This window comes from Lissotriton helveticus, chromosome 1_1 (genome assembly GCF_964261635.1).
Source record: "Lissotriton helveticus chromosome 1_1, aLisHel1.1, whole genome shotgun sequence".
NCBI lineage: Eukaryota > Metazoa > Chordata > Amphibia > Caudata > Salamandridae > Lissotriton > Lissotriton helveticus.
The window spans coordinates 2093416303-2093704660 of NC_136057.1; the positions used below are offsets into that span (position 1 = coordinate 2093416303).

The following is a 288358-nucleotide window of genomic DNA, read 5'->3' on the forward strand; positions in this document are numbered from 1 at the left end:
AGCCGGATATGAGCTGTCCCACGAAGGATTAGAGTGCTGAGGAGTCGGTGTCCGGCAGGAGCACCAACAAGCCTTGGCAACAGCCACCCAAGCAGGTCAAGAAAGTGTACGGTTCGGACCAGCAAGGTCCAGGAGACTCACAACAAGCAGGGGAGTCATGGCAAGCCCCGAACAATCAGGGGAGACCACAGAAATCAAAGGTAATCCTCAAATAGACCCACAGGCCAACGGCATAGGAGTCGCAAGAGGACCTCGAGCAGCTCACCAAAAGAGACAAGCCACGATGTGGTGTGGCCGAAAATTCTGATCACAGGAGGTGCTTGTGGTTGGGGCTACTTGAAGCCCGAAGATCTTCTTGGAAAGATGACAACAAGCCTTTGCAACTGAAAATGTGACGAGGTACCCAGGTGTTCGGTTATTGCAACCCCACTCGAGCTGCTGGCCTCAAACTTGGTCAGAGGGTAGAGCAGGCCACGGAGCTGAGGAAAACGATCACCTGAGTTACAGAGCCCACGGAGTCCGGAGAAACTCGGGATCTGAAGACCGATCATCTTCATTGCGGTGCCTGCAAATGCAGGGGAGTGACTCCTTCACTCCAAGGTAGATTACTTTGGTTGTCCTTGATGCTTCACAGGCCTTGGAAGGTTCCTGGAGGATGCAAAGGCACAGACAATGCAGACTGGAAGGGAGATGCAGTCAGGCCCACACGAAGTCCAGCTAAGTCCAGAGTGCCCAGACAGTCGGCGGTCCCAAGACTGGTTTGAACTGGACTATGTACAGGGACACCAAATGTGCCCCTCAAGCAGACTTTCAGGCGCTGGCAAGTGCACCCACCCATTCCTAATACACTAAATCCTGTCTTGAAAGTGGTCACATCTCCCTGTGTCAAGATTTCTATTGTTCTGCCTTCCCCTGCTCGAGCTTGGCTCAGCAACAGGATGGCAGAAATGTGTCTCTGGTCGGCAGCAACAATTTTGTGCAATCTGGAGCAAGAAGGCTGTCCCGGGAGCACTGAGTGCCCCACGGAGGTGTTTCCTGGTGGGTGGAATCATACCTCCCACACCGGTTACCGGTATGGGGGTGTGATTCCAACATGTTTGATAGCAAACACAATAGGGTTTGTTGCAGCCATTTTTTAGATGGTCATCACGCTGTCACGTAATGCCCCTCTATATTAGTATACTAGCAGCCCGTCCCGACGTTGTCCGGGTATGAAATAGAATGTGTGTAATGTGTGTATTTGTCAAGGGCAATTTATTTTAAAATCTCCCGGTAGACAACGTTTTTTGTTTCATTAGAATAGGGACGGAGAAGGCCCAGCTGCAGCCCTGGTTGATGTTAGCAGGTGTGTGTAATTGATGTAGTGATCCGCCACCTGAGCCCGGCTACAGCCCTGGTTGATGTTAGCAGGCGCGTGTAATGTCGTTGAATGAGAGAGTTATCGGCCGCGGGTAAATCCATTTAATGAGAGAGTTGAGTGACAGCGAGTAGAAGAGACTGCAGTAATTGTCCCCGCATACACGCTCATTTGCGTGTTCCCCCGCTTGAGGCCCAGATGCAGGCCTGTTTGATGTTAGCAGGCGCGTGTTCCCCCGCTTGAGGCCCAGCTGCAGCCCTGGTTGATGTTATCAGGAGCGTGTAATTAGTGTACTGATCCGCCGCCTGAGCCCAGCTAACGCCCTGGTTGATGGTAGCAGGCGCGTGTAATTTCGATGAATGAGACAGTTCAGTAACAGCGAGCAGGAGAGGCTGCAGTAACGTTACTTACCAGGCCTCCAGGTGAACACGTTTGTCACGCCCCCAGCACACAGCCACAGCAGACGATATTCTGATTAATGTACGACCCACATGGCATGAAGGGCGGAATGTAGCACACGCCCCCAGTGTTTCTCACGCCCCCAGCGTGCCCCTTGATGCAGCGCAATTGCGTTCAAATGGCATGAAGGCTGGACACACGCCCCCAGTGTTTCTCACTCCCCCAGCATGCCATACCCCCAGCATGCCCCTTGATGCTGCGCAGCAACGTAATTGGCACTTGTATGTACGACTCACATGACATGAAGGGCGGACACATGCCCCCAGCGTTTGTCACGCCCCCAGCGTTTGTCACTCCCCCAGCATTTGTCACGCCCCCAGCACACGCCCACAGCCCACGAAGTGATGGCCGTACCACACGCCCCCAGCGTTAGTTAGGCCCACGCCCACAGCACAACGCAGACACGCCCACAAGGGACTACTTTGCTGGCACGGTTCTTTTACTTTTTAAATATATAGAGGAGTTGGCCTAACGGCTAAGGCACTCAACCTCGGACCTGAGGATCTGGGTTTGAGTCTTGGTAACAACGCCAAACATCCTGTGATTCTGGGCAAATCACTTAATCTCCCCGTGCCTAACAAAAATGAATGTGTGTCCTCATGTAACGTAACTGGTGCTATGTAAAGCGCTCTGATACCTGATTCAGTTCGGGTCAAGTTTGCGCTATATAAAACTCTGCAAAAAAAAATGGTGGCGGTCTGCATAGCCTATATCCTTCTGAGGCAACTGCCCTTTCCAACGCTGTATTGGGTGTTGTGATAGGTGCTGTGGTTACTGAGATTACCCGCCTCAAAGGTTTGGGCTCTCTCTTTATAATATAAGTATGGATGGCTGGTTCACTGACAACCCGGGAGAATCGACTCCGTAGGCTGCAGGGGTGTCCTTTGCCACTGGATTCAAGCTACCATGGCTGATGAAGGGTGTAATCCAGAGACCTGTCTCAAGATGCTTGTTTCCGGTTCAGGGAAGTACCGGTTTAGCAGTTCTGGCTGGACTGTTCCCATGAAGCACAGGGTCAAGACTGATTTGCCTATGGCTGCGTCTGATCTGAGGGAGCAAAGTGAGCAAAAGAATGATGATGGATTCAACCCAGATCTGTGACTGGGGGTGAGTGTCTGAAAGGTTTCAGTGCTCCGTCCATCATCTCCTTGTGTTTGCTTTGTTTGCCATAAGTTGGCAGGATGTGCCCAGACGTGGGTCCCCTTGCTCACTTTGCCATTGGATTCAAGCTAGCCTGGCTGATGAAGGGTGTCACCCAGAAACTGGTCCCAGGATGCTTGCATCCGGTTCAGGGAAGACCTAGCTTGGCAGTTCGGGCTGGACTGTTCCCATGAGGCACAGGGTCAAGACTGATTTGCATATAGCCGGGTCTGAACTGAGGTGGCAAAGTGAGCTAAAGAATGATGATGGATTCAAACCAGATCTATGACTAGGGGTGAGTTTCTGAAAAGTATCAGCACACCGTCCATCGTCTCCTTGTGTTTGCTTTATTGTTTTGCTTTCCCCTGCTCGAGCTTGGCTCAGCAGCAGGAGGGCAGAAATGTGTCTCTGGTCAGCAGCAACTATTTTGTGCAGTCCGGAGCTAGAAGGCTGTTACTGGGAGCACTGAGAGCCCCACACAGGGCTTTCCTGGTGGGTTGAATTATGAAGTATGACTTCATCATGTTTTAGAGATGGTCATTGCGTGGTCATGTAATGCGCCACTATATTAGTATATGGCTGCTTCACTTATAGCCCGGGAGAATGGACTCCGTAGGCTGCAGGGGTGTCCTGCTCATGCAGGGGCACCCTCTCACTTAGAACCAAGCACCCTGCCCTCAGGATTGTAAAGGCCTGCCATAGAGGTGACTTATAGGCTTTAAGTGCAATGACCCTTAGATATAGTAAACCTATATATTTAGTAAGTGGTGCATGTACCAACTTACACAGGCTGCAACAGCAGGCCTGGAGTTTCATTTTGCATGACCTTTCATGAGTGGCATAATACATGCTTCAGCCCATGTGAGGTCTCTGGGGCACCTATGCCCCTAGTACATGGGTGCCATATACTAGGGACTGACAAGGGTATCCCAGTATCCAATCTGGAATGTACCTAAGTACATAACATAACAGTTTAGGGAGAAAGCATATAGACTGGGGTCCTGATTAGCAGGATCCCAGGCACACTAGTCAAAAAAAGCATCAGATCCAGCAAAAAGTGGGGGTAACCATAAGAAGTAGATCCTACTTTCCTACACAGGGTTTATACTGTCAAGACATACAGAGTTAATAAAATACATGCCCATCTTTTTATTATAATACAACTTGCCTTTAGGGCTCAGTAGGCCAACTTTAGGGGTGATATAAATAATAAAAAGGAAGAGGTTTCCCATTGGTTTGAATAGCAAAGTTGAGTTAGCAGTTTTGAAAAATTGCTCTACAATCCAGCAGTAGCAGGGTGGGTGTCATGATATGCCTTGTCACACTTGTGGTGGCACAATACGTGCTACAGTCCACAAGGGCCATTTAACATACAGGCCCAGGGTCCCCTTGATACTATATACAAAGGACTTATAAATAAGTTAACTTATCTCAATTGTTTCTCCACCCAATTAGACATATGCCTTTTTAAGGACCAGATCGCTGGCTGTTTGCCAGATCTCAGTGCAATTTGAGTTAAAAAAACAAACAAAAAAAGTAGCATCAGTCTAAAATTTGGCGCAATCATGCAAAAAGATGCATTTCTTTACATTCTTCTAGGCCTGGGAGATGAACTCCGCTCCGTTCGCAGAGTTTGCTAGCTAGCTTGAATCCAGTGGCACAGTGAACAAGGAACCCACGTTCCCGAGTGGGACGGGTATGCCCAGACATGGGTCCCGTGCTCCCCATGCCACTGGAGTCAAGCTATCCTGGCTGATGAGGGCTGAAAGCCCAAAACTAGTCCTAGGATGCTTGTTTCCAGTCCAGGGAGGACCTGGCCTGGCAGTTCGGGCTGGAGTGTTCCCATTGAGAGCAGTGTCAAGACTGATTTGCAAATGGCGGGGTCCAAACTGGAATGGCATGGTGAGCAAAAAAACTATGGATTTAGGCCAGATCTCGGTACTGGGGTGAATATATGACATTACTCTGCATTCTGTCCATCAATTGTTCTTTTTGCATGAAGGTGAGAACAGCAAAAAAGAGAGGGCATGCACAAGAATGAGGCTTACATAATGAAGGGAAGAGACAGAGTGGCGAGAGAAGAAAGGGTAGGAAAATACCTATTTAAAGAAAAGTGATGAGAGCTGTAAAGGGGGCAGAGGGAGAAAGAAAACTCGGAGTGCACAGAGAGGGTGGCTCAGGGGGTACTTTTATAAGGTCTATGGCTTGCCTGCAGGATCTTGTGCCGAGCGAGTGTTATATTGGGTGCTAGCAGGGAGTCAATTAGGTTGTCACAGAAACCTATCCGGGTTCCTGGACGAGCTCTGCAGGAGCTTATTGACTGCCTGCAGGTGGAAGGTTTATTAGTGCAGCAGGAGCAGTAGAAGCCAACCCTAATAGTGTGAGCGATACACTGTACTCTATGTATGGACTGTTACTACCAAACCAGTGGAGGGCGTGGTTATTGTGCATACATTAGAACCCCTGGAACCCTTGCTGTGCCCCTGGTGTCTACAATACCTGGGTCAGTGGGGTGCCACAGGAAGGTCAATAACGTGCCCCAGCATGAGTTGAGTGTGGTGCCTACACAAGCTAAGTGGGACCAGCATGATTTGAGTCGAATCTCTACAGAAGTTCATTGGGGCCCCTGCATGAGTTGAGTGGGGAGCCAACCGGTGCTCTATCGGCTGTGTGCAGGGACGCGGTCCTGACAAAACTCCATTCAAAACCTGCAGGAGATGAGTTTGGTCGCTATGGGAGCTCAGTGGATTGGCTCAGTGCTACGTTGGGGGGTGGGGGGCTCAGTGCTACTTTGGGAGCTCCGGGAGGTGAGACCCAAAAATAAGTGGATTGAAACTTAAATGATAAAGCAATGTAACAATTGAAGCTGCGTTGACAGGGATGTGGAAATCCTATAGCCCGACACCCAGGACATATTGTTTGTGGTCAAGGGCAACAAAATGTAATGTGTATTTTGTCCTTGGGTCAACTAGGCCCAACCCCCTGCTGCACAAACCCTTTGGCTGTCAGTTTGCAGTATCACATTATGGATCAGGAAAGTGCACTGTCTGCAGTTAAGTTAATATTTTTGTCTATATGTTAATGCTGTTCAAACTTCTATTTATGGTTCATTAATTGAAAGCCTTTATTTTTAGGGTGAGGGCTCTAAGTATATGTTGTAAGCTCTGACTGCACCTTCAGACAGCGGTTCCAGTATAAAAATGTGTACACACGTTTTTAGAGTTTAGCAATATGAGGCTATGTATAATGCTCTCAGAATGCTCTATGATTTGATGCAAATATTTGCAGAAGCTTGAAAGCAAGATTCATGATTCTTTGCTTTCAAAATAAAAACATTTCACTAAACTACGGTAAAATTTCAGGTACCATTTCTTTGCAGCATAATTTAGTAACGTGTTGATGCATGCTAGTATTTCCTAAAAATATTCATAATGGAAAATCGGTGTAACCAGTGACTGGTACTGCCCTACCATTTCGTCTATCCACTGTCCCCCTCATCCGGCTGTGGCCGCCAGTGTTTGAAATCCCAGCGCAATAGTACACTGTTGAGATGGCCACCGCCAAGGTACCCAAGCAGCCTCCAGCGGCAAGACTGGCTTAATATGCTCATACCAACTCAGAAGGGGCGGAGGGGCATAAGGGCTCACCTTACTCAAAGCACCACTCAGAAGATGAGGCCCTAACTCTGGTTGATGTGATGGTGGCTATTCAGGGAGTTCCCACAGTGCTTGAGGTGAAAATTGACACTGTGACCATGGAGATTACTCTGATTCGCGCTGATTTGAGAAATATGGGGGACAGGGTTAGGACGAATGAAGATTCCATATCCACCCTCCAATAATCTAATAAGACGTTGGAAACTACGGTCAAGCGCCTTCAAGCACAGACTTTGGATCTAGCGACTAAGCTGGAGGACTACGAAGGGAGAGCGTACAGGAACAACGTGCAAATTCTTGTGGTGCCGGAAAGGGTGGAGGGACAGGCGGTGGATCTGTTTGTAGAAGCCCTCATTCAAAAGCATTTGCTGCCTCCTTCCCTTTCGCAATGTTTTGGGGTGGAGCGTGCTCATAGGGTTCCCCCTAAGCCAGGAACTCGGCCACGCCCTATCCTCGCTAGCATCTTCAATTTCTGTGACAGGGATGCGATCTTGCAGACTGCGAGGGCGGCTCCACCGCTTAAGTTTGAAATTTCTACCAAGACCTTCTTCCCGGACTTCATTTACAAAGTCCAACTGCAACGCAGGTCCTTTTTGGAAGTAAAGCGCGCACTCAGAAGTCACAACTTGAAATGTGCTATGCTTTCCCTGCCAAACTCCGAGTGCAAGCCGACAGAAAGACATGTGGTTCTTTCAAACACCTGAAGATACCTGGGACTGGTTGGAAATGTGGCAATCGGCGGAAGCGCGGAGATGCTCTTCCCCATCTGGCAAACGTCGAACGGAGGAAAAGTAGAACGAACAAGGTCGCATTGGAATTCACAGCGCCTCGGTGGCTGTAGATAGGGACAACGCAGCTGGGATGAGTCACTGAGAGACAAAGAGGACTTTTTGAGCAGCTCTGGACTGGTATGGGCTGGTGACAGACTTATGTGTTTCGGGGAGTCCAATAATGGACTAGCTGCTCTGTTTTGATTTTGGGGTGTTTTTTCACATCTCAGGATGGCTGGTGGGGTTGTTTCGGGAGGGAGGTGGGACAATCTGGGAATGTTGATATACGTTAGACAATTATATTGTGAAGCTCTTTATGATGTTTAATATTGGGCTGGTCTGTGGGTCCTGAAGGGGGGAACTGGTAATTAATGGTCTAAGTTCTTGGCATGTCTAGGCTGAGTAGCGTTCCCCTATATATAGCCTGTTTGTTTTTGGGTATACAGGCACTCTGCAATTTTGGGGGGTGGGCAGATTTAAGTCCACGTTGCAGGGAGGCAGGGAGGGGGGTAGTGTTTAGTAGTTCCTGGGGTTTTGCTGGTGTTTTTGTATTCGTTTTTTTTTTCTTTTTCGCAGTCCTTTTCCAGTGGTCATTTTTAACAGTTTAAATTGTGTGGACATCTTTACAATAGTGCAGACAATCATTGTAGGAGTGTTAGACCTGGCACCATTGGCATGGGTCTGGTGTTAGATGCTCTGGGCGCTGTGCCACTGCCATTCAGTGCCACAGCGCGAATGCTCCCTATTGTAAATTAACTGTATGAATTGGTATAATCCTAATTGACCCAAGGAACATGATAGGAACGTCGAATTTAGTATGCCTGAGCTCCAAATATGAAAGTGCAACTTTTAGTGACAATTATTTTTATATTCTGTGTTTAGAACTACTTTTGGGAAGTAGGTATTTTCTTGCCTAAGCCTTCCCATGTGCTTTGCTGTTATGTGTATTGACTGTCTGGTTTTGGAGGGTCAGGGCAGGCTGAGATCGACCTGGGTTAAATGGAGAGACCTGAAATTGGAGTATGGGGAGGGGTGACCCTGTGATCTGAGCAGGGCTGTGCCTGGCAAGGTGAATGATGGCTCCACATCCCACTGAGTGTCTAAGGGCAGACCACCTGTCCCTGAAAGGCAGGATGCCGCCTCGTAAATAAAGTGCTTCAGGACGACACTAAACTGGTTCTGGCTGGGTTCAGTGATTTGTCACTTTTGGAGAACAAAGACTTTTGGGGTATAAAGATCTGTGCTAAAACCCCTACACAGTGTGTTACTTCTGGATGTCAAGACGAACCTCTGTCCGTGTAACTAGAGGGAAAGGACTTTGAAACTTTCATCCATCTTGCTGAAGCAACTACCCAAGAGCCTGATTTGAGATTGCATCCTGCTGAAGTCTCAGGGACATTAGACTTCACCTATCAGCCGTCTGGATTCCTATTCGAGGGGGATTCTACTTGCAGGTGAGGCCTCTGTTGGGAATTCTAGTGCCTCTGGTTCTACTGCGGGAAACGCGGGCTGAAAGTCATCGCATCGCTGTTGTGGGCCACCGCAGCTGAGGAGCTGTTGCCGCTGAGAGCCCGCATTTGCCTGTGTTACCAAAGTCATCGTTATCGCTATTGTGGGCCGCCACAGCTGAGGAGCTGTTGCGAGCCAGCATTTGCCTGTGTTACCAAAGTCATTGTTATCGCTATTGTGGGCCGCCGCAGCTGAGGAGCTGTTGCCGCTGAGAGCCCGCATTTGCCTGTGTTACCAAAGTCATTGTTATCACCATTGTGGCCCGCCGCAGCTGAGGAGCTGTTGCCGCTGAGAGCCCGCATTTGCCCGTGTTACCAAAGTCATCATTATCGCTAATGGGGGCCGCTGCAGTTGAGGAGCTGTGCCGCTGAGTGCCAGCATTTGCCGTCCTACGAGAATCATCGCTATCGCGGGCCTCTGCAGCTGAGGAGCTGTGCCGCTGAGTGCCCGCATTTGCCCTCCTACGAGAATCATCGCAAACGCTATTGTGGGCCTCTGCAGCTGAGGAGCTGTGCCGCTGAGTGCCCGCATTTGCCCTCCTACGAGAATCATCGCAAACGCTATTGTGGGCCGCTGCAGCTGAGGAGCTGTGCCGCTGAGGGCCCGCACTGGTCACCACTTCGAGGATCTTGTTATCACCTGCGTGTGCCCGCCTTTAAGCCCCGTCCCAGGATTGAGTGCATGCCGCGGACCGCTAAAGCTGAAAGCTGTGGCCGCTGCAAGTCCACCTGTCATCACCGCGGCTTCCTTGTGAGGCTGCGGGCTGTGCCCCTTTAAATCTCAAGTACATTGTGCATCAGCAGGCCGCGTGGGTCCTGGCCGCGAACTAAGTTCGTTCCACGCGCTTTTTGAGTGCCTCTATTGCTTTTGAAGTGAATCTGTAATTATGTGCATTGTGGTTTCTTGATCGCTTTTGAGCCTTGTGTTAAGCCTATATAAAGGTACTTATTTTTCTATAGCTACTTGTGTGGTGTCCCTTTGTAGTGTCTTTCTGCGTTGTTGTGTATGGTCATAAATGCTTCACACTACCTCTGAGATAGGCCTGTCGGCTCGTGCTACGTTACCACAGGGTTGAGCAGGGGTTATCAAAGGGTGTAGCCCCCTTACTTAGGAAGAAGGTACCCTATTTGGACCTTGGCGCCAGCCGCTGCCAACTGGGGATCCTCATTTCTAACAAGGAGCTTATGATTATTTTGTATCTAACTGCTTATCATCTTTGCTAGGGTTTCTACTGTGGGGAATTTCCGAGATGTTTGTTACATTCCTCTGGACTATGAGGGTCGGGGACCCTGCCTTATTTTAAAGGATGAGTTTGGCAGATCAAACTGGTCCGTCATTGGGCCGTCTCAAACTTCACTCTTGGAATATTAATGGTCTTGGCGATCGGATCAAGAGGGGTATAGTGCTGCAATACCTTAAGCGACAGTTTCCTGACCTGGTACTTCTTCAAGAGACTCACATTCAGGGCCCTGCTGACTGCGCACTTAACAGGTGGGAAACAAAAAAAACAAGCTTTGGCAAAGCCAGTAGGTTTGCTTTTAAGTTTTGTCAATGTGGGACTTGTTTTGGCATGATTTTTGTAAAACCCTATTGGTGTGGGAGTTGCTGGGCCCTCACCATTATAACAAACATTGGCAAAAGCAAAAATTGTTTTTGGTCCCAAAAGCACACACTGCCACATTAGTTACTGGCACTGAACAAAACTACTTTGTGAACTGATATGCTCCTTGTGACAGAGCAGAATGCTGTCACTCACAGTGAAGCCAGCCGATACAGCGTGTGAGCGAGCGAGAAAGAGAGAGAGAGAGAGAGAGAGAGAGAGAGAGAGAGAAAGACAGAATTTTAATAAACGCAAAAGGTCATGGTCAACACCAGACCAAATTAGGGGCCCAATTATTAAAGAAAGTCTCAAAAGTGCACCCATGATATATGTCCTTGCATTCAGTGTAGCTATACGGCTTTCGTGAAGTCCCGAGAATGTACAGAAGTAGGACAAGAAATAGTACTCCAAGAAAATATTTGTGAACACATTTTGACATGAGCAAAAATGCATGTGTAGATTTGCTAATGCGACAATCTGGGTGTTTGCAAGTTCACTTTCCCTCCACCCACTTTATTCCCAACTCTGGAAGAAGGTTTTCGTCTGCCATTGTCAGGGGTATTCCAACATTTCTCAGTATGGGAAAAAATTAGAGAAGAGTTTTTGAAAACCCTTAAAACATGCAAGTTAGTAGGTTTGCATAGACTCAAAAGGGCATTCTAACCCTGGAACTATTGCTTACCACTACCTTCAGCCCCAGTTTGTAGATCTGTGGAAACGTGGAACATAAGGGGATTGCAAGTATTCAAGCACTGCAATGGTATGAGCCCTGGCATAATCAGAGAGGCTATATCAGAGCTCTTATATAATGAATTTTCTGCCATAATTTGTCGCCGAAATACATTGCACCAAAGGACAATGTAGAGTGCGCAGTCTAGTTGATGCACGTCACGTCTGACGTGACGTGCGGCGGCCATGTTGGCGCGCTGCGCGCGCATTCCCCATTGCGCGCTGAGAGACATACAGAACGGCAGCGCCGGCCGGCGCTACTCAAATTAGCTTGTTTAGATTTAAATAAATAAATATACCTACCTGAACCTAACTAGTAGTCCGTTAGTTATTATACCCTGCAACATTACAGTGGCGACGAGGTCGGGAGGCTCCAGCTGACCCACCCATGTGGAAAAACGGACCCCCCACGTGGACAGCAGCAGGGGAGGCAACCCCATGCACAACAACAGCAGGATGCAGAGCTGCCCCACATAGCCCACATAGCAGAGGGTTTAAGAGAGGGCACAGCTGAGCCACCACACGAGCTGAGGAGCGTGGCAGTGCCACAGACAACCGAGAGGCGGCGAAGAGGCCGGAGAGGCAGCAGCACGCCCCACAGGAGACAACCCACGGTGCAACCCTTACCACCACGCCGGGCCCTGGAGATACAGCGCTGGCTACCAAAGAGGAGGAGGCGGGGACTAGCACTGAGAGTCCCCAGGAAGATACCAACACAGAGGTAAAGGACAGCACCCCAGGGAGTCCCACCAGCAAGGACGTCAAATCGACAGCGATCAGGGAGGTGAGGATGAGCACGCCAGCAGGCTATGCGATTGCGCCGGTGCAATTCCTACCGAAACCAGGGGACCCCCTGATGAAATGGGAGGACTGGAAAGAATATATCGACAATTTCATAGGGGTCCTGGAGGATGAAAATGAAGAGTCGTTCACCCCCCAAAGGAAGAAACGGATCCTATTACTGAACCTGGGACCGGAGGGTCTCAGGATTTACAAGAGCCTGGTGCCCAAAAAGAGGGACGATGCTGACAAGGATGTATATGCACATGCATTGGAAGATCTGGACGAACGTTATCGCCCCACTATCTGCGTATCAGTGGACAGGTTTAACTTCCAGCAGAGAAGACAACGGCCGGGAGAGAACATTGAGGAATATGTAGCGGCCTTGAGGAAGCTAGCTGCCCCGTGTAAATACGCATTGTGGGAAGACGAATTCATAAAGGACCAGATCGTGATGCATACCACAAGCACAAATGTCCAGGACAAGTTATGGGCAAGCGGCGACACCACACTCAAAGATGTAATGGTCATCGTAAAAAGGGCGGAACTCGCAAGGAGATGTGCCGATGCGACCAAGAAAGACATAGCGCCCCCAACGATGGTGAACAGGATACAAGAGGGAGACCACCGAAAAGACCAGAGAGGCAAAGACCCGGCGGCCAGACGAACCAACAGATGGCAAGGAAAGCAAGCAGGCAACGATGGCAAGAAATCGTGCTACAGGTGCGGCAGTTGGTCCCACGACGCGCGCGATCGAAGATGTCCTGCGTTCCGAGCCAAGTGCCTACACTGCGGCATCTTGGGCCACTATGAAAAGGTGTGTAGGAAGAAAAATCCCAAGGAAACGGTGAAAAGCATAGACCAAGGTGAAGAAGACCTAGAGGAGATCGCAGAGGAAGAGGTGGTCACCGTCTTATGTATATACGACCAAGTACTAAGCGTAGAAGGGAAGAAATCCACGAAACCAATTCTGGACATGTCTTTGGGAGGAATCACCATCACGGTAGTGGCAGACACTGGATCCCCTTTCACCATCATCCAGCGGGCAGTGTGGGAAGAAATGTTCAGACCCAAGTTGGGCCCAGAGCTGGAGAAACTAGACATTCGGCCGGTCACGTACAATGGCGACCGCATTCCAATGGTGGGGTTCCGACGCTTGTTGTTCGAATTTAGAGGCCGATCAGCATGGTGCAAGCTGTATATTGCGGAGAAAGGACCCTCCGTCCTTGGATGGCTGGACCAGGGTGACCTAGGGATAAAGCTGGATCCAGGAGGGAAGGAGCAAATACTAATCGCAGAACAAGAGGAATGGCCGGACTTGAATAAGTGGAAGGAGAATTACCCAAAAGTGGTTGGAGGCACGGTGGGACGGATGGAAAAATTCCAACACAAGATCGTGCTCAAGGAAGGGGCCATACCGGTGGCTCACAAAGTGAGAAACGTGCCGATTGCGGTAAGAGAGGCGGTCCAGAAAGAACTTCAGGAGTTGGAAAAGAAGGGAATAATAGAACCGATAACATGTGCAGAATGGTTGGCGCCCCTAGTGGTCGTGATGAAGCCCAATGGGAAGGTCCGGCTCTGCGTGGACCTGAGAGAACTGAATAAAAATATCGTGGTGGAGAAGTTCCCTCTCCCCAGAATTGAAGAAATGTTGGCCAAGACCAGAGGAGTGAGGTGGTACTCCACTATCGACTTGACATCGGCCTATCACCAAATAGCACTTCACCCGGACAGCAAAAGTCTCACTTCCTTCATCACCCCGTTTGGTTGCTACCAGTTTTGTCGCATGCCGTTCGGGCTGGCCTCGGCGGCCGCAGTTTTCCAGAAGATGATGCACCAACTATTCAGAGACTGCAAGGACGTCCAGTATTTCCAGGACGACATCCTGGTGATGGGCCGAGACAAGCATGATCATGATCAAAAGCTGGGACACGTGCTCCAGACGCTAGAAACCAAAGGCCTTACAGCGGAGTGGGCGAAGTGTCGGTTGGGCCTACAGTCGGTAACGTACCTAGGACACGAGATCGGACAACAGGGCGTTACACCCAAGTCGGAAAATGTAAAAGCCATCGCTGAAGCTCCACCACCCAGAAGCAAGGAAGAGGTCAGGTCGTTCCTGGGGATGGCGGAGTACTACAGCAAGTTTGTGGTCCACTTCGCCTCAAAGACCCACAACATGAGGCTGCTGACCAGGGAAAGCACTGTGTTCCAATGGACACCGGAAGCACAAGCCGAGTTTGAAACAATCAAAAGGGATGTAATAGGAGCTGTTCCCCTCAAGGGCTACGATCCACAAGGCACCACTGTACTGACAACGGATGCCAGCGACAAGGGCCTGGGCGCTGTGCTCATGCAAGACAGAGGAAGAGGAGAAATGGAGACAATCAGTTTTGCGTCCAGGGCACTGACGGATACGGAGAGCAAATACAGCGTGATTGAGAAGGAGATGCTGGCGGTTGTGTGGGCCATGGCGAGATTCTGGCAATTTCTGTGGGGAACACGTTTTCTACTCAAAACTGATCACAAGCCATTGGTGAAGGTGCTGACATCGAGTGGACACGCCAGTGCCACTCCCAGAATATCCAAGATGTCACTAAAGTTACTCGAGTTTAGGTATGACGTGGAGTACCTTCCCGGGAACCGGAACCGAGTAGCGGATTACCTGAGTAGGGCTGCCGCCATGGAACCTGGAGAGGAAGACCCTGCAAGCAAAGGGGAGTTGGTAGCTCTTATAGAGGACCAAGAAAGGTTGATAAGCTTACAAGAATGGACAGAGTCCTATGAAGAGGACACGGACATGAAAGAAGTAAAGGGGAACATTGTTCAAGGATGGCCTGAGAAAAGGAACGTGAGGGCGAGCCTCAAGCCGTACTTCGAAGTCCGAGAGGAACTGTCAGTAGGGGACAAGGGGGTATTCATCTACAGAGGAGACAAGGTGATTCCCCCCAGGAACCTCACCTCGAAACTGTTGGACTTGTTACACGAGGGACACCTAGGCATAGGGAAACTAAAGGCAAGGGCAAAACAAAACTACTGGTGGCCAGGCATGGACATAAGGGCTGAGAGGCATGTCAGAGAATGTCCACAATGTCAACGGGCAGATAAGACCTTAAAACCCTTGAGACCAGCGATAGGGAAGTTTGACCCTCCCGCCAATCCATGGGAAGAACTATCGATAGACATTTTGGGACCTGTCCTAGATGACCATGGCACACAGAAATACGTGTGCGTACTCATGGATCGATATTCAAAGTGGCCGGAGGTGAGAATAGATGAGTCCATGGACACAGAAAACATCATAAAGTTTCTGTCAGAGACTTTCACCAGGGAAGGAATACCCAAATCGATCTTGAGTGACAATGGGCCCCAGTTCACGTCGGAAAGGTGGAGCAAGTTCATGCAAAGGAATGGCATCACTGTCAAGCACACGGCGATCTACCATCCGGCCGGTAACGGCTTAGTGGAGAGATTTAACAGGGTAGTGATGGGAGCCATCCAAGCCGCCATATCCAGTGGACAGAGTTGGGAAAAGGCGTTAGAGAACATGGTGTGGGCTTACAGAATAACCCCCACTGGCACGGGGTACAGCCCATTCCAAATATTGAGGGGACGTGAACCATTCACCCATGACAACAGGATCTGGAAGGAAAAGGTCGTCACCAGCGAATGGTCCCCTGCAGTGGTGCGGGCCAACCTGGAAAGAGCACAGACAATTTACAGTAATCACTACAATAAACGGAGGAATGTTAAAAGTACGGGTTTGGAGAAAGGAGAGTGGGTGAGAGTAAAGTTGGCCACTCTACAGAAGAAAGGAGACAGCAAGTACGGCAAGCCGATGCAAGTCGTGGAGGTGTACGATCGAGCTGCATTGCTGAGTGATGGGAATGTGTGGTCCCAGGACCGGATGGCTAGGTGCAATAAGGTTTTGTGCTGGGAGCAACATGGAACTGAATGGGAAGACACGGAAGGTGCGAACGTGGAGAGGAGACAAGACGCCTGTGAGCAGCAAGGCAGAGTAAGGGTTGGAATGGATAGAGAAGAGGAAGAAAAGAACGGAAGTAGAGGAACGGAAATGGACAGGTTTGAGAGAAGCATGAATGAGGATGGAGCTGTGAGTGAAGGAGCAGAGAGCCAAGAGGAGCGGAGCCAAGAGACTATGGAGAACCCGGTCAAGGTTACAAGAAGTGGAAGGCCGGTGGTAAGGCCCTCCAGATTTCGAGATTTCGAGTTGGACACTGGACTGTAAGTGACTCAGTTAAAGTTTGGTAAAAAGGGGAGATATGTAGAGTGCGCAGTCTAGTTGATGCACGTCACGTCTGACGTGACGTGCGGCGGCCATGTTGGCGCGCTGCGCGCGCATTCCCCATTGCGCGCCGAGAGACATACAGAACGGCATCGCCGGCCGGCGCTCCTCAAATTAGCTTGTTTAGATTTAAATAAATAAATATACCTACCTGAACCTAACTAGTAGTCCGTTAGTTATTATACCCTGCAACATTACAGACAAGTGGATTTTGTTACAGGACAATTAGATTTATGAAGCAACCTGCCCCATGGACAAGTAGATAGTTTATTAAATTCCACGCCTCTGGTTGATATTGGAATGATTTCCTAACCCAGTTGTCAATCCAACGTCACAAAAAGCGCATAAAGTACGTGCTGGAAAATATGTGAGTGAATGTGCTGCGCATTACGCCACTTTGCCCTGTGTGCCACTGACTGCTTTGAAAAGGAGCTGCTTTTTCTCTTCTATGTGAATAGCATGAAGCCATACGGATTGTCTTTCAATATCAAAGGTGGGGAAGCCAACGAACAGATAACATTTCTAGGAGAAAACTTACAGAGATTGTAAATGCTTATACAGATTTTGAGAATTATGAGAAATGAAGCCCTTTCAATAGCATAAAACGTCAACCTTAATGTAGAAACATATTTATGTATGTCGAAACAATACTACAAGTCAAACAATGCAACGCGAAGTTAGTTATAGCACAGAACTGTCCGAGGGTACACATAGACAGATATAGAACCATGAAGATGTGGTATACCAGTCACATCGTTGCATTTCTTTTCTTTGTATTGGAACAACATTATGGAATTGAAAGAAACCACACGCCCTATTGAACCTTAGACTGAAAGCACAAAGTGTAAATCACCGTAGTGCGCGAGCATCGAATTTCAGTCCTTCTTTTATTTCAGTTGATTCAGGCTGTACCCGAAGCAGGAAGAAGTGCTGCTACAGAGGCTGGGATGGCGAGGCTCTGGTGCGGCGGATGTGTCTGGCTGCTCAGCCTGTGCTTCCTCCCGGAGCTCGCGCGGCTTGCCGCTGCTTGCCCCTGTGCGGACCCCGCTCTGTGCCGTCCCATCGCGGATATCAAAGACTTTGAGGTGCGATGTCAGTCTGTTTCTTCCGCCTAGTGGTGGAAACGCCGAAACGTGGGCATGAGCAAAAGAGAAATAGAACAAAGTGAAAGTAATCCTATACATTGTTGGGTCTAGATTCTAGACCCAACAATGTATAGGATTACTTTCACTCTGGTCTAGAAGAAGTGGTGGTTTGTTGCTATTAGTCAGTTCCAGTATGATGTTGCATTAAGGCTGCTCTCAAGTAAGATCGCCGCCCCTAAGCTGAAACACGTGACCCCACTCAAGTTCACAGTAGTTTGTTTTACAGGTCGGCGAGCCAATAAATTAACAGGGCGCGCCAAGGCCCTCCAGGGTCTATCTTTTCTTTTAACAGTCCGAACAGTAGCGGAGCCCTGAACATGTTTCCATGTAAACCATGCCACAAACCTCGCGTAAATTATGATAGAGTCTCTTCAAAATTCCGAAAGGTGTATTACTCTGGCAAGTTGGAGCTTTGACATAATACGTTTCATCATATCACTACAGTTGGAGGTTCTTACTACACATTACGTTTTTGTACAGCTTGTGTTCTGAGCTCCAGTATTTGAAGGGGCTTTCATATGCGGTAATGAAGAAAAAGAAGGATAGGCTGAACAATATTTGCCCAAGATCACACCATTTGGTTAAACGGGGAAGCCAGGATTAATCCCTTATTTTCTGGTTTCACTTCCTACAACTCAGCCACTAAATGAGTATTTGTTTGTCTCTCCTTTTTAGGTCGAGCATTGGAGACCTGTTGTAACTTTTCTCATGTTGGCTTAAGGCCATTCCCCTGATTTCTATTTGTTTGGTTTAGTGTCCTTTAAAAATCCTTGCTTGCTAGTGGTCATTCCTGCCTCTTTGTCCCTCCTTATTCTCTTTCATTCCTCCCAGGGAGCAGGGACTAAGTGCTAAATCATTACGCTTTGATTGATTGTATATATGCTTTTGGGGGCAGGCCCGGTTCTAGCGGGTGGGCCGGGTGGGCCAGGCCCACCCAAACATGAGCCTGGCCCACCCAAACAGGATCTTTGGCCCTCGCAGTGAGGGTTTGAAGGCAGGCATCTTTGGGATCTAAGTGCTTCAACCCTCCCACGTCGCGTGTGTCAGCCCGGGCCCAGGGGCGCACACACACAGACAGTTTTAGAGATGATCGCAGCCGCCCCTGAGTACTTCACAGGTCGTTACAAGACCATGTACATGTTAATGAGGCTTTGTTTATTTTTTCACCCGTTCATCTCTGCATGGCGAAAGACGACATATCCTTTCTTTGACAAGGGTAACCTTTAGTAACCTTTGCTTACTGCCCTGCTGCGCTGATATTTCTTTTTCTATGCAGCGCAGGAGAAAAGAAGTTTCTTTATTCCTATTCACCTTTGCTGACCCCTGCAGGGTCTTACCACATAAGGCTGTGACACAAAGTTTGACTAATGGAGTAGGTAAGAAAATGTGTTACTATATATTTTTCTTTTTGCACAGGCCCAGCAGGACACATACGTGTGTGCTTCATCAGTTTTTATCATTATCATGGCCGATGCAGGACAACAATAAGACTACAAAATTCCCAGCTAACGCTGGTGATTAATAATCCTGCTGGAGAGCAATCATTTGTCTGTTAGTAGCTTTCAAATGCAGATGAACTGTATTTTATGTGGATAGCTCCAGGGCTTTGAGTGAGATGAAAAAAACTTGGGGGTCTCTCAAAGGGACGTGGCCAATGAAATTGAGGACGTATCTTAAAAAGAGTATGTAAATAATCTGTGTTTAGCAGTGTGTGTCCCGACTTGTATTTTGCTGTTTCTGTCATTGCATCCAGGTATTTGATACAACAAGTAACATCATACCTACAAGTCACGGCTATTGGCTTTGTCAATGGTTGTTAGTTTCATAAGATAAATAACAGCAACTATGGCTTGTATAGAATTGCAAAAGCTTCCACTTAAAGCACTCGTGACATCAAAACAATGTTGCTGCTCCTGAGTTTCAAAAAGAGAAGGGAAATCCAGAGAGAAAATGACTCTCTTCAAAGGATTTCACTACCCCCTACAACGCTCACCTGGCATGACGTCATGCCGTAACATTCCACTTGTGAGTAGTGTGAGCAGGGTACACCGATGTGCCTGCTGTCGCGAAACGGGTCTCTATCGGGCTCTGTTTTGTGCCCTGGCACATTTTTCCGGACTGCAGTGACAGCAGACTGCTGTCACTGCAGTTCGGGAAAAAACAGACTACCTGTGACCAGCGCACAAAACAGAGCCCGATAGACACCCGCTTCGAGGCCCCTTAAAAAAAACTGCCGGTGCTCAGACCCAGTGAGACCCGGCCCACTTAAAGCCCTGGATAGCTCAGTGGGCTACTGCCTCTGTCACAGAGATCCTGGTGTTACTTGCAGTTCAGAAGTTACAATCCTAACATAGGACAGTAACCAATAAACTGTCATCTAAGAGCTGCATACAAACATGGATGGTATAGTTAGAACTTCACTTTTTTGGTTTTGTGATATAGTTAGAACTTCCCCAGTCTTTTATTATTCTAATGTTGTTAAAATGAGTATGTTTGGGCAGATATACATTTTTATCAGTAAAGCTGACCCCCATGGAATACTCTTTAAATCCTAAGGTTGTGTTTCCCCAGACCAAACCCTCTTAAAATATCCTGCCCACCAGTATGGATGACATGTGATTCCTACACCTTATAATCCTCATTGGCTTATGTGACATTCCCTATAGACTGGTTTACATACTTGTATGATTCATTGTCTCTGTATAAGGTGTGCGTTGTGTAAAGTACTGACACACACTACACTGATATGAGTAGTGCTATGAGACAAATGAAATGCATATGAGAGAGGGGCTACGTAAAGATAAGGGGCACTGTTGGAGGGTGGCAGTGAGGGAATCTGAGGAGGAGGTAGTGGGAGGGGCTATGGAGCGATGAGGGGCACTGGTGGCATGTGGCTTTGAGGGAATCCGAGGAGGAGGTCAATAGAGGGGGGCATTGGGAGATGAGGGGCACTGTTGGAAGGTGGGAGTAAAGGTATTTACGGAGAAAGACTTTCGTATCAGCGCTGAAGCCGGCCTTTCTGTTTTTGTTTATTTAATTAGCAGTCGGGTCATAAGGGCTACTGTGGAAAATACTTTAAAATGCGTGTTAATTATATTCACTGCTATATTCAATGTTTTAAGTGTGAAGGTGATTTTCCTAATGTTTTTACCGGGAAAAATTAAAGTGGAGCCCAAAGGTGCCTGATATGGGGCTGGGACCCAAGGACATTTGTGAGATAAGGTGCACTGGAGAGGAGTAGTGGATAATCAAGCCTGTAAGGGAGTGCGTTGCAGAGTCCGTGGTCAGGTGGAGGTAGTAATGAAGAGGGATTCTCCCTGAAGGCTCACACAGAGGGAGCCCAAGAAGTGTCACTTGCCTGATACTCCCATCTCAGAAACCTCCTCTTCCCATCAAAGGGACATTACGTGGAAAAAACACTTTTTGAGAGTGATCACATTTAGAAAGAGATTTTGGAAAGAGTGCGTTTTACTGGGCCTTGTAAGACTAAGAAGAGATAAAGGAGGGCCCTGAAGCAGACCTGCCCAGACATATATGCGAAAAATCGAGCTCGCAGTGGCCCACCCAAATGCACCCTTGGCCCACCCAAATAAAAATTCCTGGAACCGGGCCTGTTTGGGGGACTCATTTATTCTTGGATTCCTGCTCAGCGCCAGAGCTGCTTGCATTTTAGAATGTTGTCAGTGCTCTGAGCTCTGACTTTCAATAAATAGGCATGGGCAGGCTCCCTGGTCGCACAGCTGTTCTCCCTGATTTTCGATTTTGAGTATGATGGAAAACAGGCCTTTTATTTACTCACCAGGGATATATCAAGCAGTATAACAGCACAATTTGACATATCACCAGCAGGAAACTCAAGTGTTTTTTCCTCTACAAGAACATGCTCACTTACAGCCAATCGCCGTTTGGAGCTTACCTGGAATGAGTGGCTGTAACTAGACTGTACCGAACGTAAACGTGACAGAAGATAATAAGCATGATTTTTTATTTTCGACCTGTGCTCAGACATGTTTTCATGGAGCGCTGCCGAGCACTTGAGTCACTGCACCTTCTCCCACTCCTACTTGTTTTTTCTGGTGTGGGACCTCAGGCAGCGCAACAACCCCTGCTGTTCAAATCTACCCGTAGACATTGCTGGTTACTTTCGCTCAAGTTATATGTCCTTGTACACATTACCCACACCTTTTCCGACAAAATGTGTTCTGTTTTCACCTGATCTCGACTCACTTCCCTTTGCGTTGACATTTGTCTTCCACCCCGTATAGCGCAATTACACTTTTTTTCCTCTGCTTAGTGGGTGCTTTACAAAATGTCAAAAATAACAAATAAGCTGTGGTGGGTGCCATTTTGTATCGGCCACTTGGCACTTGCAAGTGACGGCCCCGGACTGCTTCCGAGTATACGAGCGTGCCCCGTTTCTTCGCGGGACTCGTGTGGGTGTTGGTATGGAACCTGCTGCCCCTGTGCCCCCGGCCCGGCTCTACTGTGCGGAGTGGCCACGAGAGGCTCGGCTGTCCGCAGGGGAAGTCGGCGGCCGGTCTCGAGGCTGCCTCCATGTTTGTGTGCCTGGCGTGCAGGGAGCTGCCGCATTCCCTTTTCCTGGTGAACCGCTGCGGACTGGCGACGTTCTAGGGGCGCTGGGCGAATTGTGTGCTGTCCTATGTGTCAATGCCCATAAACTGGGGGACCGATTGGACGCCCTTTTGTCCGCTATGCCCTCGACTGGCCGTGTTTGCTGTCGGGTGCGGGACACTGCGCCACACCCTATGATTACATGCTGTGAGTTGCCCACCCAGATGTCCACGGAGGCATTGATGGTACAAGAGCCTGACTTCGCCGCGGAATTGCCTGTTGTGGCTGGGGCGAGCCCTGAGGTTCGTGGACTTCTGCGCTGGCTACGGAATCGTCTCTGGACATCCTGTTCGACGGCTCCTTTGTGGTCTGTTCGCATGACTCATTATCTTCTCCTGGGACTGCCAATACTGCTTTGTCCGGCCTCTCTCGGAGGATTGTTGCGCTGTGTTTTTTCCTTCTGTGTTAACGTGACACACTTGCTTTTGAGTTTTGCAGACTTTGGTGGACAGTCTCTTATTCTGTTGTACTCCTCCCGTCCGCTCGCTCTGTTCATGATGGCCATTATCCAGCTGGACCTTGTCGACACATCGGACCGTAAGGGGCAGGGTTGATGAAGTTTTCTCCTTTTGCTTGCTCACGCTTGTATTGTGGGGACTGTACTGTACACACGGGGTAGTTACACATTGCTTTTAATGTCGGGTTGGGGGTCCGGGGATGGCGGCCATGATTACACAAGTTGTTTATTCTGAGTATATTCGTTTGGCCCTCCTCCGGTTCGATATGTTTCCTCCTTTTTTTCTTCTCGCTTTACTGTCTCTTCTATATTTCGGGTAATCTTTTTGGGGCGACAGACACACTGTTAGGGGGGGGGGGTAGGCCATAACCTCTGCATGTGTGTAGGGTTGGGGGTGGGGGGGCTTCTTTTGTCCGTTTTTGTTTCTATGGGCCTTCTTTCTTTTTGCGTTCTTCCTTCTCTTCTTTTTTGCCTTTTCTGGGTCAGTGGGCTCGGTTGGGATTAGGTGGGTAGCGCTTGGTGTGCTATGTATTTTGTGCCGGTTTATCCTTTTGTTCTGTTCTTATGCCGCCATTTTGATTATTTCTCATTGCAATTCTTCTGAGGTACGTTGCCCACTCATGTCGTTGGTGGCTTATATGTACTCTGATCCTTCCTGTTTCGTATGCTTTCCTATAATTTACTTATGAAAACCTTTAAAAATGAACCTTGCATTCTCCTGTTTTCCCGGTAGTATTTGCATATCCGGTGTAATCTAGTTTGATTGTTCTTCTGTACTCTGTGCTACTGGGTTGCGATATAGCTTGCTATAATGCTCGTAAATGTGTCTCGGCCGGCCAGGTGGTTGTAGGCCCGTATTTGTTTCTTGATACTGTGCAATAAAGGTTTAAAAAAAAAAAAAAAAAAAAAAAATAACTCAGCAGGGCCAGACACCCAATCTTCTTGTCTGCTGAATGAACATTACCTAAAGAGATTAAGCTGTTATTGCTGGCCATAAGGAGGGGGTTCTTCAGCTCTAGAGTCACCAGCTTGGGCCCCCTCGGGGTGCCTGTCTTGCTCGGCTCCATCGCAATGTCGTCCAAAGTTCTAGCCGAGGGAATCTTCGCCTGCAGAAGAAAGCATATAACCCTCCCACTGCGCCCATTCCGTGGGAGACATATTCCACCACCCCGCCGCCCTGATATCCCAATAAAATTAGTCAACAAGGATTGTAGATGTTGTGGTCGTTGTTGGCCGCAGTTTTATTAGGATTATACATATACTGGTTATCTGGCCGTCATCATTAGCATGACCCCTGGTCACATTGGTCAATTGCGAACTGCCATATGTTGGTCATAAATCATACATGTCATCATCATACTGTGCAGATTATATCGTGGTACATTCAGTTCGTAAATGGCCCACCCAAACCAGTTCTTTTGTTAGTCCTTGGTAGTCCTCTTTGTCGGGTTACTTCTGGGACCACTATTTGGTTGGTCACCCATGCCCTCTGCGTGTAGGGAGGGGTAGCTTCTCCCCGGAGTTAGGCCCCCAACTCCCTACCTTTTGTGCCCTGCCATCCGTCTGGGTCTGGGCCGCGAGCGACGTCTCCTTTTGCTACTCCCCTCCTTGGCGTGGCCACCTCACCCTGCCGTGCGGCATCCCAAAGTGAGTGGCCCTCCTCCTACACACCTCCCTGTCGGTGTGTCTCCTTAGCCAATCATTGTACCAATTTCCGCTACGCCGCAGGGAGGCTAACGTCTTACTGCGGCTCCCCCCACAAGATAATGTTTTTTTTAAAACATTTTTTTTTTTATCTACAACCTGCAAGAGCCATTGCGCCACACAGGTTATTCCAAAAGACTCTCAACCCTTCTTCAGACAGATGGACCCTGTCCTGGCCATACAATTCTGGGCATCCAGGGTGGATCAAACCATGTCTGATGGATTCCAACCCGTTTGTCTTGCAGAATTTGTGCATTGCAATGTTCAGTTTTCCACTGCTTTGTTTGATTCCGCACCCCTCTACTTCCTCCTACTGACCATCTCAGACCATATGACGGTCGTGCCGCCGAACCATGTAGATGCCTTTGTGAGGTCTGTCTGAATGGCATGCCCCAATGCCTTTTGTCCCATTTGGGCCAGGTCGTTGCCCCCGAGATGAATGATCAGGACGTCTGAGTGCCATACCGAGTCTGCCAGCAAGTTACCGAGAGTTGCCGGCAGTTGGCGCCACTTCATCCCAGGCTGCTCCTTCCAGCGGATGCACGTGGCTTTGGGCTTGCCCGACATCCTATGGCCTGCCTGCTGCCACCATGTCTGCATCCTGGACACAAAGGAATGGCCCACTACCCACACCAGCCGGGGGCGTTCTCCTGCTGGGAAAATAATTGCAAAGTCAGGTGGCTTGTTGCAGTACTGGAGGCATTTTTCTTTTTTTGGGGGGGTGGGGGAATGGTCTTGTTCTTTGACACCCTGCCGTGCGGCATCCCAAGGTGACCCCGCTTGACACTCACCCTGCCATGCCGCATCCCAAAGTGAGTGGTCCCAACCCTCGCCAGTTTGATCTACAATAGCTGAGGTCGGATGTAGGTTTTGTATGCCCGGGACCGCCATCTGCCTCCAGCCTGAATTCTTTCCTCTAGCATGCCATGCTGTGATGCTGATGTGGCTGCGCCGATCCTAAAAGAGTGGGGGGAAAGGACTCTGAGGGGAGCCCGGCTTTGGAGAGGACCGGGCGCATCACTGGGGTGAATTGAAATTTGCTCAGATTGCTTCCATCTTGATGTTTGAAGAGTGGCCCCTCGCCCGCCAGATGGGCCACCATGTACTTGAACAAGCAGCACACTGTGCAATACCTGGAATGCATTGCAGCTGCATCACAGCGCCCTTCCGTGCCTGGTCAGTTTTTGACCTTCTTAAAAGTATCTCCACTGACTCTGCCCTGGGTCTGATGTCTGTGGCCTGGAGGCACAGTTGTGCCGGTCCCTGCTTCCTAGGTGCGACCAATTCGCTGATGCGGAAGGCGCCAAAGAATGCCGTGGAAAATGCTGCTTGGAAGAGTTGGAGCTCGAACCTGTCCTTTGTAACTAACACCAGTGCTTCCATTAGCTGGCTCAGCTTTTTTAAATCAATGGGGCGCCTGCTATCCAACCTTGCCCCTTCAGCTCTTCTCCACCCTTTCAGTGGTGCTTTGATGTAGAGGGATGCTATGGGATCCTCCCCTGCGTGAATTCTGGAAATACGTTCTATGGCTGCCAAATGGGCCTGTGCCCATGACCATGTCTTTTTGTTAGTGAATGCCCATTGTATGAATCGCTCCACTGCTCTTTGAGTTCCAGCCCTGTCGTTCAGTGATTGTATGCCCCCTATCTTCACTACTGTGGCTGCATGTTTCTTGCATCGTTTAGTTGCCTCTGGGGTAAGGGCCTGATTCACCAGTGTGGATAGATCCATCCCCCCAGCTCCCCCAGATCTGCTGGGAAAGTGGTCATCTCCGTGTCTGCCCCTGGTACTAGTTCCCTGAATCGATTCATCTGTGACCTGGAGAGGGCGTCTGCTACCGTGTTCTCCACCCCTGGTACATGGCGAGCCTTCAGATCAGGATTCACATCCAGCTGTAATTTAATCAACTGTCGCATTAGCCTTAAAGTGTCGGCGCACCTTGCTGCGCCTTTGTTAATGGCCTGAATTACCCCCTTGTTGTCTGGCCATAATGTCAGCTTCATGTCCCTTAGCTCCTGTTTCCATACTGACAATGCTTCTATAATTGGGAACAGTTTCAGAAATGTTATATTACTGGTGATGCCCTGCCTGTGCCACTTCTCCGGCCACCGGCTTGCACACCACTTTTTTTCCCCAGGATTGCCCTGAAACCCATGCTCCCGGAAGCGTCTGTAAATAGGGCTATCTGTCTGGCTGTTACCCAGCCCTCTCTCCATATCAGGAAGCCGTTAAAGTCTGTGAGGAATTTGTCCCACATCAGAAGGTCCTGCTTAACCTAAGCCCCTAGACGGATGTGGTGGTGTTTGTGGGTGATACAGGTCAGCTGTGTGAGCCGCCTGGCGAAAACTCTCCTTGCGGGGATTACCCTGGCCGCAAAGTTGAGCTTACCGATCAGCCTTTGCAATTCGCGGAGTGTCGCCTTGTTGCAACCGCACAAGCCCCTTACCTCCGCCCTGAAATCCTTCACCTTTTCCTCAGGTTGCCTGGTCGTCCCTACCACTGAGTCCAGCTCTATGCCCAGGAATGTGAGTCTTGTGGTGGGGCCCACTGTTTTCCCGGGTGCCATGGGGACCCCCCCAAGATCCCTGCCAGCTCCTCAAATGCTGCCAGAGTGTTACCGCAGATGGGAGACCCCGTGAGGCCTGTGAACATGAAGTCGTCCAGGTTGTGCAGTTTCCACCCTCTGGGGTGTCTGTCATGCAGGACCCATTCCAAAAAAGTTTCAAACTGTTAAAAATATGCGCAGGATATGGCGCAGCCCATGGGCATTGCTTTGTCAATGAATAGGTCCCCTTCCCACTGAAAACCTAAAAGGTGGAAGCTGGAAGGGTGTACTGTTAGTAGGCGGAATGCGGACTCAATGTCCGCCTTGGCCATGGGTGTCCCCTGCCAATCTGATTTTACTAGGTCAATCGCATCGTCTACCGATGCAAAACCCACTGAGCAGGCCTCTGTGTTTATCCCATCATTCAGTGAGTGGAGAGATAACCAGGCCCTTCTGCAATTGTGGTGGGAGGGGGCCCTCTATTCTTCCCAATGACTTCTCTTTATCAAGTTTGGCGCGCACCAACCCAGGGTGTTGCATTGCGGATATAAGGGGCAGCTCTGTCAATGTGGCGCCAGCCGCACCCACGTGAAGCAAATCTCAAGGCTCAAGGACGCTCCGAAAATACGTCTCCAGCCGCGGCAGAGTAGAGCGCGCCTCGGGCCCCCTGGAAAGAAACAGGGGAGATCCCGCACCTTGGATGATCGTGGCCTCGTCTGCTGCGGGTTAGAGCACGCTCAGAGGCCCTGGTGAAGGGGAGATGCAGCTCCGGCCCCCTTGGTGGTTATAATCCTGGGCAGGCGTCACCGTGGTTCCAGCTGTGATGGGTCAGAGAGCTGGCACTCGATGGGTGCAAGATTCGCCGCCTGCTCCTTCCTGGTTCCTCCTCCAATTTTTTACCCCGGCAGCGCTTCGCCTTCTTGTAGTTTTCTTCGTTTCTCTGAAACACAGCACGGTGCGCCGCTCTCCCCGCTCCACGAAGTTAGGAGCTACCTGAGATAGCGGCGGCTTATATCCCCCCTCCCTCGCTCTACCCAGTGCTCAGGTGGTGAACCCCGATTGGCGGTTCATACCTAGCCATGCCACCCCATTGGCCGGGTTTTGGTGCCACTGGGCGCTCCTGAGCGGGGTGGTCATTTTCTTGGCGCTTCCGGGTGCTTTTGGGTGCCCAGAACCGGTTTTCCCCCCGGGGCTCGACATGGGTTATGGTACCGGCACCTGAGTCTCCCCCCCCCCCCCCTCGGGGGGAGAGGCGGCCTCTGCAAGCCCGGTTAGTTTCTGTCACCCGGGTCGAGAGGTCACACCGCGCGATATCTTGCACTCTGCGTTCAAAGTAACTTAGCGCCCTTGCATCTTTAAATTCGCTCAAATTGCTTGCATGCCTGTGTCAGTCCAGGGGCTATCGGTAAACCATGGGGCTGCAGGGCGCTTGATTCTTTAGCGCCAAGTCTAAACGTGGGCATGTGGGTGACACATGTGCTTGGCACTGGTGTGTTAACACTTCTTTCTATTTCATACACCACAACATTTGGTGGGCCAATGAGGGTACACAAAAGGCTTTAATACATTCAGGGACATGATATGTAATAAAATACTGTTTCCGAATTGAGAAATAGAACACAAGGTGGGAAATATAACAAGCATTTGCAATGCAATAGGTCTCGCATTAGGAAAGTTTGAGCAATTGGTATTGTAAGTGACAAATATTTTATTTATGTGTTGGTTTTGTAAATAGCGATAATAGCTTTGTCATTTACAATGCCAATAGTTTTAACTTCCGCAAACGTGACACCTATAGCATTTGTAATGCAATCTGTGTTGTATTTACATGACTTAGATGTATTAATATTACAAATAACAATGGCTTTTATTTTTTTTAATAATTAATACTTAAATAAAAGTTATTGTAATTTATAATGGCAATAGCTTAAACTTTTGAAAATATCTTTTGGGAAGATTATGTTCATTGTATTTTATTGTGATGCAAATCCAAGAACAGCAGTGAAATATTAACATCTTTTTGTGACATTTGTAATAAAGCTTGAAACATTGAGAGAACATATTAGAACCAGTTGTTGTTGAATTGTTGCACAGAGTGATGCTGTGGCCTTCAGTGGTGCTGAGTGATGCTGTGGCCTTCAGTGGTGCTGAGTGATGCTGTGGCCTTCAGTGGTGCTGAGTGATGCTGTGGCCTTCAGTGGTGCTGAGTGATGCTGTGGCCTTCAGTGGTGCTGAGTGATGTTGTGGCCTTCAGTGGTGCTGAGGGATTATTATTATTATTATGCGTTCTTATATAGCGCTCGATTACCCATAGGCATCTCGGCGCTTGCCTTGGGAGCACGTCCTGACTTTTTCCCTGTGAGATACCCGTACTGGGCATCACCAAGGTGAAAGCCAGGCATCCCGCTACGGGGGGGCCGTAGTGGAGATTAAGCAAGCTAATGCCCAGAGCTGCAGAGTGTGAACCCGTGATTAGAGTAGGCACCGAAACGAGAATTATCGAGTCCGGGGATATTTGGGCTCAAGACCCTGCCGTGTCGGGAATTGAACCCTGGTCCCGGGTATGACCTCTGCTTCAGGGTCTGCCTCCTCTAACCAGTGAGCCACACTTCTCCAGGGATGCTGTGGCGTTGAGGGATGCTGTGGCATTGAGGGATGCTGTGGCGTTGAGGGATGCTGTGGCGTTGAGGGATGCTGTGGCGTTGAGGGATGCTGTGGCGTTGAGGGATGCTGTGGCGTTGAGGGGTGCTGTTGCCTTGAGGGGCGCTGTTGCCTTGAGGGGCGCTGGGTCGTTGAGGGGCGCTGTGGCGTTGAGGGGCGCTGTGGCGTTGAGGGGCGCTGTGGCGTTGAGTGATGCTGTAGCGTTGAGTGGTGCCATGTGATGATGGGTGAACAACCTTTACAACAAAACTATTACAACGCACTACCATTACAACGCGGTCATTACAACGCAAACCATTACAACGCATTGCGCTGGGGGGCGCTCTAGGATAGGGAATAAGTTTAATTTTCTATCGAACACCTTCCCTAGTGTCCACGGGGACTGGAGTTGGAATAGAAAATTATACTTACCACTATCCAGCACCTCTAAGCGCTATGCGTTGTAAAGGTTTGCGATGTAAAAACCGCGTTGTAAAGGCAGGAGTTGTAATAGCCTGCGTTGTAACGTCATACATCCGTGATGATGAGGTGCTGTGTTGGTAGTCAGTTGATGCAGCACTGGTACTGTGCTAGTGCTGAGGTAGTGCTGCGCTGGGGCTGAAGTGGTGCTGTGCTGGGGCTGAACAATGTTGAGGTGGTGTGGTAGTACTCAGATGCAGCTGAGTGACGCTCATGTGGGGTTGCGGTAGTGCAGCTGAAGTGGTGCTGCGCTTATGCTGATATGGTGCTGAGGTAGTGCTGCACTGATGTAATGGTGCTTGGGTGGTCCTCAGGTGGCGCTAAAGAGGTGCTGTCCTGCTGAGTGATACTGAGGTGGTGCTGTCCTGGGGTGATGCTGCGCTGAGGTGGTGGTGGTGGTGTAGTTGCGATGGTGCTTGTTCATGCTGCACTTTAAACCAATCTTTTGCACTACTTTATTTTTTTTATTTGACGATCCATCTTCGATGAATAAATAAAAATGAACAAAAAGACACAAGGTGGCAGGGGGCCACATCATACCACTAATTTCATCTGTAGTGCACTGCATACTGCAAGGCCACAGCCTCTAACTCAGGTGACCTGCATGCTAAATGTGGTGGCCATGCTGGAATTCTTCCCACAAGGCATCTACCCTTTGCTATGTTTAATTAATTTTTATTACATTCGTATGCCTGTTCTGTTTAGACAGCAGTATGTTTTATGTTTTTTTTTTTTACTTCATTCCATTAGTGTATCTTCCACATGGTGTTTTGTGTGTGTGTTATTGTAATTGTGTAAGTGAATGGATGCAAAAATCAGTCAGCAAGTGACTGGATGGATGCTTGAGTGCATAGTGATAAAGTTGCATGTATGACGACGTATTGAGTGGTTATACTCATCAATGACTGAAGAGGCCCTTTCATTTAAAAGCCAGACCTATTGGCATTGCCAATTCTAGTTTCTTTGTAGGTCTTATTAAGAAGAGACGTTAAGCGCAAACCTTAGCTGTACTGAAAGAAAGTACACCCATAGTATTTATTCAACTATTTGTAAGGGTGGGCAATGCCGTGTACGGATGCAGAACTGACGTTGATATTTTTCCTTTAGGCCTTTCGACCCAGTTGGACATGATAACCTATGTTTTCCTTGGGATAAGACCTTGTGCCAATATTAGCTACTATGTGTGAGCGGGCAGAGAATTATCGCCTGGCATAGTTTGCCCAGGTGCTCTTTTGAACGAATTGCCACTTGGCACCCGTGTTTATCCGCCTCCTCTGCAGAAGGCACTGGTACCTTTCCCCCCTGCTCTGGGAGAGGACACCAGTGACTCAGCGCGTCCTCGTCTCCTGTGTTTCGGTGACGTGATTTAATTGAGTCTGAACTGAAGCTCTGCAACGTTTATCCTCCCTCCGCACATTCAGTGCTCTCAGGAAGTGCACTTCCCAGCAGGGTCATGCCGTTTTGTTTATTACAGAGCTCCGAGTACGTTGCGACTTCATGTGGTGCTGTATTGTCTGGCTCTACCTACTGCATAGCAGAATGTGAGTGTGCAACAATGAGGGGTCACACTGGAACGGGCATGATTAATCATACCTCATACAATCAGTTAAGTCTCTTACTTGAGCCTCGATCTTCTGGTTCATCAAGCTAATATAGTTAGTGATGTTACGAAGCTGTCTAATAAAAGCAAAATAACGGAGACTGGCGCTTGTTCTTTATTTTTAGTCCGTGATTGCAACAACTTTTACACAGTATTTAACATGCTGTGATTGCTGCAGAGGTCGCAGGCACTTCACGTTCCTTGAACGAACTGAGCAGACGGAAGGTAAGTGCCGTTACACAAGTGCACTCATTCGGGGGCCAAGAAACGACGAGGTGCAGCAATATTCCGAGTCCACAGCCTGAGTACTCGTGCTCTCCTACACTCCTCGTCTTCCAGGAAGTTTTCGCGACAATGAAAAGTAAAGGTACCCGATTCTGCCCCTCAGGACTTAACAGTCACAACACGCTTTTCGAAAGGAGCCGGCAACAAAAGTGAAACTAGCGGAAGTCAGGCAGCCTTCATTGGGACGTGGGCGGGGCCTCCAAAGCAACAGGAAGGAACTGCCGGGAGAACGTCCTGGAACCCTGCACGCTGAATGCTGGCTGCCGAGGGACACGCGGAAAGAGCCCGGTGAGTGGAGGGGGACGGGGGGTGTACGCTCGTGTGTCTGTGTGTGTTCGAGTGTGTCTGTGCGTGTGCCTGTCTTTGTGCGCGTGGGTCTGTTTAAGGGGGGGGGGTGCGTGTGTGTATGCAGTGTGTGTGTGTGTGTCTGTGTATGCGTGTGGCTGTGTATGTGCGCATGCGTGAGTGTGGCTGTGTGAGTGTTTGCGCACGGGAATATGAGGCACGAGAGGGGGACGGCGCCGTGCTCGCCCACGAGGTGAAATCTGCGCTCGTGCCCCTCTCGTGTCTACATTCCCAAATACAGGCAACAATAGGTCTCGAGCAGACTCTGCTCGACCTAAAAAAAGAAAATGGCTATTAAAGGAGGAGTCTCCACTTTAGCAGGGGTGGCTGGCTTGTAAAAAATGTGTTTGGTTTTAACTGTCGATATTTTGCATTGGCCTCCCACTTAAAGATGCATTCCACTAAATGGTGCCAAAAAGTAGCGCTGTGGGCCGTTGCTGAGGGTTATAATAACTGTTAAAGGCCCTGATGAAAGATAGAGATCCGACCTGAGGACATTAATAGCCCTTCTGCCTGCGGGTTCATGCCCGTAACTCGGGTGGAGGGCCTTTAATGACTGGTACAGCCCTCGGAAGCTGGGTACAATGCTGGACAGTTGGTGATACAAGTGTGATATGTGTTCCTTTTCACCCCCCTCAAGTGCTTTTTTAGTTTCAGAGCATTCACAAGTGAGTGGATGTGGAATAGATGTTACACTGTCAGCATTGTGACACCCTCGCTGCCCCCACCCCGCATGACTTCCTTTATCCGTGAAAGAGGTATACTTTGAGCCAGGTTCACAGTACTGTGCCAGGCTTGGATTCGGCTTGACCCCCGGAGATGCCTCTGGCTGCCCACCTTGCTCTGTCTCCTGTCCAGGTAGAACTGGTGTTGTCTGATTGCCATCACCCATATGGTTTTGATGAGGGAGTTGCTGGCATACCAGGTCTCCTCCACCAGCCCGCTCTGTCCGAAGGTTCTCCTGGACCTCGAGATCCTGGAGAAGCAGATGTCAGGGTCAGTGCAGGCTCACTCACAACCTCCACTCGCGCTGCACAAGCAAATGTGTCTGGGGACGGCACCGCACTCGGAGCATCAGCGGTGTGCTATACAAAACTGAGGTCTGCATTGTACCTCCTGCTGGCACAAACCACACACTAACGCCAAAGGTATAGACTAGTGTCAGCAGTGTCCTGCCCACTGGGCGTCTGGACTGAATGCAGCAGCCTGACAGACATGTACACCACATAATCAAAATCTATAGAAATTCCCAGGGTTCTCTACCATCTTCAGAACTACCCATACTATATACCGTGGGCGTGGTTTGCACAGATTAATGCCCTGCACAATAGCTTCTTATTTGGGGGGGAGGGATCCGTGTTGCACTTCAGACATGCACACAGTCCACGTATTGTGGTGGTATTGCTGCTGCCGATGTCTATTCTTATTGCGAGGCAGCACATATATTATCAATGACTGGTGGTATAATTCACCCACCAGTGCTTTAAATGGGAAAAAAATAAGTGCAGGTACTCCTTAAAATAAGCTAGAGGTGTGGCAAATGGGCGGAGCTAGGGATGGGGCTAAGGGCAAGATATGATGGTACATAATGGCTTGTGTACCAGTAGTAGCATATATCAAAACACATGAAATGCGTTTATGTAACCAAAATAAGTTAACTTATTACAAATACTGAAAGCCAAACAGGATGAAATGTTACATTTCCTTGTTTTGTAATATTTGCTGTTTCTTAATACCCTACTGCATAGGTCTTCAAACTGTGGGACGGGCCCCCCTGGGGGGGCGCAGCATCCCCTCAGGGGGGGGGGGGCGCACGGTCCACCCCACCACTCCTCTACCATTGTTGCTTTCAGCGCGAAACACCACGTAAGGGTCAAAGTGCTTAACCCCCCGCCGCCGTGTGTCTCAGTTCGAGCTGTTGCGAGCAGCTGGGGGCTCGGCTGGGCAATGTCTGGAGTCTTATCTCCAGCACGCCCATGCTGTGTCTGCCTGGCTGGATTCCGACAGGACTCCCAAATGTGTTTATTTATATATGCATTTTTATAAAGTGCGGACATTACCCGAAGGTGTCAGAGCGCTGTACAATAGAGCCCGTGACATTACAAAAGAACCGTGGAACACAATAAAACATTGCAAAGAAACACAGGAGACTAATAATGAAAGTTACATAGACACTAATTCCGATGTAGCACGCAGGAGAGAGGAATATACAGGATAAAATACAACATTTTACAATGAGGAACGAACTTCCAAGAGGGGCCTGATAATTAAAGTATTAGAGTGTGGAAATACACCTTTTCTAGGGAGGAAACATTCCTAGCAGGAAACTGTACCAGGAAGGCATCAAAGGCAGGATTCAGACCAGTGGGGCTGGATTCTTGCAAACAATTTAAGAACTGTTAGTCTTTCCTGCTTGGTGTGTATCATTTAGCCTACTACACAGCACATTCATAGTAGTGCATTAGATGCATTGTTTTCAGCACATGGTAAGGACTCTTTGGTTTAGCTAGGTGCCATCTTGGAAATAAGGCAATCCTCTCTAAGAGCAACATGTTTTGCATTATGAGCAAATGTAATCTGTAAATGCTCAATATTATTGGTCTCGTGTTTTTTTAAAAAGAAAATGGGCCTCATTTATGAGGTTTTGCTGTAGGGAAGCGCAGCAGGCCTTCCTGCTGCGCTTCCCTACGGCAAAAGAAAAGGGCAGGAATGCCCTGTATCTATAAGATACGGTGCATTCCTGTCCTTTTCCCCTGCGCTGGCGCACAATGGGCTGCCTGTGCCAACGCAGCCACCTTTGTACCATGGTGCAATGGTGCCTGCGTTGCAGGGATGATTATTTTTGTACAGGAAGGGAAACCTCTCTGTACAAAAATAATCACAAGAGGCTTTTCCTTTCTATGTGTGCTGCAGATTGCAGCACACTTAGAAAAAGGAAAAACGAGAAGAAATAAAGATATTTCTCTCCGTTGCACCTCCCTTGCGCCTGCCCTGGGGAGGCGTAAGCTTTTGGCACTGCCTCAGATTTACGATTTCTCGTAAATCTGGAGAAGTGTCAAAAGGCCATGGATGTTGCTGGTCCCAGCAACACCCATTGCATGCCCCTTTAACGCAGAACACTGCGTTAAAGGGACTGATATTTATCAGGCAGCATTAAGCCAAAAAAGTGGCTTAGTGCTGCCTGATAAATATTACGCAGGCTTCTGCGCCACGGAACGTCACAAAAAGTGACGTTCCGATGGCTCCGATGGCGCAAAGGGCCAATGTTTTTTGGGGTGGAAAAAACACACGCAAAAAATATCAGAGACATTATCCAGCGTTCACACACACACACACACACACACTTGATCAGCTGTGTCATTACTTCTCTTAGGCTGCCACTTTCATTCCTCAAACTGAATTGTGTGACTTTTTGTCATTGTCAGCATGTCCCTAACAAAGTCTATAAGTGGCATTATAGTGCTTCTTCTATGTCCCTGACAGTATGTGTCATTGTGGTCTTTCCTCAATGTTGCCGGTTGAACGTGCCACTGCTGTCCATCTATATCACTTGTGCTATCCCCCTTTATTCAACTTCTTTTACGTTGCTGGGGCTGTGCGCCACTCTGGCCCTTCTTAAAAGTTGCTGTTTGTATGTGCCACTGTAGACTTTCTTCTATGTTTCTGATTGTTGTACTTCTTAAATATATTACTTTCTTAGAAACAGTAAATCCAGTCTTGCTAATATAAGTACTGCCACATTCATTATTATTCTTGGTATTTACATCACAGTTACTTTACAGTTGCCATAGGTGCTGACTTTCGTTCTGGGGACCTGGGTCCGAGTCCTGGCATTGGGTCAACAACATGTGATCCAGGACAAAATCACTTAATTTACCAGTGACTTACAAAAAATGAATTTGACCTTGATTAAAGTTGCTAGTGCTTGTTTAACATGTTCCAATCCCTAGAGCTGAGTCCACGAGCTGACTCCACAAGCCTAATATAACAAATATTGTGAATTATGCCTACCATCTGTCCTCACTTCCTTCGTAGACCAAATTTAAATGCTTTCTTGGGTAACTATTTCTGAAGCTTTGTAAGGCAATCTTTTTTATAAGCCACTATGTTAACAAATTGACTCTTGATGCTACTAGAGAATACAGCTGTATATATCCTCTCGAATCACTTATATCACATGTGTATGTAAATGTCTCCTAGGCCTTCTTGGAAAACTGTGGTTGGCCTCCTACTGGCATGGCAACACCTGGCCATACTCCACAAGATCAAAGATTTTTCAATTGTGTCTGAAAGTATGTTTTGTGGAACCACTTTTTCTGATATCTTGTTAAGGGGCAAGGATGTGGTGCAACAGCCAGAGCCGATGACCGTGGAGCTGGGGAACCAATTCATGGTGTTTGCTCAACATCCTGTGATTCTGGGCAAATCACTTAATCTCCCTGTGCTTACAAATAATGAATGCATGCCTGTGTAAGGTAAAAGATGCTCCTGTAAAGCGCTCCAATACCTTTGGGTCATGTTCGCTCCATATAAAACTGAAGAAAATATATTACAAAATGTTGTGAGCACTCCCGTTTACAGGAACTGCTCAAGACTGGAAGTGGAGCACAACCTGAGGATGGCAAAAGCAAGAATACATCCACACATTGTCCATCTCCGTGGAGAAAAACAGGCACACTCATCACCAGTGTTTTGGGAGTGTTTTTACTAATCTATCCTAAATGTTGTGGTTTATGTGAAAAAGAAAGCACAATGTAATTTTTTGTGCTAATTTTTTCTTGAAGACTTTTTTGTTTGAACTTATAATATGCACACGCACTACAAAAACTTTAGTTTACTAAACACTCTTACGTTATTTAATATTATTTGCCCTATATGACCTGGGCTCTGCAGGAGGGAATGGCCATCAATGATGCAGAGTACCAGCTTCCAGAACATTTTTGTCAGAAGGTGGTGGGGAGCTCGATGTGTAAAAAGGGTTAGATGGGGGGGCTCAGCCTACAAAAGTTTGAAGACCTCTGCCCTACCGTTATTTATTGTTCTCTGGCATAATAATATATATTCACAAGCGTGTACACACAGAAGGAAACAAGCAGACATGTACACAAAAGAATTCCACACATTCCCTTTAATACATCTAATGAGAGTGTCCAGATACTCTCCCTAGTTCTCTCACTCAAAAACAGGAACACACAGGCAGGCAAGCACAGAGACCTAAGCAAATACTCACACTTATCTCCCATGGCTTTTTTTATTGCAGCTGTCCGTGTGCTACCTCTGCACCTATGTTGCACAGATTCACACAACAGTGTGAATGTGATTAACAGCACAGGGCCTAACTGGGCCCTCCACTGTCAAACAGGGTGTGATGGTGAACACATGCACATCAAGCATATGAGTCTGCTGAATGTGTGTTAAGAAGGAATTCACCAGATTTTTGAAAGTACACACCTCTTTTGTTAAAATAAGTCCATTCTTGACTTCGGAACTCAGCCAATATGTGCCATTTATCTGAAAAAGCGGCAATTCTAACTTCCTGTCAACTCACTTCTTTACATCCCTCCCTCCCTCGTCCTGCTGTGTTCCTCTCCTCTTTCCCAATCAAATACATCACCAGATTCCTGGATTGTCCCAACGTTCCCTGCAGTGCATTACCCTACGGGCAGGGCTAAATTCACACCCATTGTCCCAGTGCCCTGGTCAGTCCCTGTTATCTTGTAAATGCAGCAATTAATGTTTGCGTGCACAAAGGGAAGCAGCTCCTGTGCTGAACAAAGAAATCCTGTCTTTGATGAAGGTGGAGGACTGTATTGCGCTGTCACACGCTTTAGTAGGGCGAGTGCAATACACTAAATAGGCCTAAATCACTGTCTGACAGCCACATTTCACTCACCTAATGAAGGGGGGTGGGGGGGGAGGGGGCGAAATCCCGTTCAGCTGAATATTGCGCATCTGGTCGACAGTGCAGGGCCTGTCTAGACTCTGTACTGTTAATCAGCGTGATGTGAGCCCTCTCAACCCCCTGCAGTCTGGATCATTCAGGTGGGCACTGCTGGAATCTTCAGCAATGACTCTGCAAAAGGCCACTGAAGATGTGTCTTACAAGCTCATTGGAAGTAAAGAGGTGCCTGCCCTGTGCTGGAGGAAATGCCTAACATGGACCTGCCGTGCTGTGTTTCAGCGTACCGGTACTCTCCCTGGCTACAGAGAAGTGCCGGTACTGACGGCAAGAAAATTCGGAAGTGCCGGTACTCCGTACCGGTGAGTACCGGCCTATTTAAAGCACTGTCACCCACAGATCCGGCGTTCGCGCTAGAACATAGGGCCATGGGAAATACTTCCCCCTTGCACTTACTTTATAGCGCGCAGAGTCTGGATTTCTCACCACAGGCCACTCAGACAAGGATCAGGTTATGGAGGTATATGGTGCGTCGAATGGGATGGCACAGACGGCTGAAACAGGCAACACCCTTATGGCACGGCACTTATTTGCGTCAGGTCGTGGCTCTGAGGGGATTCCGCTAATGGGGCCTGATAGGTATTTCAACCTTGGAGGACATATGCGGGGCACCGTCCTTAAATTGTTTCAGCACCTCCAGAACGTGTTCCAGTTACACAAAACTAAATTTTACAGATACCTCCAATTGCGGCATGCCCTGACTCCCTCACTGGCGCACATTCCTTATCTCCCTGAATTTCACCCATTAGAGGGCCGACTGCTTATGGGGGACCGAGGAGCACATAAAATAAGACAAATATACCAGTCTTCCTGGGTTTATAAAGGTGTTAACTTAGGCTTGCCTACGTAGATGGGGTGAGGAAGCCTGCATACAGTTCTTAGTGTGTTTTCTTTTGTGATATATACAATCTGTGCGTATGGATGGCTCCACATTTGGTAATCCTTTACAAAGTTTCAGGACAGGAAGCCTAGGTAAAGCCGGCTGCAACCTATGCTCCCCATTTTTGAGAGAGCACAGTTGTGGTACCAAGTGACCTGGGCATATCCCACTTATCCAGCCCCTTAATCTTGGGTTAGATGGGGTTTTGTGGCTGAGGCTGGGATAGTGGCATTCAACACTACATGATTTCAAGAACTGATGTATACCCCAACAAAAACTTGCTGGGGCAGCACTGAGGTGATGGGCAGCAATCCTTATTTTACAAGGTCATTTACAGTTGCTGGTGGCAAGCCTGGCATCAGTGTATTACATTTTCTGTAGTCTATGAAGCTGGCAAAAGGGGAGGGCAGTAAAAAGTGTGTGAGCATAAGCAAGCTTTAGATTACAAATGTGCTTAAGATGAGAGTAGGGAGGTAGCATTGATGAGTCTGTGTTATACTGTTAGGCTTTTTGGCCTAATGGGTGAAAGTTATAATTAGTTGATGAAGAAGAAGGAGGAAGTGTCTGTGTGCTATTGGTTCTTTTTGTACTCTCCTTCAATTTTGTACTTTCTGTTAGCTGGAAATGAGTTTCTTAGGGATGGATCAGAAATTCTTGCTGGGGCAGAAACTTTAATATCAGTTTTCTAGATTTCGCAAGAAGTCGGAGACATCGGTCTCCGAGTTGACTCAAGAGGAAGAATACAGAAAGAATGGGTGACAATGTAGAGCTTGTGACAACACAAAGTTGATTAGAATGTGCTTGTAGAAAATTAGGCCATTTTTAGGCGGAGCCTCGGCAGGGCATGCACAGCTCTGTGAGCCATGTTTTATTGGTGTATGCACTTGAAGCCCCGCCCATATTTGTTATTGGCTTGTGTCATTGTTCTTTATAAATCTTTGCTTCTGATTAGTTATTAGGCTTGTTAGTCCCTCCTTAGTAAGACCATGTCTTCTTTTGTAACCTCCCATGAGGACTGGCCCTTTTACTTCGGTTGTTACGCGGTATGTCTTATGTAGTCTGTAAGCACTATTTTCTTAAATGAGTTTCTCATACCGCAGGGGGGTCTCTTGTGCGCAGTTGTGATCACCGGCTTGTTTATTTAACTCGTAGCCAACAGGGAGCTCTTCAGCAGCCATGGTAAACAGATGGGGGCAACTCAGGATGCCATCAAGCATTTGGAATGCAATAGGTCTCGCATTTGCGAAAGTTTAAGCTATTGGCATTGTTAACGAAAATGCCTTTTATTTATGTTTTAAAAACCAAAACCTAAATAAAGGCATTGCCATTTACAATGCCAAAAGCGCAAACGTGCGTAAATGAGAGACCTAGTGCATTGAATTTGTTTGTTAACTTTGCTTTCAACTCGTTCTGCGAGGGTAGAGTGAGGGAGGAAGGCAGAAGCCACATGAAAGCTGGGCCTGGAGCTGAGACAGTCATCTAGTTCGAGCTTCCAAATTGTGGCTCGCCCATCTCCAGTTTGTTTGTTGTAGTTTAATTGGCTGCTTCTGCTGTGTGTCTATTGTAAGCATTGCTTTTAATACTTTCGTAGGTGCATGCCAGTTCAGCGAGCCTCCTGGTAAAAACTCTCTCAGTGGGTCCCACGCACTGAACCACTTTCTCGCTGTTGCTGTATATCATGGATTCCCATTGCTTTTAGTGGTGCTAGACACCTCAAAATATATTTTTTCTGTTACTACTTTGCCCTCAAATTCTCCAAACTTGATTTATTTTTCGTCAAGATCGTTGAACTTTGAGAGTCTGGCAAATCATTCAGCAGCAGATGTACGTAAATATTTACCTTGTTCAGTGAAGCCCTCCTGATTTCATTACCGTTGTCGCCGGGAGGACAGCATAGGTTATTAATTTGTTTTGAAAAAAAAAAAAAACGCCAGGAATCTCGTCAAGAGGCCGCTGCAGCTTGCACCACACATTGCCCATGACATTCTATCAATGATAGTAACAACACAACTACCACACACCACCCTCCTGCAAGTGTCACTAGTCGGACTACTTCAGCAGTACAAAGCTATAAAAATGGCCAGGGCGGCAGGTAATAGAATTTGTAATGTATATTGAATCAAAAATTACCTGTTGTGGTCATCTTTTACAAGTGCTGTTCTAGACAATTCAGGTCCGGTACCGAGCACCGGAAACCACCGGCTCAAATTAAGCACTGATTACTTTTTTGCAGCAATGCAGTCACCATGTTTCTACAAGAACTGATTTTATACTTTTATTTAAGCTCCACATCAATGACTGAACATTAGTTGAAATGTACATCTGTTGTATTGTTCGTGAACTCTCCTGTGGTTAACTTGAGTCGGTGGGGGCCACCGACACCCATTTTTGGGAAGAGGCACTTATTTTCCTCATCCGATTTTGAAACAGTGGTGTAGCAATAGCCCCCACAGTGTGGGGTGCCACCAGGCAACAGTGGGCCCCGTCCAGGCCCATGCACGGGTGACGGGCCCCTAGCCTGAGAGCTCCTTACTAGGTCCGGAGCGTGGGGGGCCTCTGCAAGTTTTGTTATGCCACTGCTTTGAGCCAAAACAAGAGAGCCAAATACAAAAGGAAGAGGAATAAAAAGACTAAAAACCAGTGTCAAAGATAAAAGGCAGGAATGAAAAAGCATCATCAAGAGCGAAATAAAAAGACAGGGAGTGTATATTGGTGGTAGAAAGAGTCATGAGCACAGCCTTGATGTTGGGCAATCCCGACATTCCAGGCTTCTGAGAAAAACGTTACGCACCAGCACTTATTATGTTATAACAATTGAGCACTGCTTATATTCATTGCAGGAATAATGTCTCACACTCAATTGATTTGACAACATAATTTGGTTACATGCAATAGTTTACTTATTAGACTCTGCACCAGACAACCTTCTGAGAGATTGCAAGAAGATCGGATAGGAGGTGAATTTGATTCAGTATCAAGTTCCAGCATTTTGGGCGCTCACTGGTCAGAAACAAACTTTCTATATGCCTAAAAGAGTTTGGCCTGGCCTACTGCTCAAGAGTTGTCTGGACAGCTGCTCAGTAATGGCAAATATGATCCATGCGCACTGGCTTGTTCTCTTTTGAACTGCTTTAAATAATGCAGATAGGTTTCGACGGCTGAAAATGTCACCGAAGGGCAATGCCAGGAGAAAATGGAGGAGAAAGAAAATGAAAAGAACCTGAGATCACATCCAGACGAGGGTAAAGTAATGTCCAAAAAAGTCAGCAGGATAGCCTAGCAGGATGCATCTGACTTCAATGTATAAAGCCAGATCTACAATCCGATCTCTAAAGTGGTAGCAGAAGAAGATCCATGGTATATGAAAATGTGGTGTCCAATAACCTTTGGACTTTCTTGTCCATTAGCTGACCACAAGCAAACCCTTTTTTAGGTTTAGCCTACACAGTGCTTGCACTGTGCTTGTGATTAGGTATCGCCTGCATAGTGCATTAGTGCTTGGTGCTTCTGAAATCTGTTGTATTTAATATAAGTCTTAAAAGGGGCTTACATTCCAACCTTACTTTTCATTCGTTCGTGTGCTTGCCACTTACTTTTTCTCCATTTCTATTGGTTGTAGCATACCATTTCCTGTTCCTCATCTGTTTCTTATCAGTATTCTGTGGCTGAAGTATTCTTTTTCATCCGCTTTAAACTTATTTTAATTACGAGCGAGCAGCCATCTAGACTCCTGCCCTCCTCCCACTCTCTTCTCTGTGACTGCTGTGTCCTGAGTTAGCGATTCAGAAAAGGGGGTGGTGATGAACAGAGTGTCTGAATTAAGCAGACCACTCTTACCCAGTCCAAAGATCAGGGCTTGATCCATCACCGTTATTTAGCTCACTGCCCCATCCCAGCTCAGAACCTGGCTATATGAAATTAGTCTGTCCCTGGCCCAGTGCATCATGGGAACAGGGCAGACCAAACTACCAAGCCAATTCTTCACCAGAAAGGAGACAAGCTACCGGGGACCGGTTTCTGGCATTTCAGCCTCGTCGGCCCGGCTTGCTTGAATCCTGATGGAGCAGTGAGCAAGGGACTCATGTCTGAGTATACCCTGCCACACCTATAGTGGCCAAAAACGATTCAGAAAAGGGGGTGGTGATGAACAGAGTGTCTGAATTAAGCAGACCACTCTTACCCAGTCCAACGATCAGGGCTTGATCCATCACCGTTATTTAGCTCACTGCCCCATCCCAGCTCAGAACCTGGCTATATGCAAATTAGTCTGTCCCTGGCCCAGTGCATCATGGGAACAGGGCAGACCAAACTACTAAGCCAATTCTTCACCAGAAAGGAGACAAGCTACCGGGGACCGGTTTCTGGCATTTCAGCCTCGTCGGCCCGGCTTGCTTGAATCCTGATGGAGCAGTGAGCAAGGGACCAGTAAAGAATTGGCTTGGTAGTTTGGTCTGCCCTGTTCCCATGATGCACTGGGCCAGGGTCAGACTAATTTGCATGTAACCAGGTTCTGAACTGGGATGGTGCAGTGAGCTAAAAAACGGTGATGGATCTAGCCCTGATCTTTTGACTGGGTAGGAGTGCTCTGCTTAATTCAGATACTCTGTCCATCACCACCCCCTTTTGAATCGTGTCCTGAGTTAGAGTAACATGCAAGGGCATTCAAAGGCCAGTGGAAATATCAAATAAGCCTAAAAAGGGCAATAGGGCATTTTAGTGCGACTGTGTGTGATTTTTCTTTCATGTTCTTCTGCCAGCCCACCCAAAATAAAATGTCATATCATAAATGTAACCGTGCTCGGCACCAGAGCAGCCTCTGACTCACACTCTCGTGATGATAGCCATCCCAACGGTTATTAACTCACTACCCTAGGCTTAGGACATGGGATTTGCGCAGACTCAAAGATTACCTTTCCCGACTTCTTGTTTTTTTATTGCATCCCTTGGAATTACCCTTCCCTCAAGTGTTGCTCCACTGCCATCACGTAATAGCCTTTGATGCTTTTGAGAATGAAAATATAACTATTCAAATCCATTAAGTCGTAAAACGTAACCGACAATCCACACATTTTTTAAAACAAGTCCTATATATTCAGTGTGTGAGGGGGTTGGATAAGGCCTTAAACATATTTAGTCCATTCTAGAGGGTTGAACAAGGACCTTTTCCTACTCATTCCAACCTAAAATATACCCCTTTGCTGTGTGACATCAGTATTATAGGGAAAAAAATAAACTCCCAAATATTGGAAGGGAGAGGGCAAAAAGAATGAAAACGTGTCACAGTCACCCCTTTGGTCTAATAAGCTTTGATCACATGTGCCTTCTCAATGACTAGAAGAGGACCTAAAAGGTGCATAGGCTGTAGAAGCTGAGAATTCATTTCAAATCAGAACATGGCCTTATTTACCTATTTTGTTTAAGTTTAGATTTGCGCTCCCAATTATAGTTTGATCTATCCCGGTAAAAAATGTACATACTCCTAATATGTTTAGATTGCTTAACTGGAACAAATCTAGCTCGTCACGCCTCGTCTCGCTCACACATGTATGGTCTCAATGCAGTTAGGTTTGTGTATTTATAGGAAACATTTTATGGCATTACTGTGAGGATAAAATGTGTACATGTTTCTTGAACCAAATAATGTTATAAACATGCAGCCAGTCAATTATTATTGCTGTCATGGTCAGTAGAAGAAATCAAATGAAACTTTAGTTTTACTTTTTTTTTATTTAAAAAGCAAGAAAGAAAAAAAAAAAAGAAGAAGACGGAAGATGGAGTAAGAAATTGTGACCTTTGGGATTTACACAGAAACTACTTGTAGCTTAATTCCTTGGGCCCGGCTGAATCACCCACCAGCCATGCATACTCCTGTCTCCCTTCACTGCCCCAAACACATAAGCACTTTGTCCTTTATAAAGTCTCGCTGCTTAGGAATCTGGAAAAGCATAGTCGCTTTGTTCAGGTCCTAAAATATGAATATTCTGGGTCCTCTATTGGAAAAACTTTGGATTGTGTATGTTTTGCTTATTGTCTCCTTTCTCTGTTTCGGGGTTCCTAAGTCGCACAGAATAGGCCCAGTTTCAGAGATGTTCCCCGCCCGTTTAAGACGAGTGACCCTACGAACATCTAGCATAGCTGGACTGTCGGTTCCTGGCACTCCTGATCTTAAGAAATGCCCCACAACCTCCTTGATGTGTTTCTCATCCTTCAGGCGATTCTGCAACTTCTCTTTCCAATCAGATCATGACAGAAATTCTATTCCTTTTTAAATCGCCTAGGCACTATTGTGTCAGTCTGTCCCTGGCGATTCTCACTGGCTGTGACTTTAAGCTAAATCCTCCCTATTGTGTAGAATGTACATCAACAAATCATTGATCACTGTCACCTGGAGCCAAAGACTAGCGGTACAGGTTTCCTTGGATTCTCATTCTGCTATCTCAGTCCCGGATGGTGTGGTATGGAGCAAATAAACAGTTTTCTCTAGTGTTCTTGAGATTGCTTCTGATGGTGGCAAGAACCCCCTAACACTGGGTTCCTCCGCCCAAGATTCAAATGGTATCTGGTGGATAGGGTCACAATCAGTTCCTCAGTATGGTATGCTGCAGCAGCTACCACGGTTGCAGGTGGCTTTTCCTGACCCCACACCCCATTGACATTTCCTGTGTCCCCCTCTTCTGTCAGTGCTGTCACAGCGGATTCATGACCAAATCGCATTCTGTATTGTTATTAAGCATTAGTATTTAAAGTTGAAGTATTCCTTCTTAGAGTTGAACAGAATGGATTCAGAGATGTCTACATATCCAGTGCTACAGTCCATAATACTTTAAACGCAATAGATGGTGTAATGAGCTTTTTAGGTCGAGCCTACAGGGCACTGTAAGCTGTCTGGTTCCAAAAATACCTATTGTGGGCTTACCAAGGGCTTACAGCCTGCCTATTAGTTGGCTTTAGCATCACCCCCATTTACTTTCTTCTTGTTTGATGGCTTTCCTTGTCCCAACTTGTCCATATTGCTTGTCCCTACAATGGGGCATAGCCTCTTTACCATCTCCCTTCCTTGGCTGTTCTCTTTCCCTCCACTGCTCACTTTTAGGGAGCCTTTTTTCCATTTTTGGTTAAGCATTCCATGAGTGAATGTGTTTTCTACTTCCTGCAATCTCTTCCATGTGTGCATCCCTAAATGCCCTATGCACCATGTTTCTCTTGTGCACTCTCCAGCGCTCTGTTTTGTTCCTGTCCTCATGTGTTCTCCCCCATTCTTTGTGTTTCTGTCACTGTCACTTGTGTGCTTCTCTCCTCTGTTGCTCCATGTTAGGCTTCACCTACTGCGAAAGCTATTGTTTAAAAAATAAATAAAAAATAAAAATTATTTAGAAGGGGCTTAAAGCCTGCCCATTTAGGATGTGGGGAACAGCCATTACATTGCGGGTTTTACCACGCATTGCTTTTACATCTAATGCATTACAACGCATGTGATGTTACAATGCGTGGTAAAACCACGTATACCATTACATCGCATGCGCTTTTACAATGCATGCGTTGTAATGTGTAATGGCGACAGCGGCTATCCACGTCGTTGTGAGGAAACTTAGGCTGTTTCCTCACAACAACGTGCAGCAAGCAGGAAGCAGGATCCGGCGGCGACGCTGGATAGGAGAGAGGTAAGGGAGTTTGTGCATGGGGTGGGGGTTACTTTTGTAGGGTTTAGGGTTATTAAAAAGTAGTGTGGTTATGTTTGTGATGTGTGTGTTTTTAAAAAAAAAACGTTTTAGTGTGTGTTGTGGTGTTGTCGTGTTTGTTTAGTGTATTAGGGAGGGTAGTGTAGTGTTTATGTAGTGTAGTGATTTCGGTTTTAGGGTAGTGTAGTGTTTAGTGTAGTGTTTAGCGTAGTGTATTAGTGTTTAGGGTAGTGTTGTAGTGTTTATGTAGTGTAGTGATTTTGGTTGTAGTGTAGAGTGTTTGTGTAGTGTAGTGTTCAGGGTTTAGGGTAGACTAGTAGTGTTTGTGTAGTGTAGTGTTTTAGGGTAGTGTAGGGGTGGGAGTAGTGTGGGTAGCGTAGTAGTGTTTTAGGGTTTAGGGTAGTGTAGGGGTGAGAGTAGTGTGGGTAGCGTAGTAGTGTTTTAGGGTTTAGGGTAGTGTGGGAGTGGTGTGGGTAGCGTAGTAGTGTTTTAGGGTTTTGGGTAGTGTTGGGGTGGGAGAAGTGTGGGTAGTGTAGTAGTGTTTTAGGGTTTAGGGTAGTGTAGGGGTGGGAGTGGTGTGGGTAGCGTAGTAGTGTTTTAGGGTAGTGTAGGGGTGGGAGTAGTGTGGTTAGCGTAGTAGTGTTTTAGGGTTTAGGGTAGTGTAGGGGTGAGTAGTGTGGGTAGCGAAGTACTGTTTTAGGGTTTAGGGTAGTGTAGGGGTGAGAGTAGTGTGGGTAGCGTAGTAGTGTTTTAGGGTTTAGGGTAGTGTAGGGGTGGGAGCAGTGTGGGTAGCGTAGTAGCGTTTTAGGATTTAGGGTAGTGTAGGGGTGGGAGTAGTGTGGGTAGCGTAATAGTGTTTTAGGGTTTAGGGTAGTGTGGGTAGCGTAGTAGTGTTTTAGGGTTTAGGGTGGTGTAGGGGTGAGAGTAGTGTGGGTAGCGTAGTAGTGTTTTAGGGTTTAAGGTAGAGTAGGGGTGGGAGTAGTGTGGGTAGCGTAGTATAGGGGTGGGGGTAGTGTAGTAGTGTTTTAGGGTAGAGTAGGGGTGAGAGTAGTGTGGGTAGCGTAGTATAGGGGTGGGAGTAGTGTGGTTAGCGTAGTAGTGTTTTAGGGTTTAGGGTAGTGTAGGGGTGGGAGTAGTGTGGGTAGCGTTGTAGTGTGTTAGGGTTTAGGGTAGTGTAGGGGTGGGAATAGTATGGTTAGTGTAGTAGTGGTTTAGGGTTTAGGGTAGTGTAGAAGTGGGAGGAGTGTGGGTAGTGTAGCGTGATAGTGTTTTTGGGTTGGGGTAGTGTAGGGGTGGGAGTAGTGTGTTGTGTAGGTGTAGGGGTAGGGGTAGGGATGTCACTTACCTTGCATATTTTTACCACAAGTATGGCTTTACCACGCATGCCTTTGCGTTGTAATGGCATGCGTGGTAAAGGCATCCTCGTGGTAAAAGTATGCGATGTAATGGTATGCGATGTCATTGACATTGCGTAGTAATACCCGCGTTGTAATGGCATGCGTGGTATTATTATGCGATGTATTGACATACATTCCAGTCAGGCAGTGTCCCGGATTTGCCTTGTTTTTCCTGGAACTGGGGCCAGGATTAGCTCGGATTTTATCTGCTGCAGATAGGTCATCAATAAATGCATCACTTTAGGGGGCGTGGCCTAGTGAGCCATCATGGTCGTTGTGAGGAAACTTAGGCTGTTTCCTCACAACAACGTGCAGCAAGCAGGAAGGAGGAAGCAGGATCTGACGGCGACGCTGGAGAGGAGAGAGGTAAGGGGGTTTGTGCATGGGGTGGGGGTTACTTTTGTAGGGTTTAGGGTCGTTTAAAAGTAGTGTGGTTATGTTTGTGTTGTGTGTGGTTTTTTTTAAACGTTTTAGTGTGTGTTGTGGTGTTGTCGTGTTTGTTTAGTGTAGTGTATTAGGGAGGGTAGTGTAGTGTTTATGTAGTGTAGTGATTTAGGTTTTAGGGTAGTGTAGTGTTTAGCGTAGTGTATTAGTGTTTAGGGTAGTGTTGTAGTGTTTATGTAGCGTAGTGATTTAGGTTGTAGTGTAGAGTGTTTGTGTAGTGTAGTGTTCAGGGTTTAGGGTAGAGTAGTAGTGTTTGTGAAGTGTTTTAGGGTAGTGTAGGGGTAGAGTAGTGTGGGTAGCGTAGTAGTGTTTTAGGGTTTAGGGTACTGTAGGGGTGAGAGTAGTGTGGGTAGCGTAGTAGTGTTTAAGGGTTTATGGTAGTGTAGGGGTGAGAGTATTGTGGGTAGCGTAGTAGTGTTTTAGGGTGTAGGGGTGAGAATAGTGTGGGTAGCGTAGTAGTGTTTTAGTGTTTAGGGTAGTGTAGGGGTGAGAGTAGTGTGGGTAGCGTAGTAGTGTTTCAGGGTTTAGGTTAGTGTAGGGGTAGAGTAGTGTGGGTAGCATAGTAGTGTTTCAGGGTTTAGGGTAGTGTAGGGGTGAGCAGTGTGGGTAGCGTAGTAGTGTTTAAGGGTTTATGGTAGTGTAGGGGTGAGAGTATTGTGGGTAGCGTAGTAGTGTTTTAGGGTGTAGGGGTGAGAATAGTGTGGGTAGCGTAGTAGTGTTTTAGTGTTTAGGGTAGTGTAGGGGTGAGAGTGTTGTGGGTAGCGTAGTAGTGTTTCAGGGTTTAGGGTAGTGTAGGGGTGAGTAGTGTGAGTAGCGTAGTAGTGGTTTAGGGTTTAGGGTGGTGTAGGGGTGAGAGTAGTGTGGGTAGCGTAGTAGTGTTTTAGGGTTTAGGGTAGAGTAGGGGTGGGAGTAGTGTGGGTAGCGTAGTATAGGGGTGTGGGTAGCGTAGTAGTGTTTTAGGGTAGAGATGGGGTGGTAGTAGTGTGGGTAGCGTAGTATAGGGGTGGGAGTAGTGTGGGTAGCGTAGTAGTGTTTTAGGGTAGTGTAGGGGTGGGAGTAGTGTGGGTAGCGTTGTAGTGTTTTAGGGGTGGGAATAGTATGGGTAGTGTAGTAGTGGTTTAGGGTAGTGTAGAAGTGGGAGTAGTGTGGGTAGTGTAAGGTGGTAGTGTTTTTGGGTTGGGGTAGTGTAGGGGTGGGAGTAGTGTGTTGTGTAGGTGTAGGGGTAGGGATGTCACTTACCTTGCATACTTTTACCACAAGTATGGCTTTACCACGCATGCCTTTGCGTTGTAATGGCATGCGTGGTAAAGGCATCCTCGTGGTAAAAGTATGCGATGTAATGGTATGCGATGTCATTGACATCGCGCAGTAATACCCGCGTTGTAATGGCATGCGTGGTATTACTATGCGATGTATTGACATACATTCCAGGCCATTGGTTTGATCCCAAGTCACTCGTGTTCCTGTATTTACCATTGGTCTGCCACTCCTCTTTGCTTCAGCTTCATCCTGGGGCTTCTTTGTGGGGCGTGTCCTTCCACTGCCCGCAAGCTCCTGCAGGTACTCTTTTTTTTTTTTTTTTTAGATTTTTTTGTTATTTTAGGACATCCACCTCGCCTGTGTTTCACTACAGCCTCTGCCCTCCATTGTTTTTCACCCACCCTGCTCCCACTCTTTGACATATAGCCCCCCCCCTCTGTTTTTTAGGTCTTGCCTATGCAGCGTGCATGCGCTGCATAGGAAAAGACCTTTAGAAATCGATTCCGTTTTGCTGCCAAAAACGTGCACGCATTGCATTGCTTTGAATGGCAACGAGTGCACGTTTGGCGATTCCCTTGCAGGTGCGAGCTTTTAAACCATCTGTTTGTAGTTAACTTGCAAGCAGATGGTTTAAAGCTCGCTCCCGCAAGGGAAACGCACCACTGTCCCTTTGAGCCCCTCGCACATCTTTAACGTCGCACATGACGGAGTGGAGCCCCGCTTTCACCCTGAAGAACGTAGCCTTTTTTAGTACCGCTTGTTTTTAATGTGCCTTGTTTTACTAAGAGGCGAGCACGATTTTTTTTTTTGTACTTCAACGCTTATCCGTCCGTTTGTGCCCACGGACCGAGGAAATGGATGGGCTGGGCAGACTCGGGCTGCTGCAGGCATTCTTCTTTGTTCCCCCGGGACGCGATCACATGGCCGCATAGACAATGTCAGGGTGGGACGTGGCTTGCCTCTGTTCACTGCGCTCCCTTAAACTGTTCTGCCTTCTCGAAGCAGCAGAGGTACTAGGGTGCGCATGGAGCGTAAGTCACTTCCTCCGTCGCCCACCTATTGATTCCTCCACCCCCAGCCCCTTCAACCTCCGGGCTCAGCAGCAACGATACACGGAGTAGCGACACCTCGGACCGGCAGCATCAGCGGCCTAGTGCGCGGTGAGTTGTTTCGCAAAGCGCGTCCTTGCACCTCTTAAGGGAGACCAACATCCAGGCACATACTCTCCCATCAGTTCCTTGACAGGATTGTAGCAGGGGGATATGTTTGTTCACCACGCTGGAGTGTAGTCTTCTTTATACAATTAAACTTGTTTTATTTATTTTTCTGCGTGGTTGAAGGCCTGTTTTCCTGGTATATGCTACTTACTCGATGACTCCGGGGGTTCCACCCGGAACCCCTTTAGGAGGATCTTATAGATTGGGCGTTCAGTGTGACTTCTGTTTGTTTGAATGTGAAAGTGTGGTCAGTCTTTGGACAAAAGCAATCGGGGTGGAGGGTTGTGTACACGGTAAGTGGTCGGTAAGTAAACCCTGTTAGTGGAAAACGCAGCCTTTATTTCTTCTCCCTTCAGGGAAGTGGGAGGATGGGCTGTACTGTCCCGGCCTCAGCAGTCCAGTGTGGGTCGTTTTCCACATCCTTAAAGTTGCTCACGGATGTAGTACTGAAAAGCGGACTAGTTTACCACATTACTATATCAGCGAGGGAGTGGCAAACTTGACTTATAAATAATAATAAGCATTTTTGCCAGTAAAGCTCATGGCTAAGACAGTTATTGAGGAAAAAAACATATAATTGACTAGAATTATAAACTTAAGGAACGTTTTGTTGAGGTTATAGAGGACGTTCACTAAACTGCTCCAACATTCCCTCCATTTATGTTTCTATTTTTTTAAATAGTCTCCACTCCTTCAAGTAGGGGTTCAATCTTTATTATTACACAATTCACGTAAGAGTGACTTGTCTGTTTGGGGCGTTTAGGGAGTTTAGCTAAAGCAGCCACAACCATGAGATTATTTTGAGACTTTCATTTAACCATTCTTGACACACCATGAAGCAATGCAGTAGATGCATATTACTGCACCTTCCTTTTACAAGAATGCAGAGGCTTTGGGGCCCGGGGCCAAAGACAAAGGGGTGGCCTTGCCTCTTCCTCTTTGGATGGGCCTGCAAATCCTGGTCAGTGCCTGGGCGTGTCCCTTGCTACGGTGATCTGGGGCTAGTTAAAGGTGCACAATGGAGCTGGTCAGCTGTGCAACACCCGCCTCCTGGCAGAATGGCATCTGGGACCTGGGACCTGGAGTACAGAGGTAATCGCATCCCAAATCTCATATGTTTTAATGTTACCGTTAGGAAATGCCCCATACCCATATCAAAGGCTTTTTTGACAATCAATAGTACCAGGGAATATGTGAACTCTGGGAGCGTGGGGGGCTTACTCTATTATCGGATCAGCGGTCTGACCTTTAAATGTGTGTTCCTACCTAGGATGAATTCATTTTGGTCTGCATTCACTAGTGTGGGCAGTAATGGATGCCATATCAAGTCGATGATGGAAGGCACCCTCACTTCAATGCTGCTGTATACATTTTAGGAGGTGAGATACCAGTATGCCTGCGGACGCCTGATAAAATTAGTTGGACATCCGATCTGCTAGGCATTTTCCCAGTAGCCATCTTTCTTATGTGTTCCTGTACATCCTGGTATATAGGGAGGTCTAGTACATCTTTTTGCACTTGGGCAGCTTTGTCAGTAGCAATAGGCCAAACTAATCATCCCGGCCTGTTAATGTCGTGTTCTCGGTTCCCCCATAAGGAGTGATGTAATATGTTAAACGATCTCTATTTACAACCTCCGCAGAACGTGGCACGTCAATTAACCCGTTGGCCGACGCGAGCACTACCTCCCAGGTGATGCGCACGACCAACGGCTGACGCTTCCCCGCACACTGCGTCGAATGCCTGCACCGCTGCGGAACGTCCGCCGTGGTAAACGGGTTATACTATTTCCCTGGTTTGTTATTGAGCTGCTTGCTCAAGATTAGCTAGCAGGCAACAGCCTTCTTGCTGTGTCACCTGTGCGCAGGCTACAAGTATTCCCGGTAGTTAAGGCATCCAGGTCTTACCACAGAGGTGGCATATTTTACCTCTCTAACAGCAATTTTTATGCCGTGCCTGTATTATTATCTATATTTTCTTTAAGTCTATTAAGTGCAGGGTCCAGTTAACAAGTTCTCCTTCAATGTCTTCTTTAATCCTTCTACTGTTCCAATACAGCGCCTAAGGAAAACCACTTTAAAGACCTCCCACTCTGTCATTTTTCTCAAGGCTGTACTGTTGGTGTCCTGGAAATAATTCTGTATAGTTTCTTCTAGTAACCCACAAAAAATAGTCTTTTAGCGTTCTGTTATGCTACCTCCACGAAGTAATATCAGTATTTTGTGCTCCTCAGGTGATATTTAGAGTCAATAGTTCTGCTTGTGTGTTGTAAGTTGCTGCATTCTGTTTCAGCACAATATGCTATCTCATCTAACATACAACTGTGCATTGAGGAATTATATGAATATAATTTAATCCGTGGGTGTAGCTTTTTCCATTTATCGATGTTCCCACTATGTGATCCACTCACTTGTACCTGTCTGTAAAAGTCTCATTGGCTCTGCCCTTGTCTCTCCCTCCACTTTCTTTTATTCTGTGCGAATCTCAGTCCCTCCTTGCATTTCAGTCTCTCTTAATCTCAGTACCAGTTTTTCTTTCTCTCCGTCGCTTTCATTCTTTTTTCATCTTGATTTATCTTTATTCCTCCTGTTTCTCCCTTTCTGTGCCATTGTCCTTTTCTTTCTTTGCCAGTCTTTTTGCTGTGTTTCTCCTACTCTCTCTGTCTGTTTCAACCTTTGGACAGTTTTGATTTGTTTACATCTCTTTTTCTGTCTTTATTGTGCCGTTTCCATTATCCCCTCTATTTTCTTTTCAACCTCAGTTGTTCCCTTTCCTCAAATTCAATCCATCTCTGTTTCATTTTTCTCCTTTCTCTAGCATCCTTTCTGTTTCCATTTTATTTCCTTTCATTCCTGTGGTAGGTAAAAGACATTGTTATTTACAATGCCAATACCTCTAACTCTCACAAATGCGAGACCAATTTGCATTGCAAATGCTTGTTTTACCTGGTGCACAGCAGTGTGGGCTGCTATGCAATATGGCTTAAAGAAAAAAAAAGCACTATGACTTGGCCAGTGTTAAACGCATCATAAATTGTTTTTTTTTACTTTACGCCATGTTGCACAGCATCGTGACATGTAAAATAAATTGGACAAAGCAAGTAGATTTTGTACAGGCACAATCTACTAACTTTGCCAATGCTTGTTCGTTTTTCCAGGCTTGATCTGAAAATTGTGACGCTGCACCTGGGTTATGATGTCTTCACCACTTACTAAGAAGAAATGCTTGCTTATTAAGGAAATGTAATCCCAGCTTTTGAAAGCTGCAGGCATGAGTGTAAACAGCACAGCAGAAAGAGTAGTCAAAGTATGTAAAAATCCCTTATGCTCTTCTGGCATGGTGGGCCAGGAATAGCCAGTGGAAACTGAGTAAGCAGAGTAGGCCAGTAGCACTAGTAAATACAGGATTTAAAGATTACTTTACTGGGGGCTAGATTTATACCTCGTCGATTAATTTGTAAAATGTCTTGCAAATTATGTATTGTAAGCACACTGGGCAATTAACACTGGTCAAGAGGTAAAGACTGGTTTACAGCCAAATATTTTATCGGACTCGGTTTCTAATTGTCCACTTTGCAAAATGTCCAAGTCTGTTCATCTGGCATTCGAGGGTTAGGGACTCTGCAGCTGGGCTCTTGGAGACCCAACCAGGAGAATTTCGCATACTGGAGCAATGAGTAGCTCTTTAAGTGGGATGCCTCCACACCACTTCTTGTTGTGAATCTAGTTTTTGGGGATCCTCTGTGCCTGCACCACATTTAACCACAGCTCAGGCTTCAGGGCATCTTCTGCCACCTACCCAGTACATATACCCGACCTGCGTCTCCCCATCCCACTGACGTCCGCCCAATTAGAAATTGCACTAACAAGCTGACTTTGAGAAACTGGGAAACTCTATCTAGAAACCTTCTGCTGGGTACACACTCACCACAATCGTGGGTAGATCACCTAATCAGATTCAGCCTTCTCCAACAAGAAAACCAGTAGACAACATCATATCGTGGGAGACTGGCTATTGCAACAGTCCAGTGTTACCAGACGAAGCCATAATCTGAAGTGGATGGTTGTACAAGGTCCTAAAAACAAAGTGTTGCACTAGTGAGAAGGGCCTACTTCCATTACTTTGATATTGAGATGTTTTATTGTCATCCCGTTGACGTTGTGCCTAATAACATGCAGGTTCTTGTGACACTTGTGCACGGTTAGGTAGAGGAGCTTCACCTTACCGTGCTGGGGTAGCAGTCGCTACATTCTGCACCAGCTGGTTCAGCTGCATAGCATCAAAGGGCTCGGGGTAGGGCACAATGGCATCCACTGAGGATGGCTCAAAAAGTAGAATTATTGTGGGAGCGGATAGAAATACTCAACCCCCACTATGTGGGGGGAACCTTCTCGTATTTTGCTGATGATTTTGTTTCCTAAGCATTTTGTGCCTTTGTCCTTTGTGGTCCTCTTCCGAGAAGCAATACGGCACATGGTGGAGCTTGGGTGTGCGTTTTTGATGATGGTTATCATTTGCTCCAAAGCTCTTCAGTGATGAAAACTTGCCACACACACTGGAAGCTAAGTCCTGTCTCCACAGCACCACAACCGGAAGCGGAAATACTCCCCGGTTCATTAATACCACTGTGTCCTCCTCACCTACCGCCTGGCATCTTACTTTGAGTTAAGGAAAATTCAAGTTGCTGCCTCCTCCCCGCCGATCCACAATGAAATCTGATTCCAGACCGGACGAAGCACTATGAGTGAGAAAGGGAGGACTGTCTTCTGCTTTAGTGGTTGTCTGTGCTTGCTCTGGTGTCCCAGGCATGTCTTGGCAATCATCCGTGGGAGAGTTGTATATCCTGCTTCTATACGAATGTAATGCTAGTTTCTTTGTTACAGCTCCCCTACCCAGTCTGAAAAGCCAATCTGCAGGAGACTTGCTTTTCACTCCCTGTGCAGTCAACTTAAAATGCAGCAGGTCTCACTGCAGAGCAGAAAACATTGGTACTTCGAGGACCTGACGTCTTCTAATAGACAAACCAGGGCATTATATATGGAAGGTGTAGTGTCCCTGAGGGTCCCCCCCAAGGTGCACACGCCACACAGTATTCGGTAAGGTATCTTTATTTGCTCTTCGTCTTACTGCTTGCCCAGATGCGTCCTGCTCCCCACGATCTGCTTCCTGCCCCCTTGACCGGATGTGATGTCCGGTGTCCTTTCCCCAGTGTCTCTGACCCCGTGGGTCCTAGTGCCCGACTGCCTGGTCGCGACATCTCCCCCTTTGTTACAAACAGACATTTTCATTGTAACCTGCAGTCACTGTTAGCGAGTGCTGGTAGAGAGAGAGAGAGAGAGAGAGAGAGAGAGAGAGAGAGAGAGAGAGAGAGAGAGACCTTGTCACATTACATCTCTTCAATCAATGTCTGTGATTTCTTGCATGCTCTTCTAGGTCTTGTTTCATTTTCGGTCCCTTGTCCATTGTCTTCTTCCTTCACTGCTGTTGTAGTTGTGGTCAGCGGTTCTTCTTCTTCTGTCTTCAGTTCTTTGAAATGCGAACTGTTCCTTGTGATGTTATACCACCCCGCCGCCGCGGTTATCATCGGTCCTTTCACTTCCATCACAGTCAGCGGGTCTTTCGAGAATGTGCTGTCTGATTTCCTCTGCTCTCGTTGCCGCACTACCACTGTGTCGCCTACATTTATTTTTGGTTTGGAGGCATGCCTCCGTTGATCAGCGTAGGCCTTCATCTTTGCTTCTTCATCTCTGACAGATATGTCGCTTCGGTCTACATTCATCGTTGCTTCCATTTGTGGCAACCTGGTCTTGCTCGAACGCCCTAGAACTAGTTCGGCCGGGCATCGGCCTGTGGAACTGTGAGGGGTGTTCCTGTAGTCCCTCAGTATCTGGCATAGTTCCTGTCCTATCGATATTTGTGTTAATTTCGCTCTTTGGACTGCCTACTTGATGGTCCCATGAACCGTTCCGCCATTCCATTTGCTTGTGGCCACAGAGGTGTTATCTTGCCTGGTCACGACAGAAGGATGGAGCTATTCGTACCTGCTTTATAAGCAGTTTGTAAGAAGTTTCATTATATTTATTAAAAGATGCAGCAGAGATCCCTCTGCTGGTATGAACAAACTCGAATACTGTCAGGGCTGTAGCAAGCAAAATGAATATGGCTACTTTAAAAATGGAACTATACAATGCACTTTAAACTCATATGAGAATTCGTTCAGATCCGTGCAAATCAATTTCATTCATTTGTAAGTCTGCCACAAAAGTAGTAAATGGTTTACATGGAAATATATTGGGTGTCAACTAAATTATAGTCATTTGTACCAAATGGGAAAGATGGGTGTCAAAGCTCGAGAAAAGCTTGAAGAGGGAAACGGATAACATGACTGACCTCTCTCCTCAATCCCAAGCTGTCTGTGTTGTTTGATAACCTTGAAAGGTGGACACGCCTCTCTCGTTATTGGGATCACATTATGATGACTTCACCCATCTTATTGCTTTATATGTATTTGAAAGTTCTACTTGACGGATGAAATGGATCTCTAACTCAGCAATAAATTACAAAGCCTTCTTTTGTTCTCACCTATCACAATGTCAAAACCTCGTACCAATCTGTAATTCTCTTGTTGATGCGGTACTTGTTTGATTCATTGATACTTATGAATGGGATGTGGTTGATGGTCGCTTTTTGTTTTAAAAAAAAAAATCTTTTCGTTCTGTTTCATCAGGTATACGTGTTCGACGTTGGTGGGAAGAGCTGGAAGTTTTATGACTGGACTCAGGTCACAACTGTTGCAGCATTTGGGAAGTATGACCCGGAGCTCCTTTGCTATGCTCATTCCAAAGGAGCAAGGGTAGTACTGAAAGGTTTGTGACTGCTCCATTACTGTGGGTTTAGTCCTTAATGCCAGTGTCTTTGAAAAAATGTCAATCTTGATATTTTACAGCTTTAATGGTTGAAAATCAGGCTGAAGGTGGGTTTGAAGACACATAATTTATGCATTTTATTTGTACTCAAAACAGTATTACAAACACAAACAAGGTTCTACCACCGATCAGTCGGATGATTAAGAGGAGAATACGAAATAGAATAAAAACATTTCTATCTGAGTGACATGTTGACTTTAGAACTGTAAGCTGGTCCCCATAGGCAATAAACCTTCCATCTATCCCCATTTCTTTTCAAACTGCATCCCAGATTAAATAACTGTTAATTTGCCTTTTTATTATCAGTCCATCATTATGAACTTTATTCGGATAAAAACAACATATCCATAAAAGTACAAACTAGAAAAATAGTTAAAAATAATTCAATAGTGTTAAGCTAGGCCTCCAGTAATACAGTACATAATTCATAGTTGGACGATCAATAAAAACATCCAGTTTAAAAACATAGAATAAAGTGCATGTGATTTAGCAGGGGTGCATGGAGTTACGTGTACGCACCGCCGCTTTCAAAAAAGAACTAATCCGAAAGGTTAGTTCATCATCATTTAGAGCTAGCACCATCCCGTATGCTGCCTTATAGTCAATCGCATGTAAAACTTTAAAATACGGAATCAAAAATCTTTTGGTGTGAAGTGAATAATAAGAACAAAAGAATAGAAAGTGCAGCATTGTTTGTGTTGATTGTTACAGGGGCAGGGTAGAAGATCGAGGTTGGAAATAAAACCCACGGGAAATGAAAACATATATTTCATAGTGTCAGTCCTAGCCGAAAAAGTAAGCCCCTTTCCCAGCACCCAATTGGTTTTAACAAATATCTAGAAACCGCGGGAGTGACAGTCTCAATTTGTATGTATCTGGCCACTGAAGTTTTTTTACATTCTGTAGCTAGTCTTGCATTTTTATACGATGTGTAAAGGGTCTTTTGAAGGGATTTACTGCTGATAGAGCTAAGGTCTGAAGGATTTAAAAATACACATTCCAGGTTCACACTAGCTAAATTTTTGTGAACCGCGGCCAACCATGGTATATCCATCCCCCTGTCGCATTTCAAACAATCTAAAATGATCTCTCTTGTCAACAAGGCTGCAAGATATTTCCAAATTCTCAACCAAAATAGGGGTGGGCGTGCCTTAACGTAATCTTTTATACATGAGAGGTTAAGTTCACAATGACTTGCGTACTTGCATGAGGAGATGTGTGCACCCAGGTTTTTATGACAAAGTCTGTTCTCTTCACCCTGGATGCAAACACTGTTCGTGTACCGCCAGACTTCCGCACCATAGGTTGCGACTGGTATACATTGAAGTCTGTAGATGTTAACAGTGGGGGACACCACCTCTACATTCCTTGTCTTAGGAAGCCCAAGTATGGTATTAATAGAGTTTGTAAACTTCCTCCTGCAATAGGCCACATGGTCAGTCCACAACCCATTGGATGCGAATTCCAAACCATGGTATGGGAAAGTGCGAGTGCTCAGTAATCGGTTAGAATTTAAGACTATCGATGAATTAAAGTACTTCTTAGACCCACACGCCATTATAAAAGATTTTTTTAAATTGGTGCATAAGACTAGGGCTGCCATGAACTCTACAAAGACATGGACCAGAATGCGGAGAGCCATTGGAGTGCGCCCCTTCAATACTGCATCGTCAGCATATAACAATGCGGGTTTTTATTGGCATTAATAAGTGGAACATCCTGGGTTAAAGTTACTAAAGACTTATTTATGGTTTAAATCTTTTGAGTTTTCACCAAAGACAAAACAACCAGAACTCGCTGTATCGAACATGTGCAGTGCGGCAAGCGGCAATACAATAATAAGAAGCATGTTAGTATATATATATACTATATTATATATATATATATATACAATACTAGTTGATGAAGCCGATCTGCGTTGTAGGTCGCATAGAATTCCAAAACAGGCTCCTCCCCCCTCCCCGTCCCCTTTGTCCACTAGCAAAAATATCTCTCTGTTAAGAAAAGGTGAGTCAATTAGCGAGAGTGGCATCAGCGCGTGGCTTCTGTTTGCGCTTAGACGCCTTCTGAGCTGGAATAGGGGTGTCCGCCATGCGGAGAAGGCGGGGGTATCGTGGGCAACTTAGTTCGCGGAATTCCCCTGTGAGGAGATTTAGAAATGGCCGCCAAAGCTCTGGGAAGTCAACCCCCCGACCCGCCTGTACCAGGGATAGCTTCTCCATTCCAAGCACCATCCATAGCCTGTGTAGCCAACCTGTGTGGTGGGGAGCCTGTGGTGTCCTCCAGTAGACTAATATGTTTTGCATAGCCGCCCCTAATGCAAAAGCGATCAGGTGGCCCCTCCGTGATTTCAAGCGGTACATCAGGGCATTAGGCAATCCTAGTAGGATGTACGCAGGGAATCGGGGAAGTGTGTGTTAAAGTGTGAGTCTATCTCATCCAGTATCGTGTCCCAGTACCCCTGTATGCGATCGCAGCTCCAAAGCAGGTGTTCCTGTGTGCCCAACTCTCCGCACCCTCTCCAGCAGCGATCACTGATGCGGGGATCAAACCGGTGTAAGTGCTCAGGGGTGTAATACCAGTAAGTGGCCACTTTAGTTAGAGTCTCCGTCAACTCTGTGTGATATGCGGAATGTCGTGCTCTGTGATACACTGCTCCATTCTTTATGTGTGAGGGCCCTCCCCAGCTCCCGCTCCCAGCGGCATCTGCCGGCGTTGTATGTGTAAGTGCCCATGAGGAGGAGATGTTGATACAGGTCTGAGATTAATTTCTTCTCTGAGGTGCGGGTGACCAGCCATTTCTCATAGGGAGTTAGAAATCGTTGTGCTCCAGGGCGAACCTCTGGGTGGAGTACCCTATGACGTACCTGGAAATAGGATAGTCAGCTATCCTCCGGGATACCATAGTCCTCCATCTGTGGGAAGGAGAGGATGCCATTCAAATTAAAAAGATGCCCAAGGGCCCTGCACTGGGATTGCCGCCAGGTCGTAAAAGCCTTAGGATCCATTCCCGGGGTGAAGTCAGGGTTGGCAAAGAGCGGTGTTAGAGGGGAGGGAAACGATGTCAGCTTGTGTTTGGTGGCGACCCGGTCCCACACCTCCATAACCGTGCCCGTGATCTGGGACGCGTAGAGGTTAGGCGGCCGATGGTGCTTTGGGAGAAAGTGGATCCCGTAGAGGGGCTTGCCCGCTACGGCCTGGTCCTGGAATAGCCAAGTTTTCCCGGATTCCAGTTGATACCACTCCACTAAGCTTCGGAGTTGCATTGCGTTAAAATAAAGTTGGAGGTCTAGAATGCCTACGCCACCATGGTCGGGTGGGAGGACCGCGATCTCATGCCTAAAGCGTTGGCGACGTCCATGCCAAATGAAGCGTGCCAGTTCTGACTGCGTTTGCTGGATCCAGCCCTTCGGTGGCCGTAGGGGCACGGTCTGGAACAGATAAAGTATCTGCGGTAACAGAGTCATTTTCGTGGCGGCTATCCTCCCTAGCCATGAGAGTGAGTGGTGTTTCAAGCGCCTGATCTCGTCGCGGAGCTGCATGCGAAGTCTGGCGTAGTTCGCCTCGATAGTGGCTGGGATGGTGGGGCCTAGAAGGATTCCTAGGTAGGGAGCCGTGGTGTGGGACCATTGCACATCATGCTCCTCTTTGACCTCTGCCAGCGTCTTCGAGCCAGGGAGACATTAAGGGCAATCGATTTGTCTGTATTGATTTTGAACCCGGAAGTGAGCGCAAAGTCATGGAGTTCAATAAAAAGCGCACAGAGTGATTGGACCGGTTGGGTAAGAGACATTAAGATATTGTCCGCGTATAGGCTGATTTTGTGAATGTCGCCTCCGAACTGGATGCCCTTGGTGAGTGCGTGTTGCCGGATCCGCTGTGCCAACGGTTCCATGTAGAGGGCGAATAAAATAGGGGAGAGGGGACATCCCTGTCGGGTCCCCTTGACAATCGGGAAGCGGGAGGAGGTGTGTCTGTTGACGCGAACAGATACGGTGGGCTGCCTGTAGCAGTTTAGGATACGAGAACAGAGGATGTCTCCCAGACCAAAGTGACGCAGTACCAGTTCCAAGTAGGGCCAGTGCACCCTATCAAACGCTTTTTCGGCGTCGATAGTGAGGAGCATACAATCGGGCCGCATACGTGAGCCGGCTTCAATGAGGTGTAGGACCCTCCTGGTGTTATCACTGGTTTGCCGTTGCGGTATGAAGCCCGCCTGGTCCGGCTCCACCAGTTGTTGCATGTAGGGTGCAAGCCACTTTCCAGAATTCCGGTGTACAATTTGAAGTCAATGTTCAATAGGGAGATTGGTCGGTATGAACCGCAGCGGGCTTTGTCCCTACCAGGTTTCGGTATAACCGAAATTGCAGCTTCCAAAAGGTCTGCGGGGATCGCGCCCGGCTGAGAAAAGGAATAAAAAGGATCACGCAGAAGGGGTGCTATCTGGTGGCAGAACGTTTTGTAAAAGGACGCGGGGTACCCATCAGGGCCGGGGGATTTCCCAAGCTTCAAACGCGAGATCGCTGACACCACCTCTTCCAGGCCTATGGGTCGGTCCAGGAACTCTGCCTGGGTCAGGAATCGGAGGCGCGCCCCATGTGGATAAGACTGACCCGCCTGCAGGTAGAGTGTATCGCTGGCGTAGAGGGATTTATAGAACAACCCGAAGGCCTCCGCTATCGCCGCGTCGTCCGTGACAACACCGCCCCACTCTGTCTGTATGACCTGAACCCCCTGCTTGTGGCGCGGTTCACGTAGCTTATTTGCCAGTAGGCGTCCGCACCGGTCTCCTCCTGTGTAGTAAGCGTGTCGGAGACGGAGGGCCACGTATTCCGCCGCGTTATGATCTAACGCGGCTAGCGTCTTCCGCTCGGTGCATAATTGACGTCAGGCCCGTGCTGCCCCAGGACCCTGGTGCATTTGTTCCAGCTCCGTCACCCGTTGTGCTATTTCGACCCTTTTCTGCGTGTGTTGGCCGTGGCGATGGAAATAAATTCGCCGCGCAGGACCACTTTGAGGGCGGCCCACTGAGTGGCCCGTGTCGTGTCAGTGTTGTTGTTGTGTGACTGGAAATTCGTGATGGCAGTTCGAATTCGGTCTACGATCGATGGGGTGTGAAGGAGGTTCTCCCTAAGACGCCAGTGTCGCTGTGGGGGAGGTGTGGCTGGGAAAGGGAACGTGGCTACTACTGGGGCGTGGTCCGACAGTGAGGCCGGCAAGATTTCCAATTCCCGCGCTTGCGGTACCATCTCAGAGGTGCAGAGGAAGTAGTCGAGCCTGGCATAGGACTTGTGGGCCCCAGAGTGGTATGTGAATGTGGTGCTACGTGGGTGGGGTGCTACGTGGGTGGATGTGTCGCCAGAGATCCGTGAGACCCAGATCTCAAAGGTGTGCGTGTCCCGACTTGAAGAGGGCCCCCTCTTGGCCTGACCTTTGGCATGAGCGGTCAGCTGTGTTATGGAATAAGAGATTGAGGTCGCCCCCAAGTAGTAGGTGTCATTCATTGTTGGCAGTGGCGGCTGCTAATGCGGTCTGGAGAAAGGTTTCCTGTCCCTCGTTGAGCGCGTAGATCGAGCCCACCAGTAATGTCAGTCCCGCTATCAGAAAGCGGTATACCAACGGTCGCCCTTTTATCTCCGCCTCCCGTTGTAGGACCCTGCCTGTAAAGGATTTGGCTATCAGTATTGCCACCCCAGCTACCTTTTTGGAGGAGGATGAGAAGAGTTGCGTGGGAAAGGCCCGTGTTCTAAGACGGTGATGGTCTTTGGGCAACAGATGAGTCCCCTGGAGGAGGCAAATGTCAGCCGAGGAGTGTTCCAGAAGGGAGAAGACTGCTCGGCGTTTAATTGGGTTGATGAGCCCCCGCACATTAAGGGATAGGACTTTAAGGCCGTGTGGTGTCATAGGCCTTCAAAGTGAACTCCGGGCGTCTGTGTGGCGTGTTGGAGACAATGTAGGAAAAGAAAAAAGGGGGAGAAAAAGTGGACAAAGGTGAGCCCCCCGCAAAAACAACCTTCCCCACCACCCGCCTTCCCCGAACTTCCATCCCCCCCACACGCCCCCACCCCCCCCAACTCCCGCTCCCATCCCCCCTCCCCCGTCCCCCCGTGTGAAACCCCAACTATTGAGCATAGTCCCAGTCCTGCCTCCCTGCTGTGATGGTCTGTGGTGTGTTACCTGTGTGGACGTCCAGCCACATCGCTCTCTGCGGTGCCCCCCCCCCTGCCCCGCCTCCCCTGGACCTGCAAATTGACTGATGCGGATGTGTACTCCCCGGAGGCAAATTATTCCTCCAGTGCAGTGTCCTTGGCAACCTCTTGGATGGCGCTGTCCATTTCTGTCTTGATGGTGTGCGTATCGGGCCTTGAACTTGTTCCTGGCGACCGTCGCCGATTAATCTGCTGCCAACCCTCCCTGGACGGTCGTCTAGGGGACTTCGAAGGTGTGTTCTCGTCAGTCTGGGTGATGTCCAACAGGGAGCATGTTTCTTGAAGGGAGCGGAGCTGATGTAGGGCGCCGTTCCACCGGAAGATCAGGCGGAAGGGGTGTCCCCAGGCGTATGGAATCTCCTTGCTTCTCAAAAAGTCGGTCGCCACCTTGAAGGCTTTTCGTTTTTGGAGCGTGATTGCCGACAGATCCTGGTAGAGGGCTACTGGGTGGCCCCGGAACTGCAGAGGCTGCTGTCGCCGTGCCTCTCTAAGGATGCGCTCCTTGAGAGGGTAGTCCGGTAGGAATGCCAGGATGTCCGGGGGTGGCACCGATGTCCGCCGTGGCAATCCAACTCTGTGAGCTCTGTCTATTCTGATTGCAAAGTCTGCAGGTTCTCCCAGGATGTCTTGGAAGAGGGTTTGTAGGTACCCTGTGATGTCTGTGCCTTCTTCTTTGAGTGGAACGCCTCGGACCCGAATGTTGTTCTGCCGGGACCTATTTTCCAAATCCTCGGCGTGGGCTTGGAGATCGACTTGTTGTTCCTTAAGCCGCACCACCTCTTTCTGTAACTGCTCCACTTCTTCGTCCCTTGCGCGTTCCGAGTCTTCTATGGCGGACACCCTTTCACCAAGGCCGTCGACTTCTCACCTGATATTTCGGACTTCTCCCGCTACCTCTTGCTTCAAAGTGTGGAAGTCCTTAAGAAGGGAATTGAAGAGAGCTTCCAGGAAGGATTTGGTGATAGGCACTTCCCCTTCGGCGGTCTCTTGGTGTGGCTTGGATGCGCCCGGGGATGATTGTCTCTTATCTCCTTTTAACTGTCCTTTGCCCAGCATTTCGGGGAGGATGTGTTCCCCTTTTTCCCCCGTTGGCCTGCCATCTTGTGTCTTGTCATTGGGGTTAGGGCACTGCGACCTACTCAACGCTGCCTGGGTTCCCTCCCCTGAGGTCTCCGGCACGCTACCTTGTTCCGGCTCCTGGGGGTGGGGCAGGGATGGAACAACGTGGAACCCCGCTCCAGGAGGCCCATGCGGTCCCCCGTGGGTGTTAATGAGGCAGTGTGATCAGGCCAAGCACTAGGCCGTTCTCCAGGCCTCCGGCCTGGCAACTCCTCAGGGCCACCTCCAGCGCTCGCGGTGGGGTGGGGCCGCCCTGCTTTAGCCCCCGGTGCTGCGGTGTCTCCTGGCGGGTGACTCGTGCTCCGGGGCCGCCGCGCCGACTCACGCAAGCAGGCCCCGGCACTTCCAGGGCGCAGGCCGGAGCCCCGGCCTCAGTTTCTCCTGGCACCCGGGTGGCGTTGGGGGGGGGGGGGGCAATCAACGCGGGGCAGCTGGTATGGCTCCGCTGTGAGGTACGTTGCAAAAGGGGGGTTGACCCATTAACGTCACTGGGACCTGGGTAATAGAGATGCTGAGAAAGAAGGGCCCCAGTAAGTACAAACCAAATAATCAATGAACCACAACTGGTAATCAAAATATGTAAACAAAAGAGTCAATCCGCTAACATTGTTTAATTACAATGAAGCTGAGCCAAACATATCAGTAATAATTAATAAAACAACAAATGCAAAATCTCTAAGTTGTCGTGCCCTGGGAGGGGGAGAGGGAAATGTGCAGTGAATAGAGTGAATATAGGGAAGGGTAAGTGACATATACACACGGGCCAAAAGGGCCACACAATATTGTACAATTTAGAAATAACTGTCCATAGGTTTAAATAATAACCTAGAGAACAACCAACTTTATGGATGCAATAAAAAACACAATATAGAAATAGAAAAGGGGAAATAGTCGACGTTTCGACCCCTTTAAGAACGCAGGCTTGAATGGATCCCTTGCAGTGGGGTCTTCATCAGGACAGAAGACAGGGACACAGACCTGATTTAGTGTAAAAATTTAAAAATTAGGGATAACTCCATATAGTTAATCATGACTACTAAGCACATGTATTCTAAAAACAAGACATACCAAGATGCTCGTTTTCAAGTGGTGAAGAAGGAACTGAAACCCCTAAGTGTGGCGTAGATTCTGGATAATCAACCTCTTATTATCCGGATGATGGCAGTGCCAGGGTGGATTAGAGGGGAACGTAGTTCTGGATGGTGATAAAAAAGAAATTGAGTAAGGCAAGTCAAACCATTAGTCTGACTGGAAGCAAATCAGAGATAAAATCAAAACACTTACATTAAACATATATGCTTGCTTCCCACTAGGGTCACGAACGATGTAAGGACAATCGCCTGTTCGTGATGGAATCAGTACATGAATTTTTCGGTAGTTCAAACCACTATCAAAGAGTCTCTGTGGATATATAAATATTTAAAGAAACGTCACCCTAAAGGTGAATCGCGTAATACCACAGCATACCAGTATAACAATAGCCCAGAGTATACAAAGAGTGGGGCGCCTACCGGTAGATAAACGATTCAGAAGCCAAGATGTTGGAACGCTTTCACTGCGTGTTACTCTTACCAGCATCTGTGCAAAACAAGAAGGGGAACATCTAAGAAATGCTCAAAAGCGCATTTTGCCCATGGCTAGAGTGTCCAGAAAAAACATAGAAGTTTCCCATCATACGCACACCAAACACATACCTAATGCGTAGTTCCATGGTGCATAATCAATTCAAAACAGCTTACCGGGGACGCCGTAAGCTGCAGCATTTACACGCGTTCACATGATCGGCTGTGTAGTAAAAACCAAAAAGGGCCATGGGATACCGAAACTCAGCCCTATTATGGCGGACATCTTAAGATGGTAAAGGACTGTATAACAACCCTAGTGTGTGTCCTAAAAATGACTAACGTAGGTATACGTGAGGGCACATCTAAAATGTATTACATTTGCCAAACCAGGACGCTCGGTTGATGTGATTCATAGAAACAAATCTAGATGACTACGTTTGGGAGCTCACATGGTAAATAGGAGTAGCACATATGAACAACAACAATATGTGGTGTACCCGTCACACGACGGTATAAACCAATGTTGTAGTTGTAAATAGTTCAGATTGGTGATAAACACATTTTTACAAAAACATAATACACTATAATTATGGCGTACCTGTCACATGACGGTAAAGGCCAAGACATAGATGGTGTACCTATAGTATAGATCATGCTGAATATATGCGTGAAGATGAATAAAGCATACACCAGTACCCCGATGCATAAAAATCACAAACACCATCAATAGCAATAATTAGGTAATTGTACATAGTAAAATCCTGGAGACATGATTTTATTAGAGCAAAGCCAGCTGGGAAAAGGAACTATCAAACTAATTTAATCCCTCATTGATGGAGTTAAAACGGAACATCCATTTGAGCTCCCTTATGTTCAGAATGTCAGCGATGTTGCCACCTCTAGGGCCCAGTGATACCTGTTCCAAAATGACCCACTTCAAGCTCTCTGGGGAATGAAGTGCAACTTTGAAATGTTGAACCAAGGGTGCACCCTGAACTTCACAACGGATCTTACTCATATGTTGTAAAATTCGGACCTTTGCTTTTTGTTGGGTCTGGCCAATGTATATCAGGTCACAAGGACACACAATGGCATGAATGATGTTCATTGAATTACAGTTCGTATGGAACCTCATAGATGTTTTGATGTTACGATACTCAAATTCTTTGGTCTGTATTGTACTATCACAGGCCTTACACGTCCCACAACGATAATGACCAACAATGGGTGGAAAATTCCACATAGTAGCAAGTGACGGGTCAACTAGGCTTGGTAGAAAAGATCGAACCACAGAGTCGCGTACACTCTTGGCTTTTCTGAAAGCATGAAGGGGAAGATCTTTATGATCTATATCATCCGCAACCAATGACCAATGTTTGTTAATGGTGCGCTTAATGGCATTGCTCTTTGTGGAGAAAGTAGTTACACAAACTATGCGATTTTGGCTGTCGCTTTTTCTCTTAGGGATGAGTAAATCTTCCCTTGGATTGAACCAGGCACGTTTCCTAGCATTCCGGATAATTCTCTTGGGGTAACCCCGTTCAAGGAGACGATTCAGTAGGTCTTCAGATTGTTCCATATAATGGTCCTTAAAAGAGCAATTCCTTCGGATGCGAAGAAATTGCCCAAAAGGCAAATTATCACGAAGTGCCCGAGGATGGTGGCTGTTATAATGTAACAAAGAATTCCGTTCGGCCGGTTTGCGGTACAGGGTGGTTTTTAAACACCCCGAATCCTCAAAGATAGTAATGTCCAGAAAATCTATTTTCTTGGGATCTGAATGAGTAGTGAATGCGAGATGGGGAGACTGATCATTAAGCCAGTTGTGGAAAGTTGTTAGTAGGCTCGAAGTACCATTCCAAACAAAGAGAATGTCGTCCATGTATCGCATCCAGAGACCGAGGTGGTCTCTGAATGGATTATGGTGGTTAAGGACAACATTCTCCTCGAAGATAGCCATGTATATAATGGCCACATCCGGTGCGAAAGGGGCCCCCATGGCGACCCCCTTGGTCTGGAGAAAAACATTGGTTTTTAAAGACAAAAAAGTTTTTTGTCATGGCAAGTCTAAGTAAGGCTATAATGAATTCAGTCGGAACTGCCATGGGAGCCGGGCGTTGGTTCAAAGATCTGGTCATCACGGCTAGTGCTTCTTCTTGTGGAATACAAGTGTAAAGTGAAACTACATCAAACGTGACCAATATTTGGTTGTCAGTATCGAAAGGAAGATCTTCCACAATACCAATGGTATGCATTGTGTCCCTCAGATATGTGCTGGTACTTTCTGCAATGGGTTTGAGAAAGTAATCTACATACTTACCCAAAGGTTCCAGCATAGAGCTGCAACCAGAAAGAATCGTTCTGCCCGGGGGGTCAGACATGCTCTGATGAATTTTAGGGAGTGTATATAGAGTAGGGAGTCTCGGGTTGGGTTGGTTGAGATACTTAAACTCCTGCTCTGAAAGAAAACCTAGTTCTAACCCCTCCTTAGTTGTCTCCAATATTTCGAGAGCCAAAGAGGAGGATGGGTCTGACCGAAGTCGATGGTAACTGACTCCATCCCCCAATTGGCGAAGAATCTCCTTCTCATACATAGCCACATCTTGAACCACAATGGCACCGCCTTTATCGGCGGGCTTGATGACCACTTGATTGTTGGACGCCAGTGACTGCAAAGCCATTTTCTCAGATCTACTAGTGTTGAATTTTACATACATTCTCTTGTCTAGTGTTTGACACACATCTCTCCATACAACTGCCTCGTATGCCAGAATTTTATTAGACATGGTATGTGCCGGTGGAACAAAGGTGGATGGTAACTTAAGTCCGGTGTGTGACTGTTTGGGAATGAAAGGTGCATTTCTGAAAAAATACTTTAATCTGATCTTGCAAAAATTTTTACACAATTCAGTCTTGACAGAGAAACTGTCGGGTATGTAAGTTGGGACATACGATAGCCCTTTGTTGAGCACTTTATGCTCATCATCGGTCAAGACGTATGAAGATATATTAACCACAGGAGTAGATGGGGTGGTTGTGGGGTAAGTGAAGGTACCCTCACCAACAGTAGGTCTTGCGACGTGTTGTCCGTTCCCCTATGCTGCTCGGGTTGGAATTGTACCTGCTTGGTAGGTTGGCCTCGGCCCACCTCCCATGATGGTGCGTTCTGTACTGGACCGCGTGTTTGGCCTCTGGGCCGGTTGTTGCCTCTTCCTCGGGGTGGTCTCCAGGTAGCCGGACCAGGGACTAAAAAAGGATTAAATTGCTGTGGAAAATATCAAAAGTCCTGGAATGGATAAGTATTGTTGGGACCAGGGAATATGTAGCTTGGGCCTGCTTGGTCTTGCTCACCCTCCGAGCTGTAGGACGAGTCGGAGAATGTTGAATAATTACGCCGTCCACGGAAGGAGCTGCGACCTCTGTTAGTGAATCTGCCCTGATTATCCTGACGATAATAATCGTCCTGTAGGTACGGATAAGTCTTTTTCTTATCGTACAATCTCAAGTCACGTGCTAGCTTTTCAAGTTTCTTATTCTGGGTGACTAATTCAAAGTCCTTGAGAGAGGTGTCTAGATTGATCAGGGTATCCTTAGCGGAGGCAAAGCTGGCATGAGCAAAAATCTCTGCTTTGAGTTGAGCAATTTCAGAAGCAATTACTTTCACCTGTTCAGCCGCAGTCTCCACACCCAACACCATCCAATGGCGTGAGCAGTTGTTGGAGATGTGACTAAAACCTTCCCTAAATTTAGGGACTTCAATGGAAATTGCAGGTTCGATCTTAATCTGTAAACCAATAGGAATAATGTTCTCCTAAAGATATTTGGTTAATAGGTGGCCGTGCCACCGAGTTCTGATCAATTTCTTTTCAAGACGTTCCAAACGTGAGATTTTGTCCTTCAGAGTGAAGTCGATGGAGGGGACATCAGATGAAAGAAAGTTGTTACTAGGATTGTTCAATAATTGGTTGATATATTCCTCAGAATAAGAGAGAAGCTCGCTCTCCACCATGATGTGCTAAACTATACTGAATAAAAAATAATAAAGAAAGAAAAGAACCTCGCAAGCTAGCGCCTGCACGAAGTAAGTTGCAAAAGGGGGGTTGACCCATTAACGTCACTGGGACCTGGGTAATAGAGATACTGAGAAAGAAGGGCCCCAGTAAGTACAAACCAAATAATCAATGAACCACAACTGGTAATCAAAATATGTAAACAAAAGAGTCAATCCGCGAACATTGTTTAATTACAATGAAGCTGAGCCAAACATATCAGTAATAATTAATAAAACAACAAATGCAAAATCTCTAAGTTGTCGTGCCCTGGGAGGGGGAGAGGGAAATGTGCAGTGAATAGAGTGAATATAGGGAAGGGTAAGTGACATATACACACGGGCCAAAAGGGCCACACAATATTGTACAATTTAGAAATAACTGTCCATAGGTTTAAATAATAACCTAGAGAACAACCAACTTTATGGATTCAATAAAAAACACAATATAGAAATAGAAAAAGGGAAATAGTCGACGTTTCGACCCCTTTAAGAACGCAGGCTTGAATGGATCCCTTGCAGTGGGGTCTTCATCAGGACAGAAGACAGGGACACAGACCTGATTTAGTGTAAAAATTCAAAAATTAGGGATAACTCCATATAGTTAATCATGACTACTAAGCACATGTATTCTAAAAACAAGACATACCAAGATGCTCGTTTTCAAGTGGTGGAGAAGGAACTGAACCCCCTAAGTGTGGCGTAGATTCTGGATAATCAACCTCTTATTATCCGGATGATGGCAGTGCCAGGGTGGATTAGAGGGGAACGTAGTTCTGGATGGTGATAAAAAAGAAATTGAGTAAGGCAAGTCAAACCATTAGTCTGACTGGAAGCAAATCAGAGATAAAATCAAAACACTTACATTAAACATATATGCTTGCTTCCCACTAGGGTTACGAACGATGTAAGGACAATCGCCTGTTCGTGATGGAATCAGTACATGAATTTTTCGGTAGTTCAAACCACTATCAAAGAGTCTCTGTGGATATATAAATATTTAAAGAAACGTCACCCTAAAGGTGAATCGCGTAATACCACAGCATACCAGTATAACAATAAAAGCCCAGAGTATACAAAGAGTGGGGCGCCTACCGGTAGATAAACGATTCAGAAGCCAAGATGTTGGAACGCTTTCACAGCGTGTTACTCTGACCACCATCTGTGCAAAACAAGAAGGGGGACATCTAAGAAACGCTCAAAAGCGCAATTTGCCCATGGCTAGAGTGTCCAGAAAAAACATAGAAGTTTCCCATCATACGCACACCAAACACATACCTAATGCGTAGTTCCATGGTGCATAATCAATTCAAAACAGCTTACCGGGGACGCCGTAAGCTGCAGCATTTACACGCGATCACATGATCGGCTGTGTAGTAAAAACCAAAAAGGGCCATGGGATACCGAAACTCAGCCCTATTATGGCGGACATCTTAAGATGGTAAAGGACTGTATAACAACCCTAGTGTGTGTCCTAAAAATGACTAACGTAGGTATACGTGAGGGCAAATCTAAAATGTATTACATTTGCCAAACCAGGACGCTCAGTTGATGTTATTCATAGAAAAAAATCTAGATGACGTTTGGGAGCCAACATGTCGCACACCTATAGACCCATAAGTGTGTCTCCCATGGCACCAGTATGAATGTGCTGTACTCTTACAGCTGAAGTTATGACAAAGAAGACTTCAAAACGAAAATTTCTGGTGTTCAAAAAAATTATATTTCAGTCACTTTTCTTATGTTCATAACATGTAGCAACAGTCCTTTTAGTTCCAATGCATTTCGGTGTTTACATACACCTTCTTCAGGGAACGTCTACAAATTAACAAAAAATATATACAATGTATCAAATCTTAGTGCTATACATGTTAATTGACGCGCAATTCATCGTTTATACAAACTGGTTTTTGGCTTTAGAATCATTTTTGTCCCCCTTTAAAACAAACGTTGGCAGCGTGCTTTTCACTGATATGTTACCCCGTTTATAATCGGTCTCAACTTTTCGAAACCAACTCTCCCTTTTCATTACTTTAACTATGTAATCGTCTAGTAACTCATTTAACCGACTATCTACGGGTGAGGGCCCTTCTCTATTATCGCGTGCAGCTTACGCTTGGCGTGTCTAAGTCCGCCATTGCTCACCTTCGTTGCTGAAAAGTATTTTCCCGCTACGTCGTGCGGGGTCCTGCTCCTATTGCGCTCTCACTGTTGTGAAAATTCAACTGACGCCGCGTAACTGACGCATGCGCAGTAACTTAATCTGACGTTTTTTATAAAAAGAAACCCGTGTTTTTTTTCTATTGAAATTACGAAACTTTAACTGTCTTAAACTCGACAACTGAAACCATTATACAAGTAGAGGTTAATCAAGACTCCTAGGTACAGTTCATATGCATTATCATACTGTAGTTGATTAAATGTAAATCGTAGTTATATGAAGATACATTAAATCACAAGTAGCACGTAAATTCAGTTCGGTCATTTAAACCATGTGGTTTAAGGCTGTTTAAGTAATAAATCCAGTGATTTTCTCTCTTTAAGAGATTTTTTTTGTTCATGGCACCTTCTTTTCTCGGTACTGTTTCCAATACACAAGCTCTTAGTTGATTCAAGTTATGGCGTTTCTCTGTAAAATGTGTTGCTACCGTGGATTTAGTTGAGTGAGTTCTAATGTTGCTTTTATGTTCGGTTAGTCTCACTTTGAGTTTCCTTTCCGTGTGTCCCACGTAAACACTTCCACAAGGACATTTCAATACGTATACCACATTGGTGGTATCGCATGTAGCATTGACTTTAAGGGGTATCTTGTGTCCTTTCATGGGGTGGCTGATATTTGTCCCCTTCATGATATTATGACAATTTGCACAATTTAAACATGGAACCGTTCCTCTATATGTCTGATGTTGGGTTATCTGTTTAGATTTCTTCAATAGTTCACCTATGTTTTTTCCTCTTGAGTGTGCAAATAAAGGTTCTTGGTCTAAAATCCCATTAAAATCTGATTCCATTTTTACTATTTGCCAATTCTTGTATATGATTCTTTTGAATTGAGTACTCACGTTAGAAAATTTGCTCACACATGTTAAACGTTGTGTTTTTGTAGCTGTTTTGTAAGTCAGTAACTCTTGTCTAGTTTTTGTCAGTGCTCTTGCCTTGGATTTCTGGATCATTTCCTCTGGATAGCCTCTTGTGGAGAACCTGTTTGCCATGGTTTGTAGTTGTTCTTGGCATGCGTGATCCTCGGAGACTACTCTCCTAACCCTGAGAAATTGTGTGTACGGGAGGTGGTTTTTCAATGATGGAGGGTGGTGACTGGTGTACTGTAACAAGTTGTTCTTATGTGGGTTTACGGTACAAGTTCGTGGTAAGGATGCCGTTGTTTAGTGTGATTTCCACATCAAGGTATTGAATGGTGGTGTCATTGATGTTCCACGTAAATTTAATTCTGTCATTTCTGTCATCTAGAATTTTCAATTGTTGTTCTAGTGATTCCTGTGTTCCTTTCCATATGATGAACATGTCATCGATAAATCTCATGTATGCTAACAAATGTGTGGCCCACTCTTGGTTGTTGTAAATGTGTTCCTCTTCAAATGATCCCATAAATAGATTTGCATACGCCGGTGCGGCGCAATTTCCCATGGCGGTTCCATTGAGTTGGATAAACCAGCGTTTCTCATAGGTAAAGTAGCTGTTCATAAGGGTGAATTCCATCAATTCCATCAGAAAGATTTGTAAGTTTTCTGGATAAGTGCTATGTAGTAGAGCCTTTTCAATGGCTTCTAGGCCTTCTCTATGAGGTATGGCTGTATATAGTGTTTTGACGTCTATGGTGGCCATGATGCAGCCTGCTTCAATTTTTACTGCTTGTAACTTTACCAGAAAATCAGTCGTGTCCTTGATGTAAGATAGATTTTTAATTACCAACGGTTGTAAATGCTTATCTATGAATTTCCCCACTGGTTCGTGGATACTCATTTTGGTGGATACGATTGGGCGACATGGAGGGTTTTGTGGATCTTTGTGTACCTTAGGTACTAGGTACATAGTCGGGCTTTTGGGGTTTTCTTGCATTAGATACCTTTTGGTTTTTTCATTGATGATGCCTTTATCTGTGGCTTGATTCAAAATTGTTTGCAAAGTTTTACGGATTTCTGCCGTGGGATCATAATCTATTTCCATGTATGTATTGATGTCTCCTAGATGTGTGTTCATTGCTTCTTCATAGAACTCTTTGTTCATTATTACTAGTGCCCCTCCCTTGTCGGCCTTTTGACATATGATTTGTTTGTTGTTCGCTATGCTTTCAATAGCTCCAAACTCTTTCTTCGACATATTTGGATTTTTGACTCTTTTGTTGGTGTTGATTTTGTTAATTTCCTGTTTACATAAGTTTTCAAAGAGATCAATCATCTTGTGTGATGTCAGTGGCATGTAATTACTAGGAGTTTTTAATCCTTTTAATTCATCTTCCTTTGGAGGTGGTTTTTCGGTTATTACATTCTCAAAAAAATGTCTCAATCTCATTTTGCGTGTGAGTTTAAAGAGGCTCACTTCTAGCTCTAATTGGTTGGTGTGGGTACTCGGTACAAACGATAACCCTCGTTGCGGTGCACGACCCTTTTCCAGAAAACGTTTGGGAGCCCACATGGTAAATAGGAGTAGCACATATGAACAACAACAATATGTGGTGTACCTGTCACACGATGGTATAAACCAATGTTGTAGTTGTAAATAGTTCAGATTGGTGCTAAACACATTTTTACAAACACATAATACACTATAATTATGGCGTACCTGTCACATGACGGTAAAGGCCAAGACATAGATGGTGTACCTATAGTATAGATCATGCTGAATATATGCGTGAAGATGAATAAAGCATACACCAGTACCCCGATGCATAAAAATCACAAACACCATCAATAGCAATAATTAGGTAATTGTACATAGTAAAATCCTGGAGACATGATTTTATTAGAGCAAAGCCAGCTGGGAAAAGGAACTATCACTCATTTAATCCCTCATTGATGGAGTTAAAACGGAACATCCATTTGAGCTCCCTTATGTTCAGAATGTCAGCGATGTTGCCACCTCTAGGGCCCAGTGATACCTGTTCCAAAATGACCCACTTCAAGCTCTCTGGGGAATGAGGTGCAACTTTGAAATGTTGAACCAAGGGCGCACCCTGAACTTCACAACGGATCTTACTCATATGTTGTAAAATTCGGACCTTTGCTTTTTGTTGGGTCTGGCCAATGTATATCAGGTCACAAGGACACACAATGGCATAAATGATGTTCATTGAATTACAGTTCGTATGGGACCTCATAGATGTTTTGATGTTACGATACTCAAATTCTTTGGTCTGTATTGTACTATCACAGGCCTTACACGTCCCACAACGATAATGACCAACAATGGGTGGCAAATTCCACATAGTAGCAAGTGACGGGTCAACTAGGCTTGGTCGAAAAGATCGAACCACAGAGTCGCGTACACCCTTGGCTTTTCTAAAAGCATGAAGGGGAAGATCTTTATGATCTATATCATCCGCAACCAATGATTGTTAATGGTGCGCTTAATGGCATTGCTCTTTCTCAAACCCATTGCAGAAAGTACCAGCACATATCTGAGGGACACAATGCATACCATCGGTATTGTGGAAGATCTTCCTTTCGATACTGACAACCAAATATTGGTCACGTGTGATGTAGTTTCACTTTACACTTGTATTCCACGAGAAGAAGCACTAGCCGTGATGACCAGATCTTTGAACCAACGTCCGGCTCCCATGGCAGTTCCGACTGAATTCATTATAGCCTTACTTAGACTTGCCATGACAAAAAACTTTTTTGTCTTTAAAAAACAATTTTTTCTCCAGACCAAGGGGGTCGCCATGGGGGCCCCTTTTGCACCGGATGTATACATGGCTACCTTCGAGGAGAATGTTGTCCTTAACCACCATAATCCATTCAGAGACTACCTCGGTCTCTGGATGCGATACATCGACGACATTCTCTTTGTTTGGAATGGTACTTCGAGCCTACTAACAACTTTCCACAACTGGCTTAATGATCAGTCTCCCCATCTCGCATTCACTACTCATTCAGATCCAAAGAAAATAGATTTTCTGGACATTACTATCTTTGAGGATTCGGGGTGTTTAAAAAACACCCTGTACCGCAAACCGGCCGAACTGAATTCTTTGTTACAGTATAACAGCCACCATCCTCGGGCACTTCGTGATAATTTGCCTTTTGGGCAATTTCTTCGCATCCGAAGGAATTGCTCTTTTAAGGACCATTATATGGAACAATCTGAAGACCTACTGAATCGTCTCCTTGAACGGGGTTACCCCAAGAGAATTATCCGGAATGCTAGGAAACGTGCCTGGTGCAATCCAAGGGAAGATTTACTCATCCCTAAGAGAAAAAGCGACAGCCAGAATCGCATAGTTTGTGTAACGACTTTCTCCACAAAGAGAAATGCCATTAAGCGCACCATTAACAAACATTGGTCATTGGTTGCGGATGATCTAGATCATAAAGATCTTCCCCTTCATGCTTTTAGAAAAGCCAAGAGTGTACGCGACTCTGTGGTTCGATCTTTTCTACCAAGCCTAGTTGACCCGTCACTTGCTACTATGTGGAATTTGCCACCCATTGTTGGTCATTATCGTTGTGGGACGTGTAAGGCCTGTGATAGTACAATACAGACCAAAGAATTTGAGTATCGTAACATCAAAACATCTATGAGGTCCCATACGAACTGTAATTCAATGAACATCATTTATGCCATTGTGTGTCCTTGTGACCTGATATACATTGGCCAGACCCAACAAAAAGCAAAGGTCCGAATTTTACAACATATGAGTAAGATCCGTTGTGAAGTTCAGGGTGCGCCCTTGGTTCAACATTTCAAAGTTGCACCTCATTCCCCAGAGAGCTTGAAGTGGGTCATTTTGGAACAGGTATCACTGGGCCCTAGAGGTGGCAACATCGCTGACATTCTGAACATAAGGGAGCTCAAATGGATGTTCCGTTTTAACTCCATCAATGAAGGATTAAATGAGTTTGATAGTTCCTTTTCCCAGCTGGCTTTGCTCTAATAAAATCATGTCTCCAGGATTTTACTATGTACAATTACCTAATTATTGCTATTGATGGTGTTTGTGATTTTTATGCATCGGGTACTGGTGTATGCTTTATTCATCTTCACGCATATATTCAGCATGATCTATACTATAGGTACACCATCTATGTCTTGGCCTTTACCGTCATGTGACAGGTACGCCATAATTATAGTGTATTATGTTTTTGTAAAAATGTGTTTATCACCAATCTGAACTATTTACAACTACAACATTGGTTTATACCGTCGTGTGACAGGTACACCACATATTGTTGTTGTTCATATGTGCTACTCCTATTTACCATGTGGGCTCCCAAACGTTGTCATCTAGATTTTTTTCTATGAATAACATCAACCGAACGTCCTGGTTTGGCAAATGTAATACATTTTAGATTTGCCCTCACGTATACCTACGTTAGTCATTTTTAGGACACACACTAGGGTTGTTATACAGTCCTTTACCATCTTAAGATGTCTGCCATAATAGGGCTGAGTTTCGGTATCCCATGGCCCTTTTTGGTTTTTACTACACAGCCGATCATGTGATCGCGTGTAAATGCTGCAGCTTACGGCGTCCCCGGTAAGCTGTTTTGAATTGATTATGCACCATGGAACTACGCATTAGGTATGTGTTTGGTGTGCGTATGATGGGAAACTTCTACGTTTTTTCTGGACACTCTAGCCATGGGCAAATTACGCTTTTGAGCGTTTCTTAGATGTTCCCCTTCTTATTTTGCACAGATGTTGGTCAGAGTAACACGCTGTGAAAGCGTTCCAACATCTTGGCTTCTGAATCGTTTATCTACCGGTAGGCGCCCCACTCTTTGTATACTCTGGGCTTTTATTGTTATACTGGTATGCTGTGGTATTACGCGATTCACCTTTAGGGTGACATTTCTTTAAATATTTATATATCCACAGAGACTCTTTGATAGTGGTTTGAACTACCGAAAAATTCATGTACTGATTCCATCACGAACAGGCGATTGTCCTTACATCGTTCGTGACCCTAGTGGGAAGGAAGCATATATGTTTAATGTAAGTGTTTTGATTTTATCTCTGATTTACTTCCAGTCAGACTAATGGTTTGACTTGCCTTACTCAATTTCTTTTTTATCACCATCCAGAACTACGTTCCCCTCTAATCCACCCTGGCACTGCCATCATCCGGATAATAAGAGGTTGATTATCCAGAATCTACGCCACACTTAGGGGTTTCAGTTCCTTCTCCACCACTTGAAAACGAGCATCTTGGTATGTCTTGTTTTTAGAATACATGTGCTTAGTAGTTATGATTAACTATATGGAGTTATCCCTAATTTTTGAATTTTTACACTAAATCAGGTCTGTGTCCCTGTCTTCTGTCCTGATGAAGACCCCACTGCAAGGGATCCATTCAAGCCTGCGTTCTTAAAGGGGTCGAAACGTCGACTATTTCCCTTTTTCTATTTCTATATTGTGTTTTTTATTGCATCCATAAAGTTGGTTGTTCTCTAGGTTATTATTTAAACCTATGGACAGTTATTTCTAAATTGTACAATATTGTGTGGCCCTTTTGGCCCGTGTGTATATGTCACTTACCCTTCCCTATATTCACTCTATTCACTGCACATTTCCCTCTCCCCCTCCCAGGGCACGACAACTTAGAGATTTTGCATTTGTTGTTTTATTAATTATTACTGATATGTTTGGCTCAGCTTCATTGTTATTAAACAGTGTTAGCGGATTGACTCTTTTGTTTACATATTTTGATTACCAGTTGTGGTTCATTGATTATTTGGTTTGTACTTACTGGGGCCCTTCTTTCTCAGTATCCGCTGTGAGGTAGGCCTGGTGGAGGGGCCGCGCTGTGTCTCTCTGTGAGCCGCATCTCCGGCCGAGGCACGGCGCCGACACTCACCGGCTTTTCTTGGGCCAGAAGGTCCATTCCTCGCGGCCCCCTCCGGATCGATGCGGCAGGGCTGCCGCAGCCTCCCAGATGTCGCCGCCGTCGACACTCACCGGCTTTTCTTGGGCCACAGGGCCCGTTCCTCGCAGCCCCCTCCGGATCGGTGCCGCAGGGCCGCCGCGGCCTCTCAGATGGGGCGGGCCTCCGCAGCGGGTCGCACCGGTCTGTGCTGGACCTTGGTGTCTCCCAGCAGGTGCCCAGATCACTTCGCCGCCGTCGGCGCCTTTCTTCTCTCGCACCTCCCGGCCCGTAGTAAGCGTGGCCAGCTTTTAGAACGGTGGGGGTGATTCTCCGGCTTCTCCTATCCCCTGTGTAGTGGGAGAAATGCAGCGGCCCGGGTAAGTCGAGGACGGAGGAGCTTACGGAGTATGCGACTCCTCTCTCCGCAATCTTGGCCACACCCCCCTAAAGACTTATTTAAATCATTAATATATAAAATGAATAGGAGGGGGGCCAGGACACAACCCTGCCTGACCCCCCCTACCGACTTCAATGGCTTTGGAGACCTCACCGTCCTTACTAATGCGTACCCGGGCTTGTAGATCTTCATGCTAAAAAAGAGACCAGTGACTCCTCCAATCCATAATTTAAAAGAGTTGACCACAGCCGGGATCTATTGACAGTCGAAGGCCGACGTAAGATCCAAGAATGCCAGATATACAGGTGTTTTCTTGGCTATATTATATTTGCTAATAATCAGAATGAGGTTAAGGCATTGTTCCACAGTGCCAACTTTGCTCCTAAACCCTAGCTGACATGGGTGTAAAACCTGGCATTCTTCAGCCCACGACTTAATCTTGTTATGTAGTACCCGCTCTAAAAATTTCAAGGTATTGTCGATCAGGGAGATCGGCCTGTAGCAACTCGGATTCAACTGGTCCCCCTTCTTAAAAATTGGTACTGTAATACTGGAGGACCAGGTATGAGGTATAGGGGAGTTAGTTGGATTATTAAAAACATTTAAAAGTAGTGGTGCCCAAAAGTCAGGGTAACTTTTAATAAGGTCAATAGGAAGGCCGCCGGGCCCGGGTGCTTTACATCCTAGACTCTGAGTAATTGCCTCCTCTACCTCAGATAGTTCAATCCGGATCCCAGTAATTGGAGTATTCTCCTCAATGGCGAAACAGGGGTCCGGGGCAGCGTAGATCTAATTAAAGTGAGCCTCCCAGGACTCACTGGAGATATTACAACTAATTGACGACATTGAGTTTCCCAGAGATCTCATGCCTTTAACGGCCTGCCAAAAATCCTTGCCATTTTTTAAGGTGTTTGCACGAACAAGATTATCCCAGTGGTCTTTAATAATCTCCTCTTTTCTAGCTGTGATAACTCTCTTGTAACTCATCCTAAGCGATGTAATCAGGGGGCTATCTCTCGGTTTGCTTGCAAGCGCCCTCTGAAGGGCTCTGTTAGCTGCAGTGCAATCAGCATTAAACCAACCTTGGTCTAAGTTAGTTTTCTTGTTGTGCTTAGACAATAAGGATTTAATACCGATGCAAAGCTCTGAGAAGGCACCAACAACCTCCGGGTTATACTCTCTAAATGTCAGACCAATATTGATCAAATCAGGGTAAGATCTTGCCATCATTTCAAATACTATTACTATTATCTACACCGCGCCACACCAGTCGAAGATTATCAGTAGTGTGTGTTAATTTGCTAGCACCATGCGCATGGTCATAAATTGGTCTGTATGTAAAGCTCAGGGTCAGGTTAATTGGATTATGGTCCCCCTGAACTGTGGGGATTACCTCTGCCTTTAAGGCTTAATTTTCTAAACACTCACTGCTCCATCAGGATTCAAGCAAGCCGGGCCGACGACGCCTGAAATGGCAGAAACCGGTCCCCGGAAGCTTGTCTCCTTTCTGGTGAAGAATTGGCTTGGTAGTTTGGTCTGCCCTGTTCCCATGATGCACTGGGCCAGGGACAGACTAATTTGCATATAGCCAGGTTCTGAGCTGGGATGGGGCAGTGAGCTAAATAACGGTGATGGATCAAGCCCTGATCTTTGGACTGGGTAAGAGTGGTCTGCTTAATTCAGACACTCTGTTCATCACCACCCCCTTTTCTGAATCATTTTGTCCACCATAAGCGTGGAAGGGTATACTCAGACATGAGTCCTTTGCTCACTGCTCCATCAGGATTCAAGCAAGCCGGGCCGACGATGCCTGAAATGGCAGAAACCGGTCCCCGGAAGCTTGTCTCCTTTCTGGTGAAGAATTGGCTTGGTAGTTTGGTCTGCCCTGTTCCCATGATGCACTGGGCCAGGGACAGACTAATTTGCATATAGCCAGGTTCTGAGCTGGGATGGGGCAGTGAGCTAAATAACGGTGATGGATCAAGCCCTGATCTTTGGACTGGGTAAGAGTGGTCTGCTTAATTCAGACACTCTGTTCATCACCACCCCCTTTTCTGAATCATTTTGTCCACCATAAGCGTGGAAGGGTATACTCAGACATGAGTCCCTTGCTCACTGCTCCATCAGGATTCAAGCAAGCCGGGCCGACGACGCCTGAAATGGCAGAAACCGGTCCCCGGAAGCTTGTCTCCTTTCTGGTGAAGAATTGGCTTGGTAGTTTGGTCTGCCCTGTTCCCATGATGCACTGGGCCAGGGAAAGACTAATTTGCATATAGCCAGGTTCTGAGCTGGGATGGGGCAGTGAGCTAAATAACGGTGATGGATCAAGCCCTGATCTTTGGACTGGGTAAGAGTGGTCTGCTTAATTCAGACACTCTGTTCATCACCACCCCCTTTTCTGAATAATTTTCTAAACAGGCAGTGATAAAAATGTAGTCGATAGTACGATAGTAGAGGATGAACCCCTTCCTCTATAGGTGGGTTCTATGCGACCATCCCTGGAGGGCACAGCTGCGAACTCCATAGCATCTAAGAAGTTATTGGAGCTTAGGAGATTCACTAGCTGGTCTCCTCTATGACACAACAGACCCGTATTAGTAGATTGGATGACTGAGTAGATACCCTCTGGAATTTTAACATTGATGTCACCGCCTAGACATATACCCTTGGATTTGGTGTCACAATTAACAGTTTGTAATTCAGAAATAAATGTAAACAACTCGATAAAGTTCATGTTAGGAACGGTTTTAAAATCGTCATTATAAAAGTTAATCAAATAAAGTGAGATCCCCGTGTAAAAACGGTAACCTGAAATTTAGCGCTAGTAGTACACAGGCTCTAGCATGAACCCCTGCCCTAATATTGATCCATGTTGAGAGGCCGCCAGCAGGTCTACCTGATTCCGGGATAGGTGATAGGATATTAAAACATTCAAACCCCTCCATAAACAACTCCCGTGTTGCAAGGTCTCTTGAAGCATTACAATATCTTGGTTGTTGATTAACTCCTGCCAGTCTGGTAAGTTTAATTTAGATGCCAGACCCGCGACATCCCAGCTCAATATTTTAAGTGACTAATCTACATTCATTGCAGTCGGAATGTCGGGTTTACGGGGCTGGGAGCAAGTTCGTGGGATACTGGTTCTACTACCTCAGTTGGTATTTGATTCGTCGAAGGAATGGGCAGTCAATCTTGGCAATCCAAACCTGATGGGGGCATAAATCGATTGAGGGTTGGGAGAGGATAAGGCATGTTAGAACGGGGTGGCTCTAATGTGAGCTTATAAAAATAGCCCAATGGCAGGGCCCAAATACTAGTGGTAAGATCAGCCCGCTCCGTCTGTGGCGATAATATAGCTTTTGCCACTGATGGCCTGCGAAAATTAATGACTATACAGTCCCCCTTGATGGATTTTGGGGATATGCCCAGACATCCCACTCTCCGTACCATGATCATGTTCTCAATTAGTGATGTCCTAAATCTTTTGTGTTTGGACAGCCAGTCTACACTCTTGCAACGTAGTTGTTCCCATGATTCTGTCTGATCAGATATTAAAGAGGGGACACCTGCTAAAACTACAACATAGGGACACGCCTCTGGGGGTAGATGTTAATACCTCCCTATTGCCCCTGGAATATGTCAGACAAATAAGATCAATAGCGCCCTCTCGTGGTATGTTATCCACACCATTGCTATTAAGTGGAGCCGCAGGAGGAATACTAATAGGTGATGTGGTGTTTATTAGGTTTCCATCAGTGATTGTGTATGTCATCCCTCACTATATTAATATTTTCCCCTCTAATGCCCCCTGTTTCAAAGCAGAAGTGAATTTTATTGCACATAACACCATCTTTGGCGCCTGGATTCAAATTAGTTGGATCATTTGGAGTCTGTTGACGAGTTCGAACGTTATTAGGAAGCACTATTAACATGGTTGGCCTGCCTGCACCAATAGATTCAGACCTGTTTGGATCTACTAAGGGGACAATATTAGGGATCGTAGGTTGGGGCACAGGCTGGACGGGAGACACAACAGGGAGGTGATCCCTCAGAGAGGCAAGAAAACTATCAAGAACGCACTTAACACGATCAGTGATGGCATCCATAATATAACTCCTAGCCACTTCGCTACTACTTCTGCTATTACTGATAGTAAGGAACTGGTTAGTCTCAGTCTGAATTCCAATAGAACAGTAAAGGGGGTTGGTATCTGGAGCGTGCACCTGAGTCGCAACTGTTGTGAGGTTGGAAGATGGGCGGATCCAAGAGTTCAATGTTGTGCGAGGAGAACACGGACGAATTGGTTGCTTCCTCTTGGCGCTTACTGTCTTAGCTGGCTTCCTCTTACACTTTGACCCAATGGGTGAAACAGTGGTTGTTAGAATATCTGATACAGGGGCATTGGGTATGATAACACCTCTAGATTCCTCACAAGCAGAAGTTGGAATGTCAGAGTCACTCATATTTGAATTACTAGCTTCAACTGTCGAGATCAGGGGTTGGAGAGGTAACCCTAGGCCAAGAGAGAGACGCCTCTCAGTCAGTTCAATGTTATTGCTAACAATACTGACTGCTCTTTCCAACATGCTATCAATGCTTGTTGCAGCAGGTCTGGATAACGGTTGTCCCACACGCTTCCCCATAGTCACTTTTAACACTCAAGTCTGTTGGGTATGAAAAGAAAATATCCTTAGCTCACCTAAGGGGGATTGAGGGCAGCGATTACCAGATGAAAGAGAGATGGCCCAGTCAAGTCTCTGACGGGCGTGGATGGGCCCGCCCTTGACCCGGGCTTGGCCCTGGCACGCCTGCGTGGGTCCTGCGCTGCGGGAGCCCTGCGTCGCTTTTAAGCACCTCCTGGCGCAATGGTGTTACGTGGTGCCGCTAGGAACTCTGGGCAGTGTAGTCCCGGCACGAGTAGACTCCCCAAATGACTCTCTCGGCGGTGGGGGCAAGAAAGCGGCGTCTCCGCTGAGCAGCGCATCACAAGGCGCCCGGAAATCACCTCCGGTAAGTGGCACAGTGGCACAGGTTCAAGTTCAAGAGGACTCCCCTCATATCAAGCGCTTCATTTCCTTCCACCGTTCTGAAGAATTACCAGGTTCTGAGCAACACCATTTCTTTATTATAAAGGATCTTGCATTCGACATTGCAAAGTACACAAAAAAATCATGCAATCCCTTTTCAAAACGAAATTTGTTTAATCCCAAAATCACCAGATTTATTGATTGATCAAGTATTTTCAATCTTATTTACCACTTTGCTCAACCTTAAAAGCTGCTCCACGTCCAGCCTATGTGTTGAATCCAATCCCCATTTCTTTTTGGACTTGCTGATTTGTGCCAGGGTAGGTTTTTGTATGTGTGTGCGTGTGTATGGGGGAGCGGCAAAGAGTTTAGGAGGAGGCACAGAGGTACCACTGGAACTGAGTGAGCCAGGGAGGCTACTGCGACTGTGTCCGTGTAAAAACCTCTATACTACCCAGCAAGACTGCCTGTTTCCCTTGACTGCTTCTGTTCTGGTGCATGCATGTGCACGCGCAGCAAGCAGGAACTGTGGGAACAAAGCAAGGCTGGATGCTGCAGACTAGAGGCAGCGCCTTACAGTGCAACAGTGTGAGACTTGTTAAGGCAAAGATTTCAGCTCAAACTCGACCTTTATTGTGCAAAGATCCTCTATACTGACTCCAGGCGCCTCTGGTACTAGACATTCATTGTTCATTTTTCCCCTGTTCTTTAATGTGTAGCGTTGAGCTGTGTGATGAATAACTCCTCCTTTAGAAGTACTGGTGAATTTATTACCTATTGTTATTACTGTCATGCCAAGTTTCTAACCAGAGCACATTGGTGAGCTTCAACTCTTTCCCTAGCTACATTGAGGGCCAAGTGCAGAATGTGTGTATTTGGTGCTCGATTTAGGATCAAATAGTAAGTAGACCTAGTAGATCTGATGTTAAAGGCCCCAATCCATGCAATTAGAGCTGAATAATCCCTGATTGCCCAAGACCCACCAAAACCAGTTCCCACACCAGGCGTGACATGCAGACAACTTAAAAGTTCAATCAGATGGTGAGATTTTCCACCCAAATAAAGGCTGTGCCCTGACTTGAAACTAACTTGGCTGGTTAGCTTATTCAACACCCAACAGTATATGATAATGCAAAGAAACAACCCCCCAAAGGCGAGTAAAATAGTGGGTTTACGCCCTTCCCTTGACATTCAGTCACCAACAAATCATTGCAACAGATACAATTTACGGAACTGAGAACTACAGTCCGTGCCCTAAAACCTCCCCAATGGTGTTCTGAGAAAAACCAAGCATCGCAAAACTAGGAGGCTAAAGAAACACACATTTTTAACCGGATTTAAGGAAATTACTTTTCAACAGGTCTGAAATTTATCAATATATATTTTTTTTCATGTGAGTTTATCATTGGAGTCAATTTCTAGTCCCAAAATAAATAGCAAAAACTAGACATTTAGTACTTTTTTCGTGAGTGTATTTGTCTTTGAAATACACTTCATATTTTATACTTCCTTCAGACGAAAAAAATCAAAGTCAAACGAAAGTAGCCAGCAGCGTCTAGAAGTAAAAGTTGCTTCATAAACATTTTGAAGCAGTATTTTCAGATATCTATTTTTCTGTTTGGAAAAGTAATTGCTGGCAATACAGAATTGATGTACTAGCAATGGTGAGTGTATGTGATAGAGTTCCTTTCAATAAGTATCATCGACTCACTCGTTTATTTGGTCTATTGCTTGACAGTGCGGCAGTTGCTAAACAATGATGTGATCATCGCTAGATAGGGGTTTTGGTTCTACCCCCATGTTGGGGCCAAGAGTACATGTTTTGATTGTGCAGAAGTTGTGTGCTTCCACAAAAAAGGCGTTTGACCTCCACAGCTGTGATCATTTTGTTTATTTATCCACCTGCCTAGGCTTCTACTTTCAAAGGCACACAGGACACTGGAATATTATTAGTGTCTTCGATAACTAGATAATTTATGTTCTTTTTCTCTGGCAGATCAGATGGGATAAAGCTCTGGTTTGACACAGTGCAACTTTTACCTGACCTTCTAACCTACATCAATATAATTCAACAGTTCATTCAGTTCTTTGCCTCCACACAAATACATATCCATTCCAATGCTATTACTTCAAATGCTTCACATTACCATACAAAGTTATTTTTAAGCCAGAACTATTGGCATTGCCAATGCTTGTTTTTTGTGAAAACCTTCTGTTTAATTAAACTTAAACACTTCCTTTCTGGACAAAGTTTTAGGCGTCTTAGGCACATGGGTTATTCAGCAGTGCACTAGTGAAGAGGGATCAGTAGTCATAGAAGACTAGTGCATAGCTCCACATAAAGGAAGAATCCAAGGGCCAGATGTACGACCCGCCAATTAGCGAGTCGCAAATTGCATCGCATTTGCGACTCGCTAATTGGGATGCACTACAGTGTATGAGACACTGTTAGCGATTCTCAATGTGGTCGCAAATTGCATGCCTCATGCATATTAAAGAGACTGTCGCAATTTGCCACCCCATTGGGATTGACTGGCCCTCCCAGGGATGGTGGCCTGTTGGGGTCAGCAGACCTCCCTGTCTGGGAATGCTTTTAAATAAAGCAGTTGTTTTGTTAATGCAGTAGTGAGTTACAACGGGGTAGACCCTAAGAACTCCTTGACCTAGGTCAATTAGATAGGTACAAGTATAGGTGGTCGGAGTCTAATACGTAAAATAGGAATAATCTCAAAATAACACTTATTCTTCTAGATGAAAAATTAACATTCTATCAAAGGCATCAATGTAGCTCAACAGAAGAAAAAACGTCAATGTGTTCAGTGCATATTTATTTAGCACATTTTATAGTTATGAACTGCATAAATTTGGTCCTCAATGGTAGGATAATATTGCAATTAATGTATTGACAATATCAGCGACAACACATTTCTATAGAATAAGTAAATTCAAAAGTGTATCAATGCGCTCAAGGTGCATAGAGAAAGGGTATTTAGAAGGGATGGGTAAGTGGGGGTGAAAGTGGGGACCGGGTAAAGGTGGTGTGACTGAGTTAAAATCACAGTGAAGAATGAAAAAGCCTTTACAGCCTATATACAGATCTAAGGGTTCCAAAAAACAATCTCAAACATAGGTTCCGTATTTATACATTATTTAGTCCTATGTTTGGAAGAGTGAACAGTAACAATAGTCGACGTTTCGACCCCTGACAGGTACGGGTGATTCAGAACCTCAGGATGGGGTCTTCATCAGGACGTAGGGGTATAACAGGAGCGCTTCGCATGAGGCCCGTTTGGGCCTGCAGCCTGGGGACCTTCCAAGGTTCCTTCCTGGTGCGAGAGGTTGGGAGCTTTTCATTCAGGATGCATGGAATTGTTGTCCACTGGACCAGCCGGTCCGTGGTGGAACGTCGTATGTTTCTAATTTTCCGCAGCGATTGTCCGTCTATTTCCTCTCCTCTGGCTGTCTGAGCTGACTCGCTGCGGAAAATTAGAAACATACGACGTTCCACCACGGACCGGCTGGTCCAGTGGACAACAATTCCATGCATCCTGAATGAAAAGCTCCCAACCTCTCGCACCAGGAAGGAACCTTGGAAGGTCCCCAGGCTGCAGGCCCAAACGGGCCTCATGCGAAGCGCTCCTGTTATACCCCTACGTCCTGATGAAGACCCCATCCTGAGGTTCTGAATCACCCGTACCTGTCAGGGGTCGAAACGTCGACTATTGTTACTGTTCACTCTTCCAAACATAGGACTAAATAATGTATAAATACGGAACCTATGTTTGAGATTGTTTTTTGGAACCCTTAGATCTGTATATAGGCTGTAAAGGCTTTTTCATTCTTCACTGTGATTTTAACTCAGTCACACCACCTTTACCCGGTCCCCACTTTCACCCCCACTTACCCATCCCTTCTAAATACCCTTTCTCTATGCACCTTGAGCGCATTGATACACTTTTGAATTTACTTATTCTATAGAAATGTGTTGTCGCTGATATTGTCAATACATTAATTGCAATATTATCCTACCATTGAGGACCAAATTTATGCAGTTCATAACTATAAAATGTGCTAAATAAATATGCACTGAACACATTGACGTTTTTTCTTCTGTTGAGCTACATTGATGCCTTTGATAGAATGTTAATTTTTCATCTAGAAGAATAAGTGTTATTTTGAGATTATTCCTATTTTACGTATTAGACTCCGACCACCTATACTTGTACCTGTTTTGTTAATGCAAGCCGTTGTCCTTAAAGGAAAATGGGATGCATGTAAAATATAAAAATAAAACTATTTGCGTATGCATTTACAAAGGGAAGTGGTCCCCTGGGGACCCTTTCACATTGTGAATGCTTTACCACCCTTCTGAGAAGGGTGGTAAACTGCGAGTGTTTTGCGACCGCAGTTGCGGTCGCTAAACATTCTTTCATAGCTTAAGTAGTCGCGTTTAGGAAGGGACGCCCTTGGAGCGCCCTTTCCTTATAGCGAGTCGCTAATCCTATTTTGCGAGTCGCAAACTGATTCGTGACTTGCAAAATAGGATTAGTACATGAGCCACTGTTTTTTTGCGGGCACAAACTGGTCTAAAACTCATTTGCGCCCGCAAAAAAACCTTAGTACATCTGGTCCCTAGAGCGGCCCTTTTTGCATGCTAACTATCAAAGCCATTGGTAATAAAAAGGATTTACATTAGATTTAAAAAAAAATGAGAGCAACTGACTAAACCATTTAAGCTGTTCAAGGCATATCCTTACATGTTGTATCTGAACTCTAGGGATAACCGAACAGCAGCAGCGCCACTGGTGAATCGACTTCCATGCACTGCCTCCTCGAAATTTGTGTGGTAGCTGTCCATAACGTAGGCTATGGCCTATTGCAAAGACTTTTACCGGCAGCAAAGGAATTTATATGGGTAGGTGTGGGCACATCTTCAAATCAGATCTGCTCCTGTTGAGACTATGGTAGTTACATCTGAGGCACTCACCTAGAGGAAACGTGCACTTCACTGCTGATAGATTGATGATGGCAGAGGCCGCTCCTCCAACCAGAATTTCACCTTTGTGATTGTGTCTTTACCTCTGTCTTTCTGTCCCCCAGTCTGACACCATGGCCACGGCAGTGAAGTCTCTCGTTTGTTTGGGCACCTCTACTTTTTGAAAATGTTATTCCTGGTTTTTGTATACTGCTGTCCAGTTCCCAGTGTATGTTCTCTGACTCCTAAAACACGATGACATTGGCTATACTCCTAATTGCCATATTTAACTTACCTATAACATTCTAGTATATGGTACAAAGTGTACCCAGGGCCTGAAGCTAAATGCCACTAGTGATGGATGGAATGCAGAACAAATCAAAACATTCACCCCCAGTCAAGAGATTTGGGTTAAATCTATCATTCTTTTGCTCACCATGCCTCCCCAATTTAGACCTGTCCATATGCAAATCAGTCTTGACCCTGTGCCTCATGGGAACAGTCCAGCCTGAACTGTCAAACCAGGTCCTCCCCGGACCGGAAACAAGCATCCTAGGACCGTTTTCGGGGTTTCATAGATCTGAGATAAAGGTCTTGGTGTGGGGATGTGTTCTGGACCTCTGAGAGGGTGACCCTCTGGGATGTTCCCAGAAACTAAATAAACTTCCATTAGGCCTAACTTGTCACAGGCAGTTGTAGCTAACACCTCGGCCTGCCCGACCCTTTGTCCCTCTAGGCAGCCAGACACGTATCCCAGTGGCAGAGGAGCTGTCCGCAGAACTGGTTATGAGTTACCATGGGGGTGGGGTGGCTAATTTCCCTGGCCATAGCTCTGTGGCTTGCACTGGAGCTTTGCACAGGGGAAATAAGTGTCTGCCATGTTGGATTTAGGTAGAGAGGGGCACTGTGGGATTGCAGTAATGTACAGAGGAACCGCTGCAAAATTTGGTAGGGTTACCCTTAGGAAGTCTTTCCCTATTGGTTGGTGAGAGGCCAGGAGTCCCCACCCCCATGCACAGGCTAGTGCCAGGCATGCATGTGGCACCCCCTAGTCACCCTCTTCAGGATACTACTGGATCTGTGGCAGACATAATAAGATCTGCACATCAGACTCCAAGGGTCATCTGGCTGTCCTCCTGTTAATCTACAGGGACAAACAAGGTACCAGAAGCCTTTGTCCAGAAGAGCCCATCTGACAAGTTCCAACATCCTGAAATACCTTGGACTTTAAAGTTTTCGGCTTCAAAGATTTTTGGAGAACATGGACAAACCTGCCAAGTCCAACTAGGGTGGGTTGCCACTGCGTAAAAGATTCAGTTTGCTCTCGCTTAGAGCTTTTCCACAGTAACTAATCTGTTTCAGTGGGATGTCACAGAGAGGATATCCTGCCTTGTGGAGCCCTGTTCGCCTACAGCGTGCAGCCTTTACCCACTGGAAGAATACGAGCTTCGAAATAGTGCCTCCGTCTGAATTTAGAAATCTTCACTGAGTCGAGGTTCGAATTTTGAATTTCTCCCACTCTAAGCTTTCCCGCAAAAACTTAAAGGCTTCTCCCAGACCTGACTGAAGGCTATCCGGTCTCATGTAGATCTCAGCCACAGCCTGCTGCCTTGCCCCAATGAGGATTTTTGACTTCTATTTCAGATACTAAGTATCTGATTACAACTTTGGTGGAGCGGGAGCTGGCTGCCGTGCCACCACCAAATCTGACCACCACCCAACAGATTCGGAGTTGTCTTGCGGTCTAGCTGGCAGGCGTCAAGCCGTCCCAAGGCCATGCCTTTAAGAAAGGTACCGCAGTGGGATCGTCAAAGGCCGTTCCTGTACGGCATGGACTTTGTAGTCAGCGCAGACTTAGGAGGAAGTCACTTCACACTCGGAAGTCAGAACTGTGTGGACTGAGATTGAGATTCGCCACGCAGGGTCGCGGATGTCAACCAGAGCGTCCTGTAACTGTAATTTGGGTTACATAGCGAGTTCGGAAGATACTCCAGGTTGGAGTCTCATAAAATACAGTCAGCCAGCCCGGCTGGGCAGGCTGGTGATCTACTTGTCGACTAGTATAATACTACAAGGACTGCACTATATTGCAGGAAAATATTTCTGTTGCCCAAGTCCTGAGGAGGCCTTAATAACTATAGGCTGAAACGCGTCGACTGTTATTTACTTGTGCACCACCACTAAAAATGTTGAATTTATTTTGAAAGAGTCCATGAAAGCCAGAAGTACAGAGGAAGCGTAAATGATTTTGACCTTCCCCGGTTCTATGTAAATATTGTGTGGTGACCAAGACAAAGGAATTAGGTCCTATAATTTAGTACCTTCTTTTTCCTTATATAAATGATTGGGCGTTGGAACTAACAAAACGATTTGGGAGAAAAATATTTCTTTACTCCTTTGTGTTTGTTTATATGTTTGTTGATAGTGTAGATATTGTATAAATATGGGTGTTGAAAATATGTTAAATGTATTTTATATATGTGAAAAATGATTTTCCTGTCAAATGAAAAAAATAATTGGTTCACTAAAATAAGATATAGAAACCGATGTTTGTTTTGTTTTGTGGGTTTATTGAATTATTTGGATAGTGACCAGATGAATGATGATGAAGTGGATGTTTAGATTAATTCATGGAGTATTTTTTCAAAAACGGAAGACAGATAATTTGTTGTATCTGTTTTAAACTAATGGTCTTTAGAACAAATACCATAGGCATTGTTTCAGATAAACTTTAGTTTAGAATCCCAGATGCCTTTTTGGTTTATTGGGTTACCCCAGCGATATATAGTGCAGAAAAGGGGGGCACAACATGTGCCTCACTTCATGCATCCCCATGCACAGAGGCAATAGAGGGCCCTGTAAAGCCCCCTTTGTTTCCCCACCACCAGCATTTTCACGGCGGGCTCACCACCATTAAAAAGCTGATAGAGGGGAAACTGATAATATGCTTGGCGGTGCCGCAGAGGCACCGACAAGCATATTGCTTTCCTAGACCGCAGCTCCACGGCCAGGGATCATGGATCCCTGGCAGTTGCATCGGTTCTCTGGTGGTCCAGCTCCCGTACATGTAATGCGGTAGTCGGACTGCTTGTGTGGTGGTCCTCGACCTCCACCGCAGGTTTCGCGGTCCCATGGTCCGCCAAACTCGTAATCAGCCACTCTGTCACAAGGTAAAACCTCTTATAGGGAAGAACCTGGTTTCTGTATCTGATCCTCGCTCCATCATGGTAGGCCTTAAATCGCCCCTAGGTACCAGTCAAATGCCACCAGATGACTGTGGTTGGAGCTTAAAAGTTTTGGGCGCTCGTCTCATTTAAAACTTTAAAAATGCATATCTCTGGTTCTCCTTATCAGATTGTTTTCGTTTTGTTGTAATTTTGTTCATAAAATTATTCCCTGTATTTTTAAATTGAAGTGAGATTTTTATTGTGTTGTGCGTGTGTTCTTTTTAACAGTTTTGCTGCTTTACACATTTTATTTAGTTAAGCGTGTCTGCTTGGTGCCATCGGAACCAGGGTGTAGAGCTCGGGTTTAAATTACTGAAACCTTTACTAGACCTAAGATTAATCGTCATTATTACTTTTGGCGGACTACCATCTAATAATCCCTTTTCTTACATCAACCATTTAAATGAGAGAGAGAGAGGTGTGTGTCTATTTTCCCCTCAGTGGTGGGGGCAGACTACCCGAGGTACTCTTCTTTAGATAAGTAGGTCCAATTGATGTCCACAGTTCCTAGAAACTGCACCAGGTAATTAAGGGTGAAGGAACGTCACATATGGGAGGATCCCCAGGGTAGGGGTATTTCTAGTCTAATAGACATGGAATTTACTTTTTTGTTCCTGGGTTCTATGTTTTGGAGAAGGAAATCAGTGCTGGTTCAAGCTATTTGGCAGCCACCATTACAATTGGGAAAACCTAAGAATAATAGTCATTATTACTTGTAGCGGACTACCATCCAATAATCCCTTTTCTTACAGCCACTATTTAAATGAGAGAGTGAGGTGTGTGTCTATTTTCCCCTCCGTGGTGGTGGCGGCAGACTACCCATGGTACTCTTCTTTAGATAAGTAGGTCCAATTGATGTCCACAGTTCCTAGAAACTGCACCAGGTAATTAAGGGTCAAGGAACGTCACATATGGGAGGATCCCCAGGGTAGGGGTATTTCTAGTCTTATAGAGATGGAATTTACTTTTTTGTTCCTGGGTTCTATGTTTTGGAAGAGGAAATCAGTGCTGGTTCAAGCCTTTTGGCAGCCATCATCACAATTGGGAAAACTGCTTGATCTTCTATGCTACATTCATCTGGTGATGTTAAGCCCTTTCTGAGGTCAAAAGGGATCCCTTTTGCAATGTATGCTTTAATTTTGCATCTGACTTGGTAGCCCACCCAGGGTTAAGTGAGATGACACATGCACAACGTGATATAATCTTTGGTAAATCTGTAACTGGGCCATAAGTTAAATGAGGGTCTTACTGTTAGAGAGTTCCCGTGCCAGATTTGGCCTCCTATGTTGTGGGACTGGCACACGTGGTCATTGTTGCCTTCTCAGGGCATGGGTGGCCTAAAATATTCTTATATAGCTGCATATGCCCATTACAGATTTAAAATGGTCAAGCATAGTCTACAGTGCTCAAAGAAACCTCCCAGTACATGCACAAAATTGAAGATCCTTGTACTGAATCATAATGCGCGTCTACAACCTTAAATATTAAATGCAGTCTCTCAGTGACCCCACCCAAGCGAAGATTACTCTCCTTACTGCACTACTGCCAGACAGAGGGGTGGTAAAAACATGAATTTGTAATACTAAAATAATGCACCCATGATATTGCCTTTTGTCAGTTACTGTACCCGGTCTTAACTAATTGGACCAATCAGTCAGTGTGAGGTCCATCCATGTGCAAAAGTACTGGACATGATCAGAGAATTCTTGTGAGGATGGCAGTTTTTATTAGTAGCATGCCTGAATGACTCGAGTTGTGACTAAGAAATTAATAGTGTAACTGCTCTGGTTTTCCCACCCACTTACGGTGGTGGTCCTGCTTTTGATAGATTACTTCACATCAGGTATTTTTTTAACTCTGTGGAAAAAGGTAATACCTTTGCTCCAGTTTTATATTAAAACTGCAGGATGATTTTGTGGCTCAGGAAACAATACATGCAACGATTCTAATGGGATGCACCTATTTCAACAACCAAATGTGTGCATTATTAGAAGAGTTCTTCTTTAGCCTGAGTACCCGTTAATAAAGTTGATCTAGTAAACCTAAATGATTTTGTGTTGTATACTGCTCATTTTTTTAGTATTTAATTAGTTTCGTTTTTCAAGGGCAGAAGAGGTAGGCTTACAGCTAGAGCGGTCGACCTTGAAGCTGGCGAACCCAGTTCGGGTCTCTGCAACGACGCTCAACATCCTGTGATTCTGGGCAAATCATTTAATCTCCCTGTGCCTAACAAAAATGAATGTGTCCTCATGTAACGAAACTGGTTCTCATGTAAAGCGCTCTGATACCCGATGTCTCTGGTCTAGTTCGCGCTATATAAAAATAAAAATAAAAAATAAAAAAAGTATATTTGCACAAATTTCTGTATTTCGTTTTTGTCATATTCTGACAAATAAAGCACCTTTTCTTTATGAATGCTTGTAATTTCAAATTAATAATTGACTGCAGTTGGCTCGTTCTCTAGGCGATGTCCCACTGACTGATGTGATTGACCCAAAGAAAAGAGCTGCATGGATATCCCAAAAGCTGGATCTGGCTAAGAAGCAGTACATGGATGGAATAAATATCGACATTGAACAAGCAGTGAATACTTCCTCGCTGGAGTACTATGCGCTAACTGCTCTAGTCCAAGAAACAGCAGAAGCCTTTCACAGGGAAATTGTAGGATCACAGGTGAGATAAAATACCTACATGAGTAAAATGCATTATTGGATTTAGACTTCTAGTTGTAGCCTATAGGGCTACTGAAAGTACTTGTTGAATCCCTATTAGGTCCTCCACATGCATATTATCGTGGTTAACTCATTAGAAACCGTTCTCAGAGTTAGCAGCAGCAGTTAGCAACAAGTATGTTGTGCGGATTTTTGCAAAGTTCTCTGAATACCAAATGGTAAAAATTAAGCTTTCTCAACTTCTCATTCGTTTTTCTAAAAAGGGACAAATTACAAATATTGTATTGATACAAGTGTTAAAATACTTTAAGGAGTAATTGGTTTAGCTGGCTACAAAATGTAAGAGTCCCAGTTCGTAAGTGTAGCCCATTCTTCTAACAAATTCAAAAGAGAGAGGAAGGAGACATTTATCCATGCTATGGTTAATCTTGCCCCCTAAAAAAAAAAGATGCTGAGGGATTCCACAAATGCAAACTTGGTATCCTTGACTCACCTATGGGTGGAGTGAGCTGAACCCTAGACTTAACATTGGTGAGGTACTGGAATTTGCAAGAATGAATACGGTTCAAAGAATAAGGAATGTAATGACCAAATAAAATTCAGAAAAAATGTTTAAATGGTCTAATTACTAAAAAAGGCTGGAGAAAGGTCAAGTGGAATAATAGATTTCACCATTCCCATTAAAATCAGTGTGCGATGCGTTTTCTCCAAATGTCATCGAGCATCCGGCTTTCCAGCAGGCTATGCTGGCAGAGAAAGGCTGTCCAAGCATCATGATCTCATGTGGTAATTGTGGGAGCTCTATCAGAAGTACAGAAAAATGTAGTTTAACTGACAAATTGAAACCTGTTTAAACTCTTACAATTAAGTTTGTGTTGAGTAGCGTATGTCGCCACATCATTCTTCTCGAAGGACAAGTCTTCAGACTAAAACAGTGGATGGGAGACAAAAAGAATTGACACGAATGTGCCAAAAAAGTCATGTCACACCTTCAACCCACTATCAAGATTCAATCAGCAAGTTACTTGACGCCTCATAACGTCAAAACATTGGCTAGCATAAAGATGGAAAGGCTAGTTTGAACCTCAAGAGGCAAAAAATAAAATCTCATCCTTATGGTCGAGCAAGGATCTAAATAAAGTACGAAGATGGCTTAGGTCGGTTGAGAGAAGTTGAGACAACCCCTCAATCTGGCATCTGACGCAAGAAAGGAGAAAGCACAAGAGCATCATCTTTGAGACGAAGACCTCCTTCTTTAGTTTCAGTGAAACCTCACCAGAAACCTCTTCAATGATATCCTACAACAATTATGCCCAAACATGAAAACTGTTAACAAAACAACAAAGGATACATGCAAGGAGATTTCAAAAGTCTTTGCTGAAAGATAAGCAAGCAAAACAGAGACAATCGGCAACCTTGACTCGCCAGATACATTGCGGATCCGATCCCCTCCAACTTCCTCACGGAAATCACTTATCACATCGCCCCCTACTGTATGAGAGTGATCAATGCCTCCCTTCCCCTAGGTGAAGTGTCGAACTGCCTGAAAATAAGAGGCCTTCTTTTGAGCAGAACCCCTATGACTTCTGTCCTGCGTCTAACCTCCATTTTCTAGCAGAAGGTTTAGAAAGCAAAGTGTTTACTCAAGAAATCTATTTAGGATATCGACATGCTAAACAACTTCATTTTTCTGTGCTGGTGGCAGTGCAGAAACAGTGCCTTTATTGATTGATTGACGCTGTTCACATTCTAGACCGGGATGATTCTGTCTACTTCTTCTCCTCGAGGTCAGCAGTCTTTGATATAGTTAACTATGATCTCGCAATTAACACTATGAAAGAGAGAAAGGGAATACATCCTAAACCGGTTTTCCTCATACTTGAGCAATTGGTCCAATTCATCAAACTGAATGGAACCCTGTCAGATCCAGCTGCAGTCATCCAAGGAGTTCCAGCAGACTCCATAGTATCCCCTAATGTTTAATCTTTACGTGGAACCCCAGACCTACATTACCCCGAACTCGTGTACCATCTCTACGCAGACGATTCTCTGTTCTACCTAAAAGTTGAATCACTAGAGATATACTACATGCAAACTTGGATGTCGCTCAACCACCATAGGCTGAACCCACTGAATTCCTCCTACTCTCTGCACCGCACAGCACACTCGTGTTTCAAGACTGGTTGAGTTTGCTAAAGTTCTAAACTGCAGACCCCAAATCCTCAATTGCTCCAAATAACTTAGAATCACACTAAAGAAGAATTAAACCTGATAGCATTGAGGTAAACTACCACAAGAAGCGCTCAACAAAACATGTAGAAATATTAAACTGTTCCTTCCTCAATCGATCTTAAAAATGTGGTTCAAGTTCGAGACATATAGGAGTATCTCAATGCGTTCCTAACCGGAATTCCCAAAACCTACTTTGAACCTTTGAAGGCTAAACTTAACGCAGCACCAAGATTAGTTTCAGTGGTAAAACACTTCAGTCAAATTTTCCCTGTTCTTGTATGTCTGGCCAGGCACTTTATCAAAGCTCAGTAAATTTTTAAGGTAGTCTGCATTCATCATAAAAAAGACAACTTCTGCTCCTTCTCTGGATTTGTACCCAGAATATGCAACTCGATTTCCACCTAGCCTCGAGTAAACCCATTGATTGTTTGACTCCTGCAAGTAGAACGTAATATCCCTTCTGATTGAGAAATATTTGCTTAACTAATCCCTCTATTTTATGTGCTCTATAAATGGTTTCCCAAATTGTTCACCCCCACCTATTCGAGAGCTTTTTACCTAATGAAATTGCTTTACTCTGTGTAACATGTAAATAGATTCCTAGCTTAGATTAGAGGCAGAGTAGGAGTTATTCAAATCCTTTTTGTACCTAGTTCATCCCTGGTCTATTTTTACTCTAACTGTCCATTATTTTATTGTGCACTGCTTTAACACTCATTATAAAACTGTTAATAAATAAATAAATGTTGTTTAAAGAGCGTACAAATCGATGTAAATGTTTCCCATTTACCAATTACAATTTTTATTTTTCTTAAACAGAATAATCTTTCTTTTGTTTTCCTAGGTTACTTTTGATGTGGCCTGGTCTCCGAAGTGCATTGACCTAAGATGTTACAATTACAGCGGTATAGCAGAGGTCAGCGATTTCCTGTTTGTCATGTCTTATGATGAGCAGTCTCAGATTTGGACAGACTGTATTGCAGGAGCCAATGCCCCTTACAATCAAACACTAGTTGGTAAGCATCAGGTAACGAACCCTGCCTATATTAATATCACTGGCCACATTGCACTCCTTTTTGGAGGCCAGGCTTCCTTTTTCATGGTCAAATTTTGAGCAGGAGAAAAAAGGGAGAAAGAAGGGAAAAGAGAAAGATAGGAAAGTATTGTCAAAGGAAGAAAATATATATAAAAAAGGAATGGTGAGATTAGGAGACAAAAAGAGCATGGTGGTAGAAACAAAGCGGTACTGGGTGCAATCTAGATTAGGCAGAATTGGTCTTCTACAGCTCGTTCTGCGAATCTGGTGGTGGACTCCTAAGAAAAACCTTGAGCCCCTGCATTATTATTTACTGTTTTCAAAATGTAAGCACTTTAACAGGCTGAAACTCTTCATGTAGGAGCAGAAAGTGGCGTGTGGAGTTATCTTTTTTCACCACCATTGGAAAGTTATATGGAAAACTTTGGAAAGGTAGCAACGTTTTTCTTTAATCATGACTTTTGTGACCATCTTAGTCGCACTCAAAGGAGACGAGGGACACCCTACTCACAAGGAACCAGGGTACATATTGTAGATCATGAAAAAGAGGTGCCTGTGGAAAAAAATAGGACAATAACATTGATACTTATAATAATGGTATAATAACGGAGGATGAGTACAATGGTTCACTTTACAAGCGTATTGATGGCGTTTCGAGGTTACTAATCGTGAACGGAGACAGATGCTGTTCTCCTCCTAGCGGCTTCGGTATCTACCAATGGCAGGCAGGCATTCAATGTCCTGACTTCGCTGACGTGCCACATCGTAAAACTCCACTTGCGAAATACATACCGAAAATGACTTTTTGGTTCATTCCTTTTTACACCGAGGTATAATTGAACATACGCGTTCCAGACTCTCCGATCCCTCCCTTCCCCACTTAGGGTGCCAGGGTGGGTCCTATGCAAGTAATTTTCTCCTCTACTTCACTGAGTCACTTTCTTTCGGGTGCACACACCACCAATCTGACAGAATACAAATATAAACCCAGGTGTCCCTCTATCTTAGGTCCTGATGAGACCTCATATTTCATAGGTCGAAACGTCATCCTCCGTTATTGTCACAGGAGGTTGTGAATGATTATTACAAATTGATTAGATGGTCGCTTTTTGTTCTTTTGTATTTTTGAAACCTTAATTTATGTCAGAACCAGTCACCTCTGTACATAGGTTCTGCTTTTTCACTTGGGACATCGTACAATTTGCTATTTATTTTTACTTGATTTTTCTGTATAAATTATAATGCATTCTATCCGCTGGGCTTCCTGAGTGCTTTTTCTAAGTTTACACATCTTATCCCGAAATATTGCCATTGTGCTGAACAAATACTATTAGTGTAAATATCCATGTTATTGTCCTATTATTTCCAATGCCACAACTGTTTCTTGATAATCGTCTGAGTCGCACAGCATTATTTAATACTTAAAATGATTTTTCAGATGATGTAAATCACAGAAAACAGTCAGTGTTCTTCTGTTGCACAATACCATTCTGCATATGAAAGTTACGCAAAAAGCACATTTGCAGAAATAACTTCTGCAGACCTTTGGCTAGGTTTGATTCGATGGCATGCTATTTTGATTTGCATGATATTATCTAATAATGCAGATAAAATCTTTACACAGGTAAACGTAATCCAGGAAACATTGGAAACTGCATAAAGGGCAAAAATTAGAAGTTTCCCAAATCTTTGCCACCGTAAAGTTTCGCACAATCCTTGCTGAATCGGCAGAGTTTATAGATAAGAAATCTTATCAGCACATTTTGTTACAAGTCTTATCATTTATTTTCTCTTCTGTCGCAAGGATTGATTGGTGCTGCGTTGTTAACCTGGATGTCCTATAGGGGTCCCCCATGGTTAAACTCTTGCTACCCCCTATACTCCCCTCCAGTTCAGGGCATGCAAGAATAGTGCCCGAGACCAAACCTATGGAGTACCAAGGTACGGAGTTTCCTTTTCGATCACATTTTAAATTGCACAGAAGTGGATTGGAATCGCACCATTCTAAGACCTGATGAGCCGGGTAGAGACAAACCAGGAAGAGAAAATGTGCATGAGAAAGGTTCCTGACATAGATGTAGTGACAGAAGATTTCACCCTCTTGAGAGCAGCCTTCTCTCTTTGTCTCCATGTTTTGACACCGTCATTTAGTCAAGGTGATAAGGAACAAACGAACACAGAACAGTTGCTTTTATCTCTGGTAACAGAGGCCTGATGAGCCCTACACAAGCCATGGAGGATTCTAAATGACAGAAAAACAAGAAATGAATGTTGTAAGCGCAACATAAAACTGGTTGAAACTATCTTCTACGCAGGAGCATTGTGGATCCCCCACTCCTGCTGCCGGGCTTCTAGCTAGGCTATCCAGTGTAAGCACTTTAGCAGTTCAGGGTCACTCTAAACCTTTGACAGGGTCTTCATGCGCTCATTGAATTTAGATTATAGACTCCAGTGCCTCCAGATCGAGGCTCTCACGCATATGTGACACTGTAAAAGAATAGCATAACTTGATGGAGAAGTAGGGAAAGGGGGAATGAAGAATCCAACCACAATGAAAGAGGGAAAAAGGGACGATTAAAAGGAGAAAGAAACTAAGCAAGCAGCAAGTGTGAAAACATTAGAGAAACAAAAGTAAAGAGGGGAGAAAATAAAGACAAAGAAAGGTGAAGCAGAGCAGGAAAAGAAGAAAAGGGGGAACAAAGAAAATGCATGAAAGGGCGAGATAAAGGGGGAAATAAGTGAGAGAAGAAAGAGGGCAATCAATGCAACGGAGAAAACTAATTGAAGAAAGGGTCAGAAAAAATAAAGAAAGTATGAGAAGCTTGAAAAGGGGAGAAAAACAAGGATGCAAGCAAGAAATAATCTGTTGCCAGGAGAGCGTGCAGATGTGCCTATTTAACCCATTCTTAAAACGTGGTACTGCATAGTTTTTGTCCTCTACCAGATACAAACAATGAGCATCACATGCTGAAGAAGCAAACATTGCTTATCTGTATCACAGTTCTACTTTATAGGTTTGTGCCTCTTATTCATAAACAATCCACCCATCTCCGCCTCTACGTATCAGTAAAATGAACTCCTTTTCTTGTTTTAAAATAGGGTAGAAGTAGCAGGAGTGGGGACCTGAGCTCTTCATGCCCCCTTAACCTTCTTCCCTTGACCATCTCAGAATCTTTATAGAGGCTTTGGATATGTCAAGGAAACCACTGGTGGGAGATTATGATACAAATGAGTAGCCTGGCCTTAAAGTTACAAAGGAATGTTTATGCCAGTGCTTAATTTGTAAATAAATAAGTACCAGGGCCCTCGTCAGGAGGCCACTGCAGCTTGCACCAGTCATTGCCTCTGCTTGCGCTGCCTGTGAAATAACCAACTCAACTACTAACCATTGCACTCCTACAAAGGCGACAATCAGGGCTATTCCAGGTCCCAAAAGCTATAAGAATGGTTTGGGTGACAGGTATTTGTCCTTTTTAATTTAAAAAGAATTAATAAATATCTGTTGTTGTGCTTCTCTCTAAATTAGCCTATCTGAAAGAGACACGTTAGTGATAGATTCCTTACCTTAGAATATCCCCAGGCGTCAGACTGGATCCGGAATTTTTTTGCGTAGCAGTACCCTTGCGCGTCGGTAGGCGTCGTCTGCGGCTCCACGTCCGGCGTCGTGGGCGCCGTGATGTCGTCGGAGTACTTAGACGCCGCCGCCGCGTGCTGACGTCAGTTCTTCTTTTTTCCGTGCCAGCAGGGCAGATCCGGAAAAAGTGGTACCGTAGTCACTTTTTGACTAAAACTTTTTTGGTCTTTTGATCATACTTTTTCGAAGTCTTCGACTCTGAACGGTGCCGGTAGGGATGCCAGGTTTTAAGCCCTGTGAGGATTGCGACCGGCTGTCGGTCACCGACCCTCACCGTCGGTGTCTCCACTGTCTCGGCGTTGACCACGATGACAAGACCCGTTCCGACCCTGACTTCGAAGGCTAGACGGGAGCGGTCCCGTAAGCGGCTCGAACTCCGGCAGTCGGCCCCGCGGCAAGAGAGGTCCCTGTCCGGACGGAGGTCGAGGGACCGGTCGCGGGAGCGGAGCCATCATAGCTACGGGAGTCGACATCACTCCTCAGGGTCGAAGTCGTCAGGTAAGCACAAGAAGTCGAAGAGACGTCATCGCTCTTTCGACGACCCCCGACGCTCACGCGACGCGGACGGGGGTTCAGGTGGCACCGCCCACGCGGCTCCGTCTGAGTCGCATGCGCCGCGTCCGGCCGCATACCCTCCGGTCCCTGGGCCTAACGCGGCGCCGGAGGAGATCGAGCGGTTCCTCATGGCCATGAGGTCCCTCTCTCCTCCGACGAGCTCCGCGGCGCCTTCGGGCCCAGCGGACCCATCTGGGGGTCCTAGCGGGTCGGGGGCTTCGGCTCCGACGCCGCCGGCGCCTTCGGGCCCGGCGCCGCAGGGCCCCGCTGGATCCGGTTCCGGGTCGTCGCCGGTGGACTTAACGACCTCCCCGGCGCCGACCCCGCAGGTGTCACCCCCGGCGCCGTCCTCGGGCGGCGCCATCCCTGATGCCTCCCTCGACCCGGTTCTGGCGCCGGTGCGGCGCCGCTGGGCGCCGCTTCAGACGCCGTTTGGAGAGTTTACTTTCCATGAACCGGCCCCATCATATTCTAACCCTGAGTACCAGGAGATGGGTGATGAGGAGGATTGGGAGGGGTCTGAGGACCCTCTGGCACGTGAATGCCAGTCTAATGAGGACTGGGCAGGTGACCTTGGGGAGGCCAGTGGTATTGACACTTCGCCAGACACTGGCTTTGTCTCACCTCCTACCGTGGCTACGGAGGAGGGGGCATCCTATGGTGTGGTGTTGATGAGGGCGGCCAAGGCCTTGGGCCTTGAGCTCCCCGTCGCGGCCATGAGGACTAACCTCCTCACTGAGGTCCTTAAGCCGCATTCATGCTCAGCCGAGCCTCTGCTGCCGTTTAACGAGGCCTTAACCGACGTTCTTTTGGGCACTTGGTCCAAGCCCGCTACGGGTTTGCCCGTAGATAGGAACGTGGCCAGACGCCACCGCCCGGCTCCGGGCGACCCATGTTTCCTGTCCACCCACCCCACCTCCGAGAGACTGGTCATCCAGGCCTCCAATTCCCAGACCGCATTCCCGTCGGCTCCGCCGGACAGGGAATCCAAGAGGTACGAGCAGTTTGGTAAAAATATCTTCTCTTCCCTTAGTCTGGGACTGCGGTCTTCCAACATCGCATGCCTCTTGGGCCGCTACACCCACTCTCTGTAGGATACGGTTGCGGAAGTGCTGCCAGAGTGTCCGTTGGAGGTACGGGCCAAACTCGGCCAAGCCCTTGTGGAGGGCCGGGATGCAGCCAGATATTCTATCCGGTGTGGGCTGGATACCACCGACTCACTAGGTAGAGCGATGGCAACGACAGTGGCGGTCAGACGCCACGCCTGATTGAGGTCCACCAACTTTTCGGCCGATGTCCAAAACACACTGATGGACATGCCGTTTGATGGCCGTCGCCTTTTTGGCGACAAGGCAGACCATGCGCTTGAACGCTTTAAGGACTCCAGGGCTACGGCCAAGTCCTTGGGCCTCTCGGCCCCGCGCCAGCAATCGGCTGCCTTTCACTGCTTTCGTGGCCACGGAAGGGGTGTACCCACACGTGCTGCCAACCACGCTCCGCAGGGTAATGCCCAGCGTGGTGGCGGCCGTGGAAACCGCCGTGGCAGCGGTCGGGGTCAACGGTGAGGTCAGTCCACATCTTCCCCCGCAGCATCCGCCTCAAAACCCTCCTAGTCTGTGCTTTCAGGCCCATGTGACACCAGTGGGGGGCAGGGTTCGCCATCACCACCTTCACTGGTGCACTGTCACGTCGGACAGGGGGGTGCTGGAAATCGTTCGAAAGGGCTACTCCCTCCCCTTCGAGGCGACTCCTCCAGCCATGCCACCACAGAACCACCGTGTATCGGGGGATCATTTGCGACTTCTGCAGGAGGAAGTTACGGCCCTCTTGGCCAAGGGGGCCATCGAGCGCGTTCCTGGGCCAGAAGTAGGGTGTGGTTGCTACTCCCACTACTTTCTGGTACCCAAGAAGGGCAAAGGGGGCCTACGCCATATCTTGGACCTACGGAACGTCAACGTCTTGCTCCGGAAGAGAAGTTCAAAATGCTGACTCTGGCTCAGGTCTTGTCTGCCCTGGACCCGGGAGACTGGATGGTAGCGTTGGACTTGCAGGACACTTATTTCCACATCCCCGTCCTGCCGGCCCACCGGCGCTACCTGCGGTTCACGGTTGGCCACGAGCACTTTCAGTATACCGTGCTCCCCTTCGGCCTTACCAGCGCCCACGGGTGTTCACAAAGGTGATGGCGGTGGTCGCAGCTCATCTGTGCAGGTTAGGGGTTTCAGTCTTCCCCTACCTCGACGACTGGCTGTTGAAGGCGGGCTCGCCCCAGACAGTCGTCAGCCACCTCCAGACTACGGCAGATCTCCTGCACCAGCTGGGGTTCTCCACCAATGTGCCAAAGCCACACCTGTGCCCCTCTCAGACCCTCCTCTTCATCGGAGCGGTTCCCGACTCGGCGCGGTTTCGGGTTTATCCACCCGAACAGTGGGTCCGGGATATTCAGGCCCTGATTCCAATATTTCAGCCTTTATCCCGGGTCTCGGTCAGGTTGACGCTGCGGCTTCTGGGGCTGATGGCCTCCTGCATCCTACTGGTGCATCACGCCAGCTGGCGGATGCGGGCTCTGCAGTGGGACCTGAAGTTTCAGTGGGCCCAGCATCAGGGCAACCTGTCCGACCACGTCCTGATCTCGGAGGGCACTGCGAGACAGCTGCAGTGGTGGCTCACGGACCGCGATTGGGTCAGTGGCCGATCCCTCTCCCTTCCCCAGCCGGAGCACGTAGTTGTGACGGACGCGTCCCTCCAGGGCTGGGGAGACCACATGGGAGAGGCGGAGATCAGAGGCCTCTGGTCTCCGGCGGAGTCCCAGCTCCATATCAACCTTTTGGAGCTGCGGGCGATTCGTCTAGCACTGAAGGCATTCCTCCCCTCTGTCCGGGGGAGTGTAGTGCAGGTGTTCACGGACAACACCACCACCATGTGGTACTGCAACAAACAGGGCGGGGTGGGGTCGTGGACCCTTTGCCAGGAGGCTCTGCGCCTCTGGCAGTGGTTGGAACAGCAGGGCATGACCCTGGTGGTTCAACACCTGGCAGGTTCTCTGAACGCCAGGACAGACGAACTCAGCCATCGGTGCATGATGGATCACGAATGGTGTCTGAACTCGGACGTGGCGCAAGGCCTCTTCCAGCAATGGGGAGAGCCTTAGCTAGATCTATTTGCCACCGAAGAGACCGCGCAATGTCATCGGTTCTGCGCGTTGGAATTTCCAAGGCGGCACTCGCTCGGCGACGCTTTTCGCCGCGTGTGGAGTTGCGGTCTGTTATACGCCTTTCTGCCTATACCACTTCTGCCCAGAGTGCTGAAGAAGATTAAGCGCGACCGGGCACAAGTCATCCTTGTGGCTCCGGACTGGGCACGAAGGTACTGGTATCCAGAGCTACTCAGTACGTCAGTCGATCCCCCGGTTCGTCTGCCTCTTCAGGAGGACCCGCAGCAGCAGGGGACGTTCCTCCACCCGAACCTGTCCAGTCTCCACCTCCATGCCTGGAGATTGAGCGGCGACAGTTGAGGCCATTTGACTTGCCCCCTGAAGTCTGTAATGTCATTCTGGCAGCCAGGCGTCCCTCTACTAAGTCGGTATACGCCTGCAGGTGGAACAGATTTGTGGCATGGTGCACAGCAAAGGCTGTGGATCCTCTTGCTGCCCCTCTTTCTGAGGTTCTTCTCTTCCTTCTTTCTCTTGCCCAGCAGGGCTCTGCTCTGGGCACTATCAAGGGCTACCTTTCTGCCCTTTCCGCCTTTCTAAGGCTGCCTGATCAACCTTCTTTGTTCAAGTCCCCTATTGTAAATCGATTTCTGAAGGGCATCACACACACATTCCCTCCTGTTCCGTTTGTGATGCCTCAGTGGGACTTGAACCTTGTTCTTACGTTTCTGATGTGCGCTCCCTTTGAGCCACTTCACAACTGTCCTCTCCGTCTTGTTACCTTGAAGACTGCCTTCCTGGTTGCCATCACCTCTGCCAGGAGAGTGAGTGAGCTCCAAGCTCTTTCTTGTACTCCTCCTTTCCTTTCTGTCCATCCGGACAAGGTCGTGTTACGTACTAAGCCAACTTTCCTGCCCAAGGTTGTCACAGCCTTCCACATCGGGCAGTCCATCACCTTGCCAACCTTCTTTCCGCCTCCGCACCCCTCTAAAGAGGAAGAGCGGCTCCACCGTCTTGACCCAAAACGTGCGCTCTCTTACTATCTAGATCGCACACACCAGTTCCGGGTGTATGACCAACTCTTTGTTGGTTACGTGGCCGCTAAGAAGGGGAAAGCGGTACACAAGAGGACCATCTCCCAGTGGATCATCTTGTGTATCCAGGCATGTTACTCCTTGGCTAAAAAGGAGCCCCCTGTTGGATTGCGGGCTCATTCCACCCGAGCCACGGCGACTACAACTGCCCTGGGCCGGGGAGTGCCCTTACAAGACATCTGTCAGGCAGCAACGTGGGCATCACTGCACACGTTTGCAAGACACTACTGCCTGGACAGCCAAGGCCGGAGGGATGGCTTCTTTGTCCGTTCTGTCCTCCAGGACTTTCTGGTGTGATTATTGGTTCGCAGACTCACCACCGGGGTTGGTATTGCTGGGGAATCTATTCTACGGTAAGGAATCTATCACTAACGTGTCTCTTTCAGATGCACAAGTTACTACTTGTGTAACGATATATCTGTAAGAGACATTAGTTAGTGATAGATTCCTTACCGACCCACCCATCCTCCCCGTTCTGCGAACCGATATCTAGGGTTAGGGTTACCCCCCTTTCAGGGCCCTAGTTTCAATGGCACCAGTGTTGGTTTTTAACATGGCTCAGCGCTTCTGGCGCGGAAAAGCTGTGTCTAAGAACTGACGTCAGCACGCGGAGGCGGCGTCTAAGTACTCCGACGACGTCATCACGGCGCCCACGAAGCCGACGACGGACGCGGAGCCGCAGACGACGCCTACCGACGCGCAAGGGTACTGCTACGCAAAAAAATTCCGGATCCAGTCTGACGCCTGGGGATATTCTAATGTAAGGAATCTATCACTAACTAATGTCTCTTACAGATATATCGTTACACAAGTAGTAACTTGTGCAACAACGCCACTATCTTGCCGCCTGTCATATCGCCGGTGTTGACAAATAGATGCAAAGCACTGGAAACCACCGGCTCAAATTAAGCACTGTTTTATGCCCCCATAAATTAATATTTTCAGTGTCTGTACAGTTACAAATCTGATCCTTGCCTTTTAATACATATTGTTGATTTTGAATAGTCATACTTGTATTTTTTTCTTCCTTTTTTACAAGCATATGATGACTATCGCCATATGAATGTTGATCCTAAGAAGCTTGTGATGGGTGTCCCCTGGTATGGCTACGATTATGCTTGCCTTAATCTATCAGAGGTAGGGTAGATCAAAATGTATTCATGTTGCTTGTTTTATAAATTATGCATGAATGTATACTCTGTACAAAAAAGTGAATATCTGCAAAATATCTTCAGCTTCGATCTGTCATAGATTTAAGAAGTAAGCTGACTGAAATCCCCACATTTAAAAAAATATATATTTATAATGGATTGCTAGCGCTTTCCAGGCAATGGCTTTAAATACCGCTTGTAGAGTGCTTCCGTGAACTCAGAGGCTTTAGCATAACTGTTGTGTATCTCCTCGCGGCCACCCTCCACAATACGCTTCTAGTATGGGTGCTGTACACCATCCTTTAGTCTTACTATGTTGTCGTATGTTCTAAATTGGATAATTTGCACTGAATTGAAGGGTCAGAGCAGTGTTTATTAAACAGGAGCAGAATTCAGATGAACACATAGGATGGCTTTCACATCTGCTTCATGCAGGGGCTCGATTCCACACCTGGTTCCTGGAGGCATAGTCGCATACATTTGAGAATCACCCACATTGTGTTTGTTGACCTTACATGGAAAGTAGGTCATGGCAGTAGGTTTTCCTATAAATGTAGACGTTATTATAGATTAGGAATGTTGACAATGAAAAAAGAGAAAATAATTTATTTTGCAAAACTAATGCTGTAGAGCTTATCAAAAAATTGCAATTACCAATGTAAGAGTAGCAAAGTTGGTTAAAAATTGAACCAAGATATTTTTTAGTAAAGCTTACTTGCACATGTGCAACCTCCATTTTCTAGAAGCCGAACATTCTTCTCATGAAGGGGTGGAATTCCGATCACTTTGCAAAGGAGTAAAAAGAAATGGGAAAACCTAAACACCGGTGCTGTCCAGCTTTGCACCTACCCAAATCCCCAGACATTTCCTCTCCTCTCCCTAATCCTTTTTTTATTTTGCTGAGAAGATGTACAGGTGTTTCATGACATACCATATCCTTCACAGATTAGATTTCCTGGGTCTGAAAATTTAACTTTGTTCATTCGCACGATATCCATATACTGAAGGCGTTTTGGTGATTCTTACTTTACTAAGTTGGTGGCAGTTATTACAAATGTCATATTTTGTCATCAGTTTCCTTAATGTTGGTGATTTTCAGAGTATGCCTAGACCTTAGGGTGAAAGGTGAGATCATCTTTATGTGAATATAGGATGTGCGCATTTGTGTGTCACCATTATGTTTTTTGTAGATCAGGGTTGGGAACCATGCACAACCATCATTACCTTTGAGTTGAGATTGACCACACCTGTTAAAAATCCTCCTCTTTCCCAATGACCAAGTCTTTTTGTTATGTTTGGCTGGAAATTTGAGACTGGTGTGCTGTGGATCAGTGTTCAAGGGAAGACAATTGTGAGTTTGTAGGAGTCTGTGGGCAGCATGGGTTCACATGGCTGCACATCCTGATGTATTGGAACAGTTCAGTCCGAGACGTTTTGCCAGCTCAGCTTTGTAATATGTCACCTGAGTTACAGCTTGCTAGGTCATAAATTCAAGGGGTGTGAGGATTCTCTTGATCTCTTCTGCAGAGAGCATCCATTCAGGCTTTCAGAAGGCAACCTTCTGGTCGGATGTACGTCAGTACAGCGCGATCAAAATGATCGCGGTACTTTACGACGCAGCCATTGCAACGCAAGTCGTTACAACGACTTGCGTTGGAGGGCGCTGGATTGTGGATTAGTTTAATTTTGTATTCCAACTCCAGCCCACGTAACAGTAGGGAAGGTGTTGGAATAGAAAATCAAACTATTCCTTTAACAAGAGCGCCCTCCAGCGCAAGTCGTAGTAACGACTTGCGTTGTAATGGCTGCGTAGTAAAGAACGCGCGGTGTAAACACCGCGTTGTAAAGGATGTTTACCTTCTGGTCAGACCTGACTTCATCTCCCTAAACATAACATTTGATTCTTTCTGGTAAAGAAAATGATCTAGCTTGCTTCTTATCCATACTAGGACCGACACCCAGCTCGTGTAACCAGGCCAGAAATCTAAAATAGTGGTTGACGAGCACTTCTCGATGACCAGTTATGATTGCATCCTCCTGTTTTTGAACCCTCCAACTTCTCAGAAAAACCTTCAGATGGCTCATTCTCAACCCCCATAGAATCCTCCTACAGGCCTTGATCATCAGCAAGCTGCACTACAGAAATGTCCTCTATGCTGTTATTCCAGCACATCTCACCAGCAGACTTTAGGTCATCCAAATGAAGCAGCTAAACTCATGCTCACACTCAAACTCCAACCACACATTCACATTTCCACTGATCTCTTTTTTTTTTTATTATTTTTTTTTTTTTCCATGTTGCACACACTTTATACATTATAGAATTTTCCAGCATTAATACTTCATGCTTCATAGCTACATAAACTATTTTTACAAGATATACAAGCTTTTTGTTACACATTTCCACAAACAATGTTTATGAATTTCTTTGTTAACCACAGTTAAAGCTTAAGCCCTTCTTGGATCTACCTGAGACCCAATTCCTTCCTTCCAAATACTAATGGGTTGCCATATTCTTAGGCCTAATGTTCTTCCCCTTTTCCCTTTACGTGCATAGATAATCTTCTCCATATTATACGCATTCAAGAGATTAGCCAGCCAGGTTTGCAGTGTTGGTGGGTTTTTGTCAAGCCAAGCCCTTGCCAGGGTCAATCTATATACTGACATTGCCACAAACAGAAATTCCTGATGTGTGTCAGCCCCTTCCAATCCCAAACCTAAAATTATTCTAGCTGGGCTAAGGTTGATTTGAATCCCCAGAGATCTATCTAGAAAACCCTCGATGTCCCTTATTAGCGTGTGTAATTGAGGGCATGTAGCGAAAATGTGAATACTATCTGCTTCGCTAGCGTTACATCGGGGACAATTTATACCTGTGCTCCCTCCCCATTTGGCTATCTTAGCAGGAGTATGATACAAAGAATAAATAGTTTTATAGTGTTGTGACTGCATGGGGGATGAGCACAGTATAGTACGGCCCAGGTCCAGTGATTTTTTAAACCACCCAGCGTCTACGCTGAGTTTTTCCGGCCATTTATTGCCCACCTTTCCTAAGTCATCAATTTTCCCTTCAATCAAACAGGCATAGAAAGACCTAATGGAGCGATCCCCCAAAAGTCTAATTTTTTCCAGTATCTCATTCCTGCCTACTCCCACAGACCCCGCTGCTTTATGATTAAAGAAACTCCTGACCTGGAGATACTTGAAGAAATCTCTATTGTTAATACCAAATTTAGTTCTTAAATCTACGAACTGTACGATCCCCTCTATATCAAATAAGTCCCCGATCTGGATGATTCCCTGTTTGCCCATTCGAACATTGCTTCATCTGCAAAAATTGCATGGGGGAACGACCTATTTCTAAAGAGTCTAATGTATCTATTATACTACCCAATTTTACTTCTTTTCAAAAAGGCAGTCCATATCTTAACAGCAGATGAGACCGTCTTGAACCTTGTTCTTTTAAAGTAGCCATAATCAATACAGTTTAAAAAGCAGTTTCCCGCGTCTGTCCCTAGGACCGTAGCATACACTTTCGTAGACAAGTTATTGACTCTTTCATCCAGGCCATTTCCTCCTATTAACCCCTGCATGTACTGTAGAGCAGCTGCCATATAGTATAGCCTGAAGTCCGGTGCGCCCCACCCCCCCTTTCTCTTGGGAGCATCATATATTTATATGCCCTACGCGTCTTTCCATGGGCCCAGATGAATTTGTTGCATAATGTCTCTAATGTATTAAACCAACTATTCTCAATGAATAAAGGAATCGATCTAAAAAAGTAAAGAAATTTGGGGAGAATCAACATCTTAATAACGTTAGTGCAACCCATCAGTGAAAGGTGTAAATTATTCATCCTTAATAGATCTATCTTTACTCTTGACATCAGAGGAGCCATGTTTATCTCTACGACCCTATCCAGATTTGCTGATATAGCCACCCCCAAGTACATGGCTGAATCAACTACCCTAGCGTCATTACACCCTGAATAGCTATTTTCAACGATCTGTGTCTTGGGTTTGTTCAATTTATATCCTGAAATTTGACCGAAGCGTTCCGCCTCTGCCTCGATTTCCCTAATGGCAGTGGAGGGGTTAGGTGTCAAAATAGCGACGTCATCCGCATACGCAAGGGTTTTTATTGCACAGCCGTTTATATTCATCTCAACAATCTGTTGATTCAGTTCCAGCCTGCGCAGATAGGGATCCAGGTATAGCGCAAACAACAGGGGGGATGATGGACAACCCTGTCTGGTCCCTCTACATATCTTGACTGCTGCAGAGTATCCCCTATTAACCCTAATCTTAGCCATTGGATTGATATACAAGGTCTGTATGGCCTTAATAAAACCCTCCCCGATTCCATTCCACCTCATGACTGACCATAGGTATCCCCAGGAGACCCTATCAAATGCCTTCTCTGCATCTAGAAACAGTGCTGCCATGGGGTCTCCTAGGGTACCTGCTGCATCAAACATGGTGATAACCTGCCTAACATGCTGTGTAGTTCCTTTACCTGGGATGAACCCATGCTGGGAAGGACTGACTAAACCCTCGATCACCCCTGCTAATCTTTTAGCTAACATCTTTGAGTAAACCTTGACGTCAGCATTCAACAGGGTAATTGGGCGGTATGAGCCTGGTTCGGTTATTGATTTACCTTTTTTTAGTATTACGATTATATTGGCTGCACCCCAGGACTCCGGGACGGATTCACCCTTTTGTGCCATTGCCATGATGTTAAACATGTCCCCTATGATTGCTGTTTGAAAAAATTTTAAAGAATTCCACCGGGATCTGGTCCGGACCTGCTGCCTTTCCAGAGGGCAAACTGCCAAGAGCAGTAACTAATTCCTCTACCCGGAGTCCAGCGTCTAACTCCTCCTTTTCCATTGTGGAGAGCATCGAGGGAGGTACCTCGCTCAGATATGTTTCTACCTCTTCCGTACTTACTGTAATGTCTGAGGAGTAGAGATCTGTATAAAACTGTTTAAAAACCTCCCTTACCTGTCCTGACTCTGTTAACAAGTTTCCCTGTGTATCAGCTATTTCTTTAACGTCTGCTGTTGCTACTCTCTGCCTGGTCCGCACGGCTAAGATATGTCCCACCCTTTCACTGAGCTCATATGCGTTCTCCCTATTCGCCATATATTTCTCAGCCATTTTTTGGGTAACCCCTTCCAGGGCATCTGCTCTCAGCGATATTAGTTTAAGTATAATTTGTTCTATCTTGACCTGTTGTTGAATAGCTACTACTAGTTCTTCTTCAACCTTTAATAGATTTAGGCGTATTTCTTCTGTCTTCTGTTTCTCTTTTTTTTGTGCGGACAATACAAAGCTTAACGTCTCCCCTCTAACAGCAGCCTTTAAAGCATCCCAAACTATCCCTGGAGGTGCTGTCCCTCTATTTATATCCCAGAAATCCTTAATCCATTTTGTCATATACTCCCTATATATGTTATCTTGCAGTAGCGACCTTTCAAAAGTCCATTCCACCTCTTTTTTATTAAAGTTCCCTAATTTTATTGTCAAAACTAATGGACTGTGATCGGATATAATTCGAGGTTCTTTTTCAATTTTTGATTCGCCGATTAAACTATTTGAAATTAAAAAGTAATCAAGTCTGACCAGCACCTGGTGAGGTGATGAGTAGAAAGTGCTACCGTCCAAGTTTGGGTGCCATTTTATCCAGGGATCTTCCAATGATCTCAAAGACTTTCACTGACTCCCAGTCCACAAATGTGCATTTGTCAAGTTCCTCACACATCCATACAAAGCTAAGCCCTACATAATCAAGCCACACATATCTGAGCAGCTGCATCAGATTCCACACCCCTACCAGAAAACTCCACCCAGCTGGCCTCCGGCTTCCATGTCCCCTGCATTTGAAGAGCAAAAGCAGGTTTCCGTGCATTTTCGCACCTGGCCCCTAAGTCTTTAATGACCTCCCACTGCATATCAGAGTTGTCAAATCAGTCCTTGAATTTATTTAACAAAAATTGAAAAATTGGCTCTATTAATAGGTCACTGCCAAATCCGCTCTATCCTTGAGGTCTAATGATACCCACCCTGGAGATATGCGTGCTCTACAAATACACATAACCCAGCACAACCTTGCATATCCGAGATTTTTGGTCAGCTCCAGTCTGGTCCTTTTTGTTACTAGTACTTTTCCTTTTACAAACAGAAGGCTCTTAAAACCAAATCTACCTGCATCGTCTAAGGTCCTTGTTCATGATCATTTCACACATTTAGTGAGACATGCATTGATTGACCCCAGCCCCCCAGCATTTGCCGCTCCAGTCATACCTGCACAGAGATGTATCAATTTGATCTTCCTTGTGGTATTAAACCCCATATATCAGTCTGGATTTCTTAGTACTTCTCTCCCGCCACTGGGGATATTAAATACCCCTAGATTCCCTGGTTTGTATCAGGCAGATTCCAAACACGACGGGCACATATCCAGGGGAAAAACATATATCCAGGAAAATTCAGAAACCGAAATGGCCCTTAAAACCAAGCGTACCTTCTGAGAAAACATTTGTTCCATGGTCTTCAGTGTGCATTGGTACAAGTTTCAAATAGCAGCACTGTATCTCGGGTGTAGCCAAGCTCATTGGGTAATAAAAATCAAACTGAATTTTCATTTGTGTATTTTTTAATTCTCTTGTTTTCTTCCTGCCCCGACTTCTTGCACACTGTGGGTATTACTAATGACATGAGAGATTTGCCACCCAGGCTTAATAATCCATTTATTCAGCCATCCTCACATTCAGTTAATATGAAAAATCTACAGGTATCCATCGATTGGCAAGGTAACTTTATTATAAAATAATGTCCAAGAAACCTGTTCAACAGTCTATTCGCTGTTCTCAAATTAACGGTGGTAATTCTTCAAATATCTTTCTCATTTTAGTCCAGGTCAAGGATGTTTTAGTCTAGTCTACAAGGTCAATACTGATATATTTATTTTTTTAAACATCAATGAGCTGGCATGAACTTGCTTCCAAATTTGAGTGTAATAGCCCACCTCCCCGTAGCAGGAGTCCACAAATCAAAGCCAGGCAACCTCTACAGGTCGGACTGTACTTCTTGTGAATAGGTGTTCCATGAACATATTTTTTGCCTGCTTTTCTCATCAAGACTGCAAAATATAGCCCTATTTCCCAAGGTCAAAGCAAAGGCAAACACTTTACCTCCTGGGTGGGCATGGACTGCTCGCCTTTAGTGACCGCTATATGGACATGTACCTATGAGTATTTCAGGCCACCCTTGGTTTGTTGGACAACTATGAAAATATTTGGTGGGTCTATGTATATACTGAGTGGAATCCTTTGCACCAGTCACAAAATGCTTCCACTTGGAGTTAAATGTCTTCGTGGTGGCTGTAGCTTGTGCCTGTGCTAGGATATTCCCACATTCTGATGAGCGATTCAAGTGACCAAACTCTAGTGGTCAGGCACCATGCTGTTCAGTCCAGCAAATTGCTTGTGCTGGGAATCCAGGGTGTAGGGTCTTGAGTTAGGGAAGACTGGACCCTTTTGGTTCCTGACAGACTCTGTAGAACAGTGACATAAGTGCATGGGTGATGGAACTAGTGATGTAGAATGTTTAGTTAATGGTTACACGCTGAGGAATAAAGACGTGTGCTACCGAGCTCCATGTGTGGCATGATCATTTACATGTGTCCTGGCTGGTGAGGACGCTACAACTGGCGATGAGATAAGGGATTACATAAGCCCTGTGACACGAAGAACCGAGAGCGCTCTCCCAGAGAGTTTTGCCGTGGTCCAGCAAATTGCTTGTGCATGCCACGTGTGCCTCAGCCGAAGAGAAAACCAACAGTTGGCGTATTGGAGTCAAGGTGCCAATCCAGCCAGTGCAAATCCTGTTAAGAAAGTTACGGCCGTACAGAAAGTTTGTTGTTGTCCAGAATCCGTCTCCATTGCCCCGTTTTCCTCTTTATAAAAAAAACCTCTGGTATGCAGTCTATGGTGTCTCTGGGATCTTGGTACCGTCTCTGTCGATCACTTGAGGAGGACCAGGATAATTTCCTGTTGTAGCTCCTATAAGTGAAGATGATGTTCCTTCTTGGGTGGGCAGGTAGGTAGTTCCTGTACAAATTCCAATGTGCATCCTGAGTGCACAATCTTCCACACTCATCAGTCCTATGTTATGGGCTCCAATGTGGGAACCAAAAAGAGAAATACCTGCCCCCACACACACCCACCAGCTGAGATTGAGATGGTTAGGGTGGGCTGCTGCGGCGAGTCAAACTGTCTTCTGGTTGACGTTGGAGCATGATTGAGAAGTGCTTCTCTTCTGTCTGGTCGATCTGGCATATCCTTGTCTTTTGTTCCAATTGGGTGTTTATCCCTGGTTATATTCGATTTATCATGAGGGGTAATCTCTGGCCTCTATTCTGATTGTATGGCCCTGACCTTCCCTGTAGGCCTGAAATCTGTGTGAGCCATAAAAAGTGGCAGAGACCCACAACGTTTGTACTGCTATACTCTTAAGGATTTTGAGGTATCCTTGTTTGTCGTAATGGTTTGTAGGGCATCATCCAAATGTTTTTAAAACAGGGTGAGTTTGTCAAATAGCATATCAAGGATCTTTGTTTGGACCTCTGGACATCAGAAATCCATACCTCCTGTCGACAGCTGTACCTGTCAGATCACGGAAACCTGCATTGGACACATCCATTGCCTCATCAGTGATGGCTGCAGATGTTATGGTTCCCACTGACAATTGTCATTACAGTTTTTATTTTGTCTTCAGAGATGAGGTTGAGTAGTGGTGAAGTATCATGCCACATGTGGCGATAATACATGCCTGTTATTGCTAATACATTAGCAGCTTTCATAGATATTGCCATCATCGCACTAACCCTGCGGTTTAAATTATCGGTAGGATATCGCTGTCCGGAAGTGCTGATAGTGCTGATAGTGATCTGGTTCTTTGATCTGCATTGAGCTGCTGACGTTATGGCAGAGCCTGGTTTGATATGACCCATAAGGCAGGCAGAGGCTGAATTTGGGACCCTGTACATTTCCTTCAGTCATGGTACCACTGCTGGAACCATAGCTGGTATTTTCATCAGTTTTAGGCCTTCTGACCAGACAAAGTATAGTATGGGTATGGATTCTATACTCTTGTGTGGCTGCTCTTTCAAGTCCTAAAGAAAGCCATTGGTAAATTGAAGTTTTTAGTGGCTCTCTTCATCAGATCATGAAACTGGACTATGTTGTATGGGGCGAATATGGTTGAGTGGTTGATTTGTCACCCTCCTTTGGAATTATGTAATCATTAAAATCCTAATCATCTGTCATCTCACTGTGGGTGTTCGTCTTCTTCCTCCTTCAAATCTGAATACACAGAATCTGATGAGCCTTCAGCCCACACAACCAAAGGAGTTGGTAGGGCAAGCAGTTGGTTGACAACTTTGAGTAGTGTCTCCATTGGAGAGGTAGAGGTGGTGGGGGAATTGTAGGTGGCAGAAGTAGAGTAGGTAAAGCAGGTGTTGAGGACGGAGAGCATGTAGGTTGCCTTGCAGGATGCTGAGGAAGTAATCTTTGAAAGGTGGCAATTTGTTGCAAAGTTGACATAAATGCAACGGGCGCCTGCAAGAATTCTGGCTCCCTCCTGTAATTAGGAGAACCGAATGATCGATCAATCAATCAAGAGACTTATAAAGCGTGACTACCCACTCATAAGGTTCTCAAGGGGCTGGGGTTGAGTTGGGGAGACTGCTGATCTGTGCCAGGCACTGTGGTTCAGTCAAAGACACAGGTCTTGAGGTCCTTCCTGAATTGGGGCAGTGACTGTGATTACGTTAAGTGGAGAGGCAGGGTGTTCCAGGTCTTTTCTGCGAGGTAGAAGGATCTTCCCCAAGCAGTGGTCTTGCGGGTACGTGGGATGGCGAACAGATGGGTGGACCAGAGGTCTCTGGTGGGTGCATGGAATGCAATGCGGTGGTTGAGGTATGCAGGCCATGTGTGGTGTTGCTTATGGCTTTGTAGGCATGCGTGAGGAGCATGAAGGGGATTCTTTTGTTGACTGGGAGCCAGTGGAGGTCTCAAGTGGCTGGTGATGTGACTGTTCCAGGGGATATGGAGGATGAGTCTGGCGGAGGCATTCTGGATGATTTGCAGGTTCTTCAGGATTTTTTAGGTGATGCTGACATAGAATGCGTTGCCTTAGTAGAATCTGCTGCCAATGAGTGTTTGGGTGACTGCCTTTCTGGACTCGATGGGGATCCACTTGAAGATCTTTCGGAGCAGGCGTAGCGTGTAGGAGCAGGATGGTGAGACTGCATTGTTCTGGCAGTTCATGGTGAGCGAGGAGTCCAAAAGTATGCTGAGATTTCATGCGTGGTCTGTGGGTGTTGGGGTGGGGTGGTCCAGGATCTGCGGGCCACCAGGAGTCATCCTTGGGGGAGGGGGTGGAGCTCAGGATGAGGACTTCAGTCTTTTCGGAGTTTAGCTTGAGGCAGTTGTCCTTCATCCAGGTCGCCACAGCCATCATCCCGTCGTGGAAGTTGTTCATGGCGACACTGTGTTCGTTGGTGAGGGAGAATATCAGCTGGATGTCATCGCGTAGGAGACTATGTTGAGTCTGTGGTTCCTGACGATGGATGAGAGCAGGGCCTTGTAGATGGTGAAGAGCGTGGGGCTCAAGGAGGAGCCCTGAGGCATTCCACAGCTAATTTCTGTGGGTACAGAGTGGAACGGTGGTGACCTGACTCTGTTCAGCTGGTGAGGAAGGATTGAATCCATTTCAGGGCTTTTTCACGGATGCTGGCGTAGTGGAGTCTGTACATAGGGTGCAGTGGTAGACGGTGTAGAAGACTGCCAAGAAGTCCAGGAGGATGAGGGCTGCACTTTTGCCTCGATTGAGGAGGGTGCATAAGTCAGCTGTGGCAGGGAGAAGGGAAGTCTCTGTGCTGTGATTGCTGCGGAAGCCGGATTTGGAGAGATCTAGGATGTGGTTCGCTTTAATGAACTCAGAAAGTTGGGCTTTGATGGCCTTTTCAATGACCTTGGTTGGAAAGGGGAGCAGAGAGATACGTGTTTCCAGTCCTCCAGAAATGTGGCAAAGTTGATGGAGCAGTAGAGCTCTGGGGGATGGAGGTGCCGGCTCTGCTGAAGATGTGATGCGGGCAAGGGTCCGAGGGTGATCCTGAGTGGATGCTCTTCATGATCTTGAGTGTGTCGTCAGTGGTGAGCGGAGTGAGCTCTGGAGTCGGTTGGTGCGGTGGTTGCGAGTGGGGTGAGAGGGTCTTGGGTATCGAGGCCTTTGAAGCGATTGTAGATCTCCTTAATCTTGTGGTGAAAGAAGGCACTCAGGTTGTTGCAGACATCTTGGAATGGTGGGATGTCTGCTGTCTCTGTGCTGGATTTGGCAGATTCTTTGACCACAGCAAAATGTTCTTTGCTATTGTGTGCATTGGTGTTGATCCTTTCTTGTAAGGCTTCTTTCTTTGCTGTTCTAATGAGCTGGTGATGTGCGGTGACAGTGGTTTTGAGGGCTGAGCGGTCTTCCTGGGTCTTGCTGTTCCTCCATCTCTTTTCGAGCCATCTACAGATGCTCCTGGACCCATGAAAGGTGGGAGAGAACAAGCTGCCTCTTTAGGAGTGTGGCTTGCTTTGCGCTTTCTTGATGGGAACCAGTGTGTGTCAGTGCAGCTGAAGATCCTTTGGTGGAGGTTGCGAGCTGAGGTATTAGCGTCTGAGGAAGTCGGAGGTGGGGTTTTGCTGAGGGAGGTGGTGAGCTGTTCTTTGGTGACCTTGTTTCAGCTTCTGCAAGGGTAGCGGTGGGCGTGGTGGTGTATGATGGGTTTGGTGATGGAGAAGTGGACACAGCCATGGTTGGTCCAAGGCGGCCCAGAGGTGTGGCTGAAGGAGATGTTACCGCTGGTTGAGAAGACTGAGTTGAGTGTGTCCTGCTGAGTGGGTTGGAGAGGTGGCCCGTAGTCCGAGTCCGGTGGCGAGGTTTTCCAGTAGGGACTGTGTTCTTGTCATTGGGGTTGTCGAGGTCTGAGGAGGCAAGAGAGCGGGTTACGATGAAGTTAAGAATGGAGTCGCTGAAGGGTGGACGGGTCTGGGAGGTCTGTAGATGAGAGTGCCATGAAGGTGGTGGTTGGGTTGGTCTGAACCTGGAAGTGGAGGTGCTCCATGTTTGTCATGTGGTCGTCTGATTCGGTGGAGGTCATGGAGATGTGTTAGCTAAGAAGGTCTGTGACTGATATTCCTACTCCTGGTAAGTCTTCTCTTCGTCTAGGGCTTCTTCAAACTCAGAAACATAACACACATCAACTGTGTAGGACTGTAGGCAGTCACTACGATCTGCCTCTAGTTCAGTGTCCAGAATCTGGGTGGGCAAGCTTGAAGTCCTGTTGAGTGAAAAGGTAGCTGTAAGAAAGCCCACTGTGAACAGTTTTGCTGTGGATGGCAGCGTCTTCCTCATTGGAAGCCGAGACATCCCTGGAGTGGTAGATGACAGTGTTGTTATCTACGATGGTGTCATCATTTACTGGGTCTTTGTCAATGACCTCTTGAGTCTTCAGTGAAGCTTGTCCCCTAGGTTACTATGGGAATGCTGTTTACGAGAATGGTCTTTTCTTCATCACTCATGAGGATGACTTGAAAATCACTGGTGCGGAATGATAGTTGAGCCAGGCCGTCATAGGAATTTGATTTTTGGGCTGTTGTCTTTGCACAGGTTGTGTTTTTTTCTTCCTGGAGTATTTTCAGAGGAAGCTTCAGTGTTTTCTTGTGAGGAGGTGGCTGTAGGTCGTTTAGGTAACCAGCCCAGCTCTGGAAACCTTATCTGTTTCCTGTTTTGCACTGTCTTCGTGAAAGTGCTTGGTCGAGCTCACTTCAAAGAATTATGTCTAGACTAGAGGGCATCCCCCTTCGAAGGACGGCATTTCGTTCTTCTCTAAGAAATAAGGTGGAAACCTCCTCTCCCAATGCTTTGGAGTCTTAGAAAGAAAAGTCTTACAAATGTCACAGCGTGAGTCCTTGTGTGCTGGATAAAAGCAGCTTATACATTGTTCATGTGGATCATCAGTATAGATCTTTTTCTGCCTCACGTAGAGCAGGATTGATTTGAAAAGAGATGTTTTCTCTCTGTCAGTCATGCTGATTTTTGGTTACAGAGGTGAGGTCTCCCTGTCCCAGAAAGTGGAGGTTATATTTAGGGGATTTACCCAAAAACACCTTACAGTTCTCTGAAAGATGAAGGTAGGGCTGGTTTAGACCCAGGGTAGTCCAGAAAAGTAACTGCATAAGGTCACTAAGAAGTTAATGTCAGAAATCACAGCTATGGTGGCCTCTATGAAAAGTTTGAAAGCTAGCTCTTCCACATCAATGCCTGAAGTTTGGATTGTTTTAAATAAGGTTGATAATCTACTAAGCACACACAGTTGTTGAGGCCTGTGCCCATTTTAACACTGTTTAGTGCTATTTACGATTTAATGGGATAGCTAGCCTGACAATGATTGAAGGCTGTGAATATAAGCAGGATCCAATGCTGGCAAAAAAATGGGTCTTTCGCTTTAGTCAAAATAATACAAAAAAAGAGAAAAGTTTTCCTCCCAACTGCTTCCTTGAGAGAGTCATACTTGTTGATGCATTCCCTCATTATGTGCGACTGGTATTGAAACATTGACCTGCGAGTCTGACAGCTCTCGTTCTCCCCATGTCACACTTTGACTATTTACAATGTGCATGTTTTGACATGTGCTGCTTTGTATTCAGCCGATCTCATTTTGTTTTTAGGTCTCGCCTACGCAGCCACCCCCTTCTGCCGTGCGCGCACGTCCCACTTCTGCTGCGTGCGCTCCTCCCCCCCTTCTGCCGCGCGCATCCCCCATCTGTCACGCTTGCGCCTCCCTCCTTCTGCCGCGCGCACGCTCCTCCCCCTTCTGCCGCGCGCACGCCTGTTGTTTTTAGGTCGAGGACTATCGGTTCTGCCGTAAGGCAGAAACCGGAAGTCGGAGATTTAATGATTCTTAGAGTGCTGCATTTATCCCTCCCTCTTTTTGCTCGTTCTCCATTGGCTGGCTTCCTAAATGGAGGCCAGCCATTGGAGGAGAGATCCGTCACTCCGATGTAGCACCGTCCTTTTCGGATTTGGGGGCGTCATTGTTGCTGTTCTTTAGCTCGTGACGTAGTCCGTCACTCAGGACAGCAAAACCACGCCCCCAATTCTGAAAAATTCAGAACCCTGCGGCAGCCATTTTCTTTTCCCCGCAGTGAGGGTGAGACTCGAGCCTCTGCCTCTGCCCCCGTTTGTGCCGTTTTAAGTGCTCCTGCACCCCTGTTTGTGCCCCAACTATCTCATTGCACTGTGCATCTTTTAATTTGGAAAGGATTGAGCTAAAAAAAAAATGATGTGCTGCGACCGCCGTCTCTTTAACCGGACAGTCTACGTCCCGAAAGTCACAAGACAACACGCCAGCAAAGTGCCCAAGAGTTAGGATGGGGCGACGCAAAACTTCACATTGTAAGTAAATAGCTCTTTTGTTTTTCAAATGTGGCTGTACGTGTTTGCTGAACATACACAGGACAAACATAGATGGTGGGATAGGATCTTTGTACTGCTCGCAAGGGTGTTTGCTTCCCGTCCGCTCGCCCCGGGAGCGCGCTTTCACCACCCTCATCTGGCGCCGCCATGTTGAGCCTTCATCTTCCGACGGCGTTATACACCATTTCCCTCCGCACCGGACAGCAGCGCAGCCAGGACCACCTCGTCACAATCCTGCTCCGTTGCATTGTAAATGCTTGTTGTAGTCTTCAGGGACTTAGTGAGATGACAGGACGGCCGAGCCGGGGAAGAGTCAGCCACACACCCGTCTACCCGACTTTCGCTCCTCGAGGAGCAGCACTGAGTTGACAATCTTGTGTCTGTCTGCCTCGTAGAAGTAACCCCCCCCGTTGAGTCATGGGCACTGACCTTTCCCAGTGAATCTGCTCGAAGAATGCCAGGTTGTTGCTATCATTAGCACAGTAAAGGACCGCTTTCTTAAAACGGACGCCCATTTGTGCAGGTCTGGCAGTGAGCGCCATTACTCGAGTGTGCACGTTTTGGCAGGTGTAAACTTTGCCGCCTGTTAGTTCGGTCTGCAGTCTCTCGGAAGGCATGCTTTAATGTATGAGGTGTTTAATGCTCGCAGACCTGTGGAGCGGTGGGAGGCCCTCAGTTGTCACCCGGGCAGAGTTTCAGTGAAAATCACCTTTTGCACATCCTTTCTCCTGGTCTCACCTTCCTGGCGTAGAGGCAGGTCCGCCTCCTTTTTGCCAGCGCTGTGATGACTCTTGGAACTTCAGAAGTAGTGTTTTCCTAATTGTCTAACCATTTACGACTTGTGTCTTGAAAAAAAAGAACAAAAACAATTTTTGTTGCGGCCCCAAGAGACGCAAGTAAGCTTTTACAGCTCACCCCCCGCAGTTCCCTTCATTCAATCGAGGGGGAGTGGCAGGGCCGATACTGCCAAGCTTTCAGTGCCCGGCACTTCCTGTCAAAGGCTTCGCACCTGCACTTCTAAGCAGATCTGCTGCACTGGACCCATCACTTCTCAGCAGGTCTTGCATACTAGTACCTGCACTTCTCAGCTTCATTGGTATGCTAGCTCCTGCATTTCTCAGCAGATCTGCTGTACTGTCACGAGCACTTCTCAGCAGACCTCGCATACTAGCAGCCGCACTTCTCATTGCATTTGCTTTCCCTCTTTCGCACGTAAGCACTTCTCAAAACAGGGCTGCTGCTCTTCTAATGGACGATGTAAAGTAGATTCTAAGCAGGGTTGCTTCTCTTCTAATGGGACAGTGTAAACCTAATTCTAAGCAGGGCTGCTACTCTTCTATCGGGACTGTGTAAACAAGCTCATAAGCAGGGCTGCTAGTCTTCTAAAGGGACTGTGTAAACAAGCTTCTAAGCAGGGCTGCTGCAGCAGTAGTAGTTTATACAGGGCTTCAAGAGGTGCGGGGCTCGCCATTCGCAGACCTGGTAAAAATTAAAAACCAGCGCTAAAATACCACCCTTCTTGACCCTATAGTCATGTGACCCGAGTCTAGGCCTGGCCCAGAAGACTCTCTGAGGAGGCTGTGTGATGCTGCGGTGGCTCGAGCTCCTGCAGCTTTGAGAAGTAAGTGGGAGTCGTGGGGTGCTGCAATGAAGCCTGTGAGTGTGTGATTATGTAATTCCAAAAGAGAGCGCACTATCGGCAGATGTCACAGTGGGTGCCGGTCGTGTACAAAAATCACTGTAATTCACAGAAGTTTTGTAGTGTCCTGGCATGCCTGCATGTTGCTCTATTGCTAATTTATTATTTACCATGTTTGAAACTGTTCTTGTCTGCCTAATTGGGGTGAAGGTGAAGTGGGCCTCTTTCGATTAGAAAATAGCATTTTCCCTTCCATTTCTGCTTTTGGCCATCTCTCTCCTCCAATCTCAACCATACCCATTCTTTTTATTATCTCTTTCCCTCTCACCTCCTTTTGTCTACCTCCTCCACTCTCCCTGCTCCCATTGTCGCTCTCCTCCTCTCTCTCCATTTTTTCTCTTCTTCCTTCGCTTTTTACTTCTGTGTGTGTGTGGGCTCTGGGTGTGTGTGTGTGTGGGCTCTGGGTGTGTGTGTGTGGGCTCTGGGTGTGTGTGTGTGTGTGGGCTCTGGGTGTGTGTGTGTGTGGGCTCTGGGTGTGTGTGTGTGTGGGCTCTGGGTGTGTGTGTGTGGGGCTCGCTGTGTGTGTGGGGAGGGCTCTCTCTCACTAACTCACTCTCTCTCTCACTACCACACTATGTCTCTCACTACTTCACTATCTCTCTCACTACTTCACTATCTCTCTCACTACTTCACTATCTCTCACTAACTCACTCTCTACCTCACTACTCAACTCTCTCTATCTCACAGCATCACAATCTCACTACCTCACTAACTATCTCTCTCAATACCACATTACATCACTATCTCTACATACATCACTCTCTCACTACATCACTCTCTAACACACTACCTCACAACTTCACTCTCTCTCTATCTCACTACCTCACTCTCTCTCTATCTCACTACCTCACTCTATCTATTTCGATCTCACTACCTCACTATATCACGACTCACTCCCTCAAAAGTTCACTATATCACTCTCACTAACTCTCTATCTCACTACCTCACAACTTCACTCTCTCTCTCTATCTCACTACCTCACTCTCTCTTTCTATCTCAATAAGTCACTTTCACTCTCTTTCACTACCTCACTCTCTATCTCACTACCTCACAACCTCACTCACTGTTTCTATCTCACTACCTCAGAACATCCCTCTCCCTCACTACCTCACTCTTTCACTACCTCACTATCTGTCTCTCACTACCTCACTCTCTATCTCACTACATAACTCTCTTTACCTCACTACTCCACTCTATCTATCTCACTACCTCACTATCTCACGACTTCTCTCTCCCAAAACATCACTACCTCACTACCTCACAACATCACTACTTCACTCTCTCTCTCTAACTCACTACCTCACTCACTCTATCTCACTACTTCACTCTTTCTATCTCACTAACTCACTACCTCACTCACTCTCTCACTACCTCACTCTTTCTATCTCACTAACTCACTTTCACTCTCTTTCACTACCTCTCTCTCTATCTCACTACATCACATCACTCTCTGCTTAGATCTCACTACCTCACAACATCCCTCTCCCTCACTAACTCACTGTTTCACTACCTCACTCTATCTAGCTCACTACCTCACTCTCTCACTACCTCGCTCTCTCTCTATTTCAATACCTCACTCTCTCTATCTCTACCTCACTCTGTCTCTTCTAATGCAATAGGTATCACATATGCAAAACATTAAGCTAATGCCAATAGAAATGACAATGCCATTTATTTAGGGATAAAAAAAAAATTTTTTAATGAGCTATACAATAGTTCTACCTATAATATTGCCGAGACCATTGCATTGTAAATGCTTGTTATTTATAACCCCTCTTCATAGTGGGTGTTGTGACCATTGTTGCATCTAGCTAGTGCTGTCAAGCTCGGCCGATACGAGCTAAGAGACAGAGAGCTATAAAAACACGCATAGCATGTGTGACACACTGTAACCTGTGCTCATTTAAAAAAAATCTGGTTATTCTCATTTAACATGGTAGGCAGAAACGTGTGCTTTTGTTGTCTGCATTCAAAACAGGGGAGGGAAATGCGCAATGAGATGATGGACACAGCAGAAAGGAATGATTTTGCGCCGTTGTGATCAAGCGGCTGAACGACCCCTGTCCGTACTTGTCAAAGGATGGACCCACATAAAACGTGTTGGGCTTGCATAATTGGGCACGTATAATAGATGTACGGTAAATAAAAAATGTTACCAACACAAAGGGCAAAAGAGAGCGAGATTTCATGAAATATATGTTTTATCCATTAAATACATAAAAGATTCTGAAGGCTTCGTTTTTCGTGGCCTCCTTTTAGCAGACCGTACAACGGTGCGGCGCTGTCTTACAAAAAGAGCATGGGACAGGAGCGCGGTACCTAGAGCCTTCGATGCAAACATCAGCAATTTGAAGGTGCAGCAGCTGTTGGGGTGCGACAAAAAGATGGCGGACCCTCATCTGAACGCCCGTCTCTCCTTACCGAACAAAGAAAAAAAACGCTCTCCACCCCAACATAGCCTCCCACGTTTAGCATGAAATAGGGGAACTCGAGCATTACTGAGTGAAAAAAGGTACAAAAAAAACGTATCTAATTTATAAGCTTAGGTGCATACCCTCGAGCCAGAGCTGTAGATCCGAAGAAAAGACCTACTGTATTATCAATTTATTTTCTTATATTATGTAACGCTTCACAAAGTGCTGCGTGTTGTCATTGCGCAGTACAGCGTTTTACAGACGCACACCAGATGCATGCCTGCAACGCCATCATTCCACCTGAATGACTGCACAGCCCAGTGCATCTTTCAAACATTGTTTACGTGTTCTTGGCTGCACGGCTTCCAGAGGCAAATTGACGCACTCCTGGACAATCCAGACATATTCATGCAAACATACATTCATTTTTATTATTTTCAAGAAGCCATAGCGTTGAATAAAAGCTGGAGCTTCGTGCTGTGCTTAAATGACTGAAGCATCCCTCAGACTGTGTTTTTCACATCCAACTTTAAGTAGTAGGGGCCTTCTTGAAGAAGATTATGTACTGATTAGGAAACAATGAGGTTATTCGGCTAATCAGTTTTAAACTAATTAGTTGCACACATGGCTGTTTGAAATAGAGCCCCAGTGTGTTTGACAGGCCAGGTGGAAAATCGCCCTGCTTAAGTGTCAGGCTGGTGACAGTATGTAAACACGGTGTTGGACTTGGTACTTTTGGCAGGTTCACCCCTAAAATTTTTGCTTTTAAATGTGACCTGATGTTAGTTGTTTTTTGGCTTCTGCGCACTTTAGCACTGTGTCCTAGTGTAAAGTGCATGCGCAATCTGAGTGAGTGTGATGAGATTGGCCTGCCCTCCCATAGGAATGCATGGGGGATATGTACGTCCATGGTAATTCCTGGTGTGAGAGGAGTGCAGGGGCGAGTTTGGTATGTGCGAACTCGTGAGAATAGATGCTGCGCAATGGTGTGCGCAGATTTATTGTGTCTAGTGGAGAAGTTTCACTTTTAGGAGTTGGCATTTCTGTGTGCTGTGAGATGTGAATTGCCTGTCTGGCTTGTGAGTGACAGGGGCTGGCTGGTGTGGTTGGCTCCAGGAGCCAGGATGAGTCTTCCCGGTGGTGAATAGGGAGATATTCATGTAGATGGGAGGGAGGAGTTGCAACTGGGACCTGAATAGGGCTGTGCCTTCCCTCCACAATGCTGGCTCCACCTCCTGTGGTGTGTCTGATGTCCCCGGCCTGTCCTGTGAATAGGGAGAGGGGATGAGCAAAACAAAGTGCTCCAGAACCAGTTGCATCTGGTTCTCCCCTTGCCCTACAGTTTGTGACAAAGGAAATGTGTGTATAAGAAGGGGCTTTGACCCCATGTAAGTTGTTCTCTTGTTCCTTACTTGAGGGGGGCTGGCTGGGCGCCAGGAGGAACCGCCACTAGGAACTGCCTCCCTGCTGGAGGGCTCTGTGAGCTGGCCCCTGGGCCCAGCCTTTGCCCCCTCCCCCTGCACTTTGAAAGACTTTCCCTGGACTTTGTGACTCCAGTGCCTGAAAGCGCTTTATCTCTCCTCCTGAAGAGCGCTTTTATTTAGCTTGCTGAAGAAGCGCCTATTTGCCCTGAGGAGCGCTGTGTTCTGCCCCAGGAGGACTGCGGAGGGCCTGCAGCGCGAAGCTGCATCGTGTAGGATTCCCCCCGCATTGTGCTTTTTAAATACCCCTAGCGGGTGCCCACCCCGCAAGGGGCTTTGTGCCGTTTATTTTAATATCCCTAGCGGGTGCCCACCCCACGAGGGACCTTGTGCTGCTTTGTATACCCCTATTGGGTGCCCACCGCACCAGGGACTTCGTGCTCAAAGAAGCGGGAGCCTACCCCGCATTACTGCGACCGAAAACAAAAATCATCGCCGCGGCCGGAAGTCAGGCAGCGTGTTGCCTGACGTGGGGCGGGACTTCCGCTGTCCCGAGGGAAGCCCTGCGCCCACGGAATCCCAAGAGGAAAGCCGGAAGCCGACGGGAGCCCGCCCCGCACTCCGGTGCAAGAAGGAAAGGCTGGCCGGAAGAGGAGTCCAGGCGGGAGCCCACCCCGCACTGGACTGTACCCAAGGAAGTCTGCAAGTACGTGGGACTCCCGTGTGGAGAGGAGAACCCTGCTGCCACAGAGGACGTTGGAGCCGTGCGTGCTCCCTTACAGCTATCCCCAGCGCCCACCAGGGAGACCAGAGGAGTGTCCCGGGCAGCCAGTGTGTCGGAAGATCCGAGGCACCGACTGAGAGGACCAAAGGAGGAGTCTCCCCCCTTCCAGCAAAGAGCCAGGTGAGTGAGGGCTCCTCTGCTGTTTTGTGCCTTGTTCTCTGAGCGGACCAGCAGGAGAGCGGGCCACTCCAATGTTGGGGGCACGGTTGATTAAGGGTCAGTGCCTAAAGTGATTCTGGCGCAAAGTGATTGCATCCTGTGTTTCAGGTCTAATATGTTTTATGCCTATGGCATAATGTATGTATGCATCCTGTTTTAGACCTCTAAATGTGTTTCATGATTAGGAGGATGTTGTGCCTAGTATAGTTTATGATATTAAGTTTATGTTTCACTGCGTGACCTCTGCCTAAGGTGATTAATATTACGTAGTGTGTTCCTACCTTTTACCAGTAGTTACTGTATTATTTTGTGCGTCAGTTATTCTATGGTCTACATCTGCTATTTCTACTAAGTGCTGATTCTGACAGTGGCCCATTTGGCCCTGTCATGTGTATATAATCCCCTGTAAATACTGCCCAGTGCCAGTTGGCACAGTGTATATGTGTGATTATGATCTAATGGCTTTATGGTAATACAAAGGCTATTTTTATATATAACCTTGTGTGGAGTTCCTTTTTGTGGCGTGCCTAATGTGTTACTGCTGTGTGAGTGTGTTGCGCAAACGCTTTACACATTGCCTCCGGGATAAGCCTGACTGCTCGTGCCAAGCTACCAAGGGGGTGAGCAGGGGTTATCTTGGCATGTAATTCCCTTGCCCTGACTAGAGTGGTGGTCTCTGCCTGGCTTTGGCGCAAGCCTTAGCCAACCAGAGAGCCCATTTCTAACAACGGGCATGAGAAGGCACTGCGCCACTTCAGTAGAATAACTCTCACTAAATCAGTAGTGGCAGCTGAACATGTGCATGCACACAGATAATTATCTGCAAACGACTGAAAAAGATATTGTGAACAGTTTGGAGGGAAAAAAGTCTAAGATTAGGGTAAAATAATCTGGGATATAGAGCACATGATAAAAGGAAGTCCGTAACATGGTGTTATGGGTTAGTTTGTTGGCTATGATTATGGTTATTTAAAGGGTTTGGAAAGTGGTAACACCTAGGGTAACACCTTAGGTTGTGTGATTCATTGGAGAAAAAAATACTATGGGTATTCACACCTGTAGAGAAAAAGAACGCTAAAATGTTTTATTACTTTTCCATTTCCCATTTAAAATATATTCTTAGTAAACGCTTCTCAATTTGGGCTTACTACTTAAAATCTTCTCCCTTTTTTCAGTTTTGGCAACCATGTTTTCAAAACTTCCCACTGTCCCATCGTTTTTAATCCCCCTACCCTCACATCATTGCTTTAAATTCCTCTTATCCTCCCACTGTTGCTTTCAGTTCTCTCCCAGCCCCCGTCATTGCTTTCAATTCACCCCCACCCTCCCATCTTTGCTTTTAATTTCCAAATGCCACACAGAAAGAAGAAGCATGCAGCAGAGGGAAACACGTATTCTTGAATCACACTGCATGACCCAGTATGTAGGAATTGCATTCAATCCATAGCAGCACATGGTCCAGGATAGTGTGCTGCATAGCTAAACAGTTATAAAGTCGCAAAAGCGAGACCTATTGGCTATGCCAATGCTTGTTTGAGAATGGAAGCGGAAAAAAAGCTCAGCTGGCTTCTATGCATGTTCTTTTTTCAGGATGGCAAATGCACACTGAAGAAAGTGCCTTTCCGAGGAGCTCCCTGCAGTGATGCAGCGGGACGTCAGGTCCCATATAAGGCTATCATGAAGCAAGTCAACAGCTCAATTTCTGGCAGACTTTGGGATGAAGAGCAGAAGGCTCCCTATTATAATTACAAGGTGAGTGAATGCTAAGTGACACACACTTCCCTGTGTTGGTCAGCACGAACCTGTGCTTTGTATTTTATGTTCAAAGGCTACACCCCTATATTGGGAGCATAAACTGACTGCATATTTTATGTATGTTCATTTTATGCATGCATTGACCTTATATTTTTCTTTTTTTTGCATTTCGGGTTTCCGGCCTCTAGTTTCTCAGCCCTTCCAACTGCCCAGCCTCCCTGCCTTTTGTGTTAAACCCCCAGGTCATGTGACTAGGTCTCTACACCTCTCTCCCCTTTCCCAGAACTGGATAGCCACCTCCATACCTATTTCTTCCAGGGCATCAACCAAGGGCATCCCGGTGCAGGAGTAAGTGGCTGAGAGCATTTCCCCTTTTTGGCTCTATCAGGCCCAGAACTAAGTATGGGCGAAATTTGCGAATTCGCGTTCCGCAAAATCCGCAAATTCGTGCGAATATGCAGATTTTAGTTTTTTTGCGTGTTCGCGGGGTTTTTTGCGTGTTCGCGGGGTTTTTGCGTGTTCGCGGGGCTTTTGCGTGTTCGCGGGGGTTTTTGTGTGTCCGCGGGTCGCTTGCATGGCGAAGTTACCCATGCGGTCGTGTATGGGCACAGCACCCTCTGGTTCACCACTGCCACCCTCTGGTTCACCACTGCCACCCTCTGGTTCACCACTGCCACCCTCTGGTTCACCACTGCCACCCTCTGGTTCACCACTGCCACCCTCTGGTTCACCACTGTGACCCTCTGGTTCACCACTGTGACCCTCTGGTTCACCCCTGCCACCCTCTGGTTCACCCCTGCCACCCTCTGGTTCACCCCTGCCACCCTCTGGTTCACCCCTGCCACCCTCTGGTTCAGCACTGCCACCCTCTGGTTCAGCACTGCCACCCTCTGGTTCAGCACTGCCACCCTCTGGTTCATCACTGCCACCCTCTGGTTCACCACTGCCACCCTCTACCGAGACCTTTTGTGACGCAGCAGCAGCACAAAAGATGCGCCATGGTGCTGGGTATTAACAACGTGACGCATCTGAGAGATGCGTCACGTTGTAAAGCCCTACACCATCAGGAGGCGTTCTGGCGCAGGGGAGGGCGTTCCTGCGCAGGAACGCCTCCTAAAAGTGGCTGAGTGAAATCTACAAGATTTCACTCAGTCACTTTTAGGCCAATGCTGCGTCAAAACCCTGCGCCTGCTTGAAGCAGGTGCAAGGCTTGATGCAGCATTGGGGAGATAGGGCCCCCCAGAGCATTGCTGGAACTGCGTCGCAAGCGCGAGGCAGCTCCAGCAATGCACTGCTTTTACGGCACAGATGCGTGACGCATCTGTGCCGTTTTTGCCACATGGTGCGCTGCATTGTAAATGCGGCGCACCATGGGTGGCGGAGCTGCGGCGCACAATAACCGGCGCATCCCTGGGGATGCGCCAGTTATTGTAAATCTGCCCCTATACATTTAGCCAATGAGGGAGCACTTACTGATTAGACAGTAGAAAGTACTCCAGTTGAGTAGAGGTATTGCACAAAAAGGTGGCATCTTCGTGGACAAACACGCAGGGCGGGATTCATTCTGCCCCCTGTTTTTCTGCCCTCTGTTAGACTTGTTTTTTGTGCCCTTCTGCCCTCTGTTATTCCCTTGTTTTTGTGCCCTTCTGACCTCTGTTAGACTCGCTTTTTGTGCCCTTCTGCCCTCTGTAAGACTCGCTTTTGTGCCTTTCTGCCCCGTTAGACTCGTTTTTTGTGCCCTTCTGCCCTCTGTTAGACTCGTTTTTCCCTTGTTTTTCTGCCCTTCTGCCCTTTGTTAGACTGCTTTTTGTGCCTTTCTGCCCTCTGTATCACCACATCATCACTCAGCGCTAGCCCAGCATCACTCAGCACCACCACATTATCACTCAGCACCACCACATTATGACTCAGCACCACTCAGCATCACCACAGCACCACTCAGCACCACCACAGCATCACTCAGCACCACCACAGCACCACTCAGCACCACCACAGCACCACTCATCACCACCACAGCACCACCACAGCACCACTCAGCACCACCGCATCACCACTCAGCACCACCGCAGCACCACTCAGCACCACCGCAGCATCACTCAGCACCACCGCAGCATCACTCAGCACCACCACAGCACCACTCAGCACCACCGCAGCACCACTCAAGCACCACCGCAGCACCACTCAGCACCACCGCAGCACCACTCAGCACCACCGCAGCACCACTCAGCACCACCGCAGCACCACTTAGCGCCACCACAGCACCACTCAGCACCACCACAGCACCACTCAGCGCCACCACAGCACCACTCAGCGCCACCACAGCACCACTCAGCGCCACCACAGCACCACTCAGCGACACCACAGCACCACTCAGCGCCACCACAGCACCACTCAGCGCCACCACATTATCACTCAGCGCCACCACATTATCACTCAGCACCACCGCATCATCACTCAGCACCACCGCATCATCACTCAGCACCACCGCATCATCACTCAGCACCACCGCATCATCACTCAGCACCACCACAGCATCACTCAGCACCACCCCAGCACCACTCAGCACCACCCCAGCATCACTCAGCATGATCCCAGTATCACTCAGCACCACCACAGCACCACCACAGCACCACTCAGCATCACCACAGCACCACTCAGCACCACGACAGCACCACTCAGCACCACGACAGCACCACTCAGCGCCACCCCAGCATCAATCTGCGCAACCAAACAACAACAACTGGTTCAAATATGTTCTCTCAATGTTTCAAGCTTTATTACAAATGTCACAAAAAGATGTTGATATTTCACTTCTGTTCTTGGATTTTCGTCACAATAAAATACACTGAACATAATCTTCACAAAAGTTATTTACAAAAGTTTAAGCTATTGCCATTATAAATTAAAATCACTTTTATTTAAGTATTAATTATTTAAAAAAATTAAAAGCCATTGTAATTTGTAATATCAATACAGCTAAGTCACGTAAATACAAAACATGTTGCATTACAAATGCTGTAGGTGTCACATTTACAAAAGTTATAACTATTGGCATTGTAAATAACAAAGCTATTAATTTAGCTATTTTCAAAACCAACACATTAATAAAAAAAATTGTCATTTACAAGACCAATAGCTCAAACTTTCCTAATGCGGGACCTATTGCATTGCAAATGCTTGTTTTTATATCTGTCAGTGCTTCCTGTTGAGGTTTAATTTTCGTGACAGGCGCCTCATTGCCTACTTGTAACTATTCTCTGACCCTGCTTCAAGGGTCAGAGCAGGGTCAGAGAATAGTTCCAAGTAGGCAACAAGGCGCCAGGAAGCATTTACAGGCTTACAGCAGCAGGTGCCCAAGTTGAAGTTAATTTCTTTGTAACCCTTTTGTAAAAGGTTACAAAAAATTAGCTTCAACTTTTGCACCTGCTGCTGTAACCCTGTAAGTGCTTGGCTGAAAATTCGTCCCCGCTGATTCGCGGATTTTACCGCGATTTCGCGAGATTCGCAGATCGCGAAATCACGGAAAATCCGCAAATTCCGCGAGCGGAACGAATTTTCAGCCCATGCTTACCCAGAACATAATATCCTGCCTCTTTGTTTACCCCACACCTATCCTTCCCCGCACTCCTTCTCTCCACCAGGTAATCTAGCACATTAATTATATCCCTCCAATAGCTCTAACCTGCCTGCAGAGTTATTACTACCAGGAGCACAAGTTTCCCACTATGTTATGGCCATCAGGTTACTTCGGATTGGCTCCAGAGAGCAGTTACCCTTGGGGCCTGTACCCGTTGCATGCTATAGGCCTCCCCTCAATCACTCCTGACTGCACCCTGTAGGACATTTACAGTGGCTGGCTGTAGCCAGAGCAAGCCATGGTCAGTTCCTCAGATATTTTCTGTGGACCCAATACAGCATTTATCCTGGTGCCTTTAACCATTGCACACAATAGCTTCCTCCTCTGTCACACCTCGGTGGTCCAACTGGACGTTTCAACTGGCGGCCTGTACCCAGTGCATGCTTATCTGTCACTGCTAGTGGGGCTCTATTTGTATTTTTCCAGGCTGCCCACAACCAGTATAAGCCATAGGCCGGTCCTCTTTTGCCCCAGGAGACGGTAATGGGCCGTTATCCTGGCATGCCTGCAACCAGTACATACCATGCGTGGCTTCTCTGTTGCTCTTGAGTGAACTCTATTTTGTCTCACTCTGGCTGCCTTTAACCAGTGTGTGACGTGCAGCTTCTCTGCTACTTTTGGGCGGGCCTTAGCAAGCAAAGTCTGAATTGTGCTGGCCACTGCCCACTCTTAGATGCACACAATATGGTATTTATGTAGGCTGTCTGTATCCAGTGCATGTCCATGGATTGTTCTCCTCTAACTCCTGGGTGGACCCTACCAGGCCTGACTGTAGCCAATGTACTCCAGGGGGTTGAGCCTATGTCACCAGAGACGTGACCACATAGCATATTGTATGGCTGTGCGGGCCTTTAGGTTACTGCTCACTTGTGGAGGGCCTCCACTATTACAGCATATAGGGCATGGCTGGAGGTCACTCGCTAGTTGCTCCAGAGTAATTATATAGAGTGTCTGCCTGACTGCCCTTTATTTAGGACATGATGTAAGTTGCTCCTCTGTCGCTTTTGGGTGGATTCTATGGAGAAACATCTATCAGGCACAACAATAAACACAGGTAAAGTCTCTCATTCCTTTTCTTGCCATTGCACATTAAGCCCAATGATCTAATACGGGTGCAGCCTTATTGTCACTTACGAACAGCACCCGAATGCTTCTCCCCTTGGTCACACAGGACACTCTTCGAGCCAAGCACTTTCCCACAATGCAACTTGCTATTCATCCAGTACAATACAATTTGATATAATAGAACTTGTGTATTTCTCAAGCGCGCATCCCAAAGGGGTAACTTGATGGTAAATAATAAGTTAATTTTTCACCTGACTCAGTGGTACTCCTTTTATCAACTTCAAACAGAAGAAAGCAGGGTGAAACCGATGGGTTGAAACTCGTGACCATGGGTCTGGCGCAGTTTCTTGTGGTGCATGCATTAGTCCACTGAGCCATCACAGCGAAATAACGAAGTGTTGATCAAGAATTAGAGAAACATCTTCCTAAATCTGCATTTGAGAGTTGGATAAATCTAACATGTTCTGAAAAGTGACCAGGGAATTGAAGCTGTTTAAAGTGAGAGAAGAAGTCAGGATTGCCACTTGGCCAGTATTTTAAAGCTCATATAAAAAGCAAACTGGTAAATGAGCAACAGTCAGTATTTTTAGGTCGAGCCTAGGCAGCGGGCATGAACTGTCTGCAAGACCTTTTGTCTTCAACAAACCACTTTATTCCCACCTGCTATTAATCATTGTATCTCTGCTCCATCGCTCTTTTTTGCTGGGCCCTAAGTCGTTCACTCTGTTTAAGACTAAGGAGCAGTGGTTGAGCACAGTCTCCTTACTCTTCCTTTCCTTATCTGGGTTTTAGCAAACTTTTTTTTTTTTTAAAGCTGCTTCACCCCCGTCGCTACTTCTGCCTTCCTACCACCCTCTGACACAAACGCAGCATTTAAACGTTGCTGACTGTTTCCTGTTCTGTATAGACGCTTAATACTGTTTACTTGTGACCGGGCTCACTTCAATGTTTACTCACATTGTGATCTCATGTGGCAGCTGGCTCCCCAGTCTTGACCCTGTGCCTCATGGGAACTTCCTTGTGTTTGCTTTGTTCGCCCTAAGTTGGCAGGCTATGCCCAGATGTGGGTCCCTTGCTCACTTTGCCACTGGATTCAAGCTAGCCTGGCTGATGAGGGGTGTTACCCCAAAACCTGTCCGAGGATGCTTGTTTTCGGTCCCGAGAAGACCTGGCTTGGCTGGACTGTTCCCATGAGGCACAGGGTCAAGACTGATTTGCATATAGCTAGGTCCGAACTGGGGTGGCAAAGTGAGTTAAAGAACGATGATGGATTCAGGCTTCAACCCAGATCTGTGACTGGGGGTGAGTATCTGGAAAAGTTTCAGCACTCTGTCCATTATCTCCATGTGTTTGCTTTGAGAATACTCCTCAGGGCATCACACACATTTTAAACAAGCATACAGTAATGTTTACTAGACGGGAAAATAGAAGTAGCCAGGGCTGCAAGATAATAAAGAGAAGGCAGACAAACGGGGCTGGCTTAAAAACTGACGACTGGTACGACAATCCCCCCTCCACCCCACCCCCGCACAAAAATCTTCTTTTCCACGAATTTCTACTAATAATACATTGACAATAATAATAAGATAACTATGGCGACTAATGCACTTGCTGAAGAGATATATCTTTTCCCTACATAGTCACAGTTTTGACTCAAAACAGTTTAAAGGGTTAATGTGCCTGCGTGCAGTTTGCTGACTGTCTACTTGGGTAAGGTTCTCCCTAGAGTAAGGACCTGCAGTTTGGTTTTGAGCCAAACCTCCACAAGATATGGCTTGTGCTTCAGGATTTAAGTGTGCCAGGTCCCTCTGTGTCTAAGAGAAATTAGCAATAAAAAACAGACATTGAAACGGGTTCCCATTACGACCTATATGCATGCCCTTAACTTTACTGGTACATAACACTGAGAAATTTCTGAACAATTACTGCAAACATGTTGAAATATTACGTGTCAATGAGGTAGTTCCTGTTTATTTTTCCTGTTTTACTTAATATTACATCAAAATCCCAGTCAAGCCATGTCCTTTATTATATAGGTCATGCATCTTTTAGGACCCCACCCCCCTAACTTTTTGCCTCCCACTTAAATCCCTGCTGCGCTCTGCCATGTTTGGCACATAAGTTCACGCTTGGAGTGGCCCTTGTTCAAACTCAAATTATAAAATGGCACTAAATGTTTTTACATAAAGATAGATGACCTTTAACTGCACATTTGGTGGCATCCAAATGCGATCACACATTCATGGGAATAGCCAGAAAAAATACAACACACTTTGAACCCTGTTTCAAAAAGCTCCTGAGCGGAGGGGTGAGGCAAGGGAACCATTCATACATTTAGAAGAATCCTCCGCCTGAGGGAATTTTGTAAATCTTCCATTGTCTTCTTTCATTGGCACAATCCTTCTTTCAGTCTTTTGACCTCCTTTGTCACTATGAATATTTTTTTCCATGATTCGTTCCATCCATCCCAGTACATCACCAATCCATCCATTTCTATTGCTTTGATTCATTTTCTCTTCATCTATCATTCGTCCTTCCTACTTGCCATCCATCCACCCATCCATCCATCCATTTATCATACTCCTATCCTTTCTTCTTTCCATCTGTTGTTTCTCTCCATCTATTCGTCCTTCTCCCAGTCATCATTATTCTCCCCATTTATCCATAGACTACATCCTTCTCCCCATTTATCCATAGACTCTCCATCCTTAACCCCGTTTATCCATATACTCTCCATCCTTCTCCCCATTTATCCATATACTCCCCGTCCTCCTCTCATCATCTTTCTCCATAGCAACCGCTATATACATGCAAAACGTTTCCCCTGTTCTAGCCCTTCACTATACTTTTCAATCCAAATAACAGACTAATATATCCACCACTCAAATTAATTTCATATTTCCCTATGTTACTTGACCACTAATCCTGCTTGGGTTCTAGAGTAGCGTGCTACTCGCCAAAAAAGTGCTTTCACTCCTCGCCACAGGTAGTAAGCGCCATTTAAAGGCAATTACAATACAATAGCAGCAGGCGCATGTAAGTCCTATAAACAGTGAGCGCCACCCAATGGTCTCCGTCATCAGTTTAGGTTTCAGCGCTTCCCTGCAGCCTTCCTCTTCCCTGTGTTTTCAAGATTCACTAGATAAACATATGTGCCTTTAGAACACCGGACGTATGTTACCTTTTCACACTTAAGAGCCTTAATTACCTAATAACCTTTTAGGAACCTTAAGAAACCGCATTCACGTCACCATTGGCACAGCAGGTGATCAGTCCAAAAGCTAGCCTTTGCTCCTTTCCCTGTGAGCACAGGTTGCAGGCCAGCGTGGGCAAACAGCCGCTGCCTGCACCTACCGCAAAAGCTTTACTCCCCTGGCACAGCCATGAAGCTGTTCTTTCTTTCTAGGGCACAGTTTTTCACCGTGACTCACGACACTGGTGAGACATTTACGCACAAAGGGTGCGCGCACCGGATGTTCCCTCAAGGCTGCTTTTTTCCAATCCCACAAAAGAAGATAGTGTAAAAATGTGGGTTCCCAAATAACAACATAAAAGACCTCCGACTGCTGCTATGTTTTGGGTCCTCCTTACCTCATCCTAGACGCTCCTAGTTTCCCTCACAGCTAATGCTATTATAGCTGCTTTATCTCTGTCCATTCTTTTGATTCATGGCAATTTCCATAGTGAGTGCACCTGCCATAATGTAGTCTGTGACATCATTTGTTTCTCAGATTCCACTTTTCACCAATCTAAAATTTTTGTTTTCATGCAGCATTTTACTATCTCCCCTCCCTTATAACCTATTTCCCATTGAATCCTTGTCCAGCCGGGCTAGGGTGACCAAAGGTCCGTACATTTCACGGACAGTCCGTAATTTCGGCCGTCTGTCCGTTATCCCTGAAGGATTTTTTAACGGACGCCATTTGTCCGTAATTTTAACCAGTCACACCACCCTAAAGCAGCTTCCACCCACCTCCCTTCTTGACTCCGATGCTGTTGAGGTCGGGTGTAACAGACTCCGATGCAGTACCAAAGCTCAGATACCCAGCAGCATTGGGGAGGCACAGCGGGATGGCAACCCTCACACCTCCTTCCCTTGATGAGCTGTTAAGAGGTGCTTGAAGGTGACTGAGAGGGAGGGGCTGCAGGTTCAGGAGCAGCGACATCTATTCAGATGCAAACAGCCCTGAATGCGTCATGTCTCTGCAATTTAGAGTGGCCTCACACATTCCCTTTCTGCCCAGGGCTCCAAACATCCTAGAACCGGCCCTGATTACACCGAGTCAGAACGTGGTTCTCTTCACAGAGCTTGATTACTGTCACTAAATTGTAAACAAACCTCGGTTCTTCAAACATGCAGTCTATAATGTAATAAAATTAAGAATTGGCACAATCGCACCCACACTGATTAACAAAGTATGGAGGACAATCCGTTAAATCAGTTCTCTTGGAGTATCTCCTTTAAGTACTGTACATCACAGTGGGGAATGGCAAAACTTAACATTTTGGAAAGAGAGCCTGTCTTCTCGTTGTCTTGTCCAGGAGGGGGTGAGGAGCCCTACCCCACCCTGGAAGAGACCAGGATGATACTAGAATACTGCATGCCCACCCTGGTGGATCCTGTTCACCCTCCTCTGATGGCTCCAGCCCCTCCCGCTCAGTGATTGCTCCTGTCTCCCCATGTGGTGGCTCCTGGGTAAAAGCGTGGATGGATGAGTGAAAAGGTGGATGATGAGTGAGTGGGTGGATGGATGAGTGAAATGATGAATGGATTGATGAATTGATAACTGCAAGGGTGAATGGATGGACGTATGAATGTAAGGATGGATGAGTGAGTGAAAGGGAGGGTAGATGGACAAAAGGATGAATAGATGAGTGAAGGAGTGAAAGGATAAACAGATGAGAGAAAGGATGGATATTCATGAGTGGATGAGTAGATGGATGGTTGGGTGGGTGGGTGGGTGGATGGATGGATGGAAGGAAGGCCTGTTAAGTGAAAGGGTCGATGGAGAGAGAGAAAGGGAGGATGGATGGATGACTGAAAGGGTGGATGGGAGGAAGGATGAGTGACTGGGTGGATGGATGAGTAAGTGAAAGGATGGCTGGATGGGTGAAAGGGTAAATGGCTGGATGGATGAGTGAGTGAATGGATGGATGTTTAGAAGAGTGGATGGATGAGTGTACAGATGGATAGGTTGAAAGGGTGAATGGATGGATAATGGATGGATGAGCGAAAGGATGGATGAAGGGATGGGTGAGTAAAATGATAGATGGAAGGATACATGATGGATAGCTTTGCAAATGGTTGAATATGTTTGGATATGGCTGGGCTTACTTATATACTATTGCGCGACCACTGATGTGTCTGTAAAACTTATCCAATTGTCCTGAAGTTTTGTCCTGAATTTTGACCTCCTGTCCTGAATTTGTGTCCTGAATTTTGACCCTTTGTCTTGAATTTTTACACTCACCGTCCTGAATTTGCACCAATGCCAGTTGGTCACCCTAAGCCGGGCAAGGTCATACCAATGGCAATAACGCTATGCTCATATAATCACACCATTGCATATAAAAAAACAAAGTAGAACAATTCGTATTTTCAACGCTAACCACTCTAAATTTAACAAATGCGAGACCTATTGCATTGTAAATGCTTGTTGCTATTGGTTTGAATATACATTTAAACAACAAATACAAGACGAAATCACTTCAAAAGTATTTTCGAGCCAACTAAACTATTTCCAAATAAGGATTACATTGGAGTGAAGCTGATTTGTCGTATTATGACGTAAAAAGGGGGGCCCTGCCGTAGCTCTGTGGTTCAATAGATTGTGGCACACCTTGTTGATGGAATGCATATCTCACTCGTTGACCGCCACAGACAGGAAATTCACTTTGACCAGGTGGCCACACACTACAGACTGGAGTACCTGTGTTTCCCACCTCCTCGACTGCGTGCCCTACAAGTCGGTCTCTGACTAACAACTGACCTGTGGGTCTCTCCACTTCCGCTGCCAACTATTCGCCCGTGGACTCCCGCTGGGCAAGTAGGCAATCATACACTGACGGTTTGACTCCCTTCTCGCTTCCTGACCTCTCCCCGGGGCCTCACTTGTGAATTGCCCCCCCCACTTTCTCAGTGATGCTGCCGGAAGCGGTCCCTTCTCCTACCCTCCCCCCCACCCCCCCTCCCTATCCACCCTTCACCCATCCGGACACCTGCACAATCACAAGGACCTCTCTCCCTTCCCTGTGTGCATGTTGGTGGATGTTTAGCATATGCTTGATGCCAGAGACGTTATGTAATCATCAAACACGTGCTGTTGCAACTATGCTGTGCGTTTGCACCACTCGCTGCAATGCCACGTGCGCGTCTGTGCACTGGTGTTACCCACTCCATGCTCGGTAATCTTTTCTATCTTTTGAAAATGTAATAAACGGATTTGAGCAAAAAAATTCAAAGTGAACCACAATTGTGCAGGCTGTTTAAAGGCTAGGTTCTTTGAATTTTACATCAAATATATGGCTGTTATATGTTAAGACTTGTGCATCTTTTTTGTGCTTCTGCTTTTAATTTGATATATATATATATATATATAACTGCAATTTCTTGTATGATTGAACTTAATGATTAGAAGAGTACACAACAATAAAGTCCTATTTTGAAATTCATCATCGTAGCAAGATATTTACAGCCCAAAAATGTGTTACATTTTCTATCTCCATGAAATATTTGACCATGCATGCAGGTAAGTATACGAAATAATCGGATATGGACCCCTATACTGTTTCTTTGTTGATGTGTAACCTCCCTCCCCCTGAAAGTTGCGCCTCTGGTTGAATCCATCATCATGCTTTAGCTCACTTCACCACCTCAGTTCAGACCCAGCCATATGCAAATCAGTCTTTACCCTGTCCAATGAAGACATGGCCTGTCAGTTCGGGCTGGACTGTTCCCACGAGGCACATGGTCAAGACTGATTTGCATATATCTATGTCTGAACTGGGGTGGCGAAGTGAGCTAAAGAAGGATGATGGATTCAATCCAGTTCTGTGACTGGAGGTGAGTGTCTGAAAAGTTTCAGCGCTCCATCCATCATCTCCTTGTGTTTGCCCTGGTGGCTTAGTGGACTAATGCATCCACTGTAGGGGCCTGTGTTTGGCCTCAAGGTCACAGGTTAAATCCAAGCGGGTCCACTCAGCCCTTCACCCTTCTGAGGTCGATACAATGTGCACCATTGAGTCGGGTAAAAATAAACTTCTGTTACCAATGAGTTGGGATACAAACTTCTTTTATTCAGCGCCAAGATGCCTATAGATGAACGTGCGCTTTACAAATAAATACACGTTATGTAAAAGATAGTGCTATAGAAACGATTGTGGACAGCTTAAAAACAACTTGGATATGACATCTGCCTTAAAATAAGCACTATGTAAAGCTGCTAACCTACAATTTTGTACTTATAGATATTCTTGTAATTTTCGTTCAGGACATCAAAGGGGCTTTTCATCAAGTGTGGTACGATGACCCTCAAAGTATCTCCTTGAAGGCGGCATATGTAGCAGAGCGTGGACTCCGGGGCATTGGAATGTGGAATGGTAATATCCTGGACTACTCCAGTGACCCGGTAGCAGAACAGCAAACGGAAGACATGTGGAACGCCCTCCGACCCCAGCGAGCCAATGGCCGAGCTCCAGTGTCTTAACAGTAAATACGGATCAAGCCACTGCCGCCATGTGGCTTCAAGAAATAACATAGGATGAATACAAATATACAGTATTAATTTACAGTATTAACATTACATTTCATATGACACGAAAAACGGGTCGTAGATTTGAATGGCACAATGATTGTGCAAATCCAGAAAGATAACCGCCTCGTGACTGCAGAGATGCCAGCAATTCCACACTGATAAAAAGAGCACACAAATGAAAAATGGTTCTTTACTATTTTAGAAAGTTCCTTTTAAGTGTTCTTAAATGAGTAAGAATGGAGGAATTGGGTCTTTTCGGCTTTACTCGGCCTGATTAGAGAGGAGATTGTTTGAGTATTTTGAACACTCACTCTGTAACTAATTGTGCTTGGACATGCTTCGAAAATATGATTTTTACCACTGTCCGTAGTAAGCTCACGGTCTGTAAGCAAGCTTGGGAATCACCTCTGTAAGCAATAAAAAAAATACCGTCCCGGATTATTTTGACTGTTCTGTTTATTAGTGTGATGCTGTTATTTAAAACACTGCAGCTGTCTGCAACAGTCCAACTACAGACTTCCTCGGAGTCCATTTCTCCTTTGTTGCGCCCAAAAAGGGTAACGCTACTACTTGATTGTGGATACCCTCCGTAGGTAAGTGGCTGTACCTTTTGGTGCTGCTGCCCCTTTTCATGGCTTTCTTGCCGGAAAATGGTTTGCTTCACTGCTGAGGAATAAAGCGTCTAGATTGTGCCACACAGATCCCTTCCCGCCCTGTAGTCATGCCCTCAACTTTTCAGGCAAAAGCCCTCAGTGATTTGTGAATAATTAGTGTAAAAGTGATAAGGCGTAACCATGTTGTTCCTGCTTACATTTCACATGCTTTTCTTAATCTTGCACCCTATGAGTGTTTGTTTTTTCCAGGATTTTGTTACTGTTTTTTTCAGGCAGCATATTGCTCGTCTAGTGCGTAATTTGAATTGAGTCACATCCAGGTGTTTGTAGCGGGCACATTTGGGTTGTAGTTGAAGGCAGTGCGAGTTTCTCTCAGTGAGGGAGAGGACATGGCACTATGGTCAGAGCTGCCGAATTTGGAATTGGGGAACCAGGTTCAGCCTTCATGAGTAGTCCCCCAGACCACTCCCCTGAGGAAACACATTCCCATGCTAGACCTTAGACGGCCCGCAAGACCTTGGAAGCCCTGGTGTCTGGATTCTAGCGGTGGCAAGTGTGGGTTAACCTTGAAGGCTTACATCCTGAAGTTCACTTCCAGTCTTGAGGGCAGGCCTATGAAACAGGACACCCTAGCCTAGAGCAACAGTGGCTCTGTTACTGAGGTCACAGGACCCATGAGAAGGGCCGGCTCTAGGGCGGTGCCACCGGTGTGCCCTTACAGGCACCGACTTTGTGTTTGAACATAGTGTTTGCAAATATATTATGGCTTTAAAAGCGCTTGCTGCCTCCTTCCTGGCCTCCAGCAATTTTCGGCAACAATAAAAATGTCATGATATTTCCGGTGATTAAAGTTCTTTCTAGAGAGAGATCGGAGTTTTGTCTATGGAAGTTTAAACTAATGGAAAGGTAGTGCAGAAGGTTAATGTGACTACTGCAAAGAACATGTACCATGCAGATAGCAAAGATCACATAATGTAAATTGGTCAGTGGGTTACTGCTTTTGCCAGAGAAATCCTATAATAGAACAGTGAGATATGAACTGTAATCTAGGAGCTGCACACAAACTGCAAGGTATAAATTAGAGCGGTATGTTTTTCCCCCCAGATTTTTATATCCCAATATTGCAAAAAGTGTTCTTTTGGATAGAAATCAATTCTGATTATTAAAGAGATTTCTCCCCCCCCCCCGCCCCCAAGCATGGTATTACGTTTTAAATTCTGAGTTTGTGTTTCTTCAGACCAATCACTATTAAACTATACTGCCTACTAGTATTGTCATGTGGCTCCTACCCCTTGTAGTCCTTATTCTTATGTAACATTTCCTATATAGTGATTTAGAAACATATAATTAATTGTTTCTGTGTAATGTGTGTGATGTATAGTGCTCTGATCTACAGTGATATGAATGGTCCTGTAAATCAAATTAAATGCATCGGAGAGAGTGTATGGTTATGGGGACTTAAGTGGCACTGTTAAAGGGTGGTAGTAAGGGAATCTGTGGCGGAGGTGGTCATGGGGGGGCACCAACAAACAATGTTGCACAGGACGCCACCAGCACTAAAGCCTACCCTGCACTTGAGGGGTGTCCACCTCACCCATTGGTACCTCCATATGCTTTGTTTCAGCACTAGTAGCTTCAACTCACCAGGGATCGGCAATGCAGGATTTGCATGCACACCAAACTTAGTTCGCAAACTTGACAGTCTCTGTGCTTCATGCACAAGCACTTTAAACATGAGCTTCCTGCTTTGGGGGCACTGGAATTATGCAGCAAAGGAGGACATTGTTCCACAGTATGGACAAAATTATGCAGCAAAAAAAGGCTGCAGTATAATGCAGTATATTTTCTTATACTTTATTATTTTGACATTTTTACACATGCTAACAGTCTCTGGAAAGATTTTGCCTTATTAGTAACAGTGTAACATACAAATGCAGCAGTGAGAAAGGTGACCAGTTAACCTTTGCAGAGGGCCATCCTCTGCAGCAACACAAGCAGGGCCGGACTGGCCATAGCTGGCACCGGACGTTTCCCCGGTAGGCCGCTAGGGTAAGTGCTGCTTTTGAGCCCCGGGGGGGGGGGGGGGGGAGGGGGGACGTTTTTGTTAACGGGGGTCAGCAATATTGGCCTCCGGTAACAAAATCCGCCGAAACCGGCCCTCGTAAACTGCTCAGCTGCACTACCCCGAGTTCAAGCTGTTTGCCAGGGTCGGTTTCTGTTCCCAGGCTGTCCCTGAAACACAAGTCACATTTTTTAGTAATTTTGATCCTTTTGAGCTACAAACAATTTATTAGTTAAAATTGTTAGATTGTGCAGCATATGTTGTTTTATGTGGCAAATATGACATAGCCATAATTATATAGAAAACATTTGCAAACTATATTTTGCCATTCATGTTTGAACTGCTCTTGTGGAAAAACGTAGGAAAAGTGCTGATGACAGAAACTGAATTCCTCGGAGATCAATGGCTTGTGATTACATTTTAATGCGTATTTGGGACATTCTGTGTTTGGAAACATATTCCACTTTGTGAATGTATTTTAATGTCAGTAACTCATATAAACCTTAATTTTTTTTTATTTATTTGAGTTTTATATAGTGCTGGCTAGACCCGGAGGTATAAGAGTGCTTTACATGAGGATCAGAGTTACAGGTTACAAGTTACATTTGTTAGAAGAGCAAAATCAAACATAAGAAAGCAAAGTTACGGAAATTCGTCTAGACAGGGGGAGGGAATGGGGAAAAAACAGGGAGACTGGGAGAAACAGTGCCTAATGTCCGGCTGGGTAGGTGAAGGCCAAGGGGATGAACCAGGGCCGATCTCCTCAAATAGCGGAACCGAGCAGCTCCACCGGGCATCAGACAAAATGCTCAGACTCCGCTGTCAGTATAATGATCGGGTGCAATCAGTGAAAGCCATAATAAAGCGGGGGAGTTGAAGAGAAGAGATACCGCAGTCCCAACAAAATCCACACGCCATCTTGAGGTCAGGCACTGTCCTGAGAGGGCCCTGTAAGGAATATGTCGGCTGAGAATAAAGTGTGTAGGGGGACCACAGGCATCTCCATAGTGATGCCGCTCCACCACTTCCCGGGGGTGTTCCTACTTCTTCAAAATAAACTATCCTGTGCCCCTCCCCAACACTGGGAACCAGGTTCAGCACCTGCAAAATGCAAAGCCGGCACCCATTCCCAACGTTGCACCTCTCAATAACTCATATCTTAGACCGCTTTGCAGGGGGAATACAGTCTCGTTCTCCTCTCATTGTTGTTAATGCCTCAGGTCAGGGAAATCCCCTGGAGGGGGGTGTCTCAAGAATTCACACAAGTATTCAGCAAAACGTTATGGTATTGGCAGCCATGTCGTGGTCAGGCAAAACCTCTGGTTGACCTCAACACTAGTGTGGCCCAGATCATCAGGATTCAGGTTTCCCCCAACACCCATTGGGTCACTTTGTCCCGTTAGTAGGCCTCCCCTGCTCACTGATCAATGAGGGGTCTGCTTCTCTTGCTGCCCACAGCATTGCGGCTCCAATCTCCAGGCAGCTCACTCTTCAACACTTCTAGCTGCACTCCATCTGCCTCAATTGCGGTGGTGTTGAAGAGGGGATAGGCCCCCTGTACCACCCAAGTTGTAAGGGGAAGAGACCCCCGCTGCTCAGCGTTGTCTGTGCACCTCGTGGATGATGGCTGCCATTTTGTTGAGCTCCGCGATCGCGTGTCCGGGCCCCGGCAATCTTAGGCGCGGCACTCTGCCATCCACACTCCACTTCAGCTGGAGGCAAGGAGAGGGTGTGGTCTCCCCTGCACCCGTCCGGCCGCAACGAGGGGGCACCCAACGCTTAGCAAGCTCTCCCTGAGCAGCAAGTGGCAGCTGCCATTTTGTGCAAGTTCCTTGCCTTAATCCCGAACTCCGGCTCTTCTCACCGGGGCATCTGCTTGATTTCACGAGACCTCCGCTCCCGCTCTAGAGGGTCCACATCAAGAGCCCATAGCTGAGAGTTGGAGAGCTGTGACGGCACGTATGCGCTCAGGAATGTTGCGCGGACTGAGAGCCGAGGTAAGACACGTCTACCCAGCCATCTTGTAATAATAATCATTTATATCGATTGGTTGAATTTAATAGCATAATAAGCTGTAACTGGGCAGTCAAATGCCAAACAAATACAAAAAATTGGGATATTTTGTGCATTCTGGGCACACTGCTGACTCCGCCCACTGATCCAATCCTCGGTCATTCCCTCCCTCTGATTCTTCGCTCACCGTTCCCCTCCTTTTTTTCACCACTTCAACAACTGCTTCTACGCCCATTCGTTTCAGAGCGGGCAGAGGAGCAGGACTACACACCCTAGCACCCTTTTGAGGCTGTTGCAGCATCATTCTCGTGCCTGGAGGTGCTTCAAAAGCTGGCCAGGGCTCTTGCAGTGAGGGATGCCTGTTCGTTTTGGAGGGGGCGGAAGAGCAGGACTACAGGCTCCAGCACACTTTCTGGCCGTTGCCGCATCATAATTTCCATGCCCAGAGGCACTTCAAATGCTGACCAGTGCTCCCGCAGCGCAGGACGCACGCAGGTGTGCCCTGGTGAAGCCCGTTCCCATCTGCACCCGTCCTTGGCTGGGCTGGGCCCACTCTCTTGGCCCCTCATTAGACAGATGTCAACTGTTGGAGTAGTTTTTTAATATCTCCACTGAGTTAAAGGAGCTGGACAGCTGCCGGGCATTAGCTAATGCAAACAGAATTCCTACATGTGAGTACTTGTCTATTATTCTGAGACATTGTTATTACTCTACCCTTCAGGAATTAGGAGGGTCTACTGTACAAGGGCAATATGGGGAAGAGGAAAGCAGCACTTGCAAGCTCCCCGCAGGGCCCAAATCATGGAACTATTGACTCCTTCTTGGTAAAAGCTGTGGGTGCAATCACAAAAGAAATAGATAGGGTGGAGAGGCAACTTTCTCTGAACTAGGCAGGCTTATTGCCCCCTATGCCTGGTGAGACCTCCGGCTCAGCTATTGAAAAATCACTGTTGGAGAAATGGGCCAAGTATAGGAGGGTTCGGGCGCCTCTAGCCCCAGTCGGAGTAACATCACTTCTGGGCATAATACACACAACAGGGCTCTGATTGTTTTTAATCATAGCGAAGAATCGAGTGCCCCCCCTGCACCCAAGAAACTGCGGCAATTGAACCGGAAAACTGAAAATGCAAAGAAAGGGGCGGATGCTGCCAACCTGGACCCTAAGGGTATTAAAGAACTACGGGCTCCCTTAAAACAAAACATTGTGGAAGTACTGACTGGTCTATTCACTAACTTTTGTAGTGAAATCACAAAATTGCTTACGTTGAAAATTCATTTACTCCCCTTATTCAGGTCCTATTCAGGTCTCTCAGATGGCTGTCCTGCAGCAACAGACTGCTCAACCAATATATCCCCCTGTAGGGGTCCCAATCATCACCCAGACCCTCAATGATTCCTAGTGCATTAGGGACTGTGGTACAGGCTTTTCTGATCCTTTGATCACCCAATCTCGACTCCCTATCATCGGCCATAGCGGTCCGATCCATCGTGGTCACCCGCAACAACAACGGGTAGCTAGCATAGATAGTTTATCCACCCTAAACAGCACTGACTTACCAATATTAGACCTCCCTCCAGCTAGTTGCCCCTACACTGTGGTCTTGGTAGGGGTACCATGCCTTAGCACCCCAAGGGATGAGTCCCCTGACCAATGACATAACCAACAGGGTTCCTTGTTAATCAAACATGCAAGGTTTAATATGGCGGGCCACAGGCATATCCTGACGACTAGGCGGGTTGCCCTGATCAGACGATCCAAGAAAACATTTGAAGGTGACTGTGTGATCATCACGCTTAGATACCCAAAACTGGCCCACAAGATCCTGTATCATACCTCCCAAACATTTTGTCTATAAGCTATCCCTCAGCCCTACACATTCCCATTATCCCATAGATCAGGAAGGGGCCCCTCTCTTTGTGGGGGACTTCTGACTTCACTTAACCTCTTTATCCCCTTGAGGGACCTTAACGATCTAGACTGACAATGATAGGGCAGGGGTATAGGTGAAGATATTGGCCTCCCTGTTAAGTGTCCTGTGACTGATGAGAACAATCTCGGGGAAATAATAGGCACCCGCTTTGGCCATAGGTGCCAAAGTATCACAGGGACTGGCAGCCCAGGGAAGGCCCCCTATTGTCCCCTCATTCAACCAGATTTGGGTTAGGGGGATAATTTAAACATTGTCTCCTGGAATGTGGGAGGACTAGAAACAACATTTTCTGACAAGCAGTGGCTCCAATTTATCAGACACTTCCACATAATTTGTATTCAGGAAACGTGGGAGACTGGAAATACTTTTTTTCTGGAGGGCTATAAAATGTTCTTTTGCCCATCAGAATGCTCTAGAACTGGGAGAGCAAGGGGGGGGGCTTATTCATGTTTATAAAACTTAGGATCCTGGGCACTATGAATCCCCTGATGTTGGATTCCAAAATTGTCTTTGTCCTTTGTAAATGCAGTCTTTTGATTCGGTAATCTGCTTGTTAGTGCCTCCTTAGTACCGCCTCCTCTTCATTTGTCGACTCCCATGGCTATTAGCCTCTTTACTTTGAAGGTTACACAATACCTGTTCTTTTTTAGTTTTGTAAGCACTATTATCTTTGAGTTTCATGCGTGCTTTTCACTTTCGAAGCAGCCGGGGCTATGGCGGCCACTTATTTGCTATGCCATAAGGTATCACATTTAAATGCGAGACCTATGGCATTGCAAATATTTTTCTTTAGCCTGCTGCTACACACAGACGTTACATTTCCCCCCGCCATGTACGGCCGGCTTCTCATCTGGTTGTCTGACTCCATTCGGAACTTTCTCCTTGCCCCTCTGGGCTGGGCGAGCGACGTCTCCTGCTGTCTGAGCACACATGTGCCAGTGTCTGCCGGGGAGGAGCAGCTGATGAGTGTGGAGTGCCGGGACCCCCACCCCTTTACTGACCACCACAGCAGCCCCTCGGACATAGAGACCACACTGCTTTTAATCTGGCTTGATCCTCCGCCCCCCACGGGCTGCGGTCGGGCCTCGGAGAGTAAATGCCAAGGAGACGAAGATCCGCCGGGATCTTCTTGCGCCAGGTCCAAGGATCTCAGGCATGTGTTGTGGCGGGAATAGGAACAGGCGGGGAGGGGGTGCATTAATGAAAGCTGCCACATTTTCCTGATGAAAAACACATTTAGTCAAACTATTAATGAGGACGTCCGTAACAACATTTCACAGGCCTTCTTTGCGTAAAAAAAAAACCTAGGTAAGTCAAAGGGCACTTGCCCAAGTGTTTTGTCAAGAAAAATACTTTATTTCTCACAAAGCTGATAATCTCTGATGGTGCCAGCTGTTTGCTGAGTCAGCGTGGACTCTATACTAAACAATGTGCGGCTGCCCACGGCCCCCGTAGGGGGCCACCTCAGAGGGCGGCCACCCTTAGTTCCATTTGGGTGTTTTCCCCACACCCACTCTCTACTGCCGGAATCCAGGAGGAGTCCCCTTACAGGGCGCATCAGACACGTCATGGGGGGATTGGGAGGGTATTTAGGCCTCCTCCTCCATGTTAGATCCTCTTTGTTGCCTGTCACGCCGTCTGGAAAAATTACTGTATGACAGGAGGGATAATGGCAAGTACACAAAGACTCCATTGCTTATGTCACATATTCCATGGCAGGAAAGTCACCGATTGACACAGGGAACCTTTGATTCTAATAGTAGCACTGGTAATATACACACAACTCCGTGGTCTCCTGGGGTATGTAGTCCCACTCTGAAGTGTAGAATGCAAAAGATCTGCAGTGCCACTATTTCTAGCGTGACAGATGCAACAATTTGATCCCTGCCAAAGCAAACCAAATTTCTTAGGGTCAGATGCACAACATACAACCGTTCACTCCAGCCTCACCAAAGGTGGTCTGTTAGCAGAGGTGTAGAATGGGACGTCTTGCGCCAGGGTGCGGTCGTGCACAGGTGACACAGCAGATAGTCTGCGGTCAGACGGGGGTGCTTGCAGGCTAGAAGGCCAGAACCAATGCTAAGGACCCCTCTCGCCCACTGGACTGCCTTGAATGTGAGTGCAGTGGGATGTGCAATATTACAGGTATTTTTCCGCCCGCACGGGGTCAGAAGGGTACATTGCAGGAATCTGCATAAATAGAGTGGGGGCAAGACCTATAGAGCATCAAGGGTCACCAGCTGGTTAGCAGGTATGTTGGTATCTGTGATCGAGTTTAGTTCAGCAAGCCTGGTAGTTGGTGTAAGTTGTCACTCCATATGGTGGCTGTGACTGCAATAGTATGCGCTATGCGAGCAGCCTTGTTTGCCAGTGTTTATTAATCGCATAATTCTGTGCATGTGTCCGGCAACCTCAACAAAGTAGGTGCACTCTGCTCCCAGGGCAGGTTACGGGTGCTCAGTGATGCATAAAATGCCCCGTCCGCATAGCCAGAGTAGATAGGCTGGTTGTGGAAGCGGTTTATTAGCAAGCGTGCTGCCATAAATTGGGGAAACAGGCATGGGGGAGCACAAAATGCTAGAAGGGCTGCAACTACAGGTTGCATGAGGTGGGAGCCACATCTGCTTGCAGGGTAATATAGCGATGTTAAAAGAGCTCCCTCCTGGCAAGCCATCACCTTCTCACAGGTCAGGTGAGGCACAGGTACATTCCCAGAGAAGGATAAACCTCTCCATGTGCAAGTTCGCAGAGCAAGGGGCTTTGGCTTCAGCTGGCATGGGCTATGCCGGGCGAACACCAAAGGTTAATTTGACAAAGTTGGGGTGCACCTGGCACAGGTGGGCTTGAATCTGTTCTTACTGGACATGAATGTGGCCCAGGAAATTGCAGGTGCCAAGTGAGAATACAGCTGTGTTGGTGTGGGACTCTTAAGGCGACGGGGGCCGCCTCCAGAGCTGTGGCGGAGTTACAGGGCGATCTGGAAGCAGTTTGGGTACAGAAGGATACCTCTGCAAGAGCACAATGGGGGTGCCAGAGCCAAATCCCAGGAGCCTCATGGGAGGGTCCTGGAACATTAACGTCGGCGCCACGTTAGTCCTTCGGGCGGTTGTGGGCCTGAACAACCGGGGGCTTGCCTTGCTACCCTCCGCCCTGAAAGGGGTGTGAGTAATAAGAGACCAATGTGTCACATGATCTAGTAAGAGGATCACCCCTATAAGGGTAGAGCTGATTGGGTTTTCCACAGTGCTTGGCTCATCAGGCGGGCAGGGCAGCATAGGTTGGTACAGCTGCCTGCCCTTGGATCGCCCGTAAGATAACCCACCGTATTTGCATACTTTTGTATGGAATAAACCTGCAGCAATATTTTCTCCAAACAAAAAGTTGTGTTGTGTATTTATTTATGCATTCCTGTTCTGCTGCGGTGTGGGTGGGGTCTTGCGCCTATATTGGAACTATGCGGCTGCCTCAGCGGGCGGCCACCCTTCATTCCATTTAAGCGTTTTCCCCACCCCCACTCTCTACTGCGGGACTCCAGGAGGAGTCTTCTTACATGGCGTGCCAGACACGTCATGTCCAGCGTGCCGGGGGGAGGGGGAGGGTATTTAGTCCTCCCCCCTCCATGTTAGATCCTCTTTGTTGCCTGTCACGCTGTCTCCCACCCTACCGCGTACCCGGCATGGGACAGGCAGGCGAACTACAGAGGACGTTGTAATGTTTTCTTTGTCGTTACAGGGCGATCTGGAAGCAGTTTGGGCACAGAAGGATACCTCTGCAAGAGCACAATGGGGGTGTCAGAGCCAAATCCCAGGAGCCTCATGGGAGGGTCCTGGAACAATGACGTTGGCGCCCCGTTAGTCCTTCGGGCGGTTGTGGGCCTGAACAACCGGGGGCTTGCCTTGCTACGCTCCGCCCTGAAAGGGGCGTGAGTAGTAAGAGACCAATGTGTCACGTGATCCAGTAAGGGGATCACCCCTATAAGGGTAGCGCTGATTGGGTTTTCCACAGTGCTTGGCTCATCAGGCGGGCAGGGTAGCATAGGTTGTTACAGCTGCCTGCCCTTGGATCGCCTGTAAGATAACCCACCGTATTTGCATACTTTTGTATGGAATAAACCTGCAGCAATATTTTCTCCAATCAAAAAGTTGTGTATTTATTCATGCATGCCTATTCTGCTGTGGTGTTGGTGGGGTCTTGCGCCTATAATGGAACTATGCTTTGTGCCCTCACTCACTCACTCCACCAAGACCACAGTCCTCAACATCCCAAAGTGGAGAGGAAACTGTCGAGCCTTGAGTTCATGCTGAGGCTTGGGAAGGAACTGGCTGCTTGTAAACCAGTGGAGCTGGAGAGTCCAGAGGTGCTCAGACGACTCACGATATCAAAGGTCGGTGGTGAGATATATCGAGTATAAAATAATCCAATTTGCCCCAGACCTTTCTCCTGTTTCTTCCAAACTCGATGAAGCCTCCTCTTCTGCGTTCCATCCTGTTCTCTTCCCTCCTTGTATGTCTAATCTCACACTTCTATTTCCCCGTCCCCATCTTCCCCGTCATTTCTCTTTGTGCCTCACTATTTCTGTTTCAGTGAAGGGAAAGTTTGTTTGGCAAATGCCAGCTCTGCCATTGTTCATATAACACACACAGAATACTCCGAGCCAGGATTACTTTTCATTTAAACACAAAGGCATTTTTGTATCTCTGTTTTTCATTTGTTGTCTCTTTTTTTCTCTCTTCCCTTCTCCTTTCTTTCTATTGTTACTACCTTCCTTTCTTTGCTTCCTACATCCCCATCGAGTTTACTGCTTATGAGTGTAGTGCCAACGTGTAGCGCCTAGGTCCGGAATAACATTCCGAAAAGTAGCGTGTTTCGTGCATTTTTCATACACACACACTATGAGCCTTATGTCTCCCCTCCATATGGATTAGCAGTTATTAAACGCAGTGGCTTCAGGGCGCTGGAGGCAGATTCGGGCGGGGGTGTCACGGTGCTGTTATGAATGTGCACATCTTGTAGGGGAGTTGTTGACCCTGCCCTGTACCCTTAATGTCTTGTAGGCATCCTAGCTCTCTGGAGGGTCAATTTGTCTCACAGCCATCCCTTTATTTAATGAAATCTGGACATCCGGCCTCTGAGTCTGTAAATTGCAGTCTGGCGCTGCGCCATTCTCCTGAATTCTTGACCTTGTCCTTCAAAAGATTCAATTTCTTTAAAACGAAGTCTGTAGCCCCTCCTGTGCCACTGCAATCAATCTCTTCCAATCACTTGCTAACTTTATATTGGAAAACTATCTGCCCGTCCCGACGTTGTCCAGGGATGAAATAGAATGTCTGCAATGGTTGGAATAGGCAAGGCAAATGTATTTTAAAACTCGTTTTTTACCTGTCCAGTTGAGCTGTGCATAGACGGTTACGCTAGGTGTCCATTGCAGTCGCACATGTGCCTCCGCTTGTGCAGCCAGTGGCAGGAAGCGCCACAGTGATAGGTGCCTCTGCAGCGCCATCGTTTAGCGCGTGTGGCTGCTGTTAAGTCCCTTGGGCTGACAGTGCCCGACAGCGGCCCCGCGATGCTGTGCATGTGTTAAACAGGAGTCCGTGAAATGTATTCTCGCGCCGCTGCGACGCTGAATCGCCTCAGCACCCGCCTCAGCACCCGCAGATGAATGCGTCCACTCCGAAGCCGTGTCGTTCATGCAATATGGGAACGTCTCTGTCCGCTCCAGCCGCAAACGTGTTTGTCCGCTCCACCTGACGCCACTGCAACATGCGAACTGTGTCCGCTCCAGCCGTGAACGTGTTTGTCTGCCCCAGCCGACGCCACTTAGACGCCCAACATCGCGTCAATGGCCAACGCCCACAACAATGCTAAATGCAACGCCCACTCGTATTGGAACGCTAGTCCCACCCAGAACGCTTTTCGCAAGCGTTATAATCCAGCAGGCATTTGCCGAATGCCGCGCCCATCGCTTTCCAGCACAACGCACACGCCCACAACGGACTACTTTGCCCCTAACGTTCTTTTCCCCTTCTAATGTATATGGTGGGCTGCTGTATAGCCTATGTCCATCTGCTGTAACGGTCTTTTGCAACGCTGTATTGGGTCTTCTGATTGGCGCTGTGGTTCCGGAGCTTACCTGCCTCAAAGGTTTGGGCTCTCTCTTTATAATATTAGTATGGATTCACAGAGAATTTATTTGAGGTCTTCTAGATTTATAGTGGGGGCTGCTAACCTTGGGTGTGGAATAACCGAGAAACGGTCTGCCACATTTTAGAAATCGTTAGGTCTCTGTTAGACAAACTGGGCTTTTAAAGGGACTGAAATATGATGCTTCTTAAGTTCTCTATCAAACACATTTCTCATGCACACATTTTCTCTCAAACAAACGTCCCCAATTTATACTCACACACACATTTCTCTTGCACATGCTTTTACACACCCATCCCTTCTCTCACATACCGTTTCACCCTCACAGACGCTCACTCTCGCTAAAGCTCTCTCACGTACACTCTCAGCATGCCCTTTCTGATACATTCAATCACCAGTGACCCTCAACATTTTGAACAGGTGAAAGAAAATGATATCTTTCTCCATTCTTCACTCTCCCCTTAAATATGTTGCTTTAGGCAACCCCTAACTTTATGAAGAATTCAATGTTAACGAACAGTAGATGTCGTAGTGCCCAGTATAATTTGCTGCATGGCTAAATACTTATAAGGTCCCAAAGTCGAGACCAATTGCATAGCAAATGCTTGTTAACATACATCACAGCCCATTTAGTGACCTTAACTCTTTGATCATGTCACTTGTAGCTCCATGGAACCAGCCCGTACCGTGAAGGATAACTGGGGGAATGACATCAGGTACTGATCAAGGAAGGCATTTAAGGTGGTCACAAGTGGATGCTATCACTTTTAATAAATCTCTGTTTAGTACAAGCAAGCAGGAGATCTTGACCTGTTTAGACCTGCAAGCTCAGGGGGAAGAAACTATCTAGGCATTTATCGTTCTCGCACAAGCAGTTGATGGTTTATTAACAGTCCCGGCAACTTCCTCGCATGCGGACGTCCCAAGATATATGGTTAGTGCTCCCGGGCTCTTAGAAATCGCAAGAGGGCCCTGAAACAGTCCCCGAGAGTTAGATAATGGGTAGCCGCCTCCCAGCAATTACAAGCGGGTCATCAAGGGGCTGAAGCACTTACTGCAAAAATGTGCTTGGGAAGATCTAGCAGAGGCATGCCAGCAAAAGGACTGCACCCGTTTCTGGTGAGTTATTGATAACCCCTGTTTTACAGAACCAGATAAACCGGGGCCAAGTCATAATATTATACCAGAGCAACGAAAGGCTCACTTTGAGGTAGTGTATAATCATGGCCATAGTGAGCAACCCTCATACCCTCAACCAAATGCCTGCCACAGATCTGAACCCACTCCCTTCACTCTGGATGAGGTCAGATTGAGAATTGAAGGACTGTCCTGGAACAAGGCCCCGGGACTTGATGGCATCCCTCCCAACTTTTTCTGTTACAACATAAGGTATGGGCCCGCTCCTCGTTAGGGTTTTAAATGTGGTGGCAGCAACAGTTATGCCCACATCATGGTCTACTGCTACTATTGTACCGATCTTTAAGAAGGGAGATAGGGACCGTCCAAACTGTTATCGTCCCATATCCCTCATTGATGTTACTGTGAAAGTTCTTGGTCAGGTCTGTCTTAACAGGCTGTCGATTGGGCGGATTCCAACAGAATAATATCTGAGGTACAATATGGGTTCTGTGTTGGTAAATCTACCACAGATCAGTGCTCCATCTTTACCTTGAATTGGGAAAATATAATAGCTAAACCTGGTGCGCGGTTTCTGGCTTTCATGGATCTCACCTCGGCCTTCGACCGCCTGAACCGTTGGAAATTGCTTGGGAACCATGGGGTTGATCCAGCGATAATCAACATTTTCATGACCCTACACTTTAACATCACTGCTGTAATTAGATATACACAGAAAGGGAACACCACTGATCATTTTAAATGCTCAAGTGTGGTTAGACAGGGATGCATATTAGCACCTTTCCTATTCACATTATAAATGAACAGCCTTGATTCTGCCCTAACGGCCCTACAGGCTGATATCCCCAGGATAGGCATGATATTGGTCTCCATCTTGTTATATGCAGATGATGTGGTATTCCTCGCATGTACACTGAAGGGCTTGCAGGTTTTACTTGATGGGTTTGTGTCTTTTATGAACGAGATGGTGTCACCTAACTTAGCCAAATCATACATCATGGAAATTGGTAAGCAGAGCAGGAGGCCTAACACTTACGAAGTAGGCACACATAGTTTAGCGAAAGTTCCGGCCTTTTTTTACCTGGGCATTTTATTTGATGAGAAACTCAATTTTAAACATCGACTGGAGGAGAAGCTTTTAGAAATAACTAGGTCAATAAGAACAATTGCAAACTAAGCTCACAGACTTGGCACCTGGTCACCGGGGACAATTTTAAAGTTGTATATCTCTTTCTGAATTTCTAAAGCTATTAATGGCAGCGAGGTAGGGGAGTACATGGCGGCCAATAAATTACAAACCGCAGAAAATAAATACTTTAGGCGCATTCTGAAAGTCCCTCTGAGTACTTCCTCGTACTCAGTATATGAGGAATTAGGGATGAAGTACATTACGGATATGGTGGGTGTCAAACCCCTGCTCTGTTGGGTGTAGATTTGGTTCAATGAGGAGCGAGGTTTTAACAGACTAGTAATTCAGGACTGCCTCTCTCGATCATGCGCTAAAAATTCCATGGCTAAAATATGTTAAGGACTCCTTCACCGCCTTAGGAAGAGAAGATGTGTTCACTAGTCACGATAAGGTGAAATCCCAGGGCAAGGATATTATCAAAGAACTGTTTCTTTAATATGCCACGGCCCACCAAGAGGAAAAGGCGCTCAGGAAACCTATGTTCAGAGCGTACATTTTAATAAAATATGTACAGGGCATGGAACCTTATCTATCTCTTTTAAAAAGTGCACACAATAGATTTTCAATCACTTGTTTTAGACTGAACCAACTTCATCATTTACTCGCTTCGCCCCCAGACTTTGCCCTATATATAGAAGACTGAGATCCCGGTGGTTGTGATAATAGGTCTCTACAAGTCACCCTTCATTTTGTCTTCCTCTGTAAATATTACTCACACCCCAGACGAGTGTTACTTAAAGGGCTTTTAAAAGATCTCAGATTCAGGCATGCCTGTGTTGCCCTATTGTTTTTACAGCTTTTACCCAATGTTCACACACTTTTTTGTGTGACCAGCTTTCTAAGATCTACCTTAAGGTCAAGAGACACTAGAGGTGACTGAAGGCCACTAGGGCACTTAAATGTAATGAATTGATGGTGAACTTTAGGACTATTCGTGTTGTTATTTCCTGTTTAGCAAATGCTGACCAGGGTTTGATTGATCCTTTTTTAACATTATAAATGTTTTCTGGTAGTTTAGTGAACCTAAGAAATTAGCCATGATAAAAAGACATAATGGCCTCTCTGTTTGCTAATTTGTACATTTGGACACTTTGTAGTTAAGATATGAATTTGATGTATGTTTTTTTTTAAACTGCCTCTTTTATGGCTGTATTTTCTGCCGAATAAAGATTAATATTATTATTCACTGCTTCTACACCATCCTCTCTGCAACCTGCAAATTTATTTTTAGAATTATGGTGATGACACTAGTGGTAGGACTGTCCAGTTTGCCAGGTTGAGACTTGCTCTGCATATTGTCCGTCTTGTTAGAGATTAGTTTGGATGAGTAACAAATAATTTTGTTTGAACAAATTAATAATTTTAGCATCATCTCATAATCTGAAAAAAAGGCTAAGCAATTGATCAACAATTCAAAGTTATTGGCGCCCTGACTGTTCCGATAACATAAGTCACTTGGGAGTTAACTTTGAGTTATTTGTGTCTACATAGAAGCAAGTCAGATACTACTGGAGCAACCTCAGATTGCTACATTCAGCTGTTATGCCCAATTTATCAGTTTTCTTTCAGAAACCCAGACGGCCAGCTTACTGAAACGCATAGGTGTTCTGTCTCAGAATGAAATTGCTGTTGATGGCTTGTGATCACATTCATCCATGGCTCTGTACCATCACATGCATGCCTTTACTATGATACGCAGTTATTGTGAACAAATTAATTAAATGAAAGAGAATGCCTATTCACAGGGTTGCTGTGTTTTATAAAATCTATGTTTAATGTGTGCTGCATTTGATGTGACAGTCTTGGGAGTTGCCTGGGTCCCATGCATGCACACTGCTAAGCGTGAGAATTTCTTGCCTCATTGCTGTATCCTGGGACACCATGCTCAACATGATATGGTTTTCATTTTCCTCACTAGTTTATATGTGTACATTGTGAGAAGTTGGCCTGGTATACGATGTCCACTATTCTAGTGGGCACCTTGCACCAGTCCAAACAACCCTTATTGATGGTAGGTATAAAATCAACCTTATAGAAAGCTATCCTAGTGGTAGCTGTGGAGAGCAGCCTTCAGGCTAAGACTTAGAGGCGAGTTAAGCTAGTTGTTTTACCAATTATAATCTCTTGAATGATCAAATGAGAGCACACCACACAAGGTATATATCAAATATATATGTATTTATTCTAAACACAACCCCTCTGGACTCTTTATGAGGTCAGAGGTAAAAGTACAATACAAGGAACTTAATTAGCATATGATAAGTTGCACAGTATACGTTATGCCCTAGGGGCCTCACAAACCATATACTAAAATAGTGGTAGAAGAACTACGGGAGAGTTAGAAAGCAGGCCTAGGGCCTGTAGAACTGCTGGGGCTACCTAGAATCACTAAAGGTTAGGATGCAGGAGGCCCACGGGGGACACGTGCAGTGTCTAAAGACAGCAGCGGATCACGATTGACTTTCTATGGAGAACAAACAAGTTACAATTTTACAGATTAATGGGACTTCTAGGTGAACTACGATGGAGACATTTTAGACTAGGACACTTCGAGAGTCAAGACCCACAGGAGCACCGGAGTACTCTTGTTACCTCACCCAGGGAAGCCTGGTGCATAGGTGTCTTTTGGTGTCTGGTTTCGTTGTCGATTCCAATGGAGAGCTGCGAAGAAATGCTGCAGGCGACCAGAGGAAAAGTGTCCGGGTGGATCCAAGGGTAGATCAGAGATGTGAAGAACCTGAAACCAGAGGAGACAGAGTCTGGGTCCCTAGCCAGTGACCAGGATGGCGATAGGAAGATGCCAGCCGATGTCGGGTGATTTCAGGTAAAAAGATGAAGCTTGTCTCTTCAGCCACGAGCACCAGGAGGCGTCAACGACGACCAGGAGCTGGATTCGAGCTGTCCCACGAAGAATCTAGTTGACTGCGGTGTCGGAATCCGGATTGGACCCAACAAGCCTTGGCAAACGCAATCCAGGCAGAATGTCGAGATTGGCTTCGGTGCAGACCAGCAAGGTCTGAGAACTCCTCCTTTGGAGAGGAGTGGGAGGAAGTCTGGAGCAACCAAGAAAGCTAAAAAAATCAAAGATGGCCCTTCGCGGGGGCTCGCTAGCCAACGGACTAGGAACCGCAAAGGGACCTCGAGCTGAAATGCACAAAGCGGGCCCACGGGGAACTCGTGGAGTGTAGGCCTCTAAGCTTTGGTGGAAAAAGGTGCTCAGGGCAGGGGCTTCAACTACCCCAATGCACAACTTCAGGATACCTCGGGAAGTAGGTGCACTAGCAGAAATGCAGGATGTCCAGGAGTTCCTGTCCCACGTCTCTCATGTCCACTACAGGTCTCAGCTTTGCTGGAAGCGCAGGTCGGCGTCAGAGATGTCTGGAAGTCCGTGTCCTGTTTCGCAGATTCTTCGGGATCCGGCAGGAGCCTCGAAAATGCAGACCAGCAAAGATGCTGTTGGTGCCTGTTTGAACAGGGTGGTCACTCCTTGACCACAAGGGAGATTTCTTCCACCTTCCAGTTGATACGGAATGTTGAAGGTCCAGGAATTATGTATCAGAGTTTCGTCCTGGGTAATCTAAAGTCCTAAGGACTGGGGTTCTATACTTATAGCAAGTTTAGGGGTTGGGCTAACTCTAAGGTCCCTCCTATGGGTGGACCTGGGGAGGGGGTGGTTACACCCCTTCCCCTTTGTCCAGTTTCACGCCAGAGCTGGGGCTGAGCGCCCCAGCAACCGGTTTTAACTGGGAAATGCATGGAGCACCTTGTGTGCCCCAGGCAGTGTCTGAAAAGCATTCACTCAATGCAACGCACCCTGCCCCAATACACTCTAGCCTGTCTGGGCTCCCTGGACAGGAAACCTATTGTCCAGGCCTCTCCTGCCGGAGTTTCGTCCAGCAGCAGGAGGGCAGACTCGTGTCTGTGGCAGTAGCATCCATTTTGTGATGCTGGGGCTCTGTTTAACTTTAACCGGGTTTACCAGTAACTACATGTCTTATCCCTCTAGAAGGGTGGAATGCTACCCCCGCCGTCAGAACTGGCGGGCGGGGGTAGTATTCCAAAGTGTTTGACACCTTACACACCATGTTTTGATAAAGCCAAACCAAAGTTAGCATTAACCGCAATGAGTATAATGCACATAAGAGCATATGTTATGGCTATATCATAGAATAGCTATAAGGAGATGGTTCCGAAAGCTGCAGAGGAGCTCAGCTCATGCTAGGGCACCCTCTCACACAAAACCAAGCACTCTGCCTCCAGGATTGTCAAGGCCTGTCATTAGAGTGAATTATAGGTTAATATATATATATATATATAAATATATATATATATATTCACTAAAAAAAACATAGGTTTTACACACGTTATAGTTAGGAAGTAGCATTTACAAAACCTATGAAATTCACTGAAAAAACCATAGGTTTGACACCAGTTATAGTTAGCTGGAAATTTTACTGATATAAAACCAATGAAATTCCACGTTATAGTTAGTTGGACTCACTATAACTTGCGCGTGTAATGCACTGCTGATGACATCACATATTACATCACTCATGACATCACTCATGACACCATCCAGTGAATGTGTGTCTTTCTGAAAAATAAATATTAGTGAGTAATGTTTAAATTTTTAAATATATGTATTAGTGTTTCACTTTGTGTATAAGTAGCTGCATGGGTTGGTGAGTAGGTACATGTGTATGTACATGGGTTATTAGATGTTTTATTAGTATCAGTATGAGTGTTTGTATTGTTTAGTGTGGGAATTACTTACAACATTGATGCATGAGTGACAAACTCTTTTTTTGTATGTATTTTGAAGACTACATATGTGCAGGACTGTATGGTTGAATAGTGTGTATATGTGTATGTTAGTGAGTAAATGACTGTATCACTAGTGTTTTAAACAGTAACTACATATGTTTTAATCTAGAATATGTGAATATTGATGCATATAAGTGAGTGTATGTGAGAGTAAGAGATTGTAAGAGATCCTGTTTACATAAGTATGTGTTTCGAAAAGTGATTGTTTAAGAGAATAAATATGTGTAATTTTCAATAGAAGTAAGGTGGTAGTGTATGTATTGCTCTGTATGCGAAAAAATGGATGTTCAATAGTTTATTTGCATGTGTGAGTAACTTTTGGATGACTGTCGGTGTGTAACAGGAAGTATAGGTGTATCACTTCACATGATGAGTGAGTATATGTATGAGTGACTATATAGTACTGTTGGTGAATGAGTGGGTGTGTATATAGATGGTGGAATTACTGAATTGGTTGTAACTGGTATGGATATCTCTTTTTTTTGGAAAATGTTAGTTTCTTTTTTCTTTTTTTGAATGTTTTTCAAGGGTTACATTACACTGAAAGGAGATCTGTTACTCTGTCACAAGGATGCTGTCATCAATGATGTCATGAGTGATGTCACTGACCATGTCATGAGTGATGTAATATGTGATGTCATCAGCAGTGCATTACACGCGCAAGTTATAGTGAGTCCAACTAACTATAACGTGGAATTTCATTGGTTTTATATCAGTAAAATTTCCAGCTAACTATAACTGGTGTCAAACCTATGGTTTTTTCAGTGAATTTCATAGGTTTTGTAAATGCTACTTCCTAACTATAACGTGTGTAAAACCTATGTTTTTTTTAATGAATTTCATAGGTTTTGTAAATGCTACTTCCTAACTATAACGTGTGTAAAACCTATGGTTTTTTCAGTGAATTTCATAGGTTTTTAAAATGCTAATTCAGAAATATCTCGTGTATGCAACCTATACTTTTGTCAATAAAGTTCTGGCAATATATTTTTTCGGAAACAAGCCGTTTTCTTAACTGTTCAAGTTGCATAGAGACTCCTTGTAAAGCGATACAGAATTAGAAAGTCTGTACCTTGCCTTTTTTTTTAACGCATTAAAATTTGTCTGTAAATAAAAATAGCCTTTCTAAACTTTCGTGTGCGACCCGGTGTGCGCACTCTCGGCAACAGTTCTCAATAAAATGGATATCGCATTTCCAGGCTTTCGTGCGCGACCGAGTGCGCGCACCCGCCTATATATTTCGTGAAAACTTTGCAATTTGAACTTATTGAATTTCTTCATAGACCCATCAAAGAACTTATAGTACGTCAAAGAGACTAAACCTAAGCTTCTTTTTTATTATTATGAAAATTTTCATTAAATGGAGCCGAATGTCTTTTTAAACTTTCGTGCGTGACCGAATGTACACACCTTCGTATTTTAAAAAAAAATATAAAAGGTTTTATAGTTTAACAATTGTATGCTTGAATCGAGCTCAGAAGATATATAAAATCCGGATGTGTTTGGATTTACTCCTTTTCACGTTTTGAAACTTCACTGAATTAGACCGCTACTTCCAAATGACGTACGTGGCCAGATACTGTCACCGCGTACACGTCCTGAGACCCGCATGTGAAGTCATGTGACTTGAAAACAACACTTCCAATTGGTTCTTAGTAGTTTCTATTCTGCAATTTACACGGAGCACTCCACCCACTTCCCTCACTATCTTTTGTACTCTCAAAAGAGAACAACGTTCAACATCTTTCGGAAGACTTTGCTGAAATGGCTGCCGTTCCGCATTCATCTTCCGAATCTGAAGGAAATGAGCGACTACCTTTAAAAAGAAAAAAGGAATCTTTTATTTGGCAATTTTTCACTTATCCTGAAGAACAAAAGAAAGTGAATGCGCCAAAAGTTACCTGCACGATATGCAAATCGGTTCTCTCAAGAGGAAATCCAACAAAAAAATATTCCTTTTCCATACATACCATGGTGCGGCATGTCAAACAAGTGCACCCTGTGGAATTTGCACAGGCATCGACAAGAGCCCTGGCCACGCTATTACCATCAGAGGTGGCCAGCACATCTTCTGGTGGACGACCTGTATCTCCATCGAGTGCTGTGATGGACTTGAGACCATATCTTGCAAAGGTGCACATGAAATGCAACGAGTGTGGAGAAATTCTTCTGTACGGAGAGCAGAGCCTCATTCTTATTAAACTAAAAATTGAGAGTCATAAATGCCCCGAGAAAAGATAAATTTCTTCATTTCATTTTGATCCTGTGTCACACTTGAAAATGTTGTTGCAAGTTTAAAAAATCAAAAACAACTTAACTTTTTATTTTTTATTTTTAAAACAAGTGTTATTTTCAGAAGTAACTCATTGTACCAAAAAGAGCTCCAGGAGCATATTATAAAGGGGGTTTATCTCCGCTTTTTTGGCTTTCGTTCGTGTGCGACCGTGTGCGCGCACCCGCCTATATATTTCGTGAAAACTTTGCAATTGCAACTTATTAAATTTCTTCATAGACCCATCAAAGAACTTATACTACGTCAAAGAGACTAAACCTAGGCTCCTTTTTTATTATTATGAAAATTTTCATTAAATGGAGCCGAATGTCTTTTTAAACTTTCGTGCGTGACCGAATGTACACACCTTGGTATTTTTAAAAAAAATATAAAAGGTTTTATACTTTAACAATTGTATGCTTGAATCGAGCTCAGAAGATATATTAAATCCGGATGTGTTTGGATTTACTCCTTTTCACGTTTTGAAACTTCGCTGAATTAGACCGCTACTTCCAAATGACGTACGTGACCAGATACTGTCACCGCGTACACGTCCTGAGACGCGCATGTGAAGTCATGTGACTTGAAAACAACACTTCCAATTGGTTCTTAGTAGTTTCTATTCTGCAATTTACACGGAGCACTCCACCCACTTCCCTCACTATCTTTTCTACTCTCAAAAGAGAACAACGTTCAACATCTTTCGGAAGACTTTCTTTTCACGCGATAATGTGAAAAACTGAGATTGTTACAGGATTTTCTATCAGATATGTGTTCCCATTGATGTTGACGCACTAACACCGTGGAAAATTCCACCGATAGCAGTGATATTTTTAACGCCGAGCACCGGCGATTTTTATCTCTTAGAAGCCTTCCTAATATGAAGGTTTATCTCCTAAGTCTCTGATTCTCAAACTGTGCAACGCGGCTCCCCTGTGTGCCGTAATGAGGTGCTAGGGGCGCCGCGCACACTCTAGTGTGACTAACCATCCATAAATTCCACGGACATCTCTACCCTGTTATCTGCAATTGTGAGCATCAAAAGGAGCTGCGCTACGCCCATGTGAGAGGCCTCACTCCCACTGCTGCAACGGCTTGGCAGTCCTCCAGATGCACAGGAACAGCCCCTCCGATCCATTGAAGTTCTGTGTCGGTCTCAATACCACTTACAAAATGAAAATAAGCACTGAAGAATATTCAAGTATGTAGTACTCCTCCTGCTACAGCATACAGAATGCATTGTATTACCTATAAAAAAGTGAAACACCCACGCTACAATCATATAGAACACTTCCTCTAAAGAAGCCTGTGAATAACTTTAAAACATCAGGTTAACCTTTTTTTACTCTCTCATCATTGTTAAAGATAAATATTTACAATACTATATTAAACAATGCCATGGTTGTTGCTTTTTAATTTTAAAAATCTTGCAATCTTTCACAAACCCAATACTCATGGCTTCTTTTTCGTGACAAAAATCTTGCAATATTGTTCGAAATTGGTTCTCTTTGGGTGATTCCCTATTCACAAATAAGCACAGAGTCGCAATACTCTGTTTAGTTTTTGCAGATAGTGAAGGATAGGTAGTGCAGACTTTTGTCCCCTTTGTAACCCGTCATGCCTATCTCTGCCCCGTTTGTTGGTAGTTGGTTCAACCCGGACCGTTTATTAGAGGTAGATCGTCCGACTCCACCGGAGGACACCCCTAATAAAAAGGACATATATATCAAATGCGGACTAGCCGCTGTATCGTGCTAGCAAACTTTAACTTAAAAATCGTTAGAAAAAACAAAAGGAATCGAGCAAAATCAGTAGGCCACTGATGGGATCTCTTTTTGACCTCGCTAAAATAGAAACATTAGGAACAACCCCTCATGAGAAATATGAAACTAGTGAGAGGAACCGAGCTCGACGCCATGATGGCTGCAAGACAGCTCGGCTCCGCCGCCCACCCCGCCCAAAATAACGACAAACCCTATGCAAATATTATAAATATATACAACACACCAGCAAAGTAACAGAGTAAAACGTTTTATTAAATAACTATTTACATGGCAGCCTGCTGCAACATCGATCCAAATGCATGACGCTGTTCCTGTCGAGGTAGCATAGCTGGCGGCCTAGGGGTGGAGGACCGTTGTGCAAATACCCCGGGGACGACACCATGCGCCAAGGCTCGTCCCCAGTACATCCAGAGGTGATGTCCGACAAGTTGTGTGGGGGGATGCCTTGCTGATGCCACCACCCCCACCACCTTCTTGTTGCCTGATCTGGCCAGCTCAATCGATCGAGCATGAGACTCATGCACTCTGATCTCCTTGGCCTCAGTCAAGCATCAATAGTAAGATTTTCATAGGTGAGTGTAGGTTCATAGTTTTCCATCCACAGACTAAAAGCCTGGAGTGGGAGTGAAAAAACCATAACTAGGTAAGAAGGAAGGCAGAGGCTGTAGGAAGGACTCTGGATATGCTTGGTCCCTGACATGCTTCGATGTCACTGCCTTGCACAAATGGCAGAAGTCCTGGATGTTACGCCTGCTCTTGCTATTACAGAGTCTCACCCGCCATCCGGCTGAATTGCACCCACTCTTGCTTGCCGGTGAGAACAACTGATCTGAAGAACAGCTGCCTGCGGTGCCTCCCTGAGCCGCTTGACGGAGGCCCCCGAGGGGCGGTGTGGTGGCGCGGACTCGGAGGGGGCGCTTGGCTCCTGCCCCCTCCCCAAGTCTTGTTGCCCTGGTATGGCCTGAGATCGCCCCGACATAGGCGGCTGGCTCCCGGGGTCAGGCGGAACTTGTTGCCTTTTGATGCCTCTTCCATTCTGGACCTTGTCCCACAATCCGTTTGTCCTAAAGACACATCCTGCGGTGCCCTGGTCCAACCATCACATATACCTGAGCCAGGAGACGGCGTGGGGTGCACTGGAAGGGAGAGGCGGCGCGAACGAGCCTCCCCCACCTCCCCAGGTGGAGGTTTCTCAGCTACACCCCAGCGCTTCACTCGACAAGCTGAGTTGCGCCCGCTCCTGCGGCACAGTGCATCGCTCGGCCAGCTAAATTACGCCTGCTCTTGCTATTACAGCGTCTCACCCGCCATCCGGCTGAATTGCACCCACTCTTGCGATACAGCGACAGGCGGCTGCCACGGAGCTCAGGAAATGGCGATCGGCTCCACAGACTTGGGCCTGGCCTGCAAGGATGGCTCTGGGCAACCCTGGAACTCGGACGCTTGACTGCTAGGGCATGGGCCTCATTCCCAAAAGCGTCCCCTCAGCCTTGAAGATTCTACAAGAGTCACCGGGGCCCCCGACTCCCGCAGAGTTCCGGTGGGGAGCGACTGCCATGATTGCTCGCGGAATGGCCACGACGTAGCCACGGGGTGCTCTCATGCTGACGCCAGCTTCAGTCTGAAACATCCAGAAACACTGTAGACTACCAACTCAATCAGTTCCGGTGGAGCCCCAACGACGTATCGCGTTGTTGCGTAATGCGTCATATGACGCGCCGCGTTAGCGCACCCGGAAGTGCTCCTAGGCGCGAAGCGCAGCTTCCCGGAAGCAATCCGGAGCGCGTAACGTAAGCATACCAGGTCATGTGACTTGTTAATAAAACTTTTCATTGGTTCATTTCACTTTTGGGTTCCTAATGATGTAAGGCTAGGTCATGTGACCTAAAAATAACACTTTTCATTGGTTTAGAACTATTTTTTGTCCCAAATGATAAAAACCCCTCCTTGTTTCCTCTTGGCTCCTGCCCCCTCCCCAAGTCTCGCTCGGCCAGCTGAGTTTCGCCCACTCTTGCGGCCTACGACATGGAGAGGCCGGGGCGTTATGGATCAGTATGGGCAAATATACACTTGGGGATTCACAAGCAACAACAAGCCTTTGTATTTGGGGCTCTAAATCAACAACAGTGACAGAGAACAGAAGCGAACTAAGCACTCAGGGGCTACGTTTAAACGTAACATCATCTCCCCAGAGGTACATCACCTTACACAGACATGCACTCTGATCTCCAGTCAAGCATCAATAGTAAGATTTTCATAGGTGAGTGTAGATTCATGGTTTTCCATCCACAGACTAAAAGCCTGGAGTGGGAGTGAAAAAACCATAACTAGGTAAGAAGGAAGGCAGAAACAGAATCTTCCTCTGCAACATCAGGCTCTGCATCGGTACTTACTTATAAATGCAGAAAAAACTCAATTAACACAAGGGCTCTTTTCAGAGCCACCTTATATCAAAGCACTCAAACTTCTGATTTATCTCCATGTTCACACTCTTGTAAATAGGTGTGCGCGCCCGAGTGCGCGCACCCCGCAACTTTAAAAAAAAAAAATATATATATATTTTCGCCTTTAAGGGCCTTACTGCACACCCTGAGAAAACCTACGCAGCAAAACAATCTCTACCTTCTCCCCTTTCCATGTTCCAACGCTTTGAAATGAACAATATATTTACTCGCAGTGACAAAATGGCGGTCAACACTTCCGGATTTCCTTCGAATCGAACGTTAACAGACGTCACGCAGCAAAAAAAAAATTCCGCTCACGCGCATCCGCTTGAGTGCGCGCACCCGGCCGCGCGTATAGATATAAATTTGACTTTACCTTTAATTTTCTCAGCAACTACTGAACGGATTTATACCATTCCAAAAAAAGCGTAATCTGCGAGCCGGACTCTACAGTTTTGCCAAATTTCTTATAAATCCATTCAGCCGTTCGACCTGTAGCCGTGTCTAAACGTCCTATGGAAAATAACATGGAGAAAACACGTTTTGGGACCCCCCTTTTATCTCAGCCCCCACTTCACCAATCCCCCCCAAACTTTCAGGGAAGGAGCGCAGCGGACCGAGCCATCTTCTTTGAGAAATTCGCAAAGATTCATCCACCAGGGCCAAAGTTAATCCAAATAGAATGTTGAGGATTTCCTATGGAAACTAGGTCCTAACTATAACTACCTACTGGCGGTCGCCAGTAGGTATATATAGTTAGGATTTTTTCCCTATGGGATTTTTGAAAATTCTATGTCTAATAACTTTGGCGTTTGTGGACGGAATTGGCTGAAATTTTCTGGAAAATGGAACATTTTGTTTCTGAGCAGCCCCTGAAAATTTGGGGGGGGGTTCGTCCAGGGGGGGCCGAGAAAAAAGGGGGGTCCCAAAACGTGTTTTTAACATTGAGTTTTCCATAGGGCGGTTAGCCTCACTTTTAGCCCGAACGGCTGAATGGATTTGCACGAAACTTGGCTAAATTGTAGGGACTGGTAGCCCGATGTGCCTTTTGTAGGTCTCAATATATGTGCTGCAGTGGATTTTGAGAAATTAACGTTCAAAAAAAGATATATATCTGTAAGCGCGGACCGGGCAGCGCCCCGGTTCGCGGACCTTAAGCGTACCGGAACTTCGCGTAGCGAAGCTGATTGGCTCTCCGGTGTCTGTCAACATTCTAAACAGTCCGGAGCGGCCGCCATCTTGTCTCTCGGTAGGATCGAGAGACAAGAGGAGGCCAAAACAAACGGGGAAATAACTATAAGGGGGCATAGTAGATCCTCGCTGACCCCCTAGGTTTAATGTGGAGGTTTTAAAGGGGCCCCGCGGGGCAAAAAAAAATAAAAACATTTTTTGTTTTTTTTCGTGGTTAGCGCCCGGTCCGCGAACCGGGAAGCGTTCTGGGGAGCGTACTACAATGAAAAATGAATGATAGACTTTTCAAATGCTGTATGTTAATTGATTGTTGTTTTTGTTGATTATTTTTTATTTTTTTTATTTTTTAAGCATTTTTTTTATTGTGATTGTGTTTCATAATTTATTAAACTTTCTAACATTTCATTGTCAGAAATTTCATAATTATCATGGAATATACATTGTAGTCTCTGAGGGTGTAAAATGTCCTCATTTGCAAGGAGGTTATCTACTGCTTGTACACATTGCAGTAGTTCATTGTCCCAAGTTTCATCGAAAAATTCAATGTCAATTTGATCAATTGTATCAATCAATTCTTGGCTGCTCTCTTGCAGGTCCATTTCAAAAGAAACTTGGTTTTCGCCTTCCATTTTGCCTGAAATTTGGATTAAAAAAATATATATTAGTAGAGATAGGGCAATGTTGGGAATAATTTTAAATAGGCATTTTTTATCAGTGAATTTATCTTTGGGCAGTGTATAGTATCAGAGTGGAAGTAGGAATATAAAAAAGTGTATGTGATTTAACGTAAGTAAATTCATAATTATACAAGAGAAGCCTAACTCCATCCATAACTATAACAGAGAAGTCTCTCTAAATCTATAACTACTACAGAGGGATAGTATATATCTATCAGAAAAAGTTTACCATATTAACTTATAGTGCACAATATACTTCAGTTTTAAAAATAAAAACTTACCTTTAGAAAGAAGTTGAAGGAATTAGTGAAAATACTATTGAAATGTACAGCAAGAAGTAGTAGTCAAAATGGCTGTGTTTTCTTCTCTTCCTTTATATATATTCAGGTATATAACCAATGAAATGTCAGGTAAAAAAAGTAGAAAATGAAAGTAACATTTTCATTGGTTGTCAATTCCAACACTTCAGATGTGTTTTGTGAAGTAATTTACCTCAGGGTATTTAGAGAGGTCTACAGGCTAAATGGTTAAATGGAATTTCAATCAAATTTGTGAAAATGGTAGGGATTGGTATGTAGTATGAGCTAATCTATATTTGGTGAAATTGTCTCCAGTGGCTTTTCTGTGAACTACTTTCCCACCTTTTTTGATGGTGCGCTTCCCAGGGAGCGACCCGGTACGCGTACCGTTGAGCGCCCCGGTTCGCGGACCTTAAGCGTTCCGGGAGTCCACCATTTTGTGTTTTGGTCGAATTAAGATACAAGATGGAGGGCAAATAATGTTCGGAATGGGTAGAAGGGGGCACGGTAGAGTTATCTTGACCCCCTAGGTTTTCTGAGGGTGGCTGAGGAGGTTTATATGTGCGAAAAAAAAACATTGTTTTAAAAACATTTCGCGAGGTTAGCTCCCGGTACGCGTACCGGGTAGCGCCCCAGGGAGCGTACTTTCTTGAAAATTAGTGAAAAAAGTTAGAGTAAAATAATAATTGTGAGTGATCAGATGTAGGGTAGCTCTGAGAAGAGCTTTTGGGTTTATGGTACATTTAGGTACTTATAAGTAGGTACCAATGCACATTTTTAAATTCAGAGTGAAAACTCTGTTGCCCTCATCTGAGAAGTGAACTCCATCTCCTCTGTAGATATCTTGCATGTAGTAACGCAAGTTATTGTTGTACAGGGAGCCCATTCCATGGTCTCTCATGTAAGCTGAAACAGATTTGTTTACATGCTTCCTCGACTTCTCAATTTGTGGACAAAATTGGTTTGACCACCTCCATTTCTGTCTTTGGCATATATTTGAATATACCAAGGCAGTCTGAGGAAAAAGTGCCATTAATTGCTCAAAGGTGTCCTTTAAAAGCATTTCCAGACCTACACCAGTCAAAGTGCCCAAGTCATTACCTCCACAGTGCACAATTAACAGGTCAGGTTTTGGCAAATGCATAAAGGTTTTCACCAATGGTATCAATTGGTGACATTTTAATCCTCTGTGGCCAAACCACTTAATTTCCACATCTTGTAAATTGAGGTTAGGTAAATTCCTGCTTTCAACGTACCTTTGAGCCCAGTGAATATAACTATGACCAACAATCCAGACAGAAAACATGGTGAGAGAAGGTTCTCCTGCAGTCAGATGAAGTGTGGCAATGAAATGGCAGTTGAAAAAATGAGAGTGTAAAATGAAAAAAAAACTGTGGAGTTTCTGTGTTCATGAAGCATTAACAGTGATTGGTGGATTTTGATTGATGAAAACAGAAAGTTAGGGTGCACAGATGTGTTCTTTGAAAGATGTATTTTGAGTGGTCAATAAAAAATCATTAAATGAAAGAATGCACTGGATATGCAGGTGCACTGAGAGTTCAGAGTTCAATTGCAACATTGTTGTGTGAACTTGCAAACACCAGAGTTTTTCCAAGAGGTGGTTGCTATGGAAAATAGGCAGAAAGGGCAGAGGGGGAAGGGTTTTCATTTGAAAAAAAGTGAGGGAAGAGTTTTGATTGGGTGACATGAGAAATATGTGTGAAGAATTACAGCATTTCTGTGCTTTTGATAGCTGCAGACTCTGGAGTGCATACCTTTTGCTCTGCTGAAGACAAATTGGTGTGTTTCTTAGACTGTTTTCAAACTCAAAGTATTTGCTAAGGTGAGAAAATATTTCTTTAATTTAGATAGAGAATAGTGTGCTTTAAGGAGAAAATTATGATTTATGTGGCGCAAATTGCTTGTAAATATGCTCTCACATGTGTATGGAAAATTTTGATTTTGAATGTTTGTGTTACATAGCCATGTTAAAAGTGACCAAACCATGCTGGAAAGCCAATCAAAAGATGCTTTCATGTGTTTTAATGACATTTTAAGTCATTTTCCCATGTGCAGTGTTTTGAAATTATGATTTGAAAATCGTTTTTGGGGAAAGGGAATTGTTTTTAAATTCATGACAAGGACATAATGGTGTATGGTTCTTTATAAGGCAATTGACTGTCCCTGATGTCATTTTTCTCATTTTAGTGTAAGACATTTCTCTGTGGCGCAAATTGCTTGTAAATATGCTCCCACATGTGCATGGAAAATTTTGATTTTGAATGTTTGTGTTACATAGCCATGTTAAAAGTGACCCTACCATGCAGGAAAGCCAATCAAAAAACGCTTTTATGTGTCTTAAGGACAATTTAAGTAATTTTCCCATGTGTAGTGTTTTGAAGTTATGATTTAAAATCGTTGTTGAGGTAAAGGAATGTTGTTAAAATTTATGTGCGCCATATGCCCCCAAATTTCTTTTTTAGGGTTGCAGCAGGGTGTTCTTGAGACACCCCTGCACCTTTGGAATAAATTCCTAATTTGTGATGAGCAAATTGTTAATCGCAAATTGCACCTTCATTTATATGAGCCTCCTAGCCCATGGAAATGAATGGGTAAAATAGCAATTAGCAATTTTCTCATCGCAAATTAGGAATGGTAAAGAATCGCTAATTATTCCTTAAAATTTGCTTTTTTGGAAATGCAAAATAGTTATATGATACATATGGCGGTTGATGTCTAACAAGATAAGAAGCTTATGTATTCATTTATGGTGACTGGCGCAATGAAGTAGACATCACTTACTTCATTGGTAGAGCTTTACATGTATTATCTCCTCTGTATTCTTCATCAAGCGTAAATTTAATCTGCAATCCTGAGTAGGCCTCACTTTAAACAAACCTCTGGATAGGCTACATCTTATTGTTATCCTGTATTAATCATTTAAAATGCTAGGGACAGATTTATGATAGGTGTATACCTCTTTTGCGCCACTTAGAAAACATTGTCCATGGGGAAATGACTTAAAATGTCCTTAAGACACATGAATGTGTTATTTTAAAACGTTTGCAATTTTTTTGGGTCACTTTCAACATGGCTATGTGACTGAAACAGTCAAAATCTAAATTCGCAATGCACAGGTGGGAGCATATTTACAAGGAATGTGCTTCATGGGGAAAGGTCTTATAATGTAATATGGGAAAAATGACATCAGAGACACTGAAATGCCTTATAGAGAAGCATACACCATTATGTCCTTGTCATAAATTTGCAAACCATTACTTTTCCCCAAAAACGATTTTCAAATTATATTTTGAAAACACTGCACATGTGGAAATGACTTAAAATGTCAATAATTCAAAATTTGCGATTCCTTAAATGCAATGTATCAAAAAAAAAATATGTAAAAAATGATATTAAGGATTTGGAAACTACCACCAACTTCTAGTTTGTGGTAATTTGCGAATTCTTTTCAAAAAGCATTTTTTTCAAAAAAAAAAAGCTCCCATATGACGCCCATACATGCCCTTAGGGCATGTAGGTGTGCCATATGCTCCCAAATTTCTTTTTCAGGGGTGCAGCAGGGTGTCCTTGGGATACCCCTGCACGCTTGAAAAAAATCCTATTTTGTGTTGAGCTAATTGCTAATCACAAATTGCAACCTTCATTCCTATGAGCCTCATTGTGCAGATCAAGTTTAGGTCTGTCCAGGGAAACATAGGAGGTTTCTACTTTGTTGAAGAGTGCAGTGGACATGACTCACTTCATTGGTAGACTTTCACAGATATTATCTCCTCTGTACACTCCAACAAGTGTAAATCTCATCTTGAACTCTGAGTAGGCCTCACCTCAAACAAATCTCTGGATAGGAGACATGTTATTGGCATCCTGAAGCGACACTTTTCTGAAACAAGAGCAATGCAAAAGATGCACCATGTTTTAAGATAGGCCTCACTTTATCTGCATCAAGATACTGTTAGTTTAAAATGTATATCTTTAGGATTGTGTAGGGGACCTGGAGAAGCAGAAGCTTCTGTCAGTGTCAAAGTTGTTGAAAAACTATTTGTCCTTCAATCTTTTCCCTTGTCTTTTGTAATTTTTAAATACATGTTTTAATATTTTTCAAATGTTGGTTCTCTCTTTCACAGATTGAAAGTATAAAAATAAAAAGTGATTAATTTAACGGCAATTATAAGGTAAATAGTTGTACTCTTTTCGTTACATTTCTATCACATTCACCTACTATTAGATCCACTGCTTCACTTCTTTAACCCTCAGTTTCCTGCCTTTGCTACTTTCCTCATTCCTTTCTCTATTACCTACTTACTCAACTCCTTCCACTCTTTTTCTCAGTCCCTCTGTTCTCATAGTTCCTCAGTCTTGTTCACTCACTCCATCTCTATTACTCTTAGTGTCTGTGAATTACTTTCCCACCTTTTTTTTTGGACCGCTTCCCGGGAAGTGGCCTGGTTCGCAAACCAGCAGCGTTATGGGAGTCCACCATTTTGTATTTCGGTCGAATCAAGATACAAGATGGAGGTCAAATAATGTTCAGAATAGGTAGAAGGGGGCACGGTAGATGTATCTTGACCCCCTTGGTTTTCTGAGGGTGGCTGAGGAGGACCATAGTTCTTCACTCTTGTTCACTCTCTCTGTTTCTATTAATGTCACTGTTTATGACTGATCCAAAAAATTAAAAAAAAAAAAGAACAGTAACTATAAGGGAAGGAAACAGACAGTTATGTTAAAAGAAAGACAGCTATAGGGAGTAAACTAAGGATACTGTTACCCACAATCCACTGCTGTTGATGTTACTGACCATGTCATGAATGATGTAATATGTGACATCATCAGCAGTGGATTGTAGGTAACAGTATCTCTTGTTTACTCCCTAGCGCTGTCTTTCTTTTCACATAACTGTCTGTTTGCTTACCTTATACTTACTGTTCTTTTTTAAAAAAAAATTTTTTTTTGGTTAGCTTCCGGTACGCGTACCGGGTAGCGCTCCGGGGAGCGAACTAAGAGAAATAGAGGTTGGCAGAGTTCTAAATATTCTACCAATTTTTTTATAATGGGGAGGTAGTTCTGAAAAGAACTTTTTTTTTAATGTTTTTGTTGTTTTATATTTTTTTTAGTATTTTTTGAACATTTTTTTACTTTTTTTGTATTTTCTGAACGTTTTTAAAAAAAAATTGGTTTTTTGGGGGGGGGGGGGAAACAAAAACGATCCATTGTAAAGGGCTCAACAGGAGCAACAAAAAAAAAAAGAATTTATTTTTTGAGGCGTTTCGTACAAACATTAACATGATTTTGAATAGCTCGCAAAATCAAAGAGATGCTACTTTCCCTGTAGCAGATGACATCGCCACATTCCACGCACACTTGCTTCACGTGCCCAAACAACATTTGGATGTTTGCGATCATCTCCCTCGCCTCTGGTCCCGACACCTCTGGAACAACCGATCTTCTTGCCATTGGGAGGGGATTTTGTTGCTCATCACGTAGCTGGGCAGCACTATAATTATTTGGGTGCCACCTACTCATATGCCGATGCATAGTGTGATTGCCGTAACTGTATTTTTTATCAGTTCCCCTTGACAATCTATCACCGCATATACGGCAAAACACGTAGCGTGCATTCACTTTTTTTTGCCCCTCAGGAATTCTATAGAATTGCCAAATGTAATTCTCCTTTCGATTGTACCTCCTGGGCTCCTCTGGCAAAAACCTTGGCTCTTCCTCCTCTTCCTCCTCTTCCTGTTCTTCCTCTTCTTGCAAAATTACTTCTGCAGGTGGTCCTCTCTTTCTTGGATTTGGTGGAGGTGGTGGGTTAGCACCAGCTGAAGCTACTAATGAAGCCATGTCAAAGTGTAAATAAAGGGTCTTTCTCTCACCAAGATGAAAGTCAGAGTGAGGAAAGAAGGAGGGGTTTTCATCATTTGGGAAAAGCAAAAGTTCTAAACCAATGAAAAGTGTTCATTTTAGATCACATGACCTAGTATTACATCATTAGGAAACCAAAAGTGAAATGAACCAATGAAAAGTGTTATTACCGAGTCACATGACCTGCTGTGTTTACGTTACGCGGTCGGCGCCGCGCCGCGGATCGCTTCCGGTTCGCGTACCGCTGCGCTTCCGGGTACGCGAACGTAGCACGTAATATGACGTATTACGCGAGAACGCGAAACGTCATGCTGACGCGACGCGTCACGATGTTGTTTTCTAACGCGAGAGGTGCGCAAAAGGAACGTTTACCGGTTCGCGGACCGGGTCGCGCCTCCGGATTGAGCTAACGGGAAGCTAACCGGTTCGCGTACCGGGAGCGAAACAAAAAAAATAATAAAAAAAAAATTGTATTAAAAACATGTACAAAATATTTTTCTATTTAAAGAATAATACATTGTAAAGGTTTTGATATTAGCTATTAAAAAACCAATGAAATTCACTGAAAAAACCATAGGTTATAGACCATATATAGTTAGGAATTAGCATTTACAAAACCTTGAAAATTCACTGAAAAAACCATAGGTTATAGACCATATATAGTTAGGAATTAGCATTTAAAAAACCTTATTTTACTCACACAAAACCATTGAAATTCCATATATAGTTAGTTGCACTAACTATATATCGCGCACCCGCAATCCACTGCTGATCATGTCACATATTACATCATTCATGACATGGTCAGTGACATCACTGATGACATCTCAAATGACATCACTGATGACATCACTGATGACATCTCCAATGACATCACTGATGACATCACTGATGACATCTCAAATGACATCACTGATGACATCACTGATAACATCTCAAATGACATCACTGATAACATCTCAAATGACATCACTGATGACATCTCATTTGACATCAATGGTCACATCACTGATGATATCATTCATGTGACAATACAATGCATCTCCTCACACTTTAATATAACCTCTGTTACACCCAGTGTTAAATACAGAGTATAATTTTTGAAACCATTGACACACCAATACTAGTTACTACATACGCACTCACTGATTCCTACGTCTACACACACATTCACTCATTCACCCATACAATCATTCATACATACAATCACTCATCTTTACAACACTATCATATGCACTCATACACCTATACAGACACTCACACTCTGCCACTCATCCATGGAGTTACTCACACACCTAGTCAGTCCTGTAAAGATGCAATCACACTTCCATTTTTTAATCTATACAGTTAAACATAGAGCACCTTACATTTTCAAACATATACTAACACATACTTACTCTCTTATACAATCATTGATACAAGTACACATTGATCTGCACAGAGTCACACACCTCCCAGCCAGCCACACACACACTCAGTCTCCCATACAAATACTTGGGTAATCAATCAATAACCCATATAGTTACTCATATAGCTACTGATCAACACATGCAGCAGTTTACAGAACAACAGACATAATGATGCACAAATTAAGACAGTTTAGTCACTAACCCATGCACTCAGTGAGACACATTTAATCAGTCACTCATACATTCAGTCACGCACCTACTGAATCTTTCATCCAGACACTTATATATCCTCTCATTCTTCAATATGTAAAACATATTTACACTTTACAGAAACACACAGTCACTGGATGATGTCATCAGTGATGTCATTTGAGATGTCATCAGTGATGTCATCAGTGATGTCATTTGAGATGTCATCAGTGATGTCATCAGTGATGTCACTGACCATGTCATGAATGATGTAATATGTGACATGATCAGCAGTGGATTGCGGGTGCGCGATATATAGTTAGTACAACTAACTATATATGGAATTTCAATGGTTTTGTGTGAGTAAAATAAGGTTTTTTAAATGCTAATTCCTAACTATATATGGTCTATAACCTATGGTTTTTTCAGTGAATTTTCAAGGTTTTGTAAATGCTAATTCCTAACTATATATGGTCTATAACCTATGGTTTTTTCAGTGAATATATATATATATATATATATATATATATATATATATATATATATATATATATATATATATATATATATATATATATATATATATATATATATATATATATATATATATATATATATATATATATATATATATATATATATATATATATATATATATATATATATATATATATATATATATATATATATATATATATATATATATATATATATATATATATATATATATATATATATATATATATATATAAAATATCCTACTGGCGGTCGCCAGTAGGTATATATAGTTAGGATTGGCTACCATAGGAAATCCGCAACATTCTATTGGGAATAACTCTGGCGCCGGTTGAGGAATTTGTGTGTAATTTTCCAAAAGTTTGGCCAGCTCTGCTGCGCTCCTTCACCGAAAGTGTCGGGGGGATTCGTGAAGTGGGGGCTGAGAAAAAAGGGATGTCCCAAAACGTGTTTTCCCCATGTTAATTTCCATAGGACGGTCTGACAAGTCTACAGCCCGAACCGCTGAACGGAATTACGCCAAACTTTGCAAAATTGTAGGGACTGGTACGCAGATGTGCCTTTGCTATATTTGGTGAAAATCCCTCCAGTAGTTCCTGAGAAAATCAAGAGAAAAAATATATATATCTATAGCAGCTTACGTGTAAGCTTACTGTAAGCTTACCTTTCCGAGCATGAGCTGCATTCTGATTGGCTGCCAATGTCTGTCAACACTCCAAACCAGAGAGTGTTGGCAGCCATCTTGTGCCTCAGGCACAGGAAAGCAGAAAAACAAACGTGTAGAACTCAAAAAGGGGGCAGGGTAGAAGCAACCCGACCCCCTAGACCTGCTCAGGGGGTCCCACAAGGACCCCCAAGGCAAAAAAAAAAATTGTTGTCAAAATTCAAATTCTTCATTCAAGAAGTGTTGGCAGCCATCTTGGGACCAATATACATGATAGCACCTCATTAAAAAGCATTGTAGTTAATAGAGGGTTTTAGGACTTTAGTTAAATTATAAATCATTTGTTGATGGTACCGTACTCATTTTAGGAATTGTGGTGTGTTCTAAGGTGATTTTACCATGTGAAAAAGTCTTCTGCTGGGATATCATGAATCATGTTTGAAAGAAAACTATTATCTCATGCTTTTCCCACAGTGGTTTGGAAGGGGATCTATAAGCTAAACTGAAAGAATATTTTCTGTAAATTCACATTATCTTTCTCAGTCATGTGAGAATGAAGTCTGACATTCTCAGTAAAACATGTACATCCAACAAGGACAGAGACTGTCAGTTGATTCCTTTGTGTTCTACTGCAGCTTCCCAGAGTGTTCTAAAGAACAACTAGAGCGCTAACAGTCTTACTTATGACAAAAGTATGGCACACCAGAAGCCATCCTGATTGGAATGAAGTGGTAAGTCTGAAAACATTTAATTTTTAAAAAGGAACAAAATGAGGGGGTTCATTTTGCCATAGAAAGTATGATTAGTGCTGCAGAAAGAAAAATTAGGGCACATTTTGAGTGACTTCTCAAATCCTATTCTATTTCATTAAAAAAATTCTGACATGCAGTCTCCCAAGATGGCCACCAGAGACAAAAGAGCCCAAATGTAGCCCAAATAGCACCCAGATGTAGCCCAAGTATAGCCCAATGACAGAATGTCCCAGAGTGTTCTAAAGAACAACTAGAGCCCTAACAGTCTTACGTATGACAAAAGTATGGCACAACAGAAGCCATCTTTATTGGAATGAAGTGGTAACTCTTAAAACACTTAATTTAAAAAGGAACAATATGAGGATATATTTTGCCATAGAAAGAATTATTAGTGCTGTAGAAAGAAAAATTAGGGCACATTTTGAGTGACTTCTCAAATCCTATTCTATTTCATTAAAAAATTCTGACATGCAGTCTCCCATGATGGCTACCAGAGACAAAAGAGCCCAAATGTAGCCCAAATATCACCCAGATGTAGCCCAAGTATAGCCCAATGACAGAATGTCCCAGAGTGTTCTAAAGAACAACTAGAGCGCTAACAGTCTTACTTATGACAAAAGTATGGCACAACAGAAACCATCTTGATTGGAATGAAGTGGTAACTCTTAAAACATTTAATTTAAAAAGAAACAATGTGAGGATATATTTTGCCATAGAAAGTATGATTAGTGCTGCAGAAAGAAAAATTAGGGCACATTTTGAGTGACTTCTCAAATCCTCTTCTATTTCATTAAAAAAATTCTGACATGCAGACTGAAACATGCACTTTGAATACCAGCAGCAGACTTCCCTGGTGAGCAGTAGCTTTACTACAGTGATATAATTAGCAACTAGAGTGCTAACATTCAGAATTTATGGTAAATGTGTGACACATCTGAATGCCTTCTTGATGGAACCAAAGTAAACAAGCATTGAAAATACAATAGATCTCGCCCTTGTTTAAGTTAAAGCCATTCTGTTTGTAATGAGGTGGTTTTTTAGCTTTGCTTTTAATAGTGTTTTTCAAACTTTCATGTAAATAACATGCATATATGCATATGTATGCATGCATTTATATTTGTATTTATATAGATATGCAGATTATATATGTTTATATATGTATGTATATATATATATACATATATATACACATACATATATAAATGCATATATATGCATATATATATATGTGTATATGTGTTCCTGTAAATAGACCGAGGCACAAGAAAGCAGAAAAACAAACGCGAAGAACACAAAAAGGGGGCAGGGTAGATACACCCTGACCCCTAGGCCTGCCCAGGTGGTCCCACAAGGACCAAAAAGGCCCACATTTCTTTTTTTAAAAACCTGGTCTGTTTTTTAAAAAATGACCCCCCGGGGGACCAAATCGCGGCGGCATAGTGATAAAGAAGTGTGGGGGGCCACATCCCCCCAACACTGCCCCGGGGACCGCCGCCCCCGGGGCAAAGCAACACAGCCCCTTGGAGCATACTGGAGGCTCCTGGTGGGCTGCTTGGCCCCCAGGGACCCCCAGTATGCAAGGGGAATTAGTTCCTATTCTGCAAACACGCCAGGGGTTGTGCTGCAGAGAGGTGTAAAAAAGGGTGTGGCCTCATTACACCTCTCTGCAATGCAGCCCCCTGGCGCATACTGCAGGTTCCAGGTGGGCTAGTTGGCCCCCAGGGACCCGCAGTATGCAAGGGGAATTAGTTCCCCCTCTGCAAACACGCCCGTGGACTGCGTTGCAGAGAGGTGTAAATAAGGGTGCGGCCTCATTACACCTCTCTGTAATGCAGCTCCCTGGCTTATACTTGAGGCTCCTGGTGGGCTAGTTGCCCCCCAGGGAACCCCAGTATGCAAGGGGAATTAGTTCCTCCTCTGCAAACGCGCCAGGGGTTGCGCTGCAGAACGTTGTAAAAAGGGGGCGTGCCCTCTGAACACCTGCCTGCAAAAATGTAGTAAATCAGTATAAAAAAAATAACAATTAATAGATTTAAAAATTGTTATTAAAAAAACCTTCGAAATTCAATGAAAAAACCATAGGTTTCAGGCCTTATATAGTTAGGAATCAGAATTTAAAAAACCTTGCAAATTCACTGAAAAAAACATAGGTTTCAGGCCTTATATAGTTAGGAATTAGCTTTTAAAAAACCTTTGAAATTCACTCAAAAAACTATAGGTTTTAGGGGTGTTATAGTTAGCTGGACATTTCACTCATACAAAACCATTGAAATTGCTCCTATATAGTTAGTTGTACTAACTATATTTCGCGCACCCGCAATCCACTGCTGATGATGTCACATATTAGATCATTCATGACATGGTCAGTAACATCACTGATGACATCTCAAATGACATCAGAACAGAAGCGGATTTCACCTGCTGTAGCTGAGAAGAGTCCTGAAGACTGAACTTGCTCTCCTTCTTATACCCCGAACAAGAAGTGGATTTCAAGGGTCATAAGGCTGACCTACTGTTTGGAATACAGGAGCACAACAAGCTTCAAGATGCATTTTCCTGCATTTCCAGCTGGCCAGTTCAAAATGTATCCACCTTAGGCCCTGCTGCAGACCTTAGCTAGAGTGAATCCTGCCCTCAAAGCACTGTGCCCAAGGTCCTGGACCCTTGGCTGTTGTCAAAGTATACGCCTAATAAAATCTAAAACTTTGGACGCAGATAAGTTTTGCCATCTTTATATTTGTATTTTGTATTTAATGTATTTATAGAGTGCATCAATCATCCCAAGGGACATCACAGCGCTAGGACAAAATTTAGAGCAATTCAGTTTGGTCTTCATGAGATCAGTATCTGGGAAACAAGGTGGTTTTCAGTTTTTTCCTGAGAATTTGCGTGGCTCCAGGAACAACCTGCTAAGTGATTTGATGTAGGTGGATTGCCGCTGGACCAAAGATTCAGGTTGCACCTGCTATGTTCCTTATCCACAGCAGCAAATCCGATCCAGTGGGACATTGTGTAAAAGGCATCTGGTCTCCTGAACTATAGCCTGCAGCCTTGCCCCACTGGATAATTCTGAGCTCCCAAATATGACTAAGTGCCCGATTTAGAATTTGTCTGAGCAGGTAGTCTGAAGCAATGGTGGTGGATTAGCCTTGCCACCAACTGAAGGCTGGCCTCATTTGCAGTAGAGCGGACCTTCATTATGTCGATGGTGGAGACTACTCCGTCACCACTGTTGACATAAAGGTCTGAAAACCCAACAGAGTAAGCACTGTCCGAGGTTTATACATTTGTCCGCCCACCCAATTTAGAGTGGGCATACACATGGCCAGTTTTCACTGGCCGTCACTGCCAGGTAAAAACTACAAAATGTCTCCCTCGCCATACGAGAAGACTCCCTTGGCGAGGGGGGAATGTTTTTTTTATTTTGCAAAACAAAATCCCACTTTGATTTTTTGTGTGCCGCTATGTCATGTTGACAGAGCAGTCTGCCAAATGTACAATGCATTGACATGAACCACCATGACAGCGATTCCTGCCCATGCTAGAGAGGTCTTCTGTGCCGGTTGATAGCCCAAAATTTGGCTGGTGGGGACGTTGCCCTGTTGGAGTAAAAGCCTGTTTGTTAAAGTTTAAATTGGGCTCTAAGTCCAAAGGTAAAAATATTCTACAGGCACTAAATTTAACCAGTCGGAAAGTGGTGTTTTCTGGATGTAAAATTCAAATTTCTACCACTCTGGGTATTTCTACCAAACGTCAACGGCTTCACTGATGGACCCCTTTGCCCACAGCTTGCTCTCTTTCCCCGTTGAGGACTTTTGACTTCCATTCTAGAGATTAAGTCCTAAGGAAAAACCTTTCACTGGGAGTTACCTGGTTCCTGTTTCAGACTTGTGCCACATTGTCCCAGTCAAGTGCAACCACATTACTGTGGTTGGTACTTAATGCTTTCATGTGCTATATTGAACCTTAAACATTACAAATTCATTGCTCCGGTTCTATTTTTTGGACTGTCATTTTAGTGTCATTTTATTTATAATAATTATTGTTTTTCTAAATTTGTTTTGGGTTTTCCTTGTGACCTTAGAACTGTTTAAGTATTACATAAATGCTTTACACGCTGCCTCTAGGTTAAGCTGGTCGGCTCTGTACCATAGCTGCTATGGAGTTTAGCTCAAGTTAATTAGTGACTTTATTGATTCACCTGAACAAGAATTGTGTTTATTATTTGAGGTTGGCCCTCCCCCCCCCCCCCTCAAGTAATACCTTAATTTCGTACAAGTATCATGAGACCTATCGTCAGGGCCACTGGAATTATGCAGCAGGGGAGGGCCAAATTATGCAGCTAGGTTGACCAAATTATGCAGCATAATGCTGCAAGTTTTCATTATTTTGTCTTTTTTTACTTGCTAAAACAGTCTGGGCATAGGTTGCACCTCATTGGTACCAGTTTAACACCTACATATATCATTAAGCAACAGAAAGGTGACCAGTCAACTTTTCCAAAGAACCTTCCACTGAGCCGCAACAACTGTCTATGTGTTTTTAGTAACTTATGAATCATTTGAGCTAGAATTTTTTTTTAATCTGCAGATTATGCAGCAGATGATTAATTATGTGACAAACTAGGTAAATCCATAGTTATGCGAAAAACGCTGCATCTGCGCGTTTCAATAAAGCGAATGGCCCTGCCTACAGTTGAACAGATGCATGTCACAGTTTCTAATTCAAAAATACTTGAAACTGGAAGAAGTCCACTTTCTTGAGGATTTTTCATACCCAAAGTAGCTAAGTATTTGGTTAAAGTCCTTAATTAATTTGTCATACTCCTGAAAAGGAACCTAATGGGGATTCAGGAGATCTAAAAATCTCTGTCTGATTCAACTTTTTTCAACCTAGGCTAACATTCTTGAGAAATGCATCAATCAAGAACTAGCCCAATTTATCGAAGACCACGATTTTTTAGACCCCTCTCAGAATGGGTTCCATAGTGGCCACAGCACCAAATCAGCAATGATCGAGGCTTCAGACTTGATTTGTTGCCAGGTGGATCAGGGAGGCTTGGCTATCCTGATTATGCTTGACCTCGGCAGCCTTTGGCAGTATATCTCCATCCCGATTGGTGCAAAGATTGCATCAGGTTGGGCTGAGGGACTCTGTGTTAGACCTGTTGCGATCCTTAGTGGAAAACAAGTCTCAGTCTGCTGCGGGGACTACAGGGCTATGCCGTTCCAGCTTCCTTGTTGTGTCTGCTGGGGCCCCCCTCAGTTCCTACTTGTTTAATCCTTCTGTGGACGCTCTGGCGAAACTGGTGCAATCTTTTGTGTTTCAGGTGTTATCTTATGCAGACAACACCCAAATTATTGTCTTGATATCTGACAGCGGGGATTTAGTGGCTGATTAGTTTAGGTTTTGTATGTCGGAAATCAATATCTGGATGAAAGACAACTGGCTTAAAATTAATGCTGAGAAGACCGACATTTTGGTCTTTGGAGCTTCTTTGTGGTCCAAATGCTGGTGGCCTGATACATGCGGCATGTTGCCCACTCCAGTGGGAGCCGCAAAAACCTTTGGAGTGACCTTTGATAACATCCTCACCTTCAATGCTCCTGTTAATTGCACAGTAAGTTCATGCTTCTTCATTATTAAGATTCTAAAGAAGATTATTCCTTTTCTGCCTGGAGAATTTAGAGTTTCAGTGGTCATCGCTCTTATTACATCTCGTCTGGACTCCTGTAATTCTCTATATCTAAATGCTAGCTAGTTATCTCTTAATAAACTTAAGATCTTCCAAATTGGGGCTGCCTGGCTGATCATGGAAGTTCAGAAACATAATTCGGTCAGGGAGGGTTGCGGTCACTCCTTTGGCTTCCAGTTAGGCAGCGGGTGACTTTCAAAGTGCTTTGTTTGGTGCACAATGCTCTCCACCAGCAGGGCTCTGTGTACCTAAAAGACACCTTTAACTGGTATTTGCCAAAAGGACAGCTTAGACCACAGCACTGAGAAAGGTGAATATCCCCAGGTTTCGGAAGGTTAGAAGGGGCGGCTGCACTTTTTGTTTGGCTGCTGCCAGGTTATGGAACATGCTCCCTATATATATTATGAGTTCAAACTCTTATCTTGTGTTTCGTAAGCATCTCAAAACATGGTTAATTTCTCATTCTTTTTAATGTTGCTGCTGCTTCCCTCTGTTTGTATCTGACTGGTGTTAGTGTTTTGATGCCTGGTAGCTTAATCTGCTTTATAAATCTAAAATGAATATAAAATACAATAGTCTTTGAGTTGTCTAACGTTAAAGTGAGGCTTTTTGTAAATGTTTGGGAACAATACAGATCGTTTTTGGTTTATAGCGAATATGCCTTTAAAGTAGAGGTTGGTTTGTCATATTAATGATGCATAGTACAATGAACTACACAGTTATGTTGCTAACTAGCCCTGGTAGAGGTAGAGATTCACAATAATAAGCAGGTTTTATTTGGCTTAGGAGTTTTTTTCCAAAAAGGTTCCTCAACCTCTTGAAACTAAATGAGCAGTATTTACCTGCCCATTGGTTCTAGATGCCTCGTAGCAGCTTGCTGAAGACCTGTGATCTGCTCAGTGTCTTCGAGGATATTCACATTTTTCTTGTTGTAAGAAACTATTAGAGCCCTCTGTTGTCTGTTAAGCAAGGATCTAGGCTTGCCAAGAGGAATTTGATTAATAAAGAAATGTAATGTAAAAGTATATTTGTTTTTTTACAGCCTTTTCAACCTTTTAGTTAAAAAAATTGCTTTTTAAATATACATTTTCTATATTTTCTGAGTTGGTTCTTGCATGTGTTGTGATTCTCATAGTGTGGTTTTATGCCATTTGTCCCTAGTCTTCTAAACCACTGCTTGAGCTTCTCTATAGATTGCAGAAACCAGTATGGAAAGAATGTTCTTACTCTTTTAGTCTTAAGAAAAGCTAGCACATTGCAGAAGTTGTTATTGAAGTCATTAAATATGAATTTATTGTCGGGATCTTTCTTTTCGGTATAAAGTTTGTCACTGATTCCAAACAATTTCTCCTGTATTACATTTGATGTTAATGCTTTCTGTTGGTGATGCTTACATATTTTATAGTGGGTTTGATTGGTTTCCCTGAGCACAATGAACACATTAAGAAAATGATCTGACCATTCCTTTAAATAAGTAAAAGGTGGGCATTGTGTATTCTTCCTAAACAGCCACACACAATTGGAGCTTAGGTGTGCCTGCATGGACCATCACTGGGAGGATGAGAGGGAGGAGCTGGGCCCAACCCTACTTACACTTGAATAGACTGTTTCCTATCTCCACACAAAGGGTTGCACTTCCCCTGCAGTTAATCTGGAGCCAGGACAGGGAAGGCAGGGTACCTGTACACTTTAAAGGCATGCCTCTAGAAGTTTCTCCCCACTTCACAGTCAAAACTGTGTATAAAAGAAGGACCTCAGACACCAACTCTTCAGTACACTTCTGGACCTGTGGATACTAAAGAAGGACTGCTGTGCTGCTACAAGGACTGCTTGGCTGCTGCTATAAAGGAACTGCAGCTCTGGTGCCTAGCTGCCCTTTTGCTTGGGGAAAAAGATCTGGACCTGCAACATGATCTTGAACCCAGGACCTCAAAATGACTCAAAGAGCTAATCTCCTGATCTCCTGATCTGAGCTGCAGTGACATAAAAGGCTCCCCAACAGCTCCTGGACTCATCTTCAGCGAGTTCCTGACCCCCAAGTGGTGCCTATCAGGTCCTGGACCCTGGGTGTGACTCACAAGCTCTTGAAATCAAGCTTACGGGCTCTTTGCGACTGCGAAGTGGCCCATTTGCACCAGAACTGTGCCGCTCCCCCTGACAGACTACGGAGGACTGCCAACGTGAGGCTCCAACCCTCCCGCTTGGCCTGTCTTTCGCATCCCTATGACCATGGCTAGCGAAGCTCTCCCTGACCCAACCCAATGCAAACAGGACTCTTTCCACAAAAAGCTGAGAAGGCAAAGCTTTGGCCGGACTAATCTGACCTGTGCGCCATCGGGGGTGGCCTGAACGTTTGACTTTGACCCTGTCCACTGTGACCAGATATCTCCTGTTGGCTCTTTATGCTGTTTGGTGCTATTTTTCACTCTATTCTTTACAAATTCATAACTCTGGTTCTACCCATTAGATTTTTGTCGATTTGGTATTGCTTTATTTATTAAATTAAGCTCTATTTTCCTAACATGGTATCTTTTTGTGTGATGTTTTTCCTGTTTAACTGTCAGATAAGCTTGACTGATCTGTGCTAAGCTACAAGGGGGTGAGCACAGCTTAATTTGGGGTTTGCTTGTTCCTTTCCCTGACTAGGATTGTGATTGCTGTTTGAGGCTGGGCTCACACCGTAGTCAACCAGTAAACCAAATTCTAACAGAGACTCTTGCCTCTCTCATCTGCTCTGCCATTTATCGAACTGCATATTTGGTTATCTAATGCTTGTTCTGTGTTCATGTTAATCAGTTTGTCTATTGTAGTTTTTCTTTTTTTACGTCTTTGCAATTGAGCTTGTATTAAGTTGCCTTAACATAGTCAAGGTAATTACATTATACATAAAAAGTTATCAGTCATCAGTTCTGTGCAAAACTACTTGCAAAAATATCACTTTGTTTCAAATAAATTTGATCAACAATAACAGAGGTATCAAAGATAAGCAAAAATAGGCATATGTAAATGAATAATCATATAAGGAAATGAGAATAATACATTTCTTTTCACCTAAGTATACTAAAGTGCCTTCAAGAAGGTTTTAATATTTTATCATTTTCTGATATATTGGAATAGTGTGTCATCATTTTTATAAATCTCCTAAATACATTCAGAGACTGTAAATAATTGCTTTTCAAATTATGCAACGTACACAACTTTTCACCATTTCATTGGAAGGATATTCTAGTCTTTGCACTGGTTTTGAAGGTGTGAACACTAAACCATTAAGTGGCAAGGTTTGCTGGTTTCCTAAGCAAAGCTGGAAAGTATGCACCCAATTCTTTTTTTTAATTGATTTTAATACATTGAAAAACAACATCTCCCCACCCATTTCTCCCCTTCTGTGGGGAACTCATTCAATCAATCATATAACATATGAATTAGTTCACAATCGTCACATCTCTTAACATTATAAGGTGCAATCCACACAATGTATCATTGCAGTGTATTAGTTATATAACTATGCTTTAGTCAACAGTGTCCATGCCGTCAGGGCACGCACCATTTTCTTCATCGTCTTGCACCTTCGGTTCTTAGTCTATTTCCACTAAATACCATTATAGTAAGCCTCCTTGACCACTGGAATCCTTCCTGATAGATAGGTCTCAAACAGATATTTGTGGTCAGCTTGCCTCAAAATTTTTCTTCTCCCCATGTGGAGTTCCCCAGGGACCGTCTTTGAGTCATACCCTGTTTAATCTGTTCTTCTAATCTTTGGCTAAATTGGTTTAGTCATTGGTTTCTGGGTATTGTCGAATGCTGACAACATTCAGATTATCATCACCATTATGGGATGATGTTTTTCCGGTAGCCACAAATTTTAGGAGGTGAATGCGAGGAATTGGTACATGGATGAAGGACAACTGCCTAAAACTTTGTTTGAACAAACCAAAGGTTCTTGTTTTCGGCTGTCATCATTCCATCTGGACCAATATCTGGTGGCTGGAGTCTCTATGCACCTGTCCTTGCCATGTCAGCTCGGCTATAAATCTTGGGGTCATTCTTTATGAAAAACTTTTCTTTGACAAACAAGTCAGCCCTACAGTTTCCTCTTGTTTTCATATTATTAGATCCATGAAGTAAGTTCTTTCCTTTATCCCAGTTCGTCTGTGCATAATGGTTGTTCTTGCTGTAGTTTCATCTCGACTGGATTATTGCAATGTCGTATACCTTAACGTCAATTAAGCCTCTTAAAAAACCTCAGGTGGTCCAAAATGCAGCTGCTTGACTCATCCTGGACATTCTTAAACATCAGTCAGTGTCCAGGATTAGAGGACACTGCACTGGCTCCTTGTGAGGAAAAAAAGTATGTTTAATGTTTTATGCATTGACACAAGCCATTGCATAATCTGCCCCCCAGATTCTTAGATCTAAATTCAAGTGGTACTCAGCAAGGAGGGTGCTGGGTTCCGCCAATAACAGGTTAGTGTGAGTGCCCCGGATCTGTCGTGCCATAGGGGGCGGCAGAGATTTCTCTTTTGCCACAGCCAAACTGTTGAACATTCTGCCACGTCTTATTACAGAAAAAAATGCACAACTCGCAGTTTAGAAGAAATCTTAAGACCTGGTTTCTACTTCTATCTTTGTTGGATTTTTTTTACTGTGCTTTTCCTCTCCTTTTGAGTTCTGCTATTAGCGCTACAACACCTTAGGGTATATGAGCGCTTTATAAATTAATTTTCATTTCACTTCACCAGTTCGGTTCTGTAGTTTGTTGCATTCCCTACATTCTGCCTTAACCCAATTGATGATCATTGTTTTGTATTGGGCCGAAGTATGGGGAAGTTCCAACAGCAATAGTATAGATTCTATAGAGCACAGGTTTTAAAATCTATATTAAACCTTCCACAAAGTACTCCGCTTTTGCCAGTTTACTTATATCTAGCACAGAGAAAGATCTTGCATAGAATAAAAGGCAGGCTTCTAATTTTCTGCCATTGGCTGTGGACTACCCGAGTCCTTGAACCATTTCGAGAAGGTGTAGGAGATCTTACAACCTGTGGTGCGCAGAGAAGACCCCATGGGTTTGAAACCTAAAGCTCTGTTACAGAGATTGGGGCTTGTTAACTATTGGTCCTCCCCTGAATCGATGAGTTTGATCCCATGAGAAAGGCTCAAGGGACACTACAGGGAGTGGGAGTTTCTAGCCATAGCAATGGTGACACAGAGCAAAGGAACATTAACATTAGCTTTCAATGATGCAAAGCCAAGTGCGATATGAGGCGACCATTGATGAAATTGTCCCAACTCTAGCACACAAAGTATACCTCCAAATTAGGTATGGCTCCTTGCACATTAAATCGTTTAGCTCCAAAATGGTACAGAAATGGTGCGGTTGATGATCAGTGTCCAGTATGCCACGGAGGGTCAGAATCGCTGGAACATATATATATTTTTTTGTCCTTGCTATCCTAACGTTTGGGTCAAGTGGGTTGTGCCCCTTTGCAAGAATTTGAGCACCAGGAGGTAGCTAGACGGTATACAACCTTTACAACGCAACTTTTACCACGACCTACCATTACCACGCATTTTTTACAAGGCAGGATCCATTACAACGCATACCATTACCACGCATGTATTTACAACGCAGGTACTTTTACAACGCATACTATTATAACGTAAGTATTGGTAAGTATATTATTTTATTAAAAATATTATTTGGTTTTTTTTGTAAAGGGGTATTTTTGGGGTTCAGGGTCAGTTTTGGGTTTTTGGGTAAAGGGGTATTTTTAGGGTTCAGGGTCAGTTTTCAGTTTTTGGGTAAAGGGGTATTTTTAGGGTTTAGGGTCAGTTTTCAGTTTTTGGGTAAAGGGGTATTTTTAGGGTTTAGGGTCAGTTTTCAGTTTTTGGGTAAAGGGGTATTTTTAGGGTTCAGGGTCAGTTTTCAGTTTTTGGGTAAAGGGGTATTTTTAGGGTTCAGGGTCAGTTTTCAGTTTTTGGGTAAAGGGGTATTTTTAGGGTTTAGGGTCAGTTTTCAGTTTTTGGGCAAAGGGGTATTTTTAGGGTTCAGGGTCAGTTTTGGGTTTTTGGGTAAAAGGGGTATTTTTTGGGTTCAGGGTCAGTTTTGGGTTTTTGGGTAAAGGGGTATTTTTAGGGTTCAGGGTCAGTTTTTAGTTTTTGGGTAAAGGGGTATTTTTAGGGTTCAGGGTCAGTTTTGGGTTTTTGGGTAAATGGGTATTTTTAGGGTTCAGGGTCAGTTTGGGGTTTTTGGGTAAAGGGGTATTTTTAGGGTTCAGGGTCAGTTTTGGGTTTTTGGGTAAAAGGGTATTTTTAGGGTTCAGGGTCAGTTTTGGGTTTTTGGGTAAAAGGGGTATTTTTTGGGTTCAGGGTCAGTTTTGGGTTTTGGGGTAAAAGGGTACAGTGTAAAAATTAAATATAATTAAATTTAAATTACATTAAATTAAATTAAATTATTTAAATTAAATTAAATTACATTATATTAATTTTAATTAAATTAAATATTAAAAAATATTATATACTTACCAATACTTACGTTGTAATTGTATGCGTTGTAAAGGTATATGCGTTGTAAATACATGCGTGGTAATGGTATGCGTTGTCATGGATCCTGCGTTGTAAAAAATGCGTGGTAATGGTAGGCGTGGTAAAAGTATGCGTTGTAACGTCATACATCCATCTAGACGCTCATAGAATCCTGAGAACCGACACAAGTAGAATAATCGTGTTCAGTATGGCCAATATCTAATGGCACTATGGTTAAGACGCACCAAGCGTCTTGAGAGTAAGGGCTAAAAGTTGATGGGAAGTTGAGTACCTGAATTGTGTCCACGGTTTCCATCACAATGATAATCCCAGAGTGACAAGTGTGGGGGTCAGGATGCCTTTATATAGCCGTAAATACACTAGTCTAAAAATATTGTAAATAAGGTACTGTGTCTGTGCTTTCCTGTTTATACCCTCTCCTCGTTACGAAATTTTCATAGTCATTTTTGGTTTCAGCATATTCTGGGAAATCGGTTACTTTGTATTACTACAGCGTTTAATGCTAGGGAATTAGGCTTTGTACTGGACACTTTTTCTTATATAAAATCTGTGATCTGTTGTTTACGGATACTAGGTATTGAGCAAGAAATTGCCAAGAAACTCATTAACCTATGTATTGCCGTTTTGAGTCTTTTGATGCTCTGACTTTTTATGATCGTAAAACGTGATTTTATTATACCGTGTTTTATACTAGAATATTATCACTCGTATTCGATCGTGGGATTCTTTATGGTTATGTACTATTTATTTTTGAAGATTGTTCTTTTTATGACCCTAGTGATCGAAAATACAGCTATAAACGAAAGGATTATTTCATTATCCCACTACTGCAATATCAGGATTGTTTTTCTAATCGATCTGACAGCAGTACATTTGTTAGCTCTGGCAAGACCCAATTCCACCACTTGAACATTTGTTTAGTAGTTTTATTCCTGGGAACCAAACGGAATAAGCCTATTTGAATGTTCATTTGCAATGTTAAACCCATCATCAAACACAGTTTCTCACCTACCTCCTCCCAGAGCATGGTTATACACCAACCCTCCCGCCACATATGTATGTATGTGGCTACTGTCGTTCTGCATTTAGGACAGTTTCCAAGAGTTTCGGTTTCATTATATGGAATAGTTGTGGGTTTCATATGCTCTATATACACATTCATAGTGAATTAGTTTGTTTGAAAATTCCGGATTATTTTCTTGCAATTCTGCAATATCTTCCTATTCTCAATTTTGTTAGCTGCGTATGGCACTAGCGCTAGGTAAAGTCTGGGGACCAGACTCCCCCCTTCTGTAATCCCAACAACACCTTTTCAAAAAGTTGAACATCTGGTTCTTTTAGAAAATCAGGCCAGTTTTTCTTTATGGCTGCAGAGAGCCCAGCATATATAGTCCCAATCCCCAAATGATTACAGAAGTGAGCGAAACTCATCCGTCTGCTTCCTTCATAGAAGCCAGTAAGCCACCCAGAGTTTGGGGGTTCCCCTCAGAAGGGGTATCTTGTAGGAAACTCAGTTTGCTGGAACATAAAACGTGTCCCATGGTATAAATTGTGAGACAAACATGAATGTATGCCCTGCCTGTTTAGTTACCTTCTTCCATATGGTGCTATTTATTTACACAGTTTAGGGCATATGTACCAGCGTTTTACTGTATACCTGCGGGATTACCATCAATTCTATTGGCTGTATTCCCATCTATGGGGTTTCACACACTGGATCCGATTTAGCCTTGTCTAGTCATTGGATTACATATTGCAGCTGTAGTGCCCAGTAATAAACCTGACGATTGGTGCCATTATACCCCTCTTCACAATGTAGTTGTAGGATATCTAGTGATATTTTGTTTAGGGTGATACGTTCCATGAGTGACATGGGGAACTTCAACCATTTGGAAATATTAGAATCTAAGGCTTACGGTATTGTTTTCACATTATATTGGTATATCTTTTCGCAGTCTTCGCTGAACGTGCTCCCTAGGTATTGGAATGGGGAAGTTTGTATGTGTAACAGTATGTTTGTCTCCTTCCCTATATGCACACCATTCATGAGGTACAAGGTTGATTTAGTTCATTGTGACACCCAATAGGTGCCCCACTTCTCACACTGTTGTTTCTATTTTAGTCTACGTTTCTGTCAGGTCCCTCATCATTAATATTATATCATAGGCATATAATATTAATAAGACTCCTTTAGTGTTAAGCAGTATGCTGTCATGCAAGTCTCTTAGTCTGGCCATTTGTTCTAGTGGTTCCATTGTGAGGGCAAAACATAACCGCAACAGCAGGCACTCCTGTCTAGACCCCATCCAAGCCTCCACTTATCCAACACACTATGTCCTACACGCACACAGGTCATGCTAACTGTTTTTAGGAGGCAAACTCATTTCAGGAATCCCTCTCCCTTTGTGTAACTTTCATGTGTTTTGGGCATGAATGTCCAATCTACTGTATTGAAAGATTGTGTGTGTCTAGACTAGCTATCACACATTTCTCTCCAAGCCGTTTCACATGTTCCATGACCACAAATGCTCTCCGTAGGTTAGTGGCGATCATGTGCCCTGCAACAATTCCTGCCTGATCTATGGGAATTAACGTATTGACTACCTTAGCCAATCGTTTAGCCAAAATCGTCCCCAACATTTTTCCATATGATTATCATTTGCAGAGGCAGTATGATTTGCATTCCAATACGTAATAGCCAGGATTCAGCAGGATGACTATTTGAGCTTCCCTCATGTGTCTGGGGGTGTCCTCTTAATCAATGCTTCCTTATACATATCTAATGGTGGTGGAGCTAGAAATTCAGCTTATTACTGATAAAACTCAACTGGTTGGTTGTCCGGTACCAGTGTCTTTTCCGACCCCTTGTCCCATATTGTCCACTTAAATTCTGCGATCTCCAGTGGGACATTAAGTTCTTCCCTCAAGTCATCCGCCAATCTAGGCAGCTAGGCTTCATCCAATAGTACCTCAATCTCTGCATCATCTCTATTTGTCTGTTCATTATAGACGGAGGTGTAACTATCCTTAAATCTGTCAGTGATTTAGCTTACTCTGTTAAAACCTGGTTGTACTCAAACCATGTTATTACCTGTCGCCTTGATTACTTGCCACACAAGTAGACAGCCTGCTTTGTCTCCCTGTTCATTTGCTAATTCAGTGCATATTCTATTGTCCTGTTTACCAAGGCAGTCCTTGGCCTGCGTCAGAGACTCCACTAATTTGTTACTAGTCTCATGTTCTTCTTGTCCTTTTACTATTTGTCTATCTAATTCCTTGATCTTACCCTCCAATATACCTATTGTTGTCATGTGTGACTTCCGGACGCCATATGTGGTGTTTATCAAGTTTCCTCTAATTGTTACTTTAAAGGCCTCCCACAAAGTTCCTGTGGCATCCAGTGTGCTCTTGTTTGTAGTTAAGTATTCACATATGGCATCCCCAGTCTCCGCACTGTATGGATGATCCTATAGTAGACTTTTCCAACTTGCTGTTCCATGCATCACCAATCTCTAATTCCTCCAGGGCAATCCGCAGATGATTCCCCCATGTGTTTGGGATTCCTTGCTCTAGTTGTTGTTTTATTTCTAACCAGCATAAGTTGTTCAATGTTCCCAATTCTGCAGCTCTGAGTTTCCAGCATAAATTTATCATCGTTGCCTTCCTTTGGAATTCTTGATTCTGGAGCCCAAATTCCAAGCGTATCTGTGCCTGCGAGGAACCTTTAAAGAGATTGAATACTGTTTTATAAAACTTGGTTTGTAATTTGTTTAAGATGTTAATGACTACCAGTTACTATCTAGTGTGGTTCTTCACCTGTTTATACGGTGATTTCTATAGAATTAAAGGCTTAAGGCTGATGGACAACAGGTGTCTTTCCTTGGCCTAAATTCGCTGGTGGAAGCAGAGTATATGGTAAGTTTGATTGTCTCAGTTTTCCTTTCATCTCTTCAAATGTCTTTCTTTTTTTCTATGTCGCAACCCCATAGTCGGGACAGATAGACACTCAGTTCCTATTGTATTCCATGCGTCCTTGCTGCCTTGCAACTGCGAGGATACGGGTTTTATCCTGGTACCGCTACACTGGTGCCACAATCATCCTGGGTGGAGCTGCAGGTGGCGGTTCACGTTCTGGTGTTCTATATGCCCTGTCAATTTGTATCTTCTCTGTTTGTTTTAAAGCCTTGAGAACCATGTGCAGCAGATTCTACAGTTTTTTTTCCATTGGCTGTTTTTCTGTGCCCTCCAGTAGCCACAGGATTCATGCATTATTCCAGAGGGACCTGTCTTCATAGTTGGCCAGCTTTCATCGTGCCATTTCAGTCTCACTCCTAAGCCTGTCAGCTAGTCAGTGTGTTCAGCTGCCAAATCCTCAGAAGTGCTTCAGCTTCTTGTCTGTGTTTCTGTATCTTTCCCATGTCCTGTCGCAGTAGGGCCAATGTGATGGTGACACTGTCAATTTTCTCTATAATTGCCATATATCCCTCTAAGATCAGTCGCTTTAAGTTAATGTTGAAATGTGGAGCTGCCTCTGATGTGTTGTCCTGGGCTTAATCCCTAGCTGAGTAGCTCCCCACCATCAAGGCCAGGCCCTCCTCTTGTTTGTTTGCTCTGCGCCTTTAGCCCATCTCAACATTCAGCTTTGCTTATTTCCGTGGGGTGGTCTCATGCAGGTGTCTCTCCAACATGTTCCATTATATGGAAACGCTTCAGCCTTGGCGGTAGAGCCGCTCTTGCCTCTTTATTCCCTTTTTGGCAGTTTATGTCTGCGTGATTCTTAGGGAACCTGCCATCTGGAACTGCTTACAGTATCCGGCAGGTACATCATTGTGGTACTAATGCTTGCACAGGTGCTTGCATTGCATTAACTTTCAAATAGAAATACAGTGTCCGGGAGGAGGGGGGGGGGGTCAAGGATCAATGGCAGGAATGTGGCATCTTCAATGTGCAGCAGCAGGACAGGTACCCAATATGAACAAGGCTCAATTTTTAACAATTGGTGTCTGGATGTGTTTAATAGTGACTTTTCTTTTCTCTTGGACCCATCCAGTGATCTGAGCTCGGTCACAATTGCCCCCGGCATCCCACTGCTGTTGTGCATCTCGGGAGGGCCCAGGAGCTTCTTCTCACCTCACCCAGCATGACTGTTATGTGACCATACTACTCCCTGCATGCCCCACTCCTGCTCTAATTCCCAGCGGCCTGAGTCCAGCGCGACGGCCCTAATATCTGCATGTCCGACAGAGTGGTAAGTGCATCCTAGCTAAGCCGGTCAGGTGGAGATACAGGACCTCACCCCTTGCTACAGGCGTCTCATCTGGCCTACTGCGATTTGTCAATCACGCCACCCATTAACACTGGTCCTTGCCGTATAGCCATTCCACTCGTGGGACACAACAAACCTAATCCTCTGTCTCGGCACCTAAGTAATCTGGCTCCTGCTCCTGGAAAATGACCACACTTCAGGGATGTAGCGCTCCATTTACCACCACTTATGAGCCCGAATTGTTAGCCTTAATTGTGCAGAAGAGGGTAATTATTTGGTGGCGCCACTACGAGCTACACAGGGCTGTGTCTGCCCTGTCAGCCATCTTGGCTCCTACCACTTGTGTATCTAATATTTAAACCTGTTACATGCCAATCAAGTAGGAGTTTTTTTGTTTTAAAGCACCCCATTATTACCTGAAGGGATTTATTTTGGGTACACTAAAACATTCCTAAACGCCTCTGGTGAATTCACAGTGCCGGCAGTGTTGAGTTGGGCTTGATTGTGCTTTGTATAAGCAAAGTGATTTTCATGATGATCTATGTAGAAAGAAGTGAAGTCATTTATTTGTACCTTGTTGGTTTTGACACTTGAAGAAATTCAGTACATCCTTGTCTTCACACATTGTGGTCCTTTCTTGGGGAAATTCCCCATTCAATTTTTTTCATAGATCAGCAAAGTTCGGACTTTCATCTTCATCATGCATCACATAATATCCACCAGTAGTTATATAAGTCGTTTTCTATATTTCATCATACTCAGAGGTCAGTGTGACAGTGACCATGGGTTTGACATATAACAATGATTATACATGTATCCCTTTAACGATCACATATTGACAAGAGTGATTATTGATTAAGCCAAATTCATCATCTACTTAATTATATGACTTTAAAATACCCTGAGGTCTGATGTGACATGCACGTTTATCAAATCCATACATCAGGATTGATCCATAATTTCCATAGAGTGCCAAATGGAGGTATATTTTATAAAATTTCAAGGGGTTTCAATAAATATCCTATTTTTAAATACTTAATTTGGCTTTTTATATTTTGTCACTGTCTCATATACTTTGAGGAATTGGGGATTTGACAGTACTTAATGTTCTGAGAGACAAACGCTTAACTAATGCCCCTTCCATGATTTGACAATGCAATTTCTCATCTTTTGATAGGAATTAAAACCACAGCTGTTAGTTTTAGTACAAAAGCATCAGTCAGGACCAATTTCGGTTTTTAGTTCAGATAGTGATATTGTCTCTGTAATTGTTCTATAGAACGTCGTCAACATACTGTACACATTTCCATGTGCTTTGCGAGGAATAGCAGCTTGGAACATGGATAACTTGTATAATCCTAAAGGCAAGCCCAATCGTTTCTATCATGTGAACACATTCCACCGTAACATGTTTAGCAAATCTCAATGTATCTTTCCTAAATTTTGAGGTTTTTGCTACTACCCTTCCAGTCTTACAGTAATGTTCAAGGTATGCTTTCTACTGAAAGCAAATACATAAAATATTCTAAATTACTGAGATACTAGGGTTGGATGATAACGATGATTGGATCTTCTTCTGTGCAAGCTCAGCTCGTAATGCCCGTAAATCAGATGCCGCCTGCCTTCGCATCTGTAAATAAACACATCCAAATATTAGTTCTGGAGTTCTCTCTGCATCCTGAACAGCGCACATTTTGCTACGTGGTCCTTTTTATCTGATGCATACATGTATTGTTGATAGTGGTGTTTTTAAAAGCATAATCAATATTACATGTATACAATCTCTATTTTTGAAAACGTTTCCAATGTATTAGACAATGTGTACATCACATTTCACAGTGTGCTCATTTTACACACCTGTAAAGCTTGTTATTTTCACAGTTTTTCTGTATTTATCTTCCAGCTGTGAAGGTCTCCAAACCCCCCACTAACGTCTAAATATCCATGTTATAGTCATACTGAACTATTGGCAGCTACACCCCCATTTATAACATGCACATCCAAAACGCATGTTTGGAAATAACCATCTTTTGCATAGGTTTCCTCCAGATTTTTGCCATCTGTAGCTGAACCTGTTTTTGTTACCCATAGGACTCTGTGCATTTTACTTCTGCTAACCGACGGTAAAGTACTTGTGTTCAACCCTCTAAACCTGATAAAATGATCATATACCTAATTGGCACATTTAATATACATGTAAGTAGAACATGTACCCAGGTCCTGTAAATTAAATGCTACTAGTGGACTAACTACATCACTCACTGCATCAGCTGCTGAAGGACCACCGTAAAACATGTCTACAGGTCTGCAATTGAAGCCTTGGTGGGCAGTTTACAACTGCCATGCAACCTTGCAAAAGAAACATTTTGCCAGGCTTGAACCTTCCTTTTTAATACTTATAAGTCACCCTTATGGTAGGCCCTAAATTCTCATAGCGCAGAGTGCAGGGTGTTTGACATGTTCATTATGTATATTTATGTTTTATGTGTCCTAACAGTGAAAAACCTCAAAAGTCGTTTTTCACTGTAGCAAGGCTGGCTCTCCCATACGGAAACACATGGTCGCATTATAACAACTTATAATGCTTACTTTCAGTTTCAGCAGCAGCTAGAACCATGATTCAAATATGCATTTTAATAATAACTTAAAATCCAACTTAATGATCAAGTCAGATTTTCTAATACTATTTTGAAAATTACACTTTTAAAAAGTTGAAATTTTTCTGCCTGAGTCGAATGTGCCTCTCTGCCAGTGTCCAGTGTCATCTGATTGTCAATAGCTCTCCTGTAGAGTTGTTATTGCTTCCAGACAGTGAACAACAGGCTTGGTTATGGAGAGGTGTTTTATTTCTTGAGCAGGATACCCTGTAGGGTTTTGCCCAGTCCTTTCTAGATCTTCAAGGAGTGCCTACCCATGTAACTCCCATGAACTTCCTAATCACCCAGGGGGAGGGGGAAAGCTGCCCCAGAACTGGTTTGGTGTGACCACACAGTAAAGTTGGCCCATTATCATAGCCAAACCTCTAGAGTGGGCACAGGGAGCTCTGACCAGGGGAAGAAGTGGGAACTGTGGGATAGTTTACAGTAAAACACACAGGAAGGGCTACAAAAGTGGGTAGGGTCACCCCTGGCAACCTATAACCCATTTGTTAGGGACTATCCAGGAGTTTTCCCCGCCCACAGACTGCCACAGGGCATAAAAGTGGCCTCCACAGTACCTCTTTCAGACCACTACTGGACCTGTAATATCGATGGTTCAGCACTCAAAATTTAACAATTATAAAAGCATTTGTATTTCAACATGTATCTTTGGCCTCTGCACAACATAAGTATTCATATCCACTGAATATCATGCACATAACACATGCAACCCTTTCAACAAATAATCCAATTTCTTCACATGCATCAATGAAGAAAGAGAGTTATAGCATCACAATTATGCTACTAAATTAAATTTCAACTGCACAATGTGTTTTCCATATTTTTCTTACATTTTTATTTTTCCAATTTTGTTTTACTTTTGTTGTGGTCTGGGGTATATGGACCACAGCCACATCTACTCTGCTGAAATTGCATGCAGTTTGTCTGCCGGTAAAATCAATGCCACAGTAGAACTGCCTAATGCCTGACAGGGCATCAGTCTGATATTGGTAAGTGCTAAAATATCCATAACAGCAACCATACATGTCATCCTGCCTACTTCATTTGGGTCAATTATAGAACTGTGACACAATACTTTCCCCACAATTCAAAGTGGCATGTCCTGCAACTTAGAAAGCTTTACTTAGCCTTATTGGCTTGGAAGTATGAATATAAATTGAACCTTAATTAAGCCTGGGTGGTGAACTCCGCTCTGTTCATGGAGTCTGCTAAGATTCCGTGCTCGCAAACATTAAGTTGGCGAGCACAAAGGAGGAAAATCCAACGCTAAACCACCTCCCAGTGAGAATTCTCAACTTGGGCGTTCGGGGATGGTCGCGACTGTTTGTGTTGAGAAACCATCCGTTCAGGTTGAGGAAGTTGCCACTTGAGTAGAAAATATACTCTAGCAGCAGAAAAAAGCAGTGCCCTCTTGTGCTGCAGATGGTGTCATTAGCTTTGAATTTCTAGCGCGAGACAAAAATCTGGCGCTAAAAATCATCGCAAGCAGCGCAACCTAACACATTACACTGCTTGCGGAACCCAGTGCGGCAGAGTTTTTGGGTCACTATGCAGAGCTCCGCAAACTACGCTCAGTCCTAACCTTAATATCAACCTTAGGAATGGCAGCAGCAGATCTTATCCATGTATATCCAATCAGGTAATGTATCTAAAAAAGATAAACTTTAAAGCTACCTGTTTTGTGTGTAGTACTTATGAGAAGTAGACAGGTGAAGTGAATTGATAAGGTAATTATTCATATCACTGGAAAAGGTCACATCGCTCAATTACTGAGCCTAAAATCTAAAATACCAGAGCTTCATAACCTACACACAAGAGCCAGGCATGAGTAAGCGATTGATCCAGCCTTGTTGAACATTTGTCTCACCCTGGACAGAGGTGATTCTGCATTTTTGATCTTATTAGATCTCTCAGCAGCCTTTGACACCATCTCTCACAGCATTCTTTATCAACGGCTGTGGGAGATTGGTGTCAGAGGCAAGGCTCTAGCCTGGTTCAAGAGTTACCTTGCTGACCGGCACACTTATATTAGGGTCAACTCCTTGGAATCTAGCAGGACTCCTCTCTCTGTCGGGGTACCTGAAGGGTCTATTCTGAGTCCCATGTTATTTAACATTTATCCCACCCCTCTGGCCAGAATCATAACATCCTATGGTTTCTCCACAGTATCCTATGCGGACGATACTCAGGTTCTTATTACCTGTAGTTAAGATGTTCTTGACACCCGCACCAGATTTAAGAGGTGTATGGTTCAGATTAGCGAATGGATGACTGGGAATAAACTCCAACTCAACTATAGCAAGTCAGAAAATATGCTATTTGGCAAGGCAAAGACACAATGGTCGCATGATTGGTGGCCTTCAGAACTAGGACCATGTTCTGAGCCCAAAGAAGCGGTTCGTGACCTAGGAATAATGCTCGAATGTGCCCTTTCTATGAAGGCTCAGGTTACCCAAGTATCAGGCATCTGTTATGGTATACTACGAAAATTACGGAAGATTTTCAGATGGCTACCCATTGAGTCCAGAAAACCTCTGGTTCAAGGACTGGTCGTTAGCCGTCTGGATTACGGCAATGCAATGTATACCTCCATCAACGAGGGCCTGTTGACTAAGCTTCAAACCCTCCAAAATGCCGCCGCACGCTTGGTGCTAGGTATGCCCCCCAGGCCCCTCTCTTTGCCCTGTCTTAGACAATTGACAAAGAAGCCAGTTTAAGATCCTTAGTCTCACACACAAACTTCTACATGGGACAGGACCTTCTTACCTTGCTGAGAAAGTGGTCAGGTACAAACCCTCCAGAACCTTAAGGTCTAGCACCAAGGCCCTTTTGGTACAGCCTAGGGCTAGAACATCGAGAATGGGATGTAGAGCTTTTTCCTACATAGCCCCCCCAACTTTGGAACAAGCTTCCTGTACATCTGCTGTCTCTTTCCAATCATCAGACTTTTCGTAAGGGCTTAAAAACCTGGCTCTTTCCCAATTAACTCTTTTCCAACCCCCCTCTACACTTGGTTGTCGTTTGTTGCTAAGCGCCTTGAGACTTTTGTGAAATGTGCGCTATACAAGAATTTATGACTATGACTATGACTGAATAGCTCTATAATCGCCTTGCTCTTTTAGTAATCAATCTGCTCCAGACCCTTTTATGTCTCTGCTTTTAGTAAAAGGTACAGAAATGCTTTTTAAAATAGACTGGTCGAAAGTGGCTGATTTGGAGAGATACGAGGGCACAATACTAATAAGGCTGCCCTCAATCATGTAAGATTCAACTGCAGACAGTTCTGTGATATTGTATCACAAAGTACTCTCCCAAAACAGGGACTACATCATACTTTTATGAAATGAGTGAATAGAGGAGAATTTCCGGATTGATTGAAAACTGCCAGCCAGTGGCATGCCTGTTCTCGTTCTAAAAATCCATGCTTGGCCCATAGGCGCTTAAAAAAAAAAGCAAAAATAAACTTTACATGACTGCCAGTAGAATAATATGTGTTTCTACACTTATCATACTGTTTGTTCTTTAAGAAAGGCTTCCAAGAATTGGGAGAGACAGTTTCATGACCGGCTCCAAAATAGATGTGGACCAAACGTGTTGGTGACAACTGCTTGTTATCTAGGGAAATTTGCCTCTAAAGATATTGAAGTTCTTGAGGATTAAAAATGTAATGAATCTGAGGAGGTTGCTGATAATTTCTCAGCCTTCTAGATCAATGGAGTCTGAAGAACACCTGTAATAGATGTAGAGGCACATTTCGCCTGAGAGGAATGGGGACCCTGAGGCAAAACATTTTTTTAAAGTTATTCAGACAGTCCATTTTAAATGGAGAAAGTAATTTTCCACAACTGATGGTTGGTTTTGAGGACACAAACATCATTAATGATTTTAAGAGACCCTAAATTTGGTTTGCACTTCATCGTATTTACTTCTTACCCGTATGTTAAGAGTTTGTGGCTCAAACAACCCACATATTTTCTTGGTAGAATTACTGGTTACTCAACCGAGGCTCCCAGAGGTCAGACAATGGGCTTGTTGTGTAAACGCTGCAAATCATCTGTTTAGGCAATGTGGGAGCTCAGTAAGAGCTTGAATCAACACTGTGGCGTCTCTACCTTATACCCTTGACCTGCACAGTCTAAAATGTACTGATAGAGTTTGAATAACTTATATAGGCAGATCTTTTTATATTACTCAATTAAGACAATTTATTAGACTTATGGCTTGCAGGTGGCTGACATAAGAAAGGGACTCCTGCAATAGAGAGCCTATCAGCTCATAGCTTGCATTGTCTGTTTGAATGCACAACTCAAAGCCTTTTAGCAATTAAATCAGAATCACTTGACTGCACTGTTACTCATATTCTCAGCATTGCATGGTGTGCGGCTCATTACTATCGTAGGATGTCAAGTTCCAGCAAACAGCAACTGTGCTACGTTCCTCATCAGAAGGCAAACTGATCATCCCAGAGTGGAGACGAACATGACTTGGAAGCAAATCCCGAAAATGGCTCCAGGAAAACAGTGAAACGACCTTCTCATAGAAATCAGATCGCTCTACATCTTCACATTATTACAAAACTCCCTGAAACAGCTGCTAGTCACAAGAACATAATTACACATTGTCTTCTTCAGAATGCAGAATTACTCTAACTAGACATCCTACGTCATTTCTTACACTCTTGTATCCATGAAATCTCTATTGCATGACCTTGCGTTAACTCCAACTTTCCACAACAAAATGTCTTTTGGTAGATGAAGATTATCTTGTACTCCGCCGAGAATGGAAAGCGGGGATGGACATCTATATGGCAGCAGGAAGGGTCACTTATAAGGCGAGGGGGTGTCCAAAGAAATTCCACAGAGTATGGGGCAAATGGAGGAAATATTATGGCTTTGATGTTGTAGTGGGAGATGATTAATTGGATCCCAGAGAAATGTTCCTCTCAGGCTCAATGACAGGTAAAGGGCCCCTAGCATCTAAAGGAAAGAGAAACCCTGCGGAATTTCAATAAAATGATATGGGCTTTTTAATGTTTATCTCTTAAAAGCCCCGCCGTGGCTATAAAGATGTACTGTCTGATGTATGGATTACTAATGTATGACACTGCATGACTGTAACCGATCTTGTTATGGTTTGTTTTTCTTTTGTTTGCAAAAATATATTACATTTTTATTTTTAAAGATTCTCTTGTACTCACCTCTCTACTCTGCATATCCAAATGCTGCTTTCATTCTCTATCTGAATTCTCCATTTACCTCCTCTGCCCACGTTCTTCCCTCTTTTAAACAGATCACTACACTGATAGGTTTGCCTATTTATCCATGGTCTCCTCTTCTTTAAACCGACTGCTACTATGATACTTGTATTGTTTACTATTGTCAATGTGTCAATGTTCAAGTTGCTGTCATACAAAACTGATCTGCCTGTCAGATCTAGGTGCTGCATCTGCGGCACATTTAAAATGTTAGTAAACAAAGTGTTATACACTCTTTCAGTACAGGTATCGTGCATTTAATGCAAAGATTTATTTTTTAGTCACGAAGCAGTGTTGATTCTGCCTTTAAAGAGGTGAAGGTACATTTTGAAAATTGACCTTTGGTGTTTGTGAAAATAAGACAAATAGGGCGGGGGCAGTGGGGGTGGGGCACTTAAGGAATCATCAACATGACGTGAAGATTGCGCGTCCTCCTGAGTTTCCAGAGTACCAAACGTTGCCAACCCTCAGCCTGGAAAGAAAGCATTTCAATTTGAAATGGTGAATTGAAGTTTGGAGCATGTACTTGTGGTGATAAATGCAAGAAATGTAGTTATGTGCTTCCATCTACATTATGACACATTCATATTCTCTGAAACATCCAATACAGATAGACGCCACACTCCTTTCACTCATTATTTCTCTCGCTCATTTGCTGAGACATTGTGGCCGTGCTACTTAACCCTCCTAAAAAACTCTTCACACTTGCTCACTTTCAACAGGCCTCAGCCATATGAGACATTAATGTCCAGAAAAAAGACAGGTCTCAACAAGCAGGTGTAAAGTTCCTTTATGTTCATGGGCTTGTCCTGTTGCCTTTTTAGCAACACGGAATAACTGGAGGATTGCTCATCTCTGCCTGTTGAAAGTAGGAAATTGCTTAGTTTCGTGAAGCAATTAAAACTGGAAGTTTAACCTTCCAAGCACGGACACCTTTTTAGATAGGAAAACTGAGACACATCTTACACCTTTTTAGGAGGGCAGCCTAGTATCAACCCAATTCGACCATGTCCATAAATCAGAAAGCATGCTATCATTCAAACAAATCTCTGGCCTACTTAACAACAGCCTAAGGAGTAGGTGTCTGCTATGTCTCAAGGTGACAACTAGCAGTTTCAGGACCAACACAATCAAATAATTGGTCTGGAAATTTTATATAGCGCCTATTTCCCTCTAGTCTCTTACTCAAGTAACCAGACAGTAACTATTGTGCTCTCTTCCAGACAGTAACTATTGTTGAAACATTTCCTGCTCCCATCTCTTCACCAGGAGGTAATGGCACAATTTCTTCCTAACAGTACCAATCCAACCTCCTCCCATTGCTTCTAACCTCCTAGCACTTCTCAGTTTCTCCATTCTCTCTGCATCCTACAGCTGCCTATGACCTCTGCACCTTACACTGTAATTTTTCTCAGCACCACCTGCTTTCTCCGACTGGCATCCTTTTTGTAGTCAATGCCCACTGGCTTGCTCCCATTCCCTCTTTTATTGATGTGTTGCCTTCAGCTTTACTCCCACTTTCCTAGAATCCTTCTGTGCATGGACAAACCACACATATTCTCAATAGGACCCACAAGATAGAACATAGCACACACATGCAACACACTATAGATTTCCAAATAAATTAATTACCAGGCATTCAGGCTTGAACTCTGGGATTCACCTTTGGAATCTGGAAATACTGATTCCTCCGGGATTTACTCAATTCTGTCATTTCAGACAATGCCTCATGCTATTTTTATAACAGGGAAACCTGTGGGAAAAATATAGCTATGTATGATAGTATTACTGCGCAATCGCAATAGAAAAAAGGGTTTAGGTAAGATGTCATTGAGGAGGGACCAGACACACTGGGAATTTGCACATGTAAGTTTATATTGTTTACACAATGTATATCAACACTATTTATACAAAGGAAGGAATTTGTGAAAAAAGTGTCCCAAGTGAGGCATGAATCAAACAGTAAAGTGACAAGGTGTAGAAATATTTACAAGGTTTCATGTATATATAGCATAGAAAACGACCAACAGTGTTATTTTACAGCCACATTATATAATAAGTGCTGTAAAATGGTTCTTTTTCACAAAAATGTTGATGGCGTTTCGACCCTATTTAGGATGCAGGGTCTCTCCAGGACCTCGGAATGTTGGGTCATCTGAGAAGGAGAATACAAAATAGTAAAAGGAATATGGAGTGGACCTTATATCATTGCTCTGATAGTACATTTTTGTGTGACAGCTACCTGAGTTGTTGACCGCACAGTATAAGTGTGGAAGAAAGGTGAAGTGGTGGTGCCAACCGTGAAAAATATGAGGATTACTTGCAGGGAGACCCAGCCGGGTTCTCTAGTACAATGACAAGGAGGAGTAGTTAGATAAACGCATGGAGAGAGGAGCAATGTATATATATATATATATATATATATATATTTCCTACTGGCGATAGCCAGTTGGTATATATAGTTAGGACCTAGCTACCATAGGAAATCCGCAACATTCTATTGGGAATAACTTTGGCGCCGGTTGGGGAATTTGCGTGTAATTTTCCAAAATTTAGGCCAGCTCTGCTCCGCTTCTTCCCTGGAAGTTTCGGGGGGATTCGTCAGGCGGGGGCCGAGAAAAAAGGGGGGTCCCAAAACGTGTTTTCCCCATGTTAATTTCCATAGGACGAATAGACAAGGCTACAGCCCGAACCGCTGAATGGAATTTCACCAAACTTTGCAAAATTGTAGGGACTGGTACGCTGGAGTGCCTTTTCTATATTTGGTGAAAATTGCTCCAGTGGTTTTTATGAAAATTAACTTCAAAAACACATATATATATCTATATAAGCTTACTGTAAGCTTACTGTACTCTACCTTCCCGAGTACGAGCTGCATTCTGATTGGCTGCCAATGTCTGTCAACACTCCAAAACAGAAATTGTTGGCAGCCATCTTGTACCTCGGCAGATTGAGGCACAGGAAAGCTGAAAAACAAACGTGTAGAACTCAAAAAGGGGGCAGGGTAGAAGCACCCTGACCCCCTAGGCCTGCTCAGGGGGTCCCACAAGGACCCCCAAGGCAAAAAAAAAATTGTTTTCAAAATTCAAATTCTTCATCCAAGAAGTGTTGGCAGCCATCTTGGGACCAATATACACGATAGCACCTCATTAAAAAGCATTGCAGTTAATAGAAGGTTTTAGGACTTTAGTTACATTATAAATCATTTGTTGATGGTACCATACTCATTTTAGGAATTGTGGTGTGTTCTAAGGTGATTTTACCATGTGAAAAAGCCTTCTGCTGGGATATCATGAATCATGTTTGAAAGAAAACTATTATCTCATGTTTTCCCACAGTGGTTTGGAAGGGGATCTATAAGCTAAACTGAAAGCATATTTTCTGTAAATTCACATTATCTTACTCAGTCATGTGAGAATGAAGTCTGACATTCTCAGTAAAACATGTACATCCAACAAGGACAGAGACTGTCAGTTGATTCCTTTGTGTTCTACTGCAGCATCCCAGAGTGTTCTAAAGAACAACTAGAGCGCTAACAGTCCTACTTATTACAAAGGTGTGGCACACCTGAAGCCATCTTGATTGGAATAAAGTGGTAACTCTTAAAACATTTAATTAAAAAAGGAACAAAATGAGGGTGTATTATTTTGCCATAGAAAGTATGATTAGTGCTGCAGAAAGAAAAATTAGGGCACATTTTGAGTGACTTCTCAAATCCTCTTCTATTTCATAAAAAAATTTCTGACATGCAGTCTCCCAAGATGGCCACCAGAGACAAAAGAGCCCAAATATAGCCCAAATATCACCCAGATGACCTAGTTCTAGGACACCCCCGCGCCGCACGGCCACCAGCTGCTGCGTGTGCCCCCTTGCCCCCTTGCCGGTCTGTCTCGCTGCCGCCGCGTGACCACGCCCCCTGCCGACGAGCGGCGTGGTACGTGATCGCCTGACTTGTCCCTGTGGTTTTTTGTTGTTTTTGTATTGTTTTGCCTCTCTACATTGCCTGTTTTCTTATTTTTTTATCTGAGTTCCTGTAATTTCCTTCCTGCTTGCCTGTTGTCCTGCCGCCCTTCGCCCTCCCTCCCCGCTTCCCGCCACCGCCGCTAACCCCGCCCCTTTTTTCCTTCTGTACCCTCCCCGCTCCCGCCTCCCAGCTGCTCCGCCCCCCCGCGCACTTGGCCATATATGGCGACCGTGCGACGCAGGTGAGTGTGACCTAGTTCTAGGACACCCCCGCGCCGCACGGCCACCAGCTGCTGCGTGTGCCCCCTTGCCGGTCTGTCTCGCTGCCGCCGCGTGACCACGCCCCCTGCCGACGAGCGGCGTGGTCCGTGATCGCCTGACTTGTCCCTGTGGTTTTTTGTTGTTTTTGTATTGTTTTGCCTCTCTACATTGCCTGTTTTCTTATTTTTTATCTGAGTTCCTGTAATTTCCTTCCTGCTTGCCTGTTGTCCTGCCGCCCTTCGCCCTCCCTCCCCGCTTCCCGCCACCGCCGCTAACCCCGCCCCTTTTTTCCTTCTGTATCCTCCCCGCTCCCGCCTCCCAGCTGCTCCGCCCCCCCGCGCACTTGGCCATATATGGCGACCGTGCGACGCAGGTGAGTGTGACCTAGTTCTAGGACACCCCCGCGCCGCACGGCCACCAGCTGCTGCGTGTGCCCCTTGCCGGTCTGTCTCGCTGCCGCCGCGTGACCACGCCCCCTGCCGACGAGCGGCGTGGTCCGTGATCGCCTGACTTGTCCCTGTGGTTTTTTGTTGTTTTTGTATTGTTTTGCCTCTCTACATTGCCTGTTTTCTTATTTTTTATCTGAGTTCCTGTAATTTCCTTCCTGCTAGCCTGTTGTCCTGCCGCCCTTCGCCCTCCCTCCCCGCTTCCCGCCACCGCCGCTAACCCCGCCCCTTTTTTCCTTCTGTACCCTCCCCGCTCCCGCCTCCCAGCTGCTCCGCCCCCCCGCGCACTTCGCCATATATGGCGACCGTGCGAACGCGCAGCGGGCGCGCCGATTGTGCGCCGAAGGCGCGCCAAATGTAAGCCCGTCTGCGCCCGTCCGCGCCTGGACCGCGCCCAGGGCCAGGACCCCTGGCCCCCACCGACGGAAGCCGACCCGACTAACCTACAACGCCGCCGAAATCATCGCACTCAATACCGGCGCCATCCCGGGATGCCACCGAGCGACGCCGAAGCACACCCACGGACCCTTCAGCTGCCACGCCTGCAAATTCACCTGCATCCGGAACTACCCTGCACCAGCACCCGCCAAGCCGAACACCAACAGCAACCACCTCAAGTGCATCCTGCTCAACACCCGCTCCGTCCACAGACACGCCGTCGAACTCTGGAACCTCCTCGACACCACAGCCCCTGACATCGCCTTCCTCACGGAGACCTGGATGAACGCCTCCTCAGCACCTGACATCGCCATCGCCGTCCCAGAGGGCTACAAGATCACCCGGAGGGACCGCACCGCCAACCAGGTGGGAGGAGGCATCGCCATCATCCACAGGGACACCATCCGCGTCACGACCAACACCGACGACACCCTAACCACCGCCGAACACCTGCACTTCCAGATCCACACCGACCCGAAGACCACCCTCAGAGGCACTCTCATCTACCGACCCCCGGGACCACGCACACGATTCAGCGAGGACATCGCCGACTTCATCAGCCCGCATGCCCTCCCCACCGCCGACTACATCCTCCTGGGGGACCTCAACTTCCACCTGGAGAACAACAGCGACCGTAACACCACCACCCTGCTTGACAACCTCGCCAACCTCGGACTCAAGCAGATGGTGTCCACCCCCACCCACCTCGCCGGACACACACTCGACGCCGTCTTCTCATCCAGCAAAGACATCGCCTTCACCCACGCAACAGGACTCCACTGGACAGACCACAGCTGCGTCCACTTCACCTTCAAAAGAACGACGACCCACCACCACCAGCAACAGGTTGCCCGAAGAAGCTGGAACAAGATCACAGCTGACCAGCTCACCACCTCCCTGAGCCAGCACCCTCCGGCCGGCTCAGCAAACCCCAGCCAGGCCGCCGACAACCTCACGAAGTGGATCAGCAACTGCGCGGACGAACTCGCCCCTCTGAGGACCCCGCCCAGCAGACCCGGCAGCAGAAAAGCCCCATGGTTCACCGACGAACTCAAGAGCTCCAAGAAGAACTGCCGAGCCCTCGAGAAAGTCTGGAGAAGGGAACCAACACCGGACAACATGACCACCCTCAAGCTCGCCACCCGGGAACACCACCAACTGATCCGCGCCACCAAGAAAAATGCATACAAGGACCGGCTGGACAACAACGCACACAACTGCAAGGAACTCTTCAACATCGTGAAAGAGCTCTCCAACCCCAACGCCGGAAACAACGACATCACCCCATCGCAAGACCTCTGCAACTCCCTCGCCTCCTACTTCCACAACAAGATCGCGGACATACACAACAGCTTCAGCATCCAACCGACGCACGCCACAGCCGCAGCAACGCCACCCACCGCCACCCTCCGCGCCTGGACTCCAATCAGCACCGAAGACACCGTCCGCACAATGAACTCCGTCCACTCCGGATCGCCGACCGACCCCTGCCCTCACCACGTCTTCAACAAAGCCGACGTTGCCATCGCACCCCACTTGCGGGACATTATCAACACCTCCTTCGACACCGCCACCTTCCCTGAGAGCTGGAAGCACGCCGAACTCAGCGCTCTACTCAAGAAACCAACAGCGGACCCCACCGAACTCAAGAATTACCGTCCCATCTCACTCCTCCCGTTTCCGGCCAAAGTCATCGAAAAGACCGTCAACAAACAGCTGGCCGCCTTCCTCGAGACGAATGGATCCCTCGACCCCTCACAGTCTGGCTTCCGAGCCAACCACAGCACCGAGACCGCCCTCATCGCCGCCACCGATGACATCCGAACCCTGATGGACAATGGAGAAACAGCGGCCCTCATCCTCCTGGACTTCTCCGCGGCATTCGACACTGTCTGCCACCGCACCCTAGTGCAACGCCTCGGCAACATCGGAATCCAGGAGAAGGCACTGGAATGGATCACCTACTTCCTTGACGGAAGAACACAGAGAGTCCGCCTACCACCGTACAAGTCAGAGGCCACCGAAGTCATCTGCGGCGTCCCTCAAGGATCCTCGTTGAGTCCCACCCTCTTCAACGTCTACATGAGCCCCCTCGCGGCCATCGCACGCCAACACAACCTCAACATAATCTCCTACGCCGACGACACCCAGCTGATCCTCTCCCTGACCAACGACCCCGCCGCCGCCAGAGCCAACCTGCACGAAGGGATGAGAGATGTAGCCGATTGGATGACGACCAGCCGCCTGAAACTGAACTCAGACAAGACGGAGGTCCTCATCCTGGGCTCCTCGCCCTCCGCCTGGGACGACTCCTGGTGGCCCCCCGCCCTGGGCACCGCACCCAAACCGACGGACCACGCACGCAACCTGGGCTTCATCCTGGACTCCTCCCTCTCCATGACCAGACAAGTCAACGCCGTCTCCTCGTCATGCTTCAACATCCTGCGCATGCTACGGAAGATCTTCTGGTGGATCCCCACCGAGACCAGGAAGACTGTCACCCAGGCCCTCGTCACCAGCCGACTGGACTACGGCAACGCCCTCTACGCCGGAACCACCGCCAAGCTCCAGAAGAGACTCCAACGGATCCAGAACGCCTCAGCCAGACTCATCCTCGACATCCCATGAAACAGCCACATCTCCGGACATCTGAGAGACCTGCACTGGCTCCCCGTCAACAAAAGAATCACCTTCCGTCTCCTCACCCACGCACACAAAGCCCTACACGACCAAGGCCCGACCTACCTCAACAACCGAATCAACTTCTACGCCCCCAAGCGCCACCTCAGATCAACCAGCCACGCCCTCGCCGCCGTCCCCCGCATCCGGAGAGCGACAACAGGAGGAAGGTCCTTCTCCTACCTGGCCGCCAAGACCTGGAACTCCCTCCCGACCGACCTGCGCCTGACCCAAGACCACCTCTCCTTCAGGAAGAAGCTCAAGACCTGGCTATTCGAGCAGTAACGGCACCCCACCCCCCCTCCTAGCGCCTTGAGACCCTACGGGTGAGTAGTGCGCTCTATAAATGTCTTGATTGATTGATTGATTGATGTAGCCCAAGTATAGCCCAATGACAGAATGTCCCAGAGTGTTCTAAAGAACAACTAGAGCGCTAACAGTCTTACTTATGACAAACGTATGGCACACCAGAAGCCATCTTGATTGGAATGAAGTGGTAAGTCTGAAAACATTTAATTTAAAAAGGAACAAAATGAGGGGGTTCATTTTGCCATAGAAAGTATGATTAGTGCTTCAGAAAGAAAAATTAGGGCACATTTTGAGTGACTTCTCAAATCCTCTTCTATTTCATTAACCGCAAGCGTGCGGCGGCTATTTTTGCACTGCGCAGCTTTTTTCCAAAAGCCGCGTTACATGACGAGCTGAGCTCGTCATCAGCGTGCGAGCGGCACGACTCATGACGAGCTCAGCTCATCATGAGCGCCGAAGGAGTTAAAAAATTCTGACATGCAGTCTCCCAAGATGGCCACCAGAGACAAAAGAGCCCAAATGTAGCCCAAATATCACCCAGATGTAGCCCAATGACAGAATGTCCCAGAGTGTTTTAAAGAACAACTAGAGCGCTAACAGTCTTACTTATGACAAAAGTATGGCACACCAGAAGCCATCTTGATTGGAATGAAGTGGTAACTCTTAAAACATTTAATTTAAAAAGGAACACAATGAGTGGGTATATTTTGCGATAGGAAGTATGATTAGTGCTGCAGAAAGAAAAATTAGGGCACATTTTGAGTAACTTCTCAAATCCTCTTCTATTTCATTAAAAAATTCTGACATGCAGTCTCCCAAGATGGCCACCAGAGACAAAAGAACCCAAATGTAGCCCAAATAGCCACGGATGTAGCCCAAGAATAGCCCAATGACAGAATGTCCCAGAGTGTTCTAAAGAACAACTAGAGCGCTAACAGTCTTACTTATGACAAAAGTATGGCACACCAGAAGCCATCTTGATTGGAATAAAGTGGTAACTCTTAAAACATTTAATTTAAAAAGGAACAAAATGAGGGGGTATATTTTGCCATAGAAAGTATGATTAGTGCTGCAGAAAGAAAGATTAGGGCACATTTTGAGTGACTTCTCAAATCCTCTTCTATTTCATTAAAAAATTCTGACATGCAGTCTCCCAAAATGGCCACCAGAGACAAAAGAGCCCAAATATCACCCAGATGTAGCCCAGGTATAGCCCAATGACAGAATGTCCCAGAGTGTTCTAAAGAACAACTAGAGCGCTAACAGTCTTACTTATGACAAAAGTATGGCACACCAGAAGCCATCTTGATTGGAATGAAGTGGTAAGTCTGAAAACATTTAATTTAAAAAGGAACAAAATGAGGGGGTTCATTTTGCCATAGAAAGTATGATTAGTCCTTCAGAAAGAAAAATTAGGGCACATTTTGAGTGACTTCTCAAATCCTCTTCTATTTCATTAAAAAAAATTTGACATGCAGACTGAAACATGCACTTTGAATACCAGCAGCAGACTTCCCTGGTGAGCAGTAGCTTTACTACAGTGATATAATGAGCAACTAGAGTGCTAACATTCAGAATTTATTGGCAAATGTGTGACACATCTGAATGCCTTCTTGATTGAACCAAAGTAAACAAGTATTGAAAATGCAATAGATCTCGCCCTCGTGTAAGTTAAAGCCATTCTGTTTGTAATGAGGTGGCTTTTTAGCTTTGCTTTTAATAGTGTTTTTCAAACTTTCATGTAAATAACATGCATATGTATGCATATATGTATATGTATGCATGCATTTATATTTGTATTTATATAGATATGCAGATTATATATGTTTCTATATGTATTATATATACACATACATATATATATATAAATGCATATTTACGCATATATATGTTTATATGTGTGCTTGCAGATAGACCGAGGCACAAGAAAGCAGAAAAACAAACGTGAAGAACACAAAAATGGGGCAGGGTAGATACACCCTGACCCCCTAGGCCTGCCCAGGTGGTCCCACAAGGACAAAAAGGCCCAATTTTTTTTTTTTAACCTGGTCTGTTTTTTTAAAAATTACCCCCCGGGGGGACCAAATCGCGGCGGCATAGTGATAAAGAAGTGTGGGGGGTCCACAATCCCCCCCACACTGCCCCGGGGACCGCCGCCCCCGGGGCAAAGCAACGCAGCCCCTTGGCGCATACTGGAGGCTCCTGGTGGGCTACTTGGCCCCCAGGGACCCCCAGTATGCAAGGGGAATTAGTTCCTATTCTGAAAACACGCCAGGGGTTGCGCTGCAGAGAGGTGTAAAAAAGGGTGTGGCCTCATTACACCTCTCTGTAATGAAGCTCCCTGGCTTATACTGGAGGCTCCTGGTGGGCTAGTTGCCCCCCAGGGACCCCCAGTATGCAAGGGGAATTAGTTCCTCCTCTGCAAACGCGCCAGGGGAGGCGCTGCAAAACGTTGTAAAAAGGGGGCATGCCCTCTGAACATATGCCTGCAAAAATGTAGTAAATCAGTATAAAAAAAATACCAATTAATACATTTAAAAATTGTCATTTAAAAAAACCTTCGAAATTCAATGAAAAAAACATAGGTTTCAGGCCTTCTATAGTTAGGAATTAGCATTTAAAAAACCTTGCAAATTCACTGAAAAAACCATAGGTTTCAGGCCTTATATAGTTAGGAATTAGCATTTAAAAAACCTTTGAAATTCACTGAAAAAACCATAGGTGTCAGGCCTTATATAGTTAGGAATTAGCTTTTAAAAAACCTTTGAAATTCACTCAAAGAACTATAAGTTTTAGGGGTGTTATAGTTAGCTGGACATTTCACTCATACAAAACCATTGAAATTGCTCCTATATAGTTAGTTGTACTAACTATATTTCTAGCACCCGCAATCCACTGCTGATGATGTCACATATTAGATCATTCATGACATGGTCAGTGACATCACTGATGACATCTCAAATGACATCACTGATGACATCATCCACGTGACAATCACATACACCTTTTCATCACTCTTTGTAAAATACAGAGTATCATATTTGAATCCATTGTCACAGCAATACAAGTATCTAAAAATCCACTCAGTGATTCATAGATGTATACACACATCTAATCACTTACCTATAGATTCACTCATACATGCTGTCAATGAACAATAGAACACTATCAAAAATACTTATACACCTATATCGACATTAAACAACAGCACATATCCTATTCACATATGAAGTCATCCTACTCACTTATGCAAACAATGGATCATACTTGCATATTTTCTTAGCAAAACACTTATACAAACACCACTTCATCTATTCATTTAGATAGTAAGTCATACTTAGTGAAATATAAAATCATTATTACAAGTATACAGTTATCCATACAGTCACTCACACAATCATTGAGTCTTATGTATAGTTATCTATATACAACTGACACATACACTGCCTTTTATTTTTCTAGTTTGTTGGACATGTACCATTGAGAAATATATTTGCTCATCACCACACCCATAAAGAGATTCACTCACCCAAACTGTTAGAACATGTAGTTTTAACTTCATATATCTACTGAATCAACTATTCACACATCTTTGGACAGTCACACCCCCCCCACCGAACAACACACACTTTCACACTCCCATACAAATACTCAGTTAACTAATCAATAACTAGAATCACTGACATAATATCGATAGACACTATATCGACCTACAAAAAATATCAATACAAAAATATCGATAACAATAATATTGACAACCTATACTTATCTAGAAACATACAAAAATATCGGATACACAATATCGACCTACATAAACATCGATCACACTAAAATCGACAACATAAATATCGGAATTTTACATATCGATTATTCAAAAATAAACACACTAAGTAACAAATATCGGCAGCTAAAATATCGACAGCAATAAAATCGTTAAATTAATAATATCGAAAAATATTATACATTTATAATATGACTTTTAAATATTTATAAATTATATGAACACTAAAATAAACATCTCTCATTACAAACTATAAATAAAAATATATTTCACAATTAAATAACATTAAAAACGATTACATTTTAACTTAAACTATTTAAATAAATACTATAAAATCAAATAACCACATTCTTAATTAGCGTTTGCCTTATATGGAAATTAACCACCCCAACATATTTTCAAAAATACAAACTAACCAATAAAAACACTGCAATAAAAAATGAACCAATAACAACCTAATTACTAACTCTAAAATACTATATACACAATTAAACACTAAACACAAACGACCACAAAAATAGAAAACGACAGAAGAAAACACTATGGATTCCTTCAACTACACCTACAAGAAATTCTACATTCTACCTACAATTCAGTGGATTCAAAGTAAGTAACTAAATTAAACTAAATAAAAGTAACAGCTACAACCTTTAAAAATTTTAAAATAATCTAAGTACTAATGCATATCTACTTTTTATTTTCTATAATAGTCTACAAACAAATAACAAGGAACAGAACTCGCCAAAGAAATATACAAATAACAAAGTAAGTATCTGCAAACAATGTTAAAAACACATGTAATAACTATCAGCTCAAGCTTATAGCAAAAACTTGAACTACCACCTTAAAAATATATCAGAACTAGTGATACAAATAAATATACTTTTCCCCCGATCAAAAAAATACAGAAGACCAAGAACACAAGTGAACAGAAAAATACATCATAATCAAATACAGATTAATCAACAATGTAAGTATATACCATAAAAATGTTTTTTTAATTAACTTGATATATTTTTAGCAACATTTATTAAAAGTATACAATATATTTCTTATAGATTAAGAAACAGCAAAATGACAGAAGGAGCAGAATTTGTAACGAGCCAGAAAGGAAAACTATTACTGTGCTATATGGGCTACACTTATACACGAGAGAAACAAGTTGGGAGGAAAGTAAATTGGAAATGTTGTAAATATTATTCCAACAAATGTTACGGGAGGGCAACAACTAGAGAAGCAACAGTACTTTATACTAGGGAACACAACCACCCACCAAACGTTATTGAAATTGAAGTTAGAACAGCATTAGAAAATATAAAAGAAGCTAGTACAGGTTCCCAAAAACCAACTAGCGTCATTCTAAAAGAACAGATACCCCAAATACCTAAAACAGCCACCACACAAATGCCAAATATAGTCTCCCTAAAAAGAACAATATCACGTACCAAAAGAACAACTACCACTACCACTCCACCTCCTAGAACATATAGCAAAATCATTTTAAATCCTTACCAAATTATAACTTTAAACAAAAGACCTTTTGTCATTTATGATAATGAAAACAATGACAAAAGACTAATAATTTTTGGCACAGCTATAAACCTCATAAAACTTCAACAAAGCCAATATTGGATGATGGATGGGACTAACATCTGTCCCAAACCTTTTTACCAATTATACACAGTACATGGTCTTTATCAAAACTGCAATATTCCTCTTCTGTATGCACTACTACCAAACAAAAATAATTCCACATATATGGAATTATTACAAACAATTAAACAAAAAACTAATGACTATTCCCCAGAAAAAATAATACTAGATTTTGAACAAGCAATGCTTTCAACTATCTTAAAAATACATCCCCACACCTGTACCCAAGGCTGTTATTATCATTTTAACCAATGTCTATGGAGACATTTACAAAAGACAACACTAAGCATAGAATATGCAACAAATTCATCATTTGCCTATCAAATAAAAAAACGAACAGCACTAGCTTACGTCCCAGAAACAGATGTGGCAGAACACTACAACCTTTTAATTGACAGCAACTTTTACAAACAAAATGAAGCTAAACTAAGTCCTCTATTAGACTATTTCGAGGACACATTGGTGGGTAGACTCCATAGATCTGGCCACAGAAGAAATCCTAAATTCTTGGTGGAACGTTTACAAAAGTACACTAAATACAGAATCAAAAACAAATAACGCTGTCGAAGGCTGGCACAATGCCTTCCTTCAATCCACAGGCAGAACTAAACCTAGTTTAGAAAACGTTATTAAATGCCTACAAAAGGAACAAAGCTATCAAGAGTTCCGAATGGAACAATCCATTTCATAGTTACAGAACTAACTCCCAAAACATCCAAGCAAACCAAACAAATGCATAAATACCTAGAACAACAAGTAAAATTGTATCCTAGCACTAAAGGAATTGAATACCTCAACATAATAGCCAAAACACTTCTTTAAATTACTATCACCAGCAAAGCAGTAAAACAAAATAGCAACAACATGTAAATAACAATAATTTTTTAATCTCAAATATAATTAATGTGTGCAATATATATATATATATATTATGTTATAAAAGATATATACACACATTAATAATATTTGAAATAAAATATGATCTAGCAAAAATAATAAAAATACTACCCACCCACAATAAATAAAACAAAAACTTACCAATGGTATCCCAAAGGCTGTAAACTCCTTTTCCACCAAAACAATCCATGTATAATAAAATGAAGCCCCAAATAAAAATGAAAAAATACAACTGTCCAAAAACAGAATAATCCATCCAACGTAAGTCCTTTGAAAAACCATAAAAAACCCGAACAAAGATAAAATATAGAAAAACCGCTCCAGGAAAACCAAAAAATGTAAAGAAGTGTTCAAAATATATTAGTTAATTAAAACTAACAAACACTTCTTTAAAAAAAAAATGATTCCTTCCGAGATGACGAACTCCTAAAATAAAAACACTGAAAACATACATTCCCACCCACATAAACAAGCAAATATCCACAAACTAACACTAACACTAACATTAAATTTGACCTTACTCAACTTTACACATCGAAACACTAAGGGGCCCATTATGATGGCGGCCAGTCTGGCGGGGGCAATCCGCCCACCATCATCTCCCGTTCCCCCCCCCCCCCCTATTAGTATGGCGGGGTTGACCACGGCGGACGGAAAGACCGCCCGCCGCTTTTCCGCCTCGGTCGCAAGGCGACCGGGGCGGAAAAGGAATAATATGGTGGTGGTGTCCAATGGACACCGCCAGCCATATTATGATGTGTGGCCAGAGGTGCCTTTCCGCGGCGGCGATGCCGCCACTGAAAGGCAGGCGGTCTTTGCTTTGGGGGCCCCCTGCGGGCCCCCCTGGTGAAGTCCGAGGTGGTGGGTGCAAAGGGGGGGTACCTGTGGTACCCCCCAGCATTTGCATACACCAAGGAGCAGGCACCGCGCGGTGCCTGCCGCTTCGTGTATGCAAATGGTGCATTCTTTTTTAAGTTTGTGGCGGGCGGTGCAGTGAGTATATTACTTGCCACCTGATGTCGTCTGCTGTGTGTTGTTTTTCAATGAAGTGGGACACAAGTGGGGCATTGGCAACCGATTTCCTTATCCTGCTACGATGTTGTCCAATCCGGGCATTAACTGGCAGCTGTGTTTGTCCGATATATGGTAGTCCGCAGGGCCACCAGATGCAATAAACCAAGTTTTGTGTTTGGCAGTTTGAGAAGAATTTAAGGTTATGTGTGCAGCTACCGTGTTTAAAGGAACTTGTATTCTCAGTGTATGGGCAGGCCATGCAGTTACCACATTTATAATTGCCCTGTAGTACTGGTAGCCCCCAGACCGATTCAAGGGTGTTAGTCTTTATTTTGCTAGTCTCTCTGGATGATCATATGCGATGGTCTTTTATATTTTTGCCCCGTTTATACGCAAACATGGGTGTCTCAAATTCAGGGTCAATGCTCCGGATAAGAATCCAATTTCTTGTGATCAAGTTCCGAACCTTATTGGTATGGACACCAAAAGTAGTCACACAAACCATTCTGTTTAATGGTGTTTTTGGTCTGGGGTTGAGAAGCTCTTCTCTATGGCAATACGAAGCACGTTTCATTGATTTTTTGATAATCCTATTTGTATATCCTCTGGATGCTAGTTTATTTTTAAGTATTTCTGCCTCATTTTTAAGTATTTCTGCCTCACTCATATAGTCCTCTTTGTGGGAGCAGTTCCTGGGAACTATTAGGAACTGTCCAAATGGTAACCCATCTCTCAGGGCCCAGGGATGATGGCTATTATATGCAAGTAGCATGTTCCTTTCAGTTGGTTTTCTGTGTAGTGTAGTATAAAGTTTTTCTTCTGAGTATTGGATTTTGAAATCCAAGAAAGCTATGGTGGAATTGTGTAATGTGGCCGTGAAAGTGAGATGTGGCTGGATGTTGTTGAGGTACATTACAAAGTCCATGAAGTCTGATTCATTACCACCCCAGATAAGGAAGATATCATCCAGATACTGGTGCCAGCATTTGATGTTAGCATGGTAAGGGTTAGTGTGGTTTATGGCATATGTGCGTTCTATGTGGTCCATATAGATGTCAGCTAGATTCGGTGCAAAAACTGCACCCATACGGGTACCGGAACATTGTTGGTAATTGTGACCCCCTGACACAAAGTAGTTGGTTTGTAATGCCACTCTAAGTAGAGAGATTATGATGGCTGTGGGTACTTGCAAGGGTCTTATTCTTGTGTCAAGTAAATGTTCAATGACCTGAATACTCTCTCTTTGGGGGATATTAGTGTATAGAGATGTTATGTCTAGTGTGGCTAGCCAGTCTGTGTTGATATTATAAGCCTTCTCATCTATCAGGTTGATCATATGCATGGTATCTCTAACATAGCTTTCCTGTTTGGGCACAAAGTCTTTGATAAAAAAGTCTATGTATCTGCCAATTGGTTCCAGAATGGAACCGCATCCAGATAGGATAGGCCTTGGATTAACTGTTTTGAGGAATTCGTTTGGTAAGGTATCCCTCCTCCTGTCCTTCAGTTGCGGAGTATCTCATTCCTAATCTCTGAGAGAGGGTTGGAATTAAGTTTTTTGTAATGTTTGATTTCATTGATTTGTTTGTTGATTTCTCTGTCATAGTCATCACGTTCTTGGATTACAATCCCACCTCCTTTGTCAGCGGGTGTTAGTATTATAGTGTTATCATTCTTCAATGTATGAGGGCTTGTCGTTCCTGGAAAGTAATACTGTATGGTATGAGCTGTCTGCTATGTTTGAGGGCATCTATGTTGGAAAGGATTATTTTCTCGAAAGTTCATGTGGCATCATGCCATTAGTAGGGTAGAAAGTTGAGGGGGTCTGAGGCCCATCACAGATTCTTTTGTCATATATTCCCTATCTTTAAAGAAAGAAAAGGTGTAGGCTTTTCTTTCTAAAGAATTGGAACAGTTCTGCTTTAAGGGTAAAGCAATTTGTTTTCTCTGTGATCACAAATGATAGTCTCTTACTCAGTAGAGACACTTCCGAGGAAGATACGACGTGTTTTGACAGGTTGAAGATCGGGATGGTCTCCATGCTGTCAGGGTTGGGTTCCAATATGGGTTCTAGTATGGTTGTTGGCCCAACTGATAGTATTTGTTCCTGGTTTGTCTCTCTCATGGATATTGGTACCAAGTCTTTCTCTTGGCTTTGCCTCCTCGGTCTAAAAAAGGCTGACCTGGGTGATTATCAGAACGGCTGGGTCCTGGTTGTGCATCAGAGTCACTAGATCCACCTGATTATTCTGAGAAGTTATTCGGTTGGTTTCGCCTGAATCTACCCCAAGTGTTCTGTCTATTCTGATTTGTAGATGTTGTGTAGTAGTCCTCTCTTAAGTAGGGGAAGGCTCTTTCTTTAGAAAAGTTCTTTGTCTTTTGAAACCTTGTCAGCTTTCTTTTTTAGTTCAAAAGAATTGAAATCTTCTATAGTTTTGTTGAGCGTATTTAATAGTATTTTAGCCTCAGATACTCCGTCCCCACCCAGAAGTTCTTTTTCGAGGTCTTCAATTTCTTTTAATTCTGGAATAATCGCTTCAGGATTTCCCACAACCAGTAAAACTGGTCATAATCAAGCAGAATGAAATTAACACATACAAGCCCATTAATTTCTCTGCCTAACTTGCAATCAGGGTCTAACGGCTCAATTCACAAAGATTTTTTCTTTACGGATTTATTACTCCAAGAAATTCATGAGTTAAGTCGCACTCTAATTGTGGTTTTGCTTTTAATCAGATTAGTTGCCTCATTATCAACACAACGTCCAAACCATTCACTCGGAAGAGGGGTATTCCCTGTCATGATTCATTCAATTCCATCTGCTTTGATCCCCAATAAGCTTTAAGAAGCACTATTTGGGACAGCATTTGCTAGAAATTCATTAGAGAGCACCACTAAAGCCCAAAGGAATATGGTCTTTAACTCTGATCCAGTTGCATCCTCAGTTATGGAGCCAGTATGCTTAACAAACCAACACTTGCCAAAAAGTTTAATCGAAATTCCTTTGAGGGAAAGCCTAAGCAAAGGTAGTCTGACCCCTTTTTGCTTTATTAGATTCCCTTTGCCACATTAATTGGGAATGAATGTAAGGAAAGAAAAGCAAATGAGCAATGTTCTAAGTATCTGAAATGTTCTGTAAACATCATAAACAATTGGAACAGACAAACACAAAGTAATGCAAATCATTAATGACAGTCTGTAATTCAGAAGCCAATTAAAATGGTACTTCTCGTAGACCATATCGAAGTTTTAATTTGACTTCATATTGCATTCAAATCTTGCAAAATGTTTTGAACTGCAGAGAGAAATCCTAATTGATATATACCTCTTAGGACTCATTAGAGACAGTACCATTTTGGGATTGTTGAGGATTGCCACTACAACCAATGTGAAAATACAGTTAATCCTTTAAATTCTGTAGTAAAAAGGGAAACATTTTCATGTTTAGATCAGTTGATTAAACAGGTTTTTGTCATTTGCACATTTTGTGTTGTGGAAAAGCATACATGAAGATGCATGTTGAGAGTCTAATGTCTGTTCCTCAGAAGTTTTTATTCTGTGGTAAAAAATTAAATGTTCTTTCTTTAAGTATGAAATTGTAATTTAAACATATTAATACACTTTTGAATTTTAGTCAGTCAGTCAACGTTCTTTATTTCGATTAGTTAAAACCATAAAAAGCAATACAAAACTTCGTCTTCCGCACATTGCAAATGTATATTAGAAATTAAATACATGTTTAGTTATTACAATTCAGTTCATAAAACCTACACCTAAAATACATTAAGTTTATTTAAAAATTGTGCAATATAAAACCAGATATCATATAATCCTTGGCCGACGGCAATTTAAGTCCATACAAAGTGCATTATTAAGTATGTTGATTTAATGACCATAACCCCATTTGATCTTACAAAATAATTATAGGTGCAGTAGTCTCCTTTTGTTCAGGCGGGCTGCTGCCACCAAAAAACCAGCTATGCTGTAGATAACCCGAACAGAACCAAGCATTTGTAAGTGTAGGAGGGCAGGCCTTACCTGGACAAAACCAAGTTCCCTCAGGATTGGGTATAAAAAATGTTTGCGAGCCACCGAGTAATGCTCACAGAACATTACTAGGTGGAGCGTGTCCTGTGGGGAAAAGCTGTCACATGTACATGGTGCTGTATCTTCTGGTTTCCCCCATTTAGGGTATAAGCCCAACATAAGGTGGATAAGATTGAACCGAAATCTAACCAGAAGGAAGCGATGGAAGGGCTTGGTGACATACTTCAAGTACGGTTCGATCACTAGAGAGGTTGATAGGCCATAAATAGATCTCACCATAGGTTTTCTAAGTTCTACTTCCTCCCTCTCAGCCTCCAACAAATTGCAAAAATTGAGCTTGATCCACCCTATGTCCTCCTTCCTGATGCCCTGTGGTGATAAATAAATTTCAGGACGCCCTAACCTGCCGCTCTAACATACGACAGCCAAGGAATTCTGTCCACTTTATCTAGGGCAACACAGTCCTTCAGTATCAGGTGGTTTAATGTGATCTCATTCAACCAGGTATTAACCCAACGTAACAACGGGGCCATTTTCAGGAGGTCAGAGACGTAACCCAATACCACTTCACAGTGTATAGAGAATGTGGGGGATGATTGAGAGAGTGACAAAAGGGATCTAAGAAACTTGTTTTCTGCGATTTGTATCCCGGGGGATGGTACGTAACCCCAGATATCCGACCCATAGGAGGCAATTGCCAAACACTTAGACTTGTAAATCTTTAGCATTGCCTCCATAGGTCTTGCCCCCAATCTCCTAGAGAAGTTCAGCAGAGCTCTGGTGGATCTTGAAGCCACATTGCTCTTATGCTTCATCTGGGGGCCCCAGTTCCCTTTCTCGTCAAATAAGACTCCCAGATAGCAGAAAAACGGCACCTTTGATATTTCTATGCCGTTGCACGTGAAGGTTTTAACCTTCATGTTCGTTTTCCGTGCTCCGGTCACCATTACATGGGATTTTGAAGTGTTAATTTTTAAGTCCAGGGCTTCCATAAAAGTACCAAAGTGATCCAACAGCCTCTGTAGGCCCATGCCCGTGCGTGCAAGGAGGACTGCGACATCCGCGTACAGGAGGACCGGGATACCCGACCCGCCTATACGCGGAATATCCAATGTGGCCAAGTCCAATGATTTTTCGAGGGCATTGATGTAAATAGTGAATAGAAGGGGGGCCAGAATGCAGCCTTGTCTGACCCCCCTTCTTGAACTAAATTGCCCAGTGCACCTGCCTTCCCTTGTTACCCTGACGGAGGCAGACAGGTTCTGAGGAAGATCACTTAAAAAGTTAACTAAAGAAGCGTCTAAACCCATATCCCGCAAAATAAACCAAAGCTTTGAACGGTTAACTAAATCAAATGCAGAAGATAGGTCCATGAAACCCAAATATAAAAGTCCCTCCTTCACCACTGTGTATTTGCTTATGAGGAAGTGTAAATTCAAACATTGGTCCATGGTACCCCTGTGTGCTCTAAAACCATACTGGAGATCAGAGAGGACCCCACTCCCTGCAAGCCAGTCCCCCAGTCTCTGTAAAATGACTCTGCCCAAGATTTTTACCGCAGAGTCCAACAGAGAGATCGGCCTGTAGCAAGCGGGGTCCCCTCTGTTCCCCTTCTTGAAAATAGGAACTATGACTGAAGAGGACCAGGCAGAAGGAAAACCCACAGTAGACACCGCATTATATACATTAGTTAGAATTTTTGCCCAAAATTGTGGGTACAGGATGTACAGATCTGCGGGGACCCCGTCTGGACCTGGAGCCTTGTGTCTACTTGTGTCCTTAATCGCCCTTTCCACCTCAGCCATATGAAACTTGATGGGCATAGCGTACCGAGCCATAGCAGTATCAGAGGACACTAAAACTCCTTGATCTATATCATAGATACTTTTAAAATGTTCAAGCCAGCTCTCGTCAGAGATTACACAGTCCATATGCAGATTATTCTGGTCTGAGAAAAACGGCTGATTAATGACGGCCCAGAATTTCTTACTATCCCTTAACGCATCCGTGGATTGCAGACTTTCCCAAGCCTCCTCCTTGATTTGACGCTTGCGTGTTACAAGTTTGTACTCCTTCCGGAGGTCCGCCACTAGTGTTCTATTCCTAGGTCTGTGTTTTAGTGCTTTAAGTAGAGCACCATGGGCAAGTGAGCACTTTTTATCGAACCATTTACAGGCCCTCCTTGAGTGTGCGGTATCGCCAGCCTCTAGATCTTTTGAAATCTGCTTGCAGACTTCTACATAAGCAGCCACAACCTCAACTCCTGCTGCAGTATCATCCAAGCAGACAGCCATATTGGCCTCAGTTTTCAGTGCAAGGGTCTCAAAAAATACCTCTGGGATGACCTTATTCCATTTGATCCGTCTCCCCTGATCTGTGGTTAACAGATGCCTAGACGCCCCACCTCCTAGGACCTTCTCTTTCATAAAAGTGCCAAAGTCCACTACCAGCAAAACCGGGTTATGGTCGCTAAAGATAGCAGTCACTACACTATAGGCCAAAGTTTTAGCCAAACCCCCAGGGGATAAAAAGATGTAATCAATAACAGTGTTTGTGCCTCTCCCTATAAAGGCTGGTGCTCTGACCTCACCATTACCCAGGCCTGGTTCAAGTAGATTCAGGTTAGAGAGAAGGCCCTCAAGGGCCTCTCCTTCCTTACTATGCTCAAAGTGGGCCCCCCCCTCTCCAGGCGACCCTCCATAGTTATCATTATATCAATCCCCCAGACAGGGATGAATGTTAAAATCTCCCAAGAGGACCACCTCTGGGACGAAAGAACAATCTTGTTTATAGACTGACAAAAATTGCTCCAGGGTAGTCAGGTTCAATGAAAAAAGGACAAGCAGACCCCCTTTAGGTCTTTCCACTAATCCAGAAACTGCAGGGGAAGAGAAGCTAAGATACCCGTCCAATAAAAAGCTGGACGAGGTGTTCCAGGTCTCTTGGAAGGCAAGTATGTCATACTGCTTGATAAACTTCTGCCAAATAGGATCAGTGGCTTTGGATCTGATTCCCGCCACATTCCACGTGAGAATTTTACATAAGGACCTCTGGGAGCCTAACTCCAACCTCTCCTCAACTAAACTGCAAGGTAGTCAGTCGTTCCCCTCCAAAACATCCCTGTTGGCCTGGATGCCTTTCCTAGCAACTTCTTTAAGATTTTTTACAATTTTGCCCCCAGGCTGGCTAACATTTACATGTTGAGGATTGACCAGCTTCACGTTATGGCTTGAATGTTGTTTTAGAAAGGCATCAATTTTCTCACATTTAACCAGAAGACCCGCTACACATACATTAAGAGTGTCCACTATATCTTTTGCAATGGCCACCAGTGCGGGTTCAAGTCTTGATGTAAACAAGTCTTCAACAATGTCAGAAACATGGTCCCTTAGGCTGGCGACTTGGTGGACAGACTTACCCTGTACATTTCTCCTCTTGGAACCCTTTAAATGGGTTCTTCGTCTGCGCATAATCACAGGTGGGGGGGCTGATTGGGTTGTGATCCTTTTGAGGGGATGTGAGGGTAGAGGACTTAAGGGAACAATCCGCGGGGCCACTGAGGAGGGGGTGTTTGGAATTACAATTGTGGGTTCCAAAGGTATGCTCGGGGTGTGATCAGGGGCAAGTGCAGGGTCTGAATCTGGGTTAGTGTTAGCGGAGTCCAATCCAAGTTCCTTCTCAGCATAGGCCATTTCCTTTGTCAGTACTCCCACCGCAGAGGTCAGATAGGAAATTATAGATTCGGATTTTCGCAGAATCGTAGCGACTTTACCTTCCTGGTCTGCCCTGCATGGCTGTTTTCTCTTCTCCATGACAAATGTTGGAGGGGTGGCCCAGCCCTGCCTCGGACGGCCTCAGACGGCCCGCCCTTTGCCCGGGCTTATCCCGGCGCCCGCCCGTGCGCGTCCCACGCCGCAGGAGAAGAGAGATGGTATAATCTTCCGGGTCACAGGGGGAGGGGCGTGATGTCAGCTGGTGCCCCCACTGGCTCCTGGATGCGGTAGTTTGTGTCTCTGCCCCCAACACCGGCAAGCAGCACCGGCGAAGCGTCTCCCGCAAAGCGGGAGGCCCGAGAGGTTTTACAGGTGTTCCGGGTCACAGGGGGAGGGGCGTGATGTCAGCTGATGCCCCCACCGGCTCCTGGATGCGGTAGTTTGTGTCTCTGCCCCCAACACCGGCAAGCAGCACCGGCGAGAGGTTTTACAGGTGCTCCGGGTCACAGGGGGAGGGGCGTGATGTCAGCTGGTGCCCCCACTGGCTTCTGGATGCGGTAGTTTGTGTCTCTGCCCCCAACACCGGCAAGCAGCACCGGCGAAGCGTCTCCCGCGAAGCGGGAGGCCCGAGAGGTTTTACAGGTGCTCCGGGTCACAGGGGGAGGGGCGTGATGTCAGCTGATGCCCCCACTGGCTCCTGGATGCGGTAGTTTGTGTCTCTGCCCCCAACACCGGCAAGCAGCACCGGCGAAGCGGGAGGCGCGAGAGGTTTTACAGGTGCTCCGGGTCACAGGGGGCAGGGCGTGATGTCAGCTGGTGCCCCCACTGGCTTCTGGATGCGGTAGTTTGTGTCTCTGCCCCCAACACCGGCAAGCAGCACCGGTGAAGGGTCTCCCGCGAAGCGGGAGGCGCGAGAGGTTTTACAGGTGCTCCAGGTCACATGGGGAGGGGCGTGATGTCAGCTGGTGCCCCCACTTGCTCCTGGATGCGGTAGTTTGTGTCTCTGCCCCCAACACCGGCAAGGAGCACCGGCGAAGCGTCTCCCCCGAAGCGGGAGGCGTGAGAGGTTTTACAGGTGCTCCGGGTCACAGGGGGAGGGGCGTGATGTCAGCTGGTGCCCCCACTGGCTTCTGGATGCGGTAGTTTGTGTCTCTGCCCCCAACACCGGCAAGCAGCACCGGCGAAGCGTCTCCCAGTGAACTTGGGCTTCCACTGTGACAGAAAGGGCAGAAACAAGTCTAGCAGTTTGGGGAGAGATGGGTGATGCACAAGATAGGGACAAACGTCATTCAGCGATTTCAACTTCTTTTGAGATTGCACCCACTGCACCATTCACAAACCCCAGGATCGTAGTAGTAAGTCATACCCCGGTAACATGACCTCCGGGCAACTCACGTTTCTCCATTTCTCTCTAAATTAAGTTGAGCCAAGAGGGGTGACCCAGCACAGCCATATCGGTTGAGGACGGGTGTATTCACCACTCCGTCTTTGCCTGGGCAGTTCCTAGGCACTCCCTCGGCACTTCAAATAAAGACGATTCAAATTAACCTTTATTAAAATATATTTCCTGGGGAGTTATAGAATAAATATAAACATTACAAAACATTAGTGCAGAATTATGGTTGAAGGAAATGATACATATTGTTTTCCATTCGACCCACATTTGTCTATAAAAAATGGTATAATGTAACAATACTGTTAAAATAAACTGAAACAACATCTCCACAGGCAGTTAAGACACACAATAACAAGGAAGAATGTATGTACTTTTCCTTCCCTTGTTCTCATAATTACGTTAATCTAATCAAGGAGGATGTGGTTCAATAAAGGGTGCAGAGTAATGCCAATTTCCAATACATGATACGAATTATGTTGTGTATTCAATAAAGAGGCCACATGTACTCCACCATGTAAGATTAACAAGAATTAAAGCAAAAATAGAACAAACACAAATCCGAAATAAGAAACGTAACTATTACATTTCTTGTAGAGCTATTAAGATCCAGACAAAGGTGAAGTGAACTGTAAAACACGTGCCCTAACATAAAGATATTTCACCAATGCCTATCAAATAACTAAGTAATAGCACGGCAGTTCACTCTGTATTTGGTAGATTTAAAACGTTAATTGCTAGCGAGTGGTCATTAGGAAGCCCAGGATTGCAAGCAGGAGCATGTGGATAGCAATTGCCGCCCTTAGCAGGCACTAATTAACATCCATGAACATGTATCTTAGATAAAGGTGATGTCTCCTGGAAGCACAACTAAACCGATTGGTTTTTTTAAACACCGAAAAACAGTCACCTTGAGAAACCCGTCCACATCTAACAAGCAACAGTGATATTGGACTTATGTTTTACCTACCTCCCACCTGACACCAGCTGTCCTCTAATCGTGGGTGTACAAGGTTGTTCTTCACATGTAAACCACTAAAATCACTCAGTAAATTAAGGTCTGGATTTTATTTGCCATAACCTGATTTCAATGGCAGTGGCTGCTGATCTATATGTCTGTCCTAAAATAATATACAGCAAATGAATACATGGCAAAGGTAAATCAGCATTACCTTTATTTCTACGACTAGCCTCATTTTGGTATTGTCCAGTTTTCTTCTCAGTTGGTCAATTTCCTGTTGTTTTGAGGTGACTTGGATAATCAAGGTATTCTAGAAAGGAAGAAAAGGAAGATGGCTGCTTTATTCGGTGTACACAACTGCGTTTTCAATTTTAAATCAGATATTAAAGACCTGTTTTAATTCCCTTACAATAAGGTGTTTTGGATAATTAAATGTATTAGATTAATTTATCTTTTTAACACACATTCCCTTTTTTGATATACATGAGGTTGATGACAGAGATGTTTACGACATTTCAAGACCATTATTTCAGACTTCCCTATTCCCACTATTTTATGAGCAAGTTTGTGAACCAACGTCCCCATGTCTTCCATCACATTTGCTCTGCGCTTGTGGCAGAGCTTCTTCCCATTGGCTTCCATTGGCTTTAGAGAAGTCTGCACACAGGCTTTTCACTGTGTGCATTACAGCTATCCAATGCCATTAATTTCTAGATATTGGAGATCTATTTCTACTTATTTGCAGTGAAGACAGACAGCTTGGTGCTCAGCGCTGGCCCCTACTTCCAACTTGTTTTTTTAGGAGAGCTTCCTGTATGCCATCAAAAAAGGCCCACCATGTAAGCATTACACTTTATGATGGCCAGTCTTTGAAACTCCCAAATAACTTCTTTAATTACTAGTATTTTTTAATCACCTGTGTAAAATATGCGCCATTTTCACTCTGCTGCTTGCATATTGGATCGCACATGCCCTTCTAGGGGTTAACTAGCCTTGCTAATTGCATTGAACTATGATCCTCAAGTGAAGCTGCAAAAACTGGTTTATTACCTCTGCAGGCTAAAGGGACACACAGTCACAGGGGTGACAGTTCCAGAACAAAGGCACTTTGAAACTGTTGCACCTCTCAATTAAGGTTCCGCTCTACTGACATTTGCAATCTGACTATGCGACCCTTGAGAATCCTTTTTCAGCTTAGTGTACAAATCTTGCAGAATACAAGGAGCATTATTTATATTCCAACTGTGACTTCTCGTTGCCTTTCTAACACAAAAAACAGGACGTCACAATGATTGTGATGTAGATCTGCAACTGCAATACCAGAGACAAAATTTGTATTATTAGAAGATTTATATAGCACACTCTTACCCAGAAAAGGGTATTTTGGCTTTAAGGGATTTAGGACACCACTGACCAGAAGATTAGGTCAACTGAATGAGCCACATTTTATGTTTTGTCCTGAAGAGAGTTAAAATGTTGTCTGTCTGATACTGGTGGATAAAGTTTCCACAATTTGGCAGATAAAAAAAGAGAAGGATTGGCTGCCCATCCTAGTTCTGTAAACCAAAGGGAATTGCAGGAAGTTTGCATTAGTCAATCGAAGAACCCGGGTGGGAAGATATGGTACCACTATATGTATGAGATAGGTGGTTCTTCACTTGTAACAAGCTGTGTGTGATATACATATTGCTTTGAACATAGAACACTTTCAGACAGGGAGCCAGTGCAGCTCTTCGAGTCGGACGACATGGAGTGGCAGTTTTAAGATTACCTGAGCCATGACATTTTAGAGAACTTGTAGGCAGCTAGTAAAACTTTCTGGGAGACCTAGATTAAGGGAGTTTCCATAGTTTGAGCAAGAGATAACCAGAGACCGCATACTCCTTTTACGAATGGATTGCCACAGCAGGGAAATAACCTTCCTTAACATGTTGAGCAGCACAATGCGTCAGATTGATCTGAGTGGCAATGGATACATTGCAAAGAATGCACTGCGGATTTTAGCATGGGTGGTCTGGTGGGACTAGTGGCTAGTTTCGTGGGCCACCACACATTCAACAATGCTGAAGATTGCCTGCAAATAGGAGAACAACTGTTTTATCACTATCGAGTTTTAGACATTTGGCTTTCATCCAGGATGCTACTGCTGGTCTACAGGCACAAAATTGTTCATGGCTCAAGGTTAAGTTGTCCGCAAAGGAGATCACAATTTGAGTATCATCTTCTTAGAGCATGATATTGAAACAAAAGGATCTTATTAGTGCTAAGAGGGTGGCAATATAAGTGTTAAATGACATGGGACTCAATAAGGACCCATGTAGAACTCTGCATTTATTGGGTGTCTCAGTTGAGTAAAAGGGATCAAACAGGTTATATTAAGACTGAGTGGATAGGTAAGACCTTAGCCTGCTAAGGGCTTAGAGTCAAAATCCATTTTCAAACACATGATTAAAAAGGAAGGCATATGAGATTATGCCAATCGAAGCAGAGAGATTAACTAATACCAGGGCAGCAGAGCCACCATGGTCTCATAATCTGTTTATTAGTCTACATCACATAAGAAGCATTTGCTCCATGGATACTAGTCCATCAGATGCTTTGATCTGTATTCCTGCCCTTGCTTTCCCAATGTTTATTGCTATTTACAAAGCCCTTGGTAGTTCCTCATTTGCAGTTCCAGTGCAATACATAAAAGTATAGCGGTCAAGACTCAGGTCAGTTACTTCAGTTGACAGTCCAACACCTGGAAGGCTAGACCTAATACTGTAACAAGAAAGAATAAAGGTAAGAAAATGTCCTGTTTCATGCTTTAGCATCCAAAATAAATGTGTGGTGTTGTAGCTTTTCCCTTTAAGTTGCTCTTAGCTCAGTTTAATTAGGATGAACGCCTGATTTTGAAATGATCTCCCTTTATTCAGAAATGTAAAGAATCTACCCAACATGTTCAGCCATTGACAGGTTTCTAAACCAAAGAAGTTCAGGTCTCTCTTGGAGTTGCTAAACAGGAATGTTGTACTTCCCTTATCTATACAGTCACTTTTCAATCTGTTTTTGTAGAGTAGACGAACCTCAAGTTTAATAAGGTTGATCTAAAGGTGAAGGAGTTTTTAGATGCTCTCATGATTGAGTTGTAAAGTTTACCCATTTTCACACTGATCAAGCAAAGGCAGGCTACTTCAGGAATAATTTTGCCAATATTGGCTCATCATGGTCTAAATAATGAGGTAGATATAATTATTCAAGTTTGGATAACTATGCTACATTCTTAGGTCAATTTATTTGGCCAATTTAAATGAATGCTTCAATGATATGAAGCTAATGCCTCTGCAGCAGACAGGTAGTATCATCTCTAAGCGGCACTAATGGATGGCCTGCCTTATTTCCCTTGATTAAAATATCTACCCAACAAGACTGTTTGGATTGAGATAACACTAATGAATATTGATTCCCCAAATTGACCATGAAAACAGGAAGTACTAGGGAGAATTGTTCTGAGGAAAGAAGTGCTCATACAAGCTCTATCAAGTTGTGCATAGAATGCACTAGCAGGGACATAATGTTCCATCATGCTCACTGAGTACCGATCAATCCTCTTAGGATGAGGATTTAAGGAATTATGCTTAGAAGGTTAGGCTGCCACTTTTGTTACAAATTTCGAATCAGTTGTTGGGGCTCCAATCAAACCTGGTAACTAATGGATCAATTAGTATAGATAACAAGACCGCAGATGTGGTTCAAGCTTTCAATGGGAGAATGTTATCACCTGAACCAGGCAAACCAATACATTACTCTCATCTGATCCTATCGATACTCTGACCTATCCTTTGATCTTGGGACACTTTGACTGAAACAGCACACGCCATGTATACACCGAGTGAATCAGCCTATGGTTATGTATCCTGCTAAGAGAATTAGCTGCACCTTCTGGTCTTTGGGCATTTGTAAAATTAGAGGCCACAGAGCACTGCAAATTCTGAATTTGGTGCCTACTGTGGGATAACTCTAATTGTACAATAAAACCATCATCCAGATGTTCTTATATAATTCTGTAGGCCTTCTCTATTTCTGAAAAGAAAAACATTTTCACTTGATTAGCTCCAGCATGATTTATCCCCATACTGAGTTGCTTATACAAAGCATGCATTGCTTACCCTGTTAAAAGACATGTATCGTAATAATTAATTCACTTCCATTGTGCATGCTAACTACCTCTGTCAACAGATGACCAGAAACAGAAGTCATAAACACTCAATATTACATGATTACAGTTTCCCTGAACTACTCTTACCAACTTTTGGGACGACCCGGTCGACCTTAAATCTAGGGAACCGGGTTTGAGTCTTGGCAATGACGCTCAACATCCTGTGATTCTGAGAAAATCACTTAAACTCCCTGTAACTAACACAAAAATTAAAGTGTCCTTATGTAACGCAGCTGGTGCTTGTGTAAAGGGCTCTGATACCTTCGGGTCAATTTTGCACTATATAACACTTCGAAAAATAAAAAGTATGCCCTGTTTAGGTCTTAACACAGTTCTTTGTGAAACTCTGCTCAACACCTGGTAGCTGTGGCCCACATAGTAGGCAAGTAGAATGTCATTGCCTAGAGAACAGCATGTAAATTCATGTGGTAAAAACAGCATTTAAGTCAAGAAAGCAAAACTATTAAACCCTCTATTTATCTTGTTTTCAGTAGGTAGTCGTTAAAACTCCGTTTATTAGTAGCAACGCCAGTTTCTCCCCAGGTAACTTGCTTTTTGATCTAGACATGGGCTCCTCTTGATTTATCATCATCATTGTGTATTCAATACGATGAAAACAAAATAGAGATTAACTTGATAAACATGCATTGTTTTAAGATGAGAAGTTGATTCCTATGGTGACAAATAATAGGTGATTTCCCCTGATATACCGATACACATCAACAGGGACTAAATATAGTTTTACCTTGCCAGTGGTATGTTCTACCATCCTGATGAAGCAATGAAGTAAGTCTGGCAAAACTATGTGCTCATAGTCGATGTTACAGAGAAATAGCTAGAAAAGTGGAGTGATAGTGAACTAAAGTATAAACTCACTCGAAGGTTAAGTCATAAACCGCAATGGTGATAATTAGTCATTCCCTTTACCATTGATGATTTTTGACTTGTATGAATGAAAGGATGTATTGGTTAGGTTTTTAATGGATATTACGTGAGTCAAGATGTGTTGTTTTTGAAAGTCGAACAATGAGTCTGTAATATATGATGTTGACTATTTAAGGTTGATTTCTTGTCCACTAATGGTGCTCAGCAACTTGCCCTGGTCCTGCAGAGATGAAAACATGAGGAAACCCCATTTTTCTCCCAACTGAGAGGAAGGTTCCTCTTGGCCGCTCATGTAGGCCTGCAACCCTCAGGTCCTGAGGGCAGGCTTCTAAGCACCAATTGTCTTTCCAGCCAGAGCTCCTGCAGGGTCCAGTCCACAGTGATGAGCTTGTGTCTCAGGAGCAGGCAAAGAGGAGGTCATCCCCTTGACCACCGGAGAGCACTTACAATACCTGGGTGCCAGCAGGAGTCAGGAGGTCTCGAGTCTTCTCTTCCTATGAGTTAGTTTTCTTCTTAGGACCAGGAGTGTTCTGAGGAGGTGGTGTTTAGGAGCCAGTCTAATTGTGTGCAGTACCTAATGAATAGAGATCTCTTCCACACAATGCTAGCTATTCTCTTGAAAAATCCCACCACTTTTTACAGCACTTCCTCTCTTGGTTTCCAGCACACCTTCGCATCAAGCCTAAAACAAAATGGCTCTAACCATCCCTCAATTGAGGGGGTGTGGCCAACTGAGCTGCGTGATGGCCGCTTCTTAGCATGCTCCGCTGACTAGGGAACAAAATCCTACATAAATCCTTTTAAAAGTGCTGATGTGGAGGTCCAACTATACTGCCCTGCATTGCTACGATCCCGGGCACGCAGCGGACAGTTGATGTTCGGAAGAGAAACTACGGGTGGCATGCAGCAATTGCCGATGAGAAGAGCGACCTCACTAGACACCACTGCCCGTCTGCTGCAACGCTGAGCCCGAGGTCGAGGAGGCCTGACCCGGATTGGACTGCGATCTGGGGGCTAAAACGGATTTGATACTGCAGCTACGAAGGTCCATACAACTGAGAAATCGCAACGGTCTGGTGATAAGTAGCAGCGGAGGGAAATATTCGGATCGCGCTTGGTTGCTGATGAGGAGCTAAGCTTATGGCCTAGTGCAGAGAAGCGCGAAACAGCACAATTTGCGCTTGGAGGGGAGGCGCAGGAAAAACACGTGAGGCCTTGGCGCCCTGCTGCTCCACTTATGAGCGGCTCGGAAGAAGCATGGTACACGTTGTGGGAGTCGTCCCGGAGCAACAGGGGCAGCGGAGGGGGATATGTATATATATACCGCTATCACCCGCCATTTTGTCTGCTGAACTGCCAAGGAGGCGCGCCTCCATTTTGTTTCGATTGTGCCTGCGTATCACCATTGCCTGCTGGATATACACGCATTGCTGCTGTTGATACAGCTGTACCCTCCCACGCGCCCTGATCCTTTCACGCACAGTGGCCAAAGGTCCCTAAGGGCAGAAAGACGTCCGAAATTGGCACACGGCACTACGCCTGTCTGCGGGACTAGAAGGCTCTCATGCGCTGGGGTGCAAGACTAGTAGCTGCGCTATCGACTTGTGCGGAAGGGTGCAAGTGCAGAACGACCTGAGGTTGCGACGCCACCCCTAAAAGTCCTCCCGAAGCGGTGCAGGTGGATGCGGCTGCATATTGAAAAACTCCGTCTGTCGATTGCATAGAGGCCCAGTAGGGAAACGTAGGAAGCTCGCACTTTCATCGGCAAATCATTTATAATAAAATTGAAGGCCTTGCGACCCGGGAAAAGATGGGGAAAACAGATGCCAGACAGCCTAAAATAACATTTGACAATAAAAGAAACACCAGGCAAGCGGAGCAGGAACAAGAGACTCCTGACATTAGAGACCAAGATGAGGCAGCAGGTGATAAAGGGGAGGACCTCTGATCCCTTATGTTGGAGATGAGATCTAGTTTGAAAAACATTGAGGCCAAGTTAGATACATTGACCTCCCAACTAGACTCTGTTGAAACGCAGGTGTCCACACATGAAACGAGGTTGGACAGCTTAGAAAATAGGCAAACTGAGTTTCATGAGTTCAGAGCTGAAACGAAGGAACAGCTTTTACATATGGACAAATTACTATCTGTCATAAGGGCGAAGAATGATGATTTGGAGGCACGTTCGAGAAGGAACAACCTCCACGTCACTGGAATTCCTGAGACTACGGCTATCCCTAAAATGGAAACTTACATTACAGACCTGCTACATGAGCTCTTCGATCCACACCTATCTCAGGTGTTCGTGGTCGAGCGGGCACACAGAGCACTTGGCCCAAAACCACCAGTAGGAGGCACGCCGAGGCCCATTCTGGCCAAATTAATAAACTATCAAGATAGAGATCTGATACTGCGCCTAGCGAGAGAGAAGGGGCAGATCACTCATAAAGGCAATAACATTTCCTTCTACCCTGACTTTACCCCAGCGGTGCAGGCTGCACGAAGAGAGTTTCTTCCAGCTAAACGCCTTTTACGGCAGGCAGAAATCCTCTACTCTCTTCTGTACCCAGCGAAACTTAAGGTCTCTCATGATGGATCGGCCCATTTCTTTACAGATGCTAAGTCGGCCCTTAAATTTGCCAAACATGTATGCAGGTCCAAGTCGAGTTCAGTGACAGCAGGCACCAATGGAGCGAGGGGCAGTGATAATCTTAGTAATAACGACTGACGCACCGTATTTACAATCTCCATCCAAATGCTTGCTAATTTGTGAATTATGTCATTTATCATTCAGCTACGCTCATTATCTGTAATTTATCCCTTTTGTGGTATGCTGTTGCCCGCACATTTGATATTATGCTTGTACTCTGGGGCGGTGTCACTCTTTTTCCAATCTGACTAGATATGAAGTTTTATGCCCCTTTACTGTTTGAGGGGCCCCTCCACGGGCACGCTTAAGTAACTCCCTAGCCACCCTGTACCCACGGGGGTGTACGCCGGCGGAACCATGCCCCCACGGGAAGTATCCCTATGTTTGCTAAAGTTTGTTTTCGAATTGGGACTGGGGGGGCTTTGACACAACCTGATTGGGGGGTTGGAGTAGGTGGGGGTGTGGGGGGGAATGTTGTTTGGGTGGTACGTACTGGTCTGCATGCTCTCTGCACTATATTAGGCTGCACTAGGAGATGTCACTTGCTTGGGTGTAGTACTTTTATGCTTTTAACTCAAACTTTCTCTTGAGATGCGCAAGATAACATTTAACATCCTTACATGGAATATAAGAGGACTCAACGATGGCAGGAAAGCCAGGCTAGTTCATGCTTATTTGACAAGGCAGAATATAGATATATCCTTTTTACAAGAAATACACCTGAACGTCACGCCATCACCAAAACTGAGGCATGCTAGATGGACGGAGGTGTACTCAGCAGTTTATTCCAACTATGATCGGGTGGGTAGCCATACTTATCCGAAGAGGGTTGGACTGGAGGGAAACCGAAGTATCCACAGACCAAGAAGGGAGATATGTTGTTGTACAGGGCCAATTGGGAGGTAAACCAGTGGTATTGGCAGCCGTGTATGGGCCAAATGTTGATTCCCCGGATTTCTTTCGGGATGTCTGGGTGCAGATAGCCTCCACACAATGTAATACGATAATATGGGGGGGATTTCAATGCTGTGCTTAATGATACCCTGGATAAGCGAGGCTCGCCACGCCCGTTGCATCCACACGACAGTTTGGCGCTGCATGACCTTACATCTGAAGGTGCCCTGGTTGACATTTGGAGAGATAGACATCCTCAGCTGCAAGAGGGAACATGTATCTCAAGTCAACATGCAGCCTGGTCGAGGTTCGATTATTGGCTGGTGTCATCGGCTATAGCCTCCTGGATGCTAGAGATATCACACCTTCCGCGTTCCTTATCAGATCATGCCCCTTGCTTACTTAAATTGTCATTCCCTGATTCACCAGCACATGCATTTAGCTGGAGACTGCCCCCTCATGCCTTACTTTATGACGCATTCAAAGAAGAGATTAGAAATGATATAGTAACAATAAAGATGATGGTAACGCCCGCCATCAACTACACGCTCAGCATGTTACCGCTTCTGATGACAGACACATTCCACAAAAAGCTGGACAAACTCATAAACAACTTCATATGGAGAAACAAGAAACCCAGAATCAACCTACAAAAGCTGAGATTAACGAAAGACCTTGGAGGACTCAACCTAGCGAACTTTAAAAACTTTCAAACCGCATGCCTAGCGAGGCAAGGAATCTTCTGGCTAGACAACACCCAAAGCTACGAACCTGCTTGGCTAGAGGTGGAAAGAAACATCCTGGGGGGGGGGGCTAAACCCCGTAGCGCTTCTAACCGCGAACAAGCACCCCCAGAGACTAAACCCGATACTGAGACACACCAAAGAGGCACTGATGAAAATAGATAAACGTATGGCATGGAGACTGAAGGGCACAACATGGGAATCGATCTGGTTCAACACAAAGATAACTTACCAAGGGGCAACAATGCACAACGATACATGGATAGAGAAAGGAATAAACCTCTCGAGCCAGCTAGAAACTAAACAATCACCATTAACATTCCAAAACCTGCAACAACTACACGAGCTCCCCGACCGGGAACTCTACACATTCCTGAAGATCAAAACAGCCATAACGAAAGCGAACCTAAGCAAGGAAGAACCGACCATCATCAAATACATGCAAAGCCTGAACACGGCAGGCCACCAAACGGCAAGGATATACAAGCTCCTCAACCCATCCACATCGTCACTGAACAACAAAACAACGAGCACATGGGAACAACTCCTGGGAAGGCAGCTAAACGACAACGAACAATGCAAACTGTGGCGCTCGGCATCAACAAACAAGATAACCCCACAACTAGCCCAGACAAAATTCTGGCTCCTACACAGAGCCTACTGGACACCGGCAAGACTCCACAAAATTGGCATTACAGAATCAGGCAGCTGCTGGAACTGCGGGAAAGAGGAAGGAACTCTAGAACACCTGATCTTCAATTGCACCAAAGTCAGGAAGTTCTGGATGAAGGTGAACAGCTTTCTGAACGATATATTCAACAAAGACTTAACAATCAGCTTTGTAAGCCTGGCCACAGAACACATGACAGCAGACCTAAAGAGCAAAGAAGAAAGAGACCTACTAGACTTACTGCTCACAGCTGCCCTAAAAATAATCCTGACAAACTGGAAAAACACAGCCAAAGCTAACTTTAAAACATGGATGAACTGGGTCACCTTTCTCAGAGGAGCAGACAACATAATGGGGAAATTCTCAAAGGAACACAACTCAAAAGAAGAGATGTGGGAGCTCCTAGACGCACAGCTGACGCTAGCCCAGCCCAAGACACGCAACTAAGAGCGCCCCCCCTCTCTTTCTCCTTTCTTTTTCTTCTCCCCTCTCGGAGAACATAAAAGCGAAGCGTATCACATTATGTACGGTATATACAACTGCAAACATGTATATTCTTTTCTGTTTTATATATTTAAATAAAAAAGTTTTAAATAAAAAAAAAAGAAATGATATAGTCGAGTACTTTGAGTTGAACTCTGGTTCGGTCACTTCTGAGGCTATATTATGGGATGCTTTTAAGGTGGTAATAAGAGGAAAGTGCATAGCCAGACAAGCGGGAGTCTTAAAAGCAATCAGAGGCTCTATAACACAGATAGAATGTCAGATCAGAGTTCTGGAGCAACGATTCTTCTCTGGAGCTTGCCCAGAAATAGCGGCGGAGCTGAAAAGTAAACTGTTAGAATTTGCAGAGGAGGCGCAAAGGGAGCCTAAGTTTCTGGGGAAACATGCTGAGGCTAGGCGCTATGGAGAAGGAGATAGGCCAGGCCGAAACTTGCAGGCATGATCCGTAAGTCTAACTCCACCACGTTCATACATACGATTACAAGACCTGACGGTACCACTGTTATGGACCACTAGGAAGTTTTACAGGAGTTTGCTGCATTTTATTCTTCCTTGTATACAGCAACTCAATCGACACAATCAGGGGGTCTACAGGACTTCCTGGACTCCTTGGGACTGGTCTGGTTCAACGACACACATAGGCGTTATATGGATCTCCCCATCTCAGTTGAAGACATTAAGCATGTAATAAAAGGCTTGCCACTAAACAAGGCCCCTGGGCCAGATGGCCTTACAACAGCTTTTTACAAAACATATGTTGATGAACTAGCTCCGAAGCTATTGGCAGTATATACCAAGGCCTCGGAGGCCGGGGCCCTTCCAGATCCATGCGCAAAGCTCTAATAATGACATTGTTAAAACCTGATAAAGAAGAGAGGGACTGGACTCCTATCGTCCGCTCTCCTTAATTAACGTGGATGTAAAATCTATGCTAAATTGCTTGCAAACCGTCTGCAGCCGCTACTCCCGATGGTGGCCCTCCCTGATCAGTCAGGGTTCATTCCTGGACGCGCCACATCACATAATCTTCGAACATTTTTCTCAATCCTGCACTATCTTCACCGCAGTGTACAGGCAGTCGCCGTCTTTATAGATGCAACAAAAGCGTTCGATTCACTTGAATGGCCATACCTCTTCAGAATTTTAGTGCGCATGGGTTTCAGCCCCCTCTTCATCAGTCACATTCAGTTGCTCTATAACAAGCCACAAGCTTGTGTCCGTGTGAATGGCCTGATATCTGAAAGTTTGGAAGTCACCCGTGGCACGAGACAGGGTTGCCCCCTTTTACCGTTATTATTTGCCATCGCCATGGAACCGCTCCCAGTCAGAATACGTCAACACCAGGCAGCTAGAGGAATAGGTCCAAGCACTAGGAGCCTTTTAATTTCCCTATATGCTGACGATGTCACTCTGTACATCCTAAATCCCACAATGAACTTAGACCCAGTACTTCGGGAATTTATTAAATTTGTCGGCTTATCCGGTATTACCATGAACTGGAGGAAATCTGTTGTATTCCCGTTAACGGATGGGACCCCTGAGGTGGTGTTGGAATATCCGCTGCGATGGGCAGCAGATGAAGTCAAATATCTAGGCATCTGGCTCAGCCGTAGTCTACAAGAACTCTGGAACTTGAATTTTGGAGGGGCTGTGAATTGGCTGGAATCTAAAGTGGCAAATTGGTCCAAGTTGCCATTATCCATTGCAGGAAAAGTGGCATTGACAAAAATGGTTATTCTGCCGAAATGTCGATTTTTTTTTTTTTACAAACGTACCCATTCCCCTCACGCAACATTTTTTTAAGTGTCTCCGCTCCCAATTGTTATCCTTGGTATGGGTGGGCGGACAGGCGAGAGTGTCCTGGGACCTCCTAACTCTTCCATTAAGTCAGGGTGGCTTTGGAGCTCCAGATATGCGACTTTACGCACTATGTGCGCAAGCCCAGTTTCTTCACTTCTGGGTTTACCCAACACCATACCAGCCACATGTTGCGGTCAAGATTGACGCAGTTGCGCCGACCCCACTAAATGTAGCATTCTATATAAAGCGCCGCGCCCACAGCAAGATGTCGACACTGCTGACATGCTAAGGTGGGCATGGCGGGAACTTCAGAAACATGCTAATCTCCCAATACTTTATGCGCCGTCCATGCCTTTACGAGGCAACCCATTTTTGCCATGTTTAGAGCAGGGGGGAGGAATGATAGAAATGGGAGGCACACAGCTAATGACGTTTTGCTGATTTATACCCTGACGGCACCTTTTGGCCGGGGGAGGACGATCAGGAATTGCCACTTGCAGAAAAGTTTACTTACTATAAACTGAAAACGGCATGCCGTGTACTACGGGAGGGTTTTCCCAGAAGCACCTCCGACATTCCAGGTACTAGAAAACATACTGGCTAGGTCTTCCCCACGTAAATTGGTAACTCGCCTTTTCCAGACAGATATCATATAAAAATAAGGATTTTATTTAAAGCTAGGTCTTTTCATGGAAAATGCAGCTTTACCTACACAGTGTAACCAGCTTTTGAAGAGCTGGTCACTATGAGCCCATAGTATTCCTAATGTATAGTATACCACATTTCATTTATATTAAGCACTCAGCTCTGTGGGTGTACGAGGCACACTTTAGGAGTGACTTATCTAATATATAATCTAGGTGATGTACTACATGGCAATTTCACGTTTTCTTGCGAGGTGTCACAACAGTGTTTTCAAACTGCAGTTCAGTCAGAACAAGATGCATCTTGACGCCATATATTTCCGTCATATATGTGAATGGTGTAAATAAACACTGCAACCCACATATGACATTAAACACCCATGCTATTATTGCATATTGTACACCAACATACAATAGCATTACTGGAAAATTAATTACATCATCTGGATGAAACCAATTTTACAGTACAGTTTTGGGGACAGAGAATAAACATTTATACACAGAACAGTCTTACATGTTTTAATGCACAGTCATAATACCAGGAACAATAATATCCAGAAGAAGGTGAACAATCAGAATGACCACAGAGAAATGTTGTTTTGCAACATAACTTTTACAAGGGGAAGAAATCTGGACCTCCGGCCTGGATCGAGTTCAAATGTGCAGTGCAACGATATGGCTGATAGCAGCTTAGTATGGCATTTTCTGCCAGGCTACACAATCCTGTCTCCCTATTTCCTCTACAGAGGCTGTGGAAATCAAGATGAACGGGGAGATAGGTTATGCTTCCTCCAGTTGGGTCATTCCCATGGTATGGTTGGGCCTTCATATACCTGGTACTCCCTTGTGATGGGTCCATGCAGCAAGGAAAAGAGGTGTCATTAGACATCTGCTTTGTCGCTATTAGCTTTCGTATGCTCCTATCAGGCATTTTAAAAGTAGATGATATCTAAATAGAGTTCGTCAGAAGAAATAAGGAAAACAAGTTACAATGGAGGCAATTGGTGCTGTCATCACAGGCAGATCAATATGCCGCCTACTGGGGCCGTATTATTAAAAGTGTCCCGGGGGCACAACAGGCATGTGTGCCCACTTTGTGCACCCCAGAGCACTTACTATTACAGACAAGGCCACAGACACTTGTGCGGCCCTTTCTGTAATACAGATAGAACCAGCGGTATCACTAGAGGGTGTTCACTCATTTGCATGGGAGTGTGGCTCCATGAAAATGAGGGAATCCCTTTGCCCCAGTGCCCACGCTGTATTATGGATGCAGGCACTAAGGCAAAGCTGTCAGGAGGCACACTGAGAGTGTGCCATCTAAAAGGTGGCGCACTCTCAGTGCGCCATCTGATGGTAGCTCTCTGGAGGGATAAAGGGGGTGCTCTAGGCCCTAAGACATCCCCTTGCAGGCAGGTGCAGTCACTCACTGCACCTGCCTGCAAGGGGATCTCTGACCCCTCTTAAAAGTGCAGGCGACATGTCATCTGTACAGGGAAACACGGAGCAGCTGCTTCAAACCCGCTCTGTATTTCACTTGAATGCACTGCCCTGGGGCAGCACGACTTCTCGGCTACCCTGGAAGCAGCACATTCAATATAATGTGGTGAACTCTCCTTGTTAGAGCCGGGCGCATCTTTTGAAAGGTGCGCCCAGTGTTAACAAGGAAAATGCAGCGTATTGCATAATATGGCTCCTGATGTTTTTTGTGATTAAGGGAGCATTAGGTGTCTAATGACAGTCATGCAAAGAGGGGAATACCTTGCATTGGTAGTGATATACAGGAATGGCAGGGACCTTAAAGCACACCCTCAACATAGTTACATGTTGAACATCACAGGGCTCAGCTCCCTTTGGGATGGTTAGCCTATGGTTGGAGTATTTTACTGCAGAAGGTCTGTCTCATATACATAAAGGTGTCTGGAAGTGTAGCTAACACCAGGCAATAAACTTCAACAAGAAGGGTAATTATATATTGGAGTGGCAATCAGTACTGCAGGCAAAGGTACACCGTCTCCACATTGTAAAACTGAGTTGTGTCAATTAACTAAGAGCCTCATTTATGAAACCTAGCAGCCCTTTTGCACTGCCAGAGCATCACTTTTGTGACGCTCCAGTGGTGCAATGTGTCACAGCATATTTACAAGGCCACACAAGGCCAAAGCCACTTTACGTGGCTTTACATGGCCCTGTAAATATGTGCCCCTTTCATGCAGAACACTGCCTGAAAGGGATGTTCCATGGGTGTTGCTGTGGGTATTCCCACGCAACGCCCATAGAATCTGAAGTATTTCCAGATTTACGCGGAATCATAAACCTGGCAATGTGTCAGATTATAATGCCACCCCATGGGTGGCGTTAGGAAGGCGCAACAAGGAGAAATATCCTCATTTCTCGTCCTTTTTTAGGTCTTGCCTAAGCAGTGCTTGCACTGTCTCTTCGAGACATGCTGTAGTTAGGATATGGGCTTGAAAAACATCCATATTTTTCATTAGTTCCTGTTGCTGTCCTGTAAAAATGCAAGCATTTCATTAGTGAATACACTTAGTAGTCCCTACTTTTGCAATTTCGTATCCTCCCGTGAGGACTGCCCCCTTTACATGTGTTCTTACTATTCAGGTTATTTATACTTAGACAGTACTCACTTTTAGTTGGCCTGACTCTTTACTATTAATTGTTCTGTTTACTTGTGTAGTGAAACTTCTATCGCATAATTCCCTTGCCCTGCTTTATCTCCCGGGCCTCCCCCCTCCCACAACACTGCTTCCATTTGCTTCATATCCCTTATTCTCGCCGTGCCTCCCTCACAACCCTCCTACAACACCGCTGGCATGCCTCCACCACCCATGAGGCCACTGCTGTTTTGCTTGTTTTTTTTGTTACTTTACAAACTGCTTTTATTTACATAGCACACCTAGCCATGGGCTGGAGAAAAATCAAACAATCAGTCCATTATCGCAGGCTGTTGAGCCTGACAACAGATGTGCCTAAAAGAGGTCCCAAGGGGCACCTAGTGACAACCAATGGTACTGCACCCTCACAACACTTCTTGTTTTAACGTGGCGTCAGAACTGCCATTTTCTTTTTTTTCTTCTTTTTTTTTGGAAAACCTTTATTTGACATTTCAACCAAGTACAAACACGGGCCAACAACCCCCAGGGCCGGCCGCTAAGCAGTTGCAACACAATAAAACAATCAAAACCCAGACACAGCATCCCGGGGAGCAGATTCGCCACGTCCAATATACGTACTGGTTGTAAACATATCAAGTTGGTAACAGGATAGAAAGGTTCCATTTTATAATATAAGATAGAAGGATCAGGTGCTATACAATATCTCAAGTTACGAAAAGATGGGGGGGGGGGGCGCGAAATAGCATATGTCCACAGTTAAATCATCTTCGTGTAAGTCAGCGGCGTTAAAACATATTATTAATGGTAAGCGAGCGTACAAATACAGTTCACGCCAGCTGAATGCCCGCCCAGTAGCACTGAAACATCGCAAGAATCGAGGCACATATGAAACAACATAGATGGCCATAAAATTGAACCCATTACACTGACCCGGAAAGGAAGAGAAGAAAAGGGCAAAGAAAGATAAGAAGAAAAAAGGCCATAGAAATAAAACGAAAACAAAACACCCATCCCCCAACCCCCCACCCTGCACCCCTGCAGATGACTACGGCCTACCCCCCAGCAGCGTGCCTGTCGCCCAAGAACTGAGACCCGAAATATAGAAAGACCCAGAGAAAGACAGAAAGAAAGTAAACCCCATCCAAAGAGGGGAAATGGAGGAGGGCTATCTTCTACGTGCTCCCGGTCTCTCCCCCCCCGCCCTAACAAAGGAGTCCCCTCGAAACTGTCACATCTGAATAGTCCAAACTGAGAAAACATCCCGGGGGGAACCACCAGCCCTGCCCCGGACTCCGTTAAGCTAATGAAGCAGTCCCGTTACCGATAAGACCACAATGAACAACCAAAAGATACATAGAAGTGGTCGGAACATAGTTCAGTAGATGGAAGAAGAACAGTAGATTCCAAAGTAAGCAGCTGGTACCGACGGTGTCCCTCCCCGTCTTCGAAGCCAAACCTTATCACATCCGCCATCTTGATATACCGACTGGGGAGGGGATTCGACACAATCCAAAACAGTGCACAGTACCAATTAAAAGGTTCCAGGATAGGGACAACAGTGGAATGTTCCGACAGCTGCAAAACCGGGGATTCCAAAAAATTAGTTAAGTCACCGATCACAGCCCATTCAAGGAGATCCACTTCTGTAGGGGCAGGCACAGCTTCCAGCACTGGGTCTAATTGCGCCACTGGGGCGTCGATCAAGAGGCAAGCTGGCTGCCGGGTCTCGGGCATCGAGTCAGGATCCGGTCTCAGTCCTTTAAGTCCATCTGCCGCCGACAACAGGCCGCAGGTCTGAGCCTCCACAATCGCCTGAAGGGCCTCTAGAGCCGTCAGCACCTCCCGCAATGACGGGTCCCTTTGGGCCTGCTCCGCCTGGTTCCACATTTCCTCAGGCATAATGGTCCCCACGGAGAGGCGCCTTCTCCGGGGTAAGATCAGCAGGAGCAGGACTGTGCGGTGAGGGACCAACCGTCAGTATGCATTAGTACGCGACGAGACTCCAACCCAAGGTGTGCCGGCGATGCAAGTGCCGGGCCCCCTGGTCAGGGACCCCCGCGACACCGCACCGTGCGTCACTCGTCTCCTCACCTCCAACACAACACCAGGCTGCAGATGACAGCAAAGCAATCCGAAAGTTCCAGAGACCGGACCCTGCCGCCCTCAAGAGTCCGCTTTTGTTCAAGGCAGACCCGGCTAAGCCAGCACTCGAGACCCAGGCTTCCAGACTGGGTTAGGCCACAAATCGGTCCTCGGCGTTACTCAGCTCCACAATGTCAGAAAAACCCCGGGATCACACCATTGGAGTGCGGATTAGTTCACACACACAGATCCGGGGCAGGAAATCAGGATAAGTGACAGGATCTTGGAGCGCAAGACGGAGGTCAGCGAAGCCGGGAGACTATGCGACCATCTTGCTTGCTGTCATAGCTCCTCCCCCCAGAACTGCCATTTTCACTCCCAGCGCTACTGCACCATTGCAGGTGTACTACATAAAAAAACGGTGTTCTTTGTTTTATTAAGGTAGAGAGGGCATATCTATTGCATAGGTAAAAAGCATTGGCATTTATAACGCCAATAGCTCCGACTCCAACAAATGCGAGCCCTATTGCATTTCCAATGCTTGTTCCTCTTTCTATGTGTGCTGTGTTCTTCAGCACACATAGAAAGAGGAAATACCTCTCGTGATTGTTTTTGTGCAGGAAGGTGTCCTACAACGCAGACATGCTTGCTCCATGGTGCAAAGGTGCCTGCGTTGGCGTATGGCAGCCCATTGTGCTGGACCTCTTTGCAGCCTTCGACACAATCTCGCACTGCACCCTAGCAAGCAGACTCTACGATGCAGGGATCAAGGACAAGGCCCTTGACTGGATCCACTCCTTCCTCTCCGGTAGAACGCACCCTCCCTCTTAGAACCCACACCAATCACCTGCAGAGTTCCCCAAGGATCCTCCATCAGCCCCACCCTGTCCAACATCTACATGGCCCCGCTCGCCCCCATAGTCACAGCTCACAGACTCAACATTGTATCCTACCCAGACGACACCCAACTCATCCTCTTCCTATCCAACAAACCCAACGTATCCAAACATAACTTTCAATAAGGAATGGAAGCATTTGCCAAGTGGATGAAGAGCAGTTGCCTACAACTCAACACAGATAAAACCAAAGTACTCATCATGGGCCCACACCCCAATGCCTGGAACGACACCTGGTGGCCCCCTAGCCCCCAGGAACCCACCCATACGGACCACGCACGTAACCTCAAAATCATCCCGGATTCCGAACTCAAGATGGACCGCCAAATCAACATTGTTTCATCCTCCTGTTTCCACACCCTCCAACTCCTATGAAAGACCTTTAAATGGATCTCCCTTGAATACAGAAAGACTGTGACCCATGCCCTCATCAGCAGCATACATGACTACGGCAACGTTCTCTACGCTGGAATCAACAAGAACTTCACCTGTAAACTCCAGAATGTTCAGAACACCTCCGTCAGACTAGTCCTCAACCTACCACGCCACTGCCATATCACCCAACACCTGCGTACACTACATTGGCTCCCCATCAAGAAGAGAATCAACTTCAAGCTTCTCACCCACGCCTACAAATCCCTCCACAGCACCGGACCTGCATACATAAATCACTGCCTCACATTTCACGCACCCCAAAGATCCCTCTGAACAGCCCAGCTCTCCCTTGCTACGGTGCCTCGCGGCAAGGAGACCAGAACAGGAGGACGTTCCTTCTCCTTCCTCGTGGCCAAAGCATGGAACACCCTCCCGCTCCACCTTAGCCAAACACCAAAACTCTCCAAGTTCACGAAGGACCTCAAGAACTGGCTCTTCGACTGGTCTCCTTGAACATCCTGGACCTGCACTCCCCCCTCAACCTCCTCCACTCCAGGGCCGTTTCTGCCATTAGGCAAGACTAGGCGGTCGCCTAGGGCGGCAAAAGGGGGAGGGCGGCAAAAAACATGCATGCCTGCACTTTTGTTAAATAAATAGACCCCTTTTATTTGTGCTGTACTCGTTCGAGACGCTGTGATTAGAGTGAAATGTGGCGGCTACCATCGGCAAAACGCATTTAGCGCATCTCGTTTTTTTTCATAATTGTTATGCTTTCACACCATCTGTAAACAGCATTTAAAACAGTCCAACAATTATTCCATGTAGAGCTCTAGACAGTGACATCTCTGCATAGATAGCACTAGAGAGATTATTGCATCTAATCTGTATTCAGCTCCAGAAACACTCACAAATATTTTACTAAGAGCTCTAGTCAATCTTACTTCTTTTCTGTATACATCTCTAAAGGCAGTCGCGCAATATTGCCTCAACAGCTCTAAACAATCTACCATCTCATCCGCATACAGCTCTAGAAACAGTCTTACTCCACACAGAGCTCTAGACAGTCTGGCATCTCATCTAGAGACATTTCATGACAGTCACGCCACATCTGTATGCATTGCTAGAGGCAGTCACGGAATGTTGCATGTACAGCTCTAATGAATCCTACATCTCATCTGCATACAGCTTTAGAAACAGTCTTAGAAGTATTCCATACAGAGCTTAAGCCTAGACAGTCTGGCGCATCTCATCTGTAGACAGCTCTTGACAGTTGCATCTCCTCTGCACACAGCACAGCTCTAAAATCACAGATCTCCAGTTTGTGTGCCTCATATCGGGTGTCGTCCTGTCTCGAGCTTGGCCCTGTACATTGCAGAACCAAGAGCCATACAAAGTGGCCCGTGTAGAACTATACAGAGCAGGTGGCGGGTGTGCGGTCCGTCATCTTCCAGGGGATCCTGGCTTTGCATCCTGGGACTTGTAGTTTGCTCCCGGACATGCCCCTCACACTTGACATGGAGAATGTGTTATCTCTGGAACGAAAGCGATGAGAGATGGGGAGACAGACAAGGGAGAATGGGGATAGTAACAAGGGAGAACGGGGAGGAGGGCGAAGGCGGCGAGAATTGATGGACAGGGGAGAGGAAGGTGCGAGGGGCAGAGCTGAACAGAAAAGGAGGAGGGGGCGGGGAAATGGTCGTATTATATTGAATTGAGGGGAGGGCGGTGGAGGGCGAAGATGAATGGGAGAGAGGAGCAGCTCGCTGAGAGACAGGGAGAGAGAGAGAAGGGTGGTGGAGGGAGGGGGATGCAGACCTGACTGGGGAAAGGAAGGGGACACGGAGACGAGGGGCCGAGTGCCAAGAATGATCTCCCCATGTAATATTACATTTTAATGGCATTGAGATTTTGGACTCCTGCATGTCAGGGATCTTCAGATTAAATCACAGGGGTGGGTAGAGGGGGGGGGGGGGTCAGTCCTTCTGCCAGTGTCAGAGGCACCCAGCTTTAAGAATAGTGTGGTCCTGGCATGCTAGCGGTGTCTTAAACCCTTAGAATTAATGGCAGTAGGAACTCAGATGAACTTATTCTTTGACTTCATGGAGCCTAAATCCTGCACTCGGAGCCCTCAGTGGCAGTCTCTGATTCCGCCTGCTTCTGGTGTCTGTGGCCCACAGCTTTAAGAATAGCATGGTTCTTACGTGCTGTGGATATCTGAGAACCTAAGTAATGGCATTGGGGGTTCAGACACTCGCCTGATGCTTGTTTTCAGAACCCTCCATTTTTATTATAACAACTTTTTATTAGATTTTGCATTTAACAAAGCAAAACAAAAGTCAAGCCTAGGGTAAAGCTTACAAGAGATAAAAAATTGGCAATGCCACCCACACATCCACCTGTAGCGGCCTACACATTTTCCATGGGTCAGAAAATGTATTTCCATTGGACACAGCAAACCAAGGGGCCACTGTGAAATGAAGATATAGGGCATCCCTCTCCCAAAACTCAACCTGAGACGAGCTCATAGGAACGCAACTCTGTCAATGAGCCGCATCCTGGGTGTGCAGGGTTCTATTAGAATCCCTCTATGGTCATCCCAGTCCTTCTCGCCCCATAAAGCAGCATTCTATGGATTGGTTTGATTCTGTGTGGGTCTGTGTATCTGCCTGTGTGGGGTGTGATTGGAGGTGGTAGAGGCCAGTAGCCCTACTATTCTCCCAACTCAAACCCTTGATAACATAACTGAGTTAATACTCTCAGAAAAGGGCTATAACACGTACATAGCTGCAACAATTGATATAGATGTCTTACTTTAATATGGATTTGACAGTCCAAACCAGATATAGAGGCACCAAAGCAGGCTTTTATTCCCCAACACTGGATGACAGGGGGAGAGAGTGATGGTAGTAAAAGGGAAGGGGCGGCATTTTTCAATTCTCGCCTAGGGTGGCAAAACACCTAGAAACGGCCCTGCTCCACTCCCCCCTCAACCTCCTCCCCAGCGCCTTGAAACCCACCCGGGTGATAGCTGTTCTTTTCAAACCCATGATTGATTGACTGATTTTGCACCAGCGCAGGGGGAAAAGACAGGAATGCGCAGTATCTCATGGATACAGTGCATTCCTGCCCATTTCTTTTGACGCAGGCAACGCAGCAAGATTCCTTGTTCCAAGTTACCTTTCCTAATAAACCTGCAACACAAATTTATCCGATTAAACTGGCAGGTTTCATATTTTTTTGCTTGTGTTCTTTATTATTTTGCAGGCATTTATTCGTGCTATTCAATGTGTGACAGTGCTACGAGGAACGAGGCCTGGGTGATTTTAACACAGTGTGCTCAGGGCAACCTGCTAAATGCATTTGTTTAAAAAAAATAACTATGTTGTAACCAATACATTCGGTTTGAGTTTGTTATTTATTTATTTAACAAATCGGAGGCCTCAAGAATTGGCAGACTTCCTTTGGGTTACTCTGGTGCCTCAAACAAACTGAAAAACAAATGAAGCAAGGTCGGAAAATCAGCTGCTATGAATCAGCAACCACAGGAAACCACGTGATGATCCTCAACAGAGAAGTTGTTCATCCTGGGCGTGTGTTTGGAAACCGTGGCCTTTGCACATAGGGTGTAAAGGGCAATCTCTAGAGGCAGGAAGACAGCGTACCTTGGATTTCAGAGCCAGTGTCGGATGCTTTGACCGCTCTCTGATATCTCTGGCTTCCAGCTGCGTCAGCAGTTTCTGGTAGTACAGTTCCAGCTCTTGCCGCAGTTTATTTACCTTTTCTTCCAGGAAGGCGGTCATTTTCTTTGTTTCAAAATATTTCTTTTTCCAAGCGTCACGAGCTGAGAGGGAAAAAAATACATATCTTTTTGCTACTGATAATGGGGAGGATGTCTTAGTAAATAAATGAGTCCATTTAAAAATTGAACAGAATAAATAAACAATGTTTCAGTAATATAATGCGAGCTACACTCCCCCGAATGGCAATACAAAAATAATTATCAATCTATCCAAATGCTAATCTGAGTGGTCGCTGATATACCAGCATTTCTCCATGTGCGACTTCCCTAATCTCCCCAAATTTAGAGCAATTAGTAACGACATACAACCCAGTGTATTTAGTAACGTAAAAGGCCCTCACATTTACTTAAAATATTAAGTAGGAGTACTGCATGCTGCAACAAAGGTGGCCTTGAAAAAGAATCATAGCTTCTGTGCACGTTACCATCTGGAATACTGAATTTACTGTGATTAAATATATTGTGCCCCTAAGGCAAAGTTGGCGCTATGTATATTTTATTTATAAAGTTGAGCAGCCCAAAGGGCTGCCTCCAAGCAGTTATGAATGCTGCAGCACAAGTGGCAGCAATACATCACAGCAGACAAACCACCTTGCATACACCCAACACAGCACAGATATGCAGTAGTTTTGCATCACTGAGCTCACAATAGTACTTGCTACTTGACAAACCACGCACCAACATTCCATTCCAAAATCACATTGAGGCATATGTACAAGGAAATGCTGGAGTGCAGCGCTGGACCAAATTTGGCAGCGCCGTGCTCCGCCATTTACAAAATGCAAGGATGCACCATATTTACAACAATACGGCGCACCCCTGTGATTTCCCTAGCACTGGCACTAAATATAGCTGCATAGTGCCAACGCAGGCACTGCGTTGCAGTTAATGATTGTATATGTGCAGGAAGGTGTTCCTACCTGCACATAAACAACCAATAATGGCAGAATTCAGCACACATAGAAAAAGCAAAAACGAGGAGAAATAAACATTTCTCCTTGTTGCGCCGTTCTAACACCTGCTATTGCATGGCATTAGTTTTTGGCTCTGCCTCATATGTACACATCCTTGTAAATCTAGGGCACCGTCAAAAAGCAATGGGTGTTGCAGTGGATGCCCCTTTCACGCAAAGTGATGCATGCAAAGGGGCAGTATTTACAAGGCTGCATTACGCCACTCCAAGGGGCTTAGTGCCGCTTTGTAAATTAGGATAAGGGCATAACGCAACAGAAAGTCACTAAAAGTGACGTTCTGGTGTGACTATCCCCTTGTAAATATACCCCATTGTGTGCATGGAAGGTGGCCTGGTAATCCAAGCATCCAAAAGAGCACATTGCTTGCACTGATGAGCTCCATGTAGACAAGTGTCGCTGTACCTAACAGCCTTCATCGCTTTCACACAGAAACACATTTCAAATCACACTCATAATTCTCCATTGGCAAAATGAACTGTTGACAGTTTTATGAGTACACTACAGCAACAGCACCACACCCCCTCCAAATTCTAAATGTATTTACATCTAATATTCATGGATAGCGATGTGTTTTTTTAATATTGTAACACAGCAGCAGCTCACTAATATTCCTACAAATAACCTCTGTGACACCCTCCCATTTCTCATATGTGAGGTCCTGTTTTGATCTAAAAGAAACTTTTTTTATGGAAGTGCAGGAGACAAACACAATGCCCTGATTCACAAAGGTGAACTAAGAAGTTTGATCTAAACTTAGACAAAAGGTCTAAGATTATGATTTTGGGAATTCACAAAGGGCATTTACGAATACTATCTTTATGTCCGCATGCACTCCTTGGGGAGTTCTGCCCTGAGTGTGGACATAAATAAACTACTTGTAAATGCCATGTGGGAAGAAACCACTTGTAAATGCCATTTGTACATTCCCAAAGTCAAAGACGTTTGGTCTTTGTTTACCTTTGTGAATCAGGCCCAACATTTGTCTGCAAAATGTATATAATAGACTTTCACACATTACCCACATTAAAAATAAATTAAAGGAAAACGCTATTTACAACTATCTGTTAGGAATTATTCAAAGTCACCAGGAGAAGGCACTCTGCAGAAAAGAGCTGGCTCTATCAGGCCCCCCGCCCGAAAGGCTGGGGCCCAGGGCCAGAGCCCACTTTGCCCATGCCCTAAAGCGTCTGTACTAACTGTATGCAGCTAAACACAGCCAAACGGCCGTAGCACACAACCAATGAATAGAAATGCCACACTGCACACAATGGTGGCCCAAATTAAGACAGCATGAAGGGGCATTAGGTGTGTTTCTGTCACTGTCCTGAATTTACATAAAGTGCTTCTCAAAAATATGTTTCTAGCCACAAGCATTCTGTTTGTTTAGTTTGTGGTATTCTGCTATGTCATCCTTTATTATGTGCTGTGCAACGTAAAAGAGACACAATGGAAGAGATCTAAAAATTTTAAACCAGAAAGAGAACGAGGAAGTCAATACACAAGCAACATCCTGCAAATATTGTTCACTTTCACCAGCTCATGACTTTAAAAGCAAAGTGCATCCTGTGGTGAGGAACAAGGAAATATATTGATAATGGAAGGAATGTTTAAGTAGGTAAATATGTGAAAAGGTCTAATTCAAATGATTCAACATGGTGAGTGTGCGTGTTTGCAAATAGCACATCCTAGTACAATATCGAAAGGGTACAGAACTGACCAATGCACACAGATTGAAGGTGTGTGCTGAATGTATGTGCGTTTGTAGTGGCACAATAAGTCGAGATAACAGTACTAGGGAGCATGTGTGCGGTAAAAGTACTCTGAAAATAAAGTGTGCCTGCAATGATACATTACACGGAGGACTCTGGGTTCCGTTTTGGGAAGCCCAGGCTTACCTGGTGAAGATATGAGGAGTAGACGAATCTCTCCAGACAGATTTGTGGATTGCTTCATTCCTCTGAGCTGGCTGGGGCACACACTATTGGAAGGGAGAAAGAGACTTACCCATTACACTAAAAAAATGTTGCTCTTTGAGTTAGTGATTGATCACAAGGAATGGCCTGGATACATCTCAGTAAAGAGATGGGGCTGATAAAGGAATTATGAAGAGTAGGGCTGGGAGTCCAGGATTAACCTTCTGATGCACATACCACTGTAGTCGGATGAAAGTTTGTGCTGTGACTGGGGGGTTGAGTGGAGTGCAGGGTCGGGTCTGCACCTGAATGAACCCCGGAGGACCACAAAGGACACCACATGAGTCATCGCACCCTCGCTGGTCCAGTCAGAAGCCAGAGGATTGAATCTACCCCACTCTCCCGGGAGGGGAAGAGTGACGTACTTCATCTTTGAGGAGCGGGAGTAGCTTTGATCTCTGTGAGAAGCCAGCAGTGCAGCTGAAAGGAGTGAGCCTGCGCCTGCCATGTGCTGCCGCGGTTATCCCGGGTCAGCCAGCCTTTGCTGAACAGGATCTGAATTTGTCAGCACCCACGGAGAGGGCACTGACTGCACCGCTTAAAGTTTCCTTCCAGACGGAGTGGGTAAGACTAAATTTGGGCATATGGAGCCCTAGGGGGCTCTCGGCAAACAGTGCTGTGGCACCATAGGCATTTTTGACTAGATCCTGAAGAGTAGAAGGGAAATCTTGAATACAGCCTATCAGTGAACATTCCCTGGATACGGCTATCAGTAAATGGGGAATATCCTATCCCTCACCACGTTATGAGGAAGAAGGTGGGACAAAGAGTTGCCTGACAATTACTAGAGCCTCGACTACACGGTAATTGAATTTTTGCTCTTGAATGTTGTTTCTCCTTTAAATGTGTAACGTTAGAAATGGAATGCTTTTTTTTCTTATTCGAGTATGTATTTATCTGCACATTGATTTATTGTTCATAATGTGTACACTTAGAAATTCTTATGAGTCGTGTTCACTTTATCTACATTCCCCCCCCCCCCCCTCCCCCGAGGGAGCATTCAACTGGTCATCCACAGCTACCTCTGAGAGTCAAGTGCAGAAGGGGTACTTGGCCTAGTTGCAGGATCCATAGTAGGTCAGGCCCTGGAACATTAAGTGTACAAGGCCTCAACCACCACGGTTGGGCCCCTTGCATGCACAGTGGCCTCTGAAAGGGGATCTGACACCTCCACTCCGCAAGATGGAGTAACTTGTACTCATCAGTGACATGACAACTCAGATTCCAGATGAAAAGCAGGAAGAGGGTAATCATGCAATCACCAGTGATGTGCCCAGGTCTAAGCATCCAAAAATCCCATAAAGAGCTGACCTCTAGCCCTAGTGAAATGCCAATTGCAGGTCTAGACAGATGGTGGTTGGTGCTTTAGCGGTCCTGGTAGCTCACTGCTTTAGTGATTTTCCTAGGTTAAAAAAAAGGAATCATTTTTCTATACCCTAAGCGTCTAGGCATCTTAATGGTTAGACTGTGATATTGTTCCTTCTTGCCACAGTTCAAGGTATCTGTAGGAAAGCCCTCAGGAGCCACTATAAGATAGTTTGGGTGAGTCAGCTTTGGATGTGAATGGTAAGACCTAGCATTCTTGTTGTGGTTTTCCCCCTAACATTTTGCGTTCAACCCTCCTGTTTGCGGACTTCGTATTTGCTGTCTTTAGGAGTCTGCGCACTTTACCACTGCTAACCAGTGTTAAAGTGCTTGTGCTCTCCTACCAAAGCGATCAAGTTGATTACTGTATGACTTGTAACATGATAAAATCCATTAAAAAGGTTTATTAAAAAAAAAAGTGCTTGTGCTCTCTCTTTAAAACATGGTAGGATTGGCTTACACCCAATTGGCATGTTTAATTTACGTGTAAGTCCCTAGTAAAGTGGCACTACCTGTGCCAGGACCTGTAAATAAAATCCTACTAGTGAGCCTTTAATAATTTTATTCTTTTTTTAACCGCATGCACGCTAGCGGTTTTCCCGCTGTGCGCGGCACTTTTAAAAAACCCGCGTTACATGACGAGCTCAGCTCGTCATGAGCGTACGAGAGGCGTAACTCATGACGAGCTGAGCTCGTCATGAGCGTCGAAGGGGTTAAGGAAGTTTTATCTGAAACCTATCTTTTTAAAATATAATGTACGATCCACTAAAAATGCTATGAGGTTAATGTTGTCTCTGGAAGGCCCAGACATTTGTTTTTATGTTGCATCCTATATTTTAAAATGCATAGCTGCTAGGAAATCTATTACATTTTGAGTTTACATATCTATATGTCATGATCTAATTAACTCACACATTGCACTTTCTGCAAAATCTGCACGAAAGGTATACTGCTGGCATACAACACTTTATTCCGAAATTTGCACATAATGTAAAAATCGTTAGCACTTGTCACTTTGGTAAAAATCTGTATGAAGTGCAAATCAGTTACATATGGTACCTTATTGTGACATTTATACAGTATGCAATATATTTTGGCACTTGGCACTTTATCTTTTCTCTGCGATTTTGCACGAAAATACTTTGTCTATGTTGTACAGAAAGTTATTTTTGTTGCTAAATTTGCACAAATCGTATATTGCTAGCGTATGGCACTTTATTGCGAAATTTGTACATAATGTAAAAATTGTTACCACTTGCCACTTTGGCACAAATCGACATGAAATGAAAATCATGTACATATGGCAATTTATTGCGTCATTAGCACATCACGCAATTTATGTAGCACCTGGCACTTTTTTTTGCAATTTTGCAAAAATATATTTGCTTATGTTTTATATAAAGTTATCCATGCTGTTTAGCAAATATTTGAGAATACAATGTGGGCTGTTAACAATAGTTTTGCATTTTAATGATTGCTTATATGGGCGTTACTGACAAACCGAATAAAGCTTTTGAACTGAACTGAACTGAGCCTTTAAGTGGCACTTTAAAACATCTCTCAAGTCTGCCATTGCAGCCTGGGTTTGCAGTTTTAAACTTTTTGCCAGGCCCAGACCTTCCTTTCTAATACATATAAGTAAGGAGGGCCTGTCACCAGCCACAAAAGCTGGTCAGTAAATTTGGTGTGGTGGTAAATTTGAATAATCCTGGGATTGTAGCACATATCTTGGCAACAATATCTTATTTGGCGTTTCATGATCAGCAGGGCATTGTAGCTCTTACCCTGTTTTTTTTTTTTACAAAACAGAGAGGGTCTGTGGTCCCTATAGGCACCAATGTTGGCAAATTCAGGGTCGTCATAACGGTGCGTCAGACTAGCAGACAGCCTCTGCCGCTGAATCTGTCAAATCGTTTTGGCCCCTTCAGTAGCCTCGAGTCATGTGACTGACTGGGTTCTATCTACCAACCCTCCTGTACCCCAAGCCTGCCAACAGTTCAGAGGTCACTTTGTACCCTTATACATCTTCTCAGCTTGTTACCCTTCCAGCAATAAATTTAAAAACCTTAAAGTTGTTGTCTTGGAATATTGCAAGGCTTTCATCCACATTTCTGGAACTGAAGTCGGCGGAATTTGTTGAATCCTACGAGATCATTTGTTTGCAGGAAACGTGTGAGGTAAATAATATATTCTTTGTGAAAGGTTTCAGGACATACATTTTACCTGAAGCGCCTTTGGCTGCGGTAAGGGCCATTGGGGGTTTGATTATCTTCGTGGTAGTGAAGCTGAATGGGTAGCCCGTTAATTTGGTGAGGGACGCAATGGTATTGCAGGTACTGATTGTATGTGCCCCAGAAGTGTCTCCTTTTCTGTTGGTAACTTTTATAATCCTAGAAGAGGATCAGATGGGGCCTATAGACTTCAGTGTTTAGCACATCACTGATCTCATGGGGAGAACTGTCTGGAGGGGCGGGTCAAGCGATGATAGTGATAGTAAAGGATTTTAATTGTCATCTCTGTGAGTGTCCTTTATCGACTGATGCCACCAAGCCCAGGTGTATGGTGACAGAGGGGTTCCACTTTGTTCATTCCAAGGAAGACTCTGAACTGCGTATGTTTTTGGAAACCCATAATTTGGTCCTTGATCTAGAGAAGTTGGTGAGCTCACCTAACCCTAGTATTGCTCCAACCTTCTATTATTGATTTTATCTTTGCGTCTGTCCCCCTATTTTGTGTATTGCTGACGTTAATAACATCCACAGCCCACTTAGTAACCATTTATTTATTTATTTATTGAAGTTTTCTATAGCGCTAGCTGGACCCGGGGGTATCAGAGCGCTTCACAGCAAATAGAGCTAGGCAGCAAGGAAAATAAACATAGAAAAACAGGAATCAGGAACAACAGGTAGGAAATAGAGTCTGTAAATACAGCAACTTGAGCGCAATATGGGACGGAGTTCAAGAGCGAATCAATCGGCTCTGGATTCAGAGAAATATCGGATTTCACCATCAGGCGTGGGGTTCTCGTTAAGCACCGGAGCGTTCAAGGAAGAGGGCTTTGAGTAGCGATTTGAACTGCGGGAAGGAGGCGGTCATTCTGATATGGGGGGGGTGGCGTTCCAGATCCTGGGAGCATTCCCCGCAAAGGATTTATTTGAGGTATTGCGTTTCTGTGATTTCAGAGGGATGAGTAGTAGTGTGTTGGAGCTTCTGAGGTTCCTGGATTGACCCGCGCTTTTGAGTTTGATGGCCAGGTATTCTGGTTTGCCTGTATGCAGGGCTTTATGTGTGAGGCAGGCTGTGCGGAAGTTGGCTCTTTGGTCAATCGGGAGCCATTTCAGTTCTTTGAGTGCCGGAGAGATGTGGTCATATTTCTTTGTTCCTGTGACCATTCTTGCTGCTGCGTTGAGTACAGCGATGCCATAGTCCATTCTGGAGAGCACAAGTGCCTGCGTTGCCTGTTCCAGATCTTTGGGGGAAGTAAGGAATTTTATAGAGAAGTTTCAGGTTCATGAACGTGCTTTTGGCGGTTTTAGAGATGTGTTTATTCATGGCCAGTTTGGGGTCGAGAGTGATTCCTAGGGATTTTGCCGAGTCCTTTGGCGTTATAGAGACATTGAGGGCATTTAAGGCTTTGAGCCATTCCACTATTTGTGGGTTTTCATCTTTGTTCGAGATTAGGAGTACTTCCGTTTTCTCTTCATTCAGTTTGAGGTGGTTGGCTGAGAGCCAGTGTTGGACCTTCATGAGTGTAGCATTTAATCTGTGAATGTCTGCGATCGAAGTGGTTTCCAAATAGAGTTGAGTGTCATCCGCGACTGTCTTTTCGATGCCCGCTCTCCCTCGGAGGACATTAAGTAGGAGGGTATGATCTACTGTGTCGAACGCAGCCGAGAGGTCAAGGAGAATGAGAAGGCTACAATGGTTGGAGTTGAGTGACATGTGCAGATCATCAAGGACATTTAGGATTGCGGTTTCAGTACTGCAGCCTTTCCTGAACCCTGACTGAAGAGGATCCAGTAGATTAGAATTCTCTAGATGTTGGTTTAATTGTGAAAGCACCCATCTTTCAAGAATTTTGGCTAGAAACGGAAGGTTCGAGACCGGCCTGAAGTTGTTAACCCCTTGTCCATGGTACATGAAGGATTCATGAGCTTCACTTGCTCATGTGGGGTTGCCCCTAGTGGGCTCCTCTTTGTTGACCAAGGTAGGCGACTAAACTGGACCCAGGTAGACCCAGTGGCCTTTAAAGCAACTCTTTTGTCCCTTGCTGCCCAGGAGGTAGCCACCTGCTTAGATGCAAAGGCCCGGGAGAAGGATATCGTGCTAGCTTTCAAGGGCATAGCGAGTAAAGCAAAGGAATTATTGACTGTACCCTTAATCCATGTGGGCAGGCAACATCTGAAATGGTTTGATAGACCCTGTTCGAAGTGCCTTCAGCAGCAGAAGATAGCCATGAAACAGGTCCCTAGAGACAAGAGCCTTGTGGCAGCCAGAAGGCAGGCTTACAAGCAGACAGTAGTCAAATGCAAATTTGCCCTTCAGGAACTAGCCTGGGATGTGTTAGTCCATGCAAGCAAAGCAGGAGACAGTTCTCTTTTCTGGAGAGTAGTGAATAGACACTATTTTTCAGATGGGACAGGCCCACCATTTGTACCCACATATCTGATCAACAGGGCTTCGATCATTTTGCAGGAGTTTGCAATTTTGGTGAGGTGGTAGAAGACAATGTTGAGGTAGTCTTCACCCTAGATGTAGTAACCAGGAGTATAAATGATCTCACTAGGAAGAAGGCCCTAGGCCCTGATGGGATTTTGCCGGATTTGTTAAGGATGGATGTTGTTATGGGGCCCCTTCTGACCTAGGTTTTGAAGGCAGCTGAACGCTGTGGGGTTGCGCCTTCGTGGTCAATGGTGTTGATTGTACCAGTGTTCAAGTAGGGAGACAAGGACAACCCCCAATGCTACCGCCCTCGTTTAATTGATCAATGCTTTAGTTAAGGTCCTTGGGAGAGTAATACTAAACAGGTTGATGGCCTGGTCAGACGCAAATGATATTCTCATGGATGTCCAATACAGATTTAGGCCAGGGAGGTCTACATCTGACCAATGCTTGAACTTTTATCTAGTTACAAATAAGTACACTGTTGCCTAGCTGGAATCCCCCCACTTGGCTTTTATGGACCTTATGTCTGCATTCAATAGGGTAATTTGTGACAAGTTGTGGGCTCTGTAGCTTGACCTAGGGTTGGAGACTAACTTGATGGCTTTATTGGCAAACCTGCATTCGCACCCCTCCAGCATCAATGTAATACTCGCATGGCGCTACTTGCACTCAGTCTTTTCTGACTAGCTGGTGGGTGTGGTAGGGGTGCATCCTTGCACCGTTTTGTTCACCCTATACATTAATAAACCTGAGCTGGCCCGTCTCTTGGATCAGGCTGACTGCACTAGGATAGGCCTGAGGTTGCTCCCGGTATTTTATATGCTTATGACGCTGTCCTCATGGCCCGCACGGCTAGAGGGCTGCAGCTCCTTCTTGATACATTTGTTGCCTTTATGGATAGCCTTGACCTGACATTGAATTTTACGAAATCCCATGTTATGGTCATAGGTCCATGGTTTACCAGTTCTAAAACCTTCAAGGTGGGCCAGGTAGGCACAGTCTCATCCTTTGCAGATCTAGGGGTGCTATATCATGTCAAGAATAATTGCCAGACCTTGTTGGAGAGTAAACAAGTGGAATTCATTATAACCATAGGGGCTGTGGCCTGTTTTGCATGTAGGTTGGGCTCCTGGTCTCCATAAGCACTGCTTACAATTTAGAATGCCAAGTGTGTGTCTCGGGTCCATAACAGCGGTGAGATTTGGGGGTATGTGAAGACTGATATAATACAAACAGCAGAACACTAATTCTTAAGACAAATGGTTCAGGTTAGACAATCTACAGCTGCCTGGTCAGTATACGATGAAATTGGAATGTGTGTTCTTGCCGACATACTGGCCTTTAGTCCTCTGCTCTGCTGGGTAAAAGTGTGGATACGGGAGGATCTTAAGCTTAATAGATTGATCATCTCTGATTGCTTGTCCCTAGACTGTGCACACAGAATTTCCTGGTTAGCCTATATTAAGACTGCATTTAGGGCACTAGGAAAAGCAGATGCTTATTTGACACCCCAGTCCCTGTTGCAATGCATAAAACGGTTGCAGCTTCAGTAGGCATCATCAATTTGAGAAGGGGATGAACTGATGAAACCTTTAGTGAGGGAATATATGCTGTAAACATCTGATTAGGGAATGGAGCATTATTAAGTGCAGATTCCTAACAGGCAAGACCAGTTTCTTTTGGCCAGGTTCAGATTTAACCAATGAAGTCCCTTACTGGTCACACCCTGTGGTTGGGCCTTCGTCGGCAACAGGTCAGCCTGCGGCTGCGAAATTAAGTTTACGCAGGACACCTTACACTTCATCATGCTTTGTGAGTATTATAGTTGGCCCAGAAACAGGTTCCTACTACCCCTGTTGAGGACATTGAATTGTACTCAAGTATGCTCCATTCTTATGCATTTACAATTGCTGCCTAACGAACATGTTTTATTTGCTGTTGTGAGTTTTCTATATGCAATTCAGGCATTTAAGTGATCTGGACCTGACCGAATGTTATCTGTATGTATATAGCGCCCTGTCTTTTATCATGTTTTTATGGTGTTTTCAATGTATATGTGTCTTAACCACATGATTTATATGCCTACAATCCGGATATTGTTGCAGCAGGATCAACCCTCTGCATCTTCACCCTGTCTGTCAGTTTGGTGAGTTTTTTCTCCAGCACCTTTATACTGGCGTTGGTGTCTGTTACCGTGGGTCTAATCTGCTCCAGGGTGGATTCCGCGTTTAAAACTCAATCCGCCATTTTCATGTTATCAGCCTAGAGGAGGTTTACTTCCTGTGCCACTGTATCAATTTTAAGCTCCAGAGCTATTGTGGGTTCTTTGATTGTTGTCAGGATAGTGGCTTTGTAAGTCTCTAGGTTTTTATCCTTGACTGAGAGTGATTTATCCTTTTTCCCTATTCTTTTTAGTGGTATTCCCTTTCCAGAAGGGGTCTGGCAGGTTTCGACTGGACCGTGGGTACTCCACTGCAGTCCACCTCCACTGTTCGCACCCTTTTGTCTGTCCCCGGCATGCTGTGGTGATAAGTCCATCTCCTTTGTGGTCTGCAGCACCCCGCACCTCCATGGGATTCCTATCAAGGGCCACCAACTTATCTTAAGTACTTGGGTAGGGAGATCATCTCACCTGCTGCTTGGGTTACTCCTACCACTATACCTTGGGCACAAGCACCCTCTGTGGTACCTTCCCTTCCTCTAGTAAGGCACTTAATCAGGAGACATCAGTGATACTATGACACCTCCATCAGTGCCTGGCCTCCTCCAGGGTTCCCCCTCAGCTATGTATAGTTGTGGGTCCTGTGTGTATAATATAGGCTTTCTAGAATACAAGGCATCACAACAGTTCACAATCCACCCTGTCCATTTGTCCCGATGAGTACATTCAGACAGGGTGGCGATAATGCTTACTTAGGGGGGAAGGTCCACGTGCTCTGCATGGTTCCACCTGTACCCTCAGCCCCTACCCTCATCAATTTGGGCCTCAAGTAGTCTTGTCTGCCCCCCCACTGTGACCACCAAAAATCTATAGGGAGCGGGGAGGGGTCCACTTGATGCTCTCCACTGATGGTGCTACCCCCTCCCCAAGCACTTGTTCACCATGTTTTTATGTTGAGTTTCAAGTGGTGGGGGCAAGGGATGGAGACTGGTGATGGAGCAAGGTTCTGCACGTAAAGCGACTTGCTTGGACTCAGCCCTCTCGAATAAACTGTAACACACTAATAAACCTGTTTCGTCTTACTAACAATGCACCACACGACATTTCTAGTATCTAGGGGAAGCTTGTCAATGTGCTTTTACTAACCGTAACTTGAATGCATTAAAATGGCCGCTGCAACGCGGGAACTTTTCTGCGCATGGGTCTGTCACACTCACGTGACATGACGTGACTGCTTGGTGGGAAAACTTTGCTTCTGCGCACTAGAACTAAAGATGGCTGCTTTATGTTTTAACGTGCTAATACTTACATTGCTGCTTTTACTAAGTTGTTCGTTCTGCATAATCTCTAATGCTGTAGTTAAAATAAAAGAATAGGAATAGAGTAGAGATAAGGGGTATACAGTGCATTCATTTATAAAAGTTTCTAAAACTGTTTCTCTTTGACTTTGCTATTAGCTCGTTTTCTGACCAATCGAGTGTAATGATGTTCCATCTTGGGACCTGAAACTGGGCATGCGCCAAATTCACCCGAGTCTACAAGCCATGGCATTGAATCCATGCCAACTCCTGATTTGCTAGACGATGTTCCTGGGAATCCCTCCTCCTGAACCTCTAAGAGGATGTCAAATTATACATTGTATTATTATTGGAACATTCATTGTTGGGTGGAATAAAAGTGCATGGGAAAATAAAATATTGGGCGGGAACATCGATCTGAATATAGAAGAGCATGACCTCATAACTGGTATGGTGTGATAACCTCTCCTCGTTTTTTGACCAATCAAATTGAGGGAATTCACACATTTGCAACATTGGGGCGTGGTACACTGCCCTGGAAAATGGTATTTCTAAGGTAGGCTTAGCTAGTTAGATTGTCCAACTTGTCCGAATAGCCGGCCTGTCACTGACCCAACGCACTCAATAGGCGATCGAGAGCAGCGGTGCTGGCAGAGCACTCTGTCAGAAGATTCGAGAACAGAGGTGCTGGCAGAGCACTCTGTCAGAAGATTCAATAACCCAATCGGGGATCTGGGAAGGAGTTCGGTAACCCAATAGGGGTTCCTGAGAGAGAAGATTTGCTAACCCAATCGGTGTCCGACTGTTAGCTGCAGAGAGGGGTGTGACGCTGGCGTTGCACTTTAGCTGTGGGTGCCGGTCCTGACCTGCGGTGGTCCTGTCCTGATCCAATTTGGTCCGTACTTATCCTGATTCTGGTCTGCACCTATTCTATCCTGTTGGCATCTGCACTATCGGGGGTCCTGTCCTTTATCCCAGCCCGTGGCCAGGGTTGGTCTTCACACCATTCTAGTTAAATATAAAGCTGAGCGGGATATGTCATTGTGCTGTTTCCCTCTTCTTACTCTTCCTATGTTTCAATGCTTAAAGAACGTTTCATGATATTTTCACATCATCTTGCTTTGATGTTATTCTTGTTTGACCAAACTCTGATTAATCCAGTATGAACATTGTCATTCAAAGAATTATTTAGATAAAGCATTTAAATTTTACCCGAGTTTGTGGTTATTTTATGAGTGCAAATGATTATTTACTGCCTATTTTCTTGCTAACTCCCTTGATCCCTTAGGACTCTAGGTACCAGTGACTAGGATTGGTAAGTCAAGGTATAGGTCCTAAAGTTAATACTACTGGTTTAAAGCGTAGGTTTACCTGTTCAAAGTGTGTATGTGTTTATGGGCCCAGGTGAGTATGGTGAAATCCTGAGCAGGTGAACCTGCGCTCTATCAGTATTTCTTTTGGTAGCAGAGCTATGGTTAGGGTTTAGTTAAGATAGGTAGTTAGTCGTGTTAGGATTATTGACTAGTATTTGATTTATGTATTAACCAAAATTGTTCGTACCTGTTATATATTTGTTTTGGAATCCCTGGGGGCAGAATAGCGGGTGGTAAATGGAAGCCACTTTGCAATGAGGTCACTTGCCTAAGGAAGTAAGTGCATGGTTAGGTAAAACTGGAAGCACTGATTAGGGATTTTCGGTATAAATGTGTGAATAAATGATAGCAAAGGAGTTCACGGGTGAAACTTTGGCCTTATATAACCTAGAAAGGGTAAGCCAGAGGGAGTAACAGGTTCTCTAATGCTTGTATGAAGAGTAGACCTAAGGGATCTACTCGCAGTGTATGAAGAGTAAGCGGAAGGGATTTACTCGCAGTAAAATAAATAATCTTTCCTTTGAATTTAGTCACTTTGGCACAGTGGCGAATGTTTTTACATTGTTAATTAATGAGTATTACATTTAAAAGTGAAAAAAATAAGATTTCAGATTACCTTGCAAAAGAGGGTCAGTTGTGGAGCTGCGCTGACGTCACTCAGAGCCGTGCTGTTATTGGTAGAGACAGCGGGTGTGTAGCTGAGGTAATTGCAGAGGAGGGGTGAGTGCAGGAGCGTGAGAACTTGTCTCACGAGAAAAGCCGCGCAATCATTGGTCAAAAGTAATTTGAATTCAAATCACTGATTGGTTCTCGAAAATAAGAAACGCGCTGGTATTGGTGATGCATTTAGTAAACAATTCAGTGTAGCTGCATATTAAATCTATTGGTGCAAATTATATGTGGCATTTAGATCCAACAGTTATAGGATATAGACCCGATAGGAGGTATTTAGGTTTTGTGCATGAGCAATACATAAGGGGAAGACCTTATATTATATACGGAGGAGAAAGAAAAATGTCGCTATTTAAAAGAATTAAGAATTTCTTTGAAAAGGACAAAACGATTAAGACTAGAGAAGGAATTATTATTCCTTCACCAAATAAGCCTGCATCATACATGATGGTAGAAAGAGGCTACCACACCTGTGTGTGGTTAGCAAATTGGACAGAGTACACAAAAGATGATGGTGTTTTGGCATTTCTAGAACATGGTACCTTTAATGGTAGAGTTTTGTACAATTTGAGAACACACATGAATGAATTAGATCCCAGACCTAGATTTACTCAGTACGAAGCATTAGAGGAATGGGAAACTGAAGCTTTCGAGCGCGATAGACTCAGAAGCGACAGAAATTGGAGTACATTTTATCCCAGATTTCCAAAAGAGACAAGAGATAAACAAATGAAGAAATGGAGACAGTCAATGTTAGTAGAAGGATTGTATCCTGTACGGACTTTAGAGGAAGTGTCAGGAAGCAAATGCACAGAAAAAAAATGAAAACTGTAATGATTAGTGGTGTATCAAATGATGACTATTTGGAGGATTTGTTAATGAAAAGTCTGCCACCTTACCATGAAGAAGCAAATAGAGTTAACCCTATTGCCCCGTTCTTGAAACAACCTTTGGTTCCGCAAGTAGCGCATGAAACTTTGTTAGAAAAAGTGCTACAGGAAAGGGAACGAGAAGCCATAAATAAACAGAGAAGTGAATTAATTCTGAAAATTTCACAGTTAAATATGAGTCCTGAAGCCTTGACCTTTTACAGAAACCTTATCGAGCTAAGTTTTCTGACAAAGATTTAGAAAACATGAATGTGTCAGGACGTAAAGTTCAGATCAAGGAGTTACTCTCATTGTTGCAGAAGTGGGGTGATTTAGACAAATGGAAAGCTAGATGGGCAAAGAAAAAGGAGGAGGCCCAAGCAAAAAATACTGCAAATGAATATTTATTAAAAGAACCCAAAAAAGTGGAAAGGTTGTGCCCGATGAGAGTAGTGCCTGGAGGAGGTTATGTGCATGTTCCATGGTCCCGACAAGATATTTTGTCATTTACAAACGATTTCCCGAAACTCAGAGAGAAACCTGTAGAGTGCTACAGGCAGGTTGAAAGATTTGTAAAAGTCTCAAAAGTGCTGCTAAAAGATTTAGATGGGTTATTTGACATTTTGGTTCCTGTGGATCTATGGATAGAATGTAAGATAGCGGTTGACTGGCCTAATGATGAATACCCTAGAGAGCCGAAGACAGGAGCTCCATCAGATGAAGTTATGAAAAAATATAATCAAGTAATACTGTATTTGAAAGGAAAGGGACCCCCGAAGGAAACTGACTGGAAAAGAATAGACAGAAATGCCCAAAATAAAGATGAATCAGTACATTCATATTATGAACGCCTTTTACAGGTATTCAAGCAGTACAGTGGGTTGAAAAGTATTGACACAAAAGACATGACACATTTTATTTATCGATTTGTGTCACGGTTAAAGCCAGAAATTTCGCTAAGGATTAAAGATCATAAAATCTGTTGGCAGGCTAAGCCGAGGATAGATGAAATACTTAAGTATGCAAAATATTGTGGGGATAAAATTGACAATAAAATAAAGAATTTAGAAGAAAAGGTAATGTGGGCACAAGTAAAATTAGCAGAGCAACAGGAATTTCAGTTAAACCAATTCAAAAATAATCAGAATCGAGGAGATGGAAATGGGGTAAACCAAAGGGTAGAATGAACAGAGAGGAGGCCAAGAAGAAATTTTGTTGTGATGGGTGCGGAAAGATGGGACATTGGAGGAACGACTGTAAAGCAGTATTCAGTAACCCTGTACAAAACGATAATTTGAATCCACAGACGCAGAATGGGGTGTCAAGGAAGCCACAGCAACAGGTAATACAGAACCAGTTACCACTTGCACCTATGCCAGATTCTGGGAGCCAAGAAAATTACAGGTGGATACCACAAATTGGGAGGGAAATGGAAGGAGAGATGCAGTGACATCACAATTCCTTTTGAGTGACGCATTTTTTGAGGAAGATAGTTACTGACAGTGCCTGAGAGGGGAGGACGAGGAGTGCGTACTTGGCGCATCCTTGCCGGTAGATCAGCAATGTCCATACATTGAGGGAAAAGTTGAGGGAAATGATGTTACCTTTTTGTTGGATACTAGTGCTACCCGTTCTACTGTGAGAACAGCAGACGTTCCAAACCTACCCCTCTCAGGAGAAGTGATCCAAGTTGTGGGCGTTTCTAAAAAGCAAATTAATACCCCTGTTACAGAACCTATGGAAATCAGAATAGGGAATTTTAAAGAAATGCACAAATTTGTGGTGTGCGACTCCAGTCCAGTGAACCTATTAGGTAGGGACTTGCTATGCAAAATTAATTGCATAATCTTTTGCTCCCCAGGTGGTTTTGAAATTCAAACCCCAGATGAAGACGGAGTTTATAAATTAATGTTGGCCAAACAAAACACAGAAATTAAAGAGATGTTAGTGGAAGACCTCCCAAACGAATTACAGCATACGGTGAATTCTGAATTGTGGGATTTCACTGGGATATATGTGGGACTAATGGCAAATGTTGACCCAGTAAAAGTGACAGTGAAAAAAGCTGCAGTTTATCCAAATATTCAACAATACAAAATGAGCCCAGAAATAAAAACAGGTGTTGCAGCAGACATAAAGCGTTTGGTTGAACAAGGCATTCTACAGGAAATATTGAGCAGTCCATGTAATTCACCCATAATTGGCATAAAGAAACCGAGCGGGAAATATAGGGTCGTACAAGAACTTCGCAAAACTAATAAAATTGTTGTCCCATGTTGTCCAGTTGTGCCAAATCCTGCAGTGATTTTGTATCAGATACCGTGTGGAGCCGGATGGTTCACGGTAATAGATCTGTGCCATGCTTTTTTCCCCATACCATTACATCCAGATAGCAAATATCTTTTTTCGTTCAAATTCGACGACCAGATCTACGTTTTGAACCGTGTCCCTCAGGGGTACACAGAGAGTCCATTGATTTTCAATCAGATATTGAAAAAATGTCTTGAATCCCTGGTCTTGCCCAGACAGTCTGTCCTGGTGCAATATATAGACGACCTTTTGGTGGCGTCTAAGACTCAAAATGACTGTGTTGTTGATACCATTACATTGCTGAATCATTTGGCAGAAGGCGGGCATGAAGTGTCACCTGAGAAGTTGCAATTCTGCACCACATCTGTAAAGTATCTGGGGCACCAGATAGAAAGAGGTGTCAGAAGAGTTACCTCTGAAAGAATCAAAATAATCAGAAACATGAATCTACCTCAGACACAGAAAGAAATCAGAATGTTTCTTGGAGTTGTAGGTTACTGCAGGCAATGGATTGTGGGATTTACAGTCCTAGCCAAACCTCTGATACAGATGACAACAAAAAGAGCAAAAGACCCAGTAGAGTGGGATGGCGAAAGCATGACTGCCTTTTTGAAGCTGTGAGACTGTCTTTGCTCAGTTCCAGCCTTAGGGATGCCTGATTATTCAAAAGAATTTACATTATTCTGTGATGCACGCAACAATTGTGCATTGTCTGTTCTGACTCAAACTCATGGTTTAATGAGACGTCATGTGGCATATTTTTCATCCACACTAGATCCAGTGGCATCTGCATTGCCAGGATGTCTAAAAGCAGTAGCTGCAACCTACATGAGTCTCGAGCAAAGTGAATACATCAATATGGGACACCCTGTAACTGTGTATGTTCCACACTCAGTGGTGATTCTGTTAACCAGAACACATACTCAATACTTAATGACTAAGTGTGAGCAAATTATTCTGGGTGCAGGGAATGTGACCTTTGCCACATGCATTATCTTAAATCTAGCTACACTGTTACCTGAATCACACTTCGCAGAAGTGAAAGGGGAAGTCGAGCATGATTGCATCGACCTCACAGAATACAGTACAAAGCCCCGACCAGACATAAGAGAAGAGCCATTGTTAACATTTGAATCTACTGAGTTCCAGTCATTTATTATGCCTCAATCAGCACCCAGACAAGATCCTGTATCTAATACTATTCTGTCTCTACAGAGAATTATGGACTTGATACTAACACTCCTGGAAAAGAATCTGGAAAATTCAGATCAGATCTTAGAAACTCAAACCGGAATGCTTCAATATCTCGTAGAAAAAAAAAGGAAAAAACAAATGGTTCATTCAAATTTACCAGTTAAAGCGACACATATGCTAACTCTTAGCCCACAGCATGACGTGGGCAGAAAAGGGAAGTGCCATGTAACCGCCTCAGTCCCCAGTATTTCGACAATGCAAGAAAAGGGGGAAAAGCAGAAGGGAAGCCAAATGGAAAAGTACCAAAAACCCAAAAATCTAAAAATGAATCCCCCAAACGCCGATGAAATTTATTCTCTTCAAAAACTATTTAAAGAATCAGGACCAGGAAAAGATAAGGGGAGCGTTACCAAAAAAACAATCTTTCTTTCCGATCATCGTAGCAAAAAAACAAAAAACAGGTCTCTCCCCTTCTCGACCTACTGAAAGGAAAGGGGAAGTGTCTCCTCGGATCAAACTCATTCCTCTGGAACCCATGACAACGACCCAAAAAAAGGAGAAACATAAGTCCGGGAAAAAGAATAAACCAAAACTGTCGAAGAAAAAGTTAAACGGAGAATATCGAAAAGATTATCGTGAAAAATAAAATTTCTCCAAGTAAGTCAAGCAGAACATGATGAGGAAGAAACCAACTTCCCCAAGAGCAATGGATCACATAACATCCAAAAATCATTCAGATGGAGACAAAAGGCAGTAAAGCATTAAATCCGCTACCTCTGAATTATTCTTCAAACTGCCCAAAACCAAAAGAACATATAACAGAGGGTAATGGTGACATCCTAGATTCTAAGGATGATCCCGAGGTCTCACTCCAAAACGTACTAGATTTTACAGATATATTCCCTAGCGGTAAATGCCGATTAAATCGAGGAAGAATAGTTGAATTGTTACATAAGATTGGACTGCTTCATTCGTTAACCTCAGGTGAAATAAAATTAGTCTCTTTTCCAGACAAAACAACCTGCTCGGTGGCCCGTGTTGAGTTTTGGTCTAACGTCGCCCCAGCTATCATAATTAAAGAACAAAATACTCTCCATAAAAATGGTTTTGATATCGCTATGTTTAAAAAGGCAAGTTCCATATGTAAAGGGATAAGGGAAGTCAAAGGAATAAAAGACATCTCTATTAATAACTTCAAACAACAGAGAACGGAAGAAAAAGAAAGGAATAATGCGCAAGATATTCCCCTGCAGATCTCTATAAAAGATGGTGTTTGGCAATTTTCGGACGGATCGGACTCACGGCAAAAGCCGTATTTGGATGAAAATTCCTGGGCTTGGATTGCGGGTTCTTTAAACAGGAATAAGCTGGGCAAAGATTTGAAACTACCTTTTTAGCGCTAGGCATATTATTATGTCATGGAACATCGCGGGAAAGACAACTGAAAAAATTGCTTTTTATTCTGGAACATCCACCGTCTATCATGTTACTCCAAGAAACATGGTCCACAACAACCTTTGCGCAAAAAGATTCCTTGGTGTTCGCTAAAGCAGCAGAGGCTTCCAGAAGACGTCACGCAAAAGGAGGCCTAGCAATCCTACTAAGAAAAGAGATTGATTGGGACACGGAGGAAATCGAGCTATCACTCCCAAATGTTCAATGCATCAGCATTAAGTGTTGGAAAGAAGGATTGGAGTCTTTATCTGACCTCTTACTTTTTAACATATATTTTCCACCACGAACCTCAAAAGATCAAATCCTGATTAAAGCATTCAAGGAAATCAAATCAATACTAGAAGTCAGGGGATACCCTATGAGGATTATGGCTTGGGACTTCAGTGGTAAGATCTCAAATTCACTAATCTATAACAGGGGGAAATCTCCACATGAAGAAGCCTGCCAGATTCCAACTCCTGTCCTTCCCGACGAATTAAAAGCAGACAAAAGGGGGAAAATGCTGTTGTCATCCATTGATGCAATTAATGGCTGTAAGCGGGAATGAAGACACGGGGGAGGCAGATGTCGTGCTATGCTGTAGTTTTATTGATTTAAGCAATTTCTTTCGCCTAGGGCTAGGGTGATAGTAAGGCAGGGACGCCTCTTGATCCGTCTCAGGAGGACGGCTCCCTCTGGTTCCCCGTCGGTACTTCTCCAGGGTGTCCCGACTCGTGGTTGGAGTCCGAAATGAAAATGAGAACAAAACAAGAAAGGGACTATTAGCTCTGGGCTTTCGATGCGTCACACAGGGAAGGGGGTGAGGACCACTCCATGAATCACGACTTGTGGGTCTGTGTGCCGACGGTGCTCAGGGTGGGGTTTAGTGCATGGGATATTCCGGTGATCAGGGGGGGGACGTTGTTTACGCTTTTCTTCCTACCCACCCCGCTATGCTGGTGAAGAATTGGCTTGGTAGTTTGGTCTGCCCTGTTCCCATGATGCACTGGGCCAAGGACAGACTAATTTGCATATAGCCAGGTTCTGAGCTGGGATGGGGCAGTGAGCTAAATAACGGTGATGGATCAAGCCCTGATCTTTGGACTGGGTAAGAGTGGTCTGCTTAATTCAGACACTCTGTTCATCACCACCCCCTTTTCTGAATCGTTTTTGGCCACTATAGGTGTGGCAGGGTATACTCAGACATGAGTCCCTTGCTCACTGCTCTATCAGGATTCAAGCAAGCCGGGCCGACGAGGCTGAAATGCCAGAAACCGGTCCCCGGTAGCTTGTCTCCTTTCTGGTGAAGAATTGGCTTGGTAGTTTGGTCTGCCCTGTTCCCATGATTCACTGGGCCAGGGACAGACTAATTTGCATATAGCCAGGTTCTGAGCTGGGATGGGGCAGTGAGCTAAATAACGGTGATGGATCAAGCCCTGATCTTTGGACTGGGTAAGAGTGGTCTGCTTAATTCAGACACTCTGTTCATCACCACCCCCTTTTCTGAATCGTTTTTGGCCACTATAGGTGTGGCAGGGTATACTCAGACATGAGTCCCTTGCTCACTGCTCCATCAGGATTCAAGCAAGCCGGGCCAACGAGGCTGAAATGCCAGAAACCGGTCCCCGGTAGCTTGTCTCCTTTCTGGTGAAGAATTGGCTTGGCAGTTTGGTCTGCCCTGTTCCCATGATGCACTGGGCCAGGGACAGACTAATTTGCATATAGCCAGGTTCTGAGCTGGGATGGGGCAGTGAGCTAAATAACGGTGATGGATCAAGCCCTGATCTTTGGACTGGGTAAGAGTGGTCTGCTTAATTCAGACACTCTGTTCATCACCACCCCCTTTTCTGAATCGTTTTTGGCCACTATAGGTGTGGCAGGGTATACTCAGACATGAGTCCCTTGCTCACTGCTCCATCAGGATTCAAGCAAGCCGGGCCGACGAGGCTGAAATGCCAGAAACCGGTCCCCGGTAGCTTGTCTCCTTTCTGGTGAAGAATTGGCTTGGTAGTTTGGTCTGCCCTGTTCCCATGATGCACTGGGCCAGGGACAGACTAATTTGCATATAGCCAGGTTCTGAGCTGGGATGGGGCAGTGAGCTAAATAACGGTGATGGATCAAGCCCTGATCTTTGGACTGGGTAAGAGCTTAATTCAGACACTCTGTTCATCACCACCCCCTTTTCTGAATCACCCCGCTATGCGAGCACGTACCTGTGCTAGCCACACGTCTCCAGACGGGTGGCCGGGCGGAGCGTGTTGTCGTTGGCCTCCTGGCTCAGCTGCGCTTCAGACTGGAATTTCCTCAGGTGTCCGCGTGTTTCCTGCACTCTGCAGCCGTTCTTCTTCCTCTCCAGCAACCGTCTTCTTCCACATGATACTCTCCTCCTTCTCTTGACTCTCTGCTCCTCCGGGTGATTCACACACCTGAGTTCTGGAAGTCCCGGGCATTTCTTCCTCCACCTCTGTGATGTCAGCAAAAGGGGCGGGGACTCCAGCAAACTCGGCCCAGTTAAAGAAACACGGTCCTGTTTCAGATTCAGGCTTTCCAAACAAGGTCATCCCAGGTTACGATACTCAGCTAGTGGTGGCTCTTAGCCACTGTCAGAACACCCCCAATAGTCTGAAAGACTGTTTGGAGGCAGTAACATCCTGGATGACATCCTCTTGTCTCAAGCTAAACGGAGATAAAACTGAGCTGATGCTACTCACCCTCCACATCGATCACCTCTGGCCCACTTGTCTCGGACCCCCCCCGCCCCTCCCCCCTGTGCCCAAAGACGCCATCAAGAGCCTTGGCTTTTGGTTGGACAAGTCCCTCAATTTCAATTACCAAGCTGCAAAGCTATCAGCCACCTGCTTCGGCCTACTCAGGACCATCCGAAAAATCATGCCCTTTCTCCCATTCAACGCCAGACGGATAATGATCCAAGGTCTAATTCTCTCACGCCTGGACTATGGCAATACCCTCTATTTAGGGGCCCTAGTATCCACCCTGAATAAACTACAGGCTATTCAGAATTGTGCTGTTCGCACACTACTCCAGATCCCCCGTTGCACATCAGTACATTAAGAACTCAGAAAGCTTCATTGGCTCCCGGTTAAAGATAGAATTATATTCAAGGGTCTGTGCATTGCACACAGAGCATTCTGGAAATCAGGCGCCATAATCAATCACACCCTGGTCACACCTTACCAACCAAATAGACAGCTAAGGTCCACCTTCTCTCATCTGCTTACAATTCCCAGAATCAAGAAAGCTAGATGTGGTGGTCGTTCCTTTTCTCACACCACGGCTAAACTCTGGAACTCCCTCCCCCCTCACCTGCACGCAGAACACAACTTGCTATCCTTCAGAAAAAAGCTAAAAACTCAGCTGTTTGATAACTAGAACACGCTCCCCATGTTCTCTCATGTCCGTTTGTCTGCAGCGCTAAGACGCCTCAGGGTAGCTACCGCGCTTTATAAATGTTCTTTTCATTTCATTTCATTCATTTCAGGTTGCTGTGGGGAGAGAGACGGTGAGGGTCCATAGTTGCGTCTAATGGGTATCATTTCGTCTAGCAGGCCCTCATTCCAGCCCTCCTCGTCACAATGGCGTAATAATTAATGGGAGAAAAGATGGCGATATTCCAGCGGCATTTACCAGATTGGGCCCAACTAAGTCTTCAATTATAGACTATTTCATCTGCAGCCTAGACTTATTCTCAAAGGTTCAATTGCTCTCTACTAGACATTCACATGAAAGCGATCATGCACTACTTACTGTGGAAGTTGAAATTTATACCCAGCACCCCTCTCCGTGGTCACTCCAATCCTATGAAGGCCAGGCAGTCGTAAATCAGAAAACAGGAAGGATCCATTGGAATTCCAAAGCAATTAGTAAAATAAATAATTTGATCTCACAAGATTTGCTAACATCAGTGACTAATACCGGTAATCCAATAAACAGATTTGAGGTAACCTTGCAGACGGTAGTCGCCTCTCTCCAAGGTAGTATTTCTAGACGAGAACGTGTTAAAACATGCCAAACAGGAAAAACTCTGGAGAATACATTTTCTCGACAATTAAATAAATTGACTAGAGCGCAATTCCGTTCTTTCAGCGTGCTAAGACAAGGAGAAATAAGGAACCTGAAAAAACAACACCAACGGAAAAAGGAGAAAGAAAGACAAGCTCTGAGAGATTGTGTCTGGGTAGACATCCAACAAGCAGTAAAACACAATAATAATAAAGCATTCTGGAAAATAATCTCAGCGCAGATGGGGATACGAAAATCGGTTGAAGGGCCTCCTGTATCATGATCAGATTGGGAAAAGTATATCTTAAGGCTCTATAAATCCAACCATCAAGACCTTTTATCCCCCGGACTGGATCAGGCATCGATGAAACTTCCCGAACAGAATACAATGGAAATCTCAGCTGCTCAGATATCTACTTTGATTTCTTCTGCCAGGTCTTCAGCGGCAAAGGGCCCAGATAAGATTCCTATCAAAGTTTTACAAAAAACACTGATGACTGGGGAACTTTTTTAGCCCCTCTTTTCCAATTTTGCCTGGAAAGTGGTGAAATTCCTGAATCTTTGCGAGGGAGCGTGGTCGTCCCCCTTTTAAAAAAGGTGTCAGAACAATCCCTGCAAATTATAGGCAAATAGCTCTCCTAGACGCCTCCAGCAAGATCTTTGCTGCTGGTATTTTGGAACACTGAAAAGACTGGGCTTTTTCCAAGAAAGTAATTCCTATGTATCAGGCTGGGTTTCGCCCAAAGCATTCTACATTGGACAATATTGCTGTGTTCCAAACTGTTCTTGATAAGTTTGTGAAGTCAAACGGCCATATTTTATATTGTGCTTTTATCGACTTTTCGATGGTGTTTGATAGTGTTGAGCGTCCGACACTATGGAGAAAATTGGCTAAATTAGGGATACCCAAAGATCTCAACAATAATAATCACCCCTCATACATCTACATGGTGTAGAGTTCAAATGGGGGGCGAAAAAGGTCTAACCACACCCATCCCTTCGTAGAATGGGCTAAAACAAGGATGCTTACTAGCTCCCTTATTATTTTCTATTTATATCAGCGATCTCCCACGGCATCTCTCTCAAAGTAAAACATTTCCTCCAAAATTAGCTCAAGTAGATATACTGTGTTTGATATATGCAGATGATAGCGTAATTCTTGACCAGACCCCGATAGGTTTACAAAGATCTTTGAATGAACTAAATCTTTATGCAACCGAAAACTTCCTGATGCCAAATATCAATAAAACTAAAGCACTCCCCTTTAGTGGCAGAAGGAAGCCTTTACCTTATACTTGGTCTTTAGGAGACAAGCCAATAGAGACTGTAAGTGAGTATGTGTATCTGGGTCGTACATTCACTTTCAACCTCCTAGATAAAGCCCACCTTCGCCAGCTTTGCCGGAAGGCAGATTCCCATGTTGGGGCTTTACAGAGATTGTATCTTTCCACAGGAAACAGACACTATAATTCAATGCTGGAAGTCTACAATATGATAATCCCTCCGATCTTATCATATGCCATGGAATATTCACAAATTAAAACATGGCAATCTCTAAAAGTAAAAGAAGGGACCATACTCCGAAAACTGAGAAAAGTGGCACCGTCGGTCCCAGTTCAAGCCCTACGTCTTAAGCTATCGGTTACGGAAATTTTTGCCAGAGTAATATGTAATATTATTAGGTGGGCATACAATCTACTACATGCAGTCCCAGACACCTTAAGACATTTGTTAAAATTGGAGACTTTTAGAGAGGAAGCGTCTGGTAAAAGCCTTGGAAGTCTCACAATGCACGGTTTCAATTTTACAGGAGTGGTCTCCAGCACACCTGAAATTGTCTTTAAAACATTTAGCCCCTAGAATCAGTTTTGAATCTGATAAAGATAACTGTTGCCAATTGAAGCACTATAAACGGTTTGCTGAACAAAAAGAATTCAAAACTTCTGTTCCTTACTTGTGTTTTCAATTAGAGCATGGCGTAAGGCGGTGTATTTTACTTTTATGTTTGGGCATACTCCCTTTAGCCACTTTCTTAGCTAGCTGGGATGGTACTAATAACCCTAAAGGTTTATGTGAACTTTGTAAAGGTGGTCAACAAGATTTGGCCCACGTTTTATTAATCTGTCCTAATGAGAGCATAGTTAAGGCCCGCCGATGTTACATAATCCCAAATCAATTAAAGTATAACGCTTTCTCTGCTCAAGATTTAATTACATTGTGTAACTCTCCGGTTAATGAATATGTTTGTTATAACCTATTTAAGTTTTTAAAAAGCTTCTTGAAGCTGTTTTAAACAAGAAGTACAATCCGAAGATTTTATTATATTCTATCAAATTCATTCTAATGTTGTCTGAGTAGGTGGCTGAACATCGCTACTGTACCATCCTGTAGTGAGCATAAAAAAGCAATAGTCGTTTAGCTAAGTATTTTTATGAGTAATTAAAATTATTCAAATTTTGTATTTGTTGATCTCAGTTGAGGTCTGGATCAAATAAAAGTTGTACTTGTGTGTGTGTGTGTGAGAATATGAGCTGTTCATGGATGGCTCATGCATGAGACATGAGGAAGGAGGATTAAGTGCTGCTTATGCTGTGTGTACTCTGTGGGGTCCAGTGGAAGCAAGCTATTTACCTGGAGTCAAGTCTGCACAAGTAGCCGAATTAGTTGCATTGACAAGAGCCTGCAAATTTGGGAGAAGTTTGAAAGTAACCATATACACTGACAGACAGTATGGTTACAGTGTTGTGCATGAGTTTGGCCAACTATGGATGCAAAGGGAGTTTCTGACTTCTTCAGGTACTCCTATTAAAAATGGACATTATGTAAAAGACTTACTGGAATCAATTCAATTACCAAAAGAAGTGGCTGTGGTCAAGTGTGCTGCTCACCAATCTGGAAATGACCGAGTGACAGCAGGTAACCGATATGCTGACCAACTAGCCCAGCATTGTGCCAAACATAAGATGGCAATAAATAAGGAAATCGATGCACATGGAAACAGCTGCCAACTTATGTTGCTTGAAAGAGTGAAAACATGGGAAGAAGTGAGAGATTTGCAAAATGAGGCAGAAATTAAGGAAATGGAAGAGTGGGAGAAAATAGGATGTCGAAGAAGGCCTGAGGATGGTGTTATTGTTTACTTTGATGGGAGACCTGTGTTGCCAGATTGTATGCTTGCTCCTTTGGCTAGGATGTATCATGGAAGTACACACGTAGGTAGAGAACCGATTATAAGACAGTTCAGACAGAGTTGGTTCAATGCGAGGTTCAGGAATGTAGCAGAGAGTCTTTGCCAGAGGTGTATAACATGCCAAAGAATGAATCCTGGTAAAAGAACTGTAGTGTTGCCAGGAAAGATTGGAAAGGCAGAAGGTCCCATCATACGACTCCAGATTGATTTCATCCAATTACCCCCTTGTCGAGGACTGAAGTTCGTCCTAGTAATTGTTCCCCTGTTTTCAAAATGGGTGGAAGCCTACCCTACCCGCAGGAATGATGGCATCACTGTAGCTAAGTTACTACTGAGGGAACTCATACCACGTTTCGGTTTTCCAGTAATGATTGAATCAGACCGAGGGTCTCATTTTAATAATGAAATACTTTGTCTGATCTGTGAAGCATTCCAAATTGAGCAAAAGCTGCACTGTGCATACTGCCCAGAGGCCTCTGGAGTGGTAGAGCAACTGAATGACACAATCAAATCACGATTGGGAAAGATGTATGAATCTACCCGATTGAAGTGGCCTGATGCTTTACCTCTTGTTCTGATGGGACTCAGAAGCATTCCAGACAGAAACACAGGCTTGAGTCCTCATGAAATACTCATGGGAAGAGCAATGAGGCAGGCATGGGTACCAGGACACAAGCTGATAAATATATCTGATGATTTAGTGCTCGAGTACTGCAAAGAACTGGCTGACCAAGTGCGTTCTATCTCTCACCAGGTTGGGGAAGACTCTGTCACCAGACAATCAACTCCAGCACATGACCTGCATCCAGGTGACTGGGTAGTGATAAAAGAACATACTCGAGAATCTTGCCTAGCACCAAGGTGGGGAGAACCACATCAAGTGATATTGGTTACTATCACAGCTGTAAAGTGCAGGGTAATTCCAAACGGGATCCACGCAAGTCACACCAAGAGGGTGACTGAATCTGATGACGTAGGAGCTGAAGGTTATGCAGCTGGGGGGTCTCAAGAAGTTGATCTCAAAATAGTTGATGAAGAACAACCGAGGACCAGTCAAGATGAATGGATTCCAGTAAACTACATACCTGCAGATTATGTGAGAACCAGAAGTCAAACCTATCTAGGTACTCAGATAATAGAAATCCAAGTTAAAAGTGATTCTGAGGAGGACCAGATAAGGAAAGTTTGGTGTACTCAGACATTTGAAACTACAGCCAGTACTCCAGAGTCTGAGGAGGGAAAGATAGGGATTAGGGCGAAAGCTCAGGCAGAAGACAATCAAGATATCAAAATACCTGAGCAGGACCAGATAGGGGTAGAAAAACGTGTTCAGGAAGAAGGCGGCGAACAAAGTCAAAGTCAAATACAGAAAACTCCTGAATAGGGCCAAATTAGTATCCAGGCAGAAGAAACCAAAGTAAGCCCTGGACCCAGTCAGATAGAGCGGAATTTAGAAGTTGACAGAGAACAAGAAGTGCCACAACTAAACGAAAATAAAAGAGCATATGAAGAAAGTCAAAGCACAGAGCCAGCTAATAGACTCAGACAAGGAGATAAGTGGCCTGGTTTTGTCAAAAGACTGAAATTTCGTCTTAAAACAATAAATGAAGAACCAGAGCAAGTAAACGAAATATCAAGCCAAGCTGGACCATCCACAGAGTAACCCAGAAGGAAGAGTCCACGTTTGAAAAGACTGAATAACAAGTTTAAAGGCCCTGAGCGGACGTACGTCATACTTGAAGATTTCGAAAATCCAGAATTGAGTGATGACGAACTGATTGTTGATCAGACTGACAAAGAAGGGTGACCAACTTGAGAAAACAATCACAGGTTAAAAGTCTGTGAAAAGTTACAAAGAGGGGATAAAATCTCCTTAGTCGTAAGATGGAAGGTGCTTCTATTTACTGCGGCTTGGCACGTGGGGCTCCACTCTCCATCAGCTGTCCTGGCAGTCTTGCCGGCCGGCCTGCACCTTCATGGTTACCTGAACGCCTGGCCCCCATTTAATGGCATTTGGGACTTTGTTGCAGGATATTAAACTCATGGGCCTTGCACTGGAGTTTGGCAATGAAACAGCCATCTTCACACTACACAGTCACTCCCCCAAATAAAGTAGGGGTTGGTTCTCATTTATCAAGGCAAATCAAAACAAGGCAAGGCCTAAAGCAGGGATCATTTTTGACCCCATCTTTATTTAATCCGTTTCTCACTGATCTTACTCCTTCACTAAATGGAGTAAACTCTCGCTCACGCAAATTAGGGGGTTTCCAGCTATCAAATGTATTATGCACGTATGACCTAGTTCTTATAAGCAGAACCAAGGTCGGTTTACAGCATCTCTTTGATGCAACTCTTACCTACTCAGCAAGAGATGGGCTGACTATTAATAGGAAAAAAACATAAATACTAACAGTTCAAAAAAAAGGGCACAGAAGCACACTTGATCTATTGGACGTGAAAATATTGAATCAGTAGAAAGCTTCAAGCACCTTGGAATTTACTTCAATGGAATGGAGATTATAGTGACTTACTGGAGGAAATAAAGAGGAAAGGTAATGCATTGGCTTTTGGCCTGATGTCTTTATACAGCAAACTAAATGGTCCTATGCTCACATCTGGTTTGCAGGTGGGTCAATCTAAGATCCTCACCAATCTGACCTATTGAGTGAGGCGGTTAGGGGTCAGGATTGTGCCACCTTGAATAAAATTATACTTAAAATATACAAGTCAATCTGACACTGTCACTTCTGCGACGCAACCTAGGAAAGATTAAGTACCACTCCTGCTACAAGAGCATGAATACCCTGCAACCACTCTACTGTATACTGCCCAACGCTCGCTCCTTCTGCAAACATGCCACGGAAATCTAGGACATCATCACCACCCCCTCCAAGGACGTTGCCTTCATCTACGAAATGTGGTTCAACCTCTCTTCAAACCCCAACATCACCGCAGCCACTCCAGAAGATTACAAGATGATCACAGCAACCAACAAGGTGGAGGCATCACCATCATCTTCAGGAAAACCATCGGATGAACCATCACTAATGACAACTCCATGCCTCTTATGGAACACCTCAACTTTCTTCTACAAACTGATGTGTAGACCACTATAAGAGGCACCCTCACCTACAGACCCCTGGGGACCCCAAGCAACATTTTGTGATGCCATGCCCAACCTCATCGCCGCCATAGCAATTGACTCTCACCACTATGAACTCAACTTCCACATCGGCGACTCCAACAACGCAAACTCCATCACCCTCCTGGAGAACCTGAACAACATCAGCCTCACCCAACTGGTTTCTGAATCCACGCACAAAGCTGAACAAACACTTTTCACCGCCAGCAACAGAATCAAATTGAGCCACACCACAGAACTCACCTGGACTGACCATATCATTGTACACTTCACCATCACCGACGCCCAGCACACCATCACCAGGCGTCAGATCCCCCCACTGGAGCTGGAGCAAGGTCACCGAAACTCAGTGGTCACAAGCACTCACCACCTCCCAACCTGAGGCCTCAAGAGCCTCAACCAGGCTGTCCAGAACTTCGGTACCTTGATCACTGACAGCGCCAACAGTCACCCTCACTGAAACCTACAAAATTCAACATGACCTCCAAACATGCCAGCTGGTACACCCCAGAACTCAGGACCAATCAGGCACAACTGTCACCAACTGGAGAAACAATGGCGTGCCACTAAGACCCCCACCGACAGAGCAGGTCACAAATCAGCCCTAGGCAAATATCACCAGCACATCAAGGAAGCCAAGAAAGCATCCATCATCACCCACATCAACTCTCACGACCAACCACACAAAGGAACACTTTAAAATAGTGAAAGAATTCTCCAACCTAACAGCCATAGAGAAAACTATCCACCCCTCCCGAGAACTCTGCGACACCCGCTCAGACTACTTTCACAGCAAGATCACCAAAATCTGCAACAATTTCAACCTACAACCCGCCACCCTCAACCAACCAGCAAACACCAGCCAAACCATTACCACCTGGTGTCCACTCACCGCCCTGACCACCTTAGCCATCATGTCTTCCATCCACTCCGGTGCGCCCATCGACCACTGCCCCACCACTTCTACAACCTCACAATGAACCCAATCAGCATGCAACTCACCAGCATCCTCAACACCTCCATCTTCACAGCAACCTTTCCAGACAGATGGAAACACGCAGTCGTCAGACCCCTCCTATAGAAAGCCACTGCTGAGCCCAGCGATCTCAAAAATGATTGCCCGATCTCCCTGCTCCCCTACCTGGAAAGCCATCAACCAGCAGCTCACTGAATTCCTGGAACAAAACCGCATACTGGACACCTCACAATCGGGTTTCCGTGCAAACCACAGCACTGAGACTGCACTGATTGCCGCCACAGATGACATCATAACACTCTCCGGCCACGGAGAAACTGTGGCTCCTCTGATCGTCCTTGACCTCTCTGCAGCGTTTGACATAGTCTCCAATAACAGCCTCATCAACAGATTCTACAACATAGGCATACAGCAAGACGCCCTTCAGTGGATGGCCTCCTTCCTCACAGGACGCACACAGAGCATCCAACTGCCTCCCTTCACCTCTGCACTCAAAGACATCATAAGTGGCATACCACAAAGATCATCCCTCAGTTCCACCCTGTTCAACATTTACACAGCACTAAACTGATCGTCTCATTCACTGAGGACTCCTCCAATGCCAAAACCAACTTCTGCAACGCCATAACCAATGCAACTAGATTGATGAGAGACAACTGCTTCCAGCTCAACTCTGACAAAACTGAAGTACTGATCTTTGGGAAGAACACCTCCGCATGGGACCACAGCTGGTGGACTGCAGGA

The 288358-nt window shown here is 45.0% G+C and overlaps 2 protein-coding genes across 3 annotated transcripts in view; one reads left to right on the forward strand and one right to left on the reverse strand.

Annotated features, from left to right (window-relative positions):
• Positions 1–17188: 17188 nt before the first annotated feature.
• Positions 17189–144696, forward strand: LOC144756220 (di-N-acetylchitobiase-like). Of its 2 annotated transcripts, none has more exons than XM_078645839.1 (7): positions 17189–17388; positions 57700–57838; positions 95976–96184; positions 99260–99431; positions 108925–109022; positions 131638–131799; positions 143995–144696. In XM_078645839.1, the coding sequence occupies exons 1-7, from the start codon at positions 17251–17253 to the stop codon at positions 144208–144210; spliced, it is 1134 nt and encodes a 377-aa protein (XP_078501965.1). In that variant the 5' UTR covers positions 17189–17250; the 3' UTR covers positions 144211–144696. The 2 variants fall into 2 exon arrangements, with proteins under 2 accessions (XP_078501965.1, XP_078501974.1); XM_078645848.1 differs by having other exon boundaries at positions 17196–17388; positions 143972–144696.
• Positions 144697–197983: 53287 nt separating this feature from the next.
• Positions 197984–288358, reverse strand: part of SPATA1 (spermatogenesis associated 1) — a 451261-nt gene continuing 360886 nt past the window's right edge. Inside the window, exons 11-13 of the mRNA XM_078645859.1 lie at positions 255862–256040; positions 233434–233532; positions 197984–201383 (exon numbers count right to left, since the gene is read on the reverse strand). Of these exons, the coding sequence (XP_078501985.1) occupies positions 201279–201383; positions 233434–233532; positions 255862–256040 (383 nt within the window). The 3' untranslated portion in view covers positions 197984–201278. The remainder of the gene's footprint in view (positions 201384–233433; positions 233533–255861; positions 256041–288358) is intronic.

What these genes read in the sequence shown, in the direction of transcription:
- LOC144756220 (XM_078645839.1), top strand. Translation starts at nt 17,251, where the DNA reads ATGGCGAGGCTCTGGTGCGGCGGATGTGTCTGGCTGCTCAGCCTGTGC. An exon ending in CGGATATCAAAGACTTTGAG is followed by an intron (nt 17,389 to 57,699) that starts GTGCGATGTCAG and finishes CTGTTTCATCAG; the next exon opens with GTATACGTGTTCGACGTTGG. An exon ending in AGCAAGGGTAGTACTGAAAG is followed by an intron (nt 57,839 to 95,975) that starts GTTTGTGACTGC and finishes CTCGTTCTCTAG; the next exon opens with GCGATGTCCCACTGACTGAT.